This window comes from Natator depressus, chromosome 2 (assembly GCF_965152275.1).
Source record: "Natator depressus isolate rNatDep1 chromosome 2, rNatDep2.hap1, whole genome shotgun sequence".
Lineage (NCBI taxonomy): Eukaryota > Metazoa > Chordata > Testudines > Cheloniidae > Natator > Natator depressus.
Genome location: NC_134235.1, coordinates 24,262,351 through 24,544,032, shown reverse-complemented (window position 1 = coordinate 24,544,032; position 281,682 = coordinate 24,262,351). Strand labels below are relative to the sequence as shown.

Below are 281,682 nucleotides of genomic sequence, written 5' to 3'. Positions count from 1 at the left end.
TCACAGACTCTCACAAACTGGTCACAAATCACAGGATTTTGGCACCTGCAGGAGGAGCTTGTGACAGAGGAAGCTCCTCTGATCCCATGATTTTTCAGGGCTGTGTACAAACCTCCTGGGGCTAAGGACTTGGACCAGTCTCGTCACTGAGCCATGCCTTCAATTTATGACCCTAGAGCAGTGAGAGGGGCCTGGCTGTGAAAGGAGTTGAGGAAAAGCTGCTACTGGGTCTGGGGCCCTGGACCCAGTTGCCTGGGACTTCTCCACTACTTGAGATCTTGGCAAAGGAGAAGCCGCAGAGGGCAGCAAAGCAGGGAGTGGGGAATCAGGAAGGTGGTGCTGCCGGGTCCAGGGAAGCGAAGAAGACAGTAATAGGAAATGGATGGCAGTTCCCTACCTTAGGGGTGAGGCTAGGATAAGGGCAGTCTCCAGCTGAGAGGCATGTATTTTTGTATGCATTAAAAGTTGCTTTTCAACCTGAAATGATCACACGCACACTGGCAGAAGTGTAGAGAGGAGTTAAAAAGTCAGAAGACATACTAAAAAGACGGCTTGAATTTTTAAAATCTCGTGATTTGTGAGGCCATTCTCATGATTTTTTTTGAGGGATGGGAAATCTGACTCACAATTTTTGAACTTCTGAGGTTGGAAATACTTAACCTTACTCCAGCCATGAGCTGCTGGGAACAGACATTCCAGAGCAAGTCCTTCTGTGCTCCTGCAATCCTGGCCTGCAGCATGCTAGGTTGCTCTATGTGGATGGCACATGTGCAGTCTGGTCAGCACTAGGAGCTGTGAAGACAGGAATGGACTCTTCTGAGAACTTAAATTTAGTGCTAAACTCTAGCAAGTCTCTACTGAGCATGTGCAACTGACATTTTAAAATGCTTATAACTTGGCTGAATTTGGGCAGATTTTCAAAGGCCACAACCTGCCAAATTTCTAGGCCCTGCTCCAAAGTGTGGCTGGGTGGGGGGACATGGGCCAGGGGGAGGGGCACTAAACCATTTCAAAGAAAAAGTCACCAAAGATTTTTCACATTTGCAAAGATAGAGGTTACTTAGCTGTAACTGGAGGTTCTTCAAGATGTGTGGTCCCTATTTGTATTCCACACATGGGTATGCACTGGAGATTTGTAGCAAGTCATGTCCGTTGGTCAGAACCGAAGAATAAGTGGCAACCCAGGCTGATGCCTCTCCATGTCCTCCTCTTATTGTGAATCAGATAATATCTAAAGCAGAGGAGGAGAAGGAAGGCAGGTAGTGGAATACAGATAGGGACCATACACATCTCAAAGAACCTCTGGTTACAGGTAAGTAAGCACCATTGCCATCACCTTCAGCCCCCAACTAAAATCTCTCCAATGCATCATCAAGGATCTACAACCTATCCTGAAGGACGACCCATCACTCTCACAGATCTTGGGAGACGGGCCAGTCCTTGCTTACAGACAGACCCCCAACCTGAAGCAAATACTCACCAGCAACCACACACCACACAGCAGAACCATTAACCCAGGAATCTATCCTTGCAACAAAGCCCGTTGCCAACTGTGTCCACATATCTATTCAGGGGACATCATCATAGGGCCTAATCACATCAGCCACACTATCAGAGGCTCATTCACCTGCACATCTACCAACGTGATATATGCCATCATGTGCCAGCAATGCCCCTCTGCCATGTACATTGGTCAAACTGGACAGTCTCTACACAAAAGAATAAATGGACACAAATCAGACATCAAGAATTATAACATTAAAAAAATAGTCGGAGAACACTTCAATCTCTTTGGTCACTCAATTACAGACCTAAAAGTTGCAATTCTTCAACAAAAAAACGTCAAAAACAGACTCCAGCGAGACACTGCTGAATTGGAATTAATTTGCAAACTGAATACAATTAACTTAGGCTTGAATAGAGACTGGGAGTGGATGGGTCATTACACAAAGTAAAACTATTTCCCCATGTTTATTCCCTCCCCCCCTCCACCCCCACTGTTCCTCAGATGTTCTTGTCAACTGCTGGAAATGGCCCACCTTGATTATCACTACAAAAGGTCCCCCCCACCCGTCCCGATCTCCTGCTGGTAATAGCTCACCTTAAGTGATCACTCTCGTTACAGTGTGTATGGTAACACCCATTGTTTCATGTTCTCTATGTATATAAATCTCCCCACTGTATTTTCCACTGAATGCATCCGATGAAGTGAGCTGTAGCTCACGAAAGCTTATGCTCAAATAAATTTGTTAGTCTCTAAGGTGCCACAAGTCCTCCTTTTCTTTTTGCGAATACAGACTAGCACGGCTGCTACTCTGAAACCGGTCTTTATGTGTATTCCACACATAAGTGACTGGTGAGCAGTAATCAAACAGGAGGAAAATGGGAGGGTGCAGTTGATATGGGTGTCTAATACTGATGTCCCCATGGCCGCATCCAATGAAGAGGCCTGGGCTAGGGTGTGGATGCTTGGTAAAGGTGTGGATGGAGCTCTAAGTAGCTGCCTTAGAAAGGTCCAGTATTGGTACCACTTGAAGAGATGCAGTTGAGGTTGCTTGTGCTCTTGTACAGTAGGCCCTCACCACTGGGGAAGGAACACCCGCCAGCAATAACATACAATGATGCATCCAGACATACACTTACAGAGTCTTTGGGCAGATAATGCTTCTCCTCACACTCAGCTATTGTAGCAAAGAGGCTCAGTGTTTTCCTAAATGGTTTCACTCTTTGCAGATAAAAGGCCATGGTCCATCTGACAGTGAGGAAATGCAGTCTTTTTTTCTTCACTGGAAGCATGAGGTTTTTGAGAAGTATGCCAGTAAATGAATAGGTTGGCTCATGCAAAACTCAAAAACTACCTTGGGGATGAATACTGGATAGAGATGAAGGGAGATTTTTTGCTTTATCACATATGGTGTACAGTGGATAAGCCAGGAGCTCTCCCAGTTCCCTTACCCGTCTGGGCTATGTGATGGCAACTAAGAAGGCAAACTTCATGGAAAGATGTGACATGGAACACAGTGCCAACCGTTCGAAAGTTGGTCTGGTAAGAACTGAGAGTACCATGCTGAGGCCTCATTGTGGTGTGGGATTCAACACTGGCAGGGAGGTCCTAATGAGAGCTTTCAGGAAACAAATTGTGGTTGGGTGTGTGTGGCACTCTGTACCTCAAAGCAGCACCATGGAACCCCCATATTCACCACTGTCACATAATTATGGTATGTTTTGTATTATATGTATGCCTTGTGAGGTATCACTTTAAAAGTCTTGATCTGTTGAACACTGTATGTGTTATCGTGGTATGTGAAGTTATGAAGTTTTGCTAAGTGTGTGTTACTGAAATACGTTGTGAGGTAGGGAACACCCACAACCAGCCTTTCTGGTACAACAGTGGAGTAGCCAGACATGCTGATGGCCTATTAAAGGGAATCCACTTTCCCAACAACCATCCCAGAAGACTTCTCAGAGAGAGCGCATAGACACATCACAAGCATAGATGTTTCCAGAAAACAGGAAGAAACTATTAAAGAGGGAAAGTGACATCATGACTTGGCCTCTGTCTCCCCCTCCCCCCCCCCACACCACCTAGAAGAAACATCTGGAGGACAAAGACTTTGAATTGGGGAAGATGGTCCCGGGCTGGAAAGGAGTCCCAGTCTGTGTACTGAGGAACTATACCATCTGCCAGGGTGAGATACTGGTTGATTCAAATCCTGTTTAGTTTTTGAACTCAGACTGCAAATTTATTTTTGTTTCTTAGCTAACCAACTTTGATCTCCCCAAAGGGCCCAAACCCACCTCAATCATATTATCTGACATTATCTCAGTGTGACAGAACTGATCGAGGGGGAGGAATGTGTTGCTGGCTAGACGAACTGCCTTCAGCTCCAGAGGACTAATGTGCATTCTGGGGTGACCTGTGCCTTGTACAGTGTTATTTTCCATGTGGACTCCCCACACTATGAGGGATGCATCTGTAACTATGGCTGCATTGGGTGTGGATGAGAGGAAATGGCTCCTGCTTGCACCTGTTCTGGTCTCATCCACCACACAAGAGAGGCTCTGACCATTCGGGGAATTGTTGCCTTGGTATTCATGTATCAGGGGGTAGCCATGTTAGTCTGTATCCACAAAAACAACAACGAGTCTGGTGGCACCTTAAAGACTAACAGATTTATTTGGGCATAAGCTTTCGTGGATAAAAAAACACTTCTTCAGATGCAGGTGACTTTGGGACAGTCAGATCTGACCTGACTTCCTCCTCTGCGGAGTCAGCTGGCATTGGCTGGTAAACAAGTGTTGGTGCAATTCTTGCACTGATCTAGGGTGTCTAGCGTATAGATCCTAAGGAGCCCAGTAGGTCCAGTAGGAAGGATGGACTGACCAGTGCGGAGAGCCATAGCATTGGGTACCAACAGCCCCTGAGTAGTCATAACCAGGAGGAGGATAGCTCCAAGGACTGCTATGGGTTCTGTCCAGGCTTGTCTCCCTCAGAGGGAAAGGCTCGTCAGGAACATCAGATTTGTCCAATGCAAAGGTAGGTTCTTGTTGTACTGCCAGCACCATTGGTACAGTGGAATAATGCTCCAGCTAGGAGACATGATAGGGAAGGATCCCCTTCTCCTCAAGGTTTTATTCTGGTTCTAAAATGTCTCTGAGGAGGACCAGGGCCAATAGGAGAGGACAAAAATATCCTTTGATGAGGTAAAGGTATCTGTGCTTCCTGGAGTTTGAGGAGTCTCTGAGGTTGGGACTGATGGACCATTGTTTTCCAGAGATCTGGCATGCATAGGATCCCATCTGGAAGATGTTGGAACCGCTGAATGGAGGTCCACTGTGCAATTCCAGGTCGGAGCCAGTGGAAGCAGATTTTTTTGGTCTATGAGATGAAGCCAGAGACGGTACCATCAGATCCTTCTTCCTTGCACCTTCCCTTCCTGGATGGAAGATTTATGAGGGCCTAATTCTTTAGGACCCATGCATGAGGACTTACCCTACTTGGACCGAGAAAGGGAAGGATCCGTTTTCTTAGAGGCAGATCTGGATGGCAATCTATCTTTACGCCTATATTCATGTCCCCTACTTTCATGAAAGAGTTTCTTAGGCTTAATAGTTGTGATCTCTGCTCCAGAGCTTGTGCTCGCAGGGGTGTTGCTCACTGAGGCCTCTATACAGGGGGTCTCCCCTGCCCAGGTCTGACTGGGGTCTCACCGCCTTCACCAGGAGGTGTTTCTGCAGATGGAGCTCTCATTCCTCACAGGTGCAGGGAGGGAAGGAGTGGTAGATGCTACACTTGGCAGCACTGGTGTTCATCACCAACGGAGAAGGAATGAGGTCAAGAGATACGGTTCTTAAATCCTGGAATTCTGGGCATAGTCCTCTGCAAAGAGAATCTGCCTGAAATGGTGAGGATCTAAACAACTATCCTAGTTACAAAAAAATACTAAAAACACTGAAAACTCTAAACACTAAGTCTAAGTTCGCTAGAAACTATTTACAATATTATATATATATATATATACACACACACACACACACACACACACACACACACAGATTCTGAAGTAAAGAAGAACTATAACGGACACAGACGATTCCGACTCAGGTCATACAGAGGTAGGAGATAGGAGAAGATGTTGCTGGATCATTAGCAGCCTCTCCCAATGTTCCCAGCTTCAGCTTTGCCTTTTCTAGATTCACCATTTATCCTGGCACTTAATAGAGGCTCCACTTAAGGACCACAAGAGCAATTACTCTGCCCAGACTTTCAGGCTGAGCATATGCCTCCCTCAACTGGCCCATTCTGCCGAACTGCTGTCTGCTCACTTTTCTGGTTAAAGGTCTCAGGATGGGGAGTTACAAGCTTCAAATCCTCTGATGGCAAATCCTTGAAGTAGAGATGAACTGAATCTAAAGCACTGGTGTGGACAATGATGTTTTAGAAGAAGTGGCGAGTATCAACCAAACTATGTCAATTACTTACTATTCTTATGCTTTTGGCATTAATGGCAGTGAGAAGACTAAGGGCAAATCTACACTACACGGGACACTGCATCGCTGTAGCTCGTCTGGAGAAGGTGTGCTGTGCCTGTGGGAGAACGATCTCCCATCAGCATAATTACTCCACCTCCACGAGAGGTTGGCAGGAGAGCATTTCCCACTGACATAGCGCTGGTGTGGACAGAGCTTAGGCTGCTGTAACTTGTGTTGCTCAGGGGAGTGTCTTTTTCACAGTGCAAGCTGGTGTTTTCTGCTCTTAGCTTGACCCTGAACAATGTCCCAACATCTTTTAGTTCATTGACACTCTCCCATAGAAAAAACATTTCTCCGTTTACCTCTCTTCCCCACTAGCCTTGAGTTCCCTGGGTTTCCTTTCCTCACTCCTCTCTTCGTACCGTTTTCCACATCGCGTGGCAGATGGACACTTCCTACATGTCAAGCCCTCACCCTCTTCTCACATTGCTATTACTCACCGCCTCTCCAGCCCCATTTCTTGCTACTTGCCTGCAGGTGAGTTCATTGACCCCTTAAAGAAACATCAAGATGTGCACAGACTGCAATTGTAACCACACAATTTTATTACTGTAACCCTCATTCTTCCTCATTATAGTGCTTCTTCTTAGCGAATGTGCAACATGCCTCAGGTAGCATGTGACCAGGATCCCTCACCGAATTTGGTCCACTGGTTGGATCATTAGCTTCCCTGGCTTGGGAGAGGTACTGACGGGGAATGCGACATGAACACTGATCCATGCCCCATTCCCCCCCCCCCCCATTACTGTGCTAGTACAATGCTTTTGGAAATGTAAAGTACTGTATAAGTGCCAAGCTTAAATCCATTATGCTTACTGGGAAATAAGCTTGTCTTAGCCATCTGACCACCAGGATGTCTATCATAGTTTGCAGAGTACCTATTAGTGAAGTGAATGTAAACTTCAATGTTTTGAGTGCTGGGTGGAAAGCGGCTTGGAACTATGAGCAAAGAAACTGCCTCTTGTTTGATTCCTGGTGTCCAAGAAAACAGGACTGCCTAACATTCCTTGTAAATAAACAAAATTGCATCAAAGAAATACCTGACTCCATGACTGATTTCTCCTTTTAACAGAAAATCTGCAAGACAGCTATTATAGGCTAACCACTCAGGTTGAGAGAGGCAACAATACTTTCGAATGCATCTGAAGTTAGCAGGCATTCAGTATATATTTAGACAATAGTGGAATTATAGGCAAAATAATGGTTGTCCTTATACATAGGCTAATCTATTTAATTATTGGCTGAGGTAGTTATTTGGGTTTTGCATGCATGGTATATCACTTAGAACTAGATTCCTGAAGTATGAGTTTCTTTCAGAAAAATTGCAATATCAAATTTAATTAACATTATTATAGGCAGGGCTAGTATCACTGCCCTTTGTTACACTTCCAATAATAAGACTGTTTTCAATTGCTTGTAACTTTGCCAAAGTTTCACTATTTGGTCTGAAATTTTCCTTACCAGTGTCAAAGTCAGACTCAGGACTCACATAATTTGTCAGACCACTCTGTTTATTAGCAAAGCGCTTTGCTAATGCACCCAGATGTGAACCCCTCTCTGAGGCTCAAGATAACTTATTTATACAGCTAAGCCAAAGCCAATTTAACATAAGAGACAAAAGAAAGCAGAAACTGACAAATATACATACATATCTTATTTGCATACTAACGTTTACCAATCTCCTAGCTCAGTAGGAGCTCTACGTTAATTAGTTTGAGGACCCATTGTCTCACACTCCTTAATGTTTCTCTTCCTGACAACTATATTTCAACAAACCCTTCAAGTAGCATTTCTTTAATGAATTATAATGTCAATATAATTAATTCTACTTTCACACCAGGTATCTGCTTTGGGCAGAAGTTTGGGGAAAAATCTCAGCTCAAGCAGTTCATGCATTTTTGAAAGTGAGGCTAGAGAAATATGTTGTTGTTCTTCAAGAGCTGGTCCCTATGTGTATTCCACATGTAGGTACGCATGCACTTCACACGCTGGAGACTGGATATTTGTAGCAAGTAGCGTCCACTGGTTCATGCTTGCGCAGTTGCCCTCCTTGTGCTATGAACCGAGGGCATAAACAGGAGCATGCCTCTCCAGTTCCTCCAGTGCTTATCCCTAGGATATTGATTGGGAGTCTGGTGACCCCTGCTGGAGCAGGGATTTGGGTGAGCCCTGAGCAAGTATACCGTTTATGGGAAAGTCTGATCTCTCCATGCACATTACAGCAAAACCTTGGTTATGTTTTAGCTAGATTTGAGGTGAGAATAGCGTAGCAAAAGCACCTATTACATAAGCAATTGTGGATTAGTGAACCAGGTGGAAAGTTCATTAGATTTTTCCAATATAATCCTAAATCATGTACATTTGTCAGCTTGCCCACTTCCTAACATCTCTTCATTAGTAATTGGGGGGGGGGGGAAGAAAACAGCCAGCTGTAACTGTTTAACAAGCTGTTTAAACTTTTGGAGGATAGATCCCTAAACTAAATCAGGGCATTGCTCTGCAGGCGGCAGAGCTCTTCGTACACTGTCACTCAGAGCTATTTAACCTCCAACACCCCTTGCTAGATCAGAGTTCTTCCATTCACTGGAAAAAACCCTGACAATTCTTAAAAAAAAAAAAAAAAAAAAAAGATATTAAGTGTTTGTTACCGTGCAGCACAGCCTATCACGACCTTGTTCTTATTCACAAATGCATTTTTCTTGTAATTAAATTGTTACACTTTCGTGGAAAAGGAGCTTCAGCTCTTCACTCTGTACTGTTCTAAGTTTTTGTCTGTCCCCGTAGCTTTAGGATTTGAGCATCAACGTCTGAAATTTATCCTATCAATTTTCCCATTTGCTCAAAGGGCCATTCCCTCAACCTAGTATTTGCTAACAAGCTGACAGAAACAAGCAATCCCAATTATTTTAACTGTAATCCTTTTTCTCCCTTCCCCCTGCCCTCCTTTGTTTTAATTTAAGATTGTAAACTCTGCATGGCTGGCCCCCTACCTTTCTATACTCTGTAAAGCATCTAGGGCATACTTTAGGTGCTATATAAATCAAAAAGGTTTCTATTTTGAAAAATCTTGGCCTTAAATCTGAGGTGCTCAGCACTTTTGAAGTTAGGCAAATGCCCAAGGATTCACTTAGCAGCTTCTGTTTTTGAATATTTAAAGCAACTGTGCACCCCATGCGACAGAGCGCTCAAGAAAAAGACCTACTTCAAAGTCGCCCTGAATGCCTATTGTTGGCCTGTTAAAGAAGGCCTGGAATTGCATAAGAGACCCTTGGGTCTTGATCCTGTCATCTCAGATCTGCTTGAGGTTTCATGCAGCTGAAGCCTAAGCCACAAGGACTGAGATCCCAGTTCTGACTGGACCGCCTTGAATAGAAACATTGGACTATAACCTTTGAACTGTTTCTGAAAGAACGCTTTGCATCTACAAAGCTCACCATCTCTGCTATGAATCTGAATCTCAAGATTGACTCATGTCTGTATGTATACTGTTCTTTTAACCAAGTCTCTCCCTTTTCTTTTTTAACAAATTTTAGTTTGGTTAATGAGAATTGGCTGCAAGCGTGTATTTGGGAGGGGTCTGGAATATTCATTCACCTCGGAGGTAATGTGTCCAACCCTTTTTTGTGTGATGGGACTTTTTTATATGATGAATAAGATTTTAATTAATCCTCATCATATCTGATTTGGGTTACTTTAAGGGAACTGTGTTGTTGGCTTCTGGGCAACCAGTGCGGTATAGAAGCTGTTTTGTGCTGGTTTGGAAAATCTACACATTGGAATATCCACCAGCTTTGGGGATTGTCTGCCCCATGCTTTGCAGTTCACCCTAATTGAGTGACCGGGGAGCCAGCTGAGGTCACAGTAATACGTTAATGCAAAGTGTTTTCTAAAACTGATTTCTGGCTCACTTGTGGATATCAATATAGGTTTTTGATATGTTACAGTTTTATGCCAAAGATAAACAATGTAAGAACAATTTATTTATATAACATCTTGACACTTATTGAGGATATCAGAGGACCTGATAAGAATGCAAAATTTATATTAAGTGTCCATGACTTATTATGAATGAAAAATCATTATTGTGGTTTTAAATTCTGAATGAGACAACAGTATATAAATATAACTTAATTTAAAATCATATTCAAATCATTAATATTCACCTTCAGTATTTTAAGGGTCATATATCTAATATTGTGTAAACAATGTTCATGTTCTTACTTTGAGTGGATAAACTGTGTTAAAGAAATTATGGAAATACTGATAGGACTTAAGTGCGTTCATGTGCAGTTCACATAAAAATCACCTATGACCTTTATGAATATGAAATAAATGTAAGTAGTCATTAAGTGAGCTGTAGCTCACGAAAGCTTATGCTCGAATAAATTGGTTAGTCTCTAAGGTGCCAAAAGTACTCCTTTTCTTTTTGCGAATACAGACTAACATGGCTGCTACTCTGAAACCTGTCATTAAAATACTGTAGTTTTATGCCCTAAGGAGCTAGACAATGTAAGATGCTTTACTGTTGTTCTCAATATTAATCTTAGAAGTTTAGCTTGGAGTATTTTATGGGCTTGGATATGAATTTGCTATACAGAGACAAGAATCAAGTCTTGTGCAAGAATTCAGAGAAGAGCTTGCATTATGGAATCCCTTCCCCACAACCACAGGACAGACAGAAAAGGTAAGAACTAACTGAGCATCAGATATTGAAATGAATTGTGTAGTCTTTGCTCTCTCTGTGTTTATGCATGCGTGCACACACACAGACGGTCTCTCATGTTCATGTATATATTACACACGTAAGACAGAGACAAACAGGTAACATATATATTTACATACATATATATATATGCAACATGTGCGCGCATACATTTTCACAGTGCTTGAGCAAATGCAAACCTACCAAGTCAAGCATTTTCCCTTATGGCCCAGATAGCAGAACCCTATGGATTAGGACCATTTACAACTTTGAATATCAGAACCAGACTGTACAAAATGAACTGTATGCATTGCAAGTAACCTGTAAGATCTGAATTTACAGGAGATAAATAATCCAGCAACCAGGCATTACATTAAATCACTACACATTCCGTTTTTAATGTTGAAGGAGAAAACTTCAAAAACAGTTGAACGCTGAATAGTTATAAATTACAAAATTGCAAACTCTTTGGGAGCAAGGACTGTGACTTTCTATGTCTTCATACAGTGTCTAACACATTTGGGGATCAACCACAATTTAATTTTAAAGAAGGGAAAACAAACACATAGATGTTAGACAATTTAATCGGACTCAAACCAATAAATATGTCACAACTGGGATTAGAACCCAGGTCTATTGACTCTCAACTCTTTGCTCATATCACTAGAGTGCTGCTTCCCCTAAATGTAATCACAATCCCACAAACACCTTTCCACTGTGTGTGTGTGTCAACTCTTAACCTGTGGAAAAACAATCTGAAAAATTCCATCAAGCCACTTCAAAATCTCTCCTCCTTAATTCATGATGCCAGCAGAATATCAGTCAACAGTGGCTAGGTGTTATGTTAAACTGTACAAATCACGCTTGTATTACTGTTACCTTGTCCTTCCTTCCCAACCTCACCTGTTTTTTTTTTCCTGCTGCCTGCTGTTATATCATTAACCAATATAATAAGATTTTTGGGGCTCTGATCTTTGCTTAGGGTGGTAATATAAACAAACATATCCCTTTTCATGTATTGGTATTTAAAACACCAGCTCTCTAAAGCCTGTAACAACAATATAATCTTAAAGTCTCGTAGGTAAGGCCTAAAAGTAACAGAATAATCTAAGTAAACCTGCATTAAGGAATGTCTGCTTTTTCCCCTCTTACCCCCTGCTGCTTGATGCATTGTTTTCCTATAGATCGTAGATAATTTGTTTCTGTTCAATGGTACACACCAAAAATATGACAAGATCCAACAGCATGTATTTCATATAAAAGTGTTTATTGGGGAGGAGGGATAGGGGAAAACAGGCTGGTTTTAAAAAAAATCCTTCTTGGGCACTTTTGAACACTTTTTTTCCTAGATGCAGCATCATTCATTCTCTCAGGAGTCCTTTAACAAAAACATGTGAAAATAAAATATTTAACCTAAATACAACCATTTTATAACAGAAAGCTGAATAAGATGTAAAATCCACCCAACAATAGTAAACTGGTACATGAAAATAAAAACATAAAAAAAACCCTACCTCTACATACAAATAAGGAGAAAATGTAAAAAGAAGCAGTGATGTTTTTACTTGTATTGCCAAACATTTTAAAAACTGAAGTTTTAAAACAAAATATTGGCTGGGTGTATTAGCATAACCAAACTGCATAAATCACAGTTCAAGACATCTGAATTCACTCACCTTTTAAAGTCTCAGACCTAGGTTAATATAGTAATATATTTTTTCCTGTAGATTCATGAACTGACATTGTAGAATACTTCCAAGTAAATTCACTTTAACAAGAGTATATTTTTTAATGTATACAGATTTCCAAAATGTTTTTAATTTCAGCAAAAGTCATTTTTTCCAATTTCATTATATTGAATGAAAAAGCTGCCTTTGCCAAAATAATTTGCAAATTTTATTATATTTTAAAAGCCTGATTAAGGGCAAAACATGCATTAAGTTTTTCTGCTAAAATTACAGAAACATAATTGCAGAATGCGATTATATTCAAAGGGTCACGTCCATAATAAAAATCCGCAGCTTAAAAGAAGCTTGGAACTTAAAGAGTTTAGTATCCGAAAAAGGCAAATATTCTGTGTACTAGTTTTAAAATTCTGACATTACACTGCAATGGTTAAAGCAAGAAATAGCTCAACCGAAGAAGATTATAGGAAACCCTTTGTCTTCTCAGGAGGTCTATGCTTGGTTATACAATACTGTCTTGGAAACAGTGCTTCATCAGAGGTCTGGCAGTTGGCTTCTGTTTAAAACATACTTTGCCTCATAACATTCATCAAAGGCGTAAAACATAATTGAGTCTGGCAGTACACATGGACAGCATGGTGTTCAGGGGGTTGCCAGTAGACATGGGGTCCTTATATAGCTGTTTTCTTTGTTTAAAAGGGAAAGTGAGTGGGAGGTGGGGAGAAAGAACAGGGAAAAAGAAACTGACTCAGAACCATAAAACATTTTTTTGAATCAGATTCAGTTCAGCTACTGAATATACAAATAGAATGTTTCAAATTTGGATTGTGACACAGCTTCTGAATTGCTCAGACAATTCATGCTTTCCTATTTTCATAGAAAAAGATAGAGGCTTTAGTTATATACATCCTTCTAAATGCTCTGTGAATGCTCTGGGTTGAGTCCTAGAAGTGCTCACTTCAGTCCGAAAGTGACGGAGAGCGAATTGACCGCCCACTGGCTGGGCTGTTGGAGAAAGTGAAGGGCTCCTTCTCTTTTTCTTTGCTGTCATGTTTATGTTTATGCTTATGCTTATGTTTATGCTTCTTCTTCTTTTTCTTGTGCTCATGGTGGTGGTGGTGGTGGTGATCACTGTGTTTTGAGGAACTGGATTCTTTACTGAACACAGAGAGTGGAGCTGCTGGCACTGGAAGCATGTTCAGCTCTAGTGAAGACTGTTCTTTACCTAAGACAAAGATACAATTGGAATTTCAGTTTTTACATTGCGATGAATTATTAACTCACATAATTTAACATCAAACAAAGCTGAAATATAAGCTAGTATCTACACTGCCATGTCTCCCATCATATTTAGTATTCTAATATAGACTCTATTAGTACACTGGTGCCATTACCTTCTGGTATTCCTAGACAAGCCTATAAGCACATTGACAGTTTCCATACCGTGGGCTTAATTCTCAGCAGTGTAGGTGGGATGTGCGACTCCCTGCTTCGAATGGTATAAATGTACCCCAGATGACTAGTGACTATACAGCTAAGGAACTGCAAAAACCATACCAATTTCAAGATACCAATTTTCCAACATAAAAGTTCAAAAACTTAATAAAATGTAAACAATGAACAACTAGGCTGCTCACGAAAAATTCTGGATATAACGATAGATAATGGACAATAATCAAACCAATGAGTGGTACTATTAAGAAGTTAAATTTCCTGTACTGGCCGCTGATGTCAAACATTAGGCTCTCTATACAAACGTGAATTTTTTGATGTTGAACAGTGGAAATAAATTGATTTTTCAAAATAAGTTATTTAACATACAAGCATTTCCTCTCTCTTCTGAATAATACAGACATTCAAAGTTTGTCATCTTAAATAAACAGAAATCCCAATTATGCTAATAGGATATCAATATTCTTTACACATCAGGATTTTACGTAGTTAAGCAATACAGGAATGAGTCCTCCAAGGAGATACAGGCCTGTTTCATCAACACAGCAAGTCTGTTCTATATTCTGAATTTTTCTTTTATGTTATCTGTAGCATTTTACAGAACTGCAGAAATATTGCAGATTGGTCTTCCCAGCGCACCATGATTTGCTCTCTACCCACTGCAAAGGCAAAACTCAGTGTAACTGCCTCTGTCTTGGTAATCCAATTTTCTTAGAAGTCAAAACACTTCAGGAACCAACTTTGCATTTTCTCTCAATATGACTGACAATCATAGCAAAAGACTTAAAAAAGATCAATCTATTTAGTGTATCCAAGAAAAGATTAAGAGGTGATTTGATCACCACCTATAAGTACCTACATGAGAGAAGATTACAGATAATACACTGTTCTTTAATCTAGCAGAAAACCCCCCATAAAATCTAATGTCTGGAAGCTGAAGCATAAATTCAGGCTAGGAATAAGGTCCAAAGTCTTATTACTGGGTAGTGATCAATCTATTGGGGATTGATTTATCGCGTCTCATCTAGACGCGATAAATCAATCCCCGAATGTGCTCCCTGTCAACTCCGGAACTTCAGCTCACGAGAGGCGGAAGCGGAGTCGACAGGGGAGCGGCAGCGGTCGACTCGCTGCCGTCCTCACGGCCAGGTAAGTCGACCTAAGATACGAAGTAGCTGAAGTCGCGTATCTTAGGTCGACCCCCTTCCCCAGTGTAGACCAGGGCTAAGGGTGGATAATTAACCATTAGAACAATTTACCAAGGGTTATGATTTGATTCTCCGTTACCTGAAGACTGGATGCCTTTCTAAAAAGCATGCTCTAGCTCAACCCCTAGATATGGCTTGATGCAGGAATTACTGGGTGAAATTAAATGGCTTATGTTATGCAGGAGGTCAGATCAGATGACCACAGTGGTCCCTCTGGGCTTAAATTCTGTGAATCTATGAACATTTTACAGACTTTAATCCTGAACTCAGCAGAATAATATATGCCTTAATTGTTATCAAATAAAACCATTTATCATCACAATTCAAAGTGGCTTTAATTTCTGACGTACTATTAACTCTGTTATGGTATATACATGACATGCACATGCTAACTAAGACGTTAATTGTTGACCTTAATGCATATTAACCACATCACTTTTTACTCTACCCTGGACAGATGTAATCCAAATCTGTAGGCCGCTTGCCAGTTTACTGCAAAAAGATAAGAGACTGCTTCATGACTATACCTGTAACAATTCTTTATTTCTAATAATCTTAAGTCTCTCAAAAGACCTCCCCTCTGAATCTACTTCCACTTTCTGAACCCATTCCTTTAAATTCTGTCTACTTTTTAGGCATCTAGAACAGCATGGTTTCTGCCCTCAAGCTGCAAGCATGCTGAAATACCCATTGTAGTGAACCTATGAACCTTAGCACAATGAAAAATGAACATGTCTGCTCAAGATATTAGAATACAGTAGAACACCAATGTTATGAATAACCAGTTAAACGAACCATATTTCCCAACCAGCAGGGGATGGCAGAATCATGTAGTAACAGTGGCATCCCTTCACATGCTAATGCCTTCAGTGCATTAGAAATCACTTTGCTGTGGTTTGAAGGACAAAAAGAAAATGGTGCATCATAATGCAACTTATGCACCATATCTACTGTCATTTTGAGACACTCAATTTTATAAAGTTTTTGATTTTATGAATTCCTCAGTCCCAATTAGTTCATGAAACATAGGTAAAGAAGATTACGCTTTTGTTTACATTGCCTGCAGTGCACAAATATTTTATATGCACACAATGTTGTATACAAAATTCTATTTGCATGTTACACTGGCAAAGTATATCATGTATGTTAAAGGTTATTTAGATGAACAATTCTATTATTACAGTTACACAGTAAAATAAAGAGGGTATCAGATGAGCCCGATCTATAGACTTCAGCTCTGACGAACTTTCAGGGGAGAGAGATTTTCAGATCCAGGTTTTATTTGTTTCTGGCTCACCCCTAATACGACATGCTGCATTTCAGAGGGCTAGATGGCACAGCATACAAAGCATCTCTGATGCCAAAGCATACTTCTGAATCTTCCGACTGTGGAAGGGGAAGAGTACAGAGCAAGTACTGGAGGTAGTATGTTAATACTGATAAGCAAATGGCAAATGTCCCTGAATGACAGGTAAGTGCTCCCCTATGAGAGAAGCATGAAAGACTAGCTGAAAGGTGCAGCATGCTCAAGTCTCTGTCTTGTTCTTCCGTGTTTGTTTTTATTTTAAAATAGTAGGTCTCAAGCTCTTACAATTGCAAAGAAAACCTTCAAAACATGAAGCCAGTAAAATCGATGCAAAAACAAATATCTGAGTTTGCAGAAAGCCTATCCTATAACAATAGCTCTGAAGTGTGAACTGATATTTATCTCAGTGAGTGCTAACTCAGATGTCAATGATACCTGAAATATCAACATTGTTAACTATATCACTGCTCTTCAGAGCATGTACGAAAAGATCCTACACAAGCATTTCCCAAAGTATGGGTCGTGCCCCTCAGGGGCAGAGGAAGAATTAAGGAGGAACAGAAAATGTATATATAAAGACTTGTAAGCTTTTAAAACCACATGGTAGGGAATGATAGGCTTCATTTTCCAGAGAGAGGGGCTCATCTTTCAAAAGTCTAGAAAACACTAAGACAAAATGACCTTCATTAAATTGATCACTGAACTGATCATCTAAGTGTTAGACTTAAAAATCAATGGCATCACTAATTTCTTCCTTCTTCAGTTGACCCAAAAACCTATATATGCATGGTTTTATCTGCCAACAACTTAAGGGAACCCCAATGATGATCATAATGTAATCACCAAAAACAACTGGGGAATAATATTACTATAGAAACAAGCGCAGACGGCACAGATTGCAGCAACACTTTGTATATTGTGATACGAAAAAGGAAATCAAGGCTGTCTAGACTAGCTCAAATCCTTTCATACACTGTTCTTTAAATACATTCAAAACTGAGCCAGTTTGTGCTGCAGTCCTTGAATCTGACAACATTCACTTCCTTCACACAGCTGCTTCACTGCCAACAGATGTTTTTCAAAAATTCCAACAGCACCAACCCCCCCAAAAGACACGATATTTGATACTGTCAAAGAGTGCTTTGAAGTCAACACAGGCATCATAAATGTGTCAGAAGAAGCCTGCCCAGGTGATTGAAGAAAGACATCTGTAAAGTGGGCCTTTGTGAGGGATTAGAAGTACTATACCTACGTTAGGCATTGACCCTTCCTAAACAGAAATCAGTATTGCACAAAGAGATCACCGTTTCACCCCAAGGATTCCCTATGGTTAACGCTTACAGAAGGCCTGTGTTAGCAACGTGCCAATCCACGTGAGGAGGGCTAAATAATAATTCTTTCTAATGCCCTCAATTTAATTTCTTTGGTCAAAGGGGGATTGCTGCCAGGAGACAATGCAATTTCTTCTCTCATGGAAGAAGAATCTGAACCTGTGTTTACCACATAATAGCAAAAAACAGTAACGAGCAGGAGAGTTCATGAATTCACTTCTGAAGTGGTTACTAGCATTCCTTGAAACAGAATATACAAATTCAGAATCCACTTGGCATCTTCCTTTGTTCTGGATGTGCAGACTCCAACATAATTATTAGCTTTTCTCTGTTCCAAATAGTTGGGCAGATGTGCAGAATTAGGTGAAACTGCCAAATGAGATGAGACTCCTAGAACACCTAGTTAGTCAAATAGAAAGTTACAAAGACTGCAGAGATATGATGGAAGAGAAGTAGCACACATGGGAATACAGACTTCATTTTAAACTTGAATATTTATTTTACATGGGTTTTATTTTGATAAGCTTTAATCTTTTTTCCATCAAAATGAAAACGTTCAGAAACAAGTTGTTTGACTTATGTCCTAGCTCCTAAATATAAAGATTAGTAAATTGTCTTGTTTGCAAAATAATTACAACATCTACTCATAAGCTGTCCAATTTATTTTTAATTTTGCTGATGGATGAATGTTGAGGGGCTGTTAGGTTGCTAGGGTTATTTAAATCAGTTTTTATTTTACTTTGTGCTGAAATTTTGTAAACTGGTGACATAATATATCTCAAGAGACCTCTACACCCAGAAAAGGCCATGCCAACTTCCTCAAAAGTAGTCTCCTGTTCTGTATTTTTATATTCTGGGGAGAACTGCAGACTTACAGCCTCTGTGCTACAGAAAAAATCAAATCTTTTTAAACTTGCTGGCTTAAGTGAGACTTTTCCCGTTTGATGTTTGCTGAAGAGGACCAATTTGCACCTGATTTTTCTGAACGCTTTGGAAGGTGGCACTGCAAGGCAGAGTGAGCAATGCTCAAAACCGTAAGAATCAAGGGTGGGGCCAAGAAGCCTTCTGGGTCAATGAGCCACCTGAGAGAAGACTGACCTTCCAGAATCCTGAAACTGATCACTCCTCAGAGAGGAAGTCAAGTCATCAACAAAAAAGCTATGCCGGTCTTTGGACAGTCTCTCCCTGCACCCGAAGAAAACCCGCTAACAAGAAGTGCTGTGTCAGCATCATCACTATCTGGCTCCGCAACCACAGTTCCAGCTCCTATTTCATGAGAGCCCAGAAGACCACAAAAGCTGAAGAGTTCATAATTCCCCTTTTTTCGTATTTTTCCATTTCATACTTGTCTTTTGTTTGTATTAGCTGGGATATGTCCCAACCCTTTTATTCTATAAACCGAGGGTGTGGTTATGTGTGTGCACCTGTGTAGCATCACCCATAAAGTCCACACAAGAAAGGCACCAGAAAGAGAGTTTCCTAAGTTTCTCAAAGCCATAAAACAAAGTCTCATAAAAATACTCATTAAATAAAGTGTATTCTGTCTTTGGTGGGGCCTAAGAATTTAAAGCTGGCAGCTGTGAACTGCCAAACAAGAGTTATCAAACTTCTGCTTATCAAAGGGCTCTTTTAAGGCCTTCATTGTAATTTCTCTGTGCAGGGGAGGGATGAAAAGGGTTACTCATCACACAAGAATTGAAATATAAGGAGGAAACTTTGTAATTGACTGAAATTGTGGTTCAGACATTAGATCATTTGGTTTCAGTATTTGACTGACCTAGTAAAATTCTTTAGTTAGGATTTATAACCAAACAGAAAGCCACATCCTTAGAGCCCTTCTTAGAATATTATAAGCATTATTTGTTGTATTAATTTGGTGATTTTACTAATTTGATGATTTATTTCCAAACCAATATTGATACTAATTTGGTAATTTTATCTTGATTTAATAGCTGGATTCCTTTAATTTTAATTTAGTATTATTAACAACAGTTTAGGTTTGGTGACATGTTTTTTGATTTTTTAAAATATTTTGTTTGTTTAATAGCTTTATTAAAGTTTATAAAAAGATACGGAGCCATATTTTTTTCAATAAGCCAAGTAGGTCCAGAGTCCTTGAGGACCTGTGTGGACACTAGCTTGTCAGTCTAAAAGTCCAACCAGTCACCTCTAATAACCCTAGAAGAATAAATCATTCTCTCAGTGAAATTAGCAGTTGCAACAGAATATGAGATCTGTATACGTTTTCCTGGCACAGTGTATTTGTGACTCCCTGTAAGACCACAGATGAACGTCTCAGTCATATTTCAGATTAGCAGCCGTGTTAGTCTGTATCCGCAAAAAGAACAGAAGTACTTGTGGCACCTTAGAGACTAACAAATTTATTTGAGCATAAGCTTTCGTGGGCTACAGCCCACTTCATCAGATGCATAGAATGGAACATATAGTAAGATATATATATATATATATACACACACACACATACAGAGAACATGAAAAGATGGCGTAAGAGGCTAATTAATTAAGATGAGCTATTATCAGCAGGAGGAAAAATACACCACCACCACCACAAGTACTCCTGTTCTTTTTGCGGATACAGACTAACCCGGCTGCTACTCTGAAACTTTTGTAGTGATAATCAAGATGGCCCATTTAGACAGTTGACAAGAAGGTGTGAGGATACTTAACATGGGGGAATAGATTCAATATGTGTAATGACCCAGCCACTCCCAGTCTCTATTCAAACCCAAGTTAATGGTATATAGTTTGCATATTAATTCAAGCTCAGCAGTTTCTCGTTGGAGTCTGTGTTTGAAGCTTTTCTGTTGCAAACTTGCCACCTTTAAATCTGTTACTGAGTGGCCAGAGAGGTTTAAGTGTTCTCCTACTGGTTTTTGAATGTTATGATTCCTTATGTCAGATTTGTGTCCATTTATTCTTTTGCGTAGACACTGTCCGGTTTGGCTAATGTACATGGCAGAGAGGCATTTTATGACTTTTATCTTCAATGTTTATGTTATTGTTATAGCAACTTTCACACACTTTCTTCTAAAGTACCTGGAAATGCCATTCTTCATGAAGGACAGAATGGCTATTAGCTCAATATACATTATGCTATTACAGTGCTATACTGGCTCCAACAGAATCTCAAAGCCTAAAAGCCACCAGATTGGAAATGAGCATATTTTAGATAATAAAGATATCCCATGTATACTGTGTACTTAGATAATATGTATTAAAGCTAGTCTACCACAACAATTACAACAAATGTTTCCAGCTTAAAAAGGCTACGCAAAACCGAGCCTGTCAGTGTTGCTATCATGTTCTGAGAAACAAGAATTACCGCACATTCGTACCTGCATTATTAAGTACATTGGTGTAGTGTAGGTGATCCTGTCTCCCTCTAGTGGCTGATCCTTGTGACTATAACAGCATGCTATTTACTCACAGCTGACTGAGGGCTTCTGTGTCTACATGGTGTGCTAGTGCACACCAACTGGGGTGTAAGTTCTTGTTCACACCAGTGAACTAGTACACACTGAAGTTCCCTAGTGCACATTAACATAGTATGGGCTACATCAACATGCACTAAGGAACTGTTAGCGCATGCCAGCAGGGTCCACACAAATCAGTAAGTGTGTGACACCCTGGTGCCCACCCACTAGAATTCACCCCCAGCTAGTGTGCACTAACATACTGTTAAGGCAAATCCTGAGTTAATTCATTTTGCTCAAGTAGCAGGGACTTATGCTCTTGATACAGGTCCCAGGTTGAATTTCCACTGACAACCATGGTGTCTGTACACATGCAGCCATGTTATGGTGAATTTGTACATCAAACTGATCTTCAATAGACAATTTGTAACAGTGCAGAAATTTGTAGTTCTTACCACACACTCAAGTATATTGTCATAAATGCATTATTTAAAAATATAGCTAAAGTATTTTCCTTCTATACTTTGAGGCAATATTTGCTCCACTCATTGTCACAAGTTGCAAATAATTCCAGCAACTTTTCACTTTCTAGCTAAATGAACCATGTTTTGAACTGTTATACTGGTGATAAACAAGAATGGGGAAAAATATAAATGAATGTTCAAGATCACCAAATGTAACCTGTTTCAGAGTAACAGCCGTGTTAGTCTGTATTCGCAAAAAGAAAAGGAGTACTTGTGGCACCTTAGAGACTAACCAATTTATTTGAGCACAAGCTTTTGTGAGCTACAGCTCACTTCATCGGATGCATACTGTGGAAAATACAGAAGATGTTTTTATACACACAAATGATGAAAAAATGGGTGTTTATCACTACAAAAGGTTTTTTCTTCCCCCACCCCACTCTCCTGCTGGTAATAGCTTATGTAAAGTGATCACTCTCCTTACAATGTGTATGATAATCAAGGTGGGCCATTTCCAGCACAAATCCAGGTTTGTGACTAGGTTTCTATCACATAGCCTGCTGGTAGAATTTATATGGGCCACTGGATAGGAAAACAGTGGTTTACAAGAACAGCAATGTGGCCATTTTTATTATTTTGGAAAAGTGAGGGAGTCAACAGAACTTATGAAGTTTTTCCAACAGTGTATGCCTTTTCTAACAATTGCTATACCTACTTAAAGTGCAGTGATGGTCAGAAGAATAACTATCAGTACACAAAAAGAAAAGGAGTACTTGTGGCACCTTAGAGACTAAGTGAGCTGTAGCTCACGAAAGCTCATGCTCAGATAAATTGGTTAGTCTCTAAGGTGCCACAAGTACTCCTTTTTTTTTTTGCGAATACAGACTAACACGGCTGTTACTCTGATACCAGTACATAAAAATTAGATATTGTTACTCAACAGATATGCTCCTTACATGCTCTCATAGTCTCATCTGCTTATTTACTTTTTATTTTTGCAGAGTCAATACAACTAAGAGAAACTGAACTGCATACTACTGTACATTATGAAAAGGATGGTTAACTAAAGTTCTAATTACTAGAGGGTGAGGATGTGTTGAGCCAGAAAAGCTGAACCCAGGTTGAATGTGCAGGGGTCACATTTAGGGAAAAACATGTTTTACTTATAAACTTATTTACTTCAGTTTATAAGTAAAGTAAAAAAAATTAGTCTGGAATCATTGACACAAATGTGAAATCCTGTGATACAATTTTTACAGTGACTGATTTTAGAGTATGACTACACTTTAAGAACAGTGGAATATGAAAGTAAAGAGATTCTATTTTAAGCTTGTCTGATGTAAAAGCTAATCCAACTGAAAGGACTACCTAATACAAAGGACACTTTTTCAGATGGAATAAACCCATTTCACCAAATTCATCTGTGCAATACAGTGTAATAGTCACCTTGCAGTCTTAAATGTGACATAAAGGCTGGTGTTTACATTAGAAAGAGTGCAAAGTCTTGACATTTTTGTGATCTTTTAGGACTGACAGTGGAACATTGCCACTGTTCTTGATGATTTAATAGCAAATAAAAATTCTGTTTTTCACATTAGAAATCTGATCTTGAATGACTTCAGATGCTCAAAAAAAGGCTTCTGTTGATTCTCTCAAAGCTGCTGTACTTAGGGAAGAACTATAATTAACATAACAGCAAGTTTAAAAGATACTTCACATACTTGAATTTTCTGGGTTTAATTTTTTTTGTAAGCTGCATAGAGGCATTCATGGTTTGAACAGCATAAAAACATTTCATTATTGTATTTAGGGCATTTTTAACATATGTTTGAAAACATTTTCAAAGTGAAGCTGAACTATGACACGTGCTGTAATTACAGCATTAAAAACTGAAATCCTACTTTTACACAGAATAACCAGTTGTACTGCAAATCTCCCTTTACTATCCTGGTTGTGGGTCTCAACCCTGACCTCATAGGGCCACCTTTATGGGTAAAAGGATACAATAGAAAGCTTGTAAAACAGTAATGTAATGAAAATCAAATTTACTAGGGGTGAGGATGTGTTGAGCCACTGAGTTTTCTGTAAGACACAGTAACATGGAGAAATTTGTGTTTGAGTCCAGTTTATTATCCTGTGGGGAAATCAATCATAAAGCTTGCTGAATATCACTCACAAATAGATATGGCAGCATTCAAAGCCATCATGAACTCTCTTTTTCCAGCTGCTATTTGCAAAGCTAGAACTGTGTTTGGCTAATTCCCTAATGTTTTGTAAGAGCTGATGTGAGTCTGACCCACAGCTCTGAGAGGAGAGGCTGTGTATGGACTAAGACCTCACTATGTTTTCAGGGTACCTTGCTTTGGAGATGACATGAGAGCCCTGATATCTACTAATACGATGTCCTATTTTATCACCTCCATCAAAAGCCACTTCAACACCATCAACAGTTGAAGTATGCTTACTCTGCAAGTCCTGCAATAATTCAAATAATTCTGAAAGTCCCCTGAAAATCTTGGCTGTAAAGAATCATTGATATCTCTGGAAAATTGAGAAAATTGCATTTGGAAGCAATTCTATTTAGACATGGTATGTTTTTTCCTCATTTGTTTATTATTTGAGCTCATCTGCCCTTATTGCTCACCTGAAAGTTGTATTTCTCTGTTTGTACCAAAAAGAAGAAAAAGGTGAAGTTTTAAAAGCAAAGGATATTTTTAATAAAACTGTCCCTAGCAGTATAAATCAAGGAAGAAAAAACAAGAAAAAATATGCTAAGATCAAACTGTCTCAAAACACAGTATTGTATGCAGTGTAGTTGTAATTGTGTCGGTCACACGATATTAGAGATACAAGGTAGGTTAGGTAATCCTCATCCACCTTGTCTCTCAAAATACAATGATTTTCAAAGGCTTTTAAGTGAGTTCGATGCACTTTCAGAGGCAAAGATAATGTCTGATTTCTCAGTAACCTGAGAAATGAAAAGGAGTACTTGTGGCACCTTAGAGACTAACCAATTTATTAGAGCATAAGCTTTCGTGAGCTACAGCTCACTTCATCGGATGCATCTGTAGCTCACTAAAGCTTATGCTCTAATAAACTGGTTAGTCTCTAAGGTGCCACAAGTACTCCTTTTCTTTTTACGGATACAGACTAACACGGCTGCTACTCTGAAACCTAAGAAACGAAGTGTATTTCATCTGTGCTAAATGTATAAATATCAGGGGTAAGTGGGTCATTCAGCACATAATCTCAGATTAATTTTTCTATCCGTTATAGATCTATATAAGTAATGGCCAACTGGCCCCCATTCCACTCTGATTCAGAATACACCCATTCTGAACCTCAGCATACTTAATATGGAACAACATTAGAGCATGGAGCTGGCTGACGGAGAGTCCCATAAGTCCCATTTGTAAACAATTTGGCACAGTTTTGTAAAGTTTCTTGTTTATGACTTTATACCCCATAGTATGTAAAATAATAAAAAATGAAACGTTGCAAACCATCACGTAAAAGTTATAAATACTAAACCTCAACAGATCAGCTTCATACGCTAATGAGTATCTGTGGTAGCTGACATGCCCCAGCATGCACCATGCTTTGCGATAACAGCGGAAAAGGAGATGTATAGTGCCAGTCTATAAAAGGGGGAATAAGGACAACCCTGGGAATTGCGGACCAGTCAGCTTAACTTCAGTAACCGGAAAAATAATGGAGTAAATAATCAAGCAATCAATTTGAAAACACCTAGACAATAATAAGGGGATAAGTAACAGTCAACATGGATTTGTCAAGATCAAATAGTGTCAAACCAACCTAATAGCTTTTCTTGACAAGATAACAAACCTTGTGAATGGGGGGAAGCAGTAGACATGGTATATCTTGACTTTAGTAAGGCTTTTGATGCTGTCTCGCATGACCTTCTAACAAACAAACTAGGGAAACATAGCCTAGATGGAGCTACTATAGGTGGGTGCATAACTGGTTTGAAAACTGTTCCCAGAGAGCAGTTATCAGTAGTTCAAAGTCAAGATGGAAGAACAAATCGAGTGGGGTCTCACAAGGATCAGTCCAGGGTCCAGTTCTGTTCAATATCTTCATCAATGATTTAGATAATGGCATAGAGAGTACACTTATAAAGTTTGTGGACAGCACCAAAGTGGGAGGGCGGTTTAGGTTGGACATTAGGAAAAGCTTACTAATTGTCAGGGTAGTTAAGCACTGGAACAAATTGTCTAGGGAGGTTGTGGAATCTCCATCATTGGAGGTTTTTAAGAACAGGTTAGTCAAACACCTGTCAGGAATGGTCTAGTTATTACATAATCCTGCCTTGAGTGCAGGGTACTGGACTAGATGACCTACTGAGGTCCCTTCCGGTCCTACACATTTTATGATTAGCCATGACACTGTTCTTGCATTTATATGCTCACCACCCTTCTATATACTATACTTTAAAAAGGTAAAACATTGCAAATCACCTTTCAGAGTTTAGCAAAGTTATGGAAAAAAATATTGGAAATTATTTAAGGGACATGCTAGAAGAATAAGAAATCAAAGATTAACTAGTGTTGGCCAGTTACTGAATTTCTCTCTGCTAATGACAGAGTAGGGAAGTTTAGTAGGGAACTTTGCTTAAGGTTTTCAAGAAATATCTAAGAATAATAGTTAGAGGTAAAAATCCAGAGAAGAGGAGTAATAGAATTCTATAAGGTAATTGTCTAAAGAACAGGAAACAAAAAGGTAATCACAGCTGGAAACTTTTCAAGTTTAAAACCATCATAAGTATCTCTGAGGCCAGTTTGAGTGTCTTTATTACTAGAATTAATCTAGTTATAATTTATTCAGATTCACCACACAATTCATTTATTACTAGAATACATTTGCTTCTGCTTTATTGTTCTCTTCTATTTAAAAATGTTTTTTGTAACCAAATACAGTCAGAAACAACTTTCCCAAATCACTGACTGGGTCTATTTTTCTTCTCCCTAACTTTATTTTCTGGCTTCAGCTTATTTTATTGTTTTAATTTGGATTTTTTCTTCTAAGCATAGCATATTGCCTTACTAAGAAATGTATCAAAAATATACAACCAGAACACAGTAATATATATTTAAATAAACTATTCTTGAATACCTAACAACATATAAAACTCACAGAAACCGTTCTACACTTGCTTTTCATCAACACTCAAACATTTACTAAAGCGCATTCAGGGGGAAAAAAGCTGCAGAACAAGAACACTTTCACTGGTTGAGACTCATATACTATCTGTGATCTGCAAATTAACCTATTCATACCTGGTGTTGATGGTCTCTCCAACATATTCAAATGATGGTAGATAAAAGCTTGACTATCATGAACAGTGTCCATATCAATTTCCTCCTCTTCCTGAGAGTTTGAGAACTAAAACACCAGCAAGAAATATGTAAAAATAAGGGAATATTAATAATTAACTCTAACAGGTCTTATTTTTCTGGGGAAAGGAAGCAAATTTATCACTGATAATGAACAAAAGTGAAGGAATATATAATATAAAAGTCTTCTTCATTATCCTTCTTTCTAATTTACAGTGGAAACAGCGTGAACATTTAGAACATTAATTGGCAGCTTCATTCCCTGCCAGCCAATAAAGAATCTGATGGGAGATGATTTTGCCAAAGTAATCGCAACAACTACCTTACACATATACACAGCATGTCTTTTGTTAGGCTACAGCTGTTAGAAAACTCAGCAAAAGACTTTACTGTTATACTAAATACCCTACACATTGTTAAAGTTGAATTGCCATTTTCTTACTCTGATTTTTAGTTTGACTTTACTGTCTTCATTCTTCTCTGGTATCTGCCCTGGCTCCAATGGGGACCCAAGTGGCATATCAGCCTTCCTCTTCACCCCTTGCTGATGAACAGAAATGCTGGAGGCGGTTTCCTTAACAAGATGATCGTCCTCCTGAAGCAGCATTTAAAGATTAAAATTAGAAGACAGCAAAAGTATATTTAAATCTAAAAGTGACATAATGGTTGAAAACACACTTGAGTTGAACAGAATCTTCCCTGTAGTTGAGGCAAAAAATATTCCTTAAAACCTTTCATGGACTTGTGCCAACCTCTCCTACAAACATACTTTCTCTTTACTTCAATCCTTGCTCCCTCTGCATATCTAGAACTGGCCTCTCTTCTGTCCCGTCTCACAATCATGGTACTGTTAGTGTGCAATGAATCTCTGCAGCTCCTGAAAAGTCTTTCTATATATCTGCCTCACTAACTCTAAATCTCAGTTGAATTATCATAGTTTCTGATCTAAACAAGGGATTTAGATGAATCATCTTCAGAGGTTAAATTTAAAAGCGAACACTAATTTTGTTGAATAAAAGTAAAATATCATGGTTATGCCCCTGATTTTCTTTTACATGTCATACTAGCTTTTCTCCAAAAAGGAGCAGTGAAAGAACCCTTTTAAAATTACTGCTTAGATTAACCAAATAAAGATAAGAGGAACATGAAAATAAATGTATACATCTAATGAGTTACAAACTACACAGTTATAGGCATTAAAAAGGAGAAAGGCCTTCCAAAGTACAATGAAAACACAAAATAAAATACAGGAAAAGACAAACGTATTTACAGAAATAGACACTAGCCCTTTCTAAAACCTAGACAAAAGTAAGGCCTACCATAGCCTTTTCTCCAAACCATTAGAAGCATCTACTACTATACTCAGGTGCGGTACCGCTTCTGAATCAGGGGTTTCCCACACCAATCACGAGGCGAAATGCATGCTTTCTAGATTTAAAACTTCAGCCTTGGTAACTTACCTCCTCCCACAGAAGATTCCAGAACAACAATAATTTAACAATTCTCATTCTCAAACAACTCATGCTCACAGAACATGCAACCTCAAAAGACAGTCTAGTCAACCTAAATATGCTCTAGCATCTGTCAGAAATTCTTTTTACTTCACAAAAATATATTTTTATCCTTGGTCAGGCCTCTTCATTTCATGCTCTGTTATTACTCCTAATACTATTTAAGTCTGTGAAACATTCTGGAAGAAAGTTTGCCTGAGGTGCTATCCAACTTCTGTACTGTATTATTCTGTTTGTATTTCACAAGGAAAACTAAATCAGCAACAGTTTAGGGTGATTTTTTTGAAAATATATACAGCCAAGTTCTGGGAACTGAGAAGAGGCTACCTAGATCCTTAAAGCAGGAAAATGCATAGGTATTGTGTGTGCTGTAAGCACATCTAATAACAAAGACACATATTTAAGCAAACTTCACAAACAACAGATATAGTGAAATAATGTCGTTTGCTCACACATTTTTCAGAGTATGCTGCTTCCAAGTATATTACAAGCTAATGGCCACATCTGCCTTTGAATACACATAGCTATCTGCCTATGAGTTACTGTGAGGTGCTCAGATACAAGCAAAAAATGTTACAGAAACGTTTATAAATACGGACATTCATGATGCACATCTGAGGACAGAAACTAGTTATATGTGAATAAGTTAAGTGTTGCACAAATGCTGATAACTTTCAGAAGCAATTCAAAGAATCTCTGATGATCCACACATTAACACTAAATTTCTGCACTCATATTTTTATCCTCTAAAAGCTTTGAGCATAACTCTTACTCTAAAGATAAGGACTAGAGAAAAGATGGACTTTTTAGTGAGAAAAAATTCTGTATTTATTTCCCATTACTTTGAATGTATGTTATTTTTACTCCTAAGCGTGCTATATGCCTCACAGGGAGTAAAAGAACAGGTTCCCATCCCAAACTGCTTATAATCTAATTTTATACATTACGAGCGAGTTACCTTCTGCCCACTGAGTTCTCTCACTAGCACTTAGTCTTATAGCAGTTGATTTTTTTTTTAATTAACCTGTCACACACATAGTTTTCTCTTTCTCTACTAAATGTTGACTTTTCCCTCCATAATTACATCCACCCAAGGCCCACTTTACGCAAGATTTAGTTCTGAGCTAGTGGCAGTTTTTGTATTAAAATACCTTACTTTAAAATCCAACATCCTGAATCCTCAAAGGCCTAGAAATGGGATCTTCATACCATTGGGAAGAGAACTTTTCTAGTTTCCCAGTGGGACCATGCACTTAAAAGGAAAACACTATCAGATTTTAAATCTGACATTTTTAGGCACTTCTACAAGTCTCTTGGAGCCATGTATTCAGGTGTAGTTGGACTCATGGGAACTAAGGCACTTGGTTTCTAGATGGAGATATAAAAAAAACTCAATACATCCAGTTTTCATGCTGATAAAAATCTTTACACCACAGCATCACAGGTTCTGCGTACATCAAGCTTACTTCTTGTAAATGATACAGAAACAGTTACGTTTTAGAATGGATACAAATGAGGAGTGAGGGTGGGCTTGGCAAACTAACTGGAAGGTCATTCCACACAATTAGGGAAAAGGCACAAAGGTGGAATGAGAGAAAGAGACAGAGGGTATTAAGGCTGGCACTATATTGGAAGTCTTGAGAGTAACACAAAACAAAAAGGTCAGAGGGTTAAGTCTTGAAAGTTCAGACAAGAAGTCTGAATTCATTACACAGTACAATTTGGAGCCAGCGGAAGTATTCAGTGCAGGGTGGGGGAGGCATGTGCAGATGGTCAGTGCTTACAGTGCTTTGGAATCCTATCAGTTGTCCATGATTGTTAGGATTGTTCACCGGTTCCTGATTGTTTGCCACTGACTCAGGGACGATGGTAGGATTAAGTACAGCTTTCTTTTCTTTCAGATTAAGGACCAGTCCAAGCTCTGGTAATGGCAAACAAGAAGGTCTATTGAGGCCAAAAAGTGTGAAGTACAGGTCCACAGCACCACATCGGAGCCTCCAGTCGTGTGAAGTACCTAAAAATCAAGGAGGAGCAAGTGTTAAAATGTAGAGATAATCTTTAAAAACAAAAAAAAGTTCAAATGATTTGAAGCCATCAAGCTGTGCACATTTTTAGCCTCTGTTGTCCTCATCCTTCCCTCCTATTTGTTACATTCACTTGTTATGTTTGCTTTTAATAAAGACTAAAGAAAAGGAGTACTTGTGGCACCTTAGAGACTAACCAGTTTATTTGAGCATGAGCTTTCGTGAGCTACAGCTCACTTCATCGGATGCATAGATGAAGTGAGCTGTAGCTCACGAAAGCTCATGCTCAAATAAACTGGTTAGTCTCTAAGGTGCCACAAGTACTCCTTTTCTTTTTTCTTTTTACGAATACAGACTAACACGGCTGTTACTCTGAAACCTTTAATAAAGACTGTAAGCTGTTTGAGGCTGGGAGCATGCCTTCCTATATGTTCTGTACAACGCTTGCCACAACAGGACCCCAATCACAACGGGGATCTTTGGGAGCTATATCACAACAACACTAAATCATATTAATAAAAAATACACATGCCATTAGTTTCCATATTTATCATCTCATTTTAGATTTTAGTATCAAAGACAATTAGCAGGTAAGTGGAACAACACATCGACAAACTAGCCTTTCACCTCAGCAGGTCTGGATGCAAAAATGAGTTACATGAAAAATAAACTGAATTTTATTGCTTCAACCTATTCTCTAACTGATTCCATCACAAAACTATAAAATCCAGCACAACTAGCAGTGGCTGGGGAAGCTGTAAAATTGGTAAACTAAGCAAGAAGCTTAAATAGCAGCAATCATTGCCACACCAGAAACTAGCTTTAACCAGTCACATATTCTGTAGTACAAATCAATAAAATCCTGGCAATTCAATTTTGCTATACACTCAGAGTCATGATGTTTCTACCCCATCTTGTCTGCTGTACTGTATGATCATTATTATCTTGCCTTTGTTACAAGTCTACACATATGCAGTGTAGCTGTGTCAGTCCCAGGATATTAGAGACACTAAGTGGGTGAGGTAATATCTTTTACTCGATCAACTTCTCTTTGTGAGAGAGACAAGCTTTTGAGCACCCAGAGCTGAAGAAGAACTTGTCTCTCTCACCAACAGAAGTTGGTTCAATAAAAGACATTACTTCACTCACCTTGTCTCTCAAGCCTACATATACTCTTTTTAAAAATAATGTATGTCACTGAATACCATGTAGGAGGTCAGCTCTAGGCAAGGGACTGAGATGCAGTCTGCAATCATAAGTAAAATCAGTTGTCACTTCTGTCTGTCTTTCTTACATCCACACAACAGCAACAGACTCCAGTTACTAGTGAAGCATTAGGTCCAAGACAACCATAGTTCTAAGTCTGTGGGAAAGAGACATGACTGAAAAGGAACCATGTTTTCCTCTGTGTTTTATAACATTTAGCAGAAGAGAAACCCCAATCACGACTGGGGCATAACTGTTGCACACACTCTGGAAATGTCACTGACGTAATTCAAAAGGAACAACTAATATGACTACCATCTAGTATGTTTCAACTTGAATCCAATATTTTGATTTGTAATTAAATTTAAGAAAATGTTTTAATACACTGAAAATGCTTTTATGAAAAATGAAATGATTAAAAACTCCACGTTGCATTGACATCATCACACACAAATGGTAAAAGCACATTTGGCACCACCCGTAGCAAAAAATATCTAACATCTGGCACAATGCTGTAAATACAATGGTTTTGGTGCAAACTCAGGCCAGCACTTGATTGATTACGAGTTCATCAAACATATTGTTCTCTACTAGGAATAGAAATTAAATTGGTAAACAAGGCAAGGATGAGCCAACTGCCATGTTGATTTGGCTGAGCAAGACCTTGCAGAGGGGAAAATTACAAGATGTATTCTTGTGGATTCTTGGGAGCGAACAGTTTCTGGAATAAGAAAAGGAGTACTTGTGGCAGCTTAGAGACCTAACCAATTTATTTGAGCATAAGCTTTCGTGAGCTACAGCTCTGATGAAGTGAGCTGAAGCTCACGGAAGCTTATGCTCAAATAAATTGGTTAGTCTCTAAGGGGCCACAAGTACTCCTTTTCTTTTTGCGAATACAGACTAACACGGCTGTTACTCTGAAACCAGTTTTTGGAATAGACTTAGTTGTATATATTTATGCAGTTTCATGCACCTCTTTTCTGATGAGAGTTGCATGAACAACTGGCTGGTGATGGGGGGGACAGATCTAACATTCAAATTGAACAAGAAAATACGCTGATGAGATAAGAACTATCCTTATTTTTTCTTTATAAATGATCTGGCAATTTAATATTCAATAAGAGATAATCAATATTCAGCATCAGTCCCACTTTCACAGAGAAGGTCATCAGAATTGTTAATCTTAAATATAACTGCAGGGAGAATATGTGAACCCCTGTAAATATAGCTCATCACTACACTCTTTGGAATTCAGTAGCATCATCAACTTTATGTTTGTCAATAAAAGATTACAGAAAAAAACAAAGATTTGTTTCCCCACAATGTAATTATTTTAGGTTTTTGTAAATTTAAATGCATCACTGCTTTAAGACCATGCAGCCATATATCTGGTGGATTATTAATTCATCTTGCCTTTAACAAACATTTTTATTGGCACTCACACTTTGCAATTATCTTGGTATTTTTATTTACAGAAAATAAAATTCAACCAGAATGTCACCTTCATGCATAGGGATTTAAGTGCTTAAAGTAACAAATATAATGAAAATGTATATCTTATTTGTTATCTGCAAAAAGAGGTAATGGATATAAGTGAACACTGCACACACACTTCTCTTGAGAAACAAGGAACACAAATTCTCTGGAGATAGACTCAGGAAATAAACATTTTGATGTTGACTCTTGGCAAATCCTATAGAACTGAACAACTAGTAGTCTTCCTACTTTAACCCCTGGAGTGTAGCTGTAAACTTTCAAGCACTAAAAATAAAGATGCAAAGAGAACAGTCAGCTCTGAATGACCTAAAAGACTACGTAAATGTTTATATGTAATCCATACTGTGCCAAATGTTAAAGAACAGTTCGTGAGTACTGGAGAAAACTGACTCAGTAATGAAAACAAGGCAATAGCAAAAGATACAATCCCATCTCACAATCGGATCTTTACTAGTCAAAGCCAAGTAAGTCTTAATTTTAAAGTAAAAACTTCTTAAGATCTAATTTATCCACAGAAATTCTAAAATCTACTTTACTCATTTAGGTTGGGGATGGGATGCTTAATCTAATAAGAACTTGAAGTGTTTGATCCATTTAAATATTGAAAATAATTCAAAAATTCATTTCAGGATTTATTCAAAAATTATATATATGAAAATTACATTCCAACATTTTGTAATAGAAAAGACACAATGTGTGAAGTAGCAACACAAGCTGAAAACTGTTGGCCCTACTACAAGAAATAATTCTTTTGCAGGCTTGGATCACGGATCACACAAGGTGTGAGTCTATGCTAAATGTACTTTTCAACAAGTACAGTAATTGCAGAAGATGGAGAAAAACAGGATGCCAAAGGACAATCCTGTATGTTGGACAGCCCTACGAGATGATGAAAGTGTGAATGGAAAGCCTCAATTTTTGAGCTTTTAACAAATAAACAAACCTAAAGAGAGCTCATTTTATATACCAGAGAATGTGCAGAATGTTAACCACTCCAAGTTTCTTAAAATACAGAAGAGATTCAACCTGAATTCATAAGTTTCCAAAGCTGATCCACCAAAGCTTCATTGCACAAGGGAGACTCCATGTTCTTAGTAAAGGGTGGATTCCTTGTCAGCATGTTCAAAATCTTATGTCTGAAAGAGAAACAAAAGTTGCTTTTTTAATCTAAATGAACTGAGACTCCAAAGTTACTGTGTTTTGTATGTCTGCAATTCTGTTTTTGACACTGGAGTTTTTATTGGGCATACAAATATAAAGATTTGTGAGCCCCTAATATATACATATATTTTAGTTCCTTTTAGCTCTTTCTTCTGTCTGTACCTACACACGTATATGCACATCTCATCCCCAAATTAGTTAGTTTTCAGGTAATAAATAGGACATGACCAGGGTGGACATTAGTTGATAGCATCACTCATCATGGTAAAGGGAAAGTGTGATTTTGTATCTAGGCTGATTTGTTTTCATGACAATTTGAAAGGCCGTGTTATGCTCTAAGGTGAATTAATTGGAGCTGTACTGAGTCAAAATACTCTTCATATTCTAATAAATATTTATTTTCGGTTGGATTTAAAAAAAAAACACGTCTAAACATTAAACGTGTTACAAAATGACAGGAATCAGTAAAAACATTTAAGACTCACTTTTCACTTTTTAAAGGGACGCCTATAATTTAGAAATTACATTACTGTCTGAATATTTTGCATGCAACACCTCTGACCCCAATACTTGACAGCAGTGAGCAAAAAAACAAACACTGTATTTTTTCAGGTGGTTTACTATGCTTATGACAACATATTGTGAATAGTAATTGTCACCATTTCCCCTAAATAGTCAGTTTTCTCCCTTGTTGAAAAGACTCTTATAAATATGGGAACAGAAAAACCTTTAACATTTGAAGGGATTTTTTAAATATTCAGGATATAATTTTTAAAGTGTGCTCTATCTGAAACTGGAATTTAAAAATGAATAAAAAATGCAAAGTGACAGGATCTCTTTGAGAGACTCAATTAAAATATTCTGCTTCCTCAGCTAATGTTGCCTGTTACATGTATCTGATCTAATGGGTCAAATTATACCCAACTTCCTTTAAAAAGAACAACAGCAATATATTCCTAGGACTAGGGAAATTAGTAACTATACTTGCAAAGGAAGCCTAAAAGATAAATAGGAAAAATACCTAAGTCTATTCATCTTAAAGAACAGTACTACTACATTGGCAATCAGGGACAGACAGAACTGAGGAGCAGGGAAACGAAGATCAGAGGTTGCCCATGCTAAAATATATACAGCATTGCATTGGCTAAATCTAAATTAAATCTGATAAAATTATCAAATAACCACAACATTTTTACTTATCCTTTCACCCCATCTACAGTCTAACAACTGTTTTACACTCTTTGATAGCCAAACATAATGACGTTCATTCAGTCCTTGCACACTTGAGATTAAAAAATAATTTGTTATATGCAACAGATCAATATTAGATTTACGTGTGCCAATTGTCTGTAGGAAAGACTCTTAAATCAAAGGACAAAACAGAAAATACATGTAGTTTGAGACTAAAAACTGATCAAATTTTATTTTTTTAGTTATGGAATGTTAAACAATGATAAACACTTTGCTAAGTATAAATTACCATAAACATCAAAGATGAATTTTGGTGGTATTTTACAAATTAATGGAAACAAATTTTCACAAAATATTTACAGATTTTTAGGCCAGAAATGACCATTATGGTCATCTAGCCTAACCTCTGGCATAACACAGGCCAAAGAACCCTATGCACTAATTCTATTATTAGTGAAAAGTGCTGACTTTGGGTATTTGTAGACATACTAACCTTACATAAGGTACAGGATCATTCTGAACCATGTTAAGCAACCACTGTAATTCCTCATAACTCCGATCAACTACAACAAAAATTAAATGACTTGTTAATTGTATGCAGAGACAACTAAAGAGCGAAGCAAAGACCAATTAGAAAATTATTCTATATACGTTACACAGAATCACCAGGGATTATCTGCAGCTGTATGATTGGACTGTATCACAAATGATGAAACAGACATTTCCATGTCAGTAAAGATTAATACTAGTGATACATCTAAAATGACATTATTTTCTTTTTAAAAGGAGCAAAAATTCTTCAGTATTCAACATTACACACTAAAAAGTGAATAGTATGTAGAGAATATAATCTTGTAGTCTCTTTCATTCAGAAGAGTATAAGAAATATTATCCTGACGCTAACTATCCATTAAGTTTTGTGATAGATGTCTAGCTGTAAATAATGATAAGAAAATACTCACTTGGACTACTGGCCTTACTTATACATGAAACTGTGAACATACTCTTCTCCATATGCTTATAATCTTTTTTCTATCAAACTGTTTTTGAATATTTCAACAGTCAGTGACCCAATCATGAATGTGTTAGCGAGTGCTCCCAAAGTAAATACCGTACATGGATTTGTTTAAGACTAGGAACTAAATTAGTAGGTTAGGTAGAGGCTTAAATCATTTGACTGTATCCCTTTAATACTGTATAATACTACAAAAGAAAAAAAAAAACAATAGCATGGGATAAAGAAAATACACAAATTCAAAGAGGCTAATCTTCACTCAGCTGTTTTCCTCATTTCATTTTCCCAGGGTGCTGCAACATTATTAAATTCACTACCACCCACAATATGTAGTTAGTTGCTCAGGAGTGGCTTTACTTATCGATCCAAATAGTATCCTCCACATTTCAACTGCATTTACTAATTGTTTCTGTGCAGATGCCTTCAACAAAAAGTCTGCTGCTCTTTTTCTACTTAATAGAAACATTCTCCATTTTTTGTATTTCATTTCCCTTATCTAATTTTCATCTGTTTTATTTTCCTCCGTTCAACTTTTCCTTCTGATTTGTTTCAGTTTTGGTCTTTACTTCAGCAGTTTTTGGACTATAACTTATTTCTAGTCTAATCTACACCAATGAATAGTTGCTATTGCTCTTTGAAATGACCTATACACTTCTGAATATAAGGCAACTCTGTTTTAATGGAACAGGTAATTATACTGAAAATTATCTTCAGAAAATCAGCATCTTCTCCTTTTAATAGCTCTACTAGAAGAAAGAATGGTTACAAACGCTACAGGAATTGTGGTTCTTCAAGGTGTTTAGTCAATGAGCATCCTGCTATAGGTACACATACACCTCATATGTGAGAGACTGGATATATAGATATTTTTTTTCCTAGCAGTGTCCATCAGGCTGTGCATGTGCCTGTGCTTTCGTGTGCTCCTGCATGAGGGCATAAAGGGTGGAGAGGCCACAAACCTCCTTCAGTTCCCTCTCAATTCAAAGCCTGCATTGATCAGGACTCCCAGAAGTGGGGACAGAGGGTGGGGTTATGGAATCCACAGTATCTTAACTAACCTCAGTTGCTGTATGGTAAGTAATTGTTCTTTTTTTGAGTATGTGTCAGTGTGGATCCCTCTAGAGGTGAGTGACAAGCGGTATCCTCCCCCGAGAGTGGGAATGAGGAGTTTCAGCTGTATCAGTCAGAGATAGAAGTACTGCATTCCCAAACTTGGCATCTGATCTGGCTGCCACATCAAAACACATGTTCAACAAAAGCTAGTGAGTTGCTCCACATAACTGCCTTGCAGATTACAGAGACTAACTTTTCTGAAGCAGGTGGACAATGGAGTAGTCCTTAATGTTTGGACGGAGTGACTCACCAGCCAATTGATAACAGGTAGAAATATGCTGCATGATCCATTTCAAGTTTCTCTATGATGAAAGAGCTTGGCGTTTTGATACTAGATATAGTCACAAAGAGGCGGAGAAAGCCTGGAAAGTTTGGTCCTTTCATAATACATGTAGGTAATATAACAAGGCTCTGGAGACGTCCAAGCATGCAGCTTCTTCTCTCTTGGCACTTAGTTCAGCTTCACCTGACGACTGATAAGGTGATGGGGTTGGTTCAGGTGAATTTCAAGACCACCTTAATTGATGAACTTAGAGCGTGGTTTCATCACCATCTCATCCCTATGGAAGGAGGTGTAACGCAGACTGGCCATAAGACCGTGGTGTTCACTAACTCTGTGTTGAGGTAACTGCCATGACAAAAACCAGGCTGATGGCAATGTGGTATATTGAGCACTCTGAGAATGCTTCCAGAGGACACTCGCTAAGCTTTAAAAGGAAAATATGAGGTCCCATGTGGGAGTCAGGTCCTGACTGGAGGACAAGTATGAAGAAGACCCTGGAGGAATTTCAGTATCAAAGTGTGACCAGTCAGAGTATGACTGTACTAGAACATGACACGCCAATTTCACAGCAAGGTGAAACTTAAGGAATTAAATGTTACCCTGTGTGTTTCAGGAGGGAAATGTAGTCCAAGATTTTTCAGTATTGGGGCTTCCACTGGGTCAATATTATTCTGAGTTGCCCATATGGATAACCTTTTACATTTTGGAAAGTATGTCTTCCTGGTGGAAGGTTTCCTGATTTGCATAAGAATTTCCTGATCTTGTAGGGAGCAGCTTCTGTCAGCAGTGCTCAGCCAGCCAAAATGATTACAGATCTGAGTGCTTTATCTCACTGAGGTTCGAGGATACTATGTCTGAGCAAGCCAGGTGGTATATAGGAGGCTTTTTTAATATCTCTACCAGGTTTGGCAGCCAAACTTGGACAGTATAAGGCTATCACAATGACAAAGCCTTATCCTGTCCAATCTCGGTTATTATTATGGTGATCAGAAGAGTTGGCAGGAAAGCACACAGCAATCCCCAAGGCCACTGAAGGAGGAAGCTGTCCAGTGGGAAGACTGGAGTCATGCTTCCTCTGGAGCAGAAATTCAGATGTTTGGTGTCCTTTGTGGCTTCCGCAAACACACAGCTTAATGGGACTAAATCGGGGGACCCGGATAATCTTCATCCAAAAATATTAAAGGAACTGGCACATGAAATTGCAAGCCCGGTAGCAAGAATTTTTAATCAATTTGTAAACTCAGGGGTTGTACCGTATGACTGGAGAATTGCTAACATAGTTCCTATTTTTAAGAAAGGTAAAAAAGTGATCCGCGTAACTATAAGCTGGTTAGTTTGACATCTGTAGTATGCAAGGTCTTGGGAAAAATTTTGAAGGAGAAAGTAATTAAGGACATTGAGGTCAATGGTAATGGGGACAAAATACAACATGGCTTTACAAAAGGTAGATCGTGTCAAACCAACCTGATCTCCTTCTTTGAGAAGGTAACAGATTTTTTAGACAAAGGGAACGCAGTGGATCTAATTATCCTCGATTTCAGTAAGGCATTTGATACGGTTCCACATGGAGAATTATTAGCTAAATTGGAAAAGATGGGAGTCAATATGAAAACTGAAAGGTGGATAAGGAACTGGTTAAAGGGGAGACTACAATGGGTCACACTGAAAGGTAAACGGTCCGACTGGAAGGAAGTTACTAGTGGAGCTCCTCAGGGATCAGTTTTGGGACCAATCTTTTTATTACTGACCTTGGCACAAAAAGCGTGAATGTATTAATAAAGTTTGCGGATGACACAAATCTGGCAGGTATTGCCAATACAGAGAAGGACCGGGATATCATACAGGAAGATCTGGATGACCTTGTAAACTGGAGTAATAGTAATAGGATGAAATTTAATAGTAAAAAGTGCAAGGTCACGCATTTAGGGATTAATAACAAGAATTTTTGTTATAAACTGGGGACGCATCACTTGGAAGTAACAGAGGAGGAGAAGGACCTCGGAGTATTGGTTGATCACGGGATGACTATGAGCCACCAATGTGATATGGCCGTGAAAAAATGTGGACTTGGGATACATCGGACGAGGTATTTCCAGTAGAGATAAGGAGGTGTTAGTACCGTTATACAAGACACTGGGGTGAGACCTCATCTGGAACACTGTGTGCAGTTCTGCTCTCCCATGTTTAAGAAGGATGAATTCAAACTGGAACAGGTACAGAGAAGGGCTACTAGGATGATCCGAGGAATGGAAAACCTGTCTTATGAAAGGAGACTCAAGGAGCTTGGCTTGTTTAGCCTAACTAAAAGAAGGCTGAGAGGAGATATGATTACTATCTATAAATATAGCAGAGGGATAAATGCCATGGAGGGAGAAGAATTATTTAAGCTCGGTACCAATGTGGAGACAAGAACAAATGGATATAAACTGGCCATCAGGAAGTTTAGACTTGAAATTAGACAAAGGTTTCTAACCATCAGAGGAGTGAAGTTCTGGAACAGCCTTCCAAGGGAAGCAGTGGGGGCAAAAGACATATCTGGCTTCAAGACAAAGCTTGATAAGTTTATGGAGGAGATGATATGATGGGATAGCCTAATTTTGGCAATTAATTGATCTTCGACTACTAGCGGTAGATATGCCCAATGGCCTGTGATAGGATGTTAGATGGGGTGGGATCTGAGTTACTACAGAGAATTCTTTCCTGGTTGTCTGGCTGGTGAGTCTTGCCCACATGCTCAGGGTTTAGCTGATCGCCATATTTGGGGTCAGGAAGAAATTTTCCCCCAGGGCAGATTGACAAAGGCCCTGGGGTTTTTTCGCCTTCCTCTGCAGCATGGGGCACAGGTCACTTGCTGGAGGATTCTCTGCACATTGAAGTCTTTAAACCACGATTTGAGGACTTCAATAGCTCAGACATAAGTTAGGGGTTTGTTACATGAGTTGGTGGGTGAGATTCCGTGGCCTGCGTTGTGCAGGAGGTCAGACTAGACGATCATAATGGTCCCTTCTGACCTTAAAGTCTATGATTCTATGATATGGTGGGACACCCACAGCCAACTGGTGCCTCCCAATATTGGGGGGAGCGGGGGGGCACAATGTAACAGGGAGGACACGTGTGTCTCCCCTCCACAGTGACACCCACCCTTCAGAGCACCTAGCCCAGGGCTGCCACACTCTCCAAGCCATATGTTACCTGCGGGGAAGGGGGTTGTGTTCTGTTCTTCTCTCCTTGCGTGTCCCCTTCCCACTCCCCTGGCACATTCAGCCATTCTCCCTGACAGCTGAGCGGAGTATGGGATGGAGCCGTGTCTGCCTGAGAGTCTAGCTGGGAGGCAGGGATAGCCCGCTCCCTGCCTGGGCCAGGCTGGTAAGGAGAAAGGGGGAGTAACTCAGAACCTCAATCTAACAATCCGAATTGGTGTTTTGATGATGAGGTTGATACCTGTGTAGCAGACAGTCTCTTTTTCTGGAACCTATGCCTCTTTCGTTGGGGTTCATAAGGTCTCTGGGAGTCAAAGAACTGAACACGACAAGATCTCTGCGCTATCTGGTACTTACTAAATTTCTTTTTATGTGCAGGTGTAAATTCCCTGTGAATACAGAGTGGCTCTGGAATCAATGTATGCAGAGACTTGTAAATATTCTCTGCAATCAGTTTTAAGTCACTGCGGGAAAGGTTCTCAACTGTATTCTGGACCTCAATCTGAAATCCTGAGAGCTGAAGCCTGCAGGCCCCTCTCATGACTACCACTGTAGAAATAAAGCAACCACCTGTGTCAGCAGCATCCAGAGAGGTCTTCAGAGCTGTTCTGACAAGAGGCTGATCTTTTGTAATAACTGCCTGGAACTGATCCCTCTGTTCTGGTCGTAAATGCTCAATAAACGAATTGAGATTGGAATAACTGGAGAAATATAATCATACCATCAACACCTGACAGTAGGTGATCCTAAACTGCAGAGCCACAGATGAGCATGATTTGTGACCAAATGAATCAAGATGCTTCTGATCTCTATTCTGATCTCTATCTGTGTGTGGGGGGGGGGGGGGGAAGAGTGAGAAAACCTTGATTTGTGCTGGAAATGGCCTTCCTTGATGATCACTTGATGATCACTTTAGATAAGCTGTTAGCAGCAGGACAGTGGGGTGGGAGGAAGTTTTGTTTCATGGTCTCTGTGTGTATATAATGTCTTCTGCAGTTTCCACGATATGCTATGCATCCGATGAAGTGAGCTGTAGCTCACGAAAGCTCATGCTCAAATAAACTGGTTAGTCTCTAAGGTGCCACAAGTACTCCTTTTCTTTTTTCTTTTTACGAATACAGACTAACACGGCTGTTACTCTGAAACCTGATCTCTATTGTACAGCATTGATTTAACATGGTGCTAACTTCCACGTTAATTGGGAAAGATGGAACATAATATGTTTTTCCAGACCTTCTACAAGTGGGTGGTATTGTCGCTGGGATATTACTTTTGGAGGATCCAGCAGCGAAGAACCTTGTCAATAGGTAGTGAGTGCAATTCAGGCAGATAACGCTGTAGGCAGACTATCCAGAAGTTTATGTTGTGACTCCTTAACCTTCTCATCAAATGGTATCTGTAAGGAGTCCAATATCATTTTAATGAGGTCCTGGAACTGTTTGAAGTCGTCAGCCAGGAATGGTGGGGGAGACAGACTGCTTCATCTGGGGATGAAGAAGAGGTGTTGGTTGGCATAGTGACTGCTTTGTCCACTCTTGCCTCCTGCTCCTTGAATGTCTCTTCTTGTACTTCGGGACTTTGAGAGAAGATGGGGGCGGGGGGGAATAGTCTACGCCTATTGTGCTGACGAGTGATGCTGGGAGGTCCTAGAGAATTGTTGGTAGTATGCCACTCATGGCTCCCAGTATGGCCAATGAGGAGGCCCATATGGTATAGATGGGGGTATCAAAGAGTGCTCATACCACTGGGATCGATCTTTAGGGTGTCTTTCTGGAATATGTTCCTTCTCCCTAGAAGTCGCCATATTAATACTCCTCTAAGAGCGAGGAGGGGAGCCCTGAACTGAAATTTGAGAAACTGATGAGAAATCCCCATCCCCCTCCTCTTCAACATCACTTTATAGAGGTGGAGCATTGGCAGAAAAAGGTGATGACTCCGTCAGTACTGGGTGAACGTCTGGAGACCTAGAGGTCCTCAGTACCATGAACAGACCAGTACAGAACAAAGGGGAGCCAGGCATCTCTATCACCACGAGATGAAAATCTAAACTGCAATACCGACATGCTAAGTTCCCATTAAGCTGCGCAGCCGCCTATTAAGTGCTGCGCAGGCACTCAGGGCTGCGGTGGGGAAAGACTCCTCTCCCCCAGCCCTGGACCCAACCCAGCCTGGCTCAGACCTGCCACGGCTGTGGGAGATGCGCCCCTCCCATGGCCCCAACCCACCCCGGCATGGACCTGTCACGGTCATGGGAAGGCACCCTCTTCCCCAGCCCAGGTGCTACTTCGGAGGGAGAGAAAACTGGGGGGAGTCCTTTCTCCATGCCATAGCCCTGGGGCTACCCCTTTTGCCTCCCACCCTAGTGGCGGCAGCCCTGCCAATAGGGACCCGACAGGGCCACCGATGGGGGGTGGCTGTGGGGGACAAAAGGAGCAGTGACATTAAAGTGCTGCCGCAGCAAAGCACCCTGCTTAAAGAGCTACCGCAGCAGCGCTTTAACGTCGGCTGCTACGGGCCGGTACCGACGGCCACTTTTTACCGGTATGCCATACCAGCCCGTACCGGCTTACTTTCACTCCTGAGTGGGATCCACACTGATACATACTCGAAGAAGGACAGTGCCTTTTACACAAAGGAGTTATTAATTTCAGTTTCTCCTTTAAGATTTTTGAATACTTTAAGCACTGTTAATTTAGTCTTGGGTCTGCATGTCTATTACTCTAAATAGTAACACCCATGTCGGATAAAATTCAGTGACTTAAAAAAAAAAAGATTTTTTTTTATTTAAATTGGATTTTTTTGATAAGCTTTTTGAGGATAAAACTTATCTAAAGATAGTTTTAATTAAGATATATTATAGCTCAAAGGTATCTCATCATGCAATAGGGATTATAAATTCTAATTCTATAGTATGAGACAATATATTCATGTAATGTTTAAGAAAAGTTTTGTAAATGAGTTTCAATAGTTCATGGATTAGGGACCCAATCTTATGAGGTTCCAGGGTCTTATGTATAGATTATTTAGGTTAATCTTTCTATCTACCCAATGGGACTCAGTGCTCAGTCTAGAAGATACCATCAGAGATGCTTAGTTTTGCAGTTCTCAAACTGTGGATTTGTCTCTCCAGAGATAACATGCTTGTTAACAGCAAAAATATTTTTAAATAAGTAAGTAAATAACATATAGAGGTGCGAAATAACAGACCTCAACCCTATTGTCCCTCTGCAAATTTGTGTACACGGAGTCAATCCCTTGCCTCTCTCTAAAAGTCCAAAGTTTCAAAAAGTTCAATGACTAGAAGATTGTTGGGTGCAGAATAGATCTGGACAGGGAGAAGAAGTCTGGAGATAAATGTGAGAAGGGAGGGATAAGTAGTAGAAACAAAAGTGCAACTGTTTAAGCAGCATATTCCAGAAGTCTTGAGGTGTTTTTGAGCCCTGGTCTACACTACGGGGTTATGTCGAATTTAGTCGCATTAGGTCAATTTAAAAATGACTGCGTCCACACAACCAACCCCATTCCGTCGATCTAAAGGGCTCTTAAAATCGACTTCTGTACTCCACCCTGACGAGGCGAGTAACGCTAAAATTGACCTTGCTGGATTGAATTTGGGGTAGTGCAGACGCAAATCAACAGTACTGGCCTCTGGGAGCTATCCCAGAGTGCTCCATTGTGACCATTCTGGAAAGCACTTTGAACTCCGATGCACTAGCCAGGTACACAGGAAAAGCCCAGGGAACTTTTGAATTTCATTTCCTGTTTGGTCAGTGTGGCGAACTCAGGAGCACTCAGCAGCACAGATGACCATGCAGTCCCCCCAGAATCGCAGAGCACAGAATGTTTCTATGCTCCCTCATCATCTCCGTCCCTGAGGTTATCGCAGATTAGAAGGAAAAAAATACCGCACTCGCGATGACATGTTTTCCGAGCTCATGCAGTCCTCCCACACTGATAGGGTACAGCTTAATGCATGGAAGCATTCAGTAGCAGAGGCCAGGAAAGAATTAAATGAATGCGAAGAGCAGAGGCAGGAGGCGATGCTGAGGCTAATGGGGGAGCAAACGGACATGATGAAGCATCTGCTGAAGCTGCAGGAAAGCGAACAAGAGCACAGACCCCCGTTGCATCCACTGTATAACCGCCTACCCTCCTCCCCATGTTCCACAGCCTCCTCACCCAGACCCCCAAGAACGCGGGGTGGGGGGGAAGGCTCCAAGCACCCAGCCACTCCATTCCAGAGAATGGCCCAAGCAGATGCTTCTGTGTCGAATGCTTGGAAGTCCTGGTAGGGCAAGGTACCTCGGCCAAGGCAAAAGAGCAAGAGCCCTGGAGCTTTTACATGTGTCAATCACAGAAGTGCTATGGAGCGTTACAGCGCCGACCAGACTGGAATGTACGGATGCAAGACTTCTTCACCAGCGACAAAGGACAGGAATATGGTGCACATTTCCCAGAGTCACCACCCTTGATAACAGAACGTCAATGACTGCATTGGCTACTTGGATCACAGCAGCCCCACAGTAGACTTGCCCACAACAGCAGCGGCGACGGTGAGCTGAGCGGGCTCCATGCTTGTTGCGATATGGTGTCTGCACGGGTAACCCAGGAAAAAAGGCGTGAAACGATTGTCTGCCGTTGCTTTCATGGAGGGAGGGGCGACTGACGACATGTACCCAAAACCACCCGCGAAAATGTTTTTGCCCCATCAGGCATTGGGAGCTTAACCCAGAATTTCAATGGGCGGTGGAGACTGCGGGAACTGTGGGATAGCTACCCACAGGGCACCGCTCCGCAAGTCGATGCTAGCCATGGTAGTGAGGACGCACTCCGCCGACTTAATGCGCTTAGTAGGGACATACGCAATTGACGGTATAAAATCGATTTCCAAAAATCGACTTCTATAAAATTGACCTAATTTTGTAGTGTAGGCATACCCTGAATGTAGTCTTCATTGATTTGAGATCTACCATACCATTCTCTCACTAGAAGGGAAAACCTATAATGGCAGTAGGCCGTAAGAGACTCAGTTGGGAATAAGAACCATTCAAGAAATATATGCTTGCTGATGATATTTTAAAGAAAGTCACTTAAACACTTGGATTCAGAAACCGTTGAAGTGATAATCTCACTTTTAACAGCAGTAGCTTCTTCTGCCGGTGTAGAAAGAATATTTTCTTCCTTTGGACTAATTTATTCACAACTAAGAAATCGTTTGGGATCTGAAAAAGCAGGGAAGCTTGTTTTTCTTTTCCAGATTATGAACAGGAAAATGAAGGTGAAGACAACTGAGTTAGCTGCAGAAGTCAATATTTTAAATTACTCATGTTGACCTGGCTGACATAATCAATTTAATTTTTTTTTAATATTTCATTTAACTATTTTAGTTAAAAACAATTTTAACAAAAACAATCTGATTTTAAAAAACTTGTTTAACTAAATTCAAAAATGCATATGCTTGTTTTGTTAAAATATTATATGTTTGCTGTTGAAGAAAAAAAATCCAGAATACATAACGCTGTTGTTTTAGTTAAATAAACTGGTGATGTTCTCCTCCTAATAAAATCCTCCAAATATTAATGATTAACCTCTTGAATTGGAGATAGTTAGCCTCCCAATGACTTCATAAATATCTGCTTCAATTACCTTTGATAAATGAAATAACCAAAACATCATTCATCTTCTGATCTAGCTGTAAAACTAATCTGAAAAGTTTTCAAAATATATCACTTTAAAAATGTATAGTGTGTACCTTCTAAAAATGAAACCTACATCTCTCTCTGAGTTGTGAACAATATGTATTAAGGTTATAACAACCAACAAGAATGCACTTTTATGTAGAAATCCATGATTAAATCAAGTCTTCCTGACTAGTGATTTAAATCAAATCCACCCTGGTAACATCACCTACAGGTTCATCAGCTCCCTGGTCTCACGTTCTGGGCACTCTGCGTGGAAAGTGACTGAAGTGGGGTAGATGATGGATGGAGCATTACATATGAAGATAGCTTTATATGGAGAAAAATTAATACTGCTTGATTAAGAGACGTAGTTTTCCTGGTCTCCCTTAGCATTAAATCACAGAGTTATCTAAAAATTACATATAGGCACATTGATGAAAACAGTCTATTCATCTTCTAAAAAACATTAAGAGAATATCTCAATCATTACAAATAAAACTGTGCAATAGGAGCTCAGAATGTTTTTGAGCAGTTTAAATCAGACTTATTTAAGTTGCAGTTCCTACGATTGCTAATTAAGCAAGTTTTGTAAATGACCTTTTATTATGGAGTGGACTGTCTGAAAAGCAACTTCTCTATATGAATAGCGTCAGAGTACAGAAATAAGGAACCCCATCTTTCTTGGTAAAAAACAAGTCTATTCTATTTACTAAAGGCTCTTGTGCTTGAAATATAATAGGGCTCTTTTGACATTTGTCATGTAGTATAATCTGTTTATGCCAGACTTAAATGACTTTGATAGTAATGCTTTTTAACCCACTCTTGAAATTTACATGGTAACTAGATGCCACTATAAGGAGCAAAAACAAGTCTGGACTTTGATACAGTACATCTTTTAATAGCCTTAAACCCCCCCCCCCCCCCCAAACAACAACCCTTTAGATCCTCAAATTCCTGGCAGATGTAACAATGAAAAATGTTGTTTTCCAAAGCAGGTGCCTCAAATTACAAGAGTTGAAAAGCTCTGAAAGTTTGTCATATGTCAGTCTCACTTTGGCACCAGTGGTATCCCTGAGAGCCTAAGCTTTCTACACCCTTCATGAAACTAGATAACGATGAATATTTGTTCAGCACAGTTTGTTTCTGTCTATGCATGTGCAGGTGATAGCTTTGCAGAAGACTCAATGCTCTTGGCTATTATAACAAATCAAATACAAATAATTATCAAAAGCTCACTGCAAAAGTTTACAAATCTTGTTAACTTTTAAACAACTTAGATCAACTGTCTGCGTACTTATAAACTGCCTCAAACATTTTATGAGTTGTTGTATCTCAACAACATTCCTAATTGCCAGCAAGGAAACTATACAATGTCTTGAGTTCCACAGAGGAGTGTAAAAAGAGTATATGTGCTGTCCCTGCCCCAAGAATATACAGACCTCCCTTTTTATGGATGCAATACAAAATCATAGCCCACTTCCTTTATATGAGGTATTCTAAGTCACCTTTGTTACAAACGACAGGCATTTCACAGCCTGTTTTATGTCATGTATATACTGAAAATTGGATAACGGGAACAATGAGCATCAAGCCTGTTGGCAATAGAGACTTCACTTCCAAAGATGTATATTTAGACAAAATGTAAATTAATTCACCTGCTAATTTCCTTTCTTCTAGTAATCTCTCTACTCATCTTCACTGGTGGATTTTTGCCTTCCTTTATGCACAAGATTGGCATAGACCTAGTGTCTTGAGGGCAACTCACCTGGCCCTGGCCCTGCCTACCCAGCAAACCACTTGAAGTGTTCTTCTAAAGCTGTAACATATCACTTAACAATACATTTTTTTTTACCAAATAAGTCATTACCTATAATCACCACTCATGAAAGATTAAGAATTAAATGAGAAAACATTGTATGTATCAGTCTGTCTTTCCATTGGGTGGGACGGATTAGTGGCAAGATTACTAAAGAGGAAATGAGCTGGTAAGTAAGCTTTCCATTCTCCAGCAAATATTTCCACTAATCCTTACTTAAGGAGGAAAATAGTGAGCAGTGTAACAATTTCTGAATCCTATGGAATACCTATTTGAATATCACTGACAGGAACACTGAAATATATTTGCAAGTCTACACCATAATGTCTGGTGAATGAGAAGACTGAAGACTAGAATGATGCTTTGTGAATCTCATCCACTAAAGCCCTCTCCCTTCTGGAGTTTGTTCTCAACCTTGGGAAGATGGCCTTGATGCCCTCAGAGAGTAGGTCTTCTGAGGAAATTAGAATACTTTCTCAATACATCTTCTTATGTACATGGCTACAGAAGACTTTGTGTGAAATGACACAAATAAGGTTAAGGTCTCTTATGCCCTGTATTTGAAAGAGAAATTCTAAGCTCTCTGAAATCCAGCTTGTGCAACACTTGTTCCTTGGATGGGTTATATTTAGATGAAACATATCATGAGTGGGAAGGAAATCCGCTTCTCAGGGGTCAATGGGGGGGGGGAAAATACCTCAAAATATACTCTACAGAAGGAGAAAACAAATAAGAAAAGAGAAGGGAAGCTCACAATTACCTGAAAAAAATAAAAGTATTAAATTTGTAAAGGAATAAGTTGGAGGCCTAGAATAGACTGACCACTCTTGTTTGCAGAGACAGAACTTCAAGGAGTTTGCCAGTTGGGTGGAAATAACCTGCAAATACTACAGTCGCTCTAATCTGTGCACAGAGAAAGACAAGATCCTAGCCATATTGACTAATGAACAGGTTAAGCTAGTGCTAACTATGCATTTGCATAAATCATTAAAACCTTAATTTCCAAAAGCCTCTGGAAAGTTTGCTAGTGCGGTGTTTTAATTTCAAATGATGGTTAAGAAGAAAGTTACGCAATATTTTTCAAGCAGTAAAGAATACTTACCTCAGACCTACTATAGGCACTTTAAACAAAGAAAAAAATACATAAAAGCAAATAATCTTTTCAAAATGGAAACATGCTATAAGCAAGCCACATAAGGGGGTAGAAAACCACAATCAACCAAATAGCCAGCCAAGCTGAGCCTCTGTCTTCCAATTTATAATCCAGTATGCCTGCAAATGGCAAATTATAAGCTACTAGCAAAAATAAAAACTAAGGTTGCATCAAGAAACACACAACTTGTTCAAATTCTTTAAATCTTGAAAATAAGTAAAGGGAATTCTTCACCTTTCTATATCACCTATCATACTATCAAAAACACTTTCCATAAGGCATTTCTTTCTATCTTCAGGAGATACTGAAAAGCAATATTCATCCCAACTTCATGAAACTCATGCTTGTAAGAGCAAAAACCTTAATAGTAATCCTATGCTCTCTTTTATCCACACATTGGCTCATCTACTGTCATGGCGTCACTTCATCTGAAAAGTTATTCTACTTAAAATTATTAAGGTCACTATTCAGGTTTTGCATTAGCGTGTGAATTTTATGCAGTGATCGAAAGTTTTTTTTTAAAAATTACCTTTTGTGTAATCAACAACTGCCTCCAAAGCTGCTATTCGGATGTCCACAAAGTGTCCATATTCTGCGTATGTTTTAAAGAGAGCAGGATCACTGGGGACATGTCCATTCTTCTGAAGTACACGAATGGCTTTCAGACAGCTAGATGAGGGTGGGGGTGAACAGGAGGACAATCTGCAGTAAATTTCTGGTATATCAATCTCCGTGAATAAAGCTATTTTCTTCAATATTATGATATTAATTTGTAAACTTCACTGCAAATTTTCTAGGATAAAACTATCCAACTTACTATGCTACCATGGGTTTTTATAGTTGTCAGGGCTGTAGGCACACAAAATTAATAAAAGATGAGTTTACAGAGTAGACAGAAACGCTGGACCAAATTCCCTACCGGGGCAAATTCACTCCTCTTGGCTTCAATGGAGCTGCTCCAATATACACCGGCAGAAAATTTGGCCCATTACGTTTTGTATTCTATATATTGTCCCAATTGTTTCTCTTGCATAATATTCATAAATTTACTGTGAATGATAAATATGGGATACATAATGTGATAATTTAATATTGCCATTAAAATGCAGATTTTTAGATTTTGATGATTTGAGTGCTTAATTTTTCAACATTAAAGTTTCATTAACACTAGTTTTTGCATTTATTTGTTCTGTGAGGTTTTAATTTTCTTCCTATTTTCAAGTTTTCTTAATTCTATGGTTTTAAAAATATCTTACATACCTTGAAATATTTTTTAAATGAAAGAATGTTTTTTGCATGCCTTTTAGTGTCCCTGTGCCAAAAAATATTTTACTGCATTTTGTTAATGTCCTTTTTTGTTTTTTAAAATAAAGAGAACACATCATTTAAGACTAGGGAAAGTAAGCTCAATGTGATTACATCAGTGTTAACAGCAGGATGTAGGAAATTAAAAGCAAAACAAAACATTAAACATGACTAGGTCAATTCTCTCTTTATAGTTGCATAAGTTTTAGAAATTATTAAATCATACCTGACTGTAATGGTATGTCTGTAACTGGGCAGAAGCTTTTCCATATTTAAGAACCTGGTAATCTCCTCAAGTATGAGTCGAACATCAGGATTTAAATTATCCAGAGTTCGAACTTCATTGTTCACACTGACTGCAGGAGTTACAGAGTTGGCTAGTGCATCAATCAGTTCAGCACGATAATAGTTGTCTGAAAACTGAATCAAAGGACCATCAATTGAACAAAGAGAGGCAGAGCACATTGCATCATTTATTTTTTTACAATAAAACAAACAATGATAAAGCACTTAGTTCAGTTTACTCCTGTACTAAATGTTTAGATAATAGCAGTCTAAAGAGTCACCTACTGCATCAAAAAATAAAACACTGACTATTAAACTGAATGATTTAGTTGCTAGTGCACATACTTTTGAACTTAACATAGCAGGAAGAATATAGTAAAAATCTATGAATATTCTGTTAATAGTCACACTCTGACCCCTCCCCCCAAATCTGTGAATGGAATGTTTTTCTCATTTATTAGATCTGAAATAAGGCCCAACACTTTCAAATATGCATATATTACATATAGGCACTTCAATTCACATTTAGATGTCTAAATTTTCAGAGGTAGTAAAAACTCAAAATCCTATTGGTGTTAATGGGTGCTGTAGCACCTCTAAAAATCAGGACACTTTTTATTAAGGTGGATACATATGGATTTCCATGTTCAGCTCTCTCCCCCTCAGTGCTTCTAAGGTCCTCATCAATGTAGTACATTTGTAACATCCTTGTGAAGTAGGGAAGCATCATCCTAATTTTGTATGTAAGGATTTGGGACACAGGTCTGTGGCACAGGTGAGAACTGGCCCTCAGTCTTCAGAGATCCAATCCAATGCCTTAAACACAAGATCATTCCTCTTCCTCGATACACCCTGGTTTGAAATTTTGGTTCCTAACTGTGCTTATTTTGCTTAATTTAAATAATGACAACATTTTCCTGAAGTGTTCTCTTGGTGAGTGGGGCATGAAAAGATGGTTACCTTTTGTAACTGTTGTTCTTTGAGATGTGTTGCTCATGTACATTCTATTGTAGGTGTGTGTGCTCGCCACATGCACTGGTGCCGGAAGTTTTTCCCTCAGTGGTATCCATAGGGGATGGGCTCTGACACCCTCTGGAGTTGTGTTTACATGCACTGGTATAAGGGGTGCCGCCGGCTCCCCCTGCCTCAGTTACTTTGTGACGGAACTCCGACAGAGGGGAAGGAGGCTGGGTCATGGAATGGACATGAACAACACATCTTGAAGAACAACTGTTACAAAAGGTAACAATCTTTTCTTCTTCGAGTGTTTGCTCATGTCCATTCCACTGTAGGTGACTCCCAAGCAGTACCATCGGAGGCGGGTAAGAGTTCATGGATGTGTTGACTGCAACACAGCTCTGCCAAATCCAGCACCATCTCTGGCTTGCTGGGTGATGGTATAATGCATCGTAAACATGTGTACCGAAGACCACGTTGTGGCCCTGCAGATGTCCTGGATAGTGACAAGCGCCAGGAAGACCGCCAAAGATGCCTGTGCCCTAGTCGAGTGAGCCTTCACTACTGGTGGAGGCACAGCCTGCGCCAACTTGTTACAAGTACGGATGCAGGTGGTGATCCAATTGGAAATCCTCTGAGAGGACACCAGAGGGCCCTTCATTCTGTTAGCTATCACGATAAAGAGATAGGTTGATCTGCGGAAGGACTTGGTGCGCTCCAGGTAGAACACCTTACAACTAGAGTGTGCAGCCGTGTCTCCTCACTGGTCATTTGAGGCTTTGGACAGAACCCCGGGAGGAAGAGATCCTTGTTGACGTGGAAGTGCAATACCACCTTTGGCTGGAAGGCCGGATGGGGCCACAGCTGGACTTTGTCCTTGTAGAATACCATGTACGGGGGCTCCAAAGTGAGGGCTTTAATTTTGGAAACATGTCTCGCCGAGGCAATAGTTACAAGGAATGCAACCTTCCACGAAAAGCAGGAAAGGGAACAAGAAGCCATACGCTCAAAGGGTGGACCCATGAGCCTGAAGAGGACCAGGTTGAGGTCCCATTGGGGAACCAGGTCCCGGATTGGCAGAAAGAGTCTTTCAAGGCCTTTGAGGAACCCGATTGACATCTCATGCGAGACCATCATCTACCCTGTATGCAAGGATGGAAGGCCAATATGGCTGACAGGAGCACCTTGATCAAAGAAAAGGTGAGACCTTGGTGCTTTAAGTGAAGCAGGTAATCCAGGATGGACTGCAGAGACGACTGGGTTGGGGAGATATTCCGCTCCAATGCCCAGTAGGAGAAACACTTCCACTTTGCCAGGTAAGTTGCTCTGGTGGAGGCCTTTCTGCTCTCCAAGAGAACATGCTGTACCTGACTAGAGCAGGCTTGTTGCTCTGGATTCAGCCACGCAGCATCCAAGCTGTGAGGTGGAGAGAGGCGAGGTTCGAGTACAGGAGTCGACAGTGATCCTGTGAGAGTACATCTGGGTAGCTGGGAAGTGGCCACAGGGCTGCAACGGCCAGGTCCATGAACCAATGCCAAACAAATGCTGGTGATGGCACGCTGGGGCGAACATAATGACCCATGCATTGTTCCTCTTGATTTTTGAGAGGACTTTGCTGATAAGCAGAATTGGCGAGAAGGTGTACATCAGGTCTCCTGACCAAGACAGGAGAAAGGCTTCAGACAGTGAGCCTCTGCCGAGGCCTTGGAGAGAACAAAACTGATGACACTTTCTGTTCTGTCTGGTGGTGAACAAGTCCACTCGGGGAGCTCCCCACTTCTGGAAGAGCATTCTGATGACCTCTGAGTGAAGGGACCATTCGTGGTGAAAGAAGGACCTGCTGAGGCAATCTGCCAGCATGTACCAGACGCCAGGGAGGTACAAGGCTTCCAGGTGGATTGCATGCTGGATGTACAAGTCCCATAGACAGAAGGCCTCCTGGCACAGAGCCAACAATCAAGCTCCCCTCTGCCTGTTGACATAGAACATGGAGGCCGTGTTTACATCAACATCTGCACTGCCCAGCCCGACAGTTGGGGAAGGAAGACACAGCAAGCCAGGCAGATGGCTCTGAGCTTCCTCATGTTTATATGCAATGCGCGCTCCTTTCGAGACCATAACCCCTGAGTCAGCAGTGTACTGAGATGTGCTCCCTAATCAAGGTCAAATGCATCCGAAATCAGGGAGACCATTGGTCACAGGCTCGCAAACAGCACACCTTCCAACACCAGAATCAGGTCGAACCACCACTGCAGAGAGGTAAGTACCCAAGGAGGGATTGCGATGACCTTGTCTAGGTGATGTCTGGCTGGGGAGTAGACCGACGCCAGCCACATCTGGTGGGGATGCAGCCTGAGTCTCGCATGTTGGAAAACACAGATGCATGCTGTCATGTGCCCCACTAGTCTGAGACTAACCCAGGCAGTGGTGAGTGGATGGCAGTGATACTGGCAATCAGATCTGACATTGCCTGAACATGGCCTCTAGCAGGAATGCTCTGGCTCGGGTAAAGTCTAGCACCGCTCCGATAAACTCTTATCCGTTGGACCAGAATCAATGTTGATTTTTGTTTGTTTGTTTCTCAACAGGCCCAGAGCTTGACAAGTGGCTTGCAACATCTCGATGCAGTACTGGACCTGGACCCTGGAGAGGCCCTTGATGAGCTAGTCATCGAGGTACGAGTAAATCTGAATACCCCAATGTCTCAGGTAGGCTGCCACCACGGACATGCATTTTGTAAACATCCTTGGTGCCGTTGCTAGGCCAAAAGGGAGCACTGTGAATTGGAAGTGAACTGTCCCAACTTTGAAACGTAGGAACAGTCTGTGTCCATGAAACATCGATATGCGAAAGTAAGCATCTTTCAGGTCAATGGCAGCGTACCAGTCTCCTGGATCCAGAGAAGGAATGATGGAGGCCAAGTTATCTATTACCAGTTTTGCTGAATCAGTGTGTATATTCACACATTATATGTTCACATACATATAAGTTAGTAGCACAGGGCATTGTACAGAAAAGACTATTGCTCTATATACTGCATATAAGAAGAGAGAGTCATTAAAATAGATCATCAAACATTTTCAGACAGGTTCCTTACCTTATTTTTCCTGTTGTCATTGTATTTGATTAGGTCTAAAATAAATGTTAAAACCTCTTTAGGACAGAGGTTATGAACATCCCTCAGCAAGGCCATGGCAACAGGCATAGTCTGTGTGAAGATTAAAATAAAACTTTTATTATATTAGCACAAAACCCAAAAACATTAAATATTAAATATTAAATCAAACAATGAGCAATGAACAGTTTTACATTTCGAAAAGCAATTTTTAGATGGCTTTTGAAAGTCAGACTTCATGCCTTATATACAAAGGGTTGCACAATTTTTAGTTGAAAGTACTGTGAAGTTATTTTCTAAAAACAGTTAGCTCTGATGGAGACTGGAAATGGCTCTGAGTATGCAGGAGAGGAAGTTGATGCCAGGCAAATAAGGCTAAACATGGCAAATGAAACATCATGAGAAGCAGAATCTAATATTTAGGAAGCGGAGGGTTAAGAGAAACAACACTAAAGACTGCAAGAATAGGAAAGAAGGCTGGGGTGAGAGTGAGAGAGAGAGAGAGAGAGAGAGAGAGATGGTGAAAAAGGGTGAGTATTTTTGGAGGGGAGGGGTGGGAGAAGGATGTGGAAGAAGTGGGATTAAAACTAAAGTTAGGAGGTAAAAGGCCTATGGAACAGAACTCAATAACCCACAATTCTTTTAAAAACAGAGCTTGACAGGAAATCATTGTCAATTATTTCAATTGTTGTTATTTTTATCACAATAGCAGGGAGGGGCCTCAAAAGATTGGGGCACCTTTATGCTAGGCACTGTACACATACAGTATAAAAGACAGTCCTTGACTTGAGAAGTTTAGAATCTAAATTTAGATGCAACAAGTGGGTTTGACAAACCATAGGATGGAGAGGGGAAAACAAATGGCAACAGCGATAAGATTATTCCGTTCTGCAGGCTAACTAGTGCACAACTTCAGATTCCATAATAATGACTTTTGAATAATATTTGTCATAAGAGATTCTTGGACAGCAATTAATTCAAAAAACAGCTGACAAATAATATGAATATTTTACTTTAGGTAAGAGGAACAAAAATTGTTTAACAATGGTAACTAAAAACATAAGTTCTGTGTAAGATTACGTTTGCACATACTCACAAAACATTTTCCTCTATTATGCCCATATACTTGGTTCTGAATAGTGAAATATATTTTAAATTTAAAAGATTCCTGCTCTCTATTAGCTATTCAGAAAGAAGAACTGTTATAACTTTCAAATTACTGTCTGCTGACAAGAATGGAACAAACAGACACAGCATAACAAAGTTAGATACAGTCAGACTTGAGACTGTGGAGAGAACCAGTGATTTTGGCTTGTGGCTCAGACAGTGTTTTTACTATTTATATTGTGGAATTTGTCACTTGTAGAAAAAAATTTCTTCCTTTGACATATCCTTAAAAAGTACAATGAGAAAACATATTTTACCTTTTGCAGAAAGTAGCTTTGAAAGTTCATGAAGTTGTTGGTCTTCACAATGTTTGGACAACTTTTACAACAAAACATTCGGGTAAAGAGAGACTTCATGGCTGGTGGTCCTGTCCATGTACTTACCATGGAATTTGCAATCTATATAATTAGGGGGAAGGGAAGGCATATTACCATCACCTTTGCAAGTTTATCATAGGCTGAACAAAAGCACACATATTTGTTTCCAATAATTAAAAAAAATACAATAATTGGACAGAATGAACAGCATTCTTCCATATGCTTCCATACTCTTTTCAACAGAAACATATTTTTATCAATATAATATCTCCAACATACCTTCTATGCACTGGAACTAAAGCGTGTGGAACTCATTTTACTTATAGGAAGTCTGCAACTAATTACCATTGCACGATCAATTTCTGTTTTTAATTGTTTCCTCCTTTTATATTTTAGACAAATATTTTTTGTTCATTAAGCCAAATTTTCTGTCTCTACAGAAGCCAATTATGGAAGAGACATTTGCAATAACAACTTCCCAAATTTACCCTGCCAATAACCTCAACCTAGATTTCAACCACGCGTCAACCACCCCAAGAGTAAAGGACCACCCCGAGAGTAAAAGGCAATTCAGGCTCCTTTCTAGCTGTAGTCATGGACTATGAGCAGACTGCAGTCAGGCAAATCTTGCGGTAGGGTGGTGGGAATAGGGGCTTCTGCCAGAGATGACTGGTGCCTGCTGAGAGTTGGGGGACACAATTTAAAGATTCACCCCTCCCCCAATAGCTGGAGTCTCCCCACCACCACCACCGGCATGCCCACCCTCTTACCCTCAGTGGCCCCTCCCTGAAGCTCTCAGGCGTTAGCTCTGTGTGGAGAGGCAGCGGCAAACAGCTGGGAGCTTCAGGGAGGGGACGTTGCTTTAGCTTCACAAGGAGAGGCAGCAGCAAAAGCATCAGCTCTCCCTGCAGCTCCCAGCTATTTGCTGCTGTCTCCAGCAGCTGCCATGCAGGGAGAGGGGGCTTGGCAGCACCATGTGACTGAGCGGGGCCAGCAAACCCTAGCAAAAATCTGGAGGGACAAGTGACCCCCGCCCCCCCATGTCTCCTCTGGCTTCTGCCCAGCGGCGAGGGGTTCTTGGGGCTTCAGCCCCATGGGACATGCCTGCCAGGGCTCAAAACTTCAGCAGGAGCAGGGCTGAAGTCCCAAGCTCCGGCAGTTGCCGCCGGCCCTCGAACTTCTGAACATTGTTGTGTGCGGCTTGGAGGGTCAGTAAGTTTGGGCAACCCCGATCTATAGGACCAAGATCATCTATATTAAATTGAGCCAACAGCAGTATCTTTGGTATCTTTTTATATTTTTTTTACTTAGTCACATTAATTTCTTACCTTCTCAGTCACTGACTTAACCACTTTTTCTGTTTCTCTATTCTATTTACATGCTATAGTTTGTATGTGGCCTTTGGTGGAAATCTTCCATGCATGCATGAATTAAATGAATGACCAAGTTTTCCAAACCACAAGGTAAGAAGCTTGTCTTGAGTTATTTCTACTTTTAGGAAATATATAAAAGCTCTAGGACAGCTTCAATGTTCCCATCTAACTTATACTGTTCACATCATATTCAACCAACAATATATTTTTCCTTACAACTTTTAACAAGAATTGACCTTTCTGTTCCTGCTGTCAATCCCTAAGCATATTTCTTCCTTAACTACAGTAATCACCTCCTCTCCCTTAATATAAAATTTGGCCCTTTACTAGACAGTAATCTTCTTTGGACTAATAGGGACCATGGCTACCTTTGTCTTTGAATAGCACCTAGCACAATGGAATACCCTGGGCACTCCTGCAACATAATTATTTTGAATACTAATAATCAATTATTATCTTCACCATCACCAATCACTCAATGAAAAATATTCAAGCCAAAATCTCTCTCAACCATTGCTTCAGCCATGTCGTCTCTCTCTTGATATTCCATTTGACTGACTTCTCATTATGCTGCAGAGGACGTTCAAATTTCTTTCCCTAGTTTTTAAGTCCCTACACACCTCTGATCTGGTCTCCTTTTGCCTTTTCCACTACCAAGGATGCCAAACTCAAAGTGCCTCACACATCTGTACCTTCTTCCATTTTGTCTTTTTATACTTAGAATATCCTTTCAAAATCTACATGTCAAACCTTCACCCTGGCCTAACTCAAATAACTCATGAGAAAACCTCTTCTGCCACATCCCCTAAAAATTATGAGGATATGCATATTTATATGTATATATGTGTGAGTGTATATACACAAACAAATCAAGATGTGTGCAGTAACTGTATAACCAAACATCCATAATCATATTCTTCCATGCTCCGGTCTGGTTTATGTTATAGCCTCACTTGTCTGTCAAATCATTTAGATTATAATCTCTCTGGGGGCTGGGATCTGTCTTTTCTGTGAAACACCTACCACTTGCATGGACATCAACTTGTTCATATTGCTACACTCAGCAGAATTCTGTTTACCAGGAGCAAACAATACAGCGATAAAAGTGTTCAGTATAATAAGCTGTTTTTAGAGTGAAAAATGAAATGAGGGAAGATGCTATCAAAGGTGTTAATTTTTAATATTCACTTTTAAGCAAGACACATACTGAGTTTTTCATAATGAATTCATACAGAGCACTCCAATAAATATGCACGTCACTGTTGAGTCAGAAACCGACTGTATCAATGACAGTACATAATGGAGAAAGTGTACTTCTATTTTTTGTGTTAGTATTTTGTGATGCTAAAATATGTTGCCACAAGTCTTTTGATTTTGAAAATAACGTTACTCTAAACATATTTTCAAACAGATATATATTGTATACATTCTCGTAATGATAGAAAGGAAGTTCAGAGAAATTAATCTATTACACACCAGAAAACATTCAGCTACTCCTTGATTATGCTTAAGATTTTTTTTTAATTTTCACTCTTTTTTACATTTCTACCTGTAGGTTTCCAGTGATATCCAATTTGCTTTTTATTTGAACTCCTTTAGTACTTACTAGTTTTGTAACCAAACTGTCTCCCCGGCCTTTTTTAAGTCAACAATTTGATTCTTAATGTTCAAATGCAGACTAACATTACATTTATTTTTTCATCACTCAACCTAAAGATATATACTGCAACAATCTGAATGCACACAGTAGTCTCTCTCATGCTATAAAGGTGAAATTCATCACTTCACCAGATTTCTCAGAAGAAGGGCCAAGGACTTTCCCACCAAAATAAAATAAATTTTGGCTCTCTGAAAAATTTTTAAACAAAAGTTCTTTTATTTCTGCAGCTTAATAAAATCTGGAAAAATCCCTTGTGGTTTAAATGTCTGACATCTCAATTTTGACAATTATTATGAAAGCTTTCTGCAGTCTCCGTTTACAGATTAAAATAATAAAGCTTTCCTTTCAAATCAGTCATGTTAAAAATACTTGGCAAACCACTTTAAACAGGCCAGATATCAAGCCAATTTAAGAACTATGATGATTTTTGACTCATTTTCAAAATGTTTACAATGTCTAGCAGATTTCTCTCATTATTTCTATGCTATGTGATCTCACCTTTGCAAGACAGAAGCAGGCCAGCATTCTCACTCGGTAGAAACATTGCTCTTGTTCTAGTATATCAGTCAGGGCAAGTCGTGATGCTGGAGTGGGGAACTTTTCCAATGCCAAAATGGATTCTTCTTGTGCAACTACATCTCTCTCATACCGAAGCTGATATTGCCACATGAAGTCAGCTTGTTCAAATTCTACCTTCCTCAATACAGACATATCTGGATCTATTCTAATCCAGAGTAAAGGAGAATCAGCACTAAAAAAAGACACACAAAACATTCATAGCTTAAAACATTGTAAGCCTACAATAGTAAATAAAAATGATGTCTCAGCTAATTGTAAATTAACAAAAAATAAATAAAAATGCTAAACCACTGTTAAACATGCTAAACTGGTAGCCATATGACAGGCAACAGCAAAATAAGTAATAGTCTTGATGTGTTTAATTCTCTTTCCTCAGAGACTGTATCTGGCATGGTTGAACAACGCTAAGACTACCCACAAGATGGCCAATAAGAGAGAATTGCACTGATGGTTTTTAACAAGTGGTGAGCTATCATGGTGGAAACTGACAGGGATCACCAGCTCATTTCACAGATACCTAAAGCTATTAAAAGATCCAAGTCATAAGTACTACTACACAGGATTTAAAGTAGTGACCCAGAATCAAAAGGTTCCATTTACCATATTTCATTTCCACAAATTAAATTATTTAGTGGTGCCCTCCAAAAGGGTGTTTTCCTCCAATACAATATTATATAGCACTGTAGCCATATATGATGCTTTACAGGCCAGTAAAGGCCTCTGTTCCAAGAAGCTTATCATGTAAAAGTCAATAACACAGCAAGATGATGACACTCAGCAATAAACAACGGATAGGGAGAGAGCACAGGAGGAGGATGAGAGTTATCGATAATGAACATACGCATATCTCATGCTCTTAATGTACGCATCTTTATATTTATTAGCTTGTATAACTTCTGGGGGGAGGGAAAGCAGCGGCACTGAGAGGTGAAGTAGCTTGCCCAAGCACACACCCTGGCAGATCCAGGAACAGAACTCAGGGCTCCCAAGTCCCTGTGCAGTGCCCTAGCCACATGACCATAAATGATCAGAACCATTTACAGTTAATTTTGATCATCTCTTCTTTTGTACATGATACTTGTACTATTTGTCAAATTATTTCTGTGTATTTAATATGTAGAAATTATTCATTAAAAAATTCACCAATGAAAATGTCCTCTATAAATTTACATTACTAGATCACATGTTCAAAAACGAGGCTTAATTTATCAGATTCTTTTACCCCTAATTCTCTTGAAGAGTAACTGGCAATCTGCCTTCCTTCATGGAGGTGATGACAATGTTTACCAATAATGGACCACTGGCCCTCATCAGCACAGGAGTACATGAAAGTTGCCAACACCTTCAGTAGTTCAGAGAACAACACCAGTTCAAACTCACAGAGAGAACAGTGGGCATTTGTTCACAGCAAGAACTGACCCTGCTTACCTGAAGCAAGATAGTTCCAAGTGAATTAATACAAGAGTTTATAAATATACTTTTAGCATATAGGTCTCAGTACAAAACATTTGTATATAATTAATCTGCAGTCAAGATGGATTAAGTATAAATTAATCCCAGATTTCAGGAACTCATCTAAGATAAATCCATCCATCCAGGTACTTACACGGCCTTCACTGAGCTCCATCAAATATTTCCCTAAGTTTAATGCAAGGGCAACAAATTCTACTGCAAGACTAAAATTGCAATGAACACTTCTTTATTAAATACTTGTTTAAATTTTATTTTTAAACTAAGTTTAGAGATATGATTAGAAATGCACAGGAATGAACATCTTCATTTATTCCAACAGATTATCATGCCCAGTTTGAGCTTTCTACAAAAATGGCTCATATTACTCTACCCATTTATAGTAGAATAATAAGAATTTCCTAAACTATCCCCAACTAGGAAAATAAAACCTCAGATATTGAAAAACAATGACAAATATAAAAATGATACGGATTACAGGAATAAACAGCAATTATGAACTGAAAGATAAATATTATCACCCAAAACCTTAAAACATGCTTAGGGCATATATTAATACTAATAAGTGAATTATATGTAAGCATGGAGGAGACAATGTCCCTTTGTCTTCAACAAACCAACTTACTCCATTGCAGAAAGATCCATGTCCACCTCTTCTCCATTCATTAACGGAATCTTTTTTTTCTTATTTCTGTGTTTTAAAAAAGTGATACAATTTAAGCTATACCTTAAAAATGAAGAATAACTATATTGACTCTTTCTCTCTCTATATATAACAACATATAACATGTTTAAATCAGGATTAAGTGTAATATGTGATCACTGTGAAAACTGAGATAAAGTACGTGTACCTATTAAAAACACCATTATGTTATAGCAGAGGTTCTCAAACTTCATTGCACCACAACTATCTTCTGACAACACAATTAATACATGAACCCAGGGGATGGGAAGGAGCAGAGTCTGAGCCCTGCAGCCCTGGGTGGAGGGGGAGAAAGGGGCACAGCCCGAGCATCACCACGTTGGGTGGGGAAAGATGAGACCAGAGCCCCAGCCCCATTGCCCTGGGTGTGGGGTGGAGCTCGGGCTTCAACACTGGGTCCTAGCAAGTCTAATGCTGGCCCTGGCAACCCCATTAAAATGGGGTTGCGACTCTCAGTTTGAGGTCCTGACTTATAGTTTGAGAAGCACTGTGTCATGGGTTTATATTTCAGTCTTTCTAAAGTCCTCTCTGCCGGTGGTCCTGACAACACCCCACCAGTGATGCCACTTCCCTGAAGAGATATTTTAGCTTTGTTTATTAAAATTTTTCATTGTGTATTTTGATTATTTATGTTTTGCTGAAGGTGGGGTAACATCATGGCGTTCATATACATGTTCGTAGTTTTTGTAAAACTCCAAAATAAATGATTTTTGGGAAGGGTCTGTTTTTAGTTACTTAATTCCCCTTCTCTCCCACTCCGACTCATTTAAGATCCTGCAAACCCTTACTCACATAACTTGAAGCACATGAGGAGACCCACTGTCTTAAATAAGACTACAGTACTTACATGCTTAAAATTAAGTACACACATACGTCTTTGCAAAGTTGAGGCTGAAGTGATTTAAAAAAAAATCTTTTTAGGAGACTGAGACAATCTGAATAGGGAGGTATTTGGTTTGTTTTATTCATCAGTTTAATCAATACAATCTTGATAATTTTAGGGAAGGGGAAAATATGATATTTTTTAATCCAGTTGTCTGACTTGAGTTATTTCTTGTTGTTTCTGGTCTTCTTTCTTGGGGAGATTTCCCATTCAGAGCCATTTCTCCTTGAGCAATTCATAAAGGAATTAAAATGTACTAAAAACTCTTCCACATTACACAAACAAGTTTCTGTTTAGATTTTTACAAGGCCTAGGAACTTTATGAACAACTGGAAATTTGTTGTCAAGTCTTAGTATCTGATTACCTGTGAATGTAGTGCTAATGACGGGTTCTGCTTTTTCCTCTGAATTTTCTCTCTTTGATACATTGTAGATATGTCTGCTAATTATATTATATTATTATTGCCTTCATTTTCAATAAGCATGATAATATGGAACATGTGCATGAAGTCAGTATGGCTGATAGAAATGAGCTTCTAGAAATGAAAATTACCATAGCTGACGTGGAAGAAGAATTCAAAGAACTTAATGCACTCAAGTTGGGGGCACTGAGTAATTTCCATACCAGAATACTTAAAGAACTGGCACGAGATTGCTAGTCCAGTAGCAAGGATTTTAATACATCTATCTATTTGGGAGAATAGTCATCTACCAATGCCTGGAGAAAGATAATGTTGTACGTATATTTAAAAAAGGGGGAAAAGGTGATCCAGGCAATTACAGACCTGTTAGTTTGACCTCAGTACTATGCAATTATTCTTTCCTTAACAATTAGAACAAATTGTGAAGGAACAAATAATTAAATTCAAGGAGGTAAAGGGATGCAATGCAACATGGGTTTACCATGCCAGACTAACCTACTTTCAGAAAATAACTGATTTTTTAGATAAATTTAGATTTAGATTTTTTAGATAAATCTAATGTACTTGGACTCCAGTAAAGCATTTGATACAGTACCACATGGGAAATTATTAGTAAAATTAGAGAAGATGAGGATCAGGTACTAGAACTGTCAAGTGAATAAAGTACTGACTAAAGGGAAAAAGGCAAATGATTGTGCTGAAAGGTGAATTATTGTATTCAAGGGAGGTTACTAGTGGAGTTACTCAAACATAGGTCTTGGGAGAAATCTTATTCAATATTTTTATTAGTGAGCTTGGCACAAAAAGTAGGAGTGTGCTAATGAAATTTTGCTGATGATACAAAGTTGGGAGGTAATCTCAATAAAAAAGAGGAGCTGAATATTACACAGGAAGAGACGGATGACCTTGAATACTGGAGTGACAGAAATGAAATGAAATTCAATAGCACAAAGTTCACGTTCATGCACTAAAGGTCTAATAATAAGAATTTCTGCTACAAGCTGGGGGCTCATAAGTTGGAAGCGACAGAGGAGAAAAGAGATCTGGGTGTGTGGGTTCATCACAGGATACTATGAGCCACCAAAGTGACGTGGCTGTGAAAAAGGAAAATATGATTCTAAGCTACATCAGACAAGGCATTTCCTGTAGAGGCGGAGAAGTATTAATGCCATTGTACACAGCACTGAGACCTCTTGGCATACTGTGTACAACTCTGGTCACACATGTTCAAGACTAATTAATTTAAACTGGAACAGGTGCAGAGAAGAGCCACTAAGCTGATCAGGGGAATGAAATGCCTATCTTATGAGAGGAGATTGGAAGAGCTTGGCTTGTTTAGTCTAACAAAAAGAAGGCTGAGAAAAGATATGATTGCTCTCTATAAAGGGAGAGTAAATACCAGGGAGGGTATTTACCACAGAGCTATTTAAGCTAAAGAATAACGTTGGCACAAGAACAAATGGGTATAAGTTGGCCATGAACAAATTCAGACTTGAAATTAGGTTTCTAACCATCAGAGGTGAGGTTCTGGAACAGCCTCCTAATAGGAGTTGTAGTGGCAAACAACTTAATTACTTTTAAGAGGGAGCTGGACAAATTTATGAATGTGATTGTATGATGGGGTTGCTTGTGATGGTAGGGGGCAGGGCTTGGCAGCCATAGGGCTCACTTCTGGTTTTCATCTTATGTTCCTAAACGTCATGCTTCATGGTTTCAGCTGGCCACCTACAGGGGTCAGAAAGGGATGTCCCCCCACCAGAATATATTCTGGGTTGCTCTTTTTTAATTTTCTTCCTTTGAAGCACCAATGATGGCCATGCCTGGAGATGGGACATTGGATGGAGCAGGCTAGGGCTTTAAGCTGGCACTGAGCAGTCTCTCTCTCAGGTGCCTAACTAGCTGGTTCTTGCTCACATGCTCAGGGTTTAACTGATCACCATATGTGGGGTTGGGAAGGAACTTTCCCTCAGGATAGACTGGCAATGACCTTTGGGATTTTTCACTTTCCGTGTGTGGGTGCAGGTCACTTGCCAGGATTATCTTGGTATATCTCACTTAATCATTTCCCTGCCACTATGGAGGCCTCAGGCATTACTGCACCTCGGTCCTTCCTGCTCTCTGCCTGTGGCACACAACAGCATAGTCTCCTGTGGGCTGTAATATTTTGGTCTAACTAATTTTGGTTGTTGAGTTAATTGGTGCTGGTTGCTGTAGGTGACCTGTAATATACAGATGGTCAGACTAGATGATTTGGTGGTCCCTTCTGGCCTATGGTTCTATTATCACAAAATTGGTAAATTATACAGTAAGATTATCAACATTTACAAAAAGAAGTATTAAAAGATTTAGCAAAAAGAAAAGGAGTACTTGTGGCACCTTAGAGACTAACCAATTTATTTGAGCATGAGCTTTCGTGAGCTACAGCTCAGTTCATCCGATGCATCCGATGAAGTGAGCTGTAGCTCACGAAAGCTCATGCTCAAATAAATTGGTTAGTCACTAAGGTGCCACAAGTACTCCTTTTCTTTTTGAGAATACAGACTAACACGGCTGTTACTCTGAAACCTGTCATAAAAGATTTAGATTTCACATTTCCCATTAATTGTACTGGACATTATTATACATACATTCTATAAACATCTGCATTCTGTAGCTCTAATTCTTACCTTCTGCTTTTGGAATGGCAAGGTATATCATGTTTAAGACTGTTTTCTTCTATCTGCAACGTATGGTTGAAAGATCCATCAAGTTCTTGCACTGTCACTTTAAGAGGACCCTGAAGAAAGTTAAGATAATTTAATTATTAGAGTAATAAAAATGAATTTGTCTAATATAAATATAAACCTAATGTTTATAAATGTGCGTACAGAGATAAATGCATATCAGCAGTGTTGTAAACTATGGAAAATGGACCTTACCACATATTTCTGGGTCCCAGGAGAAGTGTAGTCTTGCTTTATTTCCAATTCCAATACATTTCGTTTTCTATTAAACGCAAAACTGCCATAAAATTTTACCACACCACTCTGATCCCTAATAAATTGTATAGGAATCTTGAGGGACAACAGATAGTGTTTATAAATAAAAATAACTTTTATAAGATTTACATTCTCACATTTTGCACTAGATTTGTATTTGACTGTCACAGCACAAAAAGGTTCAAAGAAAAGTGGAGAGAGGAAAATATTTTGGGCTCCCTTCAGTCCCATCACTGGGAGATAAAAGCCGTGTGCAAAGGGAGGACCTCAGGAATATTTTTTAAAATAGTCTTATTGAAGATTTTTATATGCTGGTAGAGAAAACAAGATTACAGAAAGCAACAAAAAGAACTGTAGACAGAATACCTACTACTGTGAAGTGTCATAATGAAAAGCTGTATTATTTCATACCATTTTCCACAGGTGTCCTTGCGCACTTCCTCTAGCACAGAGATCCCCAAACTGTGGGGCACACCCCCTTGGCGGGGCGTGGAGGAATGCACGGGGGACACAGAGTGGCCCGGGCCAGCCCCCACAGGGGCTGGGGAGGAAATGCCACCCCGTCCCTTCCCACCCCCAGCTCTGCCCCGGTCCTGCCCCTGCGTCCCCAGCTCCCATCCTGTCGCCTGGCCCCGTCCCCAGCCTTGGCGCGGCTCCGCTCCTGGACCAGCACCAGCCCCTTGCCTTAGCCACGGCTCTGTTCCTGGCCCGGGGCCGAGCTTGGGGGCAAGGCTGGGAGTGGAACCGCACCTGGCCACAGGCCCAGCTGCCAGCCCCCATCGCAGCCCAGCTGCAGCTCTGCTCTCGCCCCTGCCCCAAGCTTTGGCCCCTGGCCGCGTACTCCCCCCCCCCACCCCGGGGGGGAAAGGGGGGGACACGGAGAGTGGGAAAGGGGGGCGTGACTCTCAAAAGTTTGGGGACCACTGCTCTAGCAGTACTGGGTCTCTCTTCAGGAAGGCCAGACTCCCAATTTGAGCACGACCAGTAAGTAGGATTGATTTTTTGTGTGTTTTGGCCAAGTGAAACTCAGAGAAATGTGACCAGAGATTATAGTTTACTGTTTTCTACCCAGATTTCACATAAAACATCTATTTTCTAGAAGCTTTTCAATCTGGGTCATTATGGTAGTGTTCTTGGGTTTGTCACCGTCAGTAAAATTGAATATGAATAGTGATCTCCACCAGTTTTGTATTTCAGGCAGCTACTGGTTTAACCATTTCTGTGAATAGTTTTAGTTTGTGTGACAACTATTGCTTTATTTTATTCACAACCATATAGCATGTGTGATCCCCTTACACTTAACAATCTGTCCCAACTTGTATTTAGATTAGACACTCTGGTTACCATCCGCAAACCTGAAGAAGAGCTCCGTGAAGCTTAAAACTTTGTCCCTTCCACCAACAGAAGTTGGTCCAATAAAGATATTACCTCAACTACTTTGTCTCTCTGATTTTGCTGCAGCCATAAAATGTTAATTTAAAATACCAATGAAAATAGATAAAAAATGATTTTTAAATTTCTGCTAGTATTAGGGCTCACTTTGATCTAAAAAATGTACTGTTACTATCAATCTGCTACCCCAGGTTATTTATGCCACAGTGATTTACTGGAAATCACATCTGAAAATGCACCAGACTATAGCATTTTCCAAGTTAGACTTTAGCATATTTCTAATGGCAATGCCCCTGGATCCCTATAGTATAGTTTGACCTTTAATTACATGAGAGCGCTTGAACTTCTTTATAGTAATTTCACTACTGGTAAAACTGACAAATACTGCAACTCCTTCCAGTCTTGAAAAGCAAAAAGCACCCAGAAAAAACCAGCATACTGTAAGTCACTATGAAAGGAATCTGAATAGGTCGTTTGTGCCTATTTTTAATACAAATCCTTTTGTTTCTAACTCTTAAAAATTTAGGCATTTCATATCTTCCTGCACATTCCTTTAACAGTGCCAACAAAAAGCTACATTTCTTCTCCACTTTAACAATCCAGAACTAGAATGAAAAGGATACACCCACTGCTTTATTAAAGGCTGGATGTCTTTGCCAGAGACATTAGAGATGGATTTCAAAAATCCAGATGTGGAAACCAGCATCTGACTCCACATGTGAGACTGGAACTTTTGAGACGAGGCAGTGCTGGCCAGACTCAACAGTTTGTTGAAAACCTAAAATGAAAGAAAAATTCATTTTACATATTTTGAATACTGAATTATATGAATTTTTTACCTTGATTGTCTTCAGGCAACATCAATGCCAATCAGCTCCTTCTGTAACGTTTACCTTAAAAAAAAAAATCCCTTTCAAAACAAAGGGATTTCAGAAACTCATAAGCTTGTCGCTACCTGAAGTTGGGATTTGCAGATAGAGTGCAGAGACAATGGGGTAAAAACAATGCTGCTGGGAAGAGGTTAGGCCTAATTCAAAGGCAGCTGCAGTGCCAGCATTATCTTATTGACAAATAAAATGTTTAGCCCTGGGACAAAAGGAAGTTACACACTATTGCTCCCTTTCCTATCTTTGCTCATCACTCATCATCAGGCATATTTTAACAGGCAGTTTTCTAATAAATTTACATGGAGTTGAATGCAGAAATGTATTTCAGTATCTATTATCTAGCTATCAGCATTTCTAAAGCACAAGACTATAAATACTTTGAGAGCTTACAGTTGAGGTTAACTATCATCAACAGCAATCATTTTCTTTTACACAAATATGATAATACATATGATTTCTTTACCTCCCTTTTACATCTAAGGATGCATTCTCCAATAACTAACTCACCTAGTTATATGTGCATCTTTATAAAAAAAAATTCTTTATGATTATATCTCATGTATAGGGCCCTACCAAATTCACAGTCCATTTTGGTCAATTTCATGGTCATAGGAATATTAAAAATCATAAATTTCATGATTTCAGCTATTTAATCTGAAATTTCATGATGTTGTAATTGTAGGGGGGTTACAAAGATACTGTGGGGGGGTTGCGGTACTGCTACCCTTACTTTTGTGCTGCTGCTGGTGGCGGCACTGTCTTCAGAGCCAGGCAGCTGGAGAGTGGCAGCTGCTACCCGGGAGCCCAGCTCTGAAGACAGATCCACCGCCAGCAGCAGCGCAAAAGTAAAGATGGCGTGGTATGATATTACCACCCTTACTTCTGCGCTGCTGCCTGCAGAGCTGGGCCTTCAGTCAGCAGCCGCCACTCTCCGGCCACCCAGCTCTGAAGGCAACAGCACAGAAGTAAGGGTGGCATGGTATGGTATTACCACCCTTGCTTCTGCACTGCTGCTGGCGGGGCGCTGCCTTCAGAGTTGGGTGTCAGGCCAACAGCCACCACTCTCTGGCCGCCCAGCTCTGAAGGCTACGCAGAAGTAAGGGTAGCAATACTGTGACCCCTTTAAAATAAACTTGCAACCCCCCTGCAACTCCCTTTTCAGTCAGGACCCCCAATTTGAGAAATGCTGGTCTTCCCCATGAAATCTGTATAGCATAGAGTAAAAGCACACAAAAGACCAGATTTCACAGTCTATGCCGCATTTTTCATGGTTGTAAATTTGGTAGGGCCCTACTCATGTACTACATTACTGTGTTATGACTCAAAGTCTACTAAAAACTCGATTATACCTTGCTATAAAAGAAGATTAACATCTAAGGCTATCTATTGTAAAACAAGCCACTGAATTTATTTCTCGGAACAGTAAACTGCTGTATTTAAAGTGCATATCAGGGTTGACTTTTCTTTTACACTGACTACAAAGGACAAGTTACCAACTGGATACTGTATGAAGGAACACAGTATAGGTTGCTGTGATTCCAGTTTAAACAAGAGCCATTAGAGTTGCATGTTTTGTCCTATATTTTATCATTATACCAATTAAAAGAATTACATCTCTAGTGACAAGAGAGGAATACTGCTTTCAGAGTTCTGGTTCTCCCTTTATTAACAGTGTCACATTTTTTCTTACAAAATCATAAAATCGAAAGAGAATTGGAAATCTCACAAGTATTTAACTTTTCAAAGAAGCTGCATTCTAATTATTATTATTTAGTTATGATAATGCTAGGAATCCAACATAGGCCAGATCCCTGCTGGTTCTCTTTTTTGTGTAAAATTTTTTTGTTTACTACGTTTCAAGCAGTAACTCTACTGGAGGCAATGAAATTGTGAAGATGTCACTGAGGAGATAATTTGGGGTTCAGAACCTTTATTACTAGCTGTATCTGAGAAGGCAATAACCAACCTGCACATTATAATCCAGTTTACCTGTACTATGAGCACATTTTATCTCGAAGTTATTGATACACAAGCAAACACGAAACCCCAAGATGATTTTTAAAAAGTCACTTTCAGAACATAATTGTACTTAAAGATAAAAAGTTGAATACACCTTATATAAGAATTTAAACACCTACTTGTAACATGAACTCCATACTGATCCTGTTTTCTATCAATCTCATAACAAGATGGGCTTTACACTGGAACATAGTGTAATATTCCCAGGACAGTGTGTGAGGGTGTTTTATCGAAAAATGTAGATGTGATGCAGGGCTGAAAAATTAAATCAAAGTAATTTAATGTATTTTCTGTTCTGAATATTACGGCAAAAAGCCCACAACAGTTACTGATAAACAAGATGATTGCAGTATACATTCATATTGTTTCTACTTATTTAAGATGACAATGCATCATGGGCTTATTCATGAAAAAGTCTACAACTTTTATAATGTAAAGATAGGTGTATGTATATTACATAGAGGAGTACAGAGAATAAATGAGAATAAACTACAGTTTGAACAGTAATATTACAAACATGAAGTTGTCTAGTAAGAATTTAAACAATAAAAACCAGTGTGGAAAGGGTATATGTCATCAGACTACTGAGAATTGCTCATATCTTTGTGGGGGGGTTCCCCCTTCATTTGAAAGCAATTTGATTGCAATTACTATATATTTTAACAAACATTTATTTGGAAAGCATACAACTGATTGTTCTACAAAGGAGAACAACTTAGTTGACCTTCTATGGATTTCACTTATTTTACTTCAGTTTCATTTGAAAGCCAATCTCTGCAGCAAGGCTGTTGTTAATAGATGGTAAAATAGCTAGAAAAAGAATTTTTGTTTAAAGCATAACATCTAAAGAATATTTCACTGGTCTTGAATTACACAATGCAGCAAACCATCCCTTATCCTATACACTGTTTCAGGTAGGTTTTACAGCCAAAAATAGCTAAAATGAACGCGAACAAGCTACATACTGTATTAACAACGTAATTTAATTGGCCGACAGAAATTAGTATAAGAAGTCTCCTTCCATTTCTAAGTCCACTATTCTGCATTTATTTTTAGGTTGAAAAGTTGATGTTTGTTCAAATACATGAGATCCAATTTAAAAAATGCTTTCATGGAAGAACTTTCAATATGTTTCAAGAGAATATAATTTTATTATACTTTAATAAAATGAAAAAAACATTGATTATAAAACTTTTTGTGCAGCACCAAACACGACAAGGTCCTGGTCCATGACTAGAGCTCCTCAGCACTTGGATAGTACAAATAAATTAAAAAAGAATAATGTAATCCTTTTAAGATATTTAAAAATAAATAAAAGTTTACTAATCAAAGCATAGCAAAACCTAAAAACACCTTCAGTATTTAGGCATACTGGCATCTCCTATACAAGGTACATGATATGTCCCAAAGTAGTGGAGGTCAGTAATCATAATATTTTCAAATTCACTTGCTTTTAAGTTGCTCTGAGACAAGCCTAAAATTTTCAGCGTACTTTTTGGTTAGAACATTTTATTAATTAGTCACCCTCACTGACACTGCCCTTGAAGATGAAGAGGAATTTAAACAAAAATCTGGATTAAATCATACTCGTAAATTAAATATTTGGAAAATAAAATATCACACTGCATCACTATATGATCAGATAATGAAAGGCCTTATGATAACATCTACAAGAAACAGAGTTAAAAGTTCTCATAACTAATTCTGAATTTCACAGTGTCTGTTGGGTTTAAAATCATAATGCACATGATCTGCAGATTCCCCCTCTGAGGAGAACAGCTTGTATGGCATACAGACATATTTTAAATGGACTTCTTCTTTATAAGATTTAAAATAACTCTTAAAAATAAGTTGCCTGATCTATAGTTCAGTTCAAAAATAGAAAAGTTACTGTAATTGCCTTATTCGTGAGAAAAATAAGAACATTTGCCTGTTTTCCATTAGCAGAGAAGAAACTGGAGATGATAAATTTTATAAGTCTGAATTTATTTTTGTTTGGCTGATGAATTAATGTTCAGTGACTGGTTTTGTTGTGCTAGAGTTTTGCCCTTTAGTTATTTTTGTAGGTGTTTTATATTGAATTTTCCATAAACTGGTGACATGTCTGAAGACATTCGACCCAGATGAGATCATGCCAACTTCCTCAAAAGTGGTCTTATGTATCTGGATTTTTTATATTAGTATTTTATTTTTTGGTCAGAGACCAACAATCTCTGTGATATGAAAAACACAGAATATTCTTAAATTGCTGCTTTAAACTTTCCCAAGTTAATGCTTCCCACGATGACCTATTCAAACTTGCATGGCTTCAAGGTAGGCCCTTGCACCTTTTTTTCCAGACTTGGGAAGCAGAGAAGGGGGAGCTGCAAGACAGAGTGAGCAAAATTCGTAAAAATTCTGAGAAGCCTTGCCTTTTGGATCAACATCCATCCGAGGAAACATTCACCTTCCAGAATCTCCTACCTAGGCTGTTCACCTTGTGGAGAGAAAGTCAGGCCACTGCAGCCTCTGACCAGTCTCTCCCTGCACCTGAAGGAGGCCCACTAACAAGAAATGCTGGGCCAGCAGATCATCATCTGGCTCCTTGTCTGCTGTTTCAGCTCCTACTTTACAAGAGCCCAGAAACTGTGAGAAGTGAAGAATTCCCAAACTTCCTGTTATCCTAAGTAACTTATTTTCCTTTCCCTATTTTTTGCCTTGAACTTAACTGGAAGACACACTAGCCTTTTATTTTCTTTATTTTTAAGATGGGAAAGTGAACGTGTGGCTGTGTGTATGCATGTCTGTGAGAGCGTCCTGTAACAGGTGTATAAACCACATGCCAGTGGTAAGGGGTTAAAGAGTTGCTGTAGGCCTGGCTGGACCTGCCCCTATCATAGAATCATAGAATATCAGGGTTGGAAGGGACCCCAGAAGGTCATCTAGTCCAACCCCCTGCTCGAAGCAGGACCAATTCCCAGTTAAATCATCCCAGCCAGGGCTTTGTCAAGCCTGACCTTAAAAACCTCTAAGGAAGGAGATTCTACCACCTCCCTAGGTAACGCATTCCAGTGTTTCACCACCCTCTTAGTGAAAAAGTTTTTCCTAATATCCAATCTAAACCTCCCCCATTGCAACTTGAGACCATTACTCCTCGTTCTGTCATCTGCTACCATTGAGAACAGTCTAGAGCCATCCTCTTTGGAACCCCCTTTCAGGTAGTTGAAAGCAGCTATCAAATCCCCCCTCATTCTTCTCTTCTGCAGACTAAACAATCCCAGCTCCCTCAGCCTCTCCTCATAAGTCATGTGCTCTAGACCCCTAATCATTTTTGTTGCCCTTCGCTGGACTCTCTCCAACTTATCCACATCCTTCTTGTAGTGTGGGGCCCAAAACTGGACACAGTACTCCAGATGAGGCCTCACCAATGTCGAATAGAGGGGAACGATCACATCCCTCGATCTGCTCGCTATGCCCCTACTTATACATCCCAAAATGCCATTGGCCTTCTTGGCAACAAGGGCACACTGTTGACTCATATCCAGCTTCTCGTCCACTGTCACCCCTAGGTCCTTTTCCGCAGAACTGCTGCCTAGCCATTCGGTCCCTAGTCTGTAGCGGTGCATTGGATTCTTCCATCCTAAGTGCAGGACCCTGCACTTATCCTTATTGAACCTCATCAGATTTCTTTTGGCCCAATCCTCCAATTTGTCTAGGTCCTTCTGTATCCTATCCCTCCCCTCCAGCGTATCTACCACTCCTCCCAGTTTAGTATCATCTGCAAATTTGCTGAGAGTGCAATCCACACCATCCTCCAGATCATTTATGAAGATATTGAACAAAACCGGCCCCAGGACCGACCCCTGGGGCACTCCACTTGACACCGGCTGCCAACTAGACATGGAGCCATTTATCACTACCCGTTGAGCCCGACAATCTAGCCAGCTTTCTACCCACCTTATAGTGCATTCATCTAGCCCATACTTCCTTAACTTGCTGACAAGAATACTGTGGGAGACCGTGTCAAAAGCTTTGCTAAAGTCAAGAAACAATACATCCACTGCTTTCCCTTCATCCACAGAACCAGTAATCTCATCATAAAAGGCGATTAGATTAGTCAGGCATGACCTTCCCTTGGTGAATCCATGCTGACTGTTCCTGATCACTTTCCTCTCATGTAAGTGCTTCAGGATTGATTCTTTGAGGACCTGCTCCATGATTTTTCCAGGGACTGAGGTGAGGCTGACTGGCCTGTAGTTCCCAGGATCCTCCTTCTTCCCTTTTTTAAAGATTAGTTACTATCAGTTACGTCACGGGTGGAATAAAGGTTTAAAAGCAGGAATTCCTAGGCAATTGATGGGCAGCTCTGAGAGACAGCAGACAATAGCTCTACACCCTCAAGCAGATCTCCTGGAAAGCGTCAGGGAAACTGCCCTCAAGAAAGTCATTCACCGATGTCCAGTGCCTGCAAGGAGGTAGCAGGCTCCATCATATCAGCTGGGCAGGATAGATTTGGTAAGCCCCAAAGTTAGTTGTGAAATGTTCTGTGCTCCAACCCTCTGCCCTTCTCACAGGTAGTGAATCAGGAATTATACTAACAGAACTTCGGGAGTGGGGAGCCAGGAATCCCCATCTCCTTCAAATGTACAAAGACTTTGGCTTAAATTAGTATTGGAGAGACTCTCATTTATGCAGGCAGGGACACCCAATGGATTTAGCAGCACCCAGACAAAAGTAGGCACCCATCAGTGACACAAGAATTGTGACTCACCCATAAAGTTTACATGGAGAAGGTACCAGAAAGAAAAAGTGCTCATAGTTTAAACAGCCCTAAATATTGTCTCATAAAGACAGTTGTTATACTGTGTTTTGAACCTGAAAGTACTGAAAGACTCGATATTGTCATCTATAATTTCTGGTAAATAAAAGTTTGTTAAACTTCTGTTTATCAAGGTTGTTCTGCTAAAGTTAGTATTATAATCTCTGTCGAGAACAGAGGAGGAGAGGATAAAGGTTAGCCACCACATACAAAACCGAAGCTTGAGAAGAAAGTTTTATAATTGGCTCTGAGGTTGTGGTTAGGACAGTAGATCGCCTAATACTAAAAACAAGTTATTTAACAAACTTTAAATTATTGGTTTGATTGACTTTGGTAAAATCTTTAATTGGGATTTATAAATATGCAGACAACCACCTTCTTAGTCTCTTTTACAGAATGTATAGAGATTGACTGGTTTTTGTACTAATTTGATGATTTAACTCCAATCCAATATTGACCTTAACTTGATTACTTATAACATTTTGTTTTCAGGTTAATATTAATAGCTTACCTTTGGTGATATGTTTTCTTGATTTTAGTTTTAAAATTTTAATAATGTGTACAATTGAGACCAAGTCACATTTATTTTTAATAAGTAACAGGGGTCTACATCCTTTGAGGATCTGGCATGGAAACCACCAGGTCAAACTTAAAGTCTGACCAACTCCCCTAATAAATGTACAGCGTCTGTCTGTCTCTCTCTCTCTCTCTGTCACACACACGCACACAGTCAGCTCTTTTTGTAATTTCTTCTTATATCCCTACCCCAAGAAACTGTTAGACTGTTTCAATCTACTTGCATTTTTGCAGCAGCTAAGCACTGTATAGCTAGCAACCCCACAGTCAAAGACTGTCCAAGAAGGGCCAAAATCTGTGAATGTGAAAAAATATGAAGTGACCCATTTAATTCATATGCAGCTTCACTTTGAAACAGACATCCCTATTGCAGTGAACTGTATTGTTTCCTTTCTCCCATGGAGTGCTTCAAATTGTGGGGATTTAAAGAAAACCAGGGAATCTGTAGCTAGCAATACTTGTGTTTTGCTGCTTGTGAATTACATGTATTTGCAAAAGATAGGTTTTTCTGGAGACTGAAATGACTGAAAAATAACTATGGAAATTAATTGTATTTTGGCCACATTCCAAAGGACTGCTGAGGAGAACATCAGTGCTAAAACCTAACTCTTCTTCGTGAGATTGCTTAAGAGTGAAGTGAGTTATCTAGTCAGTACCTCTACCTGTAATAAAATAATTGATTTTCTTTACGCAAAAGTAATCTCTGAGAACTGAGTGTCTAATTAGTTTTTCCCATCTCCCCAACATCCTAATGAGTTTCATAGAATGACAGAGCTGAACAACCAAAGACAAAGGCTCTTCATCATACTGATTCTTCGGAGATTACACTAACCATGTACGATTTTGCTCTAAACGCAAACTGAAATACATTTGGAGCCAATGTTTTTAATTATTTAGTGTTTCATGATTATGGAGCCTGCTTCCTATGTATATTTAGATAGCCACATCTGTTTTAGTTATTAAATTAAAATGGAAGAGATTAGCAATACTGCTTTAATTTATATCTGAGGTGTAAAATGACCTGATACTCTTATGAAGGGCATTATATATCATCTATTATGATTTTCTGAGAGAAATGTCATTTTTATACAGATGGTGTCCACTTAATTCCTAACCAGGGATCAGAAAGGCTTTAAACGGGACTGTAGTGATGCAAAGATGTCTGCCCCTCAACAATTATAGAAATAAAGGCCCGTCACAAATGCTATCAACGTTCTCCCAGACCCATCTAAAAGGCAAGAAGAAATGCAAAGCTGTCTGAACATAATTTTCATTATAAAAATATCCCCTCCACTAGAAATATTCATAATTTACGGAAGTGAGCAATTTAAAGACAATTTACGTACAAGGCAACATTAAAAACATATCTACAAAATAATCAACAAATAAAAAAAAGTGACTAAATATGATTATGTGCACTCCTTTTTTGCAATGAGGAAAGCAGAGAAAGTGTGCAAATGGAAGCACATAGACGTGTCTGACAGCCTTCAGCACTGCAGGTATTGGGAACATGGACAATTTAAAGCATTTTAGGGTAAGGTATTCTCTGTTACACAATTCTAAATCCAGAGTAAGTCCACTGAAACTAATGAAATTACAACATAAAGCAAAATCCAATCCCTAGTTTGTTGGCTTTTAAAAAACTTGATCTATTTTTCTGTGGCTTTCCCCAACACCACTCATCTGAAGTCAGTTTCTCTGAAGTGAAGAATATGTTGCTGTTATACTTTTAGCCGCCAACAAAAAAACAAAACAAAACAAAAAAAACCCAACACTAAGTCAAGTCCTAGTTCAGCACGCCCAATTCAGTTTAACAAGGTACCAACCAGACCAGGAGGCCTAAAATTAGACGCACCAGCTACGCCTTTTTTTCCAGAGGCATGTGCAGTAAGACCATATCACTACTTTGCCTGATTTGCTATTTGTGAAAGAGCAGGGCACTGAATTAAAGCAAAATCCAACATGAGCAGGCAGGCAAAGTGGAATAATGGCCTGGAATACACATACAAGCTGATTCTGTGATTGTCAACAACCATACAGACTTGTGTGGTTAAGGATTCACCGAGGTGGGAAACTGATCGTTAGTTTCCAGTCCTCATTCTGAAAACCTCTCTTTCTTTGTTTTTTTTTAAATCAGTGTACAGGTATTAAATGGGTATTCTGAGGCTATGAGTTCTGATTTTAAACCAAAATAAAATCTGGATGTGCATACATTCAAAAGCAGAAAAGCATTCCTGCAGATGGCCCAGCCCATCTACTTTTATCAATGGCTCTTAACAGCTGGTCTACTTAATTTTCATTTTTCTAATTAACAGGACAAAAGCTCAACATCAAAAGAGTGAATGTAACAAGAAGTGATATCAGAAACAAGAGAGCAAAGAAAAACAAATCCAACCACCAAATTCACCATTAATGCTGTTTAAAAATCTAAAAATGATTAAAAATCATTGTAAAAATAGCAGGAATTAAGTTTTTTACTCCCTTTTCCTCTCCTGTCCCTGTAATGAAAACTGGTTTTCACAGCAGAATTAAAAACATTCAATAAAAATAAGTGTCTACGTTTTAAAATTAGAGATTCATAAAACAATAGTGATAAACTACACCCACGATGTACTTTATGAGACCATTAATACATGCCTTAGGCAGCTGAAGTCCTTCAGCCTTTGGTCTTGTGCCTCACAACACACCCAAAGTATATATTAATGGCCTCATAAAAACCACACCCTACAATGACTTATAGTTTAAACAAACATACTTGTCTTTCTCTTTTCCTCCTCCAAATATTGGATGAAGTAAAACTCCGCCAGTCTTCAGTTCATATACCACTATTTGGTCTAGCTCCTAAAAAGTACAATATAAAAAAATGTATATATTGTTAAACAGAAGAGGCTAATTACTGGGCTTTCCACTGTTCTATAAAGTGATTATTTCTTAACCTCAGAGATCAGACCTGAACAATAAAAAGTGAAAATGTATTTGAAGTAATTTTACTAATTCAATTAAGAAAAAAATCATAATCAATATTTTAGCACCAGAGAGCTAGCAATATTTACAGGATTACAATGAAGAACAGATGTCCATCATCCATGCAAACAGAAATAAAACAGTAGAACTGAATAACAGAGCTAAAGTTTAATATTCAATTGATAACATACCAGAGTAACTTTGCTATTCACTTTCCTACAGTATAAACTTCCTCTGATCCCCTGATGAGTAAAAGCAAGGGACTTCAACAGTATCTGGGAGTTAGAGGTGATTTCGTTTCCAAGGCAGATTGGTTTTGCGTTTCCACTAAGAATAATCTATCACCTGTGATTACTACTAGCACTAGGAACATAGGAATTGCCATACTGGACCAGTCCATCTAGTCTTGCATCCTGTCTCTGAAAGTGCATGGTACCAGCTACTTCAGAAAGAGATACAAGGAAACTACAATTAACATCTTCAGGGAAATTTTCTTTCTAGCCCCCATTAATTAGAGGTTGCCTTATTCCCTAAAGCACAAGGGTTCATGACCATTTCAAAATCTCTTGGTTGAACTAGTGTGCTTTACAACTTCAGAGCTCTTTGCAAACATGATTATTCAACATGAAACAGTAATGAGTATTGAGAAGGAGCTGTGAAAGAGAGAGAGTTAAACCTGTGTAAATGAGTTACGTGAGAAGTGATTCCCTCTCTCCAAAAATTTAACTACTAAGGCCAGTCTCACCATGAGCTCTCTCTAGGCAGAACCCTGTGCAGAACTTATTGCATAACCAAAGCCTAATATTTCTACCTGTAAAGATGATAAGGCAGTTTTGAGGAAACATGGTCAGAATATTCAGTCTATAACAAATCCTAGTGTCCACTTGATTCATCTTAGCACCCCAGATTCATATTGGCCAGCTTCGACATTTTTGTGATGCCCCAGGATGCATCATTCAGTGAAGTCAAAGCTACCAATTGGATTCCTCTGGGATTATGGAGGCAGCCCACAGGACAGCAAGTCAATGGCATTTTTATTATTAAGTACACTTTAGAAGTTGGTGATATATTATTTTAGATGCTTTGGTTTAAAACACAAGTATTTTGCAAAACACAGGCTATAACACAAAGCCAAATACATTTTATTAATTTAATTTTACAGCCTAAGAGCTACATACACAAAAGGATTTAGGCACCTAATTGTTACTTTAGGAGCCCGAAACCCAGAACCAGGCCCTACTGGGATTCACAAAACCACCGCTCAGCTGCCGCTGAATCCTATCAGTTCCCAAACTCACTCAGCACCTAAGTTTTTGTAGTAAAAGCTCCTTAAGTGCTTCTGTTTCTGCCTCTGTGCTCTGCAGCTGCACTATCAGTGTCCAGATGCCCTAGTGTGATAAATGAACCATGGGAATATAGGCATTCCTCTGCTCTACTTGTCTGCAGAGTTTGATCCAGAAAGCATGCTCAGAACTCTCCTACCGGATCAGGGATCTTAATGAAAGAGTCATTGGGCGTGAAAAAGAGAGAAGGAAAATGATTCTATAGCCTGGTTAGAGCACTCGCTCAAGAGGTGGGAAACCCAGGATCCAATCCCCCTGCTCCAATGACATTTTTTATTTATCTATGTAAAGTGGAACAGCTTCAACAGGAGAAACTCCACATCAGAATATCCCCTAGCCCAGTGGTTAGGACGCTCACCTGAGAGGTGGCAGATCCCTGTTCAAAGCCTTTCTCCCAATCAGGCAGAGGGGAAACTTGAACCTGGGGTCTCCCACATCCCAGGTAGTACCCTAGCCATTGGGCTACAAGTTATAAGGAAGGTCCCCCTCCCTCCTCCATCCACCCCCTCCCTCTGCTGCTTCTTGCAAAAATTGTGTAGACATCTGATGCCAAGATGCCTCCCCCCAGTCTGGATTTAGGTGCCAAACTCCCTAAAGTGGGGTGAATCTTAGGACACCCCCTCTCCTTGGCATCTTCCATTGGCTAGCTTAGGCAGGGAGCTCCATAGTGTGTGACTTTTGTGACTTCTCATTCTTTGGTGCCTATCCCTCTCCATTCATTATACAGGAAGCCTGAATACCTAATTCAGGCTTTGTGGATCCCAGTGATTTTCTAGGCAGCTAAAAGTTAAGCATGGCAACACTCAGCACTGCCACGCCTAAGTTCCTTTATGAATCTAGCCCTAAAAGAATAACAGGCAAATATTTTGCAAAATGATGCTATATGAAAAGTTACCACAGCCCCTATTGGGTCACCTCCATAGTTCAAGGAGAGATCCAATGGTAGCTCTGACACCAGAAAATGATGAAGCAGAATCAAGTAATATACCTGTATCTGAGTTCCAGTATCAATATCTGAGGTTTAAAAATCACATTCTTCTTTTCTCCCTTGTTACTGGGAAAGGAAACGGACTATAAAGGGGAAGCAATGACAATGGTTGTGCAAAAAGTAAACAGATTTAAGAGAAATATTTTGTTTCGAGATTTCTTCCATCAAGTATTTCACTTGTAACAACAGGAGATAAAAGAAAAGGAGTACTTGTGGCAGCTTAGAGACTAACAAATTTATTTGAGCATAAGCTTTCGTGAACTACAGCTCACTTCATCGGATGCATTCAGTGGAAAATACAGTGGGGAGATTTATATACATAGAGAACATGAAACAATGGGTATTACCATACACACTGTAACGAGAGTGATCACTTAAGATGAGCTATTACCAGCAGATGATGCTGTCGTCGTCATGAATAGATCAGAATATGAACAAGAGGCTGCCAGGCAGCTCTCCAACATCACTTTCTACAAGCCATTACCCTCTGATGCCACTGAGGGTTACCAAAAGAAACTACACCATTTGCTTAAGAAACTCCCTGAAAAAGCACAAGAACAAATCCGTACAGACACATCCCTAGAACCCCGATCAGGGGTATTCTATCTGCTACCCAAGATCCATAAACCTGGAAATCTTGGACGCCCCATCATCTCAGGCATTGGCACCCTGACAGCAGGATTGTCTGGCTATGTAGACTCCCTCCTCAGGCGCTACACTACCAGCACTCCCAGCTATCTTTGAGACACCACTGACTTCCTGAGGAAACTACAATCCATCAGTGATCTTCCGGAAAACACCATCCTAGCCACTATGGATGTAGAAGCCCTCTACACCAACATTCCACACAAAGATGGACTACAAGCCGTCAGGAACAGCATCCCCGATAATGTCATGGCAAACCTGGTGGCTGAACTTTGTGACTTTGTCCTCACCCATAACTATTTCACATTTGGGGAAAATGTATACCTTCAAATCAGCGGCATTGCTATGGGTACCCGCATGGCCCCACAGTATGCCAACGTTTTTATGGCTGATTTAGAACGACGCTTCCTCAGCTCTCGTCCCCTAATGCCCCTACTCTACTTGCGTTACATTGATGACATCTTTATCATCTGGACCCATGGAAAAGAAGCCCTTGAGGAATTCCACCATGATTTCAACAATTTCCATCCCACCATCAACCTCAGCCTGGACCAGTCCACACAAGAGATCCACTTCCTGGACACTACGGTGTTAATAAGCAATGGTCACATAAACACCACCCTATACCGGAAACCTACTGACTGCTATTCCTACCTACATGCCTTCAGTTTTCACCCAGACCACACCACACGATCCATTGTCTACAGCCAAGCTCTACGATACAACCGCATTTGCTCCAACCCCTCAGACAGAGACACACCTACAAGATCTCTATCAAGCATTCTTACAACTACAATACCCACCTGCAGAAGTGAAGAAACAGACTTACAGAGCCAGGAGAGTACCCAGAAGTCACCTACTACAGGACAGGCCCAACAAAGAAAATAAGAGAAAGCCACTAGCCATCACCTTCAGCCCCCAACCAAAACCTCTCCAATGCAACATCAAGGATCTACAACCTATCCTGAAGGACGACCCATCACTCTCACAGATCTTGGGAGACAGGCCAGTCCTTGCTTACAGACAGACCCCTAACCTGAAACAAATACTCACCAGCAACCACAAACCACACAACAGAACCATTAACCCAGGAACCGATCCTTGCAACAAAGCCCGCTGCCAATTGTGTCCACATATCTATTCAGAAGACACCATCATAGGGCCTAATCACATCAGCCATACTATCAGAGGCTCGTTCACCTGCGCATCTACCAATGTGATATATGCCATCATGTGCCAGCAATGCCTCTCTGCCATGTACATTGGTCAAACTGGACAGTCTCTACGCAAAAGAATAAATGGACACAAATCAGACGTCAAGAATTAGAACATTCAAAAACCAGTCGGAGAACACTTCAATCTCTCTGGTCACTCGATTACAGACCTAAAAGTTGCAATTCTTCAACAAAAAAACTTCAAAAACCAGACTCCAACGAGACACTGCTGAATTGGAATTAATTTGCAAATTGGATACAATTAACTTAGGCTTGAATAGAGACTGGGAGTGGATGGGTCATTACACAAAGTAAAACTATTTCCCCATGTTTATTCCCTCCCCCCCTCCACCCCCCACTGTTCCTCAGACGTTCTTGTCAACTGCTGGAAATGGCCCACCTTGATTATCACTACAAAAGGTCCCCCCACCAGCCCCGCTCTCCTGCTGGTAATAGCTCACCTTAAGTGATCACTCTCGTTACAGTGTGTATGGTAACACCCATTGTTTCATGTTCTCTATGTATATAAATCTCCCCACCGTATCTTCCACTGAATGCATCCGATGAAGTGAGCTGTAGCTCACGAAAGCTTATGCTTAAATAAATTTGTTAGTCTCTAAGGTGTCACTAGTCCTCCTTTTCTTTTTGTGAATACAGACTAACACGGCTGCTACTCTGAAACAGGAGATAAAAGTGTTCTGTCAGAAGTATGATTAAGTTGATAGTGTCCCTTTAAATTGTAATGCAAAACTATATTATTTGGTTTCTACCTTACCTTATCTTTAAATTAAAACGTATGCATGCTTTACAAGAACAAACCTCTTTTGTCTCATTACCTTCTTAATCCAGTGGCGATATTCATTGACACCAAAGGTTTTTTTCATCCAAAGGCCATAAATATAGCCAGAGATTCCTTTCAGCACCCACTCATCTGACCTGCAATAAGAAAAAACTATGAGACATCTATAATGTCTCCTTGACTTGCAGGGTATTTTGAACTAGCCAAGGGCAGCTCATGCTTCATGTTTCACTGATGCACACATTTCAGCCGGTTATATAACTTCTCAAGTCTAAGTCAATAGGAGCCTGATGAGCTGTGAACCGATTTATGTGAGATTTGCACCTGGATGGGATTCATGAAACCAAAGAGCCAGTTAAAATTGTGAATTTCTTTTACAACAGAAGCCCAGATTAAAATATAAAAATTGATTTTAGCTGAAACAGTAACAATAAAAAAGATTAGAATACTTACTTTAGTAAGTATTAAAACCCATGTCTGTCTACATAATCTTAATTGTTTGAAAGCTACTTTAATGTGATAGACAGGAGTTAGACAGTATAGTGCATAGAAAAGACGGACACAAAATAATCACAACTAAGTATGTACAAAAGTATGCTTAAGGCTATACAAATATGAAAGAAGCAGTTCCTACTCAGTAGAGTCTCTCATCAATATTGAAGTCAAAATATATTAATTGATTCACAGATTCCAAAGCCAGAAGGGACCATCATGATCATCTAGTCTGGTCTCCCGTATAAAACAGACCACATAGTACTTCCTCAAAACAATTCCTAGAGAATATCTTTAGTTTTGCCACCCCAACCATCTCATGCTTGGGTAGATGCCTGTGAGAAGTGCGCTCTGAGGAGGGATATGAATCTGCAGAAGGAAGCCACTTGGTGAACAATAGCATCAAGTTCCAAGCACAAGAGTGGCATAGATGGCTGCAAAGATGTGAGTGGGAGAAAGAGCACCAAAGGGGCCCTTGTAAAGGGCACTAAGGTCTTGTCTATACCAGTAATTTGCCCCAATTACAGCTATTAGTGACCAATCGAGTCTTCAGCACAGCTAAGATACATCAGGGCAAATAGTTCAGAGTAGCTTTGCCTAGTCTACGCTAGGAGTTTGCACTGGTGCCACAAAACCCGTGGTAGGCCACTGATGGCTGAAATCTATAGTATAGGCAAGACTTTACATGAATGCTAACAGGCTGATGGACAGGTGGGTAAGAATAGAAAGAAACTGCAAGAGATTTTTGATGGGTAGAGTTGTACAGTTATGCAGGTGAGGCACTCCCCATCCTCGTAAACTTGCCCAGCCAATCCCATTCTCTTTGCTCCCAGACTTCTCCCTCCCGCTGCCAGCTCCCAGGCCCAGTATCCACCCTCACCAGGCTTCTTGTCGTAATCCACTAGTTCTCCCACTGAACAAGTACCCTTTTATTCCTTCTGAAATCCAGTCAGGCTGCTTCTTTCTCCACACTGCCTGGGTGGCAGCAGATGGCAATACTGAGAGCATAGAAGAGAGTCTCTGTGCCATCAGTTCTAGCGCCACGTACTACAGCAGCCTTCAGTAGCTGGGAGAAAATCGCAGGGAAAGTCATGATCAGCCCCTGTGGCTCTAATCATAGACTTTAAGGTCAGAAGGGACCATTATGATTGTCTAGTCTGACCTCCTGCACAACACAGGCCACAGACTAATGTAGGTGGAATCTTCAGAAAATTTACCTGCCAAACTCTAAGAATATGTGCATATTTTTCAAAGGCTTATAACTTGGCCAAATTTGGCCAAATTTTCACAGGAACATCAAAAGGCACATCCTTCAAACAAAGGCAATCCCTCTGCCAAATTTCAAGTCTTTGTTCCAAAGCACATTGGCACTAGAGCTTCTCAGCAAAACAGTCGTAAGAATTTTTTTAACATGAGAAAAAACAGTATTTTTCTCTTATCTTGTTTTCAGAAATAACTATGCAATTTTTCTTAAAACTTTCAAATTCAACCTGAGGCAGAAAGCCGACATGGAAAATTTCATATCAAATAGTTAAGGTTTGGCAAAATGATAAGCAACTTTATAAAAAAAAATCTTAATGGAAAGCATTGGGAAACTTTAACTAAAGGCAGCACTAATAGCTCTACCTATGACGTGAGATTAATCTTCTTTGTGCATATCTAAATGCCCAGAACCACGGTCTAACACATCATTGTGAGATATACTTTTTCTGAACAGATTAACCTATTCCAGAACCAAAAATTCACAGACCTGATCAGCTTGTATGGGTCCAACAGCTACAGGTCTCAAAAGGCTAGTTAGGACCCTTCATTCATCATTTTTTCATAGAACCCTTACAATTTTTTTATTTACTATTACAATCAACCTCTAATGTCAGATTCTGATCTCCTAAGATTAAGTTCTTTTACTCACTTTGCCCGACCTTATTTGATAATGACTACATACATTGGGTTATATAATTTCAGTAATTAGTAGCTGGTGGGAACAATGTTTTTTCTTTATTTTCTCTTTCAGCAGGAAACCAAACAATTTCTCTTGAATTCTTATTCACTGATGATCCTAATGATCTGTAATAATTCTTCTAAGGATACTGTTTCGCCTACTGTTAGGGTAAAATGCAACATGCAAATTATACTTCCAAAATATCCTATTACTGTTTTGTATATAGTACTATTTTATGATACTCACCAGGACATTCTGGATATAAAACAGCCAAAAAATTGCTGAGCCAGAGCCTGAGCTAAGTATCTCCTTGTCAGTGGAGTCTCATCTATAATCATTGCACTGTGTAAAAGATTTGTGCTAGACCAAAACAAAAAAAGAACATAAGCACAATCTACAAGAGAAGGAAACACAATAAAAATAAAATACAATATGTGATACTATAATTTGGGAATCTTTCACTGTTTAGCCATGCAAATAACTTAATTTCTACTTTTCTTCTAAATAACCTAAAGACAGCCCCTTTAAATAACCTAAAGATCTCCAGCTGTTTTCACATGCATATAATGCTTCTGTCCCAAATACAGAACTAATGCTACAGAACTTTGCTTTTTGTGTTTTACATGGTGAAACTCTATGGATACATGGCACCTTTTTCCAGCTGAAGAAATACAACGAATTGTCAAACTTCTGTAAGACAGCTGCACTTTATTTAACACGAACTTAAATGTTTTATGTGACTGCAATTCTGATTACAGAAAGCAAACTGCAGCCTTGCAAGTGCTGGGTTTTGTTTTGCTATTTTAAATATAAATGTCTTTGTAAAAAATATAAGAAACTTATATTAAAAGACAGCAGTATGGACAAAGGCCAATATTTTCAAACTTGGGTATCTTAAGTCACGCTATGAAGTCAATATGAGTTGTGGACATTCCACACCTTTTAAAATCAAGCCCTTATTTAAGTATAACTTTAGGCACCCAACTTAGAAATTTTTGGCCCTAATCTTCTCATCACCTGAAAAGGGATGGGTTCTCTCTCAGCACAAAGTTTTAGACATATAAGCATCATAAATACTAACCTAAAAATACTCATGGAAGCATAAGCAGCTACTTCAACATATGCTTCATCTACAAAAACAGTCTTGAAACAGGAGTAAGGATAGCGACAGGTAAGAATCTCCTCATAGAATTCAAAGACCTCATGAAGGTATGACGTGGTGTGTTTGAGCAATGGGAGAAGCTGTGGTAAACAAAAATGAGTCACCTGAAAAACAAAACAAAATTAATTTAATGGGAAACGTAGCAATATTTAAATATATAAATATCAAATATTAACATTACATAACATTTAAAACAAAGAAAAAAATCAAAAGAAAAACAGTGTTGTCCCTATGTAAGAGGCCACTGGAATGTAACAGAAACCAGCACTTTTATAGCTGTGGTAACAGGTATCATGGAAGAAAAGGGCATTGTGATGCCAATCTTAATTGTGAGAGCTGCAACAGAAAAATAATTTATTTGAAAGGTATTGTATAATGAGTCAAGGTACATAGGTATGCAGTACTAAACTTTTTAAGTTAGCCCATTCACCAGCGTGCACTATAGGTCAACACACAGACACTATTTTGGACCAGGAGATTGGGAAGCATTCCAAAGGATGTCTACCTACTGATGTCTACTACTCAAAAGGCATAACTTTTTTTAAAAATCCATCAGGTACCTTGTTGAACACTATCTTCCTTCACGCAATAATGCATTATTTTATATTGGACAGTAGCAAGTGAATCAAATGTTGCTCTTACAAAAACAACGAGGAGTACTAGTGGCACCTTAGAGACTAACAAATTTATCTGGGCATAAGCTTTCGTGGGCTAAAACCCACTGCATCTGATGAAGTGGGTTTTAGCCCACGAAAGCTTATGCCCAAATAAATCTGTTAATCTCTAAGGTGCCACAAAGACTCCTTGTTGTTTTTGTTTTTGCTGATACAGACTAACACAGCTACCACTCCGAAATGCTGCTATTGTTATTTAGTTTCAAACACATCATATCCTCATCCTAGTAAGTACCTTTTGTTATTGTTATTTCCCCAAAGGTTACTGTGCAATTGGTAACAATGGACTGGAATTCTGACAGGCGTAACACCATTGATTTCTGTGGAGTTACATCAGCCATGAGAGTCTTTGGATCAATGCCTCCAAACCATTAAAACACTGCAGAAATGTCATTTCTGTTTCTTTATCACTGGATTTTTCAGATCACTTCCACTAATTTTTATAATAGATATTATATTTCCCACATAATTTTTAAAATATTTAATTTATTCCTGTGAAAGATATCAGACTGTCAGCACTGGAGACTAAAGTCTTCAGTTGTTCAATAGATCAAATACAGCATACACATCAGCAGTGTAGGTTTGCCAACAAAACCCCCAATACCCTTGAACTCCAACCAAGAGGGACATAGATGGGCCACTTCCTGAGGTGAAAAGTAGTTTAATTTGCCTGCCTAGTTCATCTTCAGTCTCTCTGAGAATATAGACAAGAGTATAAATCATAATGGCTCATTTTGTGGACATGGACAATACAACAGGCCACCATGAAAGACTCTTGCTACCAATTTATTCATATAAGCCATTGAACTATGTGGTAACAACTTGTAGTCACTATGAGCACTGGCTTGTATTTAAAACTATTTGAAAATGTATCCTTTTACCAATTCCAACTAATCTAGTTTCCTGACTTCTACCTAGAGTTTTATTTCAGAGATACCTTTATTAAATCCTGTTAGGGTTTTGTAACACTAGATCAGTATCATCCCATAATTGTACTAGCAGAGACTGGTATGTTAACCAAATATCTTTCTTGGACTGATACTTGCTGGATCTAGCTGTAGGCACTAAAATGAAATAAAGTTACCAGTTCTCTAAAAAGGAGAGTCCTCTGAAGATTATTACCTCATGCATGTACGGATCAACAAGGATTTCAAAGGGTCCTATGGCCAGAGAGATGTTAGAAGCCGCAGTTGGAATAGTCAGCATGTAATGAAAGGTCTTCTTTCTCATATCATGGGTATATATTGTTTCCACCAAATCTCCATTTGAAACAGCCACCATTGCAGCATCTACTGTATATTCTAGTTTCCATGTGCACAGTTCAGAGTATGAATCAACACAAGGAAACCAAAATCTAGAAAAAAGATTAGGATGTTAAAAAAGAGAAGAATAAGAAAACACTACATACTTTTCTTTTTTATGACAACTTTTTCCTCTCCAATTCCAGGCTATATATATTCCTAAATACTTTGGTACTTGGCATGCAGGCAACCCCACTCTACAGCTCTCACACTTCACACAAGTCTGCCAGCAGTGGAAGCTTCTTTGCTACTGTTTCCCATTAAATTATGCCATGCAGACTTTAGAAATCTCCAGTGGTTCATTTTGTGCCAGACTCTGTTGAATTCACTCCAAACAGAAGTTTGAGATTAAGCAACTGACATTTTCCACAAGAAACTAAATTAGAAAACTGTGGAATTATTACTACGAGTATTTCCAATATGCTGAGATTCTATAAAATACTCAAGATCTGTTTTGCAATATAACATTTGAGGATTAAGATTCTTACCTTGTAGAATTTTGATATCCACAAGAAAAGACATGGGCCCCTCTCTCTGCCATGCTACCTTCTACATTGGGCACCACAAAATGAAGGCCTCCCTTTGGCTGGTCCAGAGAAAAATTTATATGCACCTTTAGGACTTTTAACTCTACAGCAGTAAGAAAGCAACCATGTGTTTAGTGTGTGTATGAAAGCAATTCATACAAAATGTATTTTACAGAAAACATTCACTTAAGGCTCAAATCTTGCAAGGTACTGTGTTCCCTCAATTCTCATTAACTTCAGGGGGAGTGGAGAACATTCAACAATTCACACAATTGGGCCATTTAAAGCTTAAATATTGCAACGTACCATCAAGCTATCAAACTATTTTCTATATTAAAATTTTATATTGATGAAAACCTTCACTTGTGGTTCCATTTCACCTTCCAACACCCCAATACTAAAACATCTTTACACTTGCACTGTCACTGCTGATCTGTTTTCCCAGCAAATGTTTTCCACAAAAATTACATGTAATATCCACATTTTATCCCCTTTCTCATTTACACATTTCTTAAAATATCCTACTACAGTTAGAACTTTGTAGGCAACTGCTAAGTGTCTTTGCTTTTGTTTAGTTTCCCAGAATCTTGTGTGTGAACTTATAGCTATCCTTCTGTACATTAAGACTGACTGCTCAGAAATAAAGTTCAACTGATTTGTCCACTAGATTCCACCACAGTCTTAATATAGCTGCAACAATTAAGCTTCAAAGTGACACCATCAACTTAAAAATACTATCTGTTTAAACATTTTTTCCAAAATTCTGACAAGTACCACCTAAAACAATACAACTGAAATGGAGGAATTAAAATATTTCTCTTTCTAATTTGTGCATTTGATAGCACTGCATGCACAGACAGTTTCACTGAACCACTACTGTCAGTTTTCCATGTTAGTATGGGTCTTTTACACGTTAACAGGGAAATGTGGTGGTAAAATCACAAAAATTGATAGGACAATTCATTGGAAGTGCAAAACCTTAAACTACCTTACATATTTAACAGAACCGATTTCAAATTAACAATTGTCTCTTGAAATACTTGACATTTATATGGCATCTTTTGTGCATAGATTTAAAAATGCTTTATAATAAATATTATACCTAAAAAATCAACTGTGGGGCAGGCAAACAATATAACTATCTTAAAGGAGGATGAAATAAGGAATTAAATGACCTGCCCGTAATTAAATGATCAAATTAGTGGCTGACATGGAGCATTTGAAAATGTGGTGCCTGAGAGCACTAACCACCCACTCCCTGGTTAAAACACCCAAACGGAGTAGACTGTCTGCAAGCAAAACCCTATATATCTGATTGACTGCCTGAGTCTGGCACATTTTTACTACCTTATTCACCTTTCCTTTGGAATATGCTTAGATAACTAGGATTAAATGTGATCCATATTAGAAAACAAAACTATATTTAGACAGTTAAGGCTGCGCCAGGAAACATCCCATCCACCAAGAATCTTAAAAGTACAGATATACGAACGTAAAGAGGAAGACGTGCATTTCACGGCACCTCCACACTGCCTAGAACAGCATTTCTCAAACTGGGGTCCGCAAGGGTACTCCAGGGAGTTTGTGGGCCCCACTGATTAACTCAACTCATCTTCTTCCCTCCCAGCACCTCCCACACGATGGGGAACAGTGATTCCACAGCATCCAGGAGGAGGTGCTGGGAGGGAAGAGGAGGAGCAGGGATGGGGCTTGCTTGGGAGAGGGAATGAAAAGAGGTGGGGAAGAGGAGGAGCAGGGGTGGAGTGGGGATGGGGTCTTGGGGGAATGACTGGAGTGGGTGCAGTGCCTGGGGCTGAGCAGGTGGCTGGGGGAGGGGGGTCCATGAAAAATTTTAAATCAAAATGGGGGTCCTTGGGTTGCTAAAGTTTGAGAACCGCTAGCCTAGAATGTTGTCAATAGTGCACTCCGACACTCCATAAGGTTTCATTTCCAACAGATACCAAAAAGGATTATGTAACCAAACTTGATCAAACGTCCACTGTGAGCAACATCTTAGTTGGAGTACATTATTGACAGTGTTGTAGGCAATATGAAGAAGAAAAGGAACGCACACATCTTTACATGTTCAGTAGTTATTCCCTGACTGTTTCCTGGAGCGGGGCGTGTAGCTTTAATCAATAAATAATGCTAATAAACTGCATAGTAATTTAAACAGCAGTTACGGGGAAATAATTCATTACTCTAGGTGTGTGTGTTCTTAAATACAGGTTTCTGTCATTTCCCGAATCCTTCATTTAGAAAAGAAATCCATTCAGCATTCCACTGGTAAGATAAATACTGTGCAGCAATAGTTTTCTGGCTAAATAATGAGCACAGTAATTATTTCAAAACAGTTTCTTATCAACTGGGTGACATGGTCGCCTAAAACCTGCACAAAATATTAGCAAACTATCCCACATAACAGAAAAGAAGGCGAGGAAGAAAAAAAACTGTGAAATGGGGTTTCCCTAAATGACAATGTGACCGTCTAAGCTTTGTAATAGATACAATAGTGCTAGCCATCTGATAAAGGTATATAAATATTAATTCTATTAAGGCTAGTTGAAGGTATTTTTAGGACAGATTGAGTTGTCTAAACCTGCGAAATGAGATGTTTGGGATGGATCTAGTATTATTTTAGTTTTTGTGGGTATAGTTGAAATGTATTGTACATATAGTTGCTGTCAAATGGTCAAAAACAGTGGGCTGAAATGAAAAGTTGCTACTGGTACCATGTATAACATACTTCTCCCCAATATACTACTCGTAAATACAATAAGTATCAACTACTAAAGGACACCATCATGGCAGAAGCTTAATCTAGGAAAGATTGATGTAAATACATCCCAGAAAATATAAATTACCTGTTATACTGATGCTCTTTTGATTCTTTGTGAAAACAGTTAATTGTTCCAGCACAGTTATTCCAGTCTACATATGAATATACATTTCTCCCTCACAATATGTACCAGACCACCCACACACAAAAATAAAATAAAATCAAACCTCCCACAATGTGACAGTCAAGAGAGATATGTAACTTTAAAAATCGATGAAGATATGAAAATATGCATATCCTTACCAAAATATGCCTAGTTGGCTCCGATATACCTTGATTTAGTTTATGAAAATAATTTTAACTTGCAAGATATTTGGCTTTCACCAATAGACTTAAAAAACAGAACTCACTAGAGAGGGGTAACTGAACCGTTTTCTTAACTATTGTGAGGAAAGCTCAAAGCCATGAGTCAGAATGCCCTTTCAAATTATCCTTGTGAAAATGGATAGCTTCAGATGACTGATGTTAACAGGTAAAACATTACCCCAAAAGCCTGTGCATTTAAGGCAAAAGGGCTATTTTTAAAAGAAGCTCTTGTGAGTAAGGGGTAGTTTAGTCACTCTTGTGAGCGATGTGTGGGCCAGATCCACAAAAATACTTGGGTGCCTAAACCCAAGAGTAAGTACTGCTCCCTCAATTGCTCCTGTTGAAGCTGTTCCATTTTGGATAAATAATCAGAGTAATTGGGTAAGAGGTAGAAAGAGAAAGAAGATGATTCTAATGCCTGCTGTTTAGGGCATCCCCCTGGAGGGTGGGAGACCCAGGTACTAGTACCCCTGCTCCGGTGATTATTTATCCAAAGTAGAACACCTTTAACAAAACATCTCATAGCTCAGCGCTTAGAGCACTCTCCCAAGATGTGTGGGAGACCCTTGTTGAAATCCTCTCTCACCTCAGGCAGAGGGGAGAATTCAACCTGGGTCTTCCACATCCCAGGTGAGTTTCTAACCACTGGGCTAAAAGTTATAAAGTTGGGCATCAAAACCATCTCTTCCTCCTCTTCCTCTCATTTTGCATTAAGCAAGGCACGTACTTAACTCATTCTCAGAAAAGAACAGCTTAGGCACTTAAATTGATAGATTCCAAGGCCAGAAGGCATCATTGCGATCATCTAGTCTGACCTCCTGTATGATATGGGCCATAGAACTTCCCCAAAATAATTCCTAGAGCAGATCTTTTAGAAAAACATCCCATCTTGATTTAAAAATGGTCACTGATGAAGAATCCACTGCAACCCTGGGTAAATTGTTCCAGTGCTGAATTACCCTCACTGTTACAAAATGATGCCTTACTTCCAGTTTCGATTTGTCTAGCTTCAACTTCCAGCCACTGGATTGTGTTAGACCTTTTTCTGCTAGACTGAAGACCCCACTATTAAATATTTGTTCTCCAAGTAGATACTTACAGAGCCTAATCAAGTCACCCCTTAACCTTCTCTTTGTTAAACTAAATAGATCAAACACTTTCAATATATCACTATAAGGCATGTTTTTTAATCCCTTACTAATTCTTATAGCTCTTCTCTGAATCGTCTCCAATTTATCGACAACCTTCTTGAATTGCAGGCACCAGAACTGAGTACAGTATTCCAGCTGTAGTTGCACCAGTGCCAAATAAAGAGATAAAATAACCTCTCTATTCCTATTCCAGATTCCCCTGTTTATGAATCAGATTGGAAGCTCATGCTCATGTTCAGCTGATTATCCACCACTACCCCCAAATCTTTCCCAGAGACACTGCTTCCCAGGATAGTCCCCCATCCTTTAAGCATGGCCTACATTCTTTTTTCCTAGATGTATATATTTACTTTTAGCCATATTAAAATGTATTTTGTTTGCTTGTGCCTGGTTTACCAAGTGATCCAGATCACTCTGAATCAACGACCTCTCCTCTTAATTATCTACCACGCCCTCAATTTTTGTGTCATCTGCAAATTTTATCAGTGATGATTTTATGTTTTCTTCCAGGTCATTGATAAAAATATTAAATAGCGCAGGGCCAAAAATTGACCCCTGCGAGACCCTACTGGAAACACACCCACTCAATGATTCCCCTTTTACAATGATATTTTGAGACCTATTTTAGGTAGCCAGATTTTAATCCATTTAATGTGAGTCATGTTAATTTTATATCATTCTAGTCTTTTAATCAAAACGTCATGAGGTACCAAGCTCTACAGAAGTCTAAGTATATTACGTCAACACTATTACCTTTATTAACCAACTTGTAATCTCACTAAAAAAAAGTATCAAGTTAGGTTGACAGGATCTATTTTACAGAAATCCATGTAAATTTGCATTAATTACATTACCCTCCTTTAATTCTTTATTAATCTAGTCCTATGTCAGCTGCTTCATTGCCTGGGATGGATGTCAGGCTGACAGACTTATGATTACCTGGATGATCCCTTTTACCCTTTTTTAAATTGGCACAAAATTAGATTTCTTCCAGTCTTCTGGTACTTCCCCAGTGCTCCAAGACGTACTGAAAACCAACATTAACGTCCAGCGAGCTCCTCAGCTAGCTCTTTTAAAACACATGAACCTGCTGATTTAAAAATGTCTAACTTTAGTAGCTTCTGTTTAACATTCTCTAGAGATGCTGCTGGAATGGAAAGAGTGTTATCACCATAGATGAGACTATATCATGTTTTTTCCCCATATACAGAAGAGAAATTGAACACTTCTGCTTTTTCCGCATTATTATTGATAATCTTACCATCTCCATCTAGTAGTGGACCAATAGCATTATCAGAATTCTTTTTGTTCCTAATATATTTTTAAAACTCCTTTTTGTTGTCCTTATCTCTGATGGCCAGAGATTTCTCCTTATGTCCTTTTGTTTCCCTTATCAATTTTTTTTTACAATCGCTAACTTCTTATTTATATTCACTACTATCAACTTCCCCTTTCCTCCCTTTGTTATACTTAAAAAACGCCCCCCCAGCAAAAAAACCCCCAAAACCTAAGCCATCTGACATCAGTAGAGAGGTTCCTGGTTGTGAATTGCAAGCAGGCAGGTGTCTCCCTTGTAGCTCATATTAAGTTGCCTAACTCCATGAGGGGACAGCTTCTCCCACGAGCTAGCTTAGGAGGCTCCCTGTCGAGCATGCTAGCTTTTGTGAATCCCATTCTCAGGCAGCTCTCTCTTCCCATTCATTGTAAAGGCTAACTCAGGCTCTGCATGTCGCAATGCTCCTCCAGTTATTAGTTAGGTGTTGCGACACTGATTGTTGCAACACCCAAGTCCCTTTGTGGATCCGGGCTTTTTATTCTTTCCAAAAAGGTGTTGGTGGGGGGTTTTTGTGGGGAAGGGGAAAGAGTGATCCTAATTTAATCTATTATTTATGTTTACTTAAATCTAATGTCTTTCAATACAAAATGCCCTAGCTATCAAATCTGCAGTACCTTAATTTAAGTATCAATATGGTCTCTACACTTTACCATCAACATGTTTCCACAGCTCCGAAGGAACCTTAATGCAGAGTTCTCCATTTCCAGCATCTGGGTCCACAGCACTGACTGCAGCAGCATAAGCATTGGAAAAATAGTTGAGATTTCTCCTAAAAGTAAAACAAAACTCATTTCAATTCTTAAAATGCACATTCAAATATGGTATCAGCGCAACTTTTAAGCTTATGCTCTCTGATTGCTTTGGCTCTTATTATAATAGCTGTCTATATCATTCTTGATATGATAAGCATTAAACAGAGAAATTTAGACATAACAAATTGAGAAGTATCGAAAACAATAGTGCTTTCTTGGAAAAATCAGGCTTATAAAAATTTACTAACAAGTATACAAAACAGAAACAAAAAAGGTCTATTCTTAAAAGAATCTGAACATATGTTATGTAAAAAATAATCTGACAACCCACTTACTCACGTAAGTGAATATCTAAGGTCAATATGTTGAACCATGTGGAAAGTATGTTTTTCAGGCCAGGATTTTCAAAAGCAGAAATCTACCATTAGGCTCCAAACTTTAGGCATCTAAATAAGTCACATATTTTTCAAACTGCTTAAGCACTTAACTGTTCCCAATGACTTTCATGAGAGTTACAGGGAGGTCAGCATTTTGAAAATAACTTCACTTAATATTAAATATTACTAAATACTGTTGTAGAAATCTACTTTCAGGTACCACTTTGGAAAACCTTAGCCTAAATGTATACAGTGCTCTCAGAAACCTGATTTAAAAATCTAATTCTCACCAACAGGGAGGAATTGGTTGCGAATCTGAAGGTGGAAGGAAATTTGGGTGGAAGTGATCATGACAGATTTCATGAATCTAAGGAAAGGAAGAAGTGAGAGCAGCAAAATAAGGACAATGGACTTAAAAAAAGCAGACATTAAATTCCGAACTGCTACGTAAGCTCCCATGGGAAGAAAATATAAGGGCAAAAACTGTTCAAGAGAGCTGCGTTTCTCAAGGAAACAATATTAAAGGCACAACTGAAAACTATCCCAATGAGAAGGAAAGGTAGGTAGAGGCCAATATGGCTCCACCAAGAGCTCTTTAATGATCTGAAAATTAAAAAGAAATCCTACAAAAAGTGGAAACATGGACAAATTGCTAGAGGAGTAAAAAATAATAGTGCAAGCACGTAGAGACAATCTCAGAAAGGATAAATCAGGAACTGAGTTACACGTAGCAAAAGACAGAAGACAATAGGAAGAGGTTCTTTAAATACATTAGAAGCAAGAGAAAGAAAGGACAGTGTAAGTCAGTGGATCTCAGTCTTTCCAGACTACTGTACCCCTTTCAGGAGTCTGATATGTCTTGCGTACCCCAAGTTTCACCTCACATAAAAACCTACTTGCCTACAAAATCAGACATAAAAGTACAGAAGTGTTACAGCACACTATTACTGAAAAATTGCTGACTTTCTCATTTTGTCTGTATGAAATTTTAGTTTGTACTGACTTTGCTAGTGCTTTTTATGTAGTTTGTAAGACTAGGCAAATATCTAGATGAGTTGACGTATCCCCTAGAAGATCTCTGCCTACCTTCAGGGATACACAGACCCCTGGTTGAGAACCACTGGTGTAGGTCTCCTAGTTAGCAGGGAAGCAAAGCTAATAACTGATGACATCAAGAAAGCTTAGGTGTTTAACACCTATTTTGCTTCAGACTTCACTAAAAATAGCACAATTACTATTAACAAGGAGAAGGAAATCAAGCCAAAATAGGGAAAGAACAGGTTAATGAACATGAATTAGATGTATTCAAGTCTGTGCGGCCTGCTGAAATTCATTCTTGGGTACTTAAGGAACTAGCTGAAGCAACATCGGTATCTTTGAGAATTCATGGTGGTCGGGTGTGGTCCCAGAGGATTGGAAAAGGGCAAACATAGTACCTATCTTGTAAAAAGGGAACAAAAAGGACCCAGGGAATTATAGATCAGTCAGCCTAACTTTGATACCTGGAAAGATACTTGAACAAATTATTAAACAATCAATTTGTAAGCATTTAGAAGATTAAAAATAAAGTTAACCGGAATAGCCAGCATGGATTTGTCAAGAACAAATCATGCCAAACCAACCTAATTTCCTTTTTTGACAAGGTTACTGGTTTAGTGGATGGGGGGAAGCAGCAGACATGATATATCTTGATTTTAGTAAGGCTTTTGACATAGTCCAACATGACATTCTCATAGCTAACTAGAGAAATGTGGTTTAGATGAAATTGCCATAAGGTGGATATTGTTAAGTGCTGAAGGCTGGAATGTCGTTGCTGTGCTAGCATTGTCCAGGTGCTGCTTTGAGCTGTTACAGCTGCTCAGTGTTTCTCTCTCTGGAATGCCAACGTTATTAACACAAAGCATAGAATGCAGCTTGTTAATTCAACAGACCTCAATGTTATTCACCGTGGTTCGGTGATGAAGGCAATCAGCCAGGTTTATTGCCCTTAAGGCACAGTACGAGTGTCACAGTTCCATGGTTACAGGTACATTAACACATGAGTGCCCAGTAGCAAGGAACAGTTCAGTCAGCAGCAGGAATTTCTGCTGTCTCCTTGGCTGCACAAAGGGTTAAGGCAAAGAACCCCAAAATTTATAGACTAAGAAAAACAACTTATATACCACCTCACGTGTTTCATGACGTCCGCTTGTTACCTCCTTTTGTATCATGCTCCAGGTGTCAGGGACAAAACGTCCTCTTATTTAGTATTAGATCAGGATCTTTCTGAGCTAATATTTTGGAATGTGTTTTCACACATACTCAATATCTGTTGCTTCTTAGGAATGCCTGTGTTTTAGCAATGCTCGCAATACTTTTGCCAAGATCATACATAGGACCGTGAACTTGTAAACATCTACTTTAATACATGACCTAACGTTGGTTCACAGCCTCTGGTTCAGACCTCAGATCTTACACCAGGCCCAGTGCTCCAGGCTCTCTCTAGCTCCTACAGTGGGTGCAAAAGTGGTTGAAAGAACATAATCAAAGAGTAGTTATCAATGGATCACTGTCAAACTGGAAGGACTTATCTTGTGGGGAACCAACAATGTTTTCATTAATGACTTGGATAATGGACTGGAAAGTATGCTTATAAAATATGTGGAAGATACCAAGCAGGGAGGGGTTGCAAGCACTTTGGACCACAGAATTAGAATTCAAAACAACCTTGACAAATTGGAGAATTGGTCTGAAATCAACAAGATGAAATTCAATAAAAACAAGTGCAAAGTACTTCACTAAGGATGGAAGGAAAAATCAAATGCGCAACTCCGAAATGTGAAATAACTGGTGGGGTGCTAGTACTGCTGAAAAGGATCTAAGGGTTACAGTGGATCACAAATTGAATATGAGTCAACAATTGTGATGCAATTGCAAAAATGGTTAACATCATTCTTGGGTGTATTGAGTGTCATATGTAAGACACAGCAGGTAACTGCCCCACTCTCATTAAACATGAGTGAGGCCTCAGCTGGAATACTGTGGCCAATTCTGGGTACCACACTTTAAGGAAAGACGTGGACAAATTAGCAGGAGTCCAGAGAAGAGAAGAGAAGAGAAGAGAAGAGAAGAGAAGAGAAGAGAAGAGAACAAAAATGATAAAAGGTTTAGAAAATGTGACCGATCAGGAAAGGTTAAAAAGAAGGGCATGGTTAGCCTTGAGAAAAGGAGCCGAGCCGCCGGAGAACGACCAGGTAACAGTTTTCAAGTATGTTAAGGACTGTTGTGAGCAGGACGACAAACATGTTTTCCATGTTCACTGAAGGTAGGACAAGTAGTATGGGCTTAACCTACAGCAAAAGAGATTTAGGTTAGCTATTAAGAAACTCTTTAACTCTACAGGTAGTCAATCTCTGGACTAGACTTCCAAGGGAGGTCGTGGAATCCCCATCACTGGAGGCTTTTAAGAACAGGTTGGCCAAACAATGATAAGGGATGGTCTAGGTATATTTGGTTCTGCCTCAGCACAGTGGGCTGGACTTGATGACTTCTCAAGGCCCCTTCCAGCCCTACATTTCTGGGAATGAAACAGGTTTTTAATTTGGTAGTCCTTTTCTCTGCTTTGGTTGCTGGATACAAATTGTTAAACTTTATATGCTTTTCATACCACATACTGTATTGAATGTTGGAGCTCTGGCTTTAACTCACAAAAGCACAGAAAATCATAGTTAAGAATCAATTCTCCAGTGGTACCCAGCTATAACTATCCCATCATTAACACTATCCTATCTGCATCCTGTTGCCCATAAATACTGGACTGTTTATGGTCAAGTTTGAGAGTTTTCTTGATTTTGTGGTTTTACATCATACCTTAAAAAAAAAACACTCTCTTAAAAGAATGTTAAACTCTGAAGATCAAGAACACTTTTCCAGTATAAATCTTCTACAGATCATTTTTTTTTAAAGCTTGCTTGTTGAAGATTGACTGTGCAACATCACACCATAAAGTATATTTTAAATTGCTCATCACCTTTCATCTCAAAGTATCTAAAGCATTTAAAAGCTCACCACCAATGAAATCCAGTCATTGTGGGAATGGAGGGCTGCAACCACACAGAAAGCCAGCTCATAATGTGTTGTACAACGGTGGGCAGATGAACAGTTTTGACCATAGATACCAAAGCAAACTTCCATTCTTAGTAAGAGGGCCATGAAATCGAAAGTCCACACAAAGTAGACATGACCTCATTTTATATCATTACTTTCTTTTCATCTGAACGCAATCCCTATCCACCATCCAGCGTAAACTACAAACTTCATTAAACTCAATTTACTGTATCTTATTTGGAAGGAAGAAGGGCTAAAGATCATCTAGGTGTCAAACTTTAAGCTTAGATACTCAGCCTTCCCCACCTGTGCCTTGGCTAAAAAAATAAACTAAGGTATACTGAGAACATATCAGCAGTAGGACTGAGAACATTAGGAACAGTAAACTAGACTAGTTTGTTTGAAATCTTCTCATCATAGAACATTAGCAGAAAATGCGAGCATCTGATTACAGAAACTCCAAAATCCCATGTATTAACATGATCAATTTTTCCTATATTGTAGTTGAAGTGCTTTTAAAAGGTAGGATTCCCACAAAGAATCAGTCACATGAATGGTACCAGTGAGTTCAATTGGACTATTCACAAATGTAAAGTTACTCAAATGCTTAAGTCTTTGCAGGACTTGGGGTGAGAATGAAAAAAGCAAACACTGTATGAAAAAAGAAAAGGAGTACTTGTGGCACCTTAGAGACTAACAAATTTATTTGAGCATAAGCTTTCGTGAGCTACAGCTCACTTCATAACAAATTTATTTGAGCATAAGTTTTCGTGAGCTACAGTTCACTTCATCGGATGAAGAGAGCTGTGGCTCACGAAAGCTTATGCTCAAATAAATTTGATACTCTCTAAGGTGCCACAAGTACTCCTTTTCTTTTTGTGGATACAGATTAACATGGCTGCTACGCTGAAACTGTATGAAAATAATTCCTTAATTCACTCATGCCTTAATTTAGTAATTATGGCAAGTCACTACCAAAAGAAAATAAAAATTAACAAGTCAACTTTAATTTTAGTTTTAAATTTGGGTCGGGTTGTTTTGTTTTAACTCAGTTTAATGTAAATCTGATCCTGGGAATGTTAACATTTTCTGTCTCTAATTATTGGCAAGGGATTCCTTTCCAGTATGTCAAAGAATTTGTTCAATTCTGAGGAATCGTGGTGAGATTGTGGTTACATTTTAAATTCCAGTGGATTCACAGACAGGAAAAGATTATTATGATGTAAAGAGAAAGGTAGGCTCTATTGATCTTAATAGTCTAACATTTTAATATAAATCAGTCTTTATTTTGTTCCTTTTATTGTGGAACTGTATCATGGTCCAAATCAAATGGGTGATTCATTATAAAAGGAATCTATTAGAGGATTAGTACCATACAGCAATCTTTTCATGGCTAGAAATGTCCTCTACAAACTGGATATGGCTGTTTAAAAATAACCCCCCACAGTTATAGACAAAAATTACAGGTCAAGAAATAATGATAAATGGTTCTAATTTACCAATGTGGACTGATTGAGAGAGAATAATATACATTCACTTTCCAACTCCCCCTAATGATGCAGGAACCATACGTCTCATTTTAACTTTCTGTAACAAAATACTCAGTTTAACATTGTTTTAAACATGCTTCTAGGATATGAATAAACACTATACATGAACATGAATGCTGAAAATATGGCTTCATTCTTCCATGACCCTACACTTACAAGTCCTTAAACAGCAACACCAAGTAAACAAACTATTAAGGAGAGTGTATTTCTTTGCCATTTTACTAAAAACAGTAAAGAATTCTACAGTTATGGTAATCCATGAGTTTATCATAGCAGGTTGCAGATGTAGCAGAATAAAGTCTTGTACGAAAAAGCAGTATTCACTCAACTGCTTTAAAATTGAAGTCCTCCAATGTTTAACCCCCCATCCCCAAAAACAAAATATAAAGAAGCCATTAAAATATTACTTTCCACATTAAAGACAGAAACAGAGTCCACTAAATGCCAGGTTTTTTCTACATACTTTATACAATGTAGTTCTATTTCTAAACCTGTATTTACCAAAACAAAAGCATTATCAGAAAATTGGTAGTCTGGTAAAGTAAAACCTAGAAACTGTATAAAATAAATAGTGGTGTCTTGAGTTTGAAACACATGACATGATGGGAGAGGGAAAGTTATATAATTGCTTATGTTAAACAAGCAATCCAAGCTGTGAGGAAACATCTTGATTCTAAATGGCATTAGTATAACACGCTACAGCAGGAAGTAGTACAAGTGCTGAATATTATTATAACCATAATAGTAAAAATAGAAAATCTGATATCTATTCAGTGGCCTGTTCAAAACAATTTGATGGTCTAAGTCCAGTTCCTAGAATACAGAAGGAAACATCACAAGACAAGTTCAGGGCAACTGCATCTGCATTTCCCCCCAGTGATTCAGTAAGGGTACCCACTCTTGGCTTTCAGCTCCTCAGCTGGTGCCTCTCTTGGGTGGAGAGAGACATCTCTCTCTGTTTTGCCCAGAGTATTTTCCAGGCTTGTCAGTTACCTTGCCTTCACTGTGTAACTTCCAGCACAGACAGGTTGCCCTAGAACACCTTCTTCCTTTCTCTTTCGATACAGATAACAGTATATATTGTTTCATAATACTATCATTGGTATTCCCTTTAATCCCTTTATTAACATATCTGAACACACTATTGCCCTAACTGCTTGTAGCGAGGAGGCGTGGCCTCCCTCAGACACGGACACGGAGTGGAAGCCATAAATCGCCGGGTGGGTGGAACCAGAAGGGCCACGCCCTGCAAGCCAGAAACAGAGGGGCAGGACAGGAAGAGGAAGCATAAAAGGTCAGCCCAGCAGCTCATTCAAGAGGTGTGGAAGGAGACAGACACTCCTTCCCGGCTGCCGGAGCGGGATGCCAGAACCTCTGCTGCCCTGACGACCAGCCCGAGCTTCCAGAGAACCCTACCACTCCCAATGCTGAGGAGCTGCTATCGCTCCCTTGGCAAAGTATCCCAGGGAGACTGACGGGGAGAGTAGGAAGCAGGCCAGGAGAGCCAGACTACTGTCTGGCTGTGGTGATGCCAGAAACACTGTCAGTGTGTTGTGGATGGATTTTCCGCTGACCCAGTGGCACACCACTCTGCCACTGTTAGGGCCCTGGGCTGTGATGCAGTGGAGTTGAGCGGGCCCGCGTCCCCCCTACCACCCCACCCCTGGGATGGCAGTCTAAGTTCCCTGTAAGCTGCGCGGTCACACAGCAGCCTATGTAGTGCTGCACAGGCGCTCAGGGTACCCGCCCAGCCAGGACCTGCCGCAGCCAGGGCAGGGGACCATAGGCGCCAACTTCCCCTCTAGCCAGGGGGGACTCGACCCCCCCCACCTCTTCCCCCAAGTCCCCGCCCCTGCCCCACCTCTTCCCCCTGAGCGCACCCTGTCCCTGCTCCTGTCACACTTCACCTTCATATTGGTGCATGTAACAAAATTCATTCTGCAGATGTGTGGGAAAAATTAAGAGGGAACACTGGTGGCAGTACTTCCCCTCCTTAAGCCAGGAGGCCTGTGCTCCTTGGGCATCCCTACTGGAGCCTCACAGACTGTGCTTGGTGCTCCCCCCTCCCAGAGCCCCATAGACTGTGCTTGATGCTCCACTCTGCAGGAGCCCCTAGAATGGGAGGATAAATTGCTACAGCTCTGCCTGATTGCGGGCCAGAGCCTTGACTGCTTGCCACCCCACCCTGTTTAAAGCCTGGTTGCAGGCCAGAGCCCAGACTGTTTATGGTGATGCCCTGCTTGAAGGCCAGGGCCCACTGAGAACTGCTAATTCCCGCTTTGTTTTTAATTCCTTTGGGAGAATACCCTAGGCAGACCAAACTGCGAGGAGGCATGGTCTCCCTCAGACGTGGATACGGAGGGACAAGCATGCCAGTCTACACTGCTGCTGTGGCTAGTAACATCTACACCAAGTTATTTAAAATGACTTCAAATCTTTTCCTCAGAGGATCTTGAAAGTTCAGAGCTAATAAGTATATATTAAACACATTTTTGCCAATGTAAATAACAGCCAGAATTTCCAAAGTAAAGTTAGGCACCTAAATAAGTGGCCTGATTTTCAGAGGCACTGATCATCCTCAACTTCCAGTGAAGTCAATGAAAAGTGCAGCAACTCAGCACCTCTGAAAACCAGAAGACTCTTGTTTAGGTGTCTAATTTTAGAGGCACTCAAATTTGAAAGTATTGGCCAATGTTTATTTAAATTATACTTTATTTGCTTCCAACCTGACTCTCCAGTGTGTTGACATACAACCAAAATTTCTTAAAAGCCTCCACAGATCTGCTAATAAAACATAGTGCCATCAGCAAGATTGCTGCTCACTTCCTTCTCATAAATCATTAATATATGAAACAAGAAACTGAAAATTGTACACAAGCTCAATGAGAAAACCTATTAGTCAGAGGCCAAAAGTGGGGGAAATTCATCTGTTCTCCTCCCAATTTTGCTCTTTGGAAAGTGGAAAAGCACCAGCTGTTTTCTATTTTTACCTGTGGGCTGGGTTTTGCATTTGGCCTCCCTCCCTCCTAGACCGTGTCCATTTCACTCTACTGCTGCTCGGCCATATAGCCCAGGAAATATTTTTGTGCTACACAGATCACAGGATTAAGAAAAAACAATCAGAGTAAGCCCTTTAAGCAGTTTTTAATCCATAACAAGATTTTGCTCCATATTTTGTGATTATTTTCCTTAAGAGTCTTATTGAGGACTTTAGCAAAAACTTTTTTGAAAATCCACACTAACCATATTCATTAGATAACCTTCATCAACCATTAACATTTTCAAATATATTTTAATAGGTCAAAGAGGTACAAATCTTCTTCCCTTTAAGAAGTTATGCGGATTTGATACTGTTATTCTATTGTTAGACTCAGTTTCCTAGATCCAGAAGTGAGATACTCACTGGTCAGTATTTCTCAGAATAATATTTAGGTTTTGTGTTGTTTTATAAATATAGGCACCAGTTTAGCAACTTTCCAGCCCTCTAAACATCACTGGTCCTGGTGATTTAGAGTGCTTGAGTTTTATGGTGTTCCATAACTTCTTCCTTAAAGACTTCATTCAAATTTCCTGTGAAAATTGTTTTAGGAATAGGATTGATTCAAACAATTTGTTTTACTTTTCTGCTACTTCATCATAGTCTTTAAATGCACCTCCAAACCCTGGCAACTTCACTCACAAATGCAGTCTTGTCATGCCCTTAATACACTTATTATGATACTATTACAGCCAAGAGGATTTCTTTAGAAACAAGGTGGTTTATCTCAAAAAGGATTCGGCCACTGAAAATAATTTAATGAAATAATAAACATTCTGTTAACTGAGACATTAGATCATGTCTGTTACCACATCGACCTTTTTGTCCTGAAGTCTAAAAATATTCTCCTTTCCTTCCATTCTCCCATATTTGACTACTCATTGATTCTGTCCTAATGAAAGCAGGTTATTCACAAAGGGTAAAATTTAATTTGTTAACTTTTATAAAATACTAGCACTAATCTGTTATAAAGTATTTCATGTTGTTTTTTAAACTGTATAATCCCTTATAAACAGGAACTATCATTTACCAACCAATCTGTATCATTTATAATTTTGGAAAGCTACTTTTTTTATGTTTCCTAAAATACAAGTATTTTTCTCAATAGCAGTTAGCCCTGAAAATGTGCTCCACATATACTTACTACTCTCTTAGCCTGGCTGCGTAACATCCCAAGATTTATGAGAAACAAAACTCTTTACAAATGTGTATTATAGTGTCATCAGCTTACTGACAGCTAGCTGAGCTGTGCGATGATGTCTTCTGGCTGCAAATATTTATAAAGGTAATAATTTCTAATTAACCTATCTAAATTGGCAAACTGCATTCAATCTTTTTGCCAATAATGGCTTTGTCCTTCCTTCATTTAAACTTAAGACACTTCAGGCTTAAGACAAGTCATTTATTTTTTGGAAGACTAAAGGAAATTACACAACACTTTGGAAAATCAACATAAGTTTCACCTTCCATAATCACCTTCCTCTCCCTGCTTGAAACTCACACATCATTGCTCTCTTCACTAATATTTATGTACACACACGCTAACATGTCTGAAAGAGGTTTCAAGACACCCATGTCAGCACTCATTTCACAAGTAAAAGCAAACAATCCTCATAGTAGTGGCAGTTCATAAAATATCCACTACACAGATCCTTTGGCTGAGGCAGTAAGGGCAAGGTAAGGAAGCGTGTGAAAGAGGGCATAGCGGGGCATAGCAGAATTGCTAAATCATTGAGGCACTGGCAAAGGCACAATGTTTTGAAATTTGACATTTAAAACATTGGCTTCAGTGTGTTAAGAAGTGGGAATTTACATGACATTGTACCTTTTATATATTTAATATAAACTAAAAAAAAAATGTTCTTTTCCAAGGGAAGATGTCAAACCAACTGGGAGTTACAATATTCCCCACTAATTCTGTCGCCTGTTTTACCCTACCACTATAAAAGTCTAAGGATTGGTACAATGATGATCCGTCCAGTTGAGAAAGGTCAAATGTAACTCTCTGGAGGGCTTCCTCACTGGCTCATAAATACAGAGAGATTAGTGCAGAACAACGTATGACCCTGTCCCCAGAAACTGGGGCTTCAGCCTTCCTATCTTTTTGGGTAGGTCATACAAAGGCTTCATCATGATTTTAGAAAAAAGTAGGGACAGGCCATGCATGGGGAAATCAAAGTTAAGATAGTAAGCAGATATCACCACCTCTTAAATCTATTAGTATTAAGAGTTTATCCTCCAGAACATTTGCTAAGAACAGTTATGATTGTGTCTCAGAACTACATTTTTGAGATACTGGATGCCTCAGGACAGGGCTTACAAAATTAAACAACTTACTACCCAGAGTCTTGAAAAAAATTTACTTGTTTACTTACCCGCCCTGGGCAGGAATAATTCCTTCTCAGCTGGAGAAATAATACCATCAACTACTGTAGAAGTTAAGCTTTAATTGTAAAGAAAACTAAATTTCTAACTCTTATAGTTGTAAAGATAAACTTCACAAGATGAACCAAATGTGAACAAATGAAGTGCATTCTGACTATGCGGAAAGACAGCTCCCCATATCACTTCTGCTGCTTATATTTTTCCCAAGCCAGAGTTAAGTGAAAACTGAACAGAATACTGCCAGTTTTCACAGGTGCTATACAAAATCCTGGAGACAGCCATGAAATTTTAAAGAACTATCCCAGTTTCTTTGTCACTGCTTGGGAAAGCTATGAGCAGCAGCATCAGGAGCAAACACTGGAGCTGTTCACTGGAGAGGAGGACCCAAACATTTGAGTTTTGGAAGGGTGGGGAGTGGAAAAAAAAGAGTAGTGGACACACTCCACTTTCACAGAAGCCAAGAGCCTGGTCAAAGGAAAAAGGAGCAGAGACCCTCTTCCTTCGTAACAGCAAAGCAATTGGAGCAAGAGGGGCTGGGTCACTCCCACTATCTATACTAGCAAACTTCATTCACTTAATACACCGCTAGTACAAGTTCTACCACTGGCAGCAATGGTGCATTCTACAGGGTAGATGAAACTTCAGCTCTTTCACAAGGATGGTCTAATCCTAGTTTAAAAGGATGAATTATGACAGAAAAGTTTGCTTGTGTAGACGAGACCCCAGTGTCTATATTTTTTGGTCGTCCAGACACAAAAATAATTCCACAGACTGCATCTGCTGAAGTACAGAGCTTTGCCAAGCATCAGCACTACGAAATTAACATGATTCTTGTCAGTTTTACAGTGCTGACAAGATACTGAACAGTAGCAAGTCAATGTTAGAGCTAGGACTAGATTCAGGTCTCTTGACTTCCACTCTGGTGCCCTATCCACTGGACCGCATCTGGCAGAGTGGATTTTTCAAGCTTTTGCATGGATGGTTAGTAATGAGATACAGAGCCTACAGCTTCAAGAATCCAAGTTCAAATACAGCCCTGGCCTGGTGAAATGCTTCTGGAGGTCTTAGTCCAGATGCTAATATATAGGTGATGACATTACAATAACCAAAATTGGTGTCATTCCCGATAGTCAGCAGAGAGGCCAAGAACAGAATGGGCATGAAAACAGAAATAGCCTAATACTCTCCAACGATGGTGCCTGTAGGCTGCTGCCTATGCTGTGGATAAACAGAAGACAGCGTCCACGAATGTCACTCATACACTTAAAAAGAAAACACAATAAATTCACATTCAACATTAAAAACAAAAGAAAAACACTTGTACATGTTTTATGCCATCAGTGAAAAGACTTGATAGTAAAGAGCAGTTCTGGATTGAACAAGAGCTGATCTACCATAGGCTGAAGTGTTCCTCCCGATTTCATACTCCATATAAATTAGATCGCCAACTGAACAGCTAGGTTGAATACGAAGTTAATAAAGGACAATTTCATGTTAGTGAACAGCACTTGTGGTTCAGGAATTAAGGCAAGGGAGAGGAAGTACCCTAATCCTTCTCTAACAGCAAGTTCCTAACCCATGTCAGGAGAAGTTTAAAGTTAAGTTTTATAATTTTGGGCTTTGAGGTAACCAAGATGCTAATATAATTCATCATGGAAATCTAATAGTTAAGAAATGAAGGGTTCTAATGTATGCACAGGTAATGATAAAGACTAATAAACCTGACAGATTATTAAATTAAGCTTCATAGAACACGACTGGTCCTTAAAAATCCCATTTAACTGAATCTTCATTTAGGGCACATCCACACTACAACATTAAGTCAACATATGATAGGTTGACTTACAGACAGCACAATAATTATTGCTGTTTTTCATGTCCACACTACCCTCCTTCTGTTGGTGGTGTGCATCCTCACCAGGAGTGCTTCTACCAGGCTAAGGGGGCAGCACTGGGGGCTAAGAGCCCAGGCTCTGAACTCTGCACAGAGCTCCCTGCTCGGAGCCTGGATGCCCCTGGGGCTGCTGTCTGATTCCCCACTGCTACCCAGGCTCCCTGCTGCTGCCCGGAGTTCTGGCTTCCTCCTGGAAGCCCAGCTGCTGCACAGATTCTCAGCTCTTGGGTTTGGATCCTATGGGCAGCCTGGAGCCCTGGCAGCAGTTGGGCTCCCTGCGGGGAGCCCGGCCTGGGCTCCAGGTGGTTAGCTCTGCAGGGAGCCCAGGCAGTAACTGGGCTCAAGGCTGGAGCCCCCAACACCTGTCCCGGGGTGACAGTCCCATCTGTGAACGGAGCACTAGGTTCATAGCAGGGAGCCTACTAGCCTTTCTTGTCAATTTCACTGCTCCAATGCAAAGTCGTGAAATCAACAAGAATGACAGCCAAACAGCCAAAGTAAGTAGTGCAGTGTCTACACAGACAACTGTCTCGCCCTAACTACACCAACATAAGCCTTACGCCTCTCGTGGAGGTGAAGTTGTTATGTCGGTGTAGCAGGACACTTACATCAGCTGGAGCAAGGCTGTAGTGTAGACACAGACATAATTATGTTGAAGTAAGGCCGCTTTTGTCGATCTAAGTCTGTAGTATAGACCAGGCCATAGCCTCTTAACTGTCAGCATTCCACTAAACCAGCTTGTAGTCGAAAGAGAGCCTGAAACATGAGGCCTGAAGAGATCTGGACAAAAGTAGCAGTCAAGTCTTGCTGATATAAAGCAAAGTTAGCAAAAGTCAGGTTGTGAGCAGAAGTCAGGCCCTGTCACAAAACATGCCTGCTTGCAAGGTCACAGAACCTGGCAAGAACAGGACTGGCATTGCCAAACAAAACATTCCGAAGAAGTACTCGGCACAGGACATTCATGCAAACACATTCCAGAAGGGTGGTACCAGAACACCCTGGTACAGAGTTATGGTGTAAACACACTCTCCAAAGATGATACAAGGACACACTGACCCCCTCTTAAAGATAAGGTTAGGGTGACAGGGTGATAAATAAAGATGTTTTGATCAAACCATCATGTACAGCTTGGGTACCACTGATCTATTCTGACATCCATCATAACACAGGCCATAGAAACTCTCCTAGAAAGGATTAAATAGGGTTAACTAAAGCTTTGTCTACACAGTTTTTGCACTGATATAACTAAATTGGTAGAAGAAGCAATTTAGTTAAATCAATGCAATCTTTGGGTGGATGCAATTATTCCAGTATAAAGATGGCATTCCAATATAATTATAAATAATCTATGTTATTTTTTCCTCTGATTTTAGTTAAATTGGTGCAAACATTTATCACATATAAACCAGTGATTCTCAATCTTCTTGGGCTCAGGACCCATTTGTAAACCTTGATGGCCTGTCACAAGCCAGTAAACAGCTTTAGTACAAAAAACTCGCTTACAGTATATTCCTACCCATGATATATAAATTTACACATTAATATAATGAAGTACTAAATAAGTACACATGCATAATATAGTGACTGCACTGGTTCCACGGGGTTGGACAGGCTCGGCTTCCCGCTCCAGGTGTTGCGATCGCCGGGTTTGCAGTGCCACTCAGATTTGGCCTGGTCCAGCCAAATTTGCAAGAGTGGTGTTGTGGCCTGACACATGGGGTTACTCATACAAGTTTGGCCCAGTTGGCCCTCTCATCTTGAAATGGGGCACCTGGGCTAAATGTGAGTGGGGCTGTAACCCCGTGCACCTCTCGAATCAGGAAGTCAAGCCCAGCCAGCCCTGAAGAACCAGTGCCACAAAAGCCACTGCTGTGGGTCGAATGTGGGGAGGGCCCCCCCCACTCCAGGACCCAGCCGTCTTTCCTTCCCCACAGGGCCTCCCATGTGCCCCTTTGACACATTCTGGCAACCCAATTATGGGTGGCAACCCACAAGTTGAGAAACCCCGCTGTAGATAAGACCTAAATCATAAAATTGTTCCCCAGATGATATGACATGTCTTTTGACTTCTAGTAACATATCCATTTGAAAACAATGAGTAAGAAAGACTAAAACACCTGAAGCATTGAAGGCGAACCTCTGAGTCCATCACATTTGCCTAACAACATTTGATACCACAGCAAAGTAAAACAAAGAAATGTTAATACAAAAATCAGTAATGAAATTTCTCTAGCACAGCACTATAGAAGGAAAAAGACCAAAGACTGAAGATTATATTTTACTTTATAGTCAAACTATTATAGTGGCCCAAGCTAGACAAATTCTCTTGAATTTTTCAGGAAATAATTCAATATACAAAAGGAACTGTTAAAGGAAACCATGATTTAGTTAATGGCTAACTCTTTCTTACTAAGATTGATGTTACTATAAGAAAATCATCAGTTGAAATCTGCCAGTGGAAAAAACCGACTTACTATCATAGTAACGTAAGGCAGCTCATTTACAGAATTTCAAACAAGTTACTTACTGCTTTGACTCATGGTGACAAACCTCCAGTGTTGGATCATTATAAATAAAAGCTGCTTCCAGATCATTGACTCTTACTCTGTATATCCTGCATTGTTTACTGTTCAGTTTGATTCTATTCAGGTTTGCAACCGTGGGAAATATAGTCAGTTCCACATAACCCTATAAATATGTAAACCAATATCATCATTTCATTATGCAGTCATATTCAAAAACACAATATAAAAGTATTCCTTTCTATTAATTCATTTTATTCATATTTTTAAAAGGGACACCACAGTCAAACAATAGATCCAAATGCTAATTTTTTGTTTAAAAAAAAAAGAAAGAACAAAGTTTCATAAAACTTATAACTCTTGAAAGGTGAATATTCTCAGGTGTATTACTGGAGATCATTTAACTTTTTTTTAAATTGACTAGAATTCAAGTTGATGGTGTCCCTTTTAATTCAAACAAATGATTGTACCTAACTCATAATAAAACTGGATTCCATAAGATAAAGCTTTGATAATCCTCCAGGGTGATCCACACAGGCAGATTTGCGAACTTATTCAGAGCTCCATTAACTTCAACAGTGTTCTGCATCGCTGCCAGGGTCTGGCCATTAGTCCATATGGATTCAGGATCAGGGCATAAATCTCTACTATTCTAACCCTTAAATAAACAGTGGCATTAGCTGAAATTGTGATTGTTTATTTTTAGAGGTATGAAAGCCAATTTTAACCAGCGTGGATAGAAATGATTTTGGGGGGGGGGTTTATATAAATCGGATTTTTTTATTTTGTTATTTAAATTATAATTTTAAATAAGCCTGTGTAAAATGAAATCTGAATTTACCACAAACTATGTTAAAGCATAATCTTATTATAATCTCTTAAAACATTTTAAGGTAACATTTTTATTTGGCATGTATAGTCCAAATGAAATTAAAAAGACTTGAATCTAATTCCAAATAACTTCAGGCACAAATTACTGTCCATCTTGCATCTGTATATCTGAAATTCATATTAAACCACAGTTCTGTTTGGCCTCGTTCCCTTGGGCAAAAGAGTCCTGTAACAGGCTCCTAGTCAGAACATAAAAAGCGCAAAGAAGTTACAGAGCACAGGCAGCTTTTGTGCAGTTATATTTCCTCAAAAATACAGAAGAAAATCTTGGTTTTGGACATGACCTTTAATATTTTTGTAAATAATATACTTACTACAACAGACTTTCTCTGAAAATTTATGTTGTTGATGCAGACTACCTGGTGGGTTGTGCTGGAAAAAACAAAAACATTTAAAATAAGGATATAGACAAATAACATATCAATGTCATTTCTCATGTTTCTTTAACTTAGTTAAAAGAAAATCTTAGCTGAACAATCTTTATATCATGTGTATGTCTACATACATAGATATTGTATACATATTATACTCAATGTGTAAATATGTGTACATAAACATAAGGAGAGAATTCATGGCATGAAGGTCTTATCTGCATGAATGACCACATACAAGCAATGAAATGGGAATTATGCAGGGCATCCCAAAGGTGTCACTAAAACCATCAAAGTATCACACCATCATATAGGCTGTACACACATACGCTACAAGGAAAAATATAGTTTGAACTGTTTTGAACAGCTTTAAAATATTGTATTGGAATTATTTTTGAATCTTTTTGTCTGTTACCCCAAATACAATAACAAAGGGCTCAGATGAAGTTATGAAAGCTCTAACAATTACCTAAGTAGCTTTTCAATATGTGAAATGTCAATTATTAGAGTACAATATCACCAACTATATAAAAACTGACTGAGTTCTATCCCGGCCAGACTGCAAGAGAATAGGACTGGCTATTGCCTGCTATGGACCTCAAAGAGGCATAATTGCTGGGGGAGGAGGGTGGGGGTGGATAGAGGGCATAAGGAGTAAACATTTCTCTGGCAAGTTGACTCTCTCATCATATATACAAATCCTATACATGAAAGAGGAAGACACCCAGCTGTCCTTTAGGAAACAGCACTTGCTTCAAGCATTGGAAAGTCCTGAGAAATAAACATTTAAAGCAATGGTATACCGCCACAAACTCTGTGCAGGCAGATCTTTGCATATCTGCAAAGATCATGCAGGATTGAGGCCTGAAATATTTTTTACCACTTTTTCCTTTGGTTGGTACTGCAGAGCACATACAGCTATGGAACAATTAACAGAATTCTATGCTGGTTCATGCATCATAAGTAGCACTGTTAACTAAGTTACAGCTGAAAAATCTTTATACATGAATTGGAAAACACAGAGCTTTCCTTCCAGATATCATGCTGAGTCTGAAGAGTAGATAGTTAGAAAAAAATATTTTACATGAAAATTGTGAACATTTGATATGGAATCACTGGAACAGGGAAACCCACAATGCATATTTAAAGAGTAAGATTTCGGAGTATAACTGAATGTTCAGCAATAATTTTAAAGCATCCCTAAATTACCCCTGTACAGCTTCATTTGACTTTACTTTAAAACCAACCATAACGGTCAACTTTTGGTCAGCGTACAGCCTACACGACAAAGCTTTCAGATTACATAATACAGAGAATGAACACTAATCTCAAGCACACAAAAGAAATACAAAAATTAATACTTATAATTTATAAGGTCTTGGGCTCTCAAATCCCTTGTCTCCTTTCTTCCTATTCATCCTGCACAGCAGCACTGAACTGTTGAGAGTCAAATATGCATCAACATCGTCCTCATTAGTGGTCTTTGGATGGGTGGTTTGATTTTTCCCCTTGTCAAGTTCCCTTTCATTACTGTTCTATCACCAATGGATCTAAGACTCCCAAGATTCAGTCATGGCCAGATCAGAGAAGCCGCACAGTTATAAAGTCAACAACATACAGTCTTCTTATTTATACTATGTGTGTGTGACACACAATTCCCTTCCACAGAAGGTACAAGGAGGCGACAGATCTCCTGCCTCCCTCACCCTGGAAGCTACACAATCTGAGCTGCTAAATGCAGAGGGGAAATAGGTGTTGCAGGCCTGCTGCTCAACAAGTGATGGACTTTGCTGGGGGAGGTCTGGGAACTACTGATGGTGATGACCGGGGTGAGGGGTTCATGCTCCTGCCAGTGCGGCCTCCTACTGGGTCAGCAGGGGCTGCTGCTAATAGGTAGGTGGGAGGGGGCTGCTGAGGCGTTCGCTATTTTTAGGCGGGAGCGAGGCGGCCGCTCCCGGGCTCTTGGGGGTGGGGGAGTCGGCGGCGGGGCGGGCTTTGCTTGGCGGCGTCGGCTGCTGCCAGGAGGGGATGGGGCAGGTCGGGGGCTGCTCTGCGGCTCCTGCCAGGTGGGGTGCCGTGCGGGCACGGCTCGGCTGCAGCCCTGGGCGAGCAGAAGCCGCTCCTGACGTGGTAGCGCTGGGGTTATAGCTCCTAGGCGCGTGGAAGCTGCTCCGGTGCCTGGCTGGGGGCTGCCGCCGTTCCCGGGGCAGGGGCTGGGCTGGCGGCCGCTGCCCTCCGGCGGCGTGTCTCGGGGGCGGCTGGGCGCTAACCCGCACACACACAGCAGCTCGGGCCCCTGGATGCAACTGCGTCCCAGCGCTCAGCAGGGCGGGCGAGGCGCTGCCTGGGCCCGTCCAGCGTCCGCCGGGTCCACACCGCCAGTAAGCCCTGCAGCAGCTACGGCCGCCATTTTGTTGGTAACCTTTGAACTTCCGGCAGTTGAAAGGTCAAGGCCGGCTTAAAGGCTTTTTAAAAAACCCTCTTTTCCATTGTCCCCTGTGCGGCGCGGCCTGGAGGAATCTGAGCGAAACAGAGAAAAGGACGCGTGTGGGGGGGGGGAATCAAAATTATAGCGATGAGCTTTTCGGCCGGAATGCGCATGCGCCTCTCGCCCGTAACCTCGCAAAGCGGTCTCACACCATTTCCTGCCCAGTTCCTTATCCGCTGGGCGGCTTGGCTGTGCCCCACTGGCGAGGGTGGAAATCTGTGTTAGGCGATGCCTCGTTTCCACCGTCCAAGTAAGGCTGGGGAATATCTTCAGCAAAAACGTTTTCAGTGGGGAAGAACTATTTGGTGACTCTTTTTCCTAAATGTGGCTTTGTTTTTTCGGGGTGGGTTGTGGGGGGGGGGGTTGTTTGAGTTTTTGAAAGAAGTGTTGGCTTTTCGTTTTCGGGAAGACTTAAAAAGGAACACCTGAAAAACGAAATATTTGGGAGTGCTGCCGCACTGCCTCGCGGGAGTAGTAGTTCTGCCCTCTCACGTCCTGTTCTCGTTGGGCTGGTTGGCTGGCCGGCCTGCTTCTTCCATGGTGTGCAGCCCTCCCTCTCCAAGAGAGAGACTGCTGTTGTATCATGAAAGATGTAGTCTGACCTATAGCAAATGGGAGAATGAGGCACCAAACTGAAATGTTTTAGATTTTAGCTGGAATATTTGTTCTTGTATTTCTGCTCGATTATCAATATTCTATTGAAGATTTAGATGTAAACAATTTTGTTGCAGGTTTCAGAGTAGCAGCCATGTTAGTCTGTATTCGCAAAAAGAAAAGGACTTGTGGCACCTTGGAGACTAACAAATTTATTTGAGCATAAGCTTTCGTGAGCTACAGCTCACTTCATCGGATGCATTCAGTGGAAAGTACAGTGGGGAGATTTTTATACATAGAACATGAAACAATGGGTGTTACCATACACACTGTAAGGAGTGTGATCGCTTAAGGTGAGCTATTACCAGCAGGAGAGCGGTGGGTGGGGGTTGTGGGGGACCTTTTATAGTGATAATCAAGGTGGGCCATTAATCAGCAGTTGACAAGAACATGTGAGGAACAGTGGGGAAGGAGGTGGGCTCCATTTGTTTTGACCAGCTCTAATGGTAAGATGTGATCAAATTGCAATAGTGGCCAACTCTTTTATCCTGCCCCACAGGGAGCCTGATGAGAACTAATCCTATAGTGAAACTTGGCTCCTAATGCATTTTTGGACAAACGCTAACCTTAATTCCCAGACCCGGCTTCGGCTGTATAGTTTGTAAAATCTCGTGATCAAGTTAGTAAAAGGTATTGTTAACTCCTTGTGATATCTGCAGCGATTTCCTCTTTGTCGTGGACATTTAAGTCAAGGCCAGGATGGGGAGGTTGTAAAACAATTTCATTCCCTTCTGATCCTGCCTAATGACAATGGCTGTTTCTACCATCCTCTTAATGTCAGATCCTCCCAATGCTGTGTTTTATGTGCATAACTTAGGTTTCAGAGTAACAGCTGTGTTATGTGATTTATATGCATAACTTAGTGATAGACTCTCTTCTTCACTCCCATCTCCACTCAGAAAGGCACTCTGAGCCTGACATTCAACTAGTGAGAGACACCTATTATTTCTAGGACAACTAACTTGTGTATTTATTCACTTTCAGTCTGTAAATTTGAAACTATCATTTTGTTATGCTGAAAAGGGTCTAAACTAAATAATCTTCCATAAGGAGTTTTGCCTGCACAAAGAATGGAGCATCTGGTTCATACATTTTTCTGTGCACATGGCATTATATAGAACTATCCCACTACAGTGAATGGGACAAGTTTTACTTAGGAGAATGAAATTCATGAAACTGCCTGTCATGATAGCATGTACATCAATTAGAATTGTCGAACTAGGGTGTCTAGTTTGGAAACTAAAACCTATCTGAGCATCTAAATGTAAAAATTTTGGCCCTAAATTTGAGGACATCTGTTTTACATTGCTATTCTAAATGTTTGCATGCTTCACAGAGCCGGCATGAATATTTGCTAAGGTGTTAGTGTCATGTAGTATGTATGTAGATATGATGGCCAAACATTGTAAGAAACAAATTCCTACCACTGTATTGAATGCTATTTTAATCTCGGGTTATAGGTATATCCATGTGCAGTCATGTCACAAAGATTGCTTGTTAGCCTCTGGTGTATTACAATATATGCTATAATTTATCCATGTATTAAAGTATCTTAGCAACAGTTCATGGAAGTATTATATTCTGCAATATTCAGTTACAACTCCTTTATTTACAAGTGTTAATCTTTTAAAATGTTCACAATTCCTTACAGTTCATAAAATGTACAAATCTGACTTGAGTAACTTTCTTTATACTTGCTCAACCTTAAAATGCATGGAAGCAATTAATTTTAGAAACATAATTAAGACTAGTTTTTACAGTCAACCTACTCATAGAATTCTACTGTATAACCTTTGAGTAATTTTTAAGCAAAGCCTATAATGTAGTAAAAGTGGATCAAGTGATCACAGCAGAATGAGATGCAAATACAATAGACAAGGAAGGAAATGACTGTTGCATGTGTATTTTTGCTATCATATGCTGCCCTCATAACTGAGTGGGTGTAGGGAATTTAGTCTAAAAAGTACTTTCACTTAAGACGATAACTCAAGGAGGGAGGCTATGTAATAGCGATCACTGGAAGTGTTCAAGGAAAGATAAGACAAATGGATGAGTAGTCAATGGAAATCTGACTTTCCTACAGTCATTAAATAGTAAAGACTAGCTAATCCCATAGCAATAGTTATTTTGAGAATGGTGGATTAATCACCAAAATCTAGTTTACATATTTGATTCAAATAAAACCCACAAGTGAATAACTGTTGTATATGAGGGCTGATACAGACTAGGTAAATTGCTATAGGAAGATATATGAACATCTGTATGTATAATATACAGCTCACTCTTATCTCTGAATTTGAGAAAAAGAAATACATGTATTGTGGATTTCATTCAGCCCCCGGCTGCATGGCCCCAATCCTCATCTCCTCATGTAATAGTACATATAATCCTTTAGGTGCAGTAGTGGGCAGTGTAGTGTGTGGTCTATTTGTGAATACATGAAATTCTCTCCATGATATTAAGTATTATATTACGGGACAAAGCTGCTGTGCTTAACTACATAAGGAGTTCATTAAAAGCAAGCCAGCCCTATTTTTTTCCTAGTGGTGACACTAAAAGTTTCTTCACAGTTTAGATTAGTTGTGTTCCCAGTAAGCTCTTTGTCATGTTTCCATTAGTTTAGGATGAAAGCTGTTGCATATAAGGTGTTACTGAAATCTTTATTCTACCATCTCTTCAACTTCCTCTTTCCAAATCCAGGATTGTTTTGACTCCAAAAGACAGCTTGTTTTCCGTTTGTCAGTCTGCTAAAACTGATCAAGTAAATTATATTCTTATTAAAAAGTCAGCTGACAATGAATATTATACATTCATTAAAGAGTATTTAGACAAATCTGATTAATCAGTTCTCTTGGTAACAAGATCATGGCTTCCTCCTACTTTCCAGAAGATCTCATTATCAAGTAAATTTAAGTACACAGCACTGTAAATTTACATGGTGCTTTACAGAGTAAGACATTTATAATCCACAGGATGAGTAATCTTGTATTAAGCAATTAAAAATGTTGACCCTTAACATGCTGGCCAATCCTGTTTTATATTTTTGTGTTGAGGGTCTTGTGTGGGAGAATGGAGCTGCTGTGAGGAAAGAACAAAAGTTTGGACTCCTGGGCCCCACACTGCTCAGTTCAGCCCTTTATTGGGAAGAAAAAACAAAAAAAACCCCACACTCCTGCTTCACTATCTTAACAGTTAGGGTATATAGTTCCTGGAACAGAACCCCCAAATTCTGCCCTGAAGACCCAGTTTGTGGAGAGTGAGAGATTTATTGTTCACTAAGGCCTTTTGGCATCCATATTATGTTGGGGATATTCAATTAAAAAAAATGCACACAGAGAAGCTATCTGACAGCAGAGAGGTGGTGGTGCTGGAGTTTATTCAGCTCTTACATTAGAATTCTAAGGATAAGTATACCCTATTTTAAGGTTAGACCAGGTTATTTTATAGCACATTTGTTCCTCTCTCTTCCCCTCCTTTCCCACTCATTGGCACATTAACGATCATGTGGTCTTCCACACATATATATAAATGCCTTAGGTGCATTCAAATCTTAAATAACAAGCTACCTAAGTATTACAATAATATTTCCCTTTAACACTTGCAAAGCTGTCAAATAGCAAACTGGATCGCACAGGGTTACTAAGAACAAATGGAAATCCAGTTTTAAAAAGCCTTCACAACATTTAACTTGGCAATATTACAAAGAGTAAATGCTTCACAGCTCTACATTTCAAAAATATTTACAGTGTTGCAGAAATTTTTTTTCTAGGGTTTATATATATTTTAGGTATGCACTACAATACTACAAACAGTTTAATTTACCACTGTTAAAAAATAAGCCTTCTGGTACATTAACTTTATATTGACAATATTCCAGTGGTGAAGAGCAGGTTACAGAAAATGCTGCTGAGTCTATACCATGTCCGAGTAATTTGAGGCATCCTCTTAGCCTGGATTTTACAGACCTGTTAGTATTATGTAACTTAAGGCAATTTTTGCCAATAGTATTAATGTTCTGGGTTCTTGACAATTTAAGTGCCTCATAATTCTGTTTCATGTTATCCACATTCAAAGACATGAACCAGAAGGACCACTTTTCCAAAGGCCTGACTGTAGTCCACAGTGGAAATGAGTAATTCACTGATAAGGCCAAACTTCTCATTTTACACACACAGCTCAAAACACTAATATTGCTTGTTGGTAACTAGGATGCTCTGATAGTTCAGTTTTTATAGCAAACAAACCAAGTATTCCACTTTGCTTTTGAAATACTATATTCAGTACTGTCACTGGAAGTAGACTTCTTTTACAAGATAAATGGGGGGAAAATGACTGCTGTGTAGAAGAAATAAGTTTTCTTTGTAATAATTTTCTATTGGACTTTACTAACCTATCAGCAGACTTATTTATTTAAAAAGAGTATGTGCAAATATTTTTGCACAAAGGGAAAGTAAAAATACTGAGTTTACTTTGCTTCTAGAATTTTAAGACAAACTACAAATTTCAGTTCAATACAAACAAATTTGTAGGTCTTTCTGGTTAAGTGGTGGAAACTAGATTCCAGTAATGTGTGTTTTTAGATTTTGGTAGAGCAATTATTTCCACAAAGATCTAAAATAAATCAAGAATTCCACAGTCTTTGGCATACAGTACTATACTTTTTTTTTTTTTTTAAGCTGACAGGTCTTTCACAACCGTGACATTTCAAATTAGTTGATATTGCTACATAATTAAATAATTCTGGTATGAACACCATCAGTTGTTATTCCTTGATGTATTCTTGATTCTTAAATAAGGTCATTTCTTGTTATGAGATGGGTCTTCTAGAGTTATAAACTTTGACGCCATTCTGCATGGAAGAACGAGCATATTTGGTCAGAAGTGCACCTACTGTTTGCTTCTCTGCACATAAGTCTCTGGAGAGAAAAAGAAAGTAGTGGTGAAAACACTCTTCAGTAACTTTAAAAAAAGGTTATTAGGACACAGTATTTCAGGATTGAGTACAAACTGTTTCAGTAACCGATTTTCCTAACGTAGCAATCAGCCTGACTAGAGTGTTGCTTAATAAGCTATTGGTGTGCTTCTCCCAAAATGCTTTCAATCATCTAAAATTCATACCTTGGCATAGCTTGCTGCATTTATGTAACTCCCAAAAGCATATTACATGCTTTACAAAACACAAAGATGGTTCCTAACTTGAATAGCTTACAATCTAAAAGGCAAAAGCCTAATTCTGTTCTCCATTACACCAGTATAGCTGTTTACACAACAGAGCCTATGCCGTCATAGCTATATCAGCATAGCCCCCTAGTATAGACTCAGACAACATCGGGGTTTTCTGTCAGTGTAGCTACCACCTTCCTGAATCATGTTAGCTACATCAACGAAAACACTCTTCCATTGACAGAGCTGCATCTATACTGGGAATTTTGTTGGCGTAGCTATGTTGGTCAGGAGTGTAGGGTTTTTTTTTTCACACCCCGATGGACGTCGCTATACCGGTAAGTTTAGACCAAACCTGAGTCAATGGAGTCACTTCAGATTATACTCTGAACAGCAGAATTTGGCTCAAAGCTCTGAGGCAAGGACCATGTCAGAGCAAGTGTGTCTGCTTGTACACTGCTTAGCCCAACAAGGCCCAGAGCTTGATTGGATCATGTGAATGTTATGTCAATTTTGAACAACACAAAGGACAAAGGGAAAGGATGAAACATGAGAAGTAAGACTGGAGTGTAGTTCTGGAATTAAGTTTGATTTTACTGACTTTATACATCATATCTCCCAAATTAGTTTTCTTTTTAAAGGAAAGTTGAAGTTTTTTAGCCTTTTCTCTAAAGTCAAATATTTACTGCTAATCTCCTTTCAATTTTGCCTCCTTTTAAATATTTCCTGACTAAGCTCTTCTAATCCCTTAATCTTCCACTAGCCTGGCTGTCCCTTCTCCAGACTGTGGTCCAACACTCACTGTGAATTCACACTCTTAATCATCTTCAAGTGAAAAGTTTAGTTACATAACTTCCAGTTAAGATTTTGATTTCAAGACAGCTCCTGCGGATGGGTCACAAAGTGTTACTAATGGGAGAAAAGGTTTAAGGTTTTATCAGCTATAGTTGCCCATGATGCAACCAAGTATACTAGAAGTACTATGCAAGTGTTTGTTTACTTACTGTACTTTAAAACAGTATTATGCTTAGTAGTGACACTTACTGAATATATGGGGTAATGTCTGCTTCTGTCCACTTTTCCCGAACAGTAAATAGCCTGTTGAACCTTTCCTGGTTATCCTCAGGTAAGTCTTCTACTTTTAGCAAGAAGATAGTCTCTGGTCTTGAGTTTCTATCCAACAGAGCCAAACCCTATTGGGACAATAATAGGATGACACAAATTTTAACGCAGAAAACATGATCAAACCTCCCGTCTCTTGGCATATCAATTTGTGTTACTATTGACATTTATCTCAGTATTTTTAACCCCTAAACTCTATGAGTAGCAGCAATACTAAAAGGAAAATTGAAACCTTCACAATACCTGCCATCATGAAGGAGGTAGTTCTCACATCCCTTAAGGGAGGGGAACATGTAAAAATACACAACTTGATATCCCACTACCACCTTCAACAACATTTATATTGGTTACAGCATGCTAGAATCATTAAAGGCTGTTCTACAGTATGTTGGACTTCTAGTTCTGTCTACATTGATAGTAATAGACTGTAGATTTGAAATTTTTCTTCTATAGCTATGTGTATCAGGTCCAGGGAGACAGCTAGGAGAGCGCTGTCATGCTCCTTCCTACACTGCTGTGGTCCTAGGCAGTTTCACTTTTCAGGAAATGCCTTGTAAATGCTTTAGTGCAGGACTATGATGCTTCTCTCAGCTGCTGGCAAATACAGTTGAAATAAAAAATAAGAAGCCGGTTGTTCGTGATTCATATACAACTCCTACACAATACAGCAGTAAGAACATCCTGCTAATACATGAAACCAAATCCACTAGTTTAGTTTTTACCTTGAGCTGATCCAGCCTTGTTGTCAGCCCTTCGGGGACACTTTGTTGCCATACTTCTTGAAACTCTGAGAGATTGAATTTAACTGCATTTTGCAAGAGCATTTGTGCTGTAGCTGTGCATATTTTATCTGCATTCATTTCAAAATAAACTTCATCTGTAAAGGGAAAAATAAATTACATTCACAGGTTCTTACTTGCATTGGTATCAGGACATTTCTGTGCCTCAAGTTTCCCCTCTGCTCTGCAGTCTACCCCTCCTGGCAGGGTAATTTGTGCCTAAGTTTCCCCTCTGGCTGGTTGTTTTATGCTCTGGCTAAACTAAAGTCCCCTCCCTTGCCAGGTAAACAAGAGTCAGAACAGAAACAAGTACATCCTTAGACCTCTCCTAGCCACAGCCTTTAGCCCTGTTCATCAGGACTAACATCAATAGACCTGCACCCTCCTCAGGTGAAGCAGTCCTTTTACCTCCCCTGCCACCCCCATCTCTTTCACTCTTGTTTATGCAAGTCTGATATCAACAGCTGTTTGCACTCTCTGAGCTAAACAGTTCAGTAGTCCTTTCACTTCCCCAAGGGCGGTATCCTGGTCTTCTCCCTTGATACAGGGTAGCGAAGAGGGTAAGGTGCACTTTCTCCCACTCTCTGAAAGACCTAGTCCAAAGCCCATCGAAAAAAAGAATATGTGCGAACTTTGGGTTTCAAGCTTACCTGCTTCACCTTCTCCCTTCCCAAGCTCCTCCTGTATCCAGGTCCTCTCAGACTTCCAGGCCACTTCCTTGGGCTCAGACAAACCAACCCCTCCCATGCACCTTGTCTAGAGGTATCCCAACAGTCACTGCTGCAATAGCGCCATTCCCAACGCCTTTAATGGAGAGCGCCACACCAGGTCTTGCCACTTCTGTGGTCTCCGCTTATGCAAGTAGAGTGCCTTCTATAGCTCTGCCTTTCCCAACACTCATTCCAACCCCACATTATGAGCTGAAATCAGAAACACTCATGTTGGGCCTATAGGCCTCTAAGAGCCACTATGCCCTACTACACAAGTTAATTCAAATGCCTGGATGATAAAATCCATCAGAAAAAGAGTTCTTTAATGCTGTGCAACTCATTTAAACTCAATCACAGAAGTTATGAATTGGAAAGATCTACTAGCTTATCTCAGGCACCTCTCTGCTAATTCATGATTTTTCTCTAATGACACTAGTTTCCCTATCCCATAGTTTAGTAGACCTCACTGTTAAGGAAAGTTTTCATGATAATCAGCCTAAACATTTCTTAGCTCAGGGTTGGCCTCCCTACTTTCTTACACTCTGTTATTTTAGTTATGTAATTTGTTAATTCTTAACCCTCCTTTCTTAATAAATGCATCCCTGCCATAACTTACCTTCATCAGTATATTTCATTCCATAACTTAAAAGAATATGTTGTATCATTTCTCTGAAAGAAAAAGTTAAACTTTAAAATCAACTTTTATGCATTTCAGATTTATGGCAAAGGAAGGCATTTTGAAATTATGTATTGTATAAAGTTAGCGTACAATCAAAAAATCACTACAAATACCTTCCTCCCTCCCACTAACATACTGAAACAGGGGCAGGCAAAGCAAAAGCAGGAAAGACAATAGGGGATGGGATGTGTCATAGCAACTGAAGGGTTAGGGAGCAAAGGAACAGACTAAGGTGACAGAGCTGACAGAGAGACATAGAAGTAACAGGAGCTGAAAGGGAACAGAGTAAATAGGGGCTGAAATGGACAAAGTGAGGGAGGTTGATCCAGGGTCTCTGAAGATCCCCTGCCATGGTACCCCAGCAACTTCGCCTCCCTAGTGCCCACTCCCACTGTGCTTTGAAGAGATGCAGAGGGAAGGAAGATAGGACTCTTGCCTTCCCTCATTTTTCACCAGCAAAAAGCATCACAAACAGAGGTTCACAAAGCACTGCAGATATGTATAACATGTTAATAAAAGGTACTTTATGGACCGGTTGCATCAAATTATAGCCTAACTTGTACTACTTTGCAGATTTTGGATAAAAGCAAAATGTTAGTATGGGTTTTTTCCCCCTAAATGAAGTTCAACAAAAATTTATAAAGCCTCAGTCAGTAAGCACAATTCAGTAGCCTTGTAATTTTAATGGAATGGCCTGTAAATATTTTAATACTATTCTATTAATATGATCACTGATATTTATTCAAATAAAGCATTACACTACCAGAAGTGCCACTGCATAACACAAAATGATTATGCAGGAGGTGCCCACCACACATTTTTCGTTTGCCATGCTTCCTGAATGGTATTCCACCATGGGCAGCAGTCTGCCAATTAAGTCATGGGTACAAGCAGAACATACAATAGAGTGAACAGCACTTTAGCTGCTGTGTCAGTGTACGTTTTAACAGTAGTCAGTGGATACTTATGCCTGCCATGAGACTGGAGTAGGATTTTTTGTAATCACGACCCATGATTATGTGACACTGACCAGGGAACAGAGATTAGTCTAACCAGACCTGAAGTGTCACACCTTTACTGTATAAAATTACTCAGGGCCATGCTATGCTCCCCTTGAGCACATAAAAAATGGTGGGAGGGAAAAATGGGTATAAGAAGCCCACGCTGTGGCCCATTCACAGCAAGGGACACAATTGCAGCCCACATACTCCCTATATAAAAGGACTGCTCCCCTATGGGACAAAAGATTCCTGCAAAACATATGAGGAGACAGGCCATAGCTCTGTCCCACCTACACACCAGACAACAAAGGTGGCCAGAAGCATTTAGAGTGGGCAGGGGGTAAGTGCATCTCTTCCCGCCCCAAGTAGGTTGTAGCAATGAATGTGTTCCTAACTATGAGCCAGAGCTCTCCATGGAGCAGTGCAGCTCCACGCTGACCTCAGAGCAGGATTGTACCTTGAAGGTGAAATGGATTTATGTTTTACGGAGTCAAAGAACTTCTAATCTTGAGCACTGTTAGTTGAATATAGTTATTATAGGACTCCTCTATGGTAAGTGCAAATACTAATGATGATTAATATGAGTAAACAGTAATTTGTTTTCTAGTGCTTTAAGCACAAAGAAACAAAAAGATACTTACTTGGGTTCCAGGGATCCAAGTTCTTGAAGACAGATACTTAAAGGAACCTTGCTAAAAGACCAAGATTCAGAATCTATTAACTGAGTCACATGATTCAGAAGTTTCATCTCATAATCAAATTCTAGAACCCTCCAATATCCTGCCAAACAGAAGAAATATGTAATAATACTTCGTAATTCTGCTTCTCTGAAAATATCTTTCAGGATTCTCACACTTGAGTCTCAGCTCCCTTTCAAGGCACAAACAGAACACCAAGCTCTTAAAAGATTATTTAAACAACATTTAACAAGAGGAGAAAAAGGAAAGGAACAGAATAGTAGAATGGAGCAGAGACCAGTGTGATTAAATTTTTCAAGGAGAGATCAAAATACCTTGTTACTTTTCTATGTAAATCAACTACTGCACAGTTGTTACAGGGATGTTATACCATTGAATAGGGATGTAGTCAATAAGAATTTTTAATGTTTTGTGATGCATGTTATGCAAGCATTTGAGAACTACTAACAATAGTGGCAGGTATTCTCAACCCACTATGCATGCCTATGTCTATCTGCCTGCCTTTCATGTTGTGACTGCTTGGAGTCAAATAAAGCAATTAACTCCTTTGACTCCTACATAAAACATTGGAAGATACTATTGACATTTCGGGAGAAAGCTATACAAAGCCCTGCAGAGACCACCACTTTCGTGCATTCCTCACTAAGTTGACCCCATGTGTTATGCAACAAAATAATACATATCCTACCTATAGGGACAAATACCTTCAATTTTACAGGCATTTATAACCTGCAATTGATGCACTATTTCCTCCTCACTCGCTTGAATCCGATCTAGCAAGTCTTCCATTGTATACTGCAGCATGCAAGAAGAAAAAAAAATGGATTACCTTCAACCCTTGCTAAAGCTAAACTGAAGAAAGTAAATATTACCTTATATAAATATGATGAAGATAAACATTATTTAGAACAGGGATGGGAGAATACAGTGGAGGCTTGGGTTTTAAAGTCTCTTAAATTTACCACACTAGTTCAAATTTGCAAACAATCTTTTCCTGCAATTTAAACTAGTTTCTCCAAAGATCATTCAATTTTTTTAAAAAATAACATTCTTTCTAAATAAAGGAAGCCTTTGCACCATGTACCAGTGATATAAGACTACCTCCAGAAGTCAGACTAGCTCAAGTGGCCATCCTATGCGAGGTACACATTTGCAGCATGCAAGAAGATACCATCAGAGATGCTTAGTTTTGCAGTTCTCAAACTGTGGATTTGTGTCTCCAGAGGTAACATATTTTAAAACATATTTGCTGTTAACAAGCAAGTAAATAATATATAGAGGTGAGAAATAACAGACCTCAACCCTATTGTCCCTCTGCAAATTTGTATACACAGAGTTAATCTCTTACCTCTCTCTAAAAATGCAAAGTTTCAAAAAGTTCAGTGAATAGAAGATTGTGGGGGCAGAATAGATCTGGACAAGAAGAAGTCTGGAGAAAAATGTGAGAAGTGAGGGACATATGCTTGTTTTGTTAAAATATTATATGTTTGCTGTTGAAGAAAAAAATCCAGAATATTTAACGTTGTTTTAGTTAAATAAAACAATTTAAATGTCTGTCTGGTGATGTTCTCCTCCTAATACAGCATGGCAAGAAAATCCTCCAAATATTAATGATTAACCTGTTGAATTGGAAATAGTTCATCTCCCAATGACTTCATAAATATCTGCTTCAATTACTTTTGGTAAATGAAATAACCAACCAAACAATCATTCATTTTCTGATTTAACTGTAAAACTAATCTGAAAAGTTTTCAAAATAAATCACTGTTTAAAAATGTAAAGTGTGTACCTTCTAAAAAATAAACCTACATCTATTTCTGAGTTGTGAAGAATATGTATTAAGATTATAATAACCAACAAGAATGCACTTATGTAGAAAACCATGATTAAATCAAGTCTTCCTGACTAGTGATTTAAATCCTGATTTAAATCAAATCCACCCTGCATCTTAAATCGTTTATTCTGTCTAAATTTTACTGTAATTTCACTGGCAACAGTATTCTTCACTTTCTGCCTCACACTTGTTCAGTGCTGCTGTACTTGGATACTGAATATCCGCTGTTTTACTTCAGTGGTCAGCAGTGAATATATTGAAATATTGAGTGAATATATGCAACAAACACTGTAGCAGTATGCTGTGTTATAAAAACATGAGTTTCCTATAATCTACTGAATTGATCATTTTTGTGCACAGGAAAAAACAATCACTTGTTAGTTGCCCATGCCAAGAGAAATACAAAGAGTTAACAAGGAGCATAACAAAAATGCATATCATCACTTGTATTGTGGTAGCATCTAGGGGCTCCAGTCAGAATTAACGCCCACAGCAAGGTGTAGCCTGTCCTCCCAGGGAACTTTAAATTAGATTGTAAGTTCCACAATGTTATCTATAACACAGTTAAGAATCTTATGTTTTTAAAAAAAAAAAAAATTTTATCCCTTTAATATTCTGAGTTTTGGTCGGAAGATAGAAGATAATTAGACAAAACTGACATGTTAAAAGTATTTTCTTTTAAACGCGGAGAAGTCTCAGATGTTACCTTTGAGCATTAATATTTGAAAGGATATTTGTATTGTCATGCAAATGTAAGTTAGCTTTAAAACTAGTCAGCTAATAGATCATATGTAAATGTTCAGAAACTGTATTTTACTCCATGAAAAAATTCTTTACTTAATAATATTTCCTCAAGATGTGCCTTATATTTTAGGTCAGATGATTCATACCTCTCATTCTGACCATCCTTGATGCCTGAACTGGATTTTCTGAAGGCAGAACTTGCATGTTAATAACAAAACCTATGATCTCTGGCAGGACAGATCTGTAATTACATCTGCCTTTGGAGTAATCTCAACCCTTTCTCCCTCCACTTCCTCCATATCACCCTTGCTATTCTACTTCTCTTCCTTCCCATATCATTCTACTTCCCTTTCCTTAGTGGTGAGTGCCTTTTACATAGGGTAAAATGAAGTCACAAGAAGCACAAGTAACGGTGGGGAAAGCCACTACACCTGATAGTCACATAACATTTGGGGGATTTAGATAGCCAGTTCCTTAAGACTTCAAAATGGATGTTGTCAGTTTTCCCCCCACAACTTCTGGCTTCATTTTGCTAGCTTAGTGCAGAAGTCTTCCCCCTGCAGGAGGGGGAGAGTAATTCTTCTCACCATCCTCTGTCCAATGTTTTCAAACTTTTTTTGAAGGATGAAGAAAATTGTTGATTTCCGTGACCCAGTGGAGCTGGGGATGAGGGGTTCAGCATTTGGGAGGGGGCTCTGGGCTGGGGCAGAGGGTTGGGGGTGAGGGCTGCGGCCAGGAATGAGGGGTTCAGGGTATGGGAGGGGGCCGTCAGCTGGGGTGCGGAAGGGGGTCAGGGCTCTGGGGTGGGGCCAGGAATGAGGGCTTTGGGATGCAGGAGGGGGCTCTGGGTTTGGGGAGGGCTCAGGGCTGGGGTAGGAGATTGGGGCATGGGGGTGGAGTGGCTTTTCTGTGGCCGCTCCCAGTCAGTGGTGCAGCAAGGGTGCTAAGGCAGGCTTCCTGCCTATCCTGGCACCGTGGACCGTGTTGTGCCCTGGAAATGGCCAGCAGCAGGTCTGGCTCCTAGGTGAAAGTGCGTGAGCTGCTCCGCATGGCTCCTGCCTGCAGGCACAGCCCCCCCGCCCAAACTCCCATTGGCTGGGAAACAGCCAAAGGGAGTCCGGAGCCAGCACTTGGGGTGGGGTCAGCATGTGGAGCCATGGACCCCCTGCCTAGGAGCCAGACCTGCTGCTGGCCGCTTCTGGGGCGCAGTGCGATGTCAGAACAGGTAGGGACTAGCCTGCCTTAGCCGGGCAGCACTGCTGATGGGATTTTAACAGCCCAGTCAGCAGTGCTGACCAGAGCTGCCACAACCCAGTGCCTTACATTCCGTGACCCAGTACTGGGTCGCAACCCACAGTCTGAAAACCATGCTCTAGTCTACACAAAAAAGGAAGACTCTGTCTCTTCTCACTAAGGCAAACAGCCTACTGACTGCAGCCAGTAACACTGCGAGCTATTCCTGACTAGGTTAGCATGCCAGGCTGTCTCAAGCAGGGAGAAAAAGCAGCTCAGAGCAGGACTGTGTACAAGGGCACAATTCTGCATAAGTAAGTAAAACTGGGAGCAAAGCTATTTTTTCTAGTTAAGAATGTAGCTTTACTAGGCTTTTATAGCATTACCAATTACAAAGGAAAAGTAAAAACAAGGAAGTGATTTACTTAACAGGCTTACCTTTGAGTCAGTCAGAGCTTTCTCTCTCTCACTGTCTGGCCCTTCGTAAGGATTTTCCATTAGAAGTTTCTTTAGTTTCTTTAGTTTAGGTCGACATTTCCTTAATTCCCAGTAATTATTGGAGAAACCAGCAATCTACAAAAAGAAATTAAAGATTCTGTGACTCATTTAATTTAACACTATCAGCCAAGGTAACTTGCAAAGAATAATTAACAATGAATTTTATAGAGGTCACATAATAAATATCTTGATTTATTTATTTTTTTTAAAGAGATTGTTTCTCGTTTCTAAAGAAGAGTAGGCAGAAATATTCTCAGCACTGAAGTCCATTATTGGGAATAAGAGTTAGAAGTCTGTAGTTCAGTAATAAAAGCATACCTACTGTCTACATGACAAAGAAACCAGCTGGTCTCTACATATGGACAATACCTGCTAATGGCCGGATATTTTAAAGTCCTGTCAATTTCACCCCTTCCAACATCTGTTCTTTTTTTCTCATACCTCAGTCTTGCTGCTCTCCACAAGCTATCTTTTTATTCTCCTTTTCTCATCTTCCCAATTATTTCCCATATATTGGAATTCCTAGTTAATGGGCATTTTACTACACAATGAATGAGGAAGGGAGCTATGAATCATCACTTCATTAAACATGCATCTTGGGAAAGAAGAAAGATGTTCACTACATAGCTATATAAGCCAGGTACATGCTCTAAGTGTGCCCATCGGTCATTGTTAAAAATACTGCACACTTCTTTTCCCCAGGCCCTGAAAAAGAGGTTTACCAGCGACACTATGGCAGGGTTCGGAGCCCAGGTGGGTGCCTCCCTTTCCAAAGATATGTATACAGAGACAGGACATGACAGAAGCTGAGTGGGACAATCAGCAGAAGAACTGCCTTCATTCCCTAATCTACCACACAGGGAGAAGAGAAACCAAAGTAATTGATACAAGGTCTCCAATCTTCTAAACTCACTAGGACCTTCAGAGGAATCCCAGGGTGCGTTGAAATACCTCTGAAGCATACCTTGGGCATCCCCCAAAAGTCCTACTGAGGTGTTCAGATGACAGGAGGCCGTAGGCAATGCTCTTCTGTTGAAGAGGCCAGCAATCAGACAGGTGTGAGCACACAATGGGGAAGGCACAGCAGGCTCCAAGCTCATTTAGTGGTATTGCTCTCAGATCCAACCCCTTCCCCTGTATGAAAAATCCTTCTAACAGCTGCAGTAACAGAAAAGCTCAGGTTTTTTTTTATAAAGGTATTTTTAAAAGTCAGGATTTTAAAGATGTTCTAGAAATTTGATTTTTAAGCAATTTTTTTTTAAATTGTCCTTTTAACCATTGAAGCTAGATTGTCAATTAAAAAAAAACAAGCACTTCTACTCAAGAAAGCAGCCTAGATATGAAATACTGTATCCAAATTCTGTTTGGAAAGCTCAGACTTTTTTTTGTTTATAGTTTTTGCCTATATTAGTTTATTTAAATAAATATTAGTTTATGACCTCAGTTCTCCAGCTCTTTTCACACGCAATGGCAATTACACAAGCAGAATAACTACAACATTTGGGTCTTTTTTCTGTACTTATTTTTCATTTCTTTTCAAATCTCTCAGAGAAGAAGATATTGCTGGTCATTTAGTGGTTGAAAAATATGCTAACACATAATGAGTTCATAGCCAGAGCTAGTTGCTCACCCTGGACAAACATAGCAGAATGCTCAGCCCCTGTGGAAGGGAGTGCTTGCTCCTGAGTGATCATCTCTTTGGACTGATGCATGAGCCTTTCAATACTGCTTCCAGAAGAAAGGTAATTTATATTATTTGTATTATAGTAGCACTTACAGGCCCCAACCCCATTATGTTTAGCACTATGCACACATAACAAAAAGAAAGTACCTCTCATAAAGAGTTTGCAATCTAAGCAATATAACTATACACTACAACAGGGGTGGGCAAACTACGGCATGCAGAATTGCCCCCAGTGGTGCCGTGGGCCCCACGCCGCTCTCAGAAGCAGCCAGCACCATTTCCCTGGAGCCCCAGGGTCAGGGGAACAGAGGGCTCCATGCGTTGTCCTTGGCTCCAGGCACCGCCCCCCACAGTTCCCATTGGCCGGGAATGGGGAACCACGGCCAATGGGAACTTCAGGGTAGGTCCCTGGAGGCCATGGCAAGGGCAGTGTGCGGAGCCCTGTGCCCCCCCACGGGGCTGTGCAGGGACATGGTTCTGGCTGCTTCCCGGAGCGGTGTGCACCACTGCCACCCCGGAGCTGCTTAAGGTAAGTGGTGCCGGGCTGGAGCCTGAACCCCTCCTGCACCCCAACCCCCTGATCACCCTCCTGCACCCCTTCCCATAGCCCCCTGCCGCACCCCCGGGTACCCCAACCCCCTGCCCTGAGTCCCCTGCCGCACCCTGCACCCCTCCTCTGCCCCAATCCCTTGCCCTGAGCCTGTTCCTGCACACCACACCCCCTCCCACACCCCACACTCCCTCCCGCACCCCAACTCCCTGCCCAAGCCCTGCATACAATTTCCCCACCCAGATGTGGCCCTCGGCCCAAAAACTTTGCCCACCCCTGCACTACAACATGTTTGGGAGGGTGTTAGGAAAGATCCCAACCAAAAAAACCCCAAAGTGATTTGACAGGAAGTTATCTTGGTGCCTGGGACTTCAAAAAATCATTACAGAACATAGCAAGAGTGAAGGAGAAGGAATATTACTTTCTTGTTAATCTACTTTGTTTTGAATGGACTTTTTCCTACTAGCAGAACTGCAAACTCTGCGGAATAAATGATGCTCTGATTGTTCTAGAACTGGAGAAGGAGGGCGACTCCTCCTTAGTGATGTCATTATACCCACTGCACAAAATTAAGAGCAAATGATAATATTTTCCTAACCATTTTTAGGAAAATTTGATTTATTACATTTGCTTCAAAGGGGCAGAAACAATGAATTCTTTAAACTCATAATTCTAAAATCCTCCATCCCATAGAATCTTTCCAGATGCAACAGGTAGGATAGAAGAGTCATCTTTGAAGATTTTTTTTTTTTAGACTATGGAACTAAGAAAGTGCAGCAAAATGTGCCTTTCAGGGTAGGCCATTTAAACAGGCACTCTACTAATGTAAAAGTGTCAATTTGCTCTTCGTGTCTTATATTTAAGACAGCTCACTTGAGTGAAGGAGAAAATATCTATTCTTTGAAGTTACTAAGCACCATAAGTACTTACTGCCTCACCCAAAACAGACTTTATGCTTGGATCTGTTAAACAGATGATAACTGAAGCCATGATAGATAAGTTTTATGTTAATACACTCATGCTGATCATTTGCAATTGTAAGATACTATAATAATAGGCACCTTAGGTGTAACACGAACGTGAAGAATAGACGATAAGGAAACAAAAGAATATACCTGGGTGTGAATGACATTACATGATGCTTGATCTGCAAGCAGCTGTTCTGGAGTTTTACAGCCAGGGATAAACAGCAACATATTTGAAGTATCTGCTATTTTCATATCATAAGTTTTATCTTTACTGCACAGCACAGCTTGTTCATCTTTGTCACCACGAATCACTAGGCTGAAAAAAACCAAGTTCTTGTTTTTAAATGCAAAAATAGCAAAGGAATACTCATCTTTATTTACAGATGACATAACATTTCAAATACATTAAAAATATTGCTAACCAGGTGGCAAGTTGCAGTTACTATGACTACTGCTACCAATTGGAATATCATATCTACAAGTCTCAGAGTAACAGCCATGTTAGTCTGTCCGTAAAAAGAAAAGGAGTACTTGTGGTACCTTAGAGACTAACAAATTTATTAGAGCATAAGCTTTCGTGAGCTACAGTTCACTTCATCGGATGCATACAGTGGAAAATATAGTGGGGAGATTTTATATACACAGAGAACATGAAACAATGGGTGTTACCATACAGACTGTAACAAGAGTGATCAGGAAAGGTGCGCTATTACCTTTCCCTCCCTCCCCCCCACTGAATGCATCCGATGAAGTGAGCTGTAGCTCACGAAAGCTTATGCTCAAATAAATTTGTTAGTCTAAGGTGCCACAAATCCTCCTTTTCTTATTACCAGCAGGAGAGCGGGGGGCAGGACCTTTTGTAGTGACAATCAAGGTGGGCCATTTCCAGCAGTTGACAAGAACAGTAGGAGGGGAAAAAAACAAGGGGAAATAGTTTTACTTTGTGTAATGACCCATCCACTCCCAGTCTTTATTCAAGCCTAAGTTAATTGTATCCAGTTTGCAAATTAATTCCAATTCAGCAGTCTCTCATTGGAGTCTGTTTTTGAAGTTTTTTTGTTGAAGAATTGCCAATGAAGTGAGCTGTAGCTCACGAAAGCTCATGCTCAAATGAATTGGTTAGTCTCTAAGGTGCCACAAGTACTCCTTTTCTTTTTGCGAATACAGACTAACACGGCTGTTACTCTGAAACTTTTAGGTCTGTAATCGAGTGACCAAAGAGATTGAAGTGTTCTCCGACTGGTTTTTGAATGTTATAATTCTTGACATCTGATTTATGTCCATTTATTCTTTTACATAGAGACTGTCCAGTTTGGCCAATGTACATGGCAGAGGGGCATTGCTGGCACATGATGGCATATATCACATTGGTAGATGCGCAGGTCCTTGCTTACAAACAGCCCTCCAGCATGAAGCAAATACTCACCAGCAACCACACACCAAAAACACTAACCCAGGAACCGATCCTTGCAACCAACAAAACCCGTTGCCAACTGTGTCCACATATCTATTCAGGCAACACCATCATAGGGCCTAATCACATCAGCCACACTATCAGAGGCTCGTTCACCTGCACATCCACCAATGTGATATATGCCAACGAGAGGCTGCTGAATTGGAATTAATTTGCAAACTGGATACAATTAATTTAGGCTTGAATAAAGACTGGGAGTGGATGTGTCATTACACAAAGTAAATCTATTTCCCCTTGTTTATTTCCCCTCCTACTGTTCTTGTCAACTGCTGGAAATGGCCCACCTTGTTTGTCACTACAAAAGGTCCTGCCCCCCGCTCTCCTGCTGGTAATAAGAAAAGGAGGATTTGTGGCACCTTAGACTAACAAATTTATTTGAGCATAAGCTTTCGTGAGCTACAGCTCACTTCATCGGATGCATTCAGTGGGGGGGAGGGAGGGAGGGAAAGGTAATAGCTCCCCTTTCCTGATCACTCTTGTTACAGTCTGTATGGTAACACCCATTGTTTCATGTTCTCTGTGTATATAAAATCTTCCCACTATATTTTCCACTGCATGCATCTGATGAAGTGAGCTGTAGCTCACAGAAGCTTATACTCTAATAAATTTGTTAGTCTCTAAGGTGCCACAAGGACTCCTTATATCTCCAAGTTGTGACATACAGTTAGTTTAATCATATTACTGTTACCCCTTCCTCCTTCCCACACCTCTTGCTCATTTGTTCATTTCACCCACTTTCTGATCTTTTAAATCTTGATCCTGAAAGCTCATATACATGACCAACACTGCACTGAAGTCCCAATCACTCCCAGCTTACTTCAGGGCACTGGGTAATGGCACAGCAACTGTTCCTCTAATAAAAACCCAGACCTATTAACTCTGAATGTTCTTCAGAAAAAACTTCTGCTTCCATGTGATTTTTAACATTTTCCTACACTTTTGCCTTAGAGCAGCAGTTCTCAACCAGGGGTCCGAGGCCCCCTGGGGGGCCTTCATCAGGTTTCAGGTGGTCCTCCAAGCAGGATTGGCATTAGATTCACTGAGGCCCAGGGCAGAAAACCAACGCCCCTTCGCCACACCACCCAGGACTGAAGCCAAAGCCAAAGCCTGAGCAGCTTAGCTTCATGGGGCCCCCTGTGGTGTGGGGCCCCGGGCAAGTGCCCTGTCTGCTACCCCCTAATGCCAGCCCTGGCTTTTATATGCAGAAAAACAGGTATGATTGTACAGCTGGACCATGGAGATTTTATAGCAAGTTGGGGGGTTCTCAGAAAGAAAAAGGTTGAGAACCCCTGCCTTAGAGGACAACTGTAGTCAAATGAGGGGTTTTTCAAACCTTTTACCAACCACAACTCCCATGGCACTCACACTTTCTCCCAGGGCTCCATGCTCCAGAGTCCTGTGTGGCCCCTAAAATCAGAATACATCCCACTGTTTCAACCAAAAGAACCTACCCTGAACCACGAAAAACAAATGGGGTTCGCACGTACGCACTTCATGAATAATCCTACGGAGCTCAAAGGAACTATTCACAGGCATTGAGAAGTTGAGAGCCACGTTTTAATTCATGGTGCTGTTCACGGGAAACAGATACGTTCCAGGGATACAAACCTCGATCATTTCACATTTTAACCAATAGGGAATTAAAACAATTAATTAAAAATAGAAATTTAAACTCCGCCCGGGCAAGATGCGCAGGGGGCCCCAGGGAGGCTTTCGGTTCGGCAACTTGTACAGATCCATTTTAACTGTGATCTGCCCCTTCATTCCCCCCCCCCGGCACCCAGTTCACACGACCGCCTGGCAAGGTCCCGGCGGTCCCTCCCCACCGCGATCGTTCCTGCCCCGCCCGCCAGGGCGCGCTGCAGGCCCGGTCCCCCGCGAGCGCCGCAGTCCCAGGCCGGGCCACCTCCGCACCTGCGCCCCGCCTCCAGCTCGGCGCAAAGGCCCGGCTCCAGCTGCAGCAGGCAGCACTCTCCGGCGCTGGCGCGGGGGCTGAAGCTGAGGCAGTGCACGGGTGGCAGCAGCTCCGCCGGCTTCAGCTTCGCGATGTGCAGCGTGGCCTCCACCTCCTCGCGGCTCCGCATCCTGCCCGGCGCCGGGCTCCCCGCTCAAAGGGACGGGCGCGCGGCAAACGGTCCCGAAAGCGCGCGAAAAACCCGCGCCGCGCTTGGGAGGGGCTCTGAAGAGGGAGAGAGCCCTACATCCGCCAGAGAAGAGTCACGTGACCCCTAGTGCTGGGGGGCGGGGGGTGGAGGCGCGCGGCAGCGTCTAGATGAGGCGGGGGAAGGAGGAGCGGGAGCTTTTCCCCTGCGCCTGTGGTTCGGGGGAAGGACAAACGCCCGCGCGCGGTGCACGCACTAATACCCCCTGCAGAGCAGGTGCGGGCGGTGGAGTTGCGGTGTGAGGCAGTAATGGGGAAAGCTTCCCCCATCGTGCTGCCTCTTCCCTGAGAGGGGGGCTGCCCTCTGCTCATCTCCCAGGCTTTCCCCTTTAGCTGCAGGGAGGTTCCCTGCAGAAGCTGGGAATGGGCGACAGGGGGTGGATCACTTGATGATGACCTGTTCTGTTCATTCCCTCTGGGACACTACCTGGCGTTGGCCATTGTCAGAGACAGGCTACTGGGCTAGATGGACCTTTGGTCGGACCCAGTACGGCTGTTCTTAGATACGTACAGGTGGCTCTCGAGCTGGCTCTGTCCCTGAGCTCCTGTTTCCCAGTGAAGACACAATCTGTAACAGAGAAGGGCACCAGCGGCCCCCAACTTATCGTGTTCCCTTTGGCCTCACTGCCTTCCATTGCACTTCGTTGACACAGATGTTTTGGGGGTCCCTGAGCTTAGGGAGTTGGTGCAGTTGCTTTCCCCCTGCCCCATTAGACTCCCTTACAAAGGGGAGCAGCTGGTTGTTGACTGCCCTTTGATTCTTGTTTGGAGTCACATGCCACGTGAGAGACTAACCACAATTAACGGTAGCAAGGTGGAGAGAGATTTTCTGATCACTCTGGGCAGCGCTCGTGGCTCTGATGGGCTGAATCCCTGAAAATCAGAATTACGTAGCAGGAAAAATAACCATGATGCTGGTGAGGCACTTACAGCAACAAACAACAGAAGTTGTTTTGCTGTCACCGTTAACACCCATATCTCCTTTGAAAGGCCATGGTGAGCGAAATCTCAAGTTCTGTTTCCAGTTCACTTTCCCTTATGCCATGAGGAGGAGCTATTGACAAAGGCTAAGTGCAGGTCAGACAGGACAAACGTCTATAGCAGCCTTTGCCGCTAGGTAACTTGCCAAGCGCAACGTCATATGAGACTTGATCAGCATAGAGAAAACAGAGCAAGGGTGAAAGCAGACAACTTCCATGGTGACCCTTTTAACCCTATGATTCTATGAAATGAGGACAGCTGTTCCTCAAAGAGCTTGCATACTAGCAACAGAAGCAGTAGAGATGCCTCCACAAGGAACTGCTATGCTATTCAATTGGGGACAGTTTAAGGAATCTGGAGACCTCTTTTGCCCTAGTTCCCATGTTTCAGAGAGGCAAGAGGCCACTCTCCTTCTGGAAGCAGAGGCCCATCTTCCATCTTGGGATCAACAGGCGGGAGCCCCTCTCCCATTGAGACTGACAGGGCAGCAGCAGATGGATCTCCTTTACCATCCAGGAGTGACAACAGGGGTTCCCACTCTCCCTTGGAGGGGCTGGCGTGACACAGGGGGGCTCAATACTTACCCTAGTAGCTGGGGTGTATTTCCACAGGTTCATGAATTCACTGTGCACACTTCATTCTTCTGCCACACTTTACTGGGGTGGTGTTCGGAAGGCCCCTAAAACAGTGCAGTGGGAGTTAACACCCCGTAGAAGTAAATGGGGTAGTTTGGTGCCCTAAGTGCTACTGGTTTGGTTCTGTTCAGATGCAGGCAGAGGTCCCTGCATTGGTTATATTTGTTTCATGTTTTCAAGTTTTTCTTCATATCATAACCATGAGGGCTAGAAATGTAGGCCTTGTCTACATGGAAAAGTTGCACCAATCTAAATCACTTTTTAAAATGAGATAGTTAAAGTGGCACAAACCTCTGTGTACACACTCATTTTAGATTGACTGGTTTGTTTTGGTTTAATTTAAACCTGTTCCCAGCTAACTTAAGCTACATCAAATAAAGCCACTTTTATACCGAAATAAATGTTCACATGGGGGTTGCCCAGTTTTACAATATTGGCTTAAATTCACACATTAAGTTATACTGGTGCAACCAGTGGCATATTACCTCACAGGCCAACTTGGCCCATGCCCAGGGGTCCCAGCCAATTTGGGGGCCCCCAAGAGCACCAGAGCTCTGACCAAGCCCCCTGCTCCTCCACCCTCCCCGGGCCCCACGCCCGCCCAGGCCAGAAGCCAGAGCCACCCAGGGAGCCCAGGTCACGGAGGGAGCGAACCCTACACCTGCCCAGGGTGGGGGGCTGAGGTGCCTGAGAATAGTTCCCATCCCTGTCCTTGCCCCTGCCCTTTGGGGCAGGTGGAGGGTCTGGGAGCCTGGGATGCTGGAACTGTGAGGGCAGGGAGGCCATGGCCCCTCCACAGTCCTCCCACATTTTAACAAAGGAAGCCTGCCTTGGGGCAAGTAAGAAAGTCAGCTCCAGCCCCTGTTCAGTCAGGGCTGGCAGGCTCTATGTGTGGCTGCAGCTCCCAGCCCCGGCTCGCAGGCAGCAGGTGAGTCCCATTCCGGGCAGAGGGAGCCTGGCTCAGGGGAGGGGGAGGTTACAGTGTTGGAGACGGGGAGGGGATGGACGTAGTTTGGGGAGGACAGCGCCTCCCCAAATGGGCGAGGTGTGGGGGATGCATATGGGGTCACCTGCCACTGCCTCCGCCCCACCATTCTGCCAATGTTGAGCAGCTCTGCTTAGCCTGCGAAAGGAGGGGGGAAGAGGCTGTAGGGAAAGGTAGAAAGAGGCAGAGGGAAAGGGGAGTGGAGGGGAAGGGGGCTGAGGGGAAGAAGCCCTGGAGAAGGGTGGGGGGAAGGGAAGGGAAATAGGGGAGTAAGCTAGGGGAAGGGAGGTTGGTGGGAGAACAGGGGAGTGGGGGAAGAACGGGGGGAAGTGGGGTGGGAGGAGGAAGCAATGGGGAAAGGGGGTGGGGGAAGATGGGAAGGGGGAGTGGGTGGGAGACGCAGTGAGGAAGGGAGGTGGGGTGGGGGGAAGAGAAGGAGAATGGGGAGAGGAGGAGCAGGGGGTAGGGCCCCAGGGCGAGGGGGGCATGGAGCCCAAAAGTTCTTTGTGCCCAGGGCCCCAGTAAATCTTAATCTGCCTCTGCACCTAATATCTGTTGATTTCAAAATCAGTTGAAATAAATGGAAGCTAGATGCCAAAATACCTGTGAGAATTAGGCCTAAGTGATTTAGGAGCCTAAATCCTATTGACCGTCACTTAGGCCTTGTGTACACTAAACAGTTTCATAGGCTGCAACTCCGTGGGTGCTCTGGGGCTGGACCACCCACAGGAAAAAATTAGTGGGTGTTCTGCCACTGAAGAAGACAGGAAGATGGGAGGTCGTCCCCTGCCCGCCCCCCTCGCACCATTTTCCTCTAGAACAGAGGTGGGCAAACTACAGCTCGGGGGTCACATCCGGCCCTCCAAATGTTTTAATCCAGCCCTCAAGCTCCCACCGGGAAGTGGCATTTCCATTTCCCGGCGGGAGGGTCTCAGGGTCCTGGCATTCCCATCCCAGGAAAGGAGCAGTGGAGCTAAGTCCTTCAACCGACCTAGAGAGACTGCTCAGGAAGCAGCCAATCAGGAGAGGAGGCTGCAAGGGGCTAGCCAATCAGAGGGTTGCAGGCTAGTATAAAAGGAGCTGCAGTCCAGACTAGAGTCCATTGTTGCTTGGAGCTTGAAGAGTGTAGATGGTACTCCTGGCTGCCCAAAGGTAATTGTAGTACCGCAGACTGCTCAGTGCTGTACTGGCAGGGAGTGGGAAAGAGTTGCTGGGCCTGAACATAGAAGAGTCTGAGGTAAGGGTGAAGCATTGGTGAAGCCTGGGGCTATAGGGAAGCGGCCCAGGGAACTGAAAGCAGTTTAGTTAAAGGAACATGGTGGCATGTGGCTGCTATTCTTATGGTCCCTGGGGTAGTAGTTGAGCCTGGGTCCCCTTCTCCCATAAGTGACTGGGGAAGTGGCTTACAATTGGACAGTGATAACTCCCCAGAAGGGGATATGAACTGTTAAGAGGTCAGCTGGAGAGCGAGTGCCAGAACAGACTGGAGTGCATATAGTCTCCAGGGAGGAGGCTATGGGAGTACAGCCCCCCTACCAGGGTCAGAAGCGCTTAAAGACTTTATTGGATTAATACCCTGGAAAGGGTCTGTTTGAGTTGTGTTCCATACAGACACTGTGAGACTTGGCCAGAGGACTGAATCACTAGAAATGGCCAGAAGGGGTCACTGCAGACTGAAAGAGGTGCAGACACACACCGGGACAAGGGGGTACTTGCCAGAGGTGGGTGCCACCCCATTGCAACCACCCATGAAATAAACAGACTAAACACTAAAAAGGAACAAAAGTCACATGGAGTGGGACTCGGAAGAGCTGCATTCATACCTTGGCTCTGATACAGCTGTCCTGTGTGAGCTTCAGCAAGTCATGTGATCTCTCCATCCATCAGTTCATATTGCAAAGTGGGGACAATAATACTGCTTGTCTCCTAATCTATCCATCTTGTTAGTTTTTTTTTTTTTAAAACCTTCTAGGGTAAGGACTTAACAAATGTATCTGTACAGCACCTAGCACAGTAGGGCCTTGATCACAGCTGGGGCTACAAGGCCCTACTGTAATACAAATAACTAACCAAGAAAAAAGTAAACATAACAGCAATACATATTTATTATAATAAGGTTGAGACACCAACAGGCAGAGCCTGGTACTGGGAGCTATATCTCACTCCTAGGTCAGGCTTTGATACTATTTCCCCATTTTGTCCATCAGCCATTGCTTCAATCACAAAATGACAAAAATTACCAGAGGTAGCACTGTTCTGCAGAACCTGCCCTATGGATTAGCCATTTCTCTCACTGCATCTTTTTGAATGACTTTACAGGCTCTCGGCCTTATTGGCACTTAATCCCACATGCCAACTGGCAGAGTGTAGCATCTTTTCTCCTCTCCCTTCTTCCAATCTGGAGAAGAACTCGGGCAGAGTTGCTGATTGTCTGGCTCAGAAAAAGTGATAGTAAGAAAGGTGTGAATCCCTGCTGTTTAAAAAAAAAAAAAAAAAAAGAGAGAGAAAATGAATCTCTGCCCAGATTTTTCAGGAGGGTCCTCGCTCAGGGACCCCTTGAAAGCAAAACAAGCAAAGCTGCTCTTGGCCCAACCCAAACACAATATCCCTCAGGGTGAACACTTCCCTCTTTGAAAAACACTTCCCCCAAAGTAATTGGTGTCTGGGTCTAGCATGCTGGAGTGAGCCTGTACACAGCCAGTAAATACAATGCAAATAATGGACGATAACACAAGAATGGCAGGTTACAGCCTAATGTTAATTATTTTAGAAATACATGTCAGTAATGACTAATGTAATGTTTTTCCTTTGATGGCACAGATGTTAGGTTAATGTAATCAGGAGCACTCTTACGTCCAAAAAGCAGACTGCACAGTGGATGAGCGAATTAAGTTAGGTAATAGACACCCTCACATAACCTTCTACTACTGAGTCCCTCACATGGTTGTCTAAGGAACATGAAGATGGGTAGAGCACACACAGGTCTGGGAGTCAGGAGCTCTGAATCCTGCGCTCACCTCTGCAGCAGGTCTTCTGTATAACCATAAGTAAGGCATTTAAGGCCTGATTTCCCGCCCCCGCCAGTTGAAGATGCTGGGAGTTGTGGATGTTCAGCACCACTTGAGTATCAGTCTACAATCTCTCTATGCCTGGGCTTCTCCAACTGTAAAATGGGATACTAATTATCTGCTTCACACAGGACTGAGATCAGAAAAAGGCCCCAGTGAGCATGATCAATGCAATATTAAATCCTATAAAAGACCATATAAAACTCAGATCATACAGGAAGCAGATCTGCTGAGTATGAAGGTTTTATTTTTTACAGAACTTTCTCTTATAACTGTATTTTAATGACCAGAAAGTGATACAGAACTTAATGGAAATGGCCTTTACAATCACCAGACATAACCCCCACCCAAGCTCTCTAAACATTAATTAAATGCAACACGTAAAGGCTTTTCAGAATCCACGGTGCCTCTGATAATGCAGGCAGAGAAATGCCTCACAGGAAAGATTTCAGAGTAACAGCCGTGTTAGTCTGTATTCGTAAAAAGAAAAAAGAAAAGGAGTACTTGTGGCACCTTAGAGACTAACCAGTTTATTTGAGCATGAGCTTTCGTGAGCTACAGCTCACTTCATCGGATGCATAGCATATCGTGGAAACTGCAGAAGACATTATATACACACAGAGACCATGAAACAAAACTTCCTCCCACCCCACTGTCCTGCTGCTAACAGCTTATCTAAAGTGATCATCAAGGAAGGCCATTTCCAGCACAAATCCAGGTTTTCTCACCCTTCCCCCCCCCCCCCCCCCACAGACACACATGAGGGTCGCTATCTTAAAGCAAAAAAACTTCAAATCCAGACTCCAGCGAGAAACTGCTGAATTGGAATTCATTTGCAAATTGGATACTATTAATTTGGGCTTGAATAGAGACTGGGAGTGGCTAAGTCATTATGCAAGGTAGCCTATCTCCCCTTGTTTTTTTCCTACAAACCCCCCCCCAAGACGTTCTGGTTAAACTTGGATTATTGCTGTGCACATTGTAAGATGAGCTATTGCCAGCAGGAGAGTGAGTTTGTGTGTGTGGTTTTTGGAGGGGGGTGTGGGGGGGGGGTGAGAAAACCTGGATTAGTGCTGGAAATGACCCACCTTGATTATCATGCGCATTATAAAGAGAGGTTTCAAAGAGGGATGGGCTATTACCAGCAGGAGAGTGAGTTTGTATGTGTGTCTGTGTGTGTGGGGGGGGGGGAAGGGTGAGAAAACCTGGATTTGTGCTGGAAATGGCCTTCCTTGATGATCACTTTAGATAAGCTGTTAGCAGCAGGACAGTGGGGTGGGAGGAAGTTTTGTTTCATGGTCTCTGTGTGTATATAATGTCTTCTGCAGTTTCCACGATATGCTATGCATCCAATGAAGTGAGCTGTAGCTCACGAAAGCTCATGCTCAAATAAACTGGTTAGTCTCTAAGGTGCCACAAGTACTCCTTTTCTTTTTTCTTTTCACAGGAAAGAGAACCTTCTTACCTGGTGCTGGGAAAAGATTCTGTCTGCTTTCCAACTGCATGAGCCCTTCAGCCAGTGATCTTCTCATTGAAGTCCTTGCTGTTGCCAAGAAAAGAAAATCCTATCTTACCCGTGAACTTTCTTCCTAGGATCCTCTATGTCAGTCTTCACAGTGGGGTCTTCTCCATCTCCATGACAGGCAGGCCAGATCTTTGCTCTGAGCCTCAGCTTAGGACGAGCTATCATTCTGGAGATTTCTTCATGAGAGCTTCCAAAGCTGAAAAGATGTACAAGTTTAACAGTATCAGAGGGGTAGCCATGTTAGTCTGGATCTGTAAAAGCGGTAAAGAGTCCTGTGGCACCTTATAGACTTTTCCACTACATGCATCCAACAAAGTGGATATTCACCCACTAAAGCTTATGCTCCAATACATTTTTTAGTCTATAAGGTGCCACAGGACTCTTTGTCAAGTTTAATAGTGCTACTCAACTCAAACCACTTGCAGCAAAGCCCTGACATGAAATTTATGGATTTCCTAGATTTCCGTCTTGCCTTTCAAACTGCTTAGCAAGTGAGCAACAGCCAGGAAAAAACCCTGGACATAATGCAGTCTGAGGAAGAGTCACCCTCTCTGATATGAAAGGTCCAACCATGAAAATTCACAGCGATTCCCTTTCTTAGTCCCCTCAAGTCAGACAATGTTCACGGTGGGATGCAGAAAGCAGTAAATCATCCCTAGAGAGGTTGAGGAGGATTAAATTTATCCCTAGAGAATTGAAAAGAAACTTAAGTGTTAGCGGGGCACCCTGTCAGAGGCGCCATTTCAGATGGGGTGGGGGTGAGGGGGGCAACTTTAACTGTGATTCCAGGGGCTACTTAGGCACCTGAAAACTCTAGGATATGTTTTTTTGTTTTGTGTTTTATCTGCCAAAAAAAACAAACAAACAAAAAACGTAGAAATTAGCTGATAGGAACACTTTATCTAATTTCTATATAAAAGAGAATTAAATCAATATTAGACCCACTCAGCTCTAATACTAACATGTTCTCACATCTTGTCAAGTCACTTAAGGCAGGGGTTCTCAACCCTTTTCTTTCTGAGGCTCCTCCCAACACACTATTAAAAACTCGATGGCCTACCTGGGCCATAACAACTGTTTTTCTGCATATAAAAGCCAGGGTCAGCATTGGGGAGAGGGGTAGCAAGCTGAGCAATTGCCCCAGGGTCCCACACCACAGGGGGTCCTGCAAAGCTAAATTGCTTAGGCTTTGACTTCAGCCCCAGGTGGCAGGGCTCCAGCTTTCTGCCCTGATCCCCAGTGAGTCTAATGCTGGCTCTGCTTGGCGGCCCCCCTGAAACCTGCTCGTGGCCCCCAAGGGAGCCTCGGACCTCTGGTTCAGAACTGCTGACTTAAGGGACATTGGTTAGGTTTAAAATTTTAATGTATACTTACTTTGTTACTAACTCTTGAATACAATAATTGAAACAATAATAGAAAAATCTAATTATTTGCTATCACTTCTTTCAGTTCACCAAGGTTAGAATAGATCATTTAACTTTAGAAACATGCTACTAGGTAAGGCCCTGTGAGTTTGTACTGTGCCTGCCTGGGGCTCTGGGTGTTATGGCACTACAGATAATAGACTAGAAACTGATCTTAAACAGAGTGAAACTGACACTTTCAAGTAATTTTCACAGTATTGCCAATGCCAAATGCTCAAAAATCATGAGATTATGTAAAAATAATAGAGTTTGTGTTCTTTTTATTTGCCTTCTGCCTTTTGAGCCTTTAGGATGCACTGGGGTCAGATTTTGATGCTTTTTCCACAGCCATGAGAGCTAGAAACTTCCTTTTTCTTTAAAAATGAAGGCTGAAATAATCACATATCCACTTGACTCCAGGAGCTGAGACTTTAAGGAAAACAATCATTATCATGAGACTTATGACAAATTGAATTGGCATTGGAATTAGAATTGGCAACACTAGCCTTTAAACAGAAGTAAAAACAGTTACTTTCCAGAAGGCTCTTAAACAGAACACTAAAGTGGGAGTGCTGGGAGCTCTGGTGCACTTTTCTACACTGCCACTTTACAGCACTGAAACTTGCGGCGCTTGGGGGGTGTCTCTTCACACACCTGAGTGAGAAAGTTGCAGCGCTGTAAAGTGGCAGTGTAGACAAGGCCTGAGCAGTACAGATCACTCTGAATCAACGAGCTGTCCTCTTCATTATTGACAAACTTTTGTGTCAACTGCAAATTCTAGAAAGCTTAGTTGACAGTCTGAGATGTTGCTCCAAGCCCCAGCTTTAGAGATTTCTCATTCTCTTTAGAGGATCTTGAGACTCTCACATGAGAAGTTTTAAGATTGCCACAAGAGTTTTGAAGGCATCAGGATTTTTTGACATATAGCAGACTAGAAATTTTGTGGTGTTCTTTTAAGATCTGATTGTAAGCAATATACTTCTCTAGTCCCTGTGCTTGAGGGACTGAGTTCCTGAGAAGGAGGCAAGAATGTGTTCCTGGTGGAGGGGGAGAGACTGAAAGGACAGAGTCTGAACGCATGTAGCCTACATATTTCCCTAAGAAAAAGGGTAATAACTATATGACCTGTAAGATACTTCCCCTCTGTCCGTCTCCGTCCCGCCCCCCCCCCCCCCCCCCGCCCATGGCAGCTGCTAATGCTCAAATTATGGGGGGAAGAAGTAGGGGTCCTAAATGAAAGGACATTTTATTTTTAGAACACAGGCCCAACTTCCTCTTTTAAACACACCAAACTCACAATGAAGTGAGTTTCAATGAAGTCACACAAATGAGGGTCATTCTTGTCAGTTGCTAGCTTGGGCAGATCAAGGAGTGACTGGTTCACATTCTTTTCCAAAACACAAATGTTGAGTGCAATGAGTTTCCAGTCCTGATGGACACACTGGGCCAGATTTTCAATAGAGCTCAGTGCCCAACCGTTCCCATTGAGCACCTCGATGAAGTAGACATTCAAAATTGCTTAGAGCCTAGCTGCTCTCAATGGGAGTCTGGCCACCTCATCTTGTTCAATAACTGGCCCATTGTGGTCCATATTCTGCCCTCATTTACACCCACATGACCCTGAATATTTTTTCCATTTTACTGAAATCTCTTACTTGAATATTCGCACTGACTTCATTGAGAGACCTGGTGAGTAAAGACTACTTGTGTCAGGAGCAGGCCCTCTGGATGACTCTGATTTAATTACAGGTTTCAGAGTAACAGCCGTGTTAGTCTGTATTCGCAAAAAGAAAAGGAGTACTTGTGGCACCTTAGAGACTAACCAATTTATTTGAGCATGAGCTTTCGTGAGCTACAGCTCACTTCATCGGATGCACACAGTATGCATCCGATGAAGTGAGCTGTAGCTCACGAAAGCTCATGCTCAAATAAATTGGTTAGTCTCTAAGGTGCCACAAGTACTCCTTTTCTTTTTCTGATTTAATTGTGACCCCCAGGCTCGGATCCTTACCCTGATGCCCTAACTCCATGAAAGGATATAGAGTTGTAATTAGGGGAAATGTCATGGAGGGTGCTCACTGGGATCGAGGTCACTGGCTGCACTGCTCCAGACTCCTGGGCTTGCCTCACCCCCTCAGACTTCCCCCAACCACTCTAGATGGGCGTGAGCACAGCCTGGCTGAGCCCAGGAGGAGGGAGGGCACCAGCAGGAGATGGGCTCCCACAGGATTACAGGGCCCCATCTAAGCAGGCCAAACACTTCCACCACAGGGAGCCACTTTGCAACCCAGCTACCATGCTGCTGGGGCTTAGCTCACGCCCAGGGGGAGAGTCAAGGACAGCAGGGAAGAGATGGGAAGTTGGAGGCAGGGACAGGAAGACATGTTGAGATGCTTGTTCTCAATGGGAGTGAGGGGAGCCAGGATGGCTGCTCTGCAGGGGGAGGTGGGAATGGGTGTGTCAGCAGGAGAGGGTGTGTGTGTTCTGATGAGAAGTGGGATGAAGTGAGGCTGGGGGGAGGCCCAGGTGTCAAGAACAGGGTGGAGAGTCAGTGGGTGTTCTGCATGGGGAGTGGGAGACTGTCAGGGATAGGGAAGAGATTGGGTTGGTGCTCTGCATGCAGCGCAAGGGAAGCTACTGAGACTCTGCAGGGGTGCCGCCTGCTCTCAGCTGGGAAAGGGGATAGAATCATAGAATATCAGGGTTGGAAGGGACCTCAGGAGGTCATCTAGTCCAACCCCCTGCTCAAAGCAGGACCAATCCCCAACTAAATCATCCCAGCCAAGGCTTTGTCAAGCCTGACCTTAAAAACCTCAAAGGAAGGAGATTCCACCACCTCCCTAGGTAACGCATTCCAGTTCTTCACCACCCTCCTAGTGAAAAAGTTTTTTGTAATATCCAACCTAAACCTCCCCCACTGCAACTTGAGACCATTACTCCTCGTTCTGTCATCTGCTACCACTGAGAACAGTCTAGATCCATCCTCTTTGGAACCCCCTTTCAGGTAGTTGAAAGCAGCTATCAAATCCCCCCTCATTCTTCTCTTCCGCAGACTAAACAATCCCAGTTCCCTTAGCCTCTCCTCATAAGTCATGTGTTCCAGTCCCCTAATCATTTTTGTAGCCCTCCGCTGGAGACTTCCCAATTTTTCCACATCCGTCTTGTAGTGTGGGGCCCAAAACTGGACACAGTACTCCAGATGAGGCCTCACCAACGTCGAATAGAGGGGAATGATCACGTCCCTCGATCTGCTGGCAATGCCCCTACTTATACAGCCCAAAATGCCGTTAAGCTTCTTGGCAACAAGGGCACACTGTTGACCCATATCCAGCTTCTCGTCTACTGTAACCCCTAGGTCCTTTTCTGTGGAACTGCTGCCTAGCTATTCAGTCCCTAGTCTGTAGCGGTGCATGGGATTCTTCCGTCCTAAGTGCAGGATCCTAACAGTTTGTGTTTCTCTTGCTAGGGCCGGCTGCATCTGGCCCCAGCCCAATTGCCCTGGTTCCTACCTTCTCCCCTGCCTCACCCTGAGCACCATGGTGGCCACTCCAGCCCTCCTGGGTCCCACTCTCACCTCCATCCGTAGCAATCACGGAGCCCCACTCAGGGTAAGTCACCAGCCCAGCCCTTGCAGCACCTGCCCATGGACAGAGGAACTTGTCAGTGGCCTGTGAAGTGGATGGAAGATTTCTGTGTGGCTGTGCGTGCACACAGTGTACAGGGAACACTGGTGAGAAGAAAGAGGGCCAAATCACTTCCTGGCTGCATCCCTGAATAAGGCAGAAGTGAGGTGGCTCTTAAAAGTAGCAAGCTCCCCTCCACCCCCCAACACTTCCTTGTATTTCAAGCTCTGCAGTTGACTCCTCGCAGATAAAGCAGCATGTGGGGATGGAGGGGACGCTCTGGAGCCTTCTCAACCATCTCAGCACAGACCTTGCCTATGTGCTGGCTGGGATCAGGAATCTCTTCCTCCTGATTGGTAGGAAGAAAACTTGCCTTCCGCCAAGAGTCCAGTGAAACTTTCCTCTTTGCACTGAATGCTGTGGGAATAAGGGTCCTGTGCCTAAGGAAGACATGGGGAGGGATGGGGGCCCTGAAAAACACCTGGTTCTATGCCATTTATTCTGGTCTCTCCTCAATGAAGGGAGCTTCCACGTGGCCTCCTTAACCATCTCTGCACAGACTTCACCCACATGCTGGATGGGAGCCTGGTTTCTCTGTGGCCTGCTCAACTGTCTTGGCATGGACCTTGCCCGCATGCCAGAGGGGAGCTTTGCTTTTGCCTCAGGAGTCGCTTGGGGGACATTTAGTTAAACATGTTTGTAAATCCTGTTGCAAAGGGAGCCATCATGTGGGCCATCTGGAGGCAGAGAATTCAGGAGAGATCTACTGTGGGGTGGGCCTAAGCCAAGTTTCTGAACAAAGATCTGCTCTGTCCCCAGCTGTCATTAAGGTGGGGAACAGGGGGGACTAGAAAGTCTTCTACGGAGGGGACTAAAAGCTTAGAAGAACATGCTATTACTCATTCTAGCTCCTGTTCCTCTCCCCTTGCTCTGCTCCTGAACCCCCATTTCAAACCCCCACTGCAATGAAACTTTTGATCAATTTGACACAATACTGTCCCCCCACACTTCCAAGTCATTGTACTTTTAGAATAGCATTAATAGTAATACTAAACAGACTTAGTAAAAATGCTTGTTTGCAATATTGTATTAATGTTCACATCATGTAAAAAATCCCAATTATACAATGAATTTAAAGTATTCTGTTCACTATTGATTTTTGTAGATTTGACTGAATGTGTGTATCTGATAACACGTGATCTATTAAAATGAAGACTAAAAGTGAATAAAGTATCATACGAGAAGAGTCTTGACAAGTGGATGACTCAGCTAAAATTAAAGTATATTTCCAATTCCATACTCTAAACACAGGACCCTTGCGGCAACACATCATAGGGTGATAAAATACCTGTAAAAGAACACATTCTTTTAAAGGTGCAATGGTGCCACTATTGTCAGCTTCAGTCTCAACAGTGACTCAAGCATATCTTTTTGGAGTGGAGGATTTTTTTTTCACCAGGAACGTGGTGATCTGAATTAGTTAATCATGAACCACTGAACAAGTGTCAGTAACGTTCACCTTGTTTGAAAAAACAGCTTAAAGAAAGTGTAATCTCATTTGGTTCTTCTCCCCAACCACTGTTCATAACATTAAACACTCATTCCTATCGGACCGTTTGTTCCTTGTCAACAGAAAGCACAGTCTACTCTGTGTTGTGATACATCTTGAACCAACATTTCATAGTTAAGAAAAAAATGTTTTGACTGACAAAATGGAAAACTAGGACAATTCAGGCAGCTAGTAGGACAGAGTCCTTGTCATAAACTGGGCATATGGTCTCTTTCCCTAAAGCATGTGTGGTAAGCCCTGTTCCATCGGTTGCCCTATTGGCTGGGGAAACAACAATGCATTGGATAGCCTGCGATTGTGGACTGTGTTGTAATAGATCAGTGATTTGCAACCTTTTTTCATTTGAAGACCCCTACAAAATTTCAAATGGAGATGCGAATCCCTTTGACATAGCCCACAGAGCAGAAGTTGAAAACCACTGTAATAGATCATCACACAAATTAAGAGTGGTGCTAAAAAAACAAACAAACAAAAAACAGAGGAGGATTGATCGGATCCTTTTTAAAGAAAAATCATAACATATTGCAGTATCAATCTTGTTTTGTAGGCTTGTTCTATTAAATTTCTGTCATTCTGTGGCTCCCCAGTAAACTTCTAACTGGGCTATGAGACCAGGAAATGCTGGCCAAACACTCCTAGCTGCAAGTTGTTTTCAGAACAGAAAAGATACAATGAAATAGGAAACTTTATTCAGATAAGTCTCAGAGTAGCAGCCGTGTTAGTCTGTATTCGCAAAAAGAAAAGGAGAACTTGTGGCACCTGAGAGACTAACAAATTTATTTGAGCATAAGCTTTCGTGAGCTACACGAAAGCTTATGCTCAAATAAATGTTAGTCTCTAAGGTGCCACAAGTACTCCTTTTCTTTTTATTCAGATAAGATACTCCAGTCATCTATAGCCTCTGTTACCCCTTGTGACCCAAGCAGTTAGCCAGTTCAGTGTCTTGCAGCTCGTTTCCATTAGGAGGAGTTTAGGAATAAATTATTAGGCCCCTAACAAATTCACAGCCACAGGCCATGAAAAACGTGTCATGGACAGTGAAATCTGGTCTCCCACTGTGAAGTCTGGTCTTTTGGGTGCTTTAACCTTATACTATACAGATTTCATGGGGGAGATTAATGTTTCTCAAATTGAGGGCTCTGACCCAAAAGGGAGTTGCAGGGGGGTTGCAAGGTTATTTTAGGGGGGCCATGGTATTGCCATCCTTACTTCTGTGCTGCCTGGGTGGCTGGAGAGTGGTGGCTGGTGGCCGAAGACTTGTGGCTATTGGCAGGGCACACAGCTCTGAAAGTGGTGCCCTGCCATCAGCAGCGCAGAAGTAAGGGTGGCAATACCATGCTTATTTCTGTGCTGCTGGTGGTGGTGGCTCTGCTTTCAGAGCTGGGCTCCTGGGCAGCTGAAGAGCTGCAGGCCAGCTCTGAAGGCAGCGCCGCTGCCAGCAGCAGCACAGAAGTAAGAGTAGCAATACCACAAACCCCCTACAATAACCTTGCGACCCCCCCCCCAACTCCCTTTTGAGCTAGGACCCCTAAAATTACAACACTGTGAAATTTCAGATTTAAATAGCTGAAATATTGAAATTTACAATTTTAAAAATCTTACGACTGTGAAATTGACCAAAGTGGACTGTGAATTTGGTAGGGCCCTATTGATGATGGAGTCAGGTATTTCTGTGATGGAATCCTATTTATTTACAGAGAATGTAAAAAGTATTTCTCTGAATGCACTAGGAATCAATCAAGAGGAGGCAGTTTCTTTGCTCAATATTCCAAGCCTCTTTTGCCAGCCAGCCCACACTCTACTGCAAAAGCGGTCTCTCCTAGCATCATGCTACAGGTGTGATTCTGGCTGTCTTTACCTTCTGCCTGCCTTCTTTGTCTGCTTCTGTTGTGTTCTCTTTTCACTGCCTGTGTGTGCATGCGCACGCACACACACACACAGTTCCACCAAAAACAATAAGCAGCCCTCTGCATTTCCAGTCAGCCCTGCAGTGAAACCCCTCTGTCCACAAAGCTCTTGACTAGCTTTGCATGTGCCCTGTGTTTTGGGTGGTGGCTCCTGTGTTTCAGCTATCTTATTCCAAAAGGAGCTTATTTGCTTCTTACGTTTATCCTGAATGAAGAGTGGCTGGTAAGCCCATTAGCTTCAATGAGTTTTCACTGAACTCCCAGCATAATACTTCCATGTTTCTTAAAGATGCCTCTCATAAAAGAACCAGTAGCTTCACTTACCACCATCCTTCCCCCCGCCCCCAAACATCAACAAATAACAAATCTCTAATTTACATTTCCCTTCCTAGCTAGCTTCCAAAAATAACCACATGGTGGCAGACTGATTTAACACATACCTAGTAAAAACAATTTATTTGACAAATTTTTTTTTTAAAAAAGCAACTCAATGAATTGGGGCAAAAGCTCACATAATAATATAAGTGCTCACTTGTTTAAGGTAAATAACCCCAGTGTTCTAGAACCTGCAGGTGGCTTAAAACCTGTTAGCCCTCCCTGGCTGTTTGAGTTTCCCTCTGGGGAAGATCTATTCTTCTGCTGGGCTCCTGGCAGACAGGTGCCAATCTAAAAGGCGGGTCCTAATTATGCCCCATTTCTCCTACCCATCATCCAACAAGATGGGGTACAAATACAAGTAACACCTCTTTTTAAGTAGTTTCCACCTACTTAAACACTTAGCGATAACAAATTGTATGCATGCTGCTGCTAAGAGCATTTTATATATTTAGCACTTTAAATTATGCACAGTGATGTATGCTTCCTAATGAATAAAATAAGTGGTATTGCCCAGGAGCCACTTGAAAAAAAGATACCTCATAAACTAAGGAGGTTTCATAGCACAAAGGCTACAACTTCAGTTACCAACCTTAAACAGATAAATTACAATTTCAATTTCAATAAATTACAATTTCATCCCTTCCTGTTGTTGCTATTTTGTGGCCAGTTATTCTGACCCTAAACTACCTTTTGACCAAATAAACAGCTGGACATTTATCATTGTTTTGCCCACCCGGACCTGGACACAAACTTGGACCATAGGCTAAAAAGAACAGACACTGGTGGATATTGTCTTAATAGCATCAACTGACTCCATTCATTCTGAGGGTATGTCTACACATGGAGCTGGGGGTGTGACTCCCAGTTTTCATGGACATATGTGCACTAGCTCAATGAGCTAGTGTGCTAAAAAGAGTAGTGTAGTCAGGGTAGCATGAGCAGCACTGAGCAACCAGCAGTGACATGGGCTAGCCATGCCAAGTAAACCCTCCTGAACCCTGTGGGTATGTACTTCACACAGCCGTGCTTCCATGGTTACACATGAGTATGTATGAGTATTTGGTATTTTCCACTGAATGCATCCGATGAAATGAGCTGTAGCTCACGAAAGCTTATGCTCAAATAAATTGTTAGTCTCTAAGGTGCCACAACTACTCCTTTTCTTTTTGCGAATACAGACTAACACGGCTGCTACTCTGAAACATGAGTATGTGTAAGTGAGCTTGGAATTACACCTACACTTGGAACTAGGAGTAACCAAAGAGTTGTTAACCTCTCCCTACAACTCTGGCCCAAAGTGGTGACAAAATTTACATTGTGCAAGACTATGCTGTACCACCAGATGCCACTAGCAACTAGAGTGATATTTTTATGTCTAACCAATTTATTTGAGCATAAGCTTTCGTGAGCTACAGCTCACTTCATCGGATGCATACTGTGGAAAGTGTAGAAGATCTTTTTATACACACAAAGCATGAAAAAATACCTCCCCCCACCCCACTCTCCTGCTGGTAATAGCTTATCTAAAGTGATCACTCTCCTTACAATGTGTATGATAATCAAGTTGGGCCATTTCCAGCACAAATCCAGGTTTTCTCACCCCCCCACCACACACACACAAACCCACTCTCCTGCTGGTAAGTGGGTTTGTGGGGGGGGGGCGGGGGAGAAAACCTGGATTTGTGCTGGAAATGGCCCAACTTGATTATTAATTCAAATAGTGCAAAATTCTCAAATGTTCTAAGGAGGGCCTTACCAAATTCAGTCCATTTTGGTCAATTTCACGGTCATAGGATTTAAAAAATCATAAATTTCTTGATTTCAGATATTTAAATGTGAAATTTCATGGTGGTGTAACTGTAAGGGTCCTGACCCAAAAGGGAGTTGCGTGGAGGTGGTTGCAAGGTTATTGTAGGGGGTGGTCTTAGTACTGCCTCCCTTACTCCTGAGCTGCTGTTGGAGGTGGCACTGCCTTCAGAGCTGGGCAACCAGAGAGCGGCAGCTGCTGGCCAGGAGCCCAGCTCTGAAGGCAGTGCCCTGCCAACAGCAGCGCAGAAGTAAGGGTGGCATGGTAGTCTATCACCATCCTTACTTCCACGCTGCTGCTGGCAGGGTGCTGCTTCAGAGCTGGGTTCCTAGCCAGCAGCCACTGGTCTCCGGCCACCCACTTCTAAAGGGAGTGCAGAAGTAAGGGTGGCAATACCACGACTCCCCCCCCCAATAATATTGTGACCCTCCCCCAACACACAGAGGTGGATTAAGGTTTCCTGGGGCTGTGGGCCAGAGCAAGCGGGAGGCCCACCCCATCCCTTCTGCCTGGGGCCCTGCCCCCATTCCCCACTTCTGTTTGCACCCCTGCCCAGTCCCACCCCTTTCTGCCCTTTCCCCAGGGCCTGTCCCTGTTTCTCCCAGGGTGCCCCCCTTTCCACCACCCCCACTGCAGCCCCACCACTCCTTTTGCTCCTTTCTGCCTCCCCCAACTATGGGCCCAAGACCAGAGATGCTTTGTCCCCATGCCATGGCTCCAGGGCTGCAGTGGGGAATAAGAGCTCCTCCAGTCCCAGGCCAGCAGTGGAGGTCTGCATGACAGGACTTCCTCTGCCACTCCCCCACGCTTCTGTGGGGGTCCAGGGTTGGGGTGCTGGGGCTTCTCCCGCCCGGCACTTCTGTCAGAGAGCAGGTCAGGCACAGGGGCTTGCTCTGGTGGGGATGGGCGCCTCTGGGGAGGAGGTGGGGCTGCCCCCAACCGGCTTCTGCTGCGGAGGGGGTCTAGGGCTGTTGGGGGGGGGCTTCCCTCATCCCACAGCTGCAAATGGGGTCAGAGGCCACTGGGGAAGGGGGGGGCTTCCCCTATTCTGTGGCTGCTGCCAGGGACGGAGGCCACTGGCGAGGGGTTTCCGCCGCCCAGCACTGCTGCTGCAGAGCAGGGTCAGGACGCAGGGGCTTCCCCCGCCCTGGCAGCCGGGGCCCCTCAGCGTATGCCCCATCTGCCCAGTGGCTAATCCACTACTGCCCCTGCAATATCCTTTTGGGTCGGGACCTCCAGTTTGAGAAACATTGGTCTCTCCCGTGAAATCTGTATACTGTAGGGTAAAAGTACACAAGACCACATTTCACAAGGAAGGCCAGATTTCATGGTCCATGACGTGTTTTTCACGGCTGTGAATTTGGTAGGGCCCTAGGTCTAAGGCATCTTCCCCCATATTTAACAGACTGCTTTCTGATGTTTCTGTTGACTTCCTTGACTTTCTGGATTTGGGAGATCATTTAATGCAGAGTGGTATGAAGACATGAGTGGAAGAAACAAGTGGCATAATTGGCAGATCAAAGGGAGAGTGGAAAAGTTTGGACACAGTTGTTTGAAGGCAAGGCTGAGTAGTAATTTAAACTTGGTCTATGGGTAAGGGGAGTCCAGTGGAATGCTTCAAAGAGCAAAGTAACCATCTTATAAACAGGCCAGGAATATGTGGCTGCTGCATTTTGGATGGACAGAGGGGTAAAAATATGAATATCAGGAAAACGAGTGATGAGGAGGTCACAGTAGTCAAGATAATCAACATGGCATGGACTAGTGTGTCATTCATCAACATGGGAAGGAGTTTGTTTTGTAATAAAATGTCAGATACCAGCAGTCACTTCAGAAAATGTCCGCAAAACATGATTTTTACATGATATATTATGTCTGAGTCACATTATTAATTAGAAATAATTTACTATAAGGTTAGAATAGGTTTCTATAATGTTGCTTCATTAAAAATCCTTTACCTTGATCAGTGAATATAGACTGGATTAACCAGATTGGTTAATTTTTGCACACTTAAAGGTGTAGCTTTCTTCTTCATTGGAAAAGCTTTCCATCTACTTTGCAAAGCAGTCAATAGCACTGAAATCATATTTATGGCATACTGAGTTTTAAGAAGTTGTCTCTATCAGGTTTATCCCCACTAAACCATTATTTTTTCTAATCTATTAATAGATTAAACACATTTTTCCTGTCGGTTAATCTACCTAATGATATTCACAACAATATAAACACTCTGTGAAGCATGCAGTCATGTTAATATGAAAATAGCATGTAATCAGCTGACAATCTGCCTCTAAAAGTTCAAGAGCATCCGTATAAAACATACAGAGTCTATATCTGTGTATGTGTATTTCTATGTCCTGCAATTTTGGATCCGCATGTAGTATTTTGCCACTTTTCTGAAATTAATCACCACTTGCAGCCTGTGAGAAAATTAAGTATCATATAATACTAACTAATTGGTAATATAAAAAGAAGTACATGCCTTGCTAATATACATAATTGTCTGTTTTACGGATAACACTCATCGCTACACAGCTAAGGATCAAACTATCTTTCCTGTCAAAGCTCTATTTCAATCAGAGCTCAGATACTATTATGGTGATGGGTGAAGTATAAGAATTTAAATAAATAAGACCCCAATTCTAACTTTGCAAAAGGTAGAACAAATCGGCACAAGATTTAAACTGTCATCTGCTATTGATGAACTTTGCAAGAATTTTGATCTTATACAGTATATTTTAGAGATAGGGAAGTTTAAAATAAGCAGTTTCTCTGTTTGAAAGTTTCTTAACTTTTCCTGTGGTTTGTCACATGTCTCAAACAGCTTAGCCTAGAAACCTGATGTGTTCCATTCTTTTAATTACATAAGCACTGATGTGTCTGACTAGTTTGGACTTGTTTAGTGGGAAAACTATATTGTCTTAACAATGTTTTGAAGGTTACAACAAATGAACACCAATAAATGCAATCTGTCCAAGGGAAAAGGTATTATATTTAGTATGAAATGAGGGGAGAGTTGGCAATACCTGGCCAGACCCCTGGCACTTGAAAAATTAGCCAGCTATGAGACAACAATAGGTGACTGTATTCTTTGCAAATAAGTGTGTGTGTGTGTGTATGTAAAATAAATATATATAAAAAATCAAAAATATACTTAATTTTTATCTGTGCTAAAATAAAAGTAAAGCTGAAAAGCCACAAATCTGGTTTATATTTTTCTATCTCCCTCGATGAGGGAGGAACCAGGTATTTTAAAATCTGAGGTCCACATAATACTTGCTCTCGTGGAAAAAAGAGGAGAGGAAAAACTAAAATGGTTTAAAATCCCTCACCCTATTTATCTGATGCCTTTTCTCTCTAAAGAGCTCCCCCATCCTTTCCATTAAATAATCAATACCTTAATGGTTTGTTCTGTCATTGTCCTTATGTAGTTCTAGTCATCCAGTCAGGGAAAGAGAAACAATATTATGTGACTCACATGACTAATCACATAGCAGAAATGACAAATACATGAATATTTGTAACCATCTCTTTGTGAGAAAGTCACAGACTAACAAATGTTTGCAAAAAGGTCTTCCTTGAACAGTATTTAAAACAGGTTGCTCTACTTATCACACCATTCCCATCCATTGCACTTTCTGCCACAGTGCCACCCGTAGATCTCCACCTGTTCTATGTGCCTGAAACATGTCTTCATCACTCTGAGCTTTCCCCAAGACAGAGTGTATGTATGGTTTCAGAGTAACAGCCGTGTTAGTCTGTATTCGCAAAAAGAAAAGCAGTACTTGTGGCACCTCAGAGACTAACCAATTTATGTATGCTCACTCATGCCAACCCCGAGAGCTGATGGTGAAAGCAGAGTGCAAAGCAGTATCCACTACTGCCTGTGTGAAAATAACCCCCTTCTTTGATAGGTGATACTCAAGTTCTTATTCACAAAGTTTGCTTCTTAATTAGTGTTCTGAGTTCCTCATTTGCATGACGAAGCTAGTTCGTTAATCCCAGAGTCACAATTTACCTGCTTAAACATTTACCCTTTTAGAAATGATACAAATGCATAATACTGGAATATATATTTAGTGGGAAGCACTCTAACATGATACCCTCAGACCTTTCCCATCCATGCAGTAATGTTCTATAAATAGTGTAAGAAACTTCAATTTCAACATGTGTAACAAGTGATAAATTGGATGTCAGGTGTACCCTCACAAAAATGCAACTCCATAATCTTTAGATAATTCTGAACAGAAAATGACATTCTCCTAGATTTCTAAGTTAAAAAAAAAAAGTCAGCCAAATTCACACTTTATACAGAAATGCTCTGTAATTTAAACTATGTAACATTCTTTTGAAATATGCTTTAGCTCAACCACAAGATATGGTTTTGATGTAGGAATTACTGGCTGAAATTCTTTGTTATGCAGGAGGTCAGACTAGATGATCAAAATGGTTCACTGTGGCCTTAAAGTCTATGAATTCATGAAAATGTAAGAAACCAAAATATACACTGGCCAGTTCATCCTCCTGAAGTGGGCTGGAATAAAAAGGAATATCATCATGTAACTAAAGAGCATTCAAAATTTGTATAGAGTATTTACATACGAAGCAGTGTCAGGCTTGGTGAAATTCCCAAAGTCATGTCTCCCTCTGGAGCAGGGACACTACTGGTTGAGTGTAGGGTTGCCAGCCGTCTGGTTTTCGACTGGGACGCCTGTTTGAAAACGGACCCTGGCGGCTCCGGTCAGCAGCAGTTAAAAGTCCAGTTGGCGGCGCAGCGGGGCTAAGAGAGGCTCCCTGCCTGCCCTGGCTCTGCACAGCTCCCTGGAAGTGGCCGGCACGTCTGGCCCCTAGGCGCCGGGACAACCAGAAAAGCTCAGTGTGCTGCCCCTCCCCCCAACGCCGGCTCTGCAGTTCCCATTGGCTGGGAACCACGGCCAATGGGAGCTACGTGGGTGACGCCTGCAGGCATGGGCAGCACACACAGTGCAGAGCCACCTGGCCATGCCTCTGCCTAGGGACCGGACATGCCGACCGCTTCTGGGAGCAGCGTGGAGCCAGGGCAGCCAGGTAGCCTGCCTTAGCCCCCTGCACCACCGACTGGGAGCCGCCTGAGGTAAGCGCCACCCAGCCGGAGCCTGCACCCCAAACCCTCTGCTCCAGGTCAGAACCTCATCTCTCATCCAAACTCCCTCCCAGAGCCCGCAGCCCCTTCTGCACTCCAAACCCCTTGGCCCCAGCCCCACCCCAGAGCCTGCACCCCCAGCTGGAGCCCTCACCACCTCCCAACCCACAGCCCAGTGAAAATGAGTGTGTGAGAGAGCGAGCGACAGAGTGGGGGGGCAGGACAGAGTGGGGGGCGCAGGGGCAGGGCAAGGGTGTTCCTTTTTGTGCAATTAGAAAGTTGGCAACCCTAGGTGAGTGGGGTGAAAGCAGATTCTGCAAGATGCACTATAGGTGCACTTGAAATCTGTCTCCCATGTGGGAAGTTTCTGGGTTTTTTTCTGCACTTGTTGGAATTTAGCACCCCCTTTTGACTGGGTATGCAAAGAACTGGGAGTGGGGAGCTGTTTCTGATGAATACCCTACGTAGAGTTTGCCTAACAGGTGACCAGGAATACAAAGTGCTAGAGATAAGGGGCAGTTCAAATTATAGGCTGGAGTGCTTTGAATTTGGACTTAGATTCCTCTTTGCAACTACCCAAGGATAGCTGCCAAGGTACATTCTGTGCAACCTGAGAGGCATTGTACTTCGGCCAGGAACCAGGTACTGCAGCAGACTAGCACAATTCTGCACACTTGGCTGGGTTTCTGCTTTCTAGTGCTCCCCCACTAAAGACCCCTATACTGAGCAAGAGAAAGAGCCCCAGAAGGAAAAGTCTAGGGTGATTTAGGAGGAGGATCACACTGGGAGCTCTGCACTCACTACAAGGGGTCAAGGCAAAATTAGAGGAGTAGGGCAGGGAATTTGGTTCTAAAGGATGTCTATTTATTCTTCTCTCTTTTCCCCTCCCTCCTCCCCACCCCCCTTATTTTTAGTTGCTGTAGACAAAGAAATGCAGGAAGGGAAAACTCTGTATGGAGAGTGAGGACAGGAACAGCTGGAGTTTTCCTTGCAAGAGGGTGGGGTGCAGGGGAGGGTGTGTTAGCTGTATCCTGAGTCCTCAGAGCACCTCTCCTGTTGCTCGGTAGCTTAGGCTGCACTCTGCCGTCTCAAAGGTCGCTTGTGATAAACATAGGGTCTCCCCCCTCCGCCCTCAAACCTTGTCTGCTACGACGTTCGCTGTGACATTCAGTCTTTTCCATGCTGGAGGAAGTAGTTGTGAGCAATGTGATAGACAGAGGGGGACGCTGCTGTCTTGGCTGGACCTGCTGCTGCAACCACGTGTCTCTCTCTCTCGCTGGCTGTGACACAGTAGCAAGGAAATTGGTGGGATCTTTCTTTATCTCCACAAAGGAAAGGTGACCTGCACAATCAAGGTAAGCGAAAGTGAGGCATGGATCTTCTGTTAGGAACCAGCAGACGGGGAAGTCAGTCTCTCAGAAAGGCTTTTTGCAAAGGGCAGCTGAGCAGAAAGCGTGTGTCCTTTGAGCTGTCAAAAATAAATTGTATGCAGGAATTTAAAAGCGCAGCTCTTCTCTTTTGAGAAGCCAGACAAGTAGCCATGCAACGATGTGCTGCAAAATAAAAATCACCCTTGCAGCTTTGCAGCGCTGGGAAACGCAATCAAAGTAACCGATCGATGGGACTTAATTAAAACGGAGCAGACCCTGCAGGAGACTAGAACTGGACTGAAATGTTCCCTTTGTGCGATGCAGATTAAGGATATGTTTAGTTACTGGGTTTGCAGGGAAGGAAGGGGATTTTAATAAGGTTGGGGGGGGGAGGCTGGGATGTATTTATGTTGTCATTTAACCTAGCCTAGTTGTCATTTAACGAGCATATTAAACCAGCCCAGTCATCCAGTGCTGAGAGCAGCAGCCTCCCTTAGCCCTCTTGTATGTCCCTGGCAGGCTGGCCGCGATGGAGGAGGACATGGGCAGCATGCAGCAGAAGGCTGCTGAGCTGGAGCACATGGCCGAAGTCTTGCTCACTGGGGAGCAGTTACGGTAGGAGATGGCTCCTTCCTCCCGCACAGGCATTACTACAGACTCTAAAAGGGGAAACTCCTTTGCTCCTGTACTTAAGGAAATTGCTGTTAAACGGCCAGCTAAAGGGCCAGGTTTTTTTTTTACTTCACAGTGGTGTAAATCTGGATTAACTCCGTTTAAATCAATGGCTCAAATTTTGTTCTCGGTTGCACAGGTGCAACCCTGTAGGGTCTGATTCTGGTTTCCCACTGGTGTGAAGCAGAAGTAGCTCCACTGATGTCAATGGTGTGAACCTGATGTAAGTGATAGCAGAATCAGAACTGCAACCTCTGTGAATTTGTGTGCCTCACCCTCTCAAAACCCAAATTATCCGTGCACACACATCTCTTCCAGACCTGCTAAAGCACACACGTTTGGGAAATGAAGGGTTTTTGTGTGTGCTTCAATTAGACTCTTAAAAACTCCTGCTTTCAGCCTGTCACAGCTGCTGTGCTCTGCTGTTTCCGCTAGGAATTGGGCTATATGTAAATAGTATTGCAGGCCTGACTGGGATAATGAGTTATATCATCCTTGCAATATTTACTGAGACTGCTACAGTCCAGGGGCAGCTTTCTATTCTGCTTAGGGACTTCTAATTTGGTCATAGCTGTACTATCTGAGGACTCAGGGGAAGATGACAGCAGGTCAGCAAAGAGGTTTTAAAAGGCAAAACCAGAAGAGGAATAATTAAAAAATAGATTTTAATAGATTTCTGGTCCAGCTCTTCAAATATGATTGGCACTATAAAAATGATTAAGTTAGGTGGATAGAATAAACCTCTAATAAGATCCAGGTTTTTTTAGTCTCTTAGATCCAAAGTCTTTCTGCATTATTCCAACACAGTCTTTTTTTATTAAGGTTTTTTTACTTTTGAATCTGTTGACCAAATTCCTATGCATTACACAGAGCAATAAAGAAGAAAATTTAAAGCCTCCAAATTCTCACTGTTAACATAACTTGTGATTGAGGAAATATAGAAGATTGTATGATAGTGGTATAATCAGAAAGAGGTAATAGCAGTGTTTGCCAGAAGTTTTCTTAAATTATTTGCTGAAAATTTGAAAATGCTGGTTTAACATTTTTCATTCATAATTTTGAAAATGTTGCTTGATCTGGGAGCTGTTAAGATGGGAACCAAAGTTTCTTGATTTCATCTCAATAGAAGTCAAATATTCAGACTAACAAAGTTACATATTTTAAAATACAAACTGATCTTAATAGTATGTGCCATTGGCAGTTAAACTAAGAAAATAATTAGTGCTAAAGCAGAACGTTTAGGAATCCTCTTCAGTTTTAAAATGCTAGTGCAGAAGACATTTTCATAGCTAGTAGGTTTTTTTTTTTTTAGGTTACTTATGCTGGCCAGATTCTCAGCTGGTTTAAATTGGTGTAGTTCCCGAGTCAGTGAAGCAGTGCTGATTTGCATCAGATGACGATCAGGCCCTTGGTTTTGGTTCTTATTCTAAACTGGTATGTATAAATTTTCTTAGCAATTAGCTTAGGAATCTTAGCTTCAGCTGTTGGGTCCAAGTTTTTAAAGGTACGTTAAAGTGCTTAAAGAGGTCAGTGCTTAAAGAGACAGATAGGCAATAGGCTCCGTTGAAAATGCCACTAGGCACCCCTCTGCACCTAAATAGTCTAAAAATCTGACCCTTGGAGACTCACCTCACCACTGCTGCAGAAGTTGTAGTGGGGTCAGCCACCTCCCATGCACCCATTATGGCCAGGAGTGCTGCTGTGGTGCCCTTGCCAATAGGGTTGCCAACTTTCTACTCACACAAAACCGAACACCCTTGCTCTGCCCCCGCTCACTCCATCCCCCCCCTCCTTCTGTTACTCACTCTCCCCACCCTCACTCACTTGCTCATTTTCACTGGGCTGGCTCAGGGGGCTGGGGTGTGGGAGGGGGTGTGGGCTTCAGCTGGGGGTGTGGGCTCTGGGATGGGGCCAGAAATGAGGCATTCAGAGTGCGAGAGGGAGCTCCAGGCTGAGGCAGTGGGTTGGGATGCAAGAGAGGTGAGGGCTCCTGCTGGGGGTACAGGCTGTGGGCTGGGGGTGCAGGTTCTGGGGTGTGGCCAGAAATGAGGGGTTCAGGGTGCGGGAGGAGGCTCCAGGCTGGGATAAGGAGTTGGGGTGCAGGGGGTTGGGTGCTCTGGCTGGGGGTACAGGCTCTGAGGTGGGGCCGGGGATGAGGGGTTTGGGATGCAGGAGGGGGCTCCAGAATGGGGGGTGGAGCTGAGGTGTTCGGAGTGTGGGAGGGGGCTCTGGGTTGAGGCAGGGGGTTGGGGTGTGGGAGAGGGTACGGGCTGTGGGTGCAGATTCCAGGGTGTGGGCAGAAATGAGGGGTTCAAGGTGTGGGAGGGGGCTCTGGGATGGGGCAGGGGGTTGGGGTGCAGGGGGGGTGAGGGCTCTAGCGGGGGTGCGGTCTTTGGGGTGGGGCTGGGGATAAGGGGTTTGGGGTGCAGGAGGGTGCTCTTGGATGGGATCAACAGGTTCAGAGAGTGGGAGGTGGGATCAGGGCTGGGGCAGAGGGTTGGGGGGGGGGCTAAGGGGTGCACACTCCAGGCGGCGCTTACCCCAGGCGGCTCCCGGAAGCAGCGGCATGTCCCTCCTACGGCCAGGCCAGGCCCCCTCTGCAGGCACCACCCCCGCAGCTCTCATTAGCTGTGGTTCCCAGCCAGTGGGAGCTGCGGGGGCGGCGCTTGGGGACTTTACACACTGCTCCTGCCCCGGCTGCCCCTATGTGTAGAAGCTGGAGTGGGGACATGCTGCTTTTTCCTGGGAGCCGCGCAGCACCGAGGCTAGCAGGGAGCCTGCCAGCCCTGCTGTGCGGCGCTGCCAACCAGATAGTCAACAGCCCGGTCAGTGGTGCTGACCGGAGCCCCAGAATCTCTTTTCGACCGGGTGTTCCAGACAAAAACTGGACACCTGGTCACCCTACCTGCCAATGATTTTCCCCTCAAAGGGCTTCTTAAATAAACACTGCACAGGCTTTTGTTGTCCATTCACCACCATTTCTCAGGGGTCCAAGTTTATTTACATAAATAATGCTCCAAAATAAAACTCAGTCCCAAGACACAGTCCACCGGTTTTACCTTCTTGTCATGTCACTCCGGGGCTTTTCCTCCCTTTCGTGTCTGTAGGGAAACCCCACAATACAGGTCTTTCTGCAAAAGCCTGCTTACTCCCAGCATGCTCCAGTTCACGCTACTACTCCCAGGCCTTCCTGCCTGGGGCCATTCTTGCTTTGGTAGGCCACTCCCAGGCCAAAGCCTCGGGTTTCTGGCTCTGGATTCCAAGCCCCCAGATATCAGGGTCTTCCCTCCAGAAGCCTTTCTGACTTCCTGCAGATTCCTGAACTTCCCTCCTGCTGACTTGAGGTCCTTTTGCTCCCTGCAGCATCTGGATGAGGCTCATTCTGTAATCAGGGCTGGCTTACCCGCAGGTTCTCCAGTCCATGGGGCAAGCCATCCTGCTGTAGTAATAATATGTTACTTATTTTTACATGATGCTGTCCAGAGAAAATAAAGACAGTCTGTACCCCTATAAATCAATGGGGATCCACATGGATGGAAGGATCCACTCTTGTGAATCTGATTGCAGGATTGGGGCCTAGGTTTATCTCTGAATTTGTATCCCCCTCTGATACAGATATTTGTGTCTTATTTTTTCACTGTTTAGAATCTTCTGGGCAACAGAATAGGTTTGTTAGCTGCACATTTTGTTTCAGAAAATAAGGGCCTCTAATATATGGTAGCAAACGGGGTCGTAGACAAGTTTTGGCCAATGGTATATTTGTGGTTTCCTTTTCTTTTCCCATCTAAGAGAAGTATATAAATATTAATGCTAAATAAATAACTTGCCTGATTGACTCAAAGAGGAAGATATTACAATAAAGGTATTATAGGTGCGTATAGGACAGACAAACTGATGCTAGAAAATTACTATACACACATATTCTGAAGAAATATACTGTACTCAGTTCTTACTGATGCTTACAAATGTTACGTAAGACCTTAAAGGGGATGATTTAGTGACTGGTGATTATGTGGGTAAATGTGTATGAGTAAGTGCCACATACTTCAGGATGACTGCCAACGTTCCCTTTAATTTTTCCCATTCATGTGCGGAATTAATTTTGCTATGTGCACCAATATGCAGATGACATGTGGCAGGGGTGGGGCTTGAGGGGCTTGGAGTGTGGAAGGGGGCAGGACGCCACCAAGGGCCGTGCACTTAACTCCTCCAACCCCGGAGCGCCTCTCCTCACTGCAGCAGCTCTGGGGCTGGAGGAGTTAAGTGTACGGCCCTTGATGGTGTCCTGCATGGCCGCACAGGTGTGCACCTTAGCAGGCATTTAGATGACTGCATACCTCAGGTGTGGAATCATAGAATCATAGAATATCAGGGTTGGAAGGGACCCCAGAAGGTCATCTAGTCCAACCCCCTGCTCGAAGCAGGACCAATTCCCAGTTAAATCATCAATTCCCAGTTAAATCATCTGGGAATAATAAAGAAGAATAAAGGAAAACACAAGAGGGGTACAGGGTTATGCAAAAAAAAAAAACCCTATGAAAATTAGGTGTTTATAATAATACTCTCGTATTATTTGTAAACCAAATCAGTGTGTGTGACTTAATTCACATACTTGAAATAACTTCATTAAAAATTCTTTGTGGATGTGTAAGGTGATGGTGGGTCATGCTACATACCTTTATTAGCTATAATAATAAATGTTTAGGACTCAATAGTCCCTTCTACTTTTAGAAGTAGTGGATATCTAAGTAAATCTCTAACTAAATTACTGCTGCAAGAATGCATGACCAATGGGAGCATAGGTTCTGAAGAAACCATGATCTCAGTTGGAAGGAGACCCAGAGGAGCAGTTCAGAGGGTCCAGCCTTCTACAGGACTGGGGTTTAGAAGCTACAAACCTGCCTCCTCACTATGGTCCCAATGCATCTCCGGGTAGGCAGCTATCTGAAGTGTATGTCACTGGATTTCCTAGCAAGATGGATTTCTCTGGGGGAGGTTATCATAGCCTTTGCTAGTTATAGTTTGGACAGTATTCGTCAGGTTTAAAGAAATTTAATAATCAGAATATATAGTTGTATTAATATGTATAATATGATTGAAGTCAATGGGAGTTTTGCCTGCATAAGAACTTCAGGATCTGGCCCTAAATTATTTATGTCCCAATAGGTGTCAATGAAACATGTTAATTTCAACATTGTTTTGAGAAGGGATTAGGTTGTCGTGGTTGCTGTGAGTTTTTTGTTTCCAACAGTATAGCTATCCTCATGTAGAGAATTTTGAATCGTAACTTAGTTTACAAATTACCTTTCCTCTGGCAACAAAAAACTGCTTCAATAGCTGGGTCCTTTATGTTAGTAAACGTGTTCTGGAGTCTTAAACTGCTCTCTGGCTGCATGCATGCTCTCTCTGACAAGTCACACCTGTCTGCTATCTTGCCCTTCTGCACAGGATGAGTTCAATAATGGTTTACCACTGCCAAATCCCTGACAGGTAGTCTTTTTCCAGTCCACAGGCCCCTTGTTTTCTCATGCTTCGTGTCGTTAGTGTCCATGGGCCATAGTCAGCCCACAGAGTAATGGGAAACATTAGAATATCTGAACCCACACCTATCTGGTTGCTTACTAAAATTTGACTATGATCTAGAATAGTAAACTCTGGAGTAGGTGTGACTTCAATAACATTTAATCACTTTCCTTCTATGATATTGTGGTGACCTAAATCTTTATATTCCTCTTATTTATAAGCTCTTGAGCTGTCTTGAAGCCACTGTCTCTAGAGCCAGGACACTATTTCAGCTTTTGAGCAAGCATGTATGCAACATGGTAGAGAAAAGGGCAACATTTAGTTTGTGGCATAAATATTCATCATGAAGGAGGTATGTGTATTTCCCCCCTTTTCAAGTTCTAAAATAGGGGGCCAGGAAAGCTTTTTTCCAACAGCATTCCAAAGCCCAGTAGCTGCATTAAAGGGTTTTTCGCCTTCCTTTAACACATTGAGAATTGGCCATTACTAGAGGCAGAATATGTTAGATTCATCTGTTGGTTCACCTGAGGTGTCTCTCCCCTGCAGACTTCCTAAGACCGCTAGGAGGTGGGGAAGAAGATTTCCATCCTTTGAACCTTCTACAGTGTGTGGGACAGGGTGCTCTAGTGTTAGCTACCCAATTAAATCATATTATGGATTTTATTTTTTTCTTTCCAAAAACCCAATGAAATTCCATCAAAGCATTGCCTTGAAAGCATTAAGGGTTCAAAGTGGAGCACTCCACGATCAGGGAATCTATTCCATTACACAGTCTTAATCATAATCAACATATATTTCACAGGTATTACTATACTCATTTTTTCGTACAGACTCTGAGGCGTCTCACCCTGTTACATGCTTCATTGTTGTACACGTATACTAATTTTAGTAGCGTTATGGTTCCATATATCTTTATTGATGTATGGCTTGATTTTGAAAGGTCCTGGGGATCTGCAGCTCTCATTGACTTAAGTGGAATTTATGGATGTTCGGCACTTCTGTAGATCAAGCTATTAGACCTTTAATATGCTAAGACATGTGTTTTTAATAATTACAGCCACCATTTAGAAAACAATTTCCTTTCAGTCAACACAGTTACAGGAAGCTACATGTATGTAGCAAGACTGTTAAAATGCACGTATATGTATTTATATTTTGTTTGAGAAATATCCTATGATCAGGGAATTGAAGAGCAAGTAATAATCATGCCCAATGCACTGAGGGCAGAATTAACACTGCTCAGGCAGCCTGGCTTTTCCATTTCTTGTATGCTGGGCTCTTTACGCATTCTCCCACTGCAGTGTTTTTGGTGTGGGCAGTTTGCAGAGGTAGGCATGTGACACGTTATCATTACCTTATTGGTATTGTGGTGGTGCCCAGAAGCCCCAATCACAGACCAGGACCCCATTGTGTTCGGTGCTGCACAAACGCAGAACAAAAAATGGTCCATACTCACCTTGTCTGCAACACAGATCTCATCCCGTATGTCAGCTAGCTGTCCTGCTGGACAATTGATGGCAGCTGCAAGTGTAATTGAAAAAGAGAGTGTTCCTAGGGAACTGAGGTCAGATTCTGCCTGGACTCCAGCCCCTCTTTGTTCACTGATTGCAGACCCATCTTTACCCTATGGAAACAGACACGCAAGGCCTAAGTAGGTGGGAATCTGAAACTGCAGAGAGTGGGGGCTCCCAGGTTTAGCACTTCAGAGGTTGTCTCATAGGTACCAGGATCGGTGGGGAGCTCTGTGCGCAACGCTCTGACAGGAACTTCCTCTCCCTGTTCCCCCTTTCACATCACTGGAGCTGGAGACCATGGTAGAGTTTTTTTTGAATGGATGAGGTGAGGAGAACACCATGAAACTAGGAAGGAGGTGGATTGGCCTCCACTCCTGGATTAGCTGAAAGTTGTCAGGAACTAGTCTGGGCATTTCCTCCTCTTGGTACAAATATCCTGGTCTCTGTAGACCCCAGTTTGTTCTGGAGTGCGAAGCCCAAGAACTTTGAATGTATAATTATGCATTTCAATAAACACTATTGTGGGGAAGACTGAGTTGTTGGAGAGCTGATACAGGAAGTGGGAGGGCCAAGGTTAAGAGGCAACAGCAAGCCAGGATTAGTTCATGTGGTGGTTTCAAGAAGTGTACCTGAGCTTCCAGGAATTGTACACTCTATATAATAGCCCCCTAGAAGATTAAATGCCAAAAAAGCCTACATAAATGTAACATTAGCTTGCAATGTTAATAATGTCAGGAAATGCAAAAGTTAAGATCTCTACAGAAATACTAACTTCCATATGTGCACTACCTTTTATTCAGATTTTTCTTTGTAAACAAGAATACACAATATTAAAACTATGCATTTAGGCTTTTAAATAGTGTGTGTACTACAAAGTAAACATGATCTAGATTGCATTCCTAGTTATATCTGTGTAACCACGTTTACTTCAATATGTACTGGACAACGTAGCCAAGATTATTTTGCTTTAGGGACCTTAATTTTTGCATTATTTTAAAGCTCTCCAAAAACTGTAACTCTGTAATCCTACCATTGTTTTTATGTAATTTATTTTTTTGTATATATTACTCTTTAAATATTTAGCTTCTTTCAAGGCCTCTGCAATTTTCTTTAAATTTAAATATTAATCAAATTAATGAATACTTAAAATAAAGTCAAGTTTTGCTCCTAACTTGGGTGGGAAAGGGTTTGAACTGTGTATTGAAATCCCATATTTTCCCAAGCCCTTAAGGATAAATATCTGCAGCATGACTATGCTTATGTTGCTGCACAGTAGCAGTGGCCGCAGCCAAGTGAAACTGAATTTAGATCTAAAGAAAAATAAAATATTTTAATCTAGACATCCTACGCTTCCAGAAAAGTACTATTGTGTGATATTATGGGTATAATAATATGCAATCATGCTCCTTCATTTCTGGGAAACTCTGAAACAAGAGGAATGAGATGCATGGAAACAAAGGGGAAGGGGAAAGATGACACACAGACACAGAGGTTGTCAGCAGGGAGAAACATAGGAAATCCAAGGAGATTTGAGAATAAAGAAAGATATTACTATCCAACTGTGGAAAGAGAGAGATGTATGTAAAATTAGAAAGATTTGGGGTAGGAAAAGAGATGGCAACCCAGAGAGGAGAGAAGTGCTGCTGGTGTTTGTATTGGTAACTGACATAACCTAGATACCTCTTACCCTCCAATAGTTGGGAACTCAGCACTGAAAGAGTGAGTGGAGGAGGGAAAGCAAGGAAATGAAATTAGCCCTGTTCAATAAAGAGAGAAATCTCATAAATTTAGAGCAGGGAACAGGTTACAGTTAAAATCTGCCTCACCAGAAACTCTACACAAATACACAATCAAAGAGTTGTGATCCACAGTTTGGCTTTCCGTAATATTAAGCAAAGTTGTAATAGTTGAATGAATATATGAAAGTAGCTGCATTAAAGGTGCAAGAGTCTTATTTACGAGACAAATCCTCTCTCCCCCACACCATACTGGACTGGCTGAGCTCGGTGAATCCACCATTTGGTAGGCAGGGTTAGAGTAATGACTGCAAAGCAGCTCTGAGGCTTCAGTCACCAGTGCTGCTCTTGCACCCTACTTCTCAGAGGGCAATATCCTGTGGCTGTTCTGCCATTTGGACCCACTAGCCTTGCCCCTCTGCCTTACCAAGGCTCCTCGTTCCCACCACAACCGAGCAGGGCCAAAGAAGGGAACCTCATGGAGCTGGGTATAGGGACACACAAGCAGCCTGCACCACTGGGTTGGCTCCCCAAATCTTATTCTGCTGCCTCAGATGGGTCCCTCCTTGTTTGGGGATAGATAGGATTTGGTTCCGAGGACATGGCTACACTGCAAAAAAAGACCTGTGCCACCATGAGGATGTCCACTCTTTGTGTTTGAACGTAAAGCATTTTCAGACTCCAGGCCAACAGTTTTTAAAAATAAGGTTGATCTTGAAATCCAACATGTGGTATGGCAAGATAAGTTGGCCCTTAGGTCACAATGAGCAAAGCTATTTACATACAACCAAGTCTGACATCTCTCTTAGTCAAGGTTTCTGCTGTATCTTTTCACTGTATGCTTTACAGGATCTAATACAAAAGGAGGGGCAAATATTGACTTTTCCATTTCATAGGTGCTGAAAACTATATTGTACAAACTACGTAACTGATTCATCAGAGGCCTCCATCCATATAAAAACACACCTCCAAAGTGTACAATTATTTTCAGAACTTCCAACAATATAATTTTACAATGACTTCTGGCCTATTTTTAACAATGCCTCACCCAGCATTTAGATCCTTAGCCATCCCAGTGACATCAAATGTATTTCAAATAACTGAAAAAGTACCTGAGTAGGCCTGAAATTTAAGTAAGCACAAATAGGAAGGCTGAGTTTTAAATATCAGAGGCCTGATTCCTTTTTTGATTCTTCAATGCTGTGTACCAAATCAAAGTGATAACATTTCACACTCACTTTGCACATGTGTAAATGGTTGCACAAAGTGCAAGGCAGTGGAGAATCAGGTCTTTAATATGTGACCCTTTCCTGGAATTTAAACTTCAAAAATTATGAAACTGATCACAGACTCAGGCTTTCAGGAAGTTTATGTTATATCAGTATACTTTGCATTTATATAGTGTCTTTCCCCTGAATACCTCATTAGTGTTTTAGAAGCTTTAGTTAATCATCCTAATAACTCTGGTAGATAAGTAAGAACTAGTGTCCTTATTTTACAGAGGGGAAGACGGAGGCACAGATGTTAAAGCCAAAATTAAACTGTAAATTTTGGCACTTTTTACAAATGCACAAATGTGAGCAATTTTAGCCATCCTCAGGACAACATGAGGTGCTGAAATCACTCAGTGTGGTATCCAGTGTCTGTTACTGGTAGTGCTGGTAGTGTAACTTTAGCTATTAAAAGTGTTTCTTGTGTCTAACACAGCAGTGCTGGGCATAAGGAGGTAGAAAGTCAGGGAGAAAAAATGGCATGAGGGAAGGAAACATGGATTATTCATCAAAATGTGTTTCTGCAAATTAGCTATTCTTAAATTGTTTCTGTCTCTACTTGAAATTGGACTATTAATTTATTATTATTAATTTGTATTGTGGTAGCGTGTAGCCAGGACGCTGCTAGGTGCTGCACAAACGCACAACAAAAAGATTGTCTCCACCCCAGAGAGACTACAAGTAGAGAAGACAAGAGACAACTGGTGGATACAGACAAACAGGAGAGCACAAGGAAACTCTGAGACAGTGCCGGTCAGCACGTTAGAGTGCTCTCAAGCACACCTGTTGCCTGTTATCAAGTTTTTTGTAGGTATCACAGCAATGGAGAGTTTTAAGAAGGGGTATGAAGGAGGCCAATGAGATATGTTTGCAAAGGTTTACCAGGAGCTCCTCCTGTATGTGAGGGGCAGCATGAGAGAAAGCACAAAGATGCTTTTCTGAAAATTTAACAAGTGAGTCACGAAGGCTGGCACCATTGGGCTCAGTGGTGTGAGTCACTATCTCTAGTGGTCTATGAGAGAGATAATAAGCGAAGGTGGGGATAGGCTGTGAAGGGCCTTGAAAGTGAAGATAAGTGGTTTGTGTTTGGTGGGAGGGAGAAGGGAGAGCCAGTGGAGGGAAGCAAACAGAGGGGTGACATGGTCAAAGTGACTAGCTAGGAAAATTATCTTTGTCTTTGAATGGTTGTGAGCTGGGCAAGTTTGCATTTCTCAAGGGTGGGGAAGAGGAGAAGCCTTGAGACATGAAATGATGAGCGCCTAGATCAGAATTTTAGCAGGGTGGATGGAAAGGAAAGGCTCTCTCCCTCTCTCAGAGATGTTATGCAGGAAGAATCCACGTGCCCCCCGGATTCCTTCAGTTTATAAACAGTTTCCACATGATCAGCTTTGACATATTTACCCTTTCTAGTTATTATGTGGTTTTTACATGGTTGTAAACCATTCTCTAGTGCCACATTTGTCTTGGGATCCAAGACAGTTGTTTGTTTGTTTGTTTGTTTTATTTATTACATTTCACTGTCTCCTCTTGTTAAGGCCACTAGAGCTGGGGAATACTGTCATGACATTTCCGTTAGTGTTCATCTCAATTTTTAACCACATTTGCTTTGTATATGTTTGAATCCCTTTTGCCTCTTTTCCCCCTGTGTATAGTCCACCAAGTGAATGTATTGACAGGATTTTTTTAAAATAATGTTTGCATATTGTATTCCTTTCTTTCTCCCTTTGTAAGTATCTTTTGTCTTTAAAGGATGCAAGCACACTGGAGCAGGGACTGTGTATTCCTGGTTTTGCACAGAGCCTTGCACATTGTCAGAAAAAACTAATACATAATTATAATACACATCATGAAAACAGTGAAAATTTTAATTTAATTAATTTAATTTAAATGACGGTTGCAGAATATTCAGAGGAAGCAAATTTTGAATTTGAAATGGTGTTTGCCTCAGAAACCTGATTCTAGAATTTATGCTCACCCAGTCAGGGAAGAGAAACCAATAAAAGTTGTTCAAATTTAGACTATCAAATAATGTCAATTGCTTTTGAAGAGCTGTATGCCAATGATTATTCACAGCAGTGATTCTGCAAGTATGTAGAACAATTTCAGACAAGATCATAATAATTGTATAAATTATCTATCCAACTGATTATTACCCAAATTTGTTACTGAGTGTAGAATATTAATTTTATGGCATAGGAAGCAGTTAGTTGCTTCTTGACTTCTAAGGATTCAGCTGAATGAGCTCAGCAGCTTGCTGTGAGTAATTTACTTTAGTGGGAAGGGAGAACCTGAATGGATGCATTTGCTGCCTGGTCAGTGCAAAAAGAGAAACGCAGATATAAAGAAACGAAAAGTAGCATGTGGCAACCCTACTCTATCCCTGTAGAATGCACCTCTAGTATTGGCAACCCGTCATTTAAAAATAATGAGTCAGGCCCCAAAATCATGATCTTGGATTAAAAATCATGAGATTTTAAAAACGAAATTTTGTGTTATTTTTATTTGCCTTCTGATTTCTCAGCCTTTAGGATTGAGAGAAAGGAAAGTACTGTGGTTAGGACACTAGCCACGAACTTGGGAGACAATTTTCTGCTCTGCCACACACTTTTGTGTGATCTAGGGCAAGTCATTTCATTTCAGTGCCTCAGTTTTCCAGTTGTAAAATGGGGATAATAGTATTTCCCTATCTCACAGAGGTGTTATAATGATAATGATTGTGAGAGGTTCAGATATTATGGTGATAGGAGCCATGTAAATATGGTAGGAAGATAGGGTGCACTTGTTTCACATTTTCAGGCTTTTCTCTGTGACCATGAGGGCTAGAAACTTATTTATTTATTTTAAATGAAAGCTGAGATGCTCATGCAATCGCTCGATTCCAGAAGCTGGAGCTTTAAGAAAAACACCAAGGGTGAAATCCTGGTCCCATGGAAGTCAGTGGCAAAATTCCCATTGACATCCATGGGGCCAGGATTTTACCCCAGATATTGTGAGATTCATGATAAAATCATGAGAGTTGGCAACACTGCAGCTCACCCCAGTCCTAGGAGGGCTTTTGAAAGGTCCACCATGTGACTGAAGGCCTGTAATGCCATTTTGTGAAGGCAAGGGGGTCAAGGAGGGAGGAGGTATGCTCTAAGGAAGTTCTATGACCTGTGTTGTACAGGAGGTTAGACTAGATGATCACAATGGTCCCTTCTGGCCTTGGACTCTATTAATCTAAGGCAAAGTGGCCGTGTTAGGGAGGGGCTTTGTGCCAGTCCTCACAGGTCCAGCACAGTGAGGGCTGTTGAGGGTAGGGCTACTGTGTGCTGGAAGGCCTGTAGTTCTCAATACAGACAGAAGTAGTGCTGACTATCTGTGTCACTTTTTATTATTACAAATAGAGCACTTACCTCAGTGCAACCCACCTGCTCCTCTGAAACTAGGGTGACCAGACAGCAAATGTGAAAAATTGGGACAGAGGGTGGTGGGTAATAGGAGCCTGTATAAGAAAAAGACCCAACAATCGGGACATCTGGTCACCCTATCTGAAACCATTGCTCCTGCCTGCACGACAAGACAAATGGAACCAAGGGCCCCAAATCACCACAGAGGGATATTGCGGTCACAGAGGGGCTGCAGTGCCTCAGGTTGGTATGGGAAATCCTTTGCTCTCAAAACTTTGCAGATCTGGCTTTGCGTGCAGAGAGGTGACTTTCAACCACAATCTCAAGTATTCCATGCACTGCTTAGTAAAATATACTATGAAAAGTAGCTGCTGTTCATGCTCCTATTACTGTTGGGGCAAGGAGACGGCTGAATTACCCAAAGTGTTATCCCACTTCAAGAGACACATCACATTATCTCTTTGGGAGGGAGGGGAACACATTCCCCAGCCCTAGATTACTGAGAAAAATTTAAAAATGAGACTCACTGCCTATTATGTTGTTTTTTTGTTCATAGCTTGCAAAGTACAACTAGACTAGCCCAGTTTCCCTTTCTGGCTGTGATCCCTTAGCATAATGCTGCAGTGGTTGGGGTGCAAACATTTAAGAAGAATGAAACAAGACCCCTTTTTAAATGTATCTTAGAATTTCTCGGTGTAACAGGGTAGCTGGCCCCTTACATGAAATTGGACTCAGCTCTCCTGTTTGGTGCAGCTAGTTTGATGTAATGAGGAGGGTAGGGTGACCAGAAAGTGAGTGTGAAAAATCGGGATGGGGGTGGGGGGTGGGTAATAGGAGCCTATATAAGAAAAAGACCCAAAAATCAGGACTGTCCCTATAAAATCGGGACATCTGGTCACCCTAGAGGAGGGTGAGAGGCTACCCCTGGGATTTATAAATGAAAGTTCAGAAGCCTGGAAGTCAAGTTTAGAACCCAGAGTCCAGATTCCTAAGAGAAGGAGAGAGAGATTATTACCCACAGTTAAGAAAGGGAGAATCATGAGAGCTCAGAGAAGGGGCAGAAGTGGGCTGAGAGCTTTAAGGCGGAAGGAGTGGTGAAAATTCCCTAGCTGAGCCGTGGAGCCAGATCAGGGTGGTGAGAGAGAAAGGACTTCCCCATGTCAGAGAAGCCTGAAGGCTGAGAGTAGCGGACGGAGATGCCTGCTGGCTCTCTGCGCTGGAGGTCTGAAGCCAGAGAGGCCTGAAAGCTGAGAAATGGTGCAGGGATGAGCCCAGTGAGGTCTCTACAAAAGTTGCAACCATACGTGGGGAGGAAACAGTATAGAGAAACACCCCAACTCGAGAGGAGCTGAGCTGAGGTGTGCTGAGAGACACTGGAGCAGTACCTGGGAACTGGAGTGAGGTGTGGTGAGAGACACTGGGAACTGGAGTGAGGTGTGCTTAGAGACACTGGGAACTGGGGTGAGTTGTGGTGAGAGATGCTGGAGCCGAACTTCGTGTTTTTGCTGTTGGGATGAGTGTACTATTTGGACTGGGTAGGGGTAGAGGACAGCAGCTCTGGTTTATGGTAGTGTGACTTTTGGTAATAAATTCCCCTGCAAATAGGGCTATTTATATAGTCTGAAGGCTGTACTGAGTTTCTTTGAGGAATCAAGAGGGAAACTCAAGTGAGGCACCACCTGCAGGGCTGCCCTGAGGAGGTGCCCAGGAGGAGGCCACATGTTTGTAGCAGGGAATAAAATCGTAAGATTTTTCTATTGATTTTAGGTTTTACAGAAAATCTCTGTATGACAGGCTCTACACTTTGGGCCTACTGACCAAAGGGGCCTTTGAAAGACAAAGCGCTTGCATACACTTGCTATTTGGAAAATAAGTGACTTAAAGGGGATGGAGTTGCACTAAATTAAAAAATTAACAGTTTTATAGGATTTCTTTTCGTTCATCTCTGACTCAAAAAACAACTGAAGCAGCTTAAATTGTGTAGAATAAAATACAGCCATGCTAATAACAGCCTTCGTGTTGCTTCCGTTTCTGTTACATTTGGAACATCTGAGTTATATGTAAAAGGCCAGTAACTATTGTACTCATGGGAATCGAAGTACTAGGCAAAAAGGCAGGAAGAGGAGATTGCACAACACATTCAAGAGGAAGTAAAATAAGCATCAAGAGAGAAATTCACTCAAGCACGTAGGGGCCCTGGAAATGTCCCAATCCGGAGGAATTCTAACCCATTCTGCTGCATGAGGGGTGCGCAGTTGCCGAGTGGGCACAAAGGAGACTGAGCATTCTTGTATTCTTGTATCTTGTATTCTTGCTCTAGACCATTACTGCTGATGACATGGTAGAGTAGGAGCGGGGGCACGATCATGCCTTCACCGACCACAAACCTCTGGCAGTGAATATGTAAGAATTTTTTGCCCCTTCCTAGTGCAGGGATTGGAGTAGCAGCTGCAGAGGTGCCCTGTGACCTGCCTACATGTTGGTGAGTAAATTCAGACCTCTCCATAGTTCCAGGAAGAAAATCCATTGTAATGATGTTTCCTTTAAGGCCAGCATATTGTTGTAATCTAAGCACCCCAACACTGTTGGATGGGACTCAGAGTAAGGAGCAGGATGCTTGAGTTCTGCTAATAAAACAGCATTAAATCTGTGTACCTGTTTTTGCATTTACTTCCCGAAGATAGGACACCTACTCACTTAGCTTTCCTGTTTGTGTGGAGGGTCAGTTTCACCCAGAATGATGAGTGGCAAGGACATAGGCTTAGGGCAGATCTAGACTTAAAATACTGCATCAGCGCAGCTGCACCGATGCAGCTGTGCCACCACAGTGCCTAAGTGAAGATGTGTTTATGCTGATGGAAGAGCTTCTCCTATTGGCATAGTTAATCCACCTCCCTGAGAGGTGGTAGCTACGTTGGGAGGAGAAGCTCTCCCGTTGACATAGTGCTGTCTACACGGGGTAGGGGGTTCGGTGGGTATAACTATGTTCCTCAGGGATGTGGATTATTCACATCACTGAGTGATGTAGTTATACTGATACAGGTTGGTAGTTTAGATCTGGCCGTAGACAAAATCTCCATTCCCACAGCTGGACAAGGAGGGCAAGTTGTTCAATATCACAGGCAAAATTTTTCTGTGTGGGCTTTTGTAAAGGAATATTTCCATTTAATTACAAGGAGTGGTGGGGAAATGTTTCCTGTCTTTTAAAAGCTAGTCCACTTGTGAACATTTAACAAGATCTAATCAAGCCAGGCAAAATCCTTGATAGCTGGTTGGCAAAAGGAAGCATTCATGATTCATAAGTGTTTACTCAACCGTTGTGTACGCATTCATATCACTAATCAGGTGGAGGGAAAGTGCTGAGTTTGCACAAAATTCCTCCTGTTTGGGGATTTTTGTGTGATTTAAAGTGAAAACCTTTGAGTCAAAGTCTTAAATGGAATTTTTATTAACACATTTTTTTCTCAAAGATAAAGCTTTATGTTAGTTAAGACCCTGATTCTGTGCATCCCAAGCATGTGAGTAACTTCATGTACTTGAGAAGTCCCTCTCAAGTTCAGGTGCTTATGTGCTTGCAGGATCAAGGCTTGATGAAGGAAACTGACGTAAAGCAGATGGGATTGATTTTGTCGTTTGGAAGTATTTGTGGAAAGATAAAAAGTGACTCTACCAAAAAAAAGAAAAGATTTGGTGCTGCAGAATCTCCTGAGTCAAGTCATTGTTACTATTTAGCATAAATGTATTTGGAAGCAATGTAGTGTTGTTTGGCACAATCAATAGCTCTCCAAGGTATCGCTCAGTTTATCTACAGAAAGTGATTAATTTTCTTCCTTGTTATTTGGCACTTATAATGAAACATTAAGGGACATTGGCTGATCTCTTCAGTAGGTGCATAAGGCTTTCACGGAAAACCATTCTGTTTTGTAAATTATCAAAACAATTCTTTCATAAGCAAACGTAATAGCTAGGGGACATTTAAAAGGGCCATAACATGACTACCTAGTTTGCTGTCCCATGTTGAAATAGAATCATATAGAATCCTAGGACTGAACGGGACCTCAAGAGGTCATCTAGTCCAGTCCCCTGTATTCATGGCAGGACTAAGTATTATCTAGACCATCCCTGAGAGGTGTGTGTCTAACCTGCTGTTAAAAATCTCCAATGATGGAGCTTCCACAACCTCCCTAGGCAATTTATTCCATTGCTTAACCTCCCTGACAGGAAGTTTTTCCTAATGTCCAACCTAAACCTTCCTTGCTGCAATGTAAGCCCATTGCTTCTTGTCCTATCCTCAGAGGTTAAGAAGAACTATTTTTCTCCCTCCTCCTTGTAACAACCTGTTATGTACTAGAAAATTGTTATCACGTCCCCTTTCAGTCTTCTCTTTTCCAGACTAAACAAACCCAATATTTTCAATCTTCCCTCATAGGTCATGTTTTCTAGACCTTTAATAATTTTTGTTGTCTTCTCTGGACTTTCTCCAATTTGTCCACTTTTTTCCTGAAATGTGGTGACCAGAACTGGACACAATACTCCAAATTGTTGAGGCCTAATCAGTGTGGAGTAGAGCAGAAGAATTACTTCTAGTGTCTTGCTTACAACACTCCTGCTAATACATCCCAGAATGATGTTCACTTTTTTTGCAACAGTGGTTATTTAGCTTGTGGTCCATATTTAGCTTATGACTCTCAGATCCCTTTCCACAGTACTCCTTCCTAGGCAGTCGTTTCCCATTTTATATCTGTGCAGCTGATTGTTCCTTCCTAAATGGAGTACTTTGCATTTGTTCATATTGAATTTCATCCTATTTACTTCAGACTATTTCTCCAGTTTGTCCAGATCATTTTGAACTATAATCCTATCCTCCAAAGCACTTGCAATCCCTCCCAGATTCGTATCGTCCACAAACTTTATAAGTGTACTATCTGTGCCATTGTCTAAATCATTGATGAAGATATTGAACAGAACCAGACCCAGAACCTGTCCCTGTGGGACCCCACTCATTATGCCCTTCCAGCATGATTTGAACCACTGATAGCTATTCTCTGGGAACGGTTTTCCAGGCAGTATGCACCCACCTTATAGTAGCTCCATCTGGGTTGCATTTCCCTAGTTTGTTTATGGGAAGGTCTTGCAAGACAGTATCAAAAGCTTTACTAAAGTCAAGATATACCACGTCTACTGCTTCCCTCCTATTCACAAGGCTTGTTACCCTGTCAAAGAAAGCTATGAGGTTGGTTTGACACAATTTGTTTTTGACAAATCCATGCTGACTGTTACTTATCACCTTATTATCTTCTAGATGTTTGCAAATTGATTGCTTAATCATTTGCTCCATTATCTTTCTGGGTACGGAAGTTAAGCTGACTGCTCTGTAATTCCCCGGGTTGTCCTTATTTCCCTTTTTATAGATTGGCACTATATTTTCCCTTTTCCAGTCTTCTGGAATCTCTGACGTCTTCCATGACTTTTCAAAGATAATAGTTAATGGCTCAGACATCTCCTCAGTCAGCTCCTTGAGTATTCTAGGATGCATTTCATCAGGCCCTGGTGACTTGAAGACATCTAACTTGTCTAAGTAATTTTTAACTTGTTCTTTCCCTATTTTAGCCTCTGGTCCTACCTCATTTTCACTGGCATTCATTATGTTAGATGTCCAATCAGCACCAACTTTTATGTTAATGATTGAGGTACATTATATTTTACTTCAGTCAAAACCTGCTGCAGGAATAATTTAAAAACAAATGTTCAGTCCTCATGCAAAATAAGTGGCTATGCATATGAGCTAAGGTGGGAAGAGATAGCATTAATATGCATAAACGCCTAGATGTTAAGGCTAGAAGGACCATTGTGATTATTTAGTCTGGGCCCTGCATACCACAGGTCAGAGAATTTCACCCAGTAAATCTTCCAACGGAAGGATTTTTTCTTCCCCACTATCAAGCCCAATAACTTGGGGAGGACATGCAGCATAGCTTATAGAAAGGTATCCAATCTGGATGTAAAGCTTTCAAAGGCCAGATTCCAATTCTCATACCCCCATTAAATAGCACTCTACTCCACATGTCAATTTAGCTCAACATGGTGATGCATGAGCCATTTTCCTTGGTAATCAGTTCAATGACTTAATTCCCTCACTGCTTAAAAAGTTGCACCACATTTCCAGTTTGACTTGTTTCCCCTAAGTTTAATTTTCAGCCATTGGATCTTGTTATACCTTTTCCTGATAGCTTCAAGAGCTTCCTAAAATCAGAGAACTGCTCTTTGCGCAAGTACTTGAAGACTGTGAACAAGTCACCACTTTGCTAAATTAACTAGATCAAGGTCCTAGGTCTCTGATAGCCAGGAATGTTTTCCAGACCGTAGATCATTCTTTGGGCTCTTCTTTGAGAGGCCTCCAGTTTTGCAACATTCTTTTTGAAGTTTAGACACATAAGATCCAACCATGCAATGTGTAAAAGTCTATGAGAGATGAGATTGCTTAGCGTCTTGCAGGAGGCACTCGGCATTATCTGTCCCATACAAGTATTTCAATATAGAACAATTGTCGTGGTAGGTAATTTCTTTGCTTTACAGCTTTAACAGTGTCCGCTGCAATTAATATAAAATCTAATAACTGCAGCCATATTAAACATGGAAAATATAATTATTTCATCTAGAATGTCAGTTGCAAACAAAAATATGATGTGCCGTCAATAGATGGCTTTGTTGCAACATGCTAACTGCTGTAAGAATATTGTACATACCCTCATTTTAAGATATCTCTACCATTTTACTAATGCTTTTTTAAAAGAATCATTTGTACTGTTATGAGAGTAGAAAACCTCAAGTTATAGTTTCTCATTTTAAACCTATAAAGTGCTAATTGCTATCTGTAGTACATCAAATAATTTATTTTTATTACTAGTACTCCTGTCTGTCAGGTGATGATTAAATGTTTCAGCTAAACAAAAATACTCATGGTATAATAAACTAGTTTACTAACATAGAATCATAGGACTGGAAGGGACCTTGACAGGTCATCTAGTCCAGTCCTCTGCACTCATCTCAGGAGTAAATATTATCTAGACCAGTGGTTCCCAAACTTGTTCTGCCGCTTGTGCAGGGAAAGCCCCTGCCGGGCCGGGCCAGTTTGTTTACCTGCCGCGTCTGCAGGTTCGGATGATCGCGGCTCCCAGTTGCCGTGGTTCACTGCTCCAGGCCAATGGGAGCTGCTGGAAGCCGAGGGACATACTGGCCGCCGCTTCCAGCAGCCCCCATTGGCCTGGAGCAGCGAACCGCAGCCACTGGGAGCCGCGATCAGCTGAACCTGCGGACGCGGCAGGTTAACAAACCGGCCCAGCCTGGCAGAGGCTTTCCCTGCACAAGCAGTGGAACAAGTTTGGGAGCCACTGGTCTAGACCATCCCTGACAGGTGTTTGTCTAACCTGCTGTTTAAAATCTCCAATGATGGAGATTCCACAACCTCCCTAGGCAATTTATTTCAGTGCTTAACCACCCTGACAGTTAGGAAGTTTTTCCTAATGTCCAATCTAAACCACCCTTGCTGCAATTTAAGCCCATTGCTTGTTGTCCTATCCTCAGAGGTTGAGAAGAACTATTTTTCTCCCTCCTCCTTGTAACAACTTTTTATGTACTTGAAAACTGTTATCATGCCCCCTCTGTCTTCTCATCTCCAGAATAAACAAACTCACTTGTTTCAATCTTCCCTCATAGGTCATGTTTTCTAGACCTTTAATAATTTTTGTTGCTCTTCTCTGGACTTTCTCCAGTTTGTCCACTCTTTTCCTGAAATGTGGTGACCAGAACTGGACACAATACTCCAGTTGAGGCCTAATCAGCGTGGAGTAGAGCAGAAGCATTACTTCTTGTGTCTTGCATACAACACTCCTGCTAATACATCCCAGAATGATGTTTGCTTTTTTTGCAACAGAGTTACACTATTGACTCATATTTAGCTTGTGGTCCACTATGACTCTCAGATCCCTTTCCACAGTACTCCTTCCTAGGCAGTCGTTTCCCATTTTATATCTGTGCAGCTGATTGTTCCTTCCTAAATGGAGTACTTTGCATTTGTTCGTATCCTATTTACTGTAGACTATTTCTCCAGTTTGTCCAGATCATTTTGAACTATAATCCTATCCTCCAAAGCGCTTGCAACCCCTCCCAGCTTGGTATCATCCGCAAACTTTATAAATGTACTCTCTATGCCATTATCTAAATCATTGATGAAGATATTGAACAAAACCAGACCCAGAACTGATCCCTGTGGGACCCCACTCATTATGGCCTTCCAGCATGACTGTGAACCACTGATAACTACTCTCTGGGAATGGTTTTCCAACCAGTTATGCACCCACCTTATAGTAGCTCCATCTAAGTTGCATTTCCGTAGTTTGTTTATGAGAAGGTCATGAAACATGAAATAGAGTTCTGCGTGGATGTAGAGCAATGGTTCCCAAACTTGGTTCGTGGCTTGTTCAGGGTAAGCCCCTGGCAGGCCGTGAGACGTTTTGTTTACCTGAAACAACGAGGAGTCCTTGTGGCACCTTAGAGACTAACAAATTTATTTGGGCATAAGCTTTTTGTTAGTCTCTAAGGTGCCACAAAGACTCCTCGTTGTTTTTGCTGATACAGACTAACATGGCTACCACTCGGAAACTTGTTTACCTGAGTGTCCACAGGTATGGCCGCTAGCAGTTCCCAGTGGCTGCGGTTCACAGCTCCCAATGGCGAACCACGGCCACTGGGAGCTGTGAGCGACCATACCTGCAGACAGGTAAACAAAGCGTCTTGCGGCCCGCCAGGAGCTTACCCTGAACAAGCTGCGAACCACGTTTGGGAACCATGGGTATAGAGGTAAATCTGACATAAAATTATCTAGTCTTAACTACTGTTGTAATATGAATATCTTTTGACTGTTGTTACAGTCCTTGAAACTGGGTGAGTAAAATACCATTTCATCAAATTATATAACATGCCTTTGAAGATCTGGCTATTTCTTCCATCATTCATTTTCTGCTCAAGAGCAAGTACTAGCAGTGGTCTTTTCATTTTTTACCTCTTGCTCAGACAGAAGTGTATTTAAAGAGGAAGGATGTATCTTTCAATTAAGACTTGATAGGGATTCTAAATCCAGTTCTACCCCAGTTTTCCTAGGGGAACTTTGGGCAAATCACTTAGAGCTAGATTGTGCCTGTTCAACACAGCCCTGCTTTAGGGGTAGTATGGAGCTGCACCTCTCCACAGAAAGGGAGTGGGGGGAGACACCGTCCGTCCCCTCCCCACCCCCGCTGCCCGAGGGAGTACATAGCCTGCTACACATCCTTCAGGAATGTAGCATATTCACACTCACCCTCTTCCCAACTGGCTGGTGTGGGAATGGATCCTGTGACACAGAAGCCCATTAGCTGTTGACACAGAGTAGTGAACTGTTATCAGGCCTAACAAACTCATTACACCTATCACATTGCTGTCATAGTATTTACCTATGAAGAATGTTGTGTGAGGTATCAAATGAAAGCTTATATTAAACTGGTTATTATAAGCTTTGCACGTTGTCTGTATGGGTGACAATTAAATTGTTGTATGTATATACTAAAAATGTTTAAACCATGTAACCAGGCACAGTTGATTAACAAGTTTGTTCAAGACAAAGGAATGTTGATTTGCCAGTCTGCCTAGGTCTCTGATGTATGCAGTGTTGTTGCAGCCATGTCAGTCCCAAGATATTAGAGAGACAAGGTGGGTGAGGGAATATCTTTTATTGGACCAACTTCTGTCGGTGAGAGAAACAAGCTTTTGAGCTTACACAGAGTGTCACGGCTAAATGCGATGTTGAACGGAACGTTTAGCATAAGTAGTTACATATTTCAAGGGACCATTCAAGGTCCACTTGAAATATGTGTTAACTACTTATGCTAAACAATCTGTTCCACCTCTTGTATTTCTCTGTAGCGCTCTGAGTATGTTTCCAGTTCCAAAAGAAGAGCTCTGTGTAAGCTCAAAAGGTTGTCTCTTTCACCAACAGAAGTTGGTCCAATAAAAGATATCACCTCGCCCACCTAGCTCTCTGATGTAAATCAAGTATTGTGAAAGCCAGAACACAATGGGAGCTGCATTTGTATGTGAGGCAACAGGAAAAGCCATGTTGACAGGGGGATGTGAAAGCATGGGAAGGCACCGGAGACTAAAACCACTCTGTTAGCCCTGGTCTACACTACAAGTTTAGGTCAAATTTAGTAGTGTTAGATTGATTTAACCCTGCACCTGTGCATACAATGAAGCGATTTTTGTCAACTTAGTGGGCTCTTAAAATTGATTTCTGTACTCCTCCCCGATGAGGGGATTAGCACTGAAATTGACATTGCCGGGTCGAATTTGGGTTAGTGTGGACGCAATTCGACAATATTGGCCTCCGGGAGCAATCCCACAGTGCTCCATTGTGACTGCTCTGGACAGCACTCTCAACTTGGATGCACTGGCCAGCTACACAGGAAAAGCCCCGCAAACTTTTGAATTTCATTTCCTGTTTGGCCACCATGGCATGACCACTCAGAGCTCATCAGCAGAGACGGCCATGGAGTCCCAGAATTGCAAAAGAGCTCCAGCATGGACCAAACGGGAGGTACTGGATCTGATCTCTGTATGGGGAGATGAATCCATGCTATCAGAACTCCATTCCAAAAGACGAAATGCCAAAATATTTGAAAAAATCTCCAAGGGCATGAAGGACAGAGGCAATCACAGGGACCCGCAGCAGTGCCGCATGAAACTTAAGGAGCTCAGGCAAGCCTACCAAAAAACGCAAGAGGCAAACACCCACTTGGGGTCAGAGCCCCAGACATGCCGCTTCTATGATGAACTGCATGCAATTCTAGGGGGTGCCCCTACAACTACCTCACACCTGTACGTGGATTCCTGCAAGGGAGTCTCATGCAACAGGGATGAGGATTTTGGGGACGAGGAAGATGATAGCGCACACCAGGCAAGCGGAGAAACCGTTCTCCCCAACAGCCAGGAACTGTTTATCACCCTGGATCCAATACCCTCCCAATCCTGGCTCCCAGACCTTGAAGGCAGAGAAGGCACCTCTGGTGAGTGTACCTTTGTAAATATAATATACGGTTTAAAAGCAAGTGTGTTTAGTGATTAATTTGCCCTGAAGACTTGGGAAGCATTCGCGGCCAGTACAGCTACTGGAAAAGTCTGTTAATATGTCTGGGGATGGAGTGGAAATCCTCCAGGGACATCTCAATGAAGCTGTCCTGGAGGTACTCCCAAAGCCTTTGCAAAAGGTTTCTGGGGAGGGCAGTCTTATTGCGTCCTCCGTGGTAGGACACTTTACCACGGCAGGCCAGGAGCACGTAGTCTGGAATCATTGCATAAGAAAGCATGGCAGTGTGTGGTCCTGGTGTTTGCTGGCATTCAAGCAACATCCGTTCTTTATCTCTCTGTGTTATCCTCAGGAGAGTGATATCATTCATGGTCACCTGGTTGAAATAGGGGAATTTTATAAAGGGAACATCAGCGGTGGCCATTCCTGCTGGGCTGTTTGCCTGTGGCCGAAAAGAAATCATCCTCGCTGTTAGCCACGCGGTGGGGGGAGGGGTGAAGCGATCATCCCAGAGAATTGGGTGTGGGAAGGGTTTAGTTGGGTTTTTGCTGCACGTTAACCCGAAAACATCAGCCCCTCCTTTTAAATGGCCAATGTGTCTTTTTCAGTTTGAATCTCCCTTTTTTTCCTCCTGCAGCTGCAAATGTTTCAACGATGCGACTACCATCTCCGTCCCAGAGGCTAGCGCAGATAAGAAGGTGAATAAACCGCACTCGCAATGAAATGTTCTCTGAGGTCATGCAGTCCACCCAAACTGAAAGAGCCCAGCAGAATGCATGGAGGCATACAATGGCAGAGTCCAGGAAAGCACAAAATGAACACGAGGACAAGTGACGGGAGCAACAGGAGAGGTGGTGGGATCAAGAGGAAAGGTGGCGGCAGCATGGTGAAAGGAGACGGGATGCAATATGCTGAGGCTACTGGAGGATCACCCTCCTCCCCAAGTTCCATAGCCTCCTCACCCAGATGCCCAAGAACGCGGGGGAGGGGGTGGCGCTCCAGGCACCCAACCACTCCACCCCAGAGGACTGTCCAAGCAACAGAAGGCTGGGATTCAATAAGTTTTGAAGTGCAGTGTGGCCTTGTCCTTCCCTCCTCCCCCACTCCACCCGGTGCTTCCCTCCTCCCCCACCCCTTCCTGGCTACCTTGGCAGTTATCCCCCTATTTGTGTGATGAATTAATAAAGAATGCATGAATTTGTAACAACAATGACTTTATTGCCTCTCCAAGCGGTGATCGAAGGGGGGAGGGGAGGGCGGTTGGCTTACAGGGAAGTAGAGTCAACCAAGGGGGTGGGTTTTCATCAAGGAGAAACAAACAGAACTGTCACACTGTAGCCTGGTCAGCCATGAAACTGGTTTTCAAAGCTTCTCTGATGCGCAGCGCGCCCTGCTGTGCTTTTCTAACCGCCTTGGTGTCTGGCTGCACGTAATCAGCAGCCAGGTGATTTGCCTCAATTTCCCACCCCGCCATAAACGTCTCCCCCTTACTCTCTCAGATATTGTGGAGCACACAGCAAGCAGTAATAACAATGGGAATATTGGTTTCGCTGCGGTCTAACCGAGTCAGTAAACTGCGCCAGCGCGCTTTTAAATGTCCAAATGCACATTCTACCACCATTCTGCACTTGCTAAGCCTATAGTTGAACAGCTCCTGACTACTGTCCAGGGTGCCTGCGTATGGCTTCATGAGCCATGGCATTAAGGGGTAGGCTGGGTCTCCAGGGATAACTATAGGCATTTCAACATCCCTAATGGTTATTTTCTGGTCTGGAAAGTAAGTCCCTTGCTGCAGCTGTTCATACAGACCAGAGTTCCTGAAGATGCGAGTGTCATGTACCTTTCCCAGCCATCCCAAGTCGATGTTGGTGAAACGTCCCTTGTGATCCACCAGTGCTTGCAGCACCATTGAAAAGTACCCCTTGAGGTTTACATACTGGCTGCCTTGGTGATCCGGTCCCAAGATAGGGATATGCGTTCTGTCTGTCACCCCACCACAGTTAGGGAATCCCATTGCAGTAAAGCCATTCACTATGACTTGCACATTTCCCAGAGTCCTTGATAGCAGCAGCTAAGTGATTGCGTTGGCTGCTTGGATCACAGCAGCCCCCACAGTAGATTTACCCACTCCAAATTGATTCTCGACTGACCGGTAGCTGTCTGGCTTTGCAAGCTTCCAGAGGGCTATCGCCACTCGCTTGTGAACTGTGAGGGCTGCTCTCCTCTTGGTATTCTTGCGCTTCAGGGCAGGGAAAAGCAAGTCACAAAGTTCCATGAAAGTGCACTTATGCATGTGAAAGTTTCGCAGTCACTGGGAATCATCCCAGACCTGCAACACTATACGGTCCCACCAGTCTGTGCTTGTTTCCCGGGCCCGGAATCGGTGTTTCACGGCATGAGCCTGCCCCATTCCCACCAGGATGGCCAAGTTGCCGGGGCCCATGCTTTGAGAGAAGTCTGTGTCCATGTCCTCATCACTCTCGTCACTGCACTGCCATCACTTCCTCGCCTGCTTTTGCAGGTTCTGGTTCTGCATATACTGATGGTAATGCGCGAGGTGTTTACAATGCTCATAACTGCTGCGGTGATCTGAGCGGGCTCCATGCTTGCTGTGGTATGGCGTCTGCAGGAGAGCAGAGTTGCTGGGGAAGCAGTAGTTGGATGACCAGTTTTGCAGACCTACTGCACCGTCTGCTGTCAGGACACAACACCTGAGTAGGCTGCACGTTCGCCGTGGTATTGCGAGACAAGAGCAGACAAGCAGAGTTGCAGGGGAAGCAGCCCTGCAAGACCACCAGGAGAGCAGAATGGCAGCGGAAGCGGTGGATGACGACGGTCATATAGAGGACCTGCGCGGTGGATTCATACCATCAGGAGAGCAGAGTGGCAGTGGAAGTGGTCGTTTGATGACAGTGGTTTGCAGTCCTACTGCACCGTCTGCTGAAAGCAGTATGGCGCCCGCATGGGAAAAAAGGTGCAAAACGATTGTCTGCCGTTGCTTTCATGGAGGGAGGGGCGACTGACGACATGTACCCAAAACCACCTGCGACAATGTTGTTGCCCCATCAGGCATTGGGAGCTCAACCCAGAATTCCAATGGGCGGTGGAGACTGCGGGAACTGTGGGATAGCTACCCACGGTGCAATGCTCCGAAAGTCGATGCTAGCCTCGGTACTGTGGACGCACTCTGCCGACTTAATGCGCTTAGTGGGGACACACACCATCAACTGTAAAAAATTGCTTTCTAAAAAATCAACTTCTATAAATTGGACCTAATTTCGTAGTGTAGACATACCCTTAAATGCAGAGAATTCAATTGTACCTTGCCCTTTCATGGGCTTCCCAAGGCTGGGGGAGAGGTCTAGCCCTTAAATCCATCCGTGACTCAGTTTCCCTATCTCCCAGCAGTGGTGTTACACTAAATCCATCTGTGTGTGAGGTGTCTGGTGAAGAACATCATAGAAAAATCTGTGCATAAGATTGCTCCCTATTTTTTTTAGGTGTGCATTTTAAAATTACAAGACTTTTCCTTGTATTGGACCAACTTCTGTTGGTGAAAGAGACAAGCTTTCGAGCTACACTGAGAAAACAAGACTTTTCCTAGCATCCAAGAAAGTGCTCTGATTTTTAGCTCAGATTCATGATGGTGATGATCTTCCAATGCTGAAAAGGAAAGTAGTTCCCAGTGCACATATTGCTATCGTAAGCGCAATGACAACTTTGCATAGGAAATACTACAGAAAGATAATTCTGTTTGTGGAAAAATTGGTGGAGGTCATGGAATCCAAATCCCAAACAGAAGGCAATGTGAATGGGGTGGCAGGTGTTACTGTGGCAGACATGTTGCTGGTGGTAGCACCTCTGACTCCTGCTGATGGAGTTGGCTGCTGTGCTGTGGGCAGGAAATCGGAAATGTTTATGGTCTCTGCCCTTTGTGGATACAGTCTGGCAAATGATTGAGGCTGTGGCATTGATTTAGTATGGGATTTGCAGAAGCACACATCATTGGCCTAACACTACTGATCTGGAAGTCATTGGTAGAATTCACTCACCCTGACTTCGAGAGCAGAACTAGGTCAGCACTGAATGCTTTTGAAAATCCCACCCTTAGGTGCTAGCTGGGTCAATTTGTACCTCACTATACATGGATCCAACAAAACACTTAAGCATGTGCGTAACTTAATACGCATAGGTAGTCCCATTGACTTCTACTGACCTACTCCTGTGCTTGAAGTTCAGCGTGTGCCTAAATGCTTTGCTGGATCAGGGCCAAAATATCTTGTCCATGTTTTTGTTAATAAGGGGCCAAATTAATTCCAAGTGTAACTTAGTTGAACTCGTTGGTGTTACACCTGGGTAGACTCTGTGCTGAGCTGGCTGAACTGAATTTGATTATCTACTCTGTTACATCAGTTTAATAAAATCAGTGAAGTTGTACCAGAATAAAATTGGTGTAGTGGAGTTCAAGCCCTTGTATTCTTCATCTGAATCTCTGCTTCTTTTCATACACTGGACTAGAAAGACACACTTTCTGTGGCTTATCTTTTCTTTTTTCAACAGTAATTCTTCACAGAATTCTTGATTTGTAACCAGCCAATGACTTCAGCCCCTTGAGGCTAAGCGTGACTGAGTGGCAAAGAAATTTTTTTTCTTTTTGCACACCTGGCACAGAATAGCTGTAAAAATGCTCCGAAGAGCTGGCTGTTGTCTGACAAAATACACCGGACTTCCCTGCATCCTGAATGGTCTGACTTCTAAAATACCTCTGCTTGCAACTGCAAGCCAGCGCTTAATTTCCATAAATACTTTTTATTAAGCACCAAGAATGAGCTGCTCAGTGTTGCGTGAGACCAAAACAAAGACAGCCCTGGCCTCAACAAAACCATTTATCAATCCTGTCCAGGGATCCACATGGCAATGTGATCCTGGCCTTGATCCGGATGCATTAGTGCACCTAGCTCAACTCTCAGATATGTATAAATTCCCTTTTTTTTTTTTTTTTGGTATGGTGCTAGTGAAAGTTATCAGGGGACCCTAGGAACCATGTCTATCCACAAGCAAGGTTCAGTGAGGCTTCAACTGACTAGGTACTGCCATCTGACTAACCTGGTTTGTGGATAGAGGAAGGGAACTTCAGGTGATTCCTGCCATCATCTATAACTTTCACTAGCACACACACACACACACACACACACACACACACGAGTTAGGTAGGTGAGCTTCCATTTTCCTTCTGACAAGGGGTAGGTTAAAAAAAATTGCCTGCATTTTGTGGTTTCCATTTGGTCCACTGTGTAAAAGCAGCCTTATAACTTCTCGTGCCCCAGAGAGACTAGGCTACAGTGCCCAACACTAAGTTGGAGATGGTTGAGTTTTCAACATAAATTTTCTTTAAGAAAATGATGACAATGTACTGTCATTGTGGTAGGCAGGGAGAGCATTAGCTTCACTGACATACAAGCAACGCAAGCTAGAGAAAATAACTAGCAATGTAACCCTGTCTGATCATGCAAGTGTTGAGCACTGCCCACCAGCTGCTCAGCAATGTTAATTCGACTGGGCCTTATTCTCTACTGCCTTGCCCCTTGTGTGGTCATTTACACTTGTGGAAAAGAGGGATCAACTCTATCATTTTGATTTGATGGCATCTTACACTCACTTTTCACAGGTGCAAATGACTGTGCACAATGAAAGGCAGTGGAGAAACAGGCCCATTGACTCTAGTGGAAGCCAAGCGCACTCATTCCGCTCAGCACCTTACGGCACCAAGCCCTATGCAGTGCCTATCCAGGCCCAGGGCATCTACATAGCAGGTATAAAAGTTATATGAAAACTCAGTTACTTTCATTGTTTAATAGGTCAGCCTTGCGGGTTAACATTATGCTCCATTGTCATAAATAAAAAGCATAGATTGGGCCCAAATTAATCGGCTTTGTTACCTTGGAAATCTTCAAAATCCAAACCTGGCTCAGGATCCAGATTTTGTCAGTGGCCTCTAGCTAGCTTCATAATGTCTCAAACGAAAACCCCAGGTCCAAATGCCCTTACATTGTGGTGGTGCTCAGATGCAAATCTGTGGGTCTGAATTTGTGGCTCTAGTCCAAGCCCCTCTCGAGGAGAAAGCTGTGTGATTCCAAGTCTAGGCTCCGAACTGTGTATTGGTGTGGCACTGAGCCTGCACTGAGTCTATTGGCATCAGTAGGGCACCATGTGGGTGTGATTGTGCATAGTCAGTTGGAGGATCAAGGCTTAGTTATCTTCTAAACTTAAAGAATTTACTAATTTCCCCCCCCCATTAACACCCCTCCCCCCCCCCCAAAAGACCATGCCAGTGACTAATTTAAGGTCACAGAAGCACTGGTATGTTGCAGCTTTTTTGGTAGGAGACATTAATATCTTTTCTTCTTTAGTGTCCCCTGAGGCCACTTATTTAAAGTCCCTCTAAGGCTGGCTCGGCATCCTGGCAACTTCTTTCCACATTGCAGACACGGCTACCTACATATATTAGAGACAGGCATGATAAGGGGAACTGATTTCAGAAGATGCTTTAAAGACAACCTTTAAAATGTTTATTTCAGGGGACAGAATTTCCTCCCTGCCACACATACTAACAGAAATATCTTCATCCAGTTTCTAGTGTAACCCACTGGTTTCAAGACTGTTCTAGCTGCTATGAATATCGGGTATCAGAACTACATAGTCTCATAGCTGAGGCATAAATAGAAAGAGGAACACATAGCTGGAAAGTGTCAGTGGTTAGTTGCTGAGAATTGGCAGGCCTGTGTAGAAATGCTTGTCCTAGGCAATAAGCATTGCATTTCCAGAATACCTTCACCTCGGCCTCTACGTGCAATGTTTATATTTTCACTGACCAACATTTTTTGGCTGGGAAGACAGAGAGAGAGTAAGGGTTTAAATGTAGAATAGAACTGTAATATTTAGGTATTTCTTGCAGCTGTTTATTTTTCTTTACTCTTTATTTTGGTATGATGAAGAGACCTAGAATGGGACTTTCAATGGTACTTTTACTCCTAAATCACCTTGGCACTTTTGAAAATCCCACCAAATATTTACCATGCTATGGGACAGATTCACTGAAGTAAATTATACACCCCCTACTTCCAGCAAGGCCTCAGGCACCCCAGGTAAATCTCAACTTGAGGGAGAACTGGTGATGTTTCTGCCACTGCCCTCCTTTGGTTTGTACATCTGGAGAGGGTCAGCTTTGTCTTTCATTGGGGCTCTTTCGGAGCAGTGGTGCAAGTGGAATCCATTTCTTACCGGTACGAGGGGGGGAGGGAGCAGCTAACGGGGGGCACGTGACCTCCTCAGATGACCCTCCACATGACTCCTCCCTGCCCTACCCCCAGCCCGGGGCCCCCATGCTCTCCCTGTCCTCTCCCCATGTTCCAGTCCCCTTACCCGGGGAGGAGTGGGCTCTGTCCTCTTCCTGCTGTGCCGGAGACTTCGGAACCATAGCGGTGAAAGGAGCAGAACGTGGGGCTGCTGGGTGCTCTACCGCCCCAGCTCTTCCATGCAGGGTCTCCTTTGTCTGTACAGCAGCCCTACAGGAGGACAGGGCTGGGGCTGGAGCAGGGGAGAGAGAGGGGGCAGGGCTGGGGGTGGTACAGTCATGCTGGAGGAGCTGCCGGCGTGGGGCCGCCTGGTGGCCCCATGTTCTGCTCTTTTCCCTGCTGCAGTTCCTGGGAGAGCCCTGAACCGCAGAGCTCTCCCGGGACCCACAGCAGGGAAAAGAGCAGAACACCTGCAGCGCAGCTGTACCACCCCCAGCCCTGTCCTGTGGCAGGGCTGCTGTAGAGATGGAAGAGACCCTGCGTGGAAGGGCTGGGAGCGGTACATCTGCGCCGGAGGAGCTGCCGGCCTGGGGCTGCCCAGTTTCCCCACGTTCTGCTCCTCCTGTGTCTTCCCGGTATGCCCTACCAGCTATAAATACATGGCTGGTAAGGTATACCGTAGCGTACCACCCTACTTGCACTGCTGTTTAGGAGTCATTGAGGGAGGGTGCTGAACCAGTGTGCTCTCTGGCTGCCCTTTTACACCCTCTCTTCTCTTCTTGTCTAGCACTTCCCACTATTTGGGCAACTTTGTTCCCAAAACCCAGCCATCCCTAGCAGAAAGGAGGTTGTGACCCTGCTTTACTCCAACACAGCCTCTTTGCTTGGCAGACGTTCTAGCACTCTGAAACCTGCAGTGGGTTTTATGACAGCAGAAGCCGGAGCAAGCCCCGAGTGAACCTGAGCCACCCAGTATTTACCTGCTAATTTCTAAGGAAGACATTGTGGTATTATACAGTGCCAATTTTAAGTTTACAAAAGCATATAAATAATTAAATGATGTATAATCCCTTCCCCTCCTTGTGTCCTCACTTTTCTGTCAAGTCCATCTTTTGAATCTGATCCTGTAAACACTTGCTGGCATGAGTAGTCACATAGAAACCAATGGGACTGTTCACTGTAGTAAGCACTACCCAAAGTAGTAAGTGTTTGCAGGGTCTGGGTCAGTAGATTTTATGCTCTTTTGGGGCAGGGACCTGTTTTCTGTGCAGTTTCTGTGAAGCTCCTAGCTACCACATTGGTGAACACTAGGAAAAAATTAGTAAGTGTGAAGAGACTCAGCAGTAAACTGTCCATTCACTGGGGTTTGTGCTGTTTAAAAACTTTGCAGTTCTACAGTCACACATGTCTTACACTATGTGATGGCATGTCTGCAAAAGAGGCCTGATCTGGTGAAAATGAAGTGGGGTGAGAATGATACAAAACCTCCTCATATACTTTTGTCTGAAATAAGCACATCAGAACCAAATTATACAATGCCAGAGCTTTGCTGGGATAAATGTAGTGACTATGTAGAAAGTGCTATACTGACAACATGGGAAGTGCTGGAGGACCAGTCAGCCTCCTTACCAGTTGTTTCAAAGAAAGGTGCAAGAAACCTCTGCAACAGATATGGCAATTCTCCTGCAATATCCTTGAAAGACCTTATTGTATTGTTTATGTATTATTGTTGTCTGGGATTAAATTCAACCTCCCTAGAGGGCAGATGTGACAGCCGTTGCAATCCTATTCAGTATCTTTGGGGTCCACTGTTTTAAATGAATGGTTTATGTATGACTGTGTTTGACTCCATGGGGGAGGGCTACCACAGCTCCTCCAGGAACTAAAAACAGTGGGTGGGAATTAAGGTAAATCAGCAAAGTTGTGTGTCCCTCCCTGCCCCAAAAGGTACTGCTTCCTGGGGGTGCTCAAATATTCTAGTTCAAATTAGATTCTCCAGAGACTGACAGACAAAAGGAAGGGCTTTCCACACACTAAGCTGGGGAGAGAGGTAGATACGCTGGAGTGTAGGGATAGGGTCCAGAGTGACCTAGACAGATTGGAGGATTGGGCTAAAAGAATCTGATGAGGTTCAACAAGCACAAGTGCAGAGTCCTTCACTTAGGACGGAAGAATCCCATGCACTGCTACAGGCTGGGGACTGACTGGCTAATCAGTAGTTCTGCAAAAAAGGACCTTGGGATTACAGTGGATGAGAAGTTGGATATGAATCAACAGTGTGCCCTTGTTGCCAAGAAGGCAAACGGCATATTGGGCTGCATTAGTAGGAGCATTACCAGCAGATCGAGGGAAGAGATTATTCCCCTCTATTCAGCACTGGTGAGTATTGCGTCCAGTTTTGGGCCTCCCATTACGGAAAGGATGAGGACAAATTGGAGAGAGTCCAGCGGAGGGCAATGAAAGTGATTAGGGGGCTGGGGCACATGATTTATGAGGAGAGGAACTGGGATTATTTAGTCTGCAGAAGAGAAGAATGAGGGGGGATTTGATAGCAGCCTTCAACTACCTGAAGGGGGGGTTCCAAAGAGGATGGAGCTCAGCTGTTCTCAGTGGTGGCAGATGACAGAACAACAAGCAATGGTTTCAAGTTGCAGGTCTAGGTTGGATATTAGGAAAAACTATTTTACTAGGAGGATGGTGAAGCACTGGAGTGGGTTACCTAGGGAGGTGGTGGAATCTCCATCCTTAGAGGTTTTTAAGGCCCGGCTTGACAAAGCCCTGGCTGGGATGATTTAGTTGGGGTTAGTCTTGCTTTGAGCCGGGGGTTGGACTAGATGACCTCCTGAGGTCTCTTCCAACTCTAATCTTCTATGATTCTATGACTTTTGGATAAATAGCCTGAGTTTAAACTGATTCAGAGGCTTCTTTCTGATACAGCATACAGACAGGACTTTCTGTTCAAGGTGGTGGGGGAGCGCTCTAATCCTTGTGGAAGGGTTGGAAGGATTCAACCTACTGAAGCTTCATAAGGTTGATGAATGACCGCTGATAGGCTTTTTAGCATGCATGTAGGTTCTTTTATTGTTTTTAATATGCTTTCTCTGTAATCCTTTCACCTGAAGAATAAATGTGCTTCCTTAGAAAGAGCTCTGTGATGAATTGTAATTCATAGCCCGTGGAGAGAAAGCAAAGTGCAGATGCTGGCCTTTTAAGCAGTCTGGCTTGCTGGGGATATAACTATATAGGCAGGGAGCTGTGCATCTGGAAAAACCCTGGTCAGGAAGGAGAGAGACGCAGTTTTCTCCCCAGGAGAGCTGACAGCTGAAAAGTCGGGAGCCTGGAGGAGGTGCCCTTGAGGGATCATAGAGAGGGGGAATACAGGTGCAGTTGCCCTGAACTGTGACAACCTCAGAAAGGATAATTTCCCTAATAGAAAACTTAATGGACAAGGAGTGGTTTCTTCCCAGGGAGTTAGTGACTAGTTTTTGGTTTCTCAACCAAAAAGCTCAATTTTTCCTTTAAGTAATGCTAATTATGATTGCTCTGCCAGTCCATGTTTTGCCTGGTAAGGAAATGAGAGATTGTTCTGGATTAGCATAAAACAGACAAATGTGCAAGCAAAGACCTACACATGCAAATATGTAAATGTTAAATACAGTGTATATTTGCTGGAAGCTTGAATATGATAAATGCATACACATGTGAATTTCAATGGGCTGAATATAGTATACGCTTTTTACTGTCCTGTTAGTTTCAGAGACCGGCGGAAATGCTCTCACATTTTTCTTCAAATAGGGCAGAATGTGGTCCCCAGTACAGAATGTCCTTGATGCCATCTTGAGTAATATGAGGAATTACATTTGTGTGATACTCTAATACTGTGATGAAGGCTGGTTTCTTGTGGTAGTTATAGTTGAGTTGCGAAGTATCAGGGGCTAGACACTAGGTGACTCTTCGATCACTCTTCAAAGGCCTCTAGAAACAAGATTCCCCCACCTTCACTAAGTTTTATGAGTAAGCTTTGCTCTGTGAATCAAACCTGTCTCTAAGTAGTTCTTGAGCAATTCTTTTTATAGCTACTTAGCTAGAGAAACCATGCTTGTGTTCTTGATCCACAGGGCTGAACACTGAAACACTTTCAGAATGCCAGAGTCCAAACATCTGCTCTGTGTAATTAAAAATAGATGCAGTAAATGTATATGGGGCTTATACATCATGATTAACACTAGGTCTTTTTAAAAATGTCTTTATTTTGTTCTGTTCAGTTAGGAGCATATAGCATGTTCAGAGTAGTGGGCTAGCCCTGTGGCCTAATGGTAGTGCTATACGTTGCTATGCAGGAGGGTTGGTTTCCCTTTCTGGTGTCACACCCCAAGCCTGTTAGGCCCAGAAGTAGTGCAAATAATTCCCCCCCCCCACCCCACCTTGGGAAAGGAGAGGTTTGAGACACGTGTCACATAATGTAATGTCTGGAATAACAGTTATTTCCCATTCCCATTTGATACTTGTGGGTAAATGCTGACTCTTGCTTGATACTAGTGCCTTTTTAACTCATATCAACACCTTATGTAGGTGCAAAGAATTGTCAGAGCCTGATTCTCCGTTTATGCCGGCGTAACTCCATTCATTTACTTTTATACCAATAGAAGTGAAAGGTTGATCAAACCCACTCTGTACATATAGATATATTTATGCTGTTTCAGTATTGTACTTTCAGATGACTGTGTAGCTTAAAAAATGGACACAGAACACTGATAATTCCAGGGTCTTTCAATAAAAAGTGCAGGCTTTTTCTTCCAAGCAAGATGACAGCTGTTACTGCGCAGCTGGAAAGTATCAGAGCTGTAAGCAAAGACATATTTTAGTTTACTATATTTCACAGTGCATAGAAGGCTTATCGTCAGTGGGTTTTGCTTTAAATACTCTCATTTGATTTCTATGTGGTTTTTAACTTAAAAGTGTTCATTTTGATGGTGTTCGTAAAGTTGCCGTTTAAACCATAATATGGACTTGGGGGAGGGGGAGCAATCTGGTTTTAGGATCAATATTGCAAATCAGAAAAGCTGGTACATTACTATTTGTGGATAGTTTTAGGTAAAACCCTTATTTAAGGCTTGTCTATGACCCAGTAATGGCATCAATAACATCCTCAGCTGACTTATTTTCCTTTTGTGGGTTTCAAAAGGAAATAGTGTGATGCTAAGGCATACTAATATCACCCTGAGAGGAAGGATTTACTAGTGTTTAGGGCCCTGCTCTGGTGACCCAGATTCAATTCCCTCCTTGGCCACAGACTTCCTGTGTGACCTTAGACAAGTCACCTAGTCTCTCTGTGCCTCAGTTCTCCATCTATAAATAGGGATAATAGCACTGCCCTACCTCCCAGGGGCATTTTGAGGATAAATACATTCAAGGTTGTGAGGTGCTGCAATACTGGGGACCATATAAATATCTTAGACTAGATTAGTTAATCAGGAATAACTATTGTTCATATAGCATTGATTTGTCCTTGTGCCAATACTTTAAACTGTTCTACCTTTTTATGCTACTTGTTTCCTGAGGACAGCCCCTGTGTGCCTGCACAGAGCCCCACTGAAGTCAATGGGACTATTCTTAGGGTGAAATTTTGGTGCCATTGAAGTAAACGGCAACACTTCCATTGATTTCAGTGGAACCAGAATTTCACTCACAGCGCATAAAGTTAAATATGTGTGTAAGTCTTTGCAATAGGAGCCCAAATTCCCCCCCCGCCCCACGCCTCTGTGACGTGCTCTATAGAGTGGTTCTTGTGCTTTCTTCATAGTTGTTATGCATAAATGGCACTATTTCACTAGGAGGGTGGTGGAGCACTGGAGTGGGTTACCTACGGAGGTGATGGAATCTCCATCCTTAGAGGTTTTTAAGGCCTAGCTTGACAAAGCCCTGGCTGAGATGATTTAGTTGGGGTTGGTCCTGCGTTGAGCAGGGGGTTGGACTAGATGACCTCCTGAGGTCTCTTCCAACCCTGATATTCTATGATTCTATAAAAAATGCAATAGTTGTCAGTAAAATTATTCATTAAAAGTGAAAAGTAATAAATAAGAATGCAGTTAACTTCTACAAAATCTCTGCCTCTTGTTCTGTAATACATAAAATAGATAAACAGATAAATATAAAAGAAGCTATCAGTTACGTTAATTTGGGAAAATGACTAATCCTAAAGCTACTGATCTTAAAAACCTTTACTTCCTGTGGTCAGTCCAGATACTCTCACGTGGGCTTTTGCCACCCATACTAAATGTGTAAGAAGCAATTGCTGGGTTTGCTTTCAAAATGTTGGGTGGGATTTTACAGCTGTCAGATCTCTGATAATGAAGCTCCTCCATTGCCAGTTGCTGAGATCAGTTTCCCATAGAAAAGAAAGTAGCGGCTGTGTGTTAGATAGTGTTGTGTGGAAACTTGTTTAGATGCTGACTTCTAAATGGCAAGCCCTGTACCTAGTATGTAGCTTCGAGAAGATGTAACCAGTGGAAGTTAAGAGGAATGGCACCACAAAAAACCTGCAGCTGAATCCATCAAGTGGGGTTAACGAATCTTTGGCAGTGGGCTTTCCCAAAATAATGCAGTAATGTCAAGCATATTAAAGGTAATGTGCGAGAATTAGTCTCAGCTCATGCCAAAGTGTTAACATTTAATTTTATTGACACACTGAGGCATGCGTTCCTGTGTTTAGCAGATTATACTGAGAATTACATCTGCTTCTCCTCCTGTTTGTTTTCCACTGTAACTGAAAATTCTCCATGTGCTGGGTTTAAAATGGTCTTTGATATTGTTTCTTTTTTCTGCTTTTCTTTCTTTCCCTAGCTGAAAATGAAAATGGTCAGTTGCCAATTTGTGTTTGTATTCTCTGCCTTTCAACAGACTCGCCACTATAACCTTTTATAATTAGGCATAATATTTATTGGGGTGTAGGTGAATTGTGTGGCAGTCAGACGCTAACATGTTACATAGAAAGGAGTCCTTTCCTCCTCTGGTTATATAGATTCTCTGCAAAGGTTATTAATAATGTGATTTGACCCACAGGCTCAGACTGCATGAAGAAAAGATAATTAAAGATCGAAGGCATCATCTCAAGACATATCCAAACTGTTTTGTTGCCAAAGAATTGATTGACTGGCTGATTGATCGCAAAGAGGCCTCAGACAGAGAGACAGCAATTAAACTTGTGCAGAAATTATTGGATTGCAGTATTATCCATCATGGTGAGTGAAACAGCAGCAGCCACAATTATTTTAAGTTTTTTTTCTTGATAACTGTGATGCAATTAACGGTAACTCCTGACCCTGCTTCTCCAGTTGAAGAAGGCCCCTGATTATTCTGCTGTATGTGGGTGAGACAGGGTTCAGGCATTCCCATGGAAAAGGGAGTCCTTACATCCTGTGCCTTGCTTATCTCTGCTCCATGGGGTCTCCCGTACATGACAGTGTGCAGGGGTGACTAAATAGAGATGTAAGGGTGGAGCCTGCAGAGCCATGACTACTCAAATCCATTGTCCATTTCCCTCTGTAAAGGGGGATGCAGTTGCTTCAGACAACACTGTTGCCTTAGTGCAGGGGTGGGCAAACTTTTTGGCCCGAGGGCCACATCGGGGTTGCAAAACTGTATGGAGGGCTGGGTAGGGAAGGCTGTGCCTCCTCAAACAGCCTGGCCCTCACCCCCTATCCGCCCCCTCCCAATTCTGCCCCATGGCTACCCCCCTCAGAACCCCCGACCCATCCAATCCCCCCTGCTCCTTGTCCCCTGACCGCCCCCTCCTGGGACTCCCTGCCCCAACCGACCTCTGGGACCCCACCCCCAGCCAACCCCCCCTGCTCCCTGTCTCCTGACTGCCCCGACCCCTATCCACACCCCCACCCCTAACCGCCCCCTGGGACCCCACCACCTATCCAAACCCCCCTGCTCCCCATCTCCTGACCACCACCTCCCGGGATCCCCCACCCCTAACTGCCCCCCCCGGAACCCTCCATCCAACTCCCCCCCGAACCTGCTCCCTGTCCCCTGACTGCCCTGACTCCTATCCCCACCCCCACCCCCTGACAGACCCCCAGGGACTCCCATGCCTATCCAACCCCCCTCTTCCCCGTCCCTTGACCGACACCCCCCCCCCGAACCTCCGCCCCATCTAACCGCCCCCTGGCCCCTGACTGCCCCCCAGGACCTCCTGCCCCTTATCCAACCCCCGCTCCCTGCCCCCTTACCATGCCGCTCAGAGTGGCAGGAGCTTGCAGCCGCGCAGCCTGGCCAGAGCCAGCCCCGCCACCGAGAGCGCTGGCGGCATGGCGAGCTGAGGCTGCGGGGGAGAGGGGACAGCAGGGGAGGGGCCAGGGGCTAGCCTCCCCAGCCGGGAGCCCAAGAGCCTGGCAGGACAGTCCCGCAGGCCGGATGTGGCCCGCGGGCCGTAGTTTGCCCACCTCTGCCTTAGTGGCTAAAGAATGACTGCACCTCTACTGTCCTGCAGCAGACAGGGATTTTGTTGTCTGTAGAATGCCTCTGTGTGCTAACATCTAACTACATGAACTTGGGGCTGCTGGAGGGGAGGATTTCTCACTTAGTGAATGAAGTGACTGTAGTGAAACATATTAGATGCAACATCCTTTCTTTATAAACTGAAGCTGTTCTGTACCTTCTCTCTTGTTCTGTATCATGGTGACCCTGTAGCTTCATTTCTAGTTACATGCATTATTTGTGAAATGTGGACACAAACCACTATCAAATCACAACAGTAACGTTTATATACTCATTTTACACCTGTATAAAGTATAGGTGCAAAATGACTACAGTGTTCAAGTCAGTGGAGAATCAAGCCCTTTGTTTCAAGTGCACAGTGTTGTCCAGTTAAAAAGTCAACATATGAAATTGCAATTTTCCCATCTCTTTATAACAGGAAATAGAGGAAGTTTTGTAATTGACAAAAGCTGCCTTTCTCCAGAGGCATCTGTAAGTGTGTGAGCACTACTGCAACTGTCAGCAATGCATAAACAATACCTTAATTAAAGGGATAAGTATGCAGCTGGAATGTGTGCGACTACTACACATTCTGCTTGATTCAGAAATTAAATTCTGCATCTTTATGGAACCTGGGAATCGAGGTAGATAATTAAAGAACAGATACAAAGTAATTATAGGGGCTCCAAATCCTGATTGCTTTATCCTCTATTGAAGAAATGTCAGTGAATAGTTTACATGGAGGTCAGAGTAACTTAATTTAATTGAGCAATGGAAACTTTATATGTGAAAGTTTGTTTAAATCTTTAATAAAACTTTAAAATGTTTTCCACCTCAGAACATAATCCAAGCCCACTCCTTCCAGCTAGGTGAGTCAACGAGCAAAGGCAGGAGTCCTTGACAAAAAAATATGTTAAAAAAATTAAGTACTGTCAGGGTTCTTTCCTCACTCTGAACTCTAGGGTACAGATGTGGGGACCCGCATAAAAGACCCCTTAAGCTTATTCTTACCAGCTTAGGTTAAAAACTTCCCCAAGGTACAAACTTTGCCTTGTCCTTGAACAGTATGCTGCCACCACCAAGCGTTTTAAACCAAGAACAGGGTAAGAGACCACTTGGAGACATCTTTCCCCCAAAATATCCCCCCAAGCCCTACACACCCCCTTTCCTGGGGAGGCTTGAGAATAATATCCTAACCAATTGGTTACAAAATCATCAAAGACCCAAATCCCTGGATCTTGGAACAATGGAAAAATCAGTAAGGTTCTTAAAAGAAGGTTTTATTTAAAAAAAAAAAGAAAGGTAAAAATCATCTCTGTAAAATCAGGATGGAAAATACTTTACAGGGTATTCAGATTCAAAACACAGAGGATCCCCCTCTGGGCAAAACCTTAAAGTTACAGAAAACAGGAATAAACCTCCCTCTTAACACAGGGAAAATTCACATAAAACAAAAGATAAACTAATCCGCCTTGCCTGGCTTACCTGTACTGGTTGCAATATTGGAGACTTGGATTAGGATGGGTTGGAGAAGATGGATTTCTGTCTGGCCTCTCTCAGTCCCAAGAGAGAACAACCACCTAAACAAAGAGCACAAACAAAAGCCTTCCTTCCCCCCCCCCCCCCCCCCCCCCCGCCAAAGATTTGAAAGTATCTTGTCCCCTTATTGGTCCTTTGGGTTAGGTGCCAGCCAGGTTAGCTGAGCTTCTTAACCCTTTACAGGTAACAGGATGTTGCCTCTGGCCAGGAGGGATTTTATAGCACTGTATACAGAAAGGTGGTTACCCTTCCCTTTATATTTAGGACAAGTACAAAATTGATATTTTCAAGTATTTTCATTCATTGGCTTCAAAGTTAATGTTATTGCTGTTTCAAGAATGCTCTAATGTAGGACAAGTTCAGATAGCCTAGTAAGCCAGGTTCCACAGGGGCTTCTTATGGCACCAGCAGTAAGTTAACACAGTAATGTAATGTTTAATGCTGATGCACTAGTGCCATATGGGGTGGAGTATGAGTCTGTGCATGCTGACTGAGAGCTCCGTGGTGATAATAGCTTGTTTGGAATGTCCCCCACTTTATTCTGTCTTAGTTGGAGCTCATTTCACACCACCGTCTCCAATTTAACAAGACTTTCATCAACTGTTCCCCTAAAAACGTTTTCCAACTCTCAATACATTCCCCATTGCCTTTCCCACTCCCCAGCTGGCATGGCAGAGCAATTTGAGAAGTGGAGAAGGAAGGTCATACAGTGAATCTTAGACCTTATTATATGTCTTTGCAGCAAGTCTCAGGTTTGCTTGATCCAGCCCTGGATTAATGCAAATGAAGGTTAGCCAGTCCTTAAATTTACTGATTCAGGGTTTTTAAGAAACACCTGATTTAATAATAGAATCATAGAAGATTAGAGTTGGAAGAGACCTCAGGAGGTCATCTAGTCCAACCCCCTGCTCAAAGCAGGAACAACACCAACTAAATCATCCCAGTCAGGGCTTTGTCAAGCTGGGCCTTAAAAACCTCTAAGGATGGAGAAACCACCACCTCCCTAGGTAACCCATTTCAGTGCTTCACCACCCACCTAGTGAAATAGGCCTCCCCTACTGTAACTTGAGACCACTGCTCCTTGTTCTGTCATCTGCCACCACTGAGAACAGCCAAGCTCCATCCTCTTTGGAACCCCCCTTCAGGTAGTTGAAGGCTGCTATCAGATCCCCCCTCACTCTTCTCTTCTGCAACAAGGGCACACTACTGACTCATATCCAGCTTCTCATCCACTGTAATCCCCAGGTCCTTTTCTGCAGAACTGCTGCTTAGCCAGTCGGTCCCCAGCTTATAGTGGTGCATGGGATTCTTCCATCCTAAGTGCAGGACTCTGCACTTGTCCTTGTTGAACCTCATCAGATTTCTTTTGGCCCAACCCTCCAATTTGTCAAGGTCACTCTGGACCCTATCGCTACCCTCCATCATATCTACCCTTCCCCTGAGCTTAGTGGCATCTGCAAACTTGCTGAGGGTGCAAAATCACAAGGTTTTACCAGATAGGTGTCTTTTGCTATGCATTGCTATTGCAGCATCCATTGAAATGAATGGCTGGCAGGCTCCAAAAGATTAGAGATTCTGTTCGGATAATTATCTAAAAGTTTGGATTCCAAAAGATACCACTCAGCCTTTCATGTGTAGGGTCATATTTGTATAATAAACAATTTTGGGATGGAGGAGGCAGGACTATGCTCTGCATATGCCTGTTCTGTTTTTAAGTTCACTAATGATGATTGGTATCTTGTTCTGATTGTGTTAGGTCTTCAACATAAGCGTGATCATTTCTGATGTCACTTATTTTATGTTTCAGTTTGTGATGAGCATAAGGAATTCAAGGATGTCAAACTTTTCTACCGCTTTAGGAAAGATGATGGAACATTCCCACTGGATAACGAGGTGAAGGTGTTCATGAGAGGACAGAGGCTATATGAAAAGTATGTTGCATGCAAAACCATAGCATGTTGACAGTATTAGCTTCCTTGTAACATCTTGTTTCACATTAGATTGCAAATCCTCCTGTCTTGAATTGTAAATGCTTGAATAGTTCCCAATATGATGAGGCTCCAATTCTCACTGGAGCCTTTGCACACTATCACATAATAAATAATAATGGCTGATTTGGCATTTAAAAGTGTAAACCTGGGTCTTAAAACTGTCAGATTGTGGCCTTAATAGTAGACCTAATTTTGTTAACAAGAAAAAATAATCTTCACTGAGTCAGCCTCCACTATTTCCACAGAAAAAAGATTATATTAAAAGAAGTTACAAAAACAGTCCAGAACATTTAATTAAGAGTTGAAACAGATGGTTACGCTGAGATACTGGATATCCCACTGGATTACTTGGGTCAAATAACTGAGAAGTTTAACCAGATTGTCCACTGTAGAATTAATTTAATTTTCATTCAAGGCACAGGAGATTGTAACATGGTAGTTTCAGGCAGAATGAATAAAATGTTGACATTGACTGTGCAAAAGTGTGAACAGATGTATTATTTATTAAGATGCTTGAAGTAGTATTCCAGAGTGGCTCTAGCTTTCAGGCAGTACACATGTGATTACCTAAGGCAGCAAGGTCCAGCTCCTCAGAAGTATTTAGGCACTCAATTGCAATGAGAGTTAGGTGCCTAGATACCTTTAAGGAACAAGCATACAGCAGCCATGTGAGCCACTGTGTTCACTTCGTGTTGCATCAATATTGTTTCCCTGTTAGAAAAAAGTTTTAAACGAAAAGTTCATACAGAGAAAGCTATTAAAGGCAAGAATAAAAACTCCATTAGCATAAACCCCATTCCAGCAACTCCATCTGTACTTACGTGCCCAAGGGGCCAAAGAATCTCCAAATAGCTGTCCCTCCTTCTGCTTGGCCCGCAGAGGAAGAAGGCAGTGGAGGAGTAGTGGGATGCACCCAAAGGGAGAGGCAAAGGATCAACAAGGAAGGGAGAACCTGCCAAATCCTCAGTGGGAGGTTAACTTTACTGCCATGCAGCGGGGAGAGTAGCTGGCAACTCCTCTGAAGCACTTACTTGCCCTACAGTTTGTATCAGAACAGTCATCCTCAGGAGCAGTGCATGCTGGGTAGCAGTTTGTGCCAGCAGCTAACATTGTAAATGGACAGACACCTTAAAGGTATTAGAGGGGAAATGCAACTAGGAACTTGGTCAAGAGAGATGCAAAGCCACCAGGGAACTGGGGAGGGTGTAGCGGGTGAGAGCAATACGGTCTTTGCATCAGCTGTGAGCCAGAGGTAAGGCTGGAGACACTTCATAGCTGCATGCGCATGCAGGGTTGGGTGAGGGGAACAATTTGGGGTGCAGCCTGTAAACAAGCCTTATGCTTTGTCATCTATGCACCATGTGGTGCTGATATAAAATGTTGTGGAGTTGTCCTGTTTATCCTATTTAGTGAAGGACTTTTGACTATGAATGTCTTCCTTTTATTGCTTTTTGGCAAAACTTCTTTGACATACAGAAGCCAGATCACAAAAGTCTTTGATTTTTAATTGAAAGAAGCAAATTACAGGGCAAACTCTATTTTGAATACAGTAATTGACCACTCAAGATTGTTTTCTCAGATAGAGGAGAACTGTGAGATTTCACTGTTGTGGCCAAATTTAGAAGTTGCAACTTGGAACTTAGCCTTGGAACTCAGGAAAACAGTGGAATACAGACACCTCAGAAGCTCACATTTTTATTCTGTTTCTTCAACGTCTTGTAGAGGGCAGAAGAATAAAAACATTTATGTGAATTATTTTTAGGATCATAGTTGGTAGAGTTGGGAAAGGTCCAGAATCCATCCCTTGGCAAAGTTTCCTTTCTTTACTCCCTTAAAAAACAAGTCATGCGGTGGCCTGGACACTTCAGAACCAAATGAAGGCATCAGAATAAATAAAAAATGTTTCCATGAAGCATGCACCAATGCAATCACATTGTACTAGTTACCCTTCACCCATCTACCAAATCCCTCTCCCCCGCCCCATCTGGCATCACTCGTCATTTTTTGCCTATTCCTAGATTGTGAGCTGTTCAGGGCAGAGACCACAGGTTAGAGTCTCAGCTGGTGCAAAATCAGTGGAGCAATGCTGATTTGTACCAGTTTAGGATCTGGCCCCGTGTCTTGTATGTGCTCTGTAAATCACCTAGTGCATTACAAGCACTGAATATAATTAATAATAAAGGACAGCACACAGTCCCCTGACAGAAAAAAATAAAATGAGTTACCAAACCAACACAACTCTTAATCCTCACCAAAAGGCCTAACAGTATGATGTGGTGTTCTTCACAGAAACAGTGCTTTGTCATTAGGTTCCAATTATATTCTGTGGACTCTTTTTAGATTTTGAAAATATGCAGGAAAGCACACTGGTTAGAAAAAAGGTTCACATTTGCAAACACGAGTATCTCAGGTTAGGCACCATAAATTTATTTAGGTTCTTTAAATACAATTTGTGGTGCCTCTATTTAATCAACAGAGTTTGAAAATTTTGGCCTAAGCTTCTTGGTCCGTTGTTCAACAACAAAGCAATGTGCTTTGATTCACCATAATTAGAAATAATTTTTCTAATTATGGTGATCAAAAAGGAAAGATGTGAATTATACTGTTTAAGGGAGAAATATGATTAAGCAGATTTTTTTTCTGAACAGTGATCCAAAATTTCTGATTTAGCAAAATGCCTTAGTGCCTCTGTCCTGTATAGGCTTGCCAACTTTCTACTCGCACAAAACCAAATACCCTTCCCCTTCCCCGCCCCTTCTCCGAGGCCCTGCCCCCTCTCACTCCATCCCCACCGTCATTCACTCTCCCCACCCTCACTCACTCACTTTTTTTCACTGGGCTGGGGCGGGGGGGTTGGGGTGCAGAGAAATGAGGGCTCCAGTTGGGGATGCAGGCTCCTGGGTGGGGCTGGGGATGAGAGGTTTGGGGTGCAGGAGGGTGCTCTGGGCTGGGACCAAGAGGTTCAGAGGGCGGGAGGGGGATCAGGGCTGGGTCAGGGGGTTGGGGCTCAGGAGGGGGTGAGGGGTGCAGGCTCCGGGTGATGCTTACCTCAAGCAGCTCCCGGAAGCAGTGGCATGTCCCCCCTCCGGCTCCTAAACAGAGGCATGGCCAGGTGGCTCTGGGCACTGCCCTGTCCGCAGACGCTGCCCCTGCAGCTCCCATTGGCCACAGTTCCCAGCCAATGGGAGCTGCAGAGCTGGTGCTTGGGGCGGAAGCAGCATGTGGAACCCCCGGGCTGCCCCTAAGCGTAGGAGCCAGATGGGTGGACATCCCGCTGCTTCCAGGAGCCATGCAGACCCAAGGAAGGCAGGGAGTCTGCTCTAGCCCTGCTGCGATGCCGACCGGACTTTTAATGGCCCGGTCAGTGGTGCTGACCAGAGCTACCAGGGTGCCTTTTCGACAGGGCGTTCCAGTTGAAAACTGGGCACCTGGAAACCCTAGTCCTGTATCATGGCTTGACAAAGACTGTTTTACTGCCATATAATGTTTAATGTCTAAGCTTTTTCTGTAGAATACTTCCTGGCAATGGCAACTATTTCTTGCTTGCTGTAGGAAAAAAACCAGGTGGTACCTTATTTCTGGAGGGAATGTCTTAGCAGTTGGCATCAGTTTTGCGGTGCCTATACTCGCTGGTCCCAGATTTGAATCTTGGCAGAGCTAGCTCAGCCCTTTAGATAAGCAGATATATTTACAGTTGGTTGTGTGGGCTGTTTCACCAAGGACCTAGCTCATCTGCGTGATCCGAGTCCTAGGTCCTGTGGCACTTCTTGTAATAGTCTAGGTTTGCTTTTTCTTTTTCTTCCTTTACTGTCTGCTGTGTACTGGCTGCCGCTCTCCACCCGAAAGACAGATACGCTTCATTGGTGATATGTTCAGAAAGTGCTTGTGATGAGAGGTGCTGTAAAATAATGTGTGCCTTTTGAATCCCTCCAGGAAGCAAAGTTCTAGAGTTGTAGAGGTATAATAAGTGCCTAGATATAGAGTATATCTATATAGAGAGAGTGTATGTGTATATAATAGTTGTGTAGTATAGGCATTTCCATACTGCAGCCTTATTATACAAATAAGGACATGCATGAGTTGAAAGGCTGATGATGAGTGTTTTGTCATATTTAAAAGACAGAATTGTCAAACTACCAGAAGAAGGATTAAACTGAAATATAGAACAGTCATGTGTAAATGCAGTTTCTCTCCTCACATATATCATTTATAAGATTTTGAAGGTTGCTGAAACTCAGTGCCTGTGACACTTTAAAATAAACTGGACAACACACTAGAAAATATATTGTAAGGAAGAGTCCTGCATTGGTTGGGGGGATGGACTAGATAACATCACCTCATAGGTCTTCTCTACCTGAAAGGTTCACCATACCACTCCTTACCATGTGCATCATTTGCACGCTAACACGACAGTTGAGATTTGAAAATGTGTGATCTGTGAAAAGCAATAGATACAGCTGTTTACATTCAGTGCGAGTAACAATTTCTGCGTGGATCAGTGGCACGATTTTATTTTGATGTAAACTGAAGAATGCAAGCTGAGATTTTGAGTTTTAGAAGTTGCTAAGCACCTAAGCACCTATAAGTCTCATTTGATAAATTTTACATTCAAAAGCTACAGTATTGGTACCAGTGTAAAAAGACCTAGTTCTGTGACTGAAGTAAACTTTTTTTATACAGCTCTGCTTACACTGCCGGAGAAATAGTAATACTGAGGTGGCTGAAGGAAGAATATTGTTTGACTCACTGATGAGAACTCCTGCCATATAGCACTTATGTAGAGGATATAAGGTTTCTTACTATTGCCAGTATTTCATACCTTTTATCAAAATGCCCCCAATTCTTACTTCAAAGTGGTGAAGCAATGCTAAATATTGAAGTTAATCTGAATCCTGCACTGTGACCGGGGTCCTAGTGGGGGCCAGCTATGGTCACTCTCTTAGGGTGAACTGCCAAGAATGGGGCAGCCAAACCCCCAAAAGCTGGTGGATATTCCAATAGACCTCTACCCAGATATAACGCGGTCCGCGTGAGCCAAAAAATCTTACCATGTTATATGTGAAGCCCCGTTATATCGAACTTGCTTTGGCCCCCCTGCTCCTTGTCCCCTGACTGCCCCCTCCAGAGACCCCCCCCCGTCCCTAATCACCCCCAGGACCCCACACCCTACCCAACCCCCCTGCTCCCTTTCCCTGACTTCCCCGACCTCTATCCACACCCCTGCCCGGCACTCACCGGCACTGGCGGGAAGTGGAGCAACGTGGCCCCAGCCCGCTCCACTCTGCCAGCTCCCAGCCGTGGCGCTCTGCTTCCCGCTGCCGGTGAGTGTAGGGAGGTTGGGGAAAGGACGCCCCCTACACTCACCGGCAGCGGGAAGCGGAGCGCCACGGCTGGGAGCTGGCGGAATGGAGTGGGCTGGAGCTGGGCTGCTCCACTTCCGCTGCTGCCAGGGAGTGTGGGGAGGGATTCCTTTCCCCAAGCCCCCTCTCCCGAGCGACACGGCTGGGGCTGGGGCGAGGGAAGCGGAACAGGGCTGCTCCTGGCCCCCCCACTAATCTCCCAGGCCACTCTGGGCCTGCGGGGCCCCCAAAAGTGCCCCCCCACAGCTCCTGCCTCCAAGACCCTGCGGGGGGGTGGGTGGAGGCCTGCTTTACTGCATTGTATGTAAACCTGTGTTATATTGGGTCGCATTATATCGGGGTAGAGGTGTACTTAGATTCACTAAGCCAGCATAAACCAGTTTCTTTATTACCTTACTGGTTACTCAGAAGTCTAAACAACACAGTTCCCTTAAAGTGGTCCAGCGTCAGGCCTCCATCCAGGTACCCACGTCAAATATGATGAAAATTTTTGTAAATCTTATTTCATCATATAAAAGAAAAGGTTCTACCAATCCCAAAGGATTGGACACATTACCTCCCAGATTAACAAATGTTTCAGATCTTGCCCAAATACACGCTACAGCCAATTCTTATTAACTAAACTAAAATGTATTAAAAAAACAAAAGAGAGAGATTATGGTTAAAAGATCAATATACATACAGACATGAGTTCAATTCATTTAGGTGCAGATTCATAGCAGAGATAGCGAGCTTCTTAGGTGCAAAGAGTTTTTTCAGAAATAGTTCATAGTTTATAGTCCAATGCCCAAATATCATATTCAGGACATACCAGCATAACTGGGACCTCAGTATTGCAACTCAAACTTCTCTGATGAAGTTTAAACAGATCTCAGATGACAGAATCAGGACCCAAGGATCTTTTATATAATTTCATGTCTTTTGAGAAGTTGGAATTCCTCAGGGAACGAAAAGTAATTAGGATGACTTTGAAGGAGGTCCATCACCGGTACTTAGCTATACGAATTAACAGAAGGCTATTTGCTTGTTTCTCCACCATTCACAGTACATTTCAAAGAGAGATGAATACTGAGATATCCTGTGTTTACAATTAATTTACGTGATAGGATGTTCTTTTGACCTCTGAATTATCAGAATACAGCATAGACAGGGACTGTTTATTACATTGTATACCCCCTACTTATACATATGTAAATACACAAAAACACAAACATAATCTCCCCACATGTCTTCTGTGGGTTATTTATTTTGCAGGATGTTTAACCCTTTCTAGCCATGTGTCACACACACGTTTTATTATTACCGTTCTTAAAAATCAGTGTCAAAGATCTGTTGGTATTTGGTTAACTTTCATGTGGCTAGTTGGATTTACTGCATTGAAATATTATTCTCTCCTCCTTCCTCCCTCCCTCTGTTGAGTGAGAGCACCATTAATATTCAGAATCCAGAACAGCTTGTGCTTGCCAAAAAATATCTCCTGTCATCACAGGCAGATTTGTCCCTTCAGTGGATTATTTATGAGGAACATGAATTAAGACAATAAGCAAGTTGCTGCATGAACAACAAAATTGATTAGTTCAGCAAGAAGGTTTCAAGATGTTTCTTATTCTGTCAACCTTTTAATTTAAGGTGAATACCTCCTATATCTGACACAGAAGCACTGAGAGTTGATCCCTCAATCCTTAGAAGGAGATGGAGTAAATTTCATCCTGTATGAGCGCATATATCTGGATGAGAACAAAAGGACTCATTATTCACTATTGGTAATTTGCTAGCCATTCATTGCTTTCTTGTTTACAAAGTTCCAGTCACCCAATCAGGGAGCAGAAACAATTTAATGAGTCTGAAGTGACCAATCTTACACGACAAATAACAGAATATTGGAAGAAAATAATGGACAGTGCTGAAGTTTATCTGCACAAACTCTTTGGACAATTATAGTGAATAATAATGTGTCAGATTTAATGACCATTCATGAACAATTTACCCACAGAAAAAAAGGTCTAAATTCATCATAAAACATAATCACACCAAATTATTCTGCCAGCTCTACTGAAGAACTCAAGACTAGGAGTCTCATAGACTTTCAGAAGGGAACATCGTGATCATCTAGTCTGACCTCCTGCACATTGCAGGCCACAGAACCTCACCCACTCCTGAAATAGACCCCTAACCTCTAGCTGAGTTACTTTAAAGGCTTCAAGTTACAGAGAATTCACCATTTACACTTGTGTAAACCTGCAAGTGACCCATGCTCCATGCTGCAGAGGAAGGCAACCCACACCTCTCCCCCCCACACCAGGGTCTCAGCCAATCTGATCTCAACCAATCTGACCTCAACCAATGAGCTGTTCAGCAGTGGGCAGGAGGCGCTGGGAGAAGGGGGCAGAGTGGGGAAAGGAAGAGGCAGAATGAGGGTGGGGCTTTGGGGAAGGGGCAGCACGGAGGGAGGTGAGCACCCACCCAGAAAAATGAAATTCGGTGCCTGTGAGTTAGACCCTGAGCATGATACCTGGGAAACAATTCTCAGAGCCCTCCCCATCTAGCAGTGTGGGATTTTTGCTGCTGGCAGTCACTGATGGGTCACATGCCATAGTAGGCAGCCCCATCATACATTCCCCTCCATAAACTTATCAAGCTCAGTCTTTAAGCCAGCTAGGCTTTTTGCCCCCACTGCTCCTCTGATGGTTAGAAACCTTCATCTAATTTCAAGCCTAAACTTGTTGATGGCCAGTTTATATCCATTTGTTCTTGTGTCCACAGTGGTGCTTAACTTTATTAACTCTTCTCTCTCCCTGGTACAGTATTTATCCCCTGATGTATTTATTTAGATCAATCGTATCTCTCGTCAGCCTTCTTTTGGTTATGCTAAACAAGCTAAGCTCTTCGAGTCTTCTCTCCTAAGGGAGGTTTTCTGTTCCTCGGATCATCCTAGCAGCCCTTCTCTGCACCTGTTCCATTTTGAATTAATCTTTTCTTCAACATGGGATACCAGAATTCCACACAGTAATCCAGATGAGGTCTCACCAGTGCCTTGTGTAATGATATTAACACTTCCCTGTCTCTCTTGGAAATACCTCACATGATGCATCCTAGCACTGCATTAGCTTTTTTCATGGCCGCATCACATTGACAGCTCATAGTCATCCTGTGATCAACCAGTACACCCCGGTCTTTATCTTCCTCTGTCACGTCCAACTGATAAGTCCCCAGCTTAGAGCAAAAATTCTTGTTGTTAGTCCCTAAATGTATGACCTTGCACTTTGCACTGTAAAATTTCATCCCATTTCTCAAAAAGAAAAGGAGTACTTGTGGCACCTTAGAGACTAACAAATTTATTTGAGCATAAACTTTCGTGAGCTACCGCTTACTTCAGTAGCTCACGAAAGCTTATGCTCAAATAAATTTGTTAGTCTCCAAGGTGCCACAAGTAGTCCTTTTCTTTTTGCGAATACAGACTAACACGGCTGCTACTCTGAAACCTGTCATCCCATTTCTGTTACTCCAGTTTACAAGGTCATCCAGATCTTCTTATATGATATTCCGGTCCTCCTCTATATTGGCTATACCTCCCAACTTTGTGTCATCTGCAAATTTTATTAGCACACTCTCACTTTTTGTGACAAGGTCACTAATAAAAATGTATAAGATTGGTCCCAAGACCGATCCCTGAGGAACTCCACTAGTAACCTCCCTCCGGCCTGACAATTCATCTTTCAATATGACCCGTTGTAGTCTCTACTTTAGCCAGTTCCTTATCCACCTTTCAGTTTTCATATTAATCTCCATCTTCTCCAATTTAACTAACAATTTCCCATGTGGAACTCTATCAAATGCCTTACTGAAATCCAGGTAGATTAGATGTACTGCATTTCCTTTGTCTAAAAAATGAGTTATCTTCTCAAAGAAGGAGATCAGGTTTGTCTGGCACGATCTATCTTTTATAAAATCATACTGTATTTTATCCCAATTATAGTTCACTTCTATATCCTTAACTACTTTCTCTTTCAAAATGTGTTCCAATACCTTGCATGCAACTGAGGTCAAACTAACAGGCCTGCAGTTTCCTGGATCACTTTTTTTCCCTTTCTTAAAAATAGGAACAGTATTAGTAATTCTCCACTCACAGGGTACGACCTCTGAATTTTCAGATTAATTAAAAATGCTTGCTATTGGTCTTGCAATTTCATGTGCCAGTTCCTTTAATATTTTTGGATAGAGATTTGACTTCCACCTTGGATGTGGTAATTTCTATCTCCATATCCTCATTGCCATTAGCCTTCCTGCCACGACCCCTTAGATCTTCATTAGCCTCATTAAAAACTGAGGCAAAGTACTTGTTTAGGTGTTTGGGCCATACCTAGATAACCTTCAATCTGCACCCCATCCTCAGTGCTTAGTGGTCCCACTTCTTCTTTCTTGTTTTCTTCTTAGTTATATGGCTATAGAACCTTTTACTGTTGGTTTTAATTCCCTTTGCAAGGTCTAACTCTGCTTGGCTTTTGGCAGTTCTCACTTTATCCCTTTATCACTTTCTGACCACCAAGAGGTAGCATTCCTTGCTGATCCCTCCCATCTTCCATTCCTTGTAGGCTTTCTGCTTTGAGATGCTTGCTCATCCAACTTGGTCTGCAACCCTTCCCTACAATTTTTTTCCCCCTTGCTGGGGGTGCAGGCTTCAGATAGCTTCTGCAACTTTGACTTAAAGTAATTCCAAGCCTCCTCCACATTCAGATTCTTGAGTTCTTCAGTCCAGTCCACTTCCCTAACTGATTTCCTTAACTTATTAAAGTTATTAACTTTATTAAACTTATTAAAGTTAGCTCTTTTGAAATCAAAGATCCTGTTGCAGGGATATTTTTGTTTATCCTTCCATTTAGTTTTATAGAATCATAGAAGATTAGGGTTGGAAGAGACCTCAGGAGGTCATCTAGTCCAACCCGCTGCTCAAAGTAGGACCAGACCCAAGTAAATCATCCCAGCCAGGGGTTTGTCAAGCCAGGCCTTTAAAACCTCTAAGGCTGGATCCAGGAGTTTAAACTGGATTAACTCATGATCAGTCAAACAAAGGTTGTCCTCTCCACCAAGCTCTTCTATGAGGTCCTCACTACTCACCAATACCAAATCTAAAAAGGCATCACCACTTGTTGGATTAGCAACTATTTGGTGAAGAAATCTGTCAGCTATCCGCATTCCATAAGAGTGGCCATACTGGGTCAGACTAATGGTCCATCTACCCCCGTATCTTGTCTCCTGACAGTGGCCAATGCTAAATGCTTCAGAGGGAATGAACAGAACAGAGCAATTAGCGAGAGATCTGTTCCCTGTCATCCAGTCCCAGCTTCTAGCAGTCAGAGGTTTAGGGACACCCAGAGCAGGGGTTGCATCCCTGACCATCTTGGCTAATAACCATTGATGGACCTATCTTTCATGAACTTATCTAATTATTTTTTGAACCCAGTTATATTGTTTTTGTCCTTCACAACATCCCCTGGCAACAAGTTCCACAAGCTGACTGTGTGTTATGTGAAGAAGTACTTCCTTATGTTTGTTTTAAACGTGCTGCCTATTAATTTCATTGGGTGACCCTGGTTCCTGTGTTATGTCAAGAGATAAATAACACTTCCTTATTTACTTTCTCCAAACCAGCCATGATTTTATAGACCTCTATCATATTCTTCCTTAGTTGTCTCTTTATACATAAGAACGGCCATACTGGGTCAAACCATCTGGCTCCCTGGTCTTCCACATTGGCCAATGCCAGATGCTTCAGAGGGAATGAACAGAACAGGCAATCATTGAGTGATCCATCCCCTTTCATTCATTCCCAGCTTCTGGCAATCAGAGTTTAGGGACACCCAGAGCATGGAATTGCATCCCTGACCCTCTTGGCTAATAGCCATTGATGGACCTATCCACCGTGAACTTATCTAATTCTTTTTTAAATCCCGTTATAGATTTGGCCTTCACAACATCTCCTGGCAATGAGTTCTACAGATTGACTGTGCATTGTGTGAAAAAGTACTTCCGTTTGTTTTAAATCTGCTGCCTATTAAGACTCCTGGTTCTTGTGTTATGGGAGGGAGTAAACAACATTTCCTTATTCACTTGCTCCACATCATCCACAATTGTATAGACCTGTATCATATTTCCTCTTAGTCGTCTCTTTTCCAAGATGAATAGTCCCACTCTTTTTAATCTCTCCTCTTATAGAAGCTGTGCCCTTAATCACTTTTATTGCCCTTCTCTGTACCTTTTCCAATTCTAATATCTTTTTTGAGATGAGGTGACGAGAACTGCATGCAGTATTCAAGGTGTCGGTGTACCATTGATTTATATAGTGGCATTTTGATATTTTCTTTCTTATTATCTATTCCTTTCCTAATGGTTCCTAATGTTCTGTTCGCTTTTTTGCCTACACTGCACATTGAGCAGACGTTTTCAGAGAACTATCCACAATAACTCCAAGATCTCTTTCTTAAGGGGTAGCAGCTAAGTTAGATCCCACCATTTTATATGTATAGCTGGGATTATGTTTTCCAGTGTGCATTACTTTGCATTTATCAACATTGAATTTCATCTGCCATTTTGTTACCAAGTCACCCAATTTTGTGAGATTCCTTTGTAATGCTTCACAGTCTGCTTTGGACTTAACTATCTTGAGTAATTTAGTATTGTCTGCAAACTTTGCCACCTCACTGTTTACCTCTTTTTCCAGATCATTTATGAGTGTGTTGAAGAGCACAGGTCCAAGTACAGATCCTAAGGGGAGCCCACTATTTCTCTCTCTGCACTGTGAAAACTGTCCATTTATTCTTACCCTTTGTTTCCTGTCTTTTAACCAGTTACTGCTCCATGAGAGGACCTTCCCTTTTATCCCATGACTTCTTTGCTTAAGAGCCTTTGGAGAGGGACCTTGTCAAAAACTTCCTGAAAGTCCAAGTATATTATATCAACTGGATCACCCTTCTCCACATACTTGTTGACACTATCATATAATTCTAATAGATTGGTGAGGCATGATTTCCCTTTACAAAAGCCATGTTGACTCATACGCCACATATTGTGTTCATCTATCGGTCTGATAATTCTGTTCTTTACTATAGTTTCAGTCAGTTTGTCTGGTACTGAATTTAGACTTACTGACTGGTAATTGCCAGGATTACCTTTGGAGCCATTTTTAAACATTGGCGCCACATTAGCTTTCTGCCAGTCATCTGGTAAAGAACATGATTTAAGTGATAGGTTACATACCACAGTTAGTAGTTCTACAATTTCACATATTAGTTCCTTCAGTCCTTGGGTGAATGCCGCCTGGTCCTGGTGACTTATTACTGTTTAATTTATCAGTTTGTTCCAAAACCTCCTCTATTGACACCTCAATCTGGGACAATTCAACAGATTTGTCATCTAAAAAGAATGGTTCAGGTGTGGGAATTTACCTCACATCCTCTGCAGTGAACATGGAGGTAAAGAATTCATTTAGCTTCTCTGTGACAGCCTTGTCTTTCTCAAGTGCTCCTTTAGTACCTCGATCATTCAGTGGCTTCACTACTTGTTTGGCAAGCTTCCTGCTTCTGATGTATTTAAAAAAATGTTACTGATAGTGCTTGTGTCTTTTGCTAGCTGCTCTTCAAATTCTTTTTTGGCCTGCCGATTTATACTTTTACACTTGAGTTGCCAGAATTTATGCTCCTTTCTATTTTCCTCCATAGGATTTGGACTTCCAATTTTTAAAAGATGTCTTTTTGTCTCTAACCTCCTTTAACCTATTTTAAATTTGGCTGATAAAGGTCTATATCCTCAGCTGCTGTAAACTGGTTTAGTTCTATTGAAGTCAGAGGATTTATGGTGACTTACACCAGCTGACAATCTTATTTCTGAATTTGTTAAACTGTCAGTTTCTCATGTCTGCTTGTTCACAAATTCGAATCCTTAGCAGTTCTATTCTGGGCTCAGAGAGAATGGTGTGAAATATTAAGCTGAGTGTTTTTCACTTGATATTTTTCCAGATTCTTTTGTGTCCCTGTAAATTCAGTCATTAGCATCTCTTTTGCAGGGACGTTTCTGTCTGCCTCTTTAATCAGCTAGACACAGTAATTATATATACATGTAAGAACAAGAATTTCTGTTTGGTTCCTGCAGAGCCTGGGCAACCAATTCTCATGCAACAGCTGGTTTGAAAAGGCTTGGTTGCTTGCTTTGTGTTTGTGTGTGTGTGTGTGTTTGATAGGCTGAGCAAGGCATGGTTGAAGATGCTCCTTCACAGCTCCTTCTGTACTGGATATAGCCAGACTATATGTTCAGGAGCTAAAACTTGCTTACCTGTATTTTAAAAAGAAAAGAAAAAAAACCCTGAAAGGAAGAATAAGGACTATGCAAATGTACAAGTGGTCTGGATGCCCTGCATCTTATTCCTTGTGTTGTTATGTTACTGCTGTGACAGAATGCACCCCTATTCACACCCTATACACTATTGTCATAATCTTTTTACAAAATATGCCTTGTAAGGTATCATTTGAAAACTAATAACTTATTGGTCAACAATATGATGGTAAAACATATGTAACAATGTTATACGTGAACTTATAAGCATAAGATGAAATCATGACTGAAGTGCATTTACTAGACCAGTCTGGAGAGTGGGTAAACTTGTTTCTCAAAGTCAAAGGACAAGTTGACACCTCGCCAGGTGTCATCAAATCTGATGGGCCATCAGCTATCAAGTGACTTTCTTTGGCAAGGAAAGGAGGCAGGAACAAACAGATCTGCATCTTAATAAACAACTTAGCAATTCCCCCCCACCAGACTCCATGTCTCATTACTTTCAACTGAAAAAAAACTTTATGAGGGGGTCTGAGCTATCAAAGTGAGGGACAGTCAAGTTATCTCTCTCTGTGTCCATCTACCTCCTTACACCTAAGAAGATAAAAGAAATAGCCATTGTACTTTGGGGAAGGAGTCTGGACCTGAAGATTTTGATCAGTAATGCTGTTAGAAGGATGTGATAAGGACTTTACTTTGAATCAAGTATAGTTTGTTAAGTTAGGCACTAGGAAGCATTTTATCTTCATTTTTCTTGTAACCATTTCTAACTTTTATGCTTCGTTACTTGTACTTACTTCAAACCTATCTCTTTGTAGTTAAATAAACTTGTTTTATGCTTTACTTGAAACTAATCCTGTGCATTTAAATTAAATTGTCCGGGTAACTCCATTTAAGGTGGCAAGCTGTTGTGTATTGCTCTCTTAAAGGGACAATGGACCTAATATCTCTGGCTATCCAAGAGGCGGCTGGACGGTACAGAACATACATTGTTGGGGGAAAATCCAGGACTGGGAGCTTGTTGAGTAACCAAGTCTGGTAAAAGCCAGAGGGTAAGCCAAGTGCAGCTGGCAGGCTGCAGTTACACATAGTCACTCAGTAGCACCTGCATGCTGGTGGCTGTTTGTGAGCAATCTAGGTTGGGAGGTCCAGCAAAAAGGCATTGCAGGGCATGCCAGGTTACAGGGCTGATGATGACACAGCCCCTCACTGGTATGGCTTGCACCCCGGAATGTCACACCTGCTTTTGGATTTGTTCCTCAATTCAGCTACTTTTTTTTGTGTCGGTTCTTACTCAGCTCAAAAGGTTTGGCGGGGGCACAAGAAAATGTATAACAGTTCACTTTATCTGCCACCAGTTCACAACTGTGACCATGTAGTTTGACTCTGGTCTTGACCTATAGCTTGGCTGACTGGTAGTCTGGCCAACTGATTAAGGGTTTCAGCTAACTCCCATTCAAGTCAGTAGGATAAATCCTTTAGACTTGAAAGAGTAGGATCACGGTCTATCTGACCAACTGCTTAAACCATTGTCATTTTTAAATGAGCCTTCGCCGTATCTTCCTACAACATCACTTTCTGGTGCCCCCATTAATTAATTCTAAACATCTCCCCAGATGAAGTGATGTTAATATATAATATTGTGTCCTTCCAACACAAGTGTTATCAGGGGTTCCGGAATGGAGGGGGGCAGAGGGCCATGGCCCCATCACTTTTACTGGCTGCAAGGATGAGCGATGGGTGGGACGGGGTGGAGAGGAGTGAATGGGGAGCGGTGTCTTGGGGAGACGGGGCAGCCCCTTCCACATGGTATCAGAGCTCAGCTTGTGTACCAATTTAGACCTAGTTATTTGAAGGGAGTATGAAATCAGTAACATCAATATATATCTAATGTATAGTTGTGTCCCTTCAGATTAGCTAGAAATGAAATTGTTTTGTTTTTAAAAGATCTTCTGTGGGTTTAGTTTCATGTCATTTAACATTTGAAAATGATCCCTGGTAATTGCAGTTGGAATTTATGTATGCAGGAAGTCAGTGGAAAAGAGAGGTGGTGATCATATGCAGATTTCCATTCTTCATGGGTTACAAAGACTCAGAACTTACAAAACTGGAGGGACAGGTGCTCAATTTCTTCTGCTGAGATGAGCTCTAGATGCTTTAGCAATTTAAAAGTAAGCTCATGTACATTAATACCACATTCTGATTTGTGACCAGAAGGGCAAAAAGCTTAAGCGGTTCCAGGATAATTGTGTTGTAACATCTCCAATTGGCTGGTTGTAGAATGATTTGGGAGGATTGTTATGCTGATCCTGAGAAATGCTGCACACACTTAGCTTAGCCCTTGAAAACTAGGCCACAAGTCCCCTTAAAGATCATGTAGTTATCAGGCAGTCCATGCTGCAATGCAGACCTGCAGAAATAGAGCTAAGGATGAATGAAGTGCTATTATCCCCTTGTTACGTAAGGGGATCTGAGGCACAGAGAGACTAAGGCTCACATCCTCAAAGGGGTGCTTAACTCCCATTCATTTCAATGGAAGTTAGGTGCTTACCTTTGAGAATCTGGGCCTAAGTGACTTGCCCAAATTCACAGGAAGTCTGTGGGAGAGCAGGGAATTGAATCCAATACCAAGGCTGCGCCCTAACCACTGGGCTATCCTTCCTTCCCAACTTACTATGCAGTTGTACAAAAAGGTATAGGGATTGTTTTTAAAGGGTGCCTGGGGTCTACACTGCAGTAAAATAACCTGCAGTACCAAGTCATGTAGACATTTTGGCCATGTAGACATTTGGGCTCGGGTTCTGAGATCCACGTCCGTTGTGGGGTGTCAGACCTGGCCTCCAACCTGAGCCGGAATGCTGCAGTTTTTAACCCCATAGCCTGAGCTCTCTGAGTCCAAGTCAGCTGACCCAGGCCCTCTGCAGCTGTTACGGTCTTTATTGCAGTGTGGACAAAGACCAAGTGCTGAATTGCCCAGTACTTTCAGGTGAACACTGTGGCACAGTGATGGAGTGATGAAGTTAAACTTTGATCAGCCACTGTCTACATTTCACTTTAGTTAATAAACAAAGTTGTTGATGTTTCCAGTGCACTCTGCATGGCATTTTACACGGTGCTGAAATTCATTCTTACCTGTCATAAGTTCATTTACAAATAGGTTTTGGACCGTAACTTTTTAGCAATATAAAATAGAAAGCATTTCCTGTAGGGTGAGGCAATCTTGAACATGGCATTAACTTGATTGTGTTCAAAGGGGGGAAAACACAACATCGTAGGATGCTTTCCTCTGAATTTTTGGGTACACGTTTTGATCTCAAAATAAATTGGCCTCCATTTAAAATGATCCTCCTTGTGTGGGGAACATTTTCTGGATTCTGATTACCATCTTTTTGTTTTGTTATACAACCCTCACCACTTTGTAACCAATACTGGTTAGACTGTAAGCTTTTCAATGTAGGGACTCTCACGTATTTGTATAGTGTCCAGCACAGTCATGGTCTGGGGCCTCGAGCCACTACTGTACTATAAATAATAACAAATAGCAAGTAATTTAAAAATAGAGGAACAACAAAGTTTGATTTCTTTCAAGCAAAGTAGCTGGCTCGCAGAGAGAACACAAGGTAACTAATATACCCTACTACACTAGTGCCTTGAGTGTTCTCAATGACGCTAATAAACAAAGGAGGACCTAACAGAAAGACAGCTGTGCTTATTTCAACTTCATAAGATCACGTTACTCAACTAGCAAAGACAAGTATTGCTAAGGAAAAGTGTTTTCAGTTTTATAAATGTGTATCCAAAACACTGGGACAGTTATTTTTTGGTAAGTTTATTTCACAGTATCCGTTTCAAGACTCCTTAGACATCTGTTAATAGCCTCTTTGGCTTTCTGAATTGCAATTCCCAGTTTTACATGATTAGCCTGAGAATGTTTTTGTTCGTTTTTAGCGTTCCACATGCCAGTTTATAATTAAGAACTGTTTATAATTAAGACAATAAAAAGTTGCTTCTGTTTGCCTAGTCTACAAAAATGGATCAGGAATTGCTTTCCCCATATATTCATTTTTCCTTCCGTGGCAGGCTGATGAATTCTGAGAACACACTTTTACTAGCCAGGGAAGAGGAGAGCGTCAAGTATGAACGGACCTTCATGGCATCTGAGTTTATTGAGTGGCTGATCCAGGAAGGAGAAGTCACAACAAGGACTGAGGCAGAACAACTTGGCCGTAGACTGTTGGAGCATGGGATTATACAGCACGGTGAGGAATTTACTGCCTGGTAACAAAAAGCTACACTCTTTACAACACTTTTTCCATGCTGGATCATGTAAAGAGGTTGCAGATCACGCTGTTTGGTCCTAAAACATTTCCAATACTAACTCCTATCTAAATGATAGATGGCTGTATACTTATTTTTAAGAAAGGGTTGAATTTTCAAAAGCACTCAAAACCACTAGAATTTGGGTTTGAGTTGCTAGTAACAAATAAGTAATGAATAAAAGGCAACCTTTTTTTGGTGGTGAATAATTAAACAGTGGAAGTCATTGCCCTAGGACAGGGATCGACAGCCTTTGGCACGCGGCCCGTCAGGGAAATCTGCTGGCAGACTGGGACGCTTTGTTTACCTGTAGCGTCCGCAGGTTCGGCCGATCACAGCTCCCACTGGCCGCGGTTCGCCATTCCAGGCCAATGGGGGCTGCGGGAAGCGGCGCGGGCCAAGGGATGTGCTGGCCGCCGCTTCCCACAGCCCACATTGGCCTGGAATGGCGAACCGCGGCCAGTGGGAGATGCAATCGGCCGAACCTGCGGACACTGCACGTAAACAAACAGGCCCGCCAGCGGATTTCCCTGACGGGCCGCTTGCCAAAGGTTGCCGATCCCTGCCCTAGGATATAATTGAGGTAAATAGCTTAGTAAGAGTCAAAGGATTAGAGCCATAAATAAGGAGAGTTACACTAAATTACACTAGCTGGAATAAAAATTACAAGCTTTATAAATCCTCACGCTTCAGGACATGAGCATATCATAATCTGATATCAGAAAAGAATGTCCCTATCCCTATCGTATTGCACAATTGGCCAGGTATATTTGGAAAAGGATGGGGAAATCACTTTCACCTGAAACATTATTACAGTTAGTCCTGCACTGTAAGGTCTTTGAAGGAGGGATTTAGTATCTGTTCAGTGCCCAGCACAGTGGGGCTCCTTGGTGCTACTGCCACAACATTACTTGCTACAAGAAGGGTAAAGCTCAGCTGTGCAGGTGACAGAGCTTTCTTGGGGGCAGCCCAAGACCGTGGAATGAACTCCCCCAGGAACTAAGGACCCTCACAAACCTCACCACCTTGTGCTCTAAGTGCAAGGCGAATCTCTTCGATCTTACCTTCTCTAACATAAACATATACCAACACGTGTGTGCGTGTGTGTGTGTGTAAATATTAAAAAAATAAATCTAGACCACTTCACTGCACGTACTTCTCCCCCTAGAGAGGGGATGAGAGAACAGACACGTGACATGTGTTATTGCTTAATGTGCTACTGGAAGGCGCTCAGATGCTACAATGATGAGCACGGCATAAGACCTGTATAGATTAGAACACAGTACAGATTTAACAATAATAGGTAGCTGCATGAAGCAGGGTCTTTTTGTTGTTCTATGACAATACCTATAACCTCAAGGAAGGAAAAGGCCTGGTGTTATAAAGTGCTTCTACAGTTTCTCTGTGACTTTAATCAAGTGCAAAGTTTGTATTTACTTTGTAATTAACAGCAGCTACTTCTGAATGTTTACAAGAGGCAGCTTCAAATTCTATAATTACCCTTGGTGCTAATGTCTGATTTATAGAGTGCCACCAGGTTAGGACTTAGTGCAAAGTAAAAATATTTCCCCCTCCTCTCTACAGCAACAATTATTTCATTTGTATTTTTACCCTGAGCTGTTTCTATATGTAGATACAGGGTGAGCTGGTTTAAAAAAAAAATTGGATTCATGGCTGAAATGTGTTCAGAGGAAAGAAAATCAGGATGTGATAGATTTATTGCAAAGCAAGCATTGTTCTCATTAACAGAATCCAAGGAATAACGAAGGGTCACCCTCGGGAGCCCTGTGTGGGTGCACAAAGATCCTCTCTTGCACCCTTGCAAGGGACTGCACGCAGTATGGCTGGAAGGTGCAGGTCCTGCTCCCACTGAGTGCCCCTGAGGCGCTAGTTCATTGTAAAGGGGGAGAGGTGATGTGAAGGTGTTTCCTTTTCCCACACCAGCCAGTACGTACAAGGGGTAGTTTGCTGGACCTACTGGTGTATGCTGCCTGGGTAAGCCCAGTCAACCAGGCTTTCTCCTGGTTTATTCTGGATACAGTGAGTTCCTCCACACCCATCTAGTCTACTCTGTTCTGTTCCTAGTCCTACGCCTGGTCCGTCTGTCTCCAGTGGGCTAAAGGGTGCCAAGAGCACAATCTACCCGGGAATTCGTAGCAAGTCTGTTGATTCAGTTTTGAAACCCGTGAACCTTTATTGATCACTCAAGGGCAATGAAAATCAGTAGCTGAACATAGGTGGTCATCTCATAAAGCTAGAGCAGAATTGTACCCAATGTAAGTGAAACACTGAGATCCTTATTCACCTTTATTGGACAAAGGTAAATTCCATTAACTTCTTAGAGATTTTGCTTGCATAAAGATGGAATGAAAACTGAATCAGGGCCTGGGGACTTAGCACTATATTTGGGAATACACTGGGCACTCTTTTAAAACAGAAGTTCGTTTTATAAGGATATTCTGTCCTACAGGTTTCACTAAAGCTGTTTGTTTGGATAGGGTTAGAAATTATTTGGTGAAAGATTAACATGGACGATTACAGATTGAGCTGTAACAAGTGGATGTATCTATGTATCTTACTAAGTCGTTGCAGTTTAGTTTTCCTTAATAGCGGAGCTAGACTTGAGAGCTTTTCTTTACTAAATTTTAGACTCAGACTGTAACAGTGGGTATGTAATACTCTGTTTGTTCCCCCTTACTGAATTCTAAGTCAAATGCACTCCATTTACCAGTAAAAACAGTATTTTTCCCCACTGCCAGCATAGTGCGTTTATTCTGGAATCTGAACACCAAACTATGTTCCTTGTGCTTTCTTTGTCATCATCTATAAAGTTTCACTTGACACTAATTGACATTCTTGTTGGCAGTACAAGCAGCAAGGACATGGATTGAATAGGAATGGAGAATGAAATTCCTCCTTTCCCTAAAGGTGATCTCTAGCAAACAATATTATTGAATATGCATGAAGCAGAATAAAAAACATTTTGCTCTTCTATTTTTTTTATTATACTGCCTCTGCAATCGTAAGTATGATAGAACTAGTCTTTATCAAGGTAATTTTCCATCTATAACTAAATAGTGCCGGTTTATTTATTGATACCTGTTCTCATTCCGGTGACTTCAGAAAAATATTTTGCAGCTGAGGCCGTATTTGGCTCTTCTCATATGCAGAGCACAATTTCCTGTCATGTTTGTCTTCATTTTAATCAGTCAGCCTCAAACCAGATTTCACACAGGAAGCTATTAACTATGCTTAATTTTAAAAGGGAAACTAGGTGTTTAAAAGGAATTATGCAAATGTCGTAGAAAGGTGACACGTTTCAACTTCAGAAGTGTTGTACTGTAGCCAGTTGATAAACAACTTGGGGTAAATTTTCAAAAGGACCTCGGACTGACCTCCCTTTGTGCATGCACAACTTTACATACACTATGATTGAATTTGAAAATGGCCGTGTTAACGTCTACAGGATTTGTACAAGCAAATGTGGTTTCATATGAGTATTCTACTTTGTGTATGCAAGTCATGGGTCACAAAAATTGCATGCCCTAATAGAGGTCATAGCCTGAAAATTTGTCCCTTTGTGTATTAGGGCAGCATATCCTGTACATCTCTTAATGCTTGAGTGGCCACTGACAATTACCTGTATTTAGTCTGCCTTTGCAACCACTGATTAAATTAATCAGATGATTGGAGCAAAGATTCTATAAAGGAATGAGAAGCATGTCTGTGCATGCATAAAACTAAAAGAGCACAGGACAAATTTTGCAGCTTTATAAAATTCCACTTCAAAATTAAGACATCTGGACACACTGAATCTTTAACGTTCAGACATAAGAGTTTTTTTTACACACAGGGAATCTGTCATATTTTATCTAGAGTTGGAAGCACTGGGACAGATTATCTGCTGTGACTAAAATTCTCTCAGTTCAATGGGCAGCAGAGGGGTGAGAGGAGGTGTGAGGGAGCTAGTTACAGCTCTCAGTTTGCCCAGTTCTGCAATAGATTAGAGCAGTCCCCAAGCTGCTCTAATCCAGGGGTTCCCAAACTTTTGTCCCTGAGGCCCCCCCCCCCCGTGCAGCTGCAATAGCCACCGAAGCCCACTATTAACACTTCTTGAGGAAAATTATTAATGTTATTTATTATTATTATTTTAGTTTATTTTAATGATTACATTCATATAAACTATAACACTTTAAATAAACAATGTACATGTACGTGTTTCCTTTTCATTTTAATGTGAACAATTGTAATGACAGAAAGCCCTAACACTCAAAGCAGTGTTTCAAGATCTTTGTAACCAAACAGGTTTAGTAAAACTATACTTTAAAAAAATGTTGAGAGCAAAATGCGGTGTTCAAAGAGGCAAAACATAATTTTGTCTAAAACTGAACAGTAAGCAACACAATGTTAAGAAAATTGTTAAAAACCACATTGTGTTATTATTTGATTTTCAAACAAAATAGTTGTCCAACTTTGAACATTATATTGTGTTTTCAGTTTCCTTTTTAGTGTAAAATTTGCATATCTGTGCTAAGTAAAGACCCAACCCTAGTCTCTACTAATTAGAAAAAAATCAACTATTGTAAATAAAATATAAAATAACTTATAGACCAGGAGTCTTTTTAATGGGATGGATGTGCCTGCTTCTCCTTGCTCAGTTTTTCCAGCTGGGGACATATGTTAGTGAGGCTCAACCTGATCTCATCTACAATTTTCAGTCTTTCAGCCAGCTCAGGGTGCAGGCAGGGGTATCTAGGGGCTACGTGCAAAGAGGAGGGTAGCTCTGGGTGCAGGCAAGAGTGTATATGAGGGTGCAGGCAGGAAGTAGCTGGGGTTGTGTGCAGAGTGGGGTAGCTCAGGGTGCAGGCAGAGGTGTAGCTCAGGGTGTCGGGAGGGGCTGTGTCCGAGGGGGTGCTGCTGCAGGGCCAGGCTGTGTGCCCAGTCCCTAATTGGCACAGTGGGGAAGCTTCACTCCTTGTGGCTGTGTGTATGCCAGGCTGGGTCATGTCATCCTACCCAGTCACTGTGACCACCAGCACTCAGTGGTTCACGGGCACCAAGGACTACACCTACCTGAGCCTGGAGGGTGTGGCGGCGATTACCCAACCCACGTGGGGAAACTGATCTGGATGCTCAGAGCGCCTGGCGTCACCACTTGCTCTGCCAAAACTCCACCCATGATGGCAGACCACCCGGGACTGTGTCAATGCCCACCTTTGGACCGTGGCCTACAGTTTGGGAACCCCCGCTCAACAGATTTCTAAGGAGGGGGGAGGGGCTACAACATCAGTTGGCACATCATGGCATGTTTTTTCTGCTGAGGGATGAGGCCAGTCCCCCAAAAGACTGCTTTTAACACATGCTAGCTTGATATGTGACCTACTCCGTTACAAAGGTACAGCAATGTAAGCCTCATGGCTCATTCCTCCTGGAATCCTGTCAGGATCCCAGGACCACAGGACCAACATACTAGGCAGCATTCCTGCTTCCTGTACAAGACTTGCTGGAGAAGGATTTGGTCCTTAATTTGCTAACTTCAAGGTCAGCATGTTAGCAGTTTGTCTGGCCCTTGTAATATAAATTAATGCTGCATGGTTAGGTGAGGAGAATAAATGTGGTTGATACTGCAAAGATTGGCATGTGAGTGTTCCTCCTCTTTCACCCAGAGCCCCATGGATACGGAGTTGCAGGACTGTATGCATATCTTCAGGCTTGCAGTCAGTCAAGCTGCAGGTCTGGGATCAGATCAAGATCAAGGGATCTCAAGCTGTTAAGCGCTTTCCCTTTTAGATCTGGTTCATATTGGGAGAGGGAAGTCCTTTCCTATGACACCACTTGTGTTTGCCAGGCAGTAGTTGCATATGCTCTGTGGCAGCGTCTTAAAATAGTATATTTTTAAATGCTTTAAAAATTCTCACCAAATTTAGACACATATTGATTTTACTTCATTGTATATGCAGTACAGCTTGTGCTTGTATCCAGTTCCAATTTATGAGAAATGCAGTACCTAGGAAGCAACATTCAATCTCTTGTTTCTATGCCAGATTACTCATCTCTTTCAGTGTTCCTGCTTGCCAGGCTGCTGCTTACATCTGGATGCCTGTATTTTGGATTATTTTCTCCTGGATTCACTGGGTCTGATTGTCTTGTGCCTGCACCTTGTGTAGTCACTGACGGAAGTGCAAAGTGAATGTAAAATGTTACCAAATCAGGTAGCACTCTGCACTGGTGTCAAGCACTACAGGCAGTGAAGGGCAGTACAGAACAGGGCCCAGAATTCCCTTGCATATTACTATTGTTATATTTATGATGTTATTTCCCTGCTTTTTTCCAAATTAAATCTCATTTGTTGTTTTCTCCCCATGCTTTTTGTCTCCCTATTTCCCTTTGAATTAGTCCTCTGTCGTGACTGGTGTTAAGTCCTCTCAATTTAGTATCTTCTGTGAGTTTCATTAATATGCTGTTTGCAATCTCTTCCAAATCAGTAAAGAAGATCATACCTGTGAAGCTAAAAGTCTTCTTCCAACTCTTTTGTAGAACTAAGACATAGTTTAGAAACAAGAGTAAGGAAATGGATGGCTTTAGGTTCTGTCTTCCATTACTAGTCCCTTTTCTCTTTTAGATTATCAGTTTGAATTTGGACCAGGTCAGTAGTAGCCAAACATTAGCATCTGAAGGATGATTGGGGGCCAGGATGAAACAGTCAATGAGTTTAGCCCAGTTCCTGGTGGGAAACTGTTCACATCACAATTGTGACTAATTGGTATCTCTACTCTGAGTCTCATTTGTCATTGAACTATCCCCTATGGCCTAGAAGTAGACAGCGTAGAATAGAGATGATCCTCAGAGGTGGTGTGTTTTGAAGAAGCTTGAATTCTTGCTGACTATGCTGTACCTGTTGTGGTGATAAACAGGTCTGTAGAATCCAGAGCTCTCCACCTGATCATTTCCATCAGCACTAAGATATCTGTTTGATAGGGTTTGTGGAGAGGGCTCAGCATTTGCTTCCCTGAAAGATGCAGGAATGGAAAGAAGCTCTTTTGAAGGTAGCTGGTGAGCAGAGTTCCTGTTTGAATAAGGGTTTTCTTGTAGTAGTTTTATAAAATTATTATTTAAATCTGAATAAATTTTACAATTTAAAAAATTTAATCTGGTTGATTGCACTGGGCCCAATTTTGAGAGGTGCTGAGCACATGCAGATCGTATTAACTTATAGCAGATGGGGGAGCTCAGCACCTCTCAAGATTTTGTCTATTGTCAACTAATCGTCCACTGTTCTCGTGGATGAAAACAATGTTCACAGTGGCTTGTACAATAAGTGTTGACTTCCGCTATCAGTTTTTACATTGCAAAAACATGTTAAAAATGTTTTAATTTTCTTCCACCTTTTGCAAGCAGAAATATAGTAGCATTGTGTAACAAGAAACTTGCCCTAAGCCAAGGAATGCAATATTAAAGCAGCAAGGTATAATGCTGTTTTACGTATTCACCAGTAAACCACATTTGATTAAAGTTGTGTACAAACCTGAAAAGTAGAAGAAAATTTTAAAAAGCCTTATGATCTGATTGTCTTTTGCTGATCTGTCCAGAAGCATCTTTCATTTATTATAGTGTACGTGTTACATTAATATATTTCTCAATTCCCTATTTTTAACTATTGTTTCTCATTTTTTGAGTAAAACATGGCATTGAAATGTACAGCTTCCTTAATTGCCATTCTCTCTCTTGGGCTATGACTTGCTGATACTGGAGATAATTTCATTCCTCAATTCATAACCTCCATGTAACTGTTGGTAATTCACCATGTGCTTTCCTTGCCTGGAATGGCTCCTAACCAGAGACTTTCCCCCTTGAAGAGTGACACAAGAATGTGCTTTATCACCTTTTCTGTTTGTTTTAATCCTTGAATCTCTTGCAATAGCTATCAGAAATTCTCCAGGTATTCAGGCCATCAGCGTCTGTGCTAAAGATCATAAAATCATTCTTTACAGGTGATGTCCTGCCTTATCTCAGTGACACAAACCTCCATTCAGCACCCTAAAGATGTCTTAGAGACCCCCCAGCACTATAACTGATTTTAGTGTAAATATGACCAAGTTAAAGGTGATGTCCATAGGGGCATATTCACCATAGGTTTTTTGGTTGTTTGTTTTACAAAATTCCATGCTAGCTGTGTCCCTTGAGGAATTCAAATACAGATTTCACCCAATTTAACTTATTATGCTAAATCTGCAGTCCGTTTTATTTACTTTACATCAGGTTTTAAAAACAACCTTCTGTTATCAGTTCAAGTTTTTTCAAGTTTTTACTCTTAAGGTGGGTAAGGAGTGAGAGCCTCCCATGTGATCATGTAATCTCATTGCCCTCAGTTTCATTCTTCCTCTTTACCACCCCCTCCCTGTGTTATCTCCGTCCTTCCAGTGTTGTTCTTGTGGGCAGTGAACTCGTCTTTATTTGTTTCATGATGTACCATGCACATCTATGGGGCTGTATAAGTAAAGCAGGAAGACTTGTTTCCAAATTATCTTCATCCTGTTTTTCTGACAGAAGTTACAATTTTTAACAGCTGCAACATAAAAGATGACCAGATAGGCCTTTTTCATCTTCTTCTATCCCCTACCCACAAACTCTGTAGTTTGCATACTTTATTTAGAAGCAAAGAAAAGCAGATAACTATGTTCTATAAACTTGCTTTGTTAAAGACTAAACATGCACATAGGCAGAGTGTAATGATTCACTGAACAGACTACTGAACTGAGTGCATGGTAATGCTGGTTTTATTTAATATTCTAGATAAAATCCACTGCCTTTGAAAGCATTCTTACACTTTCAGAAAAAGATCATAGAATCATAGGACTGGAAGGGACCTCGAGAGGTCATCTAGTCCAGTCCCCTGCACTCATGGCAGGACTATATTATCTAGACCATTCCTGACAGGTGTTTGTCTAACCTGCTTTTAAAAATCTCCAATGATGGAGATTCCACAGCCTCCCTAGGCCATTTTATTTCAGTGCTTAACCACCCTGACAGTTAGAAATTTTTTCCTAATGTCCAATCTAAACCTTCCTTGCTGCAATTTAAGCCCATTGCTTCTTGTCCTATCCTCAGAGGTTAAGAAGAACTATTTTTCTTCTGTTTCTTTGTTACAACCTTTTATGTACTTGAAAACTATTATCCTGTCCGCACTCAGTCTTCTCTTTTCCAGACTAAACAAACCCAATTTTTTCAATCTTCCCTCATAGGTCATGTTTTCTAGACCTTTAATCATTTTTGTTGCTCTTCACTGGACTTTCTCCAATTTGTCCGCATCTTTCCTGACATGTGGCTCCCAGAACTGGACACAGTACTCCAGTTGTGACCTAATTAGTGCAAAGTAGAGCAGAAGAATTACTTCTCGTGTCTTACTTACAACACTCCTGCTAATACGTCCCAGAATGATGTTTCCTTTTTTTGCAACACTGTCACACTGTTGACTCATATTTAGCTTATGGTCCACTATGACCCCCAGATCCCTTTCCGAAGTACTCCTTCCTGGGCAGTCATTTCCTATTTTGTATGTGTGCAACTGATTGTTCCTTCCTAAATGGAGTACTTTGCATTTGTCCTTATTGAATTTCATCCTATTTACTTCAGACCATTTCTCCAGTTTGTCCAGATCATTTTGAATTTTAATCCTACCCTCCAAAGCACTTGCAACCACTCCCAGCTTGGTATCGTCCCTCAAACTTTATAAGTGTACTCTCTATGCCATTATCTAAATCATTGATGAAGATACTGAACAGAACCGGACCCAGAACTGATCCCTGCGGGACTCCACTCATTATGCCCTTCCAGCATGACTGTGAACCACTGATAACTATTCTCTGGGAATGGTTTTCCAACCAGTTTTGCACTCACCTTTATAGTAGCTCCATCTAGGTTGCATTTCCCCAGTTTGTTTATGAGAAGATCATGCAAGACAGTATCAAAAGCTTTACTAAAGTTAAGATATCCCACGCTTACCACTTCCCCCCATCCACAAGGCTCATTACCCTGTCTAAGAAAGCTGTCAGGTTGGTTTGACATGATTTGTTCTTGACAAATCCATGCTGAGTGTTACTCATCACCTTATTTTCTTCTAGATGTTTGCAAATTGATTGCTTAATAATTCGGCCCGTTATTGCTCCCTTGTCTTTCCAGGTACAGAAGTTAAACTGACTAGTCTGTAATTCCCTGGGTTGTCCTTATTTCCCTTTTTATAGATTGGCACTATATTTTTCCTTTTCCAGTCATCTTGAATCTCTCCTGACTTCCATGACTTTTCAAAGATAATCGCTAATGGCTCAGATATCTCCTCAGTGAGCTCCTTGAGTATTCTAGGATGCATTTTATCAGGTCCTGGTGACTTTAAGACATCTAACTTGTCTAAATAATTTTTAACTTGTTCTTTTGCTATTTTAGCCTCTGATCCTACCTCATTTTCACTGGCATTCACTATGTTAGACATCCACTCACCACCAACCTTCTTGGTGAAAACCCAAACAAACAAGTCGTTAAGCACCTCTGCCATTTCCACATTTTCTATTATTTTCCCCCCATCATTGAGGCCTACCCTGTCCTTGGTATTCCTCTTGCTTCTAATATATTTGAAGAATGTTTTCTTGTTACCCTTTATGTCTCTAGATACTACATTTACAAACTTTAGCCTGCTTTCATGCTTTAATCTACCTGAAGTACAGTGTTGAAGCAGTGAACAATCAGTACAAGATACATTATTTGATAGGCGATAAGCTACCATTGGACTTCAGAGTCCTGTACATTGGAATCCTGTTGCTTAAGTTTTTCTTATACTGCTTAAAAATGTCATATTTCGTAGATATGATGCATGAAATGTGGTTCTCTCATTACATCACAACTTTTTTTCTGACCTACAATGTGTGTGTGTGTGTATGTATGTGTATATACAGGGACATATCCTCAGCTAGTGTAATTTGGAACAGATCTAACGATTTACACTGAGACGCTATCTCCTTGTTTATATGAGACACTCTGAAACTGAAACAGTTCAACATTACATGTACTGCATGTGGAAAGTGAAATGTTTGCAGTACAAATGTGGAAACAATACCATTTTGGTTTGTGTCCTAGCAAGAGCTTAAACATCTGTTGGAGTATGTACACAGATGGTTTTATCTACAGTTCAAATAAAAAATACATATTCATAAGGCTAGAAATATATGTATCATGTTTATATAGTAGGGAGAATCAAGGACCAATAATTGGCTGTCTGCTTATTGAACGTATGGGCAAATGTTCTGACTCTTCCTTAGCTTGAGAGAGCTCCAAACAGATGTGATTCATCAATGTGTAGGAAGAAACTAGTCTGAATAGGTACCATTATTAAAACACATTTGCAGATGCTAGATTAGCTGTTGAAAAACAGGAAGCCTTTGAGAGGAAAAGGAAAAGCACAATCCAATGAAAAATATAGTGCCATTTATTTTAATCTTTTAGCGTTTACATTGTGAAAAGCAGCAGGAATGAACAAAGGAGAAATGAAATTTGAAGAATCCCAGTGGCTGTATTCTGCAGTGGTGGGTGAAAGATATCAAGACTGTGATTGATAGAGCCCTGCAAATCCATGGATATCCTCTTTATATCCGCATCCGCGGATGTGGATATTGGAGGACCATTTTTATGGATCGTGGATAGATGCAGATCCAAATTTTGTATCTAAAGCCCTGCAAATCTATGGATATCTGCTTTATATGTGTGGATATCTGTATCCACAGATCGTATTTGCAGCTCGCAGATCATGGATCGGATGCGGATACAAATTTTGTATCCATGCAGGGCTTTAGTGATTGAGTGTATGGTGAATACTGGGTGACTACAGAGCCAGGGCCTAATTTTGTTTTTAAAGTCTGCAGGCTCACCCTGCCAGAGCCTCATGCAAAAGTGTGCACACGTTTTCAACAAGTTGGCCCTCATTCTGTTTTCTGTCTCCAAGACACAGAAACTGAGCTGGCAAAAGGCCAGAGGAATAAGAGGCAGCCTTAGAAAGCTGTGTATTCTCCTCCAAGAAGGGCAGTTAAAGGGCATTGTTATTTTATAACTATGACATTAACCAGGGCACAATCTGGACTGACGGACAGCTGTGTTCCCTCAATTCACCAACCTGAGGTGCCTCTTACATTGCTTCGCTGTGAGAGCAACCACTCCTGGTCTGCTCACACACAGCCTTCGGCATGTAAATCACTCCCTGCTATTCTGTAGGAGCGCTATAGCCAGCCACTCGTGAATTACATTTCAGGGAAACACCAGCATATTCCCAGTCTCAGATTTCCCCCCAGAAATGTGCGTCTTGTACTGCCCAGTACCCTCCTGGACAACACAAGCTCATATAAAGTCCATCATTTTGTTAATAGAAAATGATGTGCACAAATCTTGTTATCCCAAATGAAGGATCCCGAACACTTCAATACAAACACATACTGGTTTATATACAGAAAGATAGATTTTAAGTGATTACAAGTAATGAGGCATAAAAGTCATAATTTGTTACAAGTAAATAAAAGGTAAAATATATCTAATATGTAACTTAACAAGCTAAACGAATTCAAAGCAAAGGTTTCTCTCACCACATGCTTTAGCTGTCTTACTGGCTGGAATCCTTTCAGCCAGGACCCCCTCCCCCAGTTCAGTGTTGATTGCCTTGTCCTTCAGTTGTTGTTGCTGCTGTGAGTAGAGATGAAGGGAGTGATGAGTTGGGGCATCTGTTCCCCATTTTTATATCTTTTCCTCCTCTTGAGAATCATCTCCAGCTGGGGTTCAGGAGACAGAAAGTCTGTGTGACAGGAACTTCCAGCAGCTTCTTTGCCAAGATGTAAATTTCTCACTCACACCCTTTTTCCTGCCAAAGAATGGCCACTTAATCAGGTGATAGTCCATTTGGTTTTGTTGACACCTGGCTAAGACATCAGTTTGCCTTTTGTCTTTGAGGAACTGGTTTCTACCTGCTTTTCTAAACTTGGATTATGTCTCAGTAATCGCAAAAAGAAAGGGAGTACTTGTGGCACCTTAGAGACTAACCAATTTATTTGAGCATGAGCTTTCGTGAGCTACAGCTCACTTCATCAGATGCATCCTCATGCTCAAATAAATTGGTTAGTCTCTAAGGTGCCACAAGTACTCCTTTTCTTTTTGCGAATACAGACTAACACGGCTGTTACTCTGAAACCTGTCTCAGTAATGTTATACAGTAGAATCTTATACGTTTACGTACAATGTTGCCACACATATTTTACCAGGACAATAATGATCAGCACATTATGAGTTTTTAAATGATACCTCACAAGCCATACTTTAAAAAGAATGAACATAGGGATACAGACTGTCACAATAATGTTCCTTTATTGTGTGCTTTTTTAAACACTAGTTCTTCTTGGGGTAGTGTTCAAAAGGGAAGAATCAAAAAGAAATCAGAGTTGATCCAAAACATTTCATAGGAGGGGTGTGGAAAAGCCAGGTTAGAAAACAGTTCAGTCACAGAAGGATGGTTTATCCAATTCATGTACACCAAGCTCCTTCCCTGCCCTTTTTTAGATAATTTCTAAAAACCACCTGCTCTGCGAGGCATTTCAGTTAGGATCTGCTCCTTGTCGTGTATTTTTGTGTGAGTGTGTATTATACTCGCTGTTTCTTTAGAGTGTAAACTTCAGGGCAATGGCCTGTTGTTTCAAAGATCAAAACAATACATTGAGGTCTGGGACTTGCAATATTACATCTTGGATTATTGCCAAAAAATATTATTTTTTGGAGGGACTAGTGACAGTTAAGGATCTGTGGCCTTTACGTCAGTTTTACACCAACAGGTCTCTGTCATAACCAGTGGAGTTACTCCTGTTTTACATCAGTGTAACATAATGTTAGAAACGTTAGCAAATTAGCAAAAGGATTAGAATTGTATTCTGTGTGCTTCTGGAAAGCAGTGTTTCTCATCTTCAGAATGGAGTAAAGCATTTGTTTCCAGCTGTGAAAAAGACATGAGACATCAGGTCTTAAAATCCCATACAGTTTGCTAACATTTTCCCACTTCCAGTCTGGCTGTTGACTTGAGAACTGCTAGCAAGCAGATTCACCTGGACACTCCGTTTCCTTTGCTCTGCAGCGATGACATAAAATAGCCATAATCCCATTTTAACGGGTGGTGGTAGCTGAGATATCATCATTATTAAAAATCATGTCGGACTGAAATTGTGGGTGAGATTGAAGGAAAAAGATGGTTGTGAAAATTACCTGGGTTTTAAAGCGTGAGTCATCTAATTTATTAAAATAGCTTTTCACATTTTGTAAATCCTCTCCAGTTTTGTGAAATTTGAATAAAGATAATGTTTGCTTTCCTGCTGTGCTTCCCTCTCACTGCAAATCTGAGAGTTGTTTGTGGCCTTTGCTGATCACAAGATTGTAGGTAAGTGTTAGAAAGTGTATGTAAAATTATACAGGAAGTTGCCATTTGTATTGTATTTTATCTGTTGTACTATTTGGCAAATAATGTATCGATAGAGCCATACAAAAACTGCTAAAGCTGCAGTATTAAGAACAAAGGCTGGGATATGTCAGGTTTAAGGGGCCTGAATTTCCTTGCACTTACACTGATGTAAATCAGGAGTAATGCCATTGAATCCAGTGCAGTTACACCCATGCAAAACAGGTGTAGATGAGAAGGGAAGCACGACATGCAACCTTATCTCTACTCTTGTGTGTATTATCCAGTATATATGTACTGACTTAGGATTTGTATGATAAATTCTTATGTATTTTAATAATTTTGTAAACACCAATTTACTGTACTTTTCCTTCTTAACCATGGGTAGGGCTTTCCTTAGTTTCATAGCTTGCCCATCTAAGTTAGTTTTAAGGTTGTTAACAACCTCATCCACTGAATTACACCTAAGAAAGTCCATGCTAGGCAAATCTGTACATCTCTCTGTGACTGCAAATTGTTTGGGATTCTTTCCTTCCTTCTCTACTGACTGAATCAAAATACGTGATGGGTAAGCTGACTGATGAGATGAGCACCCATGCTCTGTAGGTCCACATTTAAGAATTTTAGCAAAAGACAAGCTACTGTACATTCCCAATATGTAATTTTCAAATGCTTGTAACTTGTTCAAGCCAGATTCCTCAGGAACAAGGCTATGCACTGCTCCTTTTTGAAGGCTGTTTCCATGCTAAGCTTCAAAATGCAACCATTTCATCTGTGAGGTTGTTCAAAAAATAGAATTCCATTATCCCCCATTCTCTTTGTGCTCAAAACTGGTGGAGCCATTTTTGCTCAGACACTCCAGATAAAAGAAAAGGAGTACTTGTGGCACCTTAGAGACTAACCAATTTATTTGAGCATAAGCTTTCGTGAGCTACAGCTCACTTCATCGGATGCTGTAGCTCACAAAAGCTTATGCTCAAATAAATTGGTTAGTCTCTAAGGTGCCACAAGTACTCCTTTTCTTTTTGCAAATACAGACTAACACGGCTGCTAGTCTCTAACTCCAGATAAAGTCACCCTTGGGCAGAGATCAGATATGGAGAATTTCAGCCCTGAAGGTGAAGTCTTAAAGTCGAGTGACTCAGATGGAAAACATTGTGCAACTTCAGAGCAGAAAATAGTCAATGCCCCACAGGAATAACTTTTTAAAAATACCTTATTTGACCACATAAGCACAAGGAGGCACCTAAAATTGAGCGCTCATTGTTCACTTTTAGAATTTCCTTCCTTTTTAAGAGCTTGGTTTTTCAATCTGCTTAATTTTGCATTAACACTGATATTTGGCAAGGAGCACCTATTAAGTAACACAATATTCAGGAGTCAAGTATTTACTCTTCCTGAGGCTGAGAGCTGGCACCCTGATATTTATATTTTTAATGTAGGTATAACTCAGAATTTGGGAATTTTTTAACAGTTGAATGAGCACTCAGAATTCTGTACTTACACTGTTTATGTGAGAGGGGAGAATATTCTGATGGCAAAGCATATCTCTTTGTGTTTCTACAACAGATGATGATAGCATCATTCTGACTATGTTCTTTCCAGTTATGTTCACGTACTAGATCAAACTCATCCCTGGCATAACTCCATTGTCTACAACTAGTTACACAAGGGATGAGTGTGGCCCATTCTGTCTTGTAACCTCTATCTCACGGTTACTTAGTATATTAGTCAAAACAAGGTTTATTATTGTAAGATACACAGGGATATCATCAGAAGCAAATTAGGCTATGGAGTGTCATGGGCAATAGTCACTCCACAATTTTAGACTTCTTTGTGACACCTGTAGTAAAAACGTGTGTTGATTTTCTAATGATCCAGGAGTCATGATTTCTTAAGAATGTCAAAACAATTGTACTAATAAAGAAAAGAGGGTAACATGATAGAGAGGATATATTTACTTGAGAAGAATTGCATACAGTTCAGAAAATATTAAAATTAAACCAGAACTAATCTATTATATTTATATTAATAATTATAGATACTTGGTAATTGGAATATATATTTCCCTGTAAATATTCACGATGGCCCAGCCCCATGAGAGTTGGAATAAAAATTCCATTAGAATGTTGTATAAATATAGCATGTCTTCTTCAGCTTTAGTAAATTATCTATGAGATTATCACAAAGAGAAGTTTCATGAGTTTGTTTTACATTATTTTGCTATTATAATACAATACTGCCAGGAGTCCACTATGAAATATTTTAATGGTCTGATAATGGGGCGGAGAAGTAGGTACTCCTGAATTTTAGCCTTGGCTCTGACAGCAGGTCCTTCTTGTCATTATGGACAAGACTCCAAACCTCTCTGTCTCATTTTAAAAATGGGGATAATTCCTAAACTCTATTTTGTTGTTATTAAATGAGAATATCCAAAACGATGAGCTCAGCAGAATGGGACACCATCATTAGTGGTGTAATTAGAGTCTTACAACCAGGAACTGAATTGCCTCCAAAATGTAAAATCCTCATCTTAACAAAGACCTTGGGGTGTTGGCTTGGAGAGCCTACAAATTTAGCACTGACACGAAGCACAATAAAGCTGAGTGACACTGGCTTTTCTAAAGCACTAAACAATGCTGTGTGCTTCTGGCACTTCAAAAAATAAACAGCAAGGAGCAAAGCAGGCTGGTTCATTAGTCAGCCCTTGGAACATCACAGTTTTGGCTGATTGGCATGACCTTTCTGTTTATTCATGAGAAACGGTATTAGTTTTCTCTAAGGCTTTGTTTTCAGTGCTAAAAGAGCATTTTCATCTTGGGGTAACAAGCACAGATGAGCTATCCTGAGGTACAAACACAATGAAGACACAGTAAACAGCTGGATACCCCTACCAGGGATTGACCATGACAGGTTTACTTTGTGTTAAATTTAAAGTGCTTTATCTTCACTGTGTTTTTACCGTGGGATACCTCATGTGTGTTAGGCTTTGTCTACACTGGCAAGTGAAAGATAAAACTTTTGTCATTCAGAGGTGATAAAAACACACACACACACACACATACACTGAAAGACAAAAGTTTCGCTGATGACAAGCGCTGGTGTGAACAGCGCTTTGTCGGCAGGAGCGCTCTCCTGCTGACAATGCTAACACCGCTCGTTATGGGTGGAAGTTTTTTGTCCACAAGAGAGCTCTCTCCTGCTGACAAACAGTGGCTACCCTGCACGCCTTTTAGCGGCATGGCTGTAGTGGCTGCGTAAAAGCTGCATAGTGTAGACATAACCTTAGTTTCCCTGGAGCAAAAAACACACCATTTTTAGCAGTGGAGACAAATTGCAGTGTTGCAAAGCACCATTGAACTAGGGTGAGGCACTTAGCAAAATGCCCTTAACTCTGAGATGACCTGCAGGAGGTGGGAAGAGTGGTATGCATGATGTGCACAATACAGTTCCAAAGGCTCCTGCAGCTTGCTTGTTCCTAGTTCCTCATTGGATACGTGACTTTGTTCCTACTGATTTATTCAACTGTTACTCATTGTGAGGTGTTGATCTGTTCCATTACAATACTTTCCTGCTTATGGCTGTTAGAAAACATAAACAGTATAAGTTTGACCGCCATCAGCCGGATTCCTCTGGAGGAAGCAAGTCTATGAGGATTCCCCTCCCTTAATGTAATGGAGAGCTCCAATTGAGCCATGCTGTCACTGATTCCTTTGCTTCTGTGACACTCCCTGCCCACACTCAAAGGAGAGGTGTTTCCAACATAGCATGGTCATGGCTGTTGCGGCCTCTGGCTCTGTTCTCTTCCCCCAGTTGCTACTCTACCTGCCTGATACTGGTTGTATAACTTCCTGTTGGCATCTTATCTTAGTAGAAATGTGTCTTGAGGAGGGATTTGAATGAGAAGGCAGTGGCCTTGCACACTAACATAGGCAGGGCCTCCCATTCTTAGAGATGGAGTGGAAGAGAGCCCAGACTTTTGTGAGAGAGGCAGACAAACAAGGAGACAGGGCTATCATCATTCATTCTCATATAATACCAATGATGAGGACAATGTAAGTACCTATGTAGATAGAAACAGGGCGGGATATGGGTAGTAAGAAGAACATCATCTTGGGGGACAGAGCAGGGAATTGGGTATTGGGTGGCTGGGCTCCATGGGTCAATCCTTTCTGTTAATGGTCTGATAGTGCTAAATGATTTTACTTACCTGTTGTCACAGTTCAGGGCAACTGAACCTTTGTTCCCTTTCTGTGATCCAGCAAGGGCAGGCTCCCCAGCCATTGGCTTATTTGAGTGGAGACATGCGTCTCTCTCTCTTCTGACCTGTTATCTCCAGGCTGCACAGCTCTCTGACTATTGTGAATTCACCCAGCAGGACAGACTGCCAAAATGGCCAGCCTCTGCACTTTGCTTTCTCTTCAGAGACTAATAACAGAGAAATTGCCAACAGTTAAAAGTCACCACACAGCTCTTTCTGAGCAAGTACATTGTATTTGTAAGGTAAAAGCATTACAGGGAAAACATTAAAAACAATAAAAGAACCTACACATGGGCTAATAAGATTACCAGAGACCACCTCACACAAACAGTGGTTCTGGCCTGTGAGCAGTCCTTAAAAACCCCACACAAGAGTTTTCTGGTGATTTTAAGTTCGTAACCCATTTTTGCCTAGAACAAGAACACTCGTGAAAAGTTTAGTGCCTCCTGTATACAGTTAGGGGTTCTTTGATTTGGAGTTTCCAGGAGCAGACAATCAGTAGACAATCAGGTTCTCTCCCTAGGGCATAGCTTCAAAAGGTTGGCTTCAGAGGTGAGAATTTATTGTCCTTTTGAATGGTATGATGCTTTCCGGAGATTGCATTAATTCTCTCCTAAAAAAGTTATGTACAGTTCCATAATAACACATAAACAATTACATTTTCAATACGATGGACCCCAAAGGTATTCAACTTAAGGTCATAAGTAGGGCCCTACCAAATTCACAGTCCATTTCTGGTCAATTTTACGTTCAAGAGGATTTTAAAAATGGTAAATGTCATGATTTCAGATATTTAAATCTGAAATGTCATGGTGCTCTAACTGTAGGGGTCCTGACCCAAAAAGAGGCTGTGTGGGGTTCACAGGGTTATTGTAGAGGGTCAGGGTATTACTACACTTACTTATGCACTGCTGTTGGCGGTGGTCCTGTATTCAGAGCTGGGCAGCCGGAGAGCAGCGGCTGCTAGTCAGGAGCCAGGCTCTGAAGGCAGCAGCATCACCAGTAGCAGCGTAGAAGTAAGGGTGGCCTGGTGTGGTATTTGCCACCCATACTTCTGTGCTGCTGCCTTCAGAGCTGGGCCCTCACTCAGCAGCCACCACACTCTGCCCACCCAGCTCTGAAGGCAGTGCAGAAGTAAGGGTGGCAATACTGTGACACCCTACAATGACTTTGTGACAGCCTCACCCTCCCCACAACCCCCTTTTGGGTCGGAACCTCCAGTTTGAGAAATGCTGGTCTCCCCTTTGAAATCTGTATAGTCAGGGGCGGATTAGTCACTGGGCCAATGGGGTCCATGCCCAGGGATCCCTGCTAATTGGGGGGCCCAGAAAAATGGGCACCCCTGCACCCCGGCCCGGTCCACCCGGCACTCTTGCCAGGGAGCAGGGACTGGGTGTGGGGGTGTGCCCCACTCCACCCGCCCAGCACTCCTGCCGGGGAGTGGAGTTGGGGAGTAGAGTCGGGGTCTGGGGACTTGCCCCCCTCCACCCATCCAGTGCTCCTGCCAGGGAGTGGGTGGGCAGGGAGGGGCAAGCCTCCATGCCCCGACCCCATTTCCTGTGCAGGAGCACTGAGGCAAGCGGGGGGAACTGCAGGTGGTTGGGGTGGGGAGAGGCCCCCACTTGCTCTGACCCAGGGTCTCAGAAAACCGTAATCCACTTCTGTGTATAGTATAGGGTAAAAATACACAAAAGACCAGATTTCAAGGCGGAAACCAGATTTCACGGTCCATGACACATTTTTCATGGCCGTGAATTTGCTAGGGCTCGAGTCATAAGGTTTAATTTAATTCAAAAAGTTTTATCCAGGTTATTATAGGAGATTGCCCCTTTTCGTCACACCTGTAATGCATATTCTTTCTGGAGGAGCAAATGAGAAATGGAATTCTGGATTTTTATCTGTAAATTGCTGCTTTTTTTTTTTTAGAAGGTTATCATGTGTGTATTATGCCAAGATTAATGGCAGAATTTATGAATGCTGTATAAAATAATACAGCTCTAGAAGAATTTAATGGGGATAATATATAAAACTAAACTGTGTGTCCAAGGTTATTAGGTTTCAGAGTAGCAGCCGTGTTAGTCTGTATTTGCAAAAAGAAAAGGAGGACTTGTGGCACCTTAGAGACTAACCAATTTATTTGAGCATAAGCTTTCGTGAGCTACAGCTCACTTCATCGGATGCGCCAAGATTATTAGGAATAGTAATATCAGAGCAAATATATAATTCACAAACTAGACAAATCCTGAAACTAGGTCTTAGGTGAGAAATAGTGATCTAAAGAAATGATTTCCATGGGAAATGATCAGAAGACCTAAATGAAGATAGAATCAGAAGGCCCAGTGGGATCAGTCCCAAATGAGTCCCAGTATCTCTGGGTCCTGGCATTGAAACTTATTCTCAGTGGTGCATTTTTCAGTCCATAGCTCTTAAGCGGTGGCACACAGCAGTTCTTGTGTTGATAGTGAACATGCAGATATTCTGATTGTGCTGCAAGCAGCAAGTACTTTCTAAATTCTTCCTCTGGCTCCAGTTGGACTTGGGATTTGCTTTCATGTCAAAGCCTATGTAATAAGACTTTTTTTATTGTATAGAACATTTTTTGCTGGGTACATGGCAATCCTATCCTGGTACCTCACTGCTGCTAATGACCCTGCCACTCCTGGTGAGTTAACAGATCAGGAGCAAGTAGGGCAGGTCCACCCTGCAAGCGAAGATGAGCTTGTAGCATGGGTAGGCATACCTTTAATCTAGCTAGCATAGATAACAACAGTAGTGTACATGTGGTGGCACAGGCTTCAGCCCAAGCTAGCGGCCCAAGCACTAGCCCATAGGAAGCCTGGGTACATAATCAGCCAACTAGCCTGCACTGAAGCCTTTGCCACCATGTCCACACAATGCTATTGTTACTCATGTTCGTTAGATTATTGTTAGCACAGTTATAGCCATCTGTGCTACAGTCACACCCTCACTGGGAGTGTAGACATACCTTTAGAGTGCTGCTGTCACCAAGGAGGATGCAAGCATGTAAACGGCAACCTCATGTATACTATTTGCTCCCTACTTTGTGGTCTGCCAGACAGGGAGTTTTCACTCCTTTTTCTCTCTCCAGTGTCCAACAAGCACCATTTTATGGATAGCAACCTGCTGTACCAGTTCAGAATGAATTTCCGCCGGCGACGGAGGCTGATGGAGTTGCTCCCTGAGAAATCCCGTTTGATGCCAGAAAGTCACGACAGTCCCTTTTGCCTGCGCAAGCAGAACCATGACAACAGAAAGCACACCAGTTTTCAGTCAGGTGACTCCTTGGTTCTGTGCCTTTAACTTCTCCATTGTTTAACTTTTCCTTGAAGACGTGTGATTCCTAAAGCTTGGCCCCCTTCACTTTAGCATGAGGCAGATTTAGCTGAAGAGAAGTGCTCACTGCATCATCCATGTATAAATATCATATCCAGTAAACAGGTTCTTCTGCCTGGTTGGCTTTTCAGAAAATTAGCTGCCTGTGTTGTTTGTTTGCTCTTGTATAAATAAAGGATTTCAGGTTTACATTTTTCCACAGGCAGAAATCAAGCAGCTTGGATGTTTTTCTTTTTTTTAAACTTGCTAAAAAGATTTTTAAAAACAAAAGTGTTTTGGCATAAACTGTACATTGTAGTTTGTGGGGAAAGAATACCTGAACAAGTAATATACTACAATACATATTAGGAAGCAGGATGAAAATAGGAAGAAAGCAGGGGATAACTGCAGAAAATATTCTGCTTATTAAAATGCCTATTTCACTCTATTGCATTGGCACCTAGAAATCACAGTGATGGAAGCATTACAGAGAATTAAATTAGCTAAAATGATTCATGTGGTAATCCAACATATCAGAGTAAAAATATAATCTTCATGTACAATTCAAGTATTCCTGCTAGGGTGACCAGACAGCAAATGTGAAAAATCTGGGCGGGGCTGGGGGGTAATAGGAACCTATCTAAAAAAAAGACCCAAAAATCGGGACTGTCCCTATAAAATCGGGACATCTGGTCTCCCTAATTCCTGCAGCACATAGGTGAGCGTTCTGACTAGGCAGAGTGTGATAGTATGATTACACTATTATAAATGAAAGCATGTTCTGATGTTGTTATTTTAAACAAAGCAGGGGAAATGTGCCAAAAGAATCAAGACAATTTCCCTTTCTCTCTGTATTTTTTGTCTTCTTTGCACAGTGAGTCCCACCAAGGAGATAAAGATCGTATCAGCAGTAAGAAGGAGTAGCATGAGCAGTTGTGGCAGTAGTGGTTACTTCAGCAGCAGCCCTACCCTCAGCAGCAGTCCCCCAGTATTATGCAACCCAAAATCTGGTAAGCAGATGGAATTGGTACAGATTAGAGATCATGCAGCGCTCTAGAAAGAGAGTGAGGGTAAATGAGTGACTGTTTGTATTTCTTCATCTAAGTTTGTCTTTTGAGGCATATTTTAAAGATTGATAGATTCACAGATTTTGCAGCTAGTCAAATCTTTATGATTATTTAGTTTGGCCTCCTGCATAACATGGGCCAGAGAACCTCACCTAATAATATCTGCATCAAACCCATAACTTTGTTTGAGCTAGAGCATATCTTTTTAGAAAGACGCCCAGCCTTATATCCACTCTTACCTCCATATTGCCATATCATTTGCCAAACATAAATTCTTCTCAGTTACACAGGTGTGACTTTGCTGGCATTGAACGGGTGAGAAGAAAACTTAGGGTTTGGTAACCACCCGAGTTATTGTGTAAATAACATAGGCCAGAGCAAGCGTAGCAAATGTAGCTTTGAAGATGTTAGGGACAATTTAAACCCTTAAATTAGTTTAGATTTTACACTGCTCTGTGTAAGAATTTAAAGGCAGTCAAGGTTCAAGTTTATTTTCTTTTTAAAATGATTTCCTCGGTCTGACCACAAATGGAAGGTCAGCCATTCATTCATCCACGGCTAAGTTAAAATTGTTTGCACTTGTATTTTTATGAAAGGAAAAAGTAGATCAGGAAACATATTCTTTCAGCCGCTTTCTTTGCCCCAGAGGGAGTCTTGAAGGCCAAAGCAGAATTTCTTGCTCTCCTTATTACCATTAACTTTTTCCAACTTGATATTATTATGGCCTACGTGTTCTGGATTCAGAAATACACATGGCTGTCTGAAAATCAAAATGTTAATGGAACTTTAGGAGATTATTATTCACTCCTTATTCATGGCCACAAAAGGCCATGGTTTCACTGAGGTAGCCCTTTAAAAGGGAGAGTAGAACATGGGGCTGTCTCCTCAGTGTGATACAGAAAGGGTTCTGAATGGAGGGGGAGTAGGGTGTTGGAGCAGGCTGGGGAAGGGGCCAGTGGCTGTGTGTAAGCATGGACTTCAGTGGGGCTATTCAGACTTGAAGTTACTGATAGAGTTACTGCTGTTCAAATCATGGGCTGTTTATTCAGGTTCTGTGCAGGAGAGGGGTGAACTTTACTCAGTATACTCAGTATAAGTAGTAGAGATACAAAGAGTGGTAATTTTTTTTTTCTGGCTGTTAGAGCAGAGGTTCTCAAACTGTGGTCCGCGGACCACCAGTGGTCCGTGAGCTCCATTCAGGTAGTCCGCGGATAGTTCCCTCTAAGGTGCGCACATGGGCGGCTGAACACGAGAGAGTGAAGGGCGACCCACCTAATTAGTGGAGCCGCACAGGCGACCTGCTAATTAGGTGCCTGGACCCTGGAGAAGACGCACATGTAAGGTGAGGTGGTGGCCTGGGGGGGAATAGCGGTAGGTGGGAGGGGGCAGTGGGGTGAGAAGAGGGTTGGCAGGAATTTGGGATGGGCAGGGTTGCGGCAGCCAGGGAAAGAGGCGACTTTCCCCAGCTCCAGAGCTGCGGCTGCCGGGGAGAGATGGCCCTCCTTCCCAGCCTTAGCGCTGTGGCTGCTGTGGCGGGGGAGACAGGGAGAGATCTCCCTCCTTCCCAGCCCAAGCTCGGGGGCTGCCGCGGCAGGGGAGAGAGAGAGAGAGAGACCCCCTCCTTCTCAGCCCCAACTATGTGGCTGCTGTGGCGGGGGAGAGAACCCCCTCCTTCCCAGCCCCAACTCAGGGGCTGCCGCGTCTGGGGAGAGAGGGCACATCCGTCACATTAGAAAGGTAAGACTACTGATATTAAAATATGAGTTGTGTGCTTTTATTTGTAAAACAAAAGAAAGTTAATTATTATTAAGGGTTTTTTTATATAGCGCTTTTATCCAAGGCACTTTACAATAGTTAGCTAATGATACAAGCAACATTTGGAAAGCTCAGTAAGTGTTCCGCTGAGAAACCTCAGCAATTTTTAAGTGGTTCGCAAAAAAAAAGTTTGAGAACCACTGCATTAGAGCATTGCACAGCCTGTCTTTTGCCTTGGCTTGGAGTTTTCAGTAAAGTCCTACATTAAAAGAACTTGGTGGGTTCAGTTTGGTCACATGACTAGAGCCATAATTCAGTAGTGCTAGTGTTCCCCGTGGAGGATGTCGTCTTTGTGAATAACATTCATTCTTGTTCATCACACACTCAGAGTCAACTGCTGTCTACCATTCATCTCCATCTTGCTGTCTGTATGTCCCAATTTGTGGATGCCACAATGTAATCTTTTTGAGGTGCACCTGTCGGGTATTCTCTCCAGAGATTCTTTTATGATGAATTCTAAATGGTGAACTTTTGCTCCCATTAAACCATTCATTCTACCCTGGAAATATTACTGTGACAAGCAGGCTGGCATTTTTGTTGTTGTTGATAAACGTATGCATTATCTTAAGTATACCCACTATTTCCATTCATTTATGGCTCTGGTTATGTATGGCACGTGAGTGGTGAGAACAAGGATATCTTAAGACAGCCGATTATAAAGTCTTGGTAGAAAAAGAATATATTCACACCTTCCTTACACAGTGTTTCTGTTTAAAATGAATAATCACTCAGACATAAATTCTACCTTCAGAACAGTTTAACAGATTTATTTTTGAGTCTCAAACAAGGACCAATGAGCTGGGATCTACCAGCTTTTCCCATACTCCAAGTAATCCTCTGCTAAACGGGAATGAGTTTTTTTAGAAAGTTTCTCAATAGCAGAACCAGAATGATCAGGTGAGAAAAACATTAATAAACTGAACCTAGACCAGTTGTTGGATGCGTTCTGCTGTATTTCATGAGAAGTGAAAACTTAAAGGAAGTCTGGGGCACAGGTTGGCCAATCACAAGGGAAAAAGAAACTATTCCTGAAGGCATAATTTAGGGGAACACTGTGAAGGACACTAGTGAAGATGACTTATCTAATTATGATCAGTTGAACCTGAATTACTGAGCAGTGACATGTTAGTCAACAGAACATGTTGAATTTTCTTGAAAAACATCTTGCAGTACAAAGGTAAGAGTTGATAACTAAAAAGGAGAAAGTTGACCTGGCTTTGATCTCAAAAAGATAGAATGATAGTACTGGCAGAGTCTGCAAAGTTTAACTCTTAAGATAATTTTGTCAATATCCTAGTGAAAGAAATTTTTTTTATTAGTATATCTTCCTGAATTCTTTTTTTCCGTATGGCATTTTAGGACACTTACAGATATGCTAGAATGTTATCCCTGAAAAATTCCCGCTTGCTTCCATGATATAAGAAAATCAGATGTCATCAGAAATAGTTTATCGCTGAAAACAAGAAGCAAACATAGTTATAATTAAAAAAACAAAGGAAGCCAAATGTAATTAATAGAGGGCCTGTGTATTCATTGCCTTGCACTTGGTGCAGTCATTTACACCTGTACAATGTGGCTGTAAAATGCTACAGTTCTGATTTTGTAGCATTTACACACACTTTACCCAGGAGTAAATGACTGCACAAATAATAATAATATTGTTTGCTGTAGCATAGATTATCTAATCTGTCTCTCTGTCTGAGAAAGAGTTAGGATGCCTGTCACCATAGTATCTCAGTCCCTCCATGCTCCCTTCAGGTAATGAGGGTTATACTATATTTGACAGTAATTATCCCCTGAAGGCATAATTTAGGGGAACACTGTGAAGGACGCCAGTGAAGATGATTTATCTAGTTGTGATCGGTTGAACCTGAATTACTGAGCCGTGACATGTCAGTCAACAGAACATGTTGAATTTTCTTGAAAAACATCTTGCAGTACAAAGCCATGCACTAAGGTCGCAACACATTAAGCCCTATAAATAAAGTAAGAGGGAGAAGACATTGTATCCCAGAACAATTCTTTATGAAAGTTTCTTCAGAAAGGTTTGTATTTAATACTCCTTTGTATGTCTTTGCAGTATTAAAGAGACCAGTGACTTCTGATGAACTCTTGATGCCTGGAGCCCCATATGCAAGAAAAACATTCACAGTACGTCTCCAGTACATACCTTTCTTCTATACGTTGCGTAAATTGGTTCAAACAAATATTTTCTGATGGTATAATTAGATCCTAATTACATTTCCTGATTCTTGTGCTCTAAAAGTCGCAGCCATAAGATTCCATTAATATTAGTTTTATACATGTGGAGTCTGATTCTCCCCTCTATTATTCCATCAGTATGTCAGCCTAACACCATTGACTTTGGTAGAGTGACACTGGCAGAAATCTAGTAATATGTGTATTGCACTAATGCTTCTGAACTATTTTTACTTAAGATTATAAAGAGATTGGAAATATGTACTGTATTTACCTATCCAGAATTAAAGTTTTAAATGTGAGTTGCATCGGGCCACACTAGACTAATATAAGACTGAAATGTTGATTCATAGTCAATAAGAGAGAAAAGAAAAGCCTTTTAAAAAGTAAACTTTTTGAACCTGTTAATTGGAAGCACGGCTTCTCACAGCCTTTAGTCAACATCTCTGATGTAACTTAGAAAAGTACCGTAGAAACAAATGCAGTCATTCAGTTGGTGGCTTTCTCCATAAATAAAGATTTAATAGCCCATGTGGAGGGCACTGTAAAGTATTTCTATCCACAGAGCAGCATTAACTGTATGCTGGTGACTACAAGGTGCTGAAATCATGTCTTCAACCACTTGGACTTTACCCTGTGAGTTACATGGACACTGTTGTGTCTTTTTTTCCTTTTCAAGGTTGTCGGTGATGCTGTTGGGTGGGGTTTTGTTGTACGGGGGAGCAAACCATGCCATATTCAGGCTGTGGATCCCAGTGGCCCTGCAGCTGCGGCAGGAATGAAGGTAATTTTTCATCAGCTGTTTAGCTAGTGGTTTTCTGTATCTCTCAGGGATGCTCTCTGGCCAGTCACTGTGAGACACCAGCCTTTTGCGTTTTGGGGTCAAATGTTGTTGTTCTCCTCCTCCTCCAGAACTTCACCCTTCCTCTTTTCTTCTCTCTGTCTTGGAGGTTCTCTGACTCTCATTTTCTTTTCTAAAAGCTCTTTAGTGTTTTCTTTCCAGAAATCACTTTCTCTGTATTTGATCCTCTCTCTTAGTCGTCTAAAAGGCCTTTCACATCTTTCAAACTGTGTGTGGTTTCTACCCTCCTTCCCCAGCTCCACCTTCTCATTTATTTGGTATTTATGTATCATTTATAATGATATATTGTTTATAATTGCCATGCTGCTTCTACGCTGGTCATGTCCTATATCACATGACACAAAATTGACACTGTTTTCTTTTACTAAGACTGTTTAGCAATTGATTTTTCAAAGTAAAGTCGTTTTGGCCCAGGGCACAATTTTGGGAAAGAAAAAAACGCTAGAGAGATTTTAGATGTCTAATATGAACTCAAATGTTTTCATCCATGATTTTAAAAAAAATTCTCTGTGTGAGGTGTTTGTAGACCTGATCCCAAGCCCACTGAAATTAGTATGAATCTTTCCATTGACTTTAATGCGCTTTGGGTCAGGCCCTGGAATACGTGGACTTAATCATTCTCCTCTAGAGTGGGAAACCCAAAAGCAACTTCATTGTGCCCATATGTGTAAGAACTGGAAGGGAAAACTGACCGCTGTCTTGCTCCAGTGTCCAACCTGAGTCAAGTGCAAAGTGTAAAAAAACAGCATACCTGGTGACCAATTAATTGTTTTTTCTAAATTCTATCACTTTGAATAATCTTCAATTATGAATAACATAGGTAAAGACTTAAAATATCTTGACAATATCACTTCAAATAGGCCATCTTAGAACGCTAATCCCGCCTAAACTATAAAGGAGTTACACTTCCAAGACTTCAAACTTATTCCTATTCATGTTGATGGTTGGAACCCTGAACATAGCAGTTTACTCGAGTGGTTTGTAGCAGTCTTTATTCTCTCTGCATTTTACCAATTTACGATAATGTGGTTCTACTCTGAAATGTGACTTTGTAAAAATAGCTTTGTAGGGTTTCATATTTATTGTCTAAATGACTTCAGCTCTAATTTGCTCATTTCACCAGTAAACGTAGTGGGGTTTTGTTTTAAAGTGTCATCCCTTCACTCTGGGATGATAAACTTAAGCTGGGTTCTGTCCATTTCATGCTTCATCAACTGCAATAGAGGTTTTACAGGCCAAATTATGCCTTCAGGTACACTCATGTAACTTCATTGTCTTCCATTTATGTCCTCAATGATGCACATGCAACGCAGTTGCTGTCAGTGGGAGCTTAATAAACAGTTTGACATACAGGAAGGAACAGAATGCAGCGCACTCTTAATTCCACAGCACTCATAGAAGTAAACACTAAAAACTCATTTTAGTCACTAAAATCAGCAGAAATTGCTCTGAACACACACGCACACCGCAGATCTGATAAGTTCAATGGCGCTATTTTATAGCGTCCCTTTTCAGAGTAGAGTTGCACTTTAAACATTATGATCAAACTTTTTAAAAAGTAGGCACCTAATATAGGTGGCTTAATTTTCAGAAGTAGTGAGCACTTGCCACTCCTAATGAAATGTGGATGCTAGACTCTCTTGGAATTAGGTATTTAATTTGAGTCGCCACTTTTGAAAAGCGTGGTCTGTTTACTTAATCTCTCTATTTTCAAAACTCTTCAAAACTTTTAAAGAAAGTATGTGACAATACATTTGAATGTATGCATGCCCCCAAAGTAAATCTTTCCCCTTTTTAGAAGCACAGAGGCAGGCATATTTCAAATAGAACATTAGGCATAATAACTGCTGGCAGTGAAGCTCTATTCTGGCGTAAGAAGCTTTGTCTGCCAGTATTGCTCTGAGCACTTTACCATAACAGGAAAACGGTCTATGATAAAAAGGGCAAGAATTTGAAGAAAAGCCCAGACTCAGCATGTCACTTGTAGAAGAGTTGATTTTTGGAACTATGCCTTATGCAGTCTTGGCTGATAAAGCCACTTGATTTATTCAGTAGGCAGCTCTCTTTAATGGTGGAACAGACATAGCCACCAGAGTGCACGATGGGAAATACACCTAGTAGAAACTAGTGTTCAGTGCAGGTCTGCTCTTTAGGACCTGCAAATGAGATTAAAAAAAAGGTACATTTTTTATTACTAATTTGCTGATTGTCCCTCTGTCCTGTTTGGGGAATTTAGCACATAGCACTAAGTCTGGGAGGGGGACAAAGATCATTGTTAAAATATGGAGCATACATCTGAGGCCCCAGAATAATAACCAGCAAATGAATATTTATAGTTTTATACCTAAGAGTTTAATATTACACAATTTGATAGCAATGCCACCCAATCCTTTCCACCCCATAAAACAGGGGTTCTCAAACTGGGGGTCGGGAGTCCTCCCCGCCACCGCAATGCTGCCGAAGACCAGAGCGAGTGAGTGAGTACCGGGGGTGGCGCCTTTTCTTATCTCCGCTCCCCCGGCCCGCCACCGAAGACCCGGAGCACCACCGGGTGAGTAAAAATTGAAAAGGTGCCAAGGACTTAAAAAGGCACCACTTCTGCTCGGCGGGGGAGCAGCCGCTGCCCCGCTCCCCCCCTAGCTACGCTACTGGTCGGGACCCCGAAAGAGGTTGCGAGGTTATTTACATGGGGGGGTCACGAGCTGTCAGCCTCCACCCTAAACCCCGCTTTGCCTCCAGCATTTATAATGGTGGTAAATATATTAAAAAAGTGTTTTAAAAAAGAGGCTTGCTATGTGAAAGGGGTCACCAGTACAAAAGTTTGAGAACCACTGCCATAAAACATGAAAGCATACTTCAGTTCCCCCTTCCCTGACTTTCAGGTGGTAGTAGTGAGATTTGGGATGTGGTATAAGCACTTATACCCCTGCTGCTTTGAGCACTGCTTGGGGATTATGATACAGGGCTCTCTCAATACCATCAGGTCTGTCTCCATAGTTCTGCTTTCCGTGTGATCTTTAACGGCAGAGGTAGGCAGTCAGCCTCATAAGTCTCTTCCTGCAGCAAGTTGTTTTACATTCACAGATGACTACTTGAGATCTGAGTTCTGAAATGATTCCATTGCAGAGTAAAGGCCACATCCTTAGAGCGACTGTGAAACCACGGCTTCCGCTGATTGCAGTGGTCTTTGAGGGTACATAACAACTCTTAGTATTTGGCCCTCAGACCCTGATCCTGCAAGGTGTTAAATGGCTCTTGTGAGATGACTGCAAAGGGAACTGAGCGTGTTGAAAGGATGCTCTAACTATCTTAGAGGATTGAGGCCCAAGTGACTGAATGAAAGAGACCATGGATAAATATTTACATAGTGTAATTGCATATTGGGCTGTTGAAGCAGATGCAGTTCACTCCTAGAATTCCCATCTTATACAGAAATGTTACTGATTATATAAAAACACCAATGACATGAGCTGCCCATCTGTTTCCAATTACTACCGGAAAACACTGAAGCCTACTGATATTTTAATAGGATTGTGTGACCAGCTGGCTGCTGAATTTGATAATTACATTAGACAGAGAGTGAATTCAGAAATGCCTTTATTTAGGAAGGATGAACAATTAAAAAAGTTGGTGACAAATGAGTTACATGGCACATTGTAGCTATGTTCTTAAACACAGGCTATGTGGAGGGGGCAGAGATAAATATATATAATAACAGAGTGTGGTTAGTGTTATGGTTGGAATATATATGTGTCCTCAATTTTTAAACATAACAACTAAATATAAGAGGCCCAGTTTTCAGGTGCTCAGCACCTGTTGGTCTCATCTACTTCACTGGGTTTGTGGGTGCTCAGCTCTTCTGAAAGATCAGGTCTTTTTATACATAGGTGTCTAAATATGGCCTTAGGTGTCCAAATTCAGTGACCCAGGTTTGAAAGTTTTTACCATAAAACCTGTTCTACAGTAATGTCCAGTTTGGTTTTGACTTAAATTAACAAAAGGAAGAAATTTTCAAATTGAAACTGCAACTCTGTCCTTCACTTATCCAAATAGGTATTGCTAGGTATGGCAGGGATTCAGAGGATTTATAAGCTATATTCTGCAACAGAGACTCAGTTGGATGATCAGAGAACAGAATTATATTTTAGCTTTGAATGTCCTGTGACTCATGCTGAACAAGAGCAAGTTGTAGTAGCAGGGTAAGTTTTCCTTTATTTATTTTTTCTTAGTGGAAATATATCTTTAAAAAAACAGACAAAAACTGCTTTCAGGCAGTTTGGTGTTAGTTAGCATCATGATGCTTCAAGGATAGTTTGAAGTGTTTCAAACCTCAGTGGATACCTCTGCTATGCTATAAGCAACATGTAAAATGGATTAGTGGCTATTTGCTCTCCAACACTCACTTAACAATACTCACTTAACAGTTGCCATGCCTGCCTTATGTGGGTGTGACATCATGTCTTGACTTTCCCACTTTGTGACCCATTTCCCTACAGGACCGCAGTCACTACTTACTGGTAGAGTATCTTGGTGCATTGGGGGTGACATGGCCCTAAAATTAAGTTGCAAGACCTCCTGTTCCGGGGCAAATAAAATTGGCCTAAACAAGTACCTGTCTAGCCTCTCAGGCTCTAAAGAGTTTAGGTGGTCCCACTCAAGGGTCTCTTTCTCAGGGGTCAATCACCCTTTTTCCCTCAGTGCAGGGTTTTATACCCACCACTGCCATTTGGAGCTGTAGGAGGAGCACAAACTCTTCCTTCACTCTGGATTCCAGCCCAGGGTCCCTAAACCGGGACCCCCAGTCACTGTCCTTTCACTCAACCCCCCTGCTTCACTTTCCCCTGGACAGCTTCCTACATGGTCTGCTTCTTCTAGGCCTTCATCCAGCCTCTTTAGCAAAGTCTCTAACAGGCTCTGCCCCTGAGTTACCATCTTGGCAACTGAGAAGGACCTCTCCCAGGTCCTGCCTCAGCTCTCTTGAGCAGAGTGCTCCTCAGCACTCCCTAGCACCTCCTAGTCCTGGTGAGTCTCTCTCTACACTGAGTGCAGGCTGCCTCTTAGATAGTCATCCCACAACCGCCTGGCTCATTCTTGATCATATTATCTCTAACCTCCAAAGCCCATGACAGAGGAGAAAACTAGGCTCAGGTGGAACTGGATCTTAAAGGGCTAGCACATCCTGTGACAGTAACCCACAAGGGATTTTTTAAAAATGAGGCTTTTACCCTTAATGAAGTATAAAGAAGGCCTGAAACATGTTCAGGGGGCGAGTTTCATGCTTGTTTATCACTTTCGAAACATCAGTAGTGTCAGTTCTGGTCTCCCCGATGTGCTGGAGTATTTTCTGTATTCGGAGGTTTCACAGCTTACTTGAAAGGCTGACGATGTTGAAACCTATGAAATACATAATTTCCCCAAAATGTTCATTAGTCATTGATGTCAAATAGGCATAAACAAAAAGCGTGGGGTGTTAAACCGTCTGACTAACACTGTGCAGCTTTCACTCTCTGGACTCCTGTCATCCCATCACTTCACAAGGGCTGCTTCTGCACGAGCAAACATGGGACTCAACATTGATTACCAGTATGCAGCTGGGCAGCCTCACCGATGGTAGAACCATTGGAAGCTGCAGGGCACCGACAGTGCTCAGGCAGGTTCAGGATTTGCTGCCACCATTTCTCCAACCACACAGGTAAAAAAATATGCCAGATATTTATCTACACTACAACTTTCATGGCTGTAAAGCTGGCCCCGCACTGGTACATATCAGTGGTGAGCTACAGGCCCCATTTTTGCCGTTATAGAGACAGCTGTAGGCTTTTTTCAGCCACCGTAGACTCTTCCAGAGCAGATCTTTAAGATCTTAATTTAGAGCAGTGGTCTCCAATCTTTTTATGCCCAAGATCACTTTTTGAATTTAAAGGCAACCCAGGATCTACCCTGCCCCTTCCCCAAGGCCCTGCCCTGCTTCCCCCTCCCCCGGTCGCTCGCTCTCCCCCACCCTCCCTCACTTTCACTGGGCTGGGGTAGGGGGTTGGGGTGTAGGAGGGAGTGTGGGGTGTGGGCTCTGGGAGGGAGTATGGGTGCAGGAGGGGGCTCTGGGCTGGGTCAGAGTGTTGGGGTGCAGGAGGGGGGAAGGGGTGCTGGCTCTGGGAGGGGGGTCAGGGCTGGGGCAGGGTGTTGGGATGCAGGAGAGGGTATGGGGTGCTGGCTCCGGGAGGGGGCTCAGGGCTGGGGGTTGAGGTGCGGGCTCCCACTGGGGGGGCACATACCTCGGGCAGCTCCTGATCAGTGGTGCAGCAGGGCTAAGGCAGGCTCCTGCCTGCCCTGGCCCCACATCAGCACCTTCTCCCCATCATGAGCCAGTCCAGCCCCTGCACCCTGCCAGCCAGTAGTGCACCACATGACCATGCCGCTCCCGGAAGGGGCCAACGCGCCCCTGCAGCCCCTGGGGGCATGTGACTCCACGTGCTGCCCCTCTGCAGGCACCACCCCCGCAGCTCCCATTGGCTACAGCTCTCCGGTCCCGGCCAATGGGAGCTGCAGGGGCAGTGCTTGCAGGCAGGAGCAGCATGCGGGTACCCCTGCTCCTCCCCACCCCCACGGGGCCGCGCTGGCCACTTCTGGGAGTGGCATGGCACTGACATGACCGAAGATCACAATAGACTGGGAGAGTCTCCAGGATCCACTGGTCAATCGCGATCTACGGATTGGTGACCACTGATTTAGAACAAAAAAAAGCTTTTTTGAGAAAATAAAAATTTCCTGCATTTCTACTGTATAAAGAAGCAAAAAGGGCTCATTTAAACCTTCTACTAATGGCAATATAGTAACTTCTGATATTTGGATTTTAAAGTAATTCCTATGCCCAGTTTTTGACACAGAAATACTTCTGATGCTAATTTATGGAAGTAATATGGTTCCTCTGCTCAAATAGGGAATTAAGCCGTGGATTGTATACCATTTAAATTATGGACATTTTGCTGTTGACTGCAACAGGCGCTGAATCAGGCACTAGATGTCTAATTTTGCTGCTATTCATTTTGGAGTCCAATCCTGCTGTGTTTTAGTAATTTCAGGAAATGTTTCTGTTGTTTGTGATTGTTGGTAAACACAATAGACTCCCTAAGAAGATCACTTTTTCATCTTCAAACAAACAAGCAAAGAAAAATTATAGTGAAAAACAAAAATTCTCTTAATTCTCTTAATAAAGAAGTCTGTGATGGAAAATCTGACCTAGGAGTTGGGTCTACATACTACGTCACTTCCAAACCTTAGTCTGCCTGCTAAATGCAGATCAGCTTTGCCAAAGCTTTCTTTTGCCATCATTCTAGAGTACAATGAGTATAACCAGCAAGTTCCTTGGGTGGTGACCATCTATAATATTAGCAAACAATCTTTAGGTTTATTTAAATCATGCAATATTTCCTCAGCCACCCTTCTTCCTCCTAGTTATTAGCTATTCCCCTTTGGGATTCAACGCCCTTGCCAATATCTTTACCTTGCAGCTACAATTTCTCTTTCATTCTTTTGTGGCAGAATCTTTGAGGTCTGGGGTGTGGTTTGAAAATATCATATGTTTCTGAGTGGCAGGGAACTGCCTCTTTTAGGTGCATGGTAACAAGATGCAAGGTTTCATTGCTGAATAGCTGGTTGAATCGACCCAACTTGGCACTGAGTGAAGGAGACGGCATTGTGGCTGGGTTGATAGGACATGGGATGTGGCGTTAGGAGACTGGGATTCAGTTCCTGCCTTGGCCACTGATTCACTGGGTGACTTTGGGCCAGTCACTCTCCCCATTAGGAAACTTAGCTCTCTGTGATCTCAAAGCTCTGTACATACAGACGATACATGCGCATAAATCTGAAGCATTAGAACAAATTGACTCGGCCTTGTGAGATGATTAACTGATCTCTAGTTCCCTGTGGAGGGGTAACTACATCATAGCTGCACAGATTTTCATGCAAATGGGGGCAATGGAGACTGAAATACCTTGCCTGTGCTCGAGAAACGGCCCCTCCAGAACAGGGAGGAAGGATTGGCGTCCATTGTGTGGAACTTTGTACAGTGCACACTCTGATAAATGTAAACTCCTGTTTCACCAAAGTTTGCTTATGTCCCCCTGAGTTGTGCTACATTCTTCAGTGCACTCTGGATTTCCTAACCCCAGAGCACAGTAAAGAGTCAGTTTTGCAGAGACTGGCTTTAAAAGGGACACATGCTTGGCAGAGCAGCAGTTGCACAGCTGCGGAATATTCACTGGGGTTAGGTAACCTGGGTTACACTTTGGAAGCCAACTGGCCCTTTGATTAGGAGACGCGGGTGATTGAGGACAGAATCTTCGCCCTCTCCTGCACCCCTCTGAGGGAAACAGAGGGTAATAAAGCTGGACCTCAGTCTGCTAAGACTCCGGATCTCCCCTTCTCCCCATAGGCCCAGTGTCCTCCAGTAAAAGTCCCATGTCTCTTTACTTCTGGGAGCTGGCCCTTTTGGCCTTTTATCTGCACTGGACATGGGCTGCAAGTTGTGACAAACTAAACATTCATACAAATCACTAAAGCTAATCTCCAAGTCCTGTTCCTATTGAATCTGATAGCACCTGCATGGTGCTGTGAGGAAGGTGAAAAAACCCATCAGGCCTCTGCTGATTTGACCCCAACAATAAACAATTCCCTCTTGACCCACAAATCTGGCAATCTGTCAGACCCACAGATTGCAGAAAACACAGCTCCTGTATTACAACTACAGGAAGGAAAGGTGAGGAAACTACAATGGAGCAAGAGACTCCAGAAGACTAGGGCAAGGGTTTAAATTGAGGTGGGGCGAGCGAGGAGCCAAATTACTCCCATCTCCCTCTGACTGACCAATAGGAGGCAGAGATCTGATGGGGTAGAGGGCACATCCTTATGTCCCTCTGGCATGCACTCCCCGCACCCTTTCCCTCTGAGGCTGTCCACCACCTGACCACCACTTTGCAGTCAGTCAAATTTGAACAGAGTGGGTGGCATTCTAAGCCAGCCACCATCCTCCAGTTCTGTGAGTTCTGTGAAGAGATCTTTTCCCAACACTTGATTTTGGGTGAACTCCCTGGACTATCGCTGCCTGGAATGTCGCTGTTCTGTGGATACCCAGAAGCTTTCAGTTTCCAGTGCTGCAAGTCTTGTATCCTTTGCAAGCACTCAAATTCACCTTTATAATTATTTAATAAACCACTAGATATTAAGGGTGAATCCTCGCCCTGTTGAAGTCCATGACAAAATTCCCATTGACATCAATGGGGCCAGGATTTCACTCTAACTTCCTGTTTTTCTTTGTGCTTCTCTACCTTTGCTTCCTTTCTACTTTTTTGTTTCTTTAGTTGTGCTTTTGCCTATAAGGTTGTTTAAGGGTTGGTCTGTTTCAAAGATATCTTATCAGAAACCCTGTTCTTTGCTTTGGGTGTGTTTTTGATGATTACAAAATCTTCACCCAACTGCAGGCAGATGTCTTTGAGTGCATAGTCATCATGAAGAAGGTAAGAATCGGGGGGAGAGAAAGACTGCATCTGATTTGATAGACTTTGGACTTCTCTCTGAATTATTGGATGTAAAGTTAGTTTTAAAAAATTTATCCAGCTTTGCACGGCACTTTCTGTTTGGTCTATGGGCCTTGCTAAAGCTAGCATGGGGGCCAGGCTAAATGACAAAGAAGTACTATTCTCAGTATTCAGGATCTGAAATGTTAGCCCATAAAGTTATAAGGATAAAATTCACCCCTGTTCAGAGGACTAAGACAGGACCCATGGAACCACAAATTATGGCTCAAGAGGCACTTAAGTGGGACATAGTTTTTGTCTGTTTAAGATCTCCTGACTCCTAGTCCTTTGCCTGAACTACAGGAGGGATGTTAGTCATGTTGCTAAGTTCACAGTTGGAAGATACTCAGGTACTATGATAATAAGGGTAGTATAAGAACCTACAGAATAGAATGAGTTGGCCTTGTGCGTAAGTCTGAATTTCACCGTAATATCATGTTTGCAATTGTACTTAAACATATGGGACCTGAATTCAGTGGAGTTGCACCTGCCTACACCAGATCTGAATCTGACCCATAAAGACTATGTAAAAGAGTACTATGTTTTTGATAACAGTGTCGTTTTTTTTAAAAGACAGTATTATAACAGAGAGCTTTATAGGTCCATAAAAGAAATCAGCCTACTTTCCTTATAAGAACTGAAATATTCCAAAAATATGAATTCTTCATGATGTGTCAGATTTTGGTCCCTCAGATTTTGGACCCTCCCTTTGGTCCCCAGTCTGAGTTTACGACTGTGTAAAGTGACATTAGAATTTAACCCAGTGTTTGTGTGTCTGTTTTCTAAAACATCTCTGGGAAACAATGAACATACTATACTTGTGTCTGTACGTTACCATCTTTTGATATCAGCTGCAAACACATTTCAAAAAGGTATCTGCTAGCTCTTAGTTAGGGTTGTTTTATTTTAAACCAGGTCACACTTTTAAAATAAAATGTAGGTTTAAAAAAAATCTTTCTGAATAAGGGGGGAGTTTTATGACATTATAGCTCAGATATCCACAGACCCAGGATTTGTGTATCTGCTTTTCTTAATTGCTTCTGAGCCATTACAGCTATATCCATTCAGACAGAGATAAAGCAGTCTTGGTTTCAGCTGCTGTGTAAAACAGTGCTGTGCTTGTGTTTTGATACAACTTCTAAATTCCAGGATGGTCTACAACCCATTAAATGGTGAGATTTAGTGCCAGACAGAGCAGCTGTGACCTTACACACTTGAGCTTTCTCGGGCTACTGCAGATAACTCCTAGACAACAGAGACTGCTTAAATAATGGGGCTGCATTTTAAAAATTGTCCCCTTGCTGGATTTCTCCAGTGTCAGGAAGGTTGAACATTAAACAAGAATATTAAGGATGGACGTTGTTTAATAAACAGTGAATTCGGGCCCAGTCCTTCAAGACGCTGAATATTTTGAACTCCCATTGCACTCAGCACTTTGGCACCAGTTAGGATTAGCCCCTTCTAGAACAGTTTAGTTAATGTCTTGAACTCTTTAGATTTATTTTCCTCCATAATTGTGTCATTGTCAGTATTGTGTATACTGTAGTTACTTGGCTTAAATGTTTACAAAGCATATAGGGTTCTGATCAGCTTGACCTACTTAATAGAACCCTGCATCACAATTCTTACTGTGTTTTGTTGTCGTTGTTCAAGATACAAGCTGTCATCCTTTAACTATATTGATGAATAATTAGGAAAAGATGTTGGGTTAAAGCTATGGCTCCATTTAGCTAGTCATACCCAATCAGAAACAATTGCACTTTTGTTTGTGAAAACAAGGAGAGCAGCTGTTTGACTTAGAAATGCTTATTACCACTTATGCGCATTACAGGCTCGATTCTGCTCCTGACTGCCTTTAAATCCCATCAGTTTTGGAGACTTCTCTACACTTCAAAGGAGGGGCCCCCTGAGGAATCAACCCCTATGTGCAGAATTAGAGTTTGAGCAAGGCATTCCCAGTTCTTCTTCTATTAGTGATGCAGTACTTCACCCAGACTTTCATTTCTCTTTTAATTTAAATGATAAATAAAGTGTCTATGTTAGGCCTCAAAGTGCCATATACAATAAATAATAATAGTCCTTAAAGCCAAGTATACAATTAGTGAGTTTCTGAGGAAGCATTCCCAATGCACCTGAATCTAGATCTACGTTACCTCCTGGTGTTTCGTGTTGGTACTTTTGCTGACCGTGCTGTTTCAGTCATTCTAAGTTATAAAGTGAGTTTTCATCTGCACACCAATTCCCTATTAGTCTTCCAAGGCAGTAGTCCCTATCTTCCCTTATTCCACAGATCTGGTTTTGGAAGACTCCCATTCAGGACTCTTATGCTCTGATTCTCCAAGTACTTACACATGCTTAACTTTATGCATGTGAGTAACCCTGTTGACTTCTGTGGGATTACTTATATGTATAATATTAAACATGCAAAAGTACTGTAGGCTCCTGGGCTTAGTGAATATTATTACTACTTTCTAACAATGTGCTTTGAGGAGTGAAGCTGGTTGTCCTCTTCTTGATGTGCAACTTTCTAAATTGCACTCCTGTTACAAAACACTTGACAAACACTAACCAATTAATTGGCACAACAACCCCTATCGGGTAGGTCAGTCCCTTTTATAGATGGTAAGAATTGGACACACAGGAGCTCAGTGACTTGCACAGGGTCACAGAAGCTGTCGGTTGCAGAGTGGAGAACAGAATTCAGATCACCTAACCCCAGGACTTTCTTTCTTCATTTTGTCTATTTTGCCCATTCTTATTATTTGATTTAAGTGACTTTATTCATGGGATTTACAGAAGTGTTGGCCTAACTCCACTCCCAGTGTAATCAATGGTCAAATTCCCATTGCCTCCACTTGGAGCCTAGGTAAGCTGATGCTCAGTGCTGTTGAATGTCCAACCTTATTTTAGTTACTTTATTATGTAGCTACTTCAGTTACTAATTTTGTCCCTCAGTCATAGAGGCCTCTGGGTTTGGAGCACCATAAAAATTAAATTACCTTTTAAAATGCAATCACTTACTTTATTCTAAACAATCCTGCGGAAAAATGTCAACTTTCACATTTAAATGGCCTGATCCCACAGTCCTTATTACAAAAACAAAAAAACTCCCATTACTCCAAACTCCAGTGAGATTTTTGCCTGAGTAAAGACTGAAGGATAGGGTGCATAGGAATTGTAATGTGGACACATTTGTTATTCCATAAATGAAGTTATTTTTCTTTACTGGAAATTGCCCCACATTTTCTAATAAGCATTTTCTGGGAACACTGTTACAACATTAAGCAAGCTTAAAGCTTCAATAGAGATTGAAAGAGAATTGCAGTTCTCTGGAGAGCTAATCCTGTGTTTTATGCAAGAACTGGATCCTGGCCTACTTCCACACCGCCCACTCTACAGCCAATTACACATTTGCTAGGGATATTTACAGAGCAGAACACACAGCTGCAGTTGAGTCTCTTTTACTGCAGTAAACTCAGATATGTTGAAAAGGATGTTGCTCATATTTAAACCTTTGAATCATGTACAGTAGTAATCAAAATGTGATGTTCCGGCCCTCATTGTACTAATACAACAGGGATTTCATGAAGCACGTTTGAGGGATCCAAAATGCTAAATTGCCAGGTGGTTTTTAGGACCTCTGATTTTATCTCCTTCCCTCTACCAATATGACAATGTAAAGATTAAGAGGGTGGAAGCAAGCCACCCCAGAACAGCTTGTGTTTCCCTTTATTTGGAGGGGGCAAACATACATCTTTCCTTGGGTCTTTTCTGACAGTATCTCAATTCAGAGTGCTTGTGAATACGGTTATTTGTTCAACATAGGATGAATTATTTCAAGAACTTTGTTATGAGTTGGACAACTGAAGGTATGAACATTTTCACTTACAAGATCATAAATTAGATTCTGTACATTATGCTTCTTACAAGGCAAAATAATAAACAAACAAAAAGGGTGTCCTTTACTGCTCCTCTGTGACATTTAATGATTACCTTAAATTGGATGGGGAGTATTTTTAAAAAATCTTTTAAAAAATTTTGTATTAAAACTAGATTTCCATCCTTTTCTTGGAGGACCCTGACAAGTTCTTTGGAGGGTCTTGGTCTCATGGCAGGAAGCTTGCATGAGCTGAGGTTCTCTCTGGCCTCAAATAAGCAGCGAGCGGATACCAAGTTTTACATTAGAACCTCAGAGTTACAAACACCAGAGTTACAAACTCACCAGTCAACCACGCACCTCATTTGGAACCGGAAGTACACAATCAGGCAGCAGCAGAGACCAAAAAAAAAAAAAAAAAAAAAAGCGAATACAGCACAGTACTGTGTTAAACATAAACTACTAAAAAAAAAAATAAAAGGAAAGTTAAGTCAATGTTCAATTGTAAACTTTGAAAGAACAACCATAACATTTTGTTCAGAGTTGAAAACTTTTCAAAGTTGTGAACAACCTTCATTTCTGAGGTGTTCATAACTCTGAGGTTTTACTGTACATGTTTCTTTAAATTTTTTACCAGCTGAACATCCCCTTGCTCTCAGTTGAAGGCTGAGAGAACTGCATTCAGGTTTCATCCTCAGGTGATGTCACCATCCAAGCCTTCCAAATATCTTGCCTAAATCCTCCAGCAAAAAGATGAGAAGTCAGGACCTGATATTTTTAACAGAACAGTAAACCAAAAAAAATTATATCACCATTATATATAACAAGGGACAATACTAGGTGACAACTTTTTCCATGTGCTTTGCAGTTCATCTTCAAGATTTTAATGCCTACAAATAACAAGCTGTGCTCTTGTTTAAAGTGTCTAGGATCTGGGTATAGCCTGGGCAGGAAATCCTTGCCCTATCCAAGTCAATAGGAGTTTTGCTAGTGACATCAGTGGAGCCAGAATTTCACCCCTGGTGTTTTCATTTTTTTAAAGTGGTGACATATGACAGCAGAAGAAGCCTAATTCTGAACTCGTTAGTGGTTTTTTTCACTTCGCTAACATGTAAATCTGAAAAGGTTTGACACCGATCACTGCCACATCTAATTTATTTTTTAAGTGATATGTGTAGTTGTGGTACCAACCCATCCACAGCATGAATTAAACAAAAGTTATTATTATTTATTATTTTTATTATCATAGTGCCTACAAGCCCAGCATCAGACCAGGAGTCCTAGGGCTGTCATCCCTCTATGATTGTCCTGGAGACTCCGGAATTAAAGGATTCATCTTTAATTAAAGAGTATGTCATGTGATGAAACCTCCAGGAATATGCCCACCCAAAATTGACAACCCTAACCAGGACCCTACTGCGCTAGGTGCTGTAGACACCCAGAACAAAAAGGCAGTCTCTGTCCCAAAGAACTTACAAAAGCATTGTTCCATTTTCTCCTTCAGCAGAAATAAGTCCAGATGGCTTGTGGTGTCAGAGGATACTTCGGTCTCTAGTGTTGGGTGCTAACAATATTTGGAAGGATTTTGGAGAACTGAAAATACCTGGTTTCAGAGTAACAGCCGTGTTAGTCTGTATTCACAAAAAGAAAAGGCGTATCATCCGATGAAGTGAGCTGTAGCTCACGAAAGCTTATGCTCAAATAAATTGGCTAGTCTCTAAGGTGCCACAAGTACGCCTTTTCTTTTTGAAAATACCTGGACTCTATCCAGCATTATATCCAGGTATTTTCAGAAATTATCAATTGATGGAAGTATCCCCTGAAACCCAACAATCCATTTGAACTTGGTTTTGCTCTGGAAAAAAACTGAATCATACTTGTTGCAACTTCATGAACTAGAAATTTGCTGTTAATTGGGTGGTACCACAACTGCACAGATAATGAGTATGGGTGAAATCCTGGCACTGTTGAAGTCAGTAATGACCTCACTGGGCCCAGGATTCAAACTGTATCATTGCATAAAAAAGGGAAGAAGGAGAATCTGGGGAACTACAGACAGTCAGCGTCACCTCAGTCCCTGGAAAAATTATGGAACAGGTCCTCAAGGAATCCATTTTGAAGCACTTGGAGGAGAGGAAGGTGATCAGGATCAGTCAACATGGATTCACCAAAGGCAAGTGATGGCTGACCAACCTGATTTCCTTCTATGATGAGATAACTGGCTCTATGGATATGGGGAAAGCAGTGGATGTGATATATCTTGACTTTAGCAAAGCTTTTGATACGGTCTCCCACATTATTCTCGCCAGCAAGTTAAAAAGGTATGGATTGGATTAAAGGATTGTAAGGTGGCTAGAAAGCTGTCTAGATTGTCGGGCTCAAAAGATAGTGATCAACAGCTCCATGTCTAGTTGACAGCAAGTATCAAGCAGAGTGCCCCAGGGGTCGGTCTTGGGGCTAGTTTTTTTCAACATCTTCATTAATGATCTGGACGATGGGATGGAATGCACCCTCAGCAAGTTCGCGGATGACACTAAGCTGGGGGGGAGAGGTAGATACACTGGAGGGTAGGGATAGAGTCCAGAGTGACCTAGACAAATTGGAGGATTGGGCTAAAAAAAATCTAATGAGGTTCAATAAAAACAAATGCAGAGTCCTGCACTTAGGACAGAAGATTCTCATGCACCGCTACAGGCTGGGGACTGACTGGCTTAGCGGCAGTTCTGCAGAAAAGGACCTGGGGATTACAATGGACGAGAAGCTGGATATGGGTCAACAGTGTGCCCTTGTTGCCAAGAAGGCTAACGGCATGTTGGGCTGCATTAGTAGGAGTATTGCCAGCAGATCGAGGAAAGTGATTGTTCCCCTCTATTCAGCACTGGCAAGGCCACTTCTGGAGTATTGCATCCAGTTTTCGGCCCTCCACTACAAAAAGGATGTGGACAAATTGGAGAGAGTCCAGAGGAGAGCAACAAAAATGATTAGGGGGCTGGGGCACATGACTTATGAGGAGAGGCTGAGGGAATTGGGCTTATTTAGTCTGCAGAAGAGAAGAGTGAGGCGGGAGGGATTTGATAGCAGCCTTCAACTACCTGAAGGGGGGGTTCCAAAGAGGATGGAGCTCAGCTGTTCTCAGTGGTGGCAGATGACAGAACAAGGAACAATGGTCTCAAGTTGCAGTGGGGGAGGTCTAGGTTGGATATTAGGAAAAACTATTTCACTAGGAAGGTGGTGAAGCACTGGCATTGGTTACCTAGGGAAGTGGTGGAATCTCCATCCTTAGAGGTTTTTAAGGCCCGGCTTGACAAAGCCCTGGCTGGGATGATTTAGTTGGGGTTGGTTCTGCTTTGAGCAGGAGGTTGGACTAGGTGACCTCCTGAGATCTCTTCCAACCCTAATTTTCTATGATTCTATGATAAATGTATTTTTTAAAATAAAAAGTGATCTGCTATTTTGTATCTGTTAAAACTGCACTTTTCGTCTCTAATTTTCTTTATCAGCACTGGTTGTTGACACGGAAGGGAAAAGAACAGAAACCAGTTCCGAGTTAGGGTCTTATTCTGCTATTTTGTGGATGTATTGCCAGGTTTTCTCTTAATATAAATGACGAGATGAAATTCATCCCTGCTTTAACTCTCTTTACTTTAGCGGCCTCACTAATATTTGCTTTCAGGCATCTATAAAATTAAGTGCTTCTTTGGGACTGTTCCAGTGAAATTCTGCAATACTCACTTATGCCAAGTGTTGCTGCAGGAATTTCTAGCATTTTATTATCTTTCAAGACTTTCTCTCAAACTTAAAACATTGTGCATACTAAAATCAAAGAAACAATGTTAAGAACAGTTTTGTAAAGGAAGGCTAATGTTAATTGTAAAATCAATACAAAAATGTTGTTTTAAGAACTAAATATTTGTTTGTAAATGGTCGTCATATAATATTAGTGAATACTCAGATTATCAGTAGGCAGATGGCCAGTAGGAATGACTAGTTTTAAAAAGTTCTGGGTGAAATCCTACCCCCAGAAGCAGTCTCTGATCCAAACTAAAATTTCAGCCTCTCCTTCTGAGATCTCCATGTGGATGTCTAGCCATCAGTTCAAGCTAAACTCATGGCTAAAACTGAGCTCTTAGTCTTCCCCCCAACTTCTCCCCACTACCTCCCTTGCTGCCTCTCACACTTGGGAGGAACTCCCCATAAAAACCTTCCAAGCTACCTCATTAACCTTCTTAGAACCTTCCTTAAAACTTTGCCATCATGCCTACAAAGAACTGGATAATGGTTAGGTTTGCTGAGACCACTGCCTGTCATGCCGACCAATATTATCTCACTGTTTCCTTGTGATCTTCCATCTGTCTGTATCCCTCTGGTGTCTCTTGCGTTATACGTGTAACCTCTCTGGGCAGGGTCTTTTTGTTCTGTGTACAGTGCCTGGCACAATGGGGGCCTGTTACATAAGTAGCATCCGAGGCGCTGTGGTAATACTGTACTGTAATTAATAGTAACAATAGAACTCAATGGCAAAACTCCCATTCACTACAATGAGGTCAGGATTTCACAGTAAAGTTTTTGACTCAGCCTGCTAATTGTGCACACAGCTATTCTGTGTAACCATGTGTTCCTGTCACTGTTACTCTCATCTCATCCTCCCCTGCACTGGTTCCTTGCTTATGCTGTTATACTAGGGTTGCCAACCCTCCAGGATTGGCCTGGAGTCTCCAGGAATTAAAGATTAATCTTTAATTAAAGATTATTAGGGCTGTCGATTAATCACAGTTAACTCACGCAATTAAGTCAAAAAAATTAATCGCAATTTAAAAAATTAATCGCGATTAATCTCACTGTTAAACAATAGACTATCAGTTGAAGTTTATTAAATATTTTGGATGTTTTTCTATATTTTCAAATATATTGATTTAAGTTACAACACAGAATACAAAGTGTACAATGCTCACTTTATATTATTTTTTATTACAAATATTTGCACTGTAAAAATGATAAACAAAAGAAACAGTATTTTTCAATTCACCTAATACAAGTACTGTAGTGCAATCTCTTTATCATGAAAGTGCAACTTAAATATATAGGGTTTTTTTGTTACATAACTGCACTCAAAATCAAAACAATGTAAAACTTTAGAGCCTACAAGTACGCCCAGTCCTACTTCTTATTCAACCAATCATTAAGAAAAACAAGTTTGTTTACATTTATGAGAGATACTGCTGCCGGCTTCTTATTTACAATGTCATATAAAAGTGAGAACAGGCATTCGCATGGCACTGTTGTAGCCGGCATCACAAGATATTTAGGTGTCAGATGTGCTAAAGATTCATATGACTCTTCATGCTTCGGCCATCGTTCCATAGGACATGCTTCCATGCTGATGACGCTTATTAAAAAAATAATGTGTTAATTATATTTGTGACTGAAGTGCTAGGGGGAGAATTGTATGTCTCCTGCTCTGTTTTACCTGCATTCTGCCATATATTTCATGTTGTAGCAGTCTCAGATGATGACCCATCACATATTGTTCATTTTAAGAACACTTTCACTGCAAATTTGACAAAATGCAAAGAAGGTACCAATGTGAGATTTCTAAAGATAACTAGAGCACTCAGCTCAAGATTTAAGAATCTGAAGTGCCTTCCAAAATCTGAGCGGGACGAGGTGTGGAGCATGCATACAGAAGTCTTAAAAGAGCAACACTCCAATGCGGAAACCACAGAACCCAAACCACCAAAAAGGAAATCAACCTTCTGCTGGTGGCATCTGACTCAGATGATGAAAATGAACATGCGTCGGTACGCTCTGCTTTGGATCATTATGAAGCAGAACCCATCATCAGCATGGACTCATGTCCTCTGGAATGGTGATTGAAGCATGAAGGGACATATGAATCTTTAGCACATCTGACACCTAAATATCTTGCGACACCGGCTACAACAGTGCCATTCGAATGCCTGTTCTCACTTTCAGGCGAAATTGTAAACAAGAAGCAAGCAGCATTATCTTCTGCAAATGTAAACAAATGTGTTTGTCTGAGTGATTGGCTGAACAAGAAGTAGGACTGATTGGACTTGTAGGCTCTAAAGTTTTACATTGTTTTATTTTTGAATGCAGGTTTTTTTGGTACATAATTCTACATTTGTAAGTTCAACTTTCATGATAAAGAGATTGTACTAAAGTACTTGTATTAGGTGAATTGAAAAATACTATTTCTTTTGTTTTTTACGGTGCAAATATTTGTAATAAAAATAAATATAAATGAGCACTGTACACTTTGTATTCTGTCTTGTAATTGAAATCAATATATTTGAAAATGTAGAAAACATCCAAAATATTTAAATACATGGTATTCTATTATTGTTTAACAGTGCGATTACTCGTGATTAATTTTTTAAACCATGCGATTAATTGTGATTAATTTTTTAAATCTCTTGACAGCCCTAAAGATTATGTCATGTGATTAAATCTCCAGGAATACGTCCAACCAAAATTGGCAACCCCGTGTTACACTGACCTGTCACATCTTGTCTCAGACACCAGTCCTGTAACCTACAACACACAGGCAGACCACTGAGCTTGCATGGAGTACCACTGAAGTCCACAGGGCTTCATGCTGGCACACGTGTCTGCCAACATAGATCCAGTTGCAGGATCAGGGCCATAGGGTTATAAAATCTTTGGGACCGGGACTATCTCTTACTATGTGTTTGAATAATAGCACAGTGATGCCTCAATTCCAATTGAGTTCTCTTGGCATTACTTAAATACATATGTTATTTTTATTATGATAATGACTTTGCAATTGAATAGAAAATATTTTAATGCTTTAAAATTTTTCGTGGAGATTCTTACCTCAGCAAAGCAAATCTAAGCTGCTAACTTCAAATTAGCAGGATACTGCAAAGCTCTGCAGTTTGTCCCTGTAACACCCCACACTTGTAAACTTAAAGAAATTTTAAATGAAGCAAGAGAGAGCATTTTCACTATTCTGTTACTTAATTTTTCACTAGTCTGTTACAGTAATTTACACTTTACTGCTTAGATATTGTAATATCTCTACTGGTTATGCATGCGTGCTAGCAAAATGGTGTCTCTTTGTTCTATATCCACTCATTCCTTGAAGTTCCAGGAAGCATGACACTGAAATCTCATCTCATATCAGGTTCCCTAAAGATCTATATGAGAAAATGATCAATAAAAGGCCCTCTGAGGAACTTTAACTTCAGTTTATTATCGGTCATAGTAATCTATGGAAACGGAGAGAATTTTGCATGTTTATGGTACAGTCATCTAACAGCTGTAGTTGCAAGATGAAGATATGTGAGGATTATTATTTTTTGTAATATTAAATCATAGTTAGTTTGTAGCCCAGGCTCCCAAAAAACTCATAAAATAAGTAGGAAGGCCCCGTCTCTTTCATTTTGTAACTCCCATCAAGACAGCAATACAATATTAGCTATTTGTGTGCAGGATTAACAGTAAGTAAAACAAATGAGACCATACCACGTTTCATAAGTACATAAGTATGGCCATATTGGGTCAGACCAAAGGTCCATCTAGTCCGGTATCCTCTCTTTACACAGTGGCCAATACCAGGTGCCCAGAGGGAATGAACAGAACAGGTAATCATCGAGTGATCCATCCCCTGTTGCCCATTCCCGGTTTCTGGCAAACGGAGGCTAGGGACACCATCCCTGCCCATCTTGGCTAATAGCCACTGATGGGTCTATCCTCCGTGAATTTATCTAGTTCTTTTTTGAACCCTGTTATGGTCTTGGCCTTCACAAGATCCTCAGGCAAAATGTTCCACAGATTGACTGTGCGTTGTGTGAAGAAATACTTCCTTTCGTTTGTTTTAAACCTGCTGCGTATTAATTTCATTTGGTGACTCCTGGTTCTTGTGTTATGAGAAGGAGTAAATTTCTTATTTACTTTCTCCATTTGATGCTTATTTATTTTTTCCATTCAGTGTTTCATTTCTATTTGATGCACGTTATCATTTTAAGACTACATTGCACAGGAAATATTTTAAAATGAATAAACCTTACCAATAAGTGTTACTTTAGAATATACAGCAGGTAAAACAAGTGTCAGTCATTCAGCCTCCAAAGATTGCATTAAGCCACAAGAGACCATGTTATTGCTGTAACTCTGTTTTAAATCAACAGGACTATTATACTGAAGCCAGAACTATAATCCAGTGAAACTCGATACAGTTTTGGAAAGCTGCAGAAGGCATTAGAAAATACTTTGCGGGGTTGAGAAAGAGATAACTTTTTCATCTTTAGACAAAGTCAAAATCTGTATTGTAAACATTTTAAATGATAGTTAAGAAAAAGCTTTGGGTGGGCTGATGCATTACCCTTTTCAGCCAAGTTTCTTAAACTGATAAGGACTTGTCTACATGAACATTTAGTTTGTGGCAACTTGGGGTATGAATCTACCTCAACTAGCTTGCCATGCACTAACTGTCCTGTGAACAATGTTGACACACACTAAGAGTTAGTTAGCACACTTTGATCTACCCTGATTTGAATTGGGACTAGATTAATGCACACTAATGAACTGTTAGTGCATGTCATCAGGGTCTGCAGGGACAGTCAGAGTAGATTGCCATAAATTAAATGTTTGTGTAGACCACTTTAACTATGTGGTTCTGTGCAGTCCTATGCTGGTATAGTTAAAGTCGCACAACTCCCTGATGTGGATGCAGTTATACCAATATAAATGTGCTTATACCAGTTGTAGCTTATTCCCATATGGGAAAGGAAATAAACTATATGAGTATAAGGCACCTTTATACTGGTATGTCTGCATGCACATTAGAGGTTGTACTGTTATTATTTTGGTTAAAATCACAATCCTAACTGCCATAGTTATACTGGTACAAGATCTTTGTGTTCACCAGGCCTAATATGGCAAGTGAGAAATCTAGCAAGCAAGGTGCTAGCCCATTCGTTAAGCCCCTTGTCAGCAACTGTCATGCAATATTTCAGTCAACATTTCAGAAATTGAACAACAATATTTTTTAGAAACTGGATGACAGCAGAATAATAGCTCCCTTGTTGCAAAATGGTTCAGTTCCCCCCCAGGGGCTTTTCCCCCATCCCCTTTGTTTCTTTAATAAAAAATGAAGGCAGTGGTCTTGTCCATGTTGTGACTTCTTGACAAAGCACATACTGTCTAGGCATATTATCATCAAAACTCCAATATAATCATCATCCCACTTTGCTGACTGTCCAGGCTACCAGCAAGGCTGAATTCCAGGTGTCCCCACCCTGGAATGCACTGAAGAGTTTGCGGGGGGTGAGATAGGGAGAGAGATCTAGCCTGATGTTAGAGATGTCTGCTGCTGTTCCTGTAATGGCACACAGGGTCTGAAGAGTGAAGATGAAATAAGGTGACCAGAATTCATAATTTTATAGGGACAGTCCTGATTTATATAGGTTCTTATTACCCCTGTCAAGGTTTCTTCTCCACTCTGAACTCTAGGGTACAGATGTGGGGACCTGTATGAAAGACCCCCTAAGCTTATTCTTACCAGCTTAGGTTAAAAACTTCCTCAAGGTACAAACTTTGCCTTGTCCTTGAACCCTATGCTGCCACCACCAAGCATGTTAAACAAAGAACAAGGAAAGAGCCCACTTGGAGACGTCTTCCTCCCCAAATATTCCCCCAAACCCTACACCCCCTTTCCTGGGGAAGGCTTGATAAAAATCCTCACCAATTTGCATAGATGAACACAGACCCAAACCCTTGGATCTTAAGAACAATGAAAAAGCAATCAGGATCTTAAAAGAAGAATTTTAATTAAAGAAAAAGTAAAAGAATCACCTCTGTAAAATCAGGATGGTAAATACCTTACAGGGTAATCAGATTCAAAACCTAGAGAATCCCTCTAGGCAAAACCTTAAGTTACAAAAAGACACAAAAACAGGAATATACATTCCATTCAGCACAGCTTATTTACCAGCCATTTAAACAAAAGGAAATCTAACACATTTCTAGCTGGATTACTTACTAACAAGTTCTAATACTCCATTCCTGTTCTGTTCCTGGCAAAAGCATCACCCAGACTGACAGATCCCTTGTTCCTCCCACCTCCAGCTTTGAAAGTATCTTGTCTCCTCATCGGTCATTTTGGTCAGGTGCCAGCGAGGTTGTCTTAGCTTCTTAACCCTTTACAGGTGAAAGGGTTTTGCCTCTGGCCAGGAGGGATTTTATAGTTCTGTATACAGAAAGGTGGTTACCCTTCCCTTTATATTTATGACAACCCCCACCCCCGTCCCGATTTTTCACACTTGCTGTCTGGTCACCCTAAGATGAAATCACAGAGGCCATACTGTTCATAAGATTTGAGAGCCACATTAATACATTAATACTGTAGCCCACGAAAGCTTATGTTCACATAAATTTGTTCGTCTCTAAGGTTGCCACAAGTACTCCTGTTCTTTTTATTAATACTTTGGATTTTTATAGGACCTTTCAGTGAATAATATAAAATAAAATATAAAAATACTGTACAAACAACAGCCCCATGAGATACCCATTTTGCTGAAAGGGATATTGAGGCACGGAAGTTAAGTGACTTAGCTAAAGTCACAAAAAATCAGTGGCAGAAACAGTAATATAAATGAGGTACCCTATTTCCCAGTTCTCTGTTCTAACTATTATATCACATTGCCTCCCTAAACCACAACAGATTAGAATATAAACATCTTTCACAGTTAAAGTGGGTTTAATGTGCACTCATTATCAGTTATGAATAAGGTAAATTCACGATGAAAGTATCCTTTTCATGAGACATTCCTGTGACAATTATTTTACTTACAGTAAAAAAACAAACAAACCGTAATGCAATACCTTTAAAAAACATTGATACAAAAATTATAAACATTATGACTTTATAAAATACTTTGAGTAGACTCAGAGGTGGCTGCATTTCACTGCGGAATGAATAACATTGTCTTTTTCTTCCAATCCACAGTTCTGGCCTTTTTAGCATGCATGAATGGCATGGCCTCCTCCTTTCTGGGTGATTCTGTCTGACTCTTTTAAGTGTTAACTACATCTGGTCAGATATTTTGCATCCGAACATTGTTTGACAGTGGCCATTTTTCATTGAAAATTTTCATTTTGTTTGATTAAAAAACCAAAAATAAATAAATTTATAACTGAAAATGTTTCACTTCCTCAAATTGGTCAGTTTTTCGATGAAAAGCTGAAAAATGTTTTCAGGGAATTTTAAAAAAAATGAGTTTTTCTAAAAATTTCCTGCAAAAAAAAAAAAACTGGCACTTTCTGACTAACGCTAGTGCTAAGTGACTTTAACTCTCATTGATTATAGGTACTTAGCATCTCACAGAATTGGTCTCTTAGAGTGAAATCCTTGCCATTGACTTAAATGGGATTAGGATTTCACTTTTAGGTCCTGATTCCATGCCCGTAGGCAAACACGTATGCATGTGTTTAATTTGACTACTATTAGTGCTATTGATTTCAACAGCACTAATCAGGGCTTTAGCCTGTAGACTGCTTGGGTTCAGAGTCTTATTGTCCTATAGATTTGTAAAGCACCATGTGAATCATGGTATTATATGAAAAATTGAATGATAGGAGTAGTTAAAAATTCCACATTTTTGAAAGATCCTGCCGTTTCCAGTGATATTCCTGACATCTATAATTGGAAATTAACCTTTAAGTGGTGGAATCCTTCAAAACTATAGAACTCTTATGTGTGCCAAATATAGCTCTTGTCTGTTTTCATACAAAAAAAATTTATTCCTATGGATAAAAAGGCCCAGGGAGGGAGAAGCATAAGCATAACAGTCTTATCATTCTGGTTTGCCTTGGCTGGTTCTGGTCAAGTTCAGTATCCAACACCATAGTGTCTAAATGCCTGAGTCTCCATAGTTATCGGAATTGAGCTGATTGCTGCTATCCTCTGTTATTTCTTCATTGACTTTCCAGTGTAGGGCCTGATCTAATGCCCACAGAAGTCAATGGAAAGACTCAATGAGCTTTGGATCGGGTTCTTAGGTACTTAGCATCTAGCTGAATAGTCAGTCAGGCGCCTGCCTCATTACCTATCCCTTTTCATCTTTTCAGACATAAGAAGCAAGTGAGTTAAACGGGGAATTAACTCCTTGCATATTGGTGTATTTGAACTCTTTCAGTGAGGTATTATTATTATTTTATTTTTCATTTATTTACTCGTTATTTATTGGCAGGGTATCAGCAGATGTGAAAAAATGTATGAATTTTACCCACTAGAGAAATGAACCGATTGAGTAGAATACAGTGTGAATATTGTAGCATCTGCTACCACAAAGAGAAGCCTAAGTCCACCGCAATTGTAATACACCCCTTTTCTTTTCTCTGTAGGTCTGTCAGTTTGTGGTTTCTGTGAATGGACTCAATGTTCTCCATGTGGACTACAGGACAGTGAGCAATCTCATTCTGACTGGCCCTCGAACTATTGTCATGGAAGTGATGGAGGAATTAGACTCCTGAGAAGGAAATTTCCTCACTGGAAGCTGTGAATAGAAATAGAAGAATCAGTGCAAAGCCAAACAACACAAGGGGGCGAAACCTTACCTTGTCTAACTAGATTATTTTGTCTTTCAGGTGCTTTCCCCTTCAGTTTAACAATCGTAGCTGTGATTCATATGCTAAGAAGTGAACAGTATATACCATCATGTTATCATTTAGGACCTGATCCTGCAAACTGTTCTGCTGAAGACAAGGACCAGGTCTTTAGTTGTCAATCCAGCTGTATCTGTTGGGATGGTATCCTGCTTAAAAGGCTGCAAGTAACTTCCCTTGCCATTCAACCATGTGATCACAATACTTGAAAAGAGGAATGTTTGGTAAGGACTTTCCATATGGTTGGCATGGCATATGAATGTTAGTGTACTCCCCTCCGTGTAATATAGGTGTGTCCAAAGTGCGGCCCCAGGAGAGCAGCTGCCTGCTACTGCTCCCTCTCTCTAATCATAGAGCAAAGAGAAAGGTGATCAACTTCAGGCGTTTATTGTCAGGGAATTCAAACAAGTAGCAGACAACATTAAAATTCGTAGATATGAAAAAAAGTGTGTGCCTTTCTGTGCAATGCACTGAGTTTCCAGAGCTGGGTAGCCCTATAAAAACCTGCAGCAATTGTTCTACGAAGGAAAATACAAGAACACACAAATGTTATGGAGGTGTGCATTAATTTTTCATTTTGAAAATATGGCCTTTGAAAACCAGACCTCTTATCTAGATGTCTAAGTACAGATTTAGGAGCCCAAGTTTGAAAATTTTGGGTCTATATACCTTCTGTCTAAACTACATGTGGCTCTTAGTCTCCTGGTAACTTGTCGATGTGGTTCTTTTCACAAAGCTTGGATATCCCTGATATCAGAAGAATGATAACGTGTTAGAGAGCCGAAGTCAGAGAATCACAATGTTAGCATTAGCATTGAAATATTTAGTAGCTCGGATATGGTACAGTACACTTCAAATTGAAGCAATGCACTTGAATGTGTCTTTGATTATCAGCATTTTCAAACCATTAAATGCTTGAAAACTACAGATGCGTCACATAATTTACATCTGATGCATTAATAACACATTGTATTTAACTGACTCTTCCTCATTTTAAAACCGAGCAGGAATTTTTGTTGATGAACTTGTGAAAAAATATTTTTAAAATGTATAGTTGAATGATATACTTTACTGAATCTAAATTGCTTCTCAACTCTGTGATATCTGGCGTGCCATAGGTCTCTCAAACTGAGATTAATTGAATGTATACAGTCTTGTTCATAAAACATAAATATGTATATCTGTAGATTGTAGGCATTCTGGTACTGTTCAGTTTATATACAGTAATACTTTTTAAATTAAAAAAATGAATGCTTGACCTTCAGTGCAAGAATACCCAAAAGAATTAACTACCTATTTTTGGTATTTTTCCCTACTAAGAGCGTTGACTATGTTTATATTAAGGAATTGGCCTCATCACACATTCTTCTTGCAGTATGATTTTCACTCACTCAGATATTTGCACAGGCTTGATCAAAGGAGTGGTAAGACTTTGAGATTATATGAGCTTGCAACATCAAAAGTGAAATTGTATGTTTGCTTATTTTCTAAGCATGGCCAAAAAACTGTATTTTATGACTTACTCACAATAAAAATTCCTCATAATTCCTTCATGTTTACCAGTGCAAGAAGATCTTAAATGCAGCTGAGAATACTATCCCTATACTAACCCTGTATAAAAGCCTTTTTTGGGGGGGGGGGGAAGGATTCTTTTAATGTGTCACTTTGTATCACAGTTGCTTATCCCTTATATTAACATAGCTGAAGAATGCTTGTACACATCTAGCACCCCCAGCAGACCTCACTAATGTGTTGGTAGTTCCATAATGCTAAGTGCAACTAAAATAAATAGGTTGCTGCAAAAGGGTTCAAACGTACTAAAATTTCCATACTGCATAATGTTATGTGATATGGCATTAATGTAGAGAGCATTTAGGGCTTTGGTCAGCTTCAAATGAACTTGATTGAAAGGAGTAGGATAAAGTCCCAGAGAAATTGCTAGTGTGCTATAATAGCTGCGATTCAGTGTATATAGGAA

At 41.5% G+C, this 281,682-nt stretch overlaps 3 protein-coding genes and 1 long non-coding RNA gene across 6 annotated transcripts; 2 read left to right on the top strand and 2 right to left on the bottom strand.

Annotated features, from left to right (window-relative positions):
• Window positions 1-9,426: 9,426 nt before the first annotated feature.
• LOC141982138 (uncharacterized) lies at window positions 9,427-30,716 on the top strand. The gene is made up of 3 exons (XR_012637974.1): window positions 9,427-9,509; window positions 10,581-10,717; window positions 30,382-30,716. It is a non-coding gene; the product is annotated as an uncharacterized LOC141982138 (long non-coding RNA).
• Window positions 11,369-116,671, bottom strand: TAF2 (TATA-box binding protein associated factor 2). Its single transcript, XM_074943908.1, has 26 exons — window positions 115,620-116,671; window positions 114,198-114,252; window positions 112,998-113,158; window positions 97,040-97,158; window positions 90,719-90,860; window positions 90,052-90,283; window positions 88,175-88,359; window positions 87,340-87,453; window positions 84,697-84,796; window positions 79,462-79,547; window positions 71,452-71,587; window positions 69,050-69,204; window positions 66,975-67,089; window positions 66,723-66,832; window positions 62,674-62,739; window positions 60,498-60,750; window positions 56,907-57,047; window positions 55,465-55,575; window positions 51,352-51,545; window positions 50,350-50,489; window positions 36,053-36,122; window positions 34,234-34,343; window positions 30,265-30,494; window positions 27,412-27,564; window positions 26,913-27,018; window positions 11,369-13,645 (listed from the first exon to the last, which is right to left on the bottom strand). Exons 1-26 carry the CDS (start codon window positions 115,670-115,672, stop codon window positions 13,380-13,382), a joined length of 3,603 nt encoding a protein of 1,200 aa, XP_074800009.1. The 5' UTR covers window positions 115,673-116,671; the 3' UTR covers window positions 11,369-13,379.
• A 4,205-nt stretch (window positions 116,672-120,876) lies between these two features.
• Window positions 120,877-138,712, bottom strand: DSCC1 (DNA replication and sister chromatid cohesion 1). Of its 2 annotated transcripts, none has more exons than XM_074943907.1 (9): window positions 138,448-138,712; window positions 135,207-135,375; window positions 131,798-131,932; window positions 128,237-128,343; window positions 127,492-127,542; window positions 125,787-125,839; window positions 124,404-124,558; window positions 123,604-123,752; window positions 120,877-122,312 (listed from the first exon to the last, which is right to left on the bottom strand). In XM_074943907.1, the coding sequence occupies exons 1-9, from the start codon at window positions 138,615-138,617 to the stop codon at window positions 122,204-122,206; spliced, it is 1,098 nt and encodes a 365-aa protein (XP_074800008.1). In that variant the 5' UTR covers window positions 138,618-138,712; the 3' UTR covers window positions 120,877-122,203. The 2 variants fall into 2 exon arrangements, with proteins under 2 accessions (XP_074800008.1, XP_074800007.1); XM_074943906.1 differs by having other exon boundaries at window positions 127,492-127,630; window positions 128,253-128,343.
• Window positions 138,713-162,843: 24,131 nt separating this feature from the next.
• Window positions 162,844-281,252, top strand: DEPTOR (DEP domain containing MTOR interacting protein). 2 transcript variants are annotated; one of them, XM_074943904.1, is made up of 10 exons: window positions 162,844-163,053; window positions 163,588-163,683; window positions 202,647-202,825; window positions 207,415-207,538; window positions 225,364-225,542; window positions 247,438-247,623; window positions 248,537-248,671; window positions 252,624-252,694; window positions 253,422-253,526; window positions 279,444-281,251. In XM_074943904.1, exons 2-10 carry the CDS (start codon window positions 163,598-163,600, stop codon window positions 279,570-279,572), a joined length of 1,194 nt encoding a protein of 397 aa, XP_074800005.1. In that variant the 5' UTR covers window positions 162,844-163,053; window positions 163,588-163,597; the 3' UTR covers window positions 279,573-281,251. The 2 variants fall into 2 exon arrangements, with proteins under 2 accessions (XP_074800005.1, XP_074800006.1); XM_074943905.1 differs by lacking the exons at window positions 162,844-163,053; window positions 163,588-163,683 and adding an exon at window positions 165,076-165,174 and having other exon boundaries at window positions 279,444-281,252.
• The last annotated feature ends 430 nt before the right edge of the window (window positions 281,253-281,682 follow it).

Excerpts from the sequence above, each read along its gene's own strand:
- TAF2 (XM_074943908.1), bottom strand. The coding sequence starts at position 115,672 with ATGAATAGGAAGAAAGGAGACAAGGGATTTGAGAGCCCAAGACCTTAT. Across the intron at positions 88,360-90,051 it reads TTGATCCGTACATGCATGAG|GTGACTCATTTTTGTTTACC; the intron begins GTAATAATCTTC and ends TTTGTTTTTCAG. Across the intron at positions 69,205-71,451 it reads GTATGGAGTTCATGTTACAA|GTTTTCAACAAACTGTTGAG; the intron begins GTAGGTGTTTAA and ends CTTTCATTTTAG.
- DSCC1 (XM_074943906.1), bottom strand. The coding sequence starts at position 138,617 with ATGCGGAGCCGCGAGGAGGTGGAGGCCACGCTGCACATCGCGAAGCTG. Across the intron at positions 124,559-125,786 it reads AATGAAATATACTGATGAAG|ATGAAGTTTATTTTGAAATG; the intron begins GTAAGTTATGGC and ends TTCCCTTTACAG. Across the intron at positions 122,313-123,603 it reads GACATTACCCCATATATTCA|AGACTTATGTGCAGAGAAGC; the intron begins GTAAGTGTCACT and ends TTTTCTCTCCAG.
- DEPTOR (XM_074943904.1), top strand. The coding sequence starts at position 163,598 with ATGGAGGAGGACATGGGCAGCATGCAGCAGAAGGCTGCTGAGCTGGAG. Across the intron at positions 202,826-207,414 it reads TTGCAGTATTATCCATCATG|TTTGTGATGAGCATAAGGAA; the intron begins GTGAGTGAAACA and ends TTTATGTTTCAG. Across the intron at positions 252,695-253,421 it reads ATGCAAGAAAAACATTCACA|GTTGTCGGTGATGCTGTTGG; the intron begins GTACGTCTCCAG and ends TTCCTTTTCAAG.